Source organism: Talpa europaea (genome assembly GCF_964194135.1).
Source record: "Talpa europaea genome assembly, chromosome: 8".
In the NCBI taxonomy this organism is placed as follows: Eukaryota; Metazoa; Chordata; class Mammalia; order Eulipotyphla; family Talpidae; genus Talpa; species Talpa europaea.
In genome coordinates this window covers 99093716-99355348 of record NC_140075.1, presented here as the reverse complement: position 1 = coordinate 99355348, position 261633 = coordinate 99093716, and the positions used below count along the sequence as shown (strand labels likewise).

The 261633-nt window shown below is 41.7% G+C and overlaps 3 protein-coding genes across 7 annotated transcripts; 1 reads left to right on the top strand and 2 right to left on the bottom strand.

The window, feature by feature from the left end:
• Nucleotides 1-116084: 116084 nt before the first annotated feature.
• Nucleotides 116085-164325, top strand: NUMB (NUMB endocytic adaptor protein; the record flags this gene model as incomplete). 4 transcript variants are annotated; one of them, XM_084240426.1, is made up of 10 exons in its annotated part: nucleotides 116085-116210; nucleotides 128866-128940; nucleotides 134646-134678; nucleotides 149437-149511; nucleotides 152014-152154; nucleotides 155319-155523; nucleotides 157279-157572; nucleotides 159139-159288; nucleotides 162564-162710; nucleotides 163610-164325. In XM_084240426.1, 10 exons carry the CDS (start codon nucleotides 116085-116087, stop codon nucleotides 164323-164325), a joined length of 1962 nt encoding a protein of 653 aa, XP_084096552.1. The 4 variants fall into 4 exon arrangements, with proteins under 4 accessions (XP_084096552.1, XP_084096553.1, XP_084096554.1 ...); XM_084240427.1 differs by lacking the exon at nucleotides 134646-134678; XM_084240428.1 differs by lacking the exon at nucleotides 162564-162710.
• Nucleotides 164326-167438: 3113 nt separating this feature from the next.
• PAPLN (papilin, proteoglycan like sulfated glycoprotein) lies at nucleotides 167439-195333 on the bottom strand (the record flags this gene model as incomplete). The annotated part of the gene is made up of 28 exons (XM_084240297.1): nucleotides 167439-167614; nucleotides 168435-168601; nucleotides 170555-170663; nucleotides 170773-170900; nucleotides 171463-171600; nucleotides 172098-172248; nucleotides 172475-172599; nucleotides 172797-172934; nucleotides 173712-174165; nucleotides 175133-175277; nucleotides 175533-175638; nucleotides 176623-176878; nucleotides 177069-177140; nucleotides 180777-180915; nucleotides 181078-181260; nucleotides 181810-182017; nucleotides 182942-183068; nucleotides 183482-183605; nucleotides 183694-183866; nucleotides 183954-184034; nucleotides 184474-184597; nucleotides 185276-185406; nucleotides 187257-187359; nucleotides 187748-187808; nucleotides 188677-188792; nucleotides 193593-193678; nucleotides 193764-193828; nucleotides 195122-195333. 28 exons carry the CDS (start codon nucleotides 195331-195333, stop codon nucleotides 167439-167441), a joined length of 4098 nt encoding a protein of 1365 aa, XP_084096423.1.
• A 15585-nt stretch (nucleotides 195334-210918) lies between these two features.
• PSEN1 (presenilin 1) lies at nucleotides 210919-261342 on the bottom strand (the record flags this gene model as incomplete). 2 transcript variants are annotated; one of them, XM_084240049.1, is made up of 10 exons in its annotated part: nucleotides 210919-211074; nucleotides 212394-212512; nucleotides 213455-213628; nucleotides 223965-224051; nucleotides 225202-225300; nucleotides 228347-228567; nucleotides 233756-233823; nucleotides 239223-239364; nucleotides 242412-242665; nucleotides 261089-261342. In XM_084240049.1, the coding sequence occupies 10 exons, from the start codon at nucleotides 261173-261175 to the stop codon at nucleotides 210919-210921; spliced, it is 1407 nt and encodes a 468-aa protein (XP_084096175.1). The 2 variants fall into 2 exon arrangements, with proteins under 2 accessions (XP_084096175.1, XP_084096176.1); XM_084240050.1 differs by having other exon boundaries at nucleotides 261101-261175.
• Between the last annotated feature and the right edge of the window lie 291 nt (nucleotides 261343-261633).

The window sequence follows — 261633 nt, the reverse complement described above, 5'->3', positions numbered from 1 at the left end:
AGTTATATAATATGTGCCAGGCTCTGAATTGAACATTTCACTCATGTTACCTTTAAATGAACCCCACATGTAGGTACTATTATTGTTATTATCCTAAGGTAGGCTGCTTCTAAAGCAGCTCCAGTGAAACCTTCCTAGTATGTATATATTTTTATAATCCCCTCTGCTTAAGAGAAGAGCTAATGGCTTGCTTATAAAAAATATAATGTGGCCAGCCTCCCTGGTGGCGCAAGGAGTTGGGACGCAACCTGTGGAACTGTCCACAGCCGCTGCAGCACGAGTTTGATCCCGGGCCAGGGAGCTACCCACATGGTGCTGTGGACCTCTCTTGACTCGCCCGCTGCCCCCCTCAGCAGTACATTTCAGTCAGTCCACCTTTTCTGTTCCCCGCTCTGTCTCTGGTTAATCCTCACAACCCCTGTACCTCTGGCCTGTACCCCAATTCTTGTATGCATAGATGAATGAATCTTTATATATATATATATATATATATATATATATATATATATGTAATGTGGCAAAAGTGATGGAATGTCACTTCTGGAATTTGATTACAAAAGACTGACTTCCGGGCCTCCCTGGTGGCACAGAGGTTAAAGTCTCAGCACTATCAAGCCATCACCAGCCACTGTAGCATGAGTTCAATTCCCCGCTAGGGAGCTAACCCACATGGCACAGCAGATCTCTCCTGTCTTGCCCACTGCTCCCCTCAGCAGTATATTTCAGTGGATCTTCCTGTTCTGCTACCCACTGTCTCTGGTGAATCCTCTCATTGCCTGCATATCTGGCCTACACTCCAGTTCTTGTATGTATACGTAAATAAAAAAAAATCTTTTGGGCCTCCCCGGTGGCGCAGTGGGTTGAGCACCACGCTGTGAAGCTGTCCACAGCCTTTGCAGCATGGGTTCGATTCCTGGCCCGCCAGGGAGAAACCCACATGGTACGGCAGACCTCTCCTGTTTCCCCTGCTGCTCCCTTCAGCAGTGTCTTTGGTCCGTCTGCCTGTTCTGCTCCCCGCTCTGTCTCTGGTGAATTCTCTCACCCTCCTGTGCCTCTGACTGTACCCCAGTTATTGTATAAATAAATAAATCTTAAAAAAAATCTTTTAAGAAAAAAAGACTGACTTCTGTCTTGGTAGCAGAAGTCTAGCTAGAGAAGAATTTCTCTTGCCCTCTCTCTTCCTCTGAGAAGATAGGCCACCATGTTTTGAACTGCCCTGTGAGAGACTTACAAGGCAAGATTCTGAGGGAGGTCTTTAGGCAATAATAGCTCAAGAGGATCTAAGGCCTTAATTTAAAGACTATGCACTACTGAATCCTGCCAACAACGACCCTGCTAGAAAGTAGATTCATCTCAACTGGTTTCTGGAAGACCTTCATTTTGAGATGACTTCAGTCTTGTGAGAGACCCAGAGAGAGATAGCCCAGCTAACTTACACCAGGATGTGACCCTCAAAAACTGAGATAGATCCTCCCTGGTGGCGCAGGCGGTTGAGCGCAGCACTGTGAAGCTGTCCACAGCCTCTGCAGCGGGGGTTCGATCCCCACCGGCCTTGGAGATACCCACATGGCACAGTACACTTCTCTTCTCTCATCTGCTGCTCCCCTCAGCAGTGTATTTCAGTCAGTCTGCCTGTTCTGTTCCCTGCTCTGTCTCTGGTGAATCCTCTCATCCTCCCGCACATCTGGCCTGTACACCGGTTCTTGTATGCATGAATAAATAAATCTTTAAAAAGAAAAGAAACTGAGATAGTCAACTGAGATTGTCTTAAACTACTGACTTTTGGGAGTAATTTATTATACAGTAATAGAAATATATAATACATATCCCACTTTGTGTGTGAAGAAACCGAAGCTCAGGGAGATGAATCAGCTTTCCCAGTGTCACCTAGCTAAGTCAATGATTAGTGAGTTCAAGTCTACTTTCTTATGAGATTCTGAGTGATTGGGGAATTGGAGTTCTAGGAGACATTCTACTCTCTGAAATCCTTGGAGTTCAGCCATGTTTCCAGGAAACTCTTTGTGTGTATATAAAACAGGGATGGACAAAAGTTAAATGGCACTAAGTGCTTTGAGTGGCCCACTCCCTGCTGCAGAAGAATGGCTGGTCCACCCTTAGATCTGGTGATAGTAACCAAGGGCTCCATTCAATAGCATAATGGCAGAGCTAAGAGCCGCAGCTCATCCATTTTACAAGCACTCAGGCCATCTACCTAGAATATACAAGATGAGTGGAAGGGTAGACACATTTTTCTTGAGGATGAAAATGCACACACTGAGTAATGAAAAGATACAGTATGCTATTCAAAAATCACACAAACCCTAGAATTGGAAGAAAACAAATGGTTCTGCCCCAAAGGACACCCTCATCCACTGACTTTTTTTTTTTTTTAAATCCCATCCATGAACAGAGCTTTGAACTTTGAAACCACACTGTTTTGTTTCAGCATTGACAGCACCTTGGCACTTCCCTGTGTTGGAAGCTCCCCAATATGGGATGGTAAAACATCTTTTCCCAGAGAGTCTCTCTTTGTTCATCCAGAGCTTCATGCCTATGGTCACCTTTATGAATCAACGAAGATATACTTGGCTGGCTGCATGGATCTGTCCTTCCTCGTCAGCTTTGCCCTGATGTCTGAATAGCAGCCTTTGAGGTCAAGGAGGATTTCCAGGTGGTAGTAGAGTAAAGGTCCCACAGGCTAAAGCTCTGTCCCTGTTTCCCTTTCAACCAGTGGCAGAGGCTGTACTTTGTTGGTGTGATTGTGCAACCTGGTTAAAGTCCACAGCCAGGGAGTGGGGGGCAGGACTCTAAGCTGGGTCAGCACTCTGATTGTGGCCTCTTGACTCTGTCTAGCTTTCCTTACCCTCCTCTGCAGCCCACATCCCACCTTGTCTGTCTGTCTGTCTGTCTGTCTGTTTCTCTCCCCCTTCCTCACTGATCCCCTTCATACCTGTCAGCATCTACCATCAGGGATCCCTAATTCAGGGAACCACTCTTTATCAAATATCTTGGCTTACCGCCAACAGCTAGCAGCAGGCAGTTCTGATGTATGGGGGTGATTTTCTTCTTTACCAGTGTTTGTGTCTCTAATTCATTTGGAATTGTGTGTAGAATTCAGGGGGAAATAAACAAACAAAAAGCCAAACAAACAAAGGAGGTTTTCCCTGGTGAGACTGCCTCCTGGGAACAAAACGGAAATGAAAGAAGACTTGGATTCTGCTCCTTTGAAAAGTGATATGATAAAAAGGGAGCGGGGGTAACAAATAAAAGAGCAAAATGTTTCATCAGTATACACTGAAGCCCAAGGCAAACCATACTACTCCTTAGATGTTGGGACAGCATTCTGCATCCTTCATTTCCATTTAATCAGGATTTAGAAAGGCTATTTTTGCCTTCAATATACCTGCTATCCTGGTCTTGCTCAAGTGACTGTAACAGATAGCATCTACACCACCTCCACAGTCAGCCACACAACACAAAACTGCAGACTCACAGACTCCAGTGTTCTTGCTTTCTAAGAGGGGACTGTGAGAGTGGTGGAGAAGCATATAACTCAGAAAGAAAAGAGAAGCTGGATGGAGAAATTATGTTATAAGATTACTTGTGCATACAAAATCAAAACATCAAGTATAAGCAATAACCTTTCCAGCACTGTTTGGGCTTCAGTAACATAACAGTCTTCTTCTGGATCAAAGAATGTTTCCTCAAGATTTTCTCTCTTCTTACTGGGTTGTTCATGTCTATTTTACATTTCTTGACTGGTTTTCACAGGGAATAGGAGTGGTAAAAGCATATATGAGCAAAACCAGTTCTGAATACTTTTATTGTTTTAGTGTATGAAATAGAATGGATAGCTGATCTTTGTAGCAATTTTTCTAGCTTTGTGATAGTAATTTTGTGCAGTTCCTTTACTTAGATGGCAAGTTCTCTTAGTGAGAGCTGGCCTAATTTTATGTTCTCTGTGGCACCTAGTCACTATGGCTGTGCAAAAGCCATTATTACCCAAAGTACCATAATAATGGCCAGGCCCTCCTATGACGTTATTATTTCCTATCTGCCAGGACATTAATTGCCTTCCTAACTTGCTCTAAAATTGGTAGGTAGGGCACACTGCCAAGACTAGAGAGGAAAAAAACTGCTGGTAATATATTAAAAGGCTCTAAAAGGACACACTGATACCTCCAGCTCACTGTGGCATCTTCACATTTGCATGTTACTTCATTTGTTATGGGATGTTTGCTCAGGCTTGCCTTTTGTCTTAGTTTCTATCTTATCATGGTCAATGTCCTAGCTTTCCTTTAACTAAATGATTCAGACATCCCTGAAGTTATTTTGGCTTTTCCACTTTCCTTTTAGAGGCTTTTTATGAGTCATTGAATTGAAGGGGAGGTTATTTCTAAATTGGAAGGTGAGGATAAGAGAAGGGGGAGGAAAGTTCCGGAAAATAACCAGGAAAAGACACCTTATTGTTATGTATAGTTACTGGAGAAATAATTTCCGCTTAGTTTGGTGATAGAGGTATGTAGTTTATTAAAATAACTAAAAATACAGGCTAGAAAATAGGTTATTTTTCTGGATAATGAATAATTTAGTCTTAGACTCCTTGGAATTTGTTTTGCAAAGAACAGAAGGGCTAATAGAAGAGATATGAAACAAAGTTAGCAGGAAGAAGAAAAGGCAAAGCATAAAACTTTCTTAGTCCAGAGTCTTGGTACCACAGGAAGTTCCCAAACATAAAGCAATGCTTGTGAGGGGAATACCTCCTTGACCTGTCCCAGTCCATTCCTGAATGTATGTTTCATGGCCCATGGGTGGAATTGTGAGGAAACTACATATAAATCTGATTTAGAAATTGGAAGAGTAATTAGGCCAGCATTTTGTTATGCAGGAGCAGGAAAAGTGGGTGGAAATGAAAAATGAAAAACAAAAAGCTAATGATGGGTATATTTCTAGGAGCACAAGAGTTTTTATAGCAACACCAGATTTTTCAAAAATGCCTACTGTGATTTGTACCCAAATGAATTTTTAAAAAATGCAATCATTTATTCTGGTGCATTGTGCCAATGTGAGAAAAGAACTGCAATTCATTCAATGGCTCTAATTTAGAGTGCTAAGAGAGGTTTAGAAAAAAGACAAGCATTTTAAGTATCTGACACACATCTAGTAGGGTTATTTAAGAACTGCTGAACATAAAAATCAAATTGGGTGGTGGGGAGAACGGAATTCTCACCACAAGGGTAAACCGTGCCCCATTTAGTCTCAACTAGCTGATGGCTGCATGGTCATTTCGCTGGAGCCAGTCGGGGGTGAACCTGGGAACTGGAGAACTCTCAACACGCCACTTCAGTTTATTAACGAGGCTTATAATTGCAACCGAAGACGAATGATTTCTACGGTTGTACTTTGCCCTTTAGCATGGAGATTTCTGGAAAGGACTTCAAGGAAACTGGGCACATTAGGTCTTCAAGAAAATAAAGGAGGAAATTTTCATTTCACATAAAAATAAGTTCCAGATCAGGGGATTTGGAAATACTTCTTAAACACAGCTCCTGATTGTTGGTGTTTTGTAACTACTACCTTATGAGTAAGCTAGCAGGGACTAGCCACTCTTTATAGGAAGCGACCTGGAAGAGGCGATGAGTTTTAAGAGTGAATTCTACAACAAAGCGCTAACCCTTCCCCAGTAACCTCGGAGTAGAGCTTCTGCCCCTTTCCAGCTCTCTACTCTGCAACCAAACTGTGCCCAGGCTTGAACCAACCGTGGCCGTCACAGCGCTTGCCAGTTTACTTAACAGACACTTTCAGCAGCCTATCAAAACTTCGAACTGACCAACCATCAACCAATTACAACTAAAGTTTTGTCAGGACGCGCCAGGTCCGGGCGGGGGCTAATACTGGGTCCAGGAAAAGGGGCGGTAGAGAAGCCATGACGGGGGGGGAAGCTGAACCAATCAGAGCAGAGAGTCGCTGCCCAGCATCCAATGGAGAGGGAGGAAGTCTGAAACAGGGCGGGCCTGTTGTCATGGGGGAGGTGGTGGTGCTCGGGGCGGCTGGCGGCCGAGGTAGAGGCAGTGGCTGTGGAGTTGGTCGTGGGCAGCGGCAGGTGAGTGCGGGCGAAGCGAGCTGAGTCCGGGGGGCCGTCGCGGGGCGGAACCTCCATCCCGGCGCTCCGGAGGCGGAGGCGGGCGGAAGGGGGCCCGGACTTCGGGCCGGGTCGGGCCGGGGCCAGGGCGGGGGCGGCGGCGAGTTCGCGCTGACTGGGCTGGTGGGAGACCGGCCCGGTGCCGGCCGCGGAGTCGCGCCGCCGAGGTGGACGGGGCTGGCCCCGGGCGGGCCCGGCTGGCGGCCCCGTGGGGCGTCTTGCTGCTCGGGCGTGGGGCGCGGAGGGCGACCTGTGTGTTCGGGGTAGCTCTCTGGGGAGACGGACGCGGCCGGGGTCCCGGAGAGGTGAAGGAATGACCCGGAGTGACCGTTGACGACCTGGTGCGAGGGCGCCCGGGGGTCCCCGGTGCAGCTTGGGTGCGAGGGAGACGGGGAACCCTGGGAGCGGCCCGAGCGGGGCGAGCTGGGGGGCCGGGGAACTGGGAGTGGCCGGGGTCGGGGCGAGAAGGGCGGCGGGAAGAGCGAGGGCGTCCCGGGTCTCCCGTGACAGGGAGCGGCCTGGGTCTGAGCGAGGGCGTCTGAGGAAGGGCCAGGAGGGCCTGGGGACCCCCCTGAGAAAGGCGGCCGACCCCGGGAGGAGGGCGCCCGCGGAGGTGAGGACCTGGGGTCTTGGGCGGGTGGGACCCGCGGAGACCAGAGTGGGGAGCAGCCGTGGCTGCTCGTCCGCCGCCGCTGGTCTGGGCTCGGAGACCCAAGACTTCACTGGGAGCTTTTGGGGGGTGGTGGGGGGTCTGAGACTCCCCAGGGGGCAAGAGAAAAACTCCTCCAGGAGTAGCTCAGGTTTGAGACTAGGGTAAGGGGCCAATTGGGAAGTGGAAATATCCTGGAGAGGAATCAAGCAAAATGACATCGGGTTGGGCCGGGGAGAAAGAATTTCCTTGCAGGAAGGCAGAGTGGGTAGGTGCAGTAGGGGGAGCGAGAAAGTTGCCCAGAAAGAGTAGGGTTCTTGTGGAAACTGGCCTGAATAGCAGATACGAAAAATTCAGTGGGGCCGTAATGGATTCTAAGGACTTCATAATGCCAAGATGCCATCTAGCACCAGGTGAAAGGCCCTAAAAGCGAGATGAAGTGAATTGCATTCTGGTGCTTTGGACATTTATTTTAGGAAGACTGCCTTGATGTTAGAAAATAAGGACAGCGACAGGATAGGCATTTGGAAAGGGAAAAGGGGAGGAATAGCTGAAGTAAAGGAGTAGGACCGCGGACCTGAGCAGAGTCAGGAAGAGATTACCACACCCTCGCCAAATTTATGTTTGAATTCTAGTTCCACCACTGCTGGGAGAATTTCACCTCTCTGTGCAAAAGTTTCCTCATTTGTATAGTAGGGATGTGATGGTTCTTAAGAGTTGTTTTTGACTTGAGTTAAAATTTGTGGACCTTTAGAGTAGTGACTGGCTCAGAGTAAGCACTGTGTACTGCGTGGTTAAATAGAAAGTAGGGTGACCTGGGGTTCCTCCCCCCGTTTATTGAGGTAGCATTGGTTCAGAATACTGCATATGATTTAGGGGACTAGGTTCACAGCTTCTCAGCTGTTACCATTTAAGCATCCATAGTGCTTTACTCTAGACCTTTGGACCCTCCCCCACCTTCCTCTACCAGACCTGAATTCTTTAATTAGTGGTTTGTAAGCTTTAGCTGGCATCAGAATCACCTGGAGGGCTGGTGAATGCTCATCCCACTTACAGTTTCTGATTGAGTAGGTATGGGGTGCGACTTGAGACTGCATTTCTCTCAGGTGATGCTTTTGTTAACAAACCACACTTTACAAACCACTTCCTTTAATGAAAACAGTAATAGTATAGCAACCTTAAAATACCTTTTCACATTGCTGGAGACAGGTAGGCAAATTGCCAAAAAGATCCTAATATAAGGAATATCCTGTTTTAAGCCTTTCTTTTTCAAACTGTGGCTCATGTTTGATTAATTTATAGTATCAGTTACCACCAGCATTGTGAATAAAGAGAATAGAACAGAACTGACTGGTGGTGCACTAGGTAAGGAGAAGTGTTGTTTTGGGAAAGTTTTCTCATACATGTGTGTACTTACAGTCAAAGAGTTTGAAAAACTTTTGAGCCTGTAACACAGCAAAAGCAGTCTTTTAGTAGGGAAAGCAAGGGACTGGGTTTATTTATTTATTTTTCCCCATGGTAATTCTTTCTCAGGTGGTGCTAGGTCTATTAAATTTCTTCAATTTCTGATTTGGTTTCTTTCATGTTTGCCTTATCACATATTTTGTGGTGCCTCATTTTAGATATAGCGAATCATTGGCCTGAAAAAGGGAATTCGAGGCAAAGAAATGAACTTGAGTGGTGTTTCTAATATGCTACACTTTTGTTTTACTTGTGCCTTCTTGTGTACCCTTGTATACCCCATACTGTAAAGCATTGTCTGTCAATAACCTAATTATACACAGTTTATTGGCTGTAAATAACTGACTCCGAAACAGACTGGTTTGAGAACATTTCATGTACAGAAAATAAGTAAAAACCCAATTAGACACATTTTAAAAAAAGATATTTTGTTTTTAGAAAGTAATTTTGAAGCTTTTCATGGCCTTGCACTAATATAACACATACTACAAAAGCATTTTTAAAGGAACCAGATTAAATTGTGTTTTAGATTTATAGATTTTTTTTTGAAGAGGGGAGAAATGATGATAATACTTGATGATAAAATGCACCAGGGATAGATGCATAACAACTAAGTAAACAGTTTATTAAGCCGGAGCTTTTGTTTTGGTGTTTTTCTCCCTTGAGAGTGAACTGGATGTGGTATATATTGTAAATTTAACTTGTTTGAAGGGCCTAAATGTAGTCTGTGACATTAAATTGTATTGAGAATATGTCTATTTTGTGCTGCTCTTGGTTTAATTTCTATTGAAAATTAGATGGGTTATGTTTAGAAAGAGTTGATTTATGTCTTATTTTTATGGGTATAAGAACAGAGAAAGCAGTATTGAAAGTTGAAAGATTCTTGTAGCTCTCTTTAAAATCTTTAATCCAGGAGATTTATATAACCCTTTCATTAATGTTTCATGGAACTGTGAATAAGCTATTGGTTTAGCTTTGCATCAGAATTTTTAGATAATTTTTTTCTCTCTCTGAAATCAGTTTCAGCTGTTTCAAATTTTTATATTTTGTTAGCATTTTTATTTTTGACTGGAAGATTGCAAAACATATTCATTGCATGTTTGAGTTGAAAAACATAAGCACCCTTTTCACAAAACAAATTTATTAATCTTTGGCGACAAAGGTTCTGCAGATGAAGGTTTTTGAATTTCGTGCGTTGACTTAAAGTGAATATCCTTGTCACCAAAATGGATTTTCTTTAGAATAGTGTACATTTGGTGGGCACTTTTGTATAGATATTTTAATTTTTCACCAACTGATGGAGGAATGTTGAATCTTAATACTTGAGTGTGAGAAAAATATATAAGGTCATGCTTCATAATTGTGAACATTGTCCAGTTTGATTACTTACTTGCTTTTTAATAAATGGACTTTATTCAGTTGACTTGTTATTCACCCATAATTTAATCATACTTATCTATGAATAGCTCTGATTGCTCAACTCCTTTTACTGTGAGATTTGTTAATCTGTAGTTGAATAACTGGTGGCTTTTAAATCCCAAAAGAACTGTGCATTCCTAACTGTACAGTTGAGACTCAATTTTACATAAATTTATTCAGGTAAATGATTTTAAAAATTGGAAGTTCAATTAACACTGGTTAATTAAGTTTATTTTTAAATTTCAGTAGATTTGTCTTCATTTATAAATAGCTTCTCATTTGCTTTCTTTGCTTCTTGCCCTGTAGCTGCCCATTCAGTGTATCCTAATGGAAATGTTGGTGCCTGAAAATATAGTTCTGTAAAAGTACAAAACCTCTATGTCAGGTTTTTAGTTTACTGGGAGAATTCCTTTATTAGGAAAAGTTCTTTTGGTAAACTTAATCACTGAAAAAAAGCTTTTATTTAAGAGTACTTGAAAAACTACATTTTATTTTGGACTTGCCAAAACACATCCATTTTGTTTAATATATTTTGACTTCTATGAAATGTATCTTGAGGTCTGCCAATTTCAGCATTCTAGTATATGTTTCCTTGATAGGCCTACAAAAAAAGGAAACTGCTCATTGAATAAAAAACTTTTTTAATCTTGAATTTATGTTAAATCTTTTACTTGCAAAGAAATTTTGTTTTAGTAAAATATAACATCATTTTGTTTTAGCATCATTATTAAAGGCTTGCGATTATACTATTATATAAACGAGGTTATTTGTTCAGATGTGAGACATAGACTGGGTTGTCATTAAATACTAGGTATTTGCTGTTTATTTTTGAGAATGTAAGTATGAACTTGGAAATCATGGGGCAAAAGGAGATTTGAAACTAAAGGAGAATGAGAATACTGGCATGTGTTTAAGGAGGAGTCTGGAGGATCTGCAGGAAGTATGTCTAGAGGAGTGAGCAGTTCTTGGCAGTTTTCCTAGAGTGACATATGTAAAGGAGGATGATCCTATTTGCAACATTCTCCCAGGAACATATTTTTCATTTTGTGCTGTTTCCACCGCTTGCTATTTTCTTCCAGTCAGGAAAGCATGTCAGACTGAAAAGTGCCATTTCTAGAGAATAGGAGCCTAAGCGGGACCATGTGGACCTAGAAAAAGGCTGGGACTTGTCTCTGCTTCTGTAGCTTTTGGGAGTAGCAAAAGCAATCATAACTAAGCCAGGCCTTCCTATTTGTCCTTTCCAGTGGAATCTGGATTAAACAGCAGGGGAGAGTCCCAGTTATCTTAAATGCATTAACCAAGGAGCTGCTATATTTGTAATTAAGGTTGAGTGACTTTCCCTTTTCGTCACTAAAACTGTTTCACCCACTTGCTTACTGATATCTGTATTTATTTATTTATTTATTTATTTATTTATTTATGCATACATGCACTGGGTACAGTCAGAAGCGCGGGAAGGTGACAGAATTCACCAGAGCCAGAGCAGGGAGCAGAGCAGGCAGAAGGACCGAAGTACACTGCTCAGGGGAGCAGCGGGCGGCAGGAGAGGTCTGTGCGCCATGTGGGACCCTCCTCTGGTGGCCGGGGAGCAGCTGGGGATCGAACCGGCGCTGCAGAGGCTGCAGGCAGCTTCACAACCCAGCGCTCAACCGCTGCGCCACTGGGGAGGCCCTGATATCTGTATTCTAATCACAATGAACGTCTTGAATTCTCTGATTAGACAGCAAAATCTTAATTGTGGTAACTTGTACATATAGTTAACTGGGAAAATGAGTATTGTCAGATTTTTTTCCCGTTTGGTTAGGGTAGAAGGTAAGCGATCAATTTCAGATTACTAAGGGAAGTGGAACTGAAAACTGTAGAACACTGCTTGACTCCTGAATAAAGGCAAAGTCAGGGAAGCCAGAACACAGAAAAAAGCAAAACTCCTAGATTTATTTAAGATTCAACTTGGGGGCCTCCCCGGTGGCGCAGCGGTTGAGCACTGGGTTGCGAAGCTGCCCACAGCCTCTGCAGCACCGGTTCGATCCCTGGCTGCTCCCCGGCCACCGGAGGAGGGTCCCACATGGTGCGCAGACCTCTCCTGCGGCCCGCTGCTCCCCTCAGCTGTGTACTTCGGTCTTTCTGCCTGCTCTGCTCCCCGCTCTGGCTCTGGTGAATTCTCTCACCCTCCCGCGCTTCTGACTGTACCCAGTGCATGTATAAACAAACAAATAAATAAATAAAACATGCCTTTAAAAAAAAAAAAAGATTCAACTTGGTTAACCTTTAATCTTAGGTTTATTGGACATTTGTGTATCTTCTCGGGGGAAATGTCTATTCATATCCCTTGCCAACTTGAAAAATTTGGTTGCCTTTTATTATTGAGATATGAGTTACAAAAAATCTGTGTGTTCTGGATACAAGTCCCTTATCAAATACATGATTTACAAATATGTTCTTCCAATATGTGGGTTGTGTTTTCACTCTCTTGATGGTGTTCTTTGAAGCACAAAAGTGTTTTCATTTTGATGAAATCCAACTTTTATTTTGCTTGTGTGTTTGATAAAATATTTAAGAAAGCATTTCCTAATCCAAGGCCATAAATATGTATGTCTATGTTTTCTTCCAAGAATTATAGTTTTAGCTTTTACATTTAGATCTGTGATCCATTTTGAGTTAATTTTTGCGTACAGTGTGTAGAAGGGGCCCACATTAATTCTTTTGCATATGGAATCCAGTTGTCCCAGCAACCTTTGTTGAGACTCTAACGTTTGTATATTTTTATAAAAAGTTTAATAAAATTTTATGCTTTCTTACTATTTCTTCCAAATAGTAAGTAGTAATTTGTTGGCCTTTGGTCTAACGTGACAATTGGGGTCACAGTGCTGAGGGAAGCAATTTAGAGTTGCAAGAAGGGGCTGTAAATGACCCACTGATTTAAATATATAATTGCATAATTTCATCCTGACATTACTTTATGTTTGAATATTAAATGAAGTGCAGCTGCCATTTTTCTGTCGCTGGGCAGTCCTATATCCCTTGTTCCATGGAAGTTTCAGTATTGGAACGTTTAATGAAAAGCAGGGTCAAATGTTTAAGCATGTGACTTGACAGAAGAAACAAATTCTATTATACCCCTTCTTTTCTCCCTGTCTCTTCTCACTTTTTCCTCTTTAACTCACCTGTTTCCTTTTAAGAAGAGCCTTCCTTTCGATTTTTACACATACCCTTTTTATGGAGGAAGATCAAATACTAAGGCTTGCTTTTTTAATTTTTTTAAAGATGTATTGATTGATTGATTGATTGATACATACATACAAGCACTGGGTACAATCAGAAGCGCAGGAGGGCGAGAGAATTCACCAGAGCCAGAGCGGGGAGCACAGCAGGCAGAAGGACCAAAGTACACTGCTGAGGGGAGCAGTGGGCAGCAGGAGAGGTCTGCGCGCCATGTGGGATCCTCCTCAGATGGCCAGGGAGCAGCCAAGGATCGAACCAGCGCTGCAGAGGCTGCGGGCAGCCTCACAATCCAGCGCTCAACCACCGCGCCGCAGGGGAGGCCCCCCTTTTTTTTTAAAGATTTATTTATGCATACAAGCACTCGGATACAGGGCCAGAGGTGTGGGGGGAGGGTGAAAGGATTCACCAGAGACAGAGTGGGGAACAAAACAGGCAGACTGACTGAAATATACTGCTGAGGGGAGCAGCAGGAGAGTCAGGAGAGGTCTGCTGCACCATGTGGGTGTCTCCCTGGCTGGGGATTGAACTCATGCTGCAGTGGCTGCAGATAGCTTTATAGGTTGCGTCTTTAACCCCTTGCCACCAGGGAGGCCCTAAGGCTTGCTTTTTTAAGTTGAAGTTTCAAGTAATTGTTCTGTAGTGATGTTTAAAAACATTATAGAGAAAAATTTTAAGGATATTTATTAACCTTATAAATTTAAGATCCAGAATTAACATTATTAATATCAAACTTTTCTTTTCCATGTAATCCCAATTGAAGGTTAGAAATAACATGGTATTTTCCTCTTTGTTTAAAAAAAAAAAATAGCAAGAATGTACTTACTGGGCCTCCCCGGTGGTGTAGCAGTTGAGTGCTGGGCTGCGAAGCTGCCTGCAGCCTCTACAGATCCGGTTTGATCCCCGGCCACCTGGTGAGGGTCCCACATAGCGTGCACACCTCTCCTGCCGCCCGCTGCTCCCCTGAGCAATGTATTTCATTTGTCTGTCTGTTCTGCTCCCTGCTCTGGCTCTCATGAATTCTCTCACCCTCCCTCGCTTCTGACTGTACCCAGTGCCTGTATAAATAAATAAATAAATAAATCCTTTTTTTAAAAAAAAAGAATATAGTTACTTTACAACTTGTAGGGTTTACTTAGCATTTTGAAACAAATTTATTCTTTGTTTATAGAACATTTGACTCTAAATTGGTCTTTTAATTTTTTCCCCCCTATGTTTCTAATAGATGTTAATTCTTTCTTGAAACTCTTAGGAGCTAAAGGAAACATATACATCTTTTACAAAGTATTTGAATTTTTTGTGTCTTCTCAATTTGTAGAGATCTGCTTCTCTTTAGGATATGAGGCCAGACTTTGCCAAGTAAGAACTAATTTTCTGGGAAATCAGGTTGCTGGCTTGACTTCTTGCTGTGCCTTTCCCTTCTTTTGTTGCTTTGTAAAAGAGCTGAGCTCAGTCCTGTGGAAAATCACCAGATCATCTAATTATTTTCTCTAGCTCAAATTAAACATGATTGGTATATATTAGCACAGTACTCAATTCTGTAACTTTGTCTAGCATATCCTGAAGGACTTTGACTTCATTTGATAAAGTTGGCTCTTCATATCTGAAATAATATGAATGGTGTGTTCCTTAATGAATGCTCTTATTCCTTTGGTCTTTTTTTCTCCTTCAGTAGACCTAGTTAGTGAGGGGTATCACTTGTGTTCTTCCAACAAATCCCAAACACTTGTGAGATATGATAGGTTTTATGTTGGCCCCTAGTTCTTTATTTTTTTTTAATCCTCATGAATATTTTTACTATATAAATTAATTCAGAACTTGTTTTTTCACATGCATTTTGCTGTCATAGTTAATTGAAAACAAAATTTAGCTGGGTACATGAATATATGGATAAATGGATATATCATTTATATGACCATTTTCCATAATGTTTATATTTAGATTGTTTAAATTTCCAATTACTAAATACTGAGAGACATAAATATTTTTATACATTTTCTTGTTCTTAAGGTAGATTCCTGTAAGTGGAATTATCAAGTCAAGGTATACATTTTTTTAGGACTCTCAAGAGAGCAAAACATACCACATAGAAAAATTGTACTAATTTGCATTCTATTACCAATGTGTGAAATTGAGAGACATGTATCTTTGCCTGTAGTGATATCATTTTAAAAAATTTGCTAATTTGATAAGGAATAAATAGTAACTGGCTTCTGAAATTTTTATTGTATGATCACCTGTGACATTTTGAATGATTATTAACCTTTAAGTTTTCCTTAAGTGATGTTCCTTTGTCCATTTTTCTCTTGAGTGGTCCCTCATTTTTAAGTGGGATTAAGGAATGGATATAGGGCCTCCCCGGTGGCACAGCGGTTGAGTGCTGGGTTGGGAAGCTGCCCGAGGCCTCTGCGGCGCTGGTTCGATCCCCGGCTGCTCCCCGGCCACCGGAGGAGGGTCCCACATGGCGCGCAGACCTCTCCTGCCGCTCGCTGCTCCCCTCAGCAGTGTACTTTGGTCCTTCTGCCTGCTCTGCTCCCCGCTCTGGCTCTGGTGAATTCTCTCACCCTCCCGGGCTTCTCACTGTACCCAGCGCATGTATAAACAAACAAACAAATAAAATAAATAAATAAATAGAACATGCCTCTATAAAAAAAAAAAAAGGAATGGATATATTCATAGCTGTGACTTAATTTACGTAAATGACCAGCAAAAAGTTGTTTTTCGTTCCCTTCAATTTAGTTTTGCCTTCCCTCGCCACAGTTACTTTCTGATTTTGCCTGTTCTTGGATTTTATATAAATGAAATAATTCTTTAGGTACTCTTTTTATCTGACATTTTAATTCCTGTTTTTAAGATTCATTTGTTTGTGTACATTTAGGTTTTTTTTTTTTAATTAAGGAAACAAACCATAATCAGAAAATTGCAGTAATAGTATGCCCTTATAAATATGATCCTGATAAGGCAATCGCTAAACCACACTTAAGTATTCAATTTGCCGTAAGTACACTTGGAGCTCCCGAAGACCTCATTTCCATCACAGTAGCCATTTTAAACTAGTTTCATTTCTGTACATGGGTACTTTCTGGAGAGAAAACTTAGGATGAACATGCAATGAGAATGCATAAGAAAAGACTATATTCAGGGCCTCCCTGGTGGCGCAAGGGGTTAAGTCTCAGCACTATGAAGCTATCAGCAGCCACTGCAACATGAGTTCCAGCTCTGGCAGACCAGGTTGCTGACCCACATGGCACAACAGACCTCTCCTGTCTTGCATGCTGTAACAGACCTCTCCTGTCTTTTACGCTGCTCCCTTCAGCAGTGTCTTTAAGTATATCTGCCTATTCTGCTCCCCACTCTGTCTTTGGTGAATCCTCTCACCGCCCCCACACTTCTGGCCCCCACACCCCAGCTCTTGTATGCAAATCTTTTAAAAAAATTTATTTATTTTTTTTAATAGAGGCATGTTTTATTTATTTATTTGTTTGTTTGTTTTGTTTATACATGCACTGGGTACAGTCAGAAGCGCAGGAGGTGAGAGAATTCACGAGAGCCAGAGCAGGATGCAGAGCAGGCAGAAGGACCGAAGTACACTGCTGAGGGGAGCAGCGGGCGGCAGGAGAGGTCTGCGCACCATGTGGGACCCTCCTCCGGTGGCCGGGGAGCAGCCGGGGATCGAACCGGCGCCGCAGAGGCCTCGGGCAGCTTCGCAACCCAGCGCTCAACCGCTGCGCCACCGGGGAGGCCCCTTTTAAAAAAATTTTAAAAAAATTTAAAGAGGGCCTCCCCGGTGGCGCAGCGGTTGAGCGCTGGGTTGCGAGGCTGCCCGCGGCGTCTGTGGCGCCGGTTCGATCCCCGGCTGCTCCCCGGCCACCGGAGGAGGATCCCACATGGTGCGCAGACCTCTCCTGCCGCCCGCTGCTCCCCTCAGCAGTGTACTTCGGTCCTTCTGCCTGCTCTGCTCCCCGCTCTGGCTCTGGTGAAATCTCTCACCCTCCCGCACTTCTGACTGTACCCAGTGCTTGTATAAATAAATAAATAAATAAATCTTTAAAAAAAAAAAAAAACTGTGTTGTCTTTAAATAAAAAAATTTAAAGAAAAATTCAGTATATGCAAATATATTTAAGAGTTTTATAGGAAATATTAATAAAACTCGGATTTATTTGACTCTTAAAAGCACCAATTTAAAAATTCCTCAAAAGTTTATATTCTGTCAAGAAAACTCAGATGAGTTAATAAACAAGTTTATTTTCAGATAAAAATTATCTTCAACAGGGATTGTTTAAAATGTACAATTTGAAGAAAATAAAGATGAGACATGGTTATTGAATAGTAAATTCTACATCATTGTAGGTAACAGGTAATGTCCTACCTAGGGGCACAGTATTTCATCTTTTTTTTTTTTTTAAGGTTTATTTATTTATGCATACAAGAGCTGGGGCACAGGCCAGAGATGCGGGGGGTGGGATGAAAGGATCCACCAGAGATAGAGTGGGGAACACAACAGGCAGACTGACTGAAACACACTGCTGAGGAGAGCAGCAGGGCAAGACAGGAGAGGTCTGCCTTACCACGTGGGTTTCTCCCTGGCCGAGTAGGGATCGAACTTGTGCTGCAGCAGCTGCGGATTGCTCCATGGTGTGGTGCTTAACCCCTTGCGCCATCAGGGAGGCCCACCGTATTTCATCTTATGAACACTTTACGTTTTTTCATTCTCTTGTTAATAGACTTTTGTGTTTTATGAATAAGGCTGTTGTAGACATTCTTGTACAAATCCTTTCTTCTCTCCTGGTGGAATATCAAGGAGTGGAAATGTTGAGTTAAAGGGCAGATGTTTAATCTACTTTATAAGAAATTGCCAAGTAGTTCTTCTCTAGTAGTGTATGAGATCCAGTGGTTTCATATTCAGGCCACTACTTGGGTGTCTTTGATTTTAGCTATTTTAGTGGGCATGTAGTAATAATTTAGAGTGGTTTAATTTGCATTTTTGAGATGACTAAATAAGTTGAACACTTACTCTTTTTTGTTAGGATCTTTGACAAAGGCAAATTTGCAGTTGACAGTAAATGTCTTAATAAAAGATTAAGTATGCTTTATTACTATGTATGGATCTAGATTTATTTTGATTTGTGAGATTAATTTGTATTTAAAGTAAAATAAAAACATTTCAAGTATAAACTTTTCAGAAGTTCCATATTGTAGTGACAATTCATATAGAGTTTCTGGAGTTAGTTGATACTAGATATTAATATTAGTGAGAACTTAGATAACTAAATGATTCAAAAGGAATATGTTGGGGTATGTTTTGTGGAAGCACTTTTTGACTTTGGTGTATTCAGTTATTGATTCAGGAGCATTATAATTGCATAATCTGGCTAGGAATCTTCTGTATTTGAGCTGCATGTGAGAACTGATATTCTAGTAAAGGTATTATCAGGTAATAAAAATACTAGCAGCAGTTAATGCTCACTGTATGCCAGTATTGTTCTAAGAGCTTTACATACACTAATTTAATTCTCATGATAATCCCCATTTGGGTAGGTACTATTATCCTGATTTTTCAGTTGAAGTATGTGAATCACAGAGGTTAAACAATTTGCCCAAAACATTGTGTAAGTAGTGCACTGGGATTCAAACCTAGATAGTGTGACTCCAGAGCTCATACAAACCTCCAGGGATAAAGTGATTAAACACAATCAATTTTGTTTTCTTTATATGTGTGGTAGTGCTGGCCAAAGTTTAGATAGAAATTTCCAGGTTTGCAAATGGACTCTAACCAATCTGTCTGTCTTCATTGTCTGTACTCCTGTCGTGTATCCTATGGGGTAATTTTTGGAAAACTTTTATCTGAATTAGCAGATGGTGGACAACCCTAGAGATTGAGATTGAGTGCTTTCCTAGAGAAGATAAAGTATCTCTCTGTATACCTTAATTGAGTCTTGGAATTGTAGCAACTACTTCAGACAGTCTTCAGCAATGTTTGTTTAACTACTCTTTGTGAAAATCTCTAAATGTAAATGTTTAACATCCTCTGGAAACAAACTGAGATATGAGGTTGATGGAACTTGTGCCTGAAAAACACTGGGCCTAGTAATTTGTGCTTCCTAAATACTTGATATTTGTAGATACTTTTGATGTGTTGACACAAGAGTCACAGATCTTAAAATTCTTTCTGAATCCCCGCTTACTGAAACCATGGAACTCTGTCATTAGTTTGAATTTAGATAAGTTTAATCTTTGTGGGGCAGACTAGATTTTGGGACCAGTTGCCTTGAAAAGAAGGTCTGGGAATAGCAGGAAATGAAAATATGTATTGGCTATTTCTTTTACCATACCTTTTGTGGCTTCTGCCACAGTGGTATCATTGTTGATATCATGGGTGATGTAAAGAAGTTGTGGTGGATGGGAAGTGTTTTGTTTGTATTGAATGAGAGAATGAAAAATCTTGAATAAATAAATAATTTTTGAGTTTAATTCCTGTGCTGCCACACTCCGATTTCATCAAATGTTTTAACTTCTGGTTTTTGTTTCTTCTTTTATAACATGATGATATTGAACTGGATGAACTTTAAAGGTTTTTTGATGCTGAAATACTTCTAAATATATGGATAATAGAATTTTATATAGAAATAAGTAGGAACAACACTATTGAGTAGCATCCATTCCTCACTTAATCTCAGTGAGATTCTTAAATTTGATGACATGTTTCTGTATGCTTGTGAGCCTGTGTTTATGTTCTCTGTGAACTTATCCCTGAACCAGTACTACATTGTTTTTAGTCACGCTAACTTTGTTATAAATTTAAATACCTGGGGGCCTCCCCGGTGGCGCAGCCGTTGAGCACTGGGTTGCGAAGCTGTCCGCAGCCTCTGCAGCGCCGGTTCGATCCCCGGCTGCTCCCCGGCCACTGGAGGAGGGTCCCACATGGTGCGCAGACCTCACCTGCCACCCGCTGCTCCCCTCAGCAGTGTACTTCGGTCCTTCTGCCTGCTCTGCTCCCCACTCTGGCTCTGGTGAATTCTCTCACCCTCCCGCGCTTCTGACTGTACCCAGTGCTTGTATAAATAAATAAATAAATCTTAAAAAAAAAAATGCTATTTCTAAAAAAAAAAAAAATTTAAATACCTAGTATGATAAACCCCTGCCCACCTCACCTCAATTTCTTGAAAATTATCCTGATTTATCTTTTAAATCTCTTAAATTTTAATCTTTAAATTTTTGTGATTTTTTTTTTTTTTTTTTGGTATAGACTAGTACTGCTCAGATTCTCTGGCGATTTCATTGGTAATTAATTTTAATGCATTTTTTTACTGATGACTATAATGAACAATAGACAGTTATACTGTATAAAAGCTAGTGGATAACAGAGTTACAAATTAATATCAATAAAATTATAACTCGATCTTGGGGAATACTGCTGAAATATTTGACTTTTCCTTTTAGAAGTGTTTAACTTAATTACTCTGAAATTTTTGTTTGTTGTGACATTAAACATCTTGAATACTCCACCTCCTGACTCATATTGTAACTCATATTGTTACAATTCCCTACCCCCTTTGTATTAAAGTTTTGGAAAGAGGATTTAAAAAAAAATTTTGGGGGTGGATTCCTGGACCCAGTTGCAAGCAATTCCCATACATCATTAGGGTCCCTGAAAATTCATCTCAATTCAGACTCTACCCAGAGATAGCATCAAATTCCACAGGTTAAGGGGCTCAGTCTCTCAAGACCACCCGTCACTTCAAATACCAATCCTAAACCCAGGCTGTTACCTTTGCTTCTTACCCACCATCTGACTCTAAATCAGGTTCACACACCCTCCTCATCAGGTTCAATTAATTTGCTAGAGCAGGTCACAACTCAGAAAACCCATTTACTCATTAGGTCACTGACTTACTACAAAGGATATAATCAGAAACAGCCAGATAGAAGTGATGCATAGGGCAAGTTATGGTGAAAGGGCCTAGAGCTTCCATGCCCTTTGCAGGTTTACCATTCTCCCCAAATTAAATGTCCACCAACCTAGAATCTCTTCAAAGCCCAGTCCTCTTGGGTTTTTATGGAGGCTTCATATTTTAGGCATGATTAACTCATTGACCATTGGCAACTGATTGGATCTCTATCTCCTCTACCCTCCCCAGAAGTCTGGGATGGGACTGGCAGTTACAACCCTCTAATCACTTGGTTGGCTCTCCAGGTACCAGCCCTTAGCCTTAGGTGCTTCTCAAAAAGTCCCATAACAAGAGACACCTTGAATCACTCTCTACACTTAGGAAATTACAAGGTTTTTTGGGAGCTATGAGCCAGAACAGTGTGTGAAGACCAAATACATATAAGAAATATATTTTGTTCATCTGAATAATGAAATATATTTTTCTTAGAAATCACAGTATCCCAGGTTGTTTAGACAGATAGTTTAAAACCACCTGAAGTTATAATAAATTCCACACGAAATGGATGAAACATACTTTTTTTAGTAAAAGCGCTGTTTACTTTAAAACTAGTTATTGGGCCTCCCCGGTGGCACAGTGGTTGAGCGCTGGGTTGCGAAGCTGCCCGCAGCCTCTGCAGCGCCGGTTCGATCCCCGGCTGCTCCCCGGCCACCGGAGGAGGGTCCCACATGGCGCGCAGACCTCTCCTGCCGCCCGCTGCTCCCCTCAGCAGTGTACTTCGGTCCTTCTGCCTGCTCTGCTCCCCACTCTGGCTCTGGTGAATTCTCTCACCCTCCCGCGCTTCTGACTGTACCCAGTGCTTGAATAAATAAATAAATTAATTAAAAAAAATAAAACTAGTTATCAACATTAATTCCGTCATTTGGGACTTAGACCTGGAATAAACATCAGTACTTGAAAATACTTAATCTTTTCATTTTATAATGGATAAAATAGTTCTTTGTCAAAATCACTGAAAATTTTGTTTCCTGTTTCCCAAATACTGTCATCAAACATTGTAGTGGATGTCTATATAGTGTATCCATGCTCTAGCTGCATTGGGTCTTTTTATATTTAAATTTTTAATTTTTTATTGAGGTAATGTTGGTTTACAACACTATATGTTTGAGGAGGATAGCTTCATACCTCTTTAAATGTGTTACCACACCATACCACATCACATCCACCACCAGAGTACCAATAACTCTCCACTGTGGTCCATTGGACTCCCTCCACCCTTTATTCCTCCTATCCCCCTCAGCATAATCTCCTCCAGTTCCATTCATGTTGTTACAAATGACAAGATTTAATCTTTTTATTTTATTATTTTTTAAAGATTTATTTATTTATACAAGCACTGGGTACAGTCAGAAGCACAGAAGGGTGTGAGAGAATTTACCAGAGCCAGAGCAGAGTAGAACAGGCAGAGTGACGAAGTACACTGCTGAGGGGAGCAGTGGATGGCAGGAGAGGTCTGCGCGCCATGTGGGATCCTCGCCCGGTGGCTGGGGATCGAACTGGCACTGCAGAGGCTGCGGGCAGCTTTGCAACCCAGTGCTCAACCTCTGCACCACCAGGGAGGCCCAAGATTTAATCTTTTTAAATAGCTGAGTAGTATTCCATCATGTATTTGTACCACATCTTTTTCTACTCCACCTGTCAGGTGCTTATATTGTTAGCATAGCTTGGCTATTGTAAATATACAGCAATGAACAAAGGAAGACATATCTATCTTCAAATTAGTGTTTCTGCATTCTTTGAATAGATGCCTAATCATGTGATTTATTTTTAATATTTTGAGAAACCTCCATCCTATTTTCCATAGGGACTGACTAGTTTACATTCCACCAACAGGTACCAGGGTTCCTTTTCTCTACACCCTCACCAGCACTTTTTGTTAGTGGCCTTTTTTTATATAGGCCATTCCCACAGGTGTCAGAATCACAAGCTCGTTGTGGTTCTGATTTGCATTTCCCTGATAGTATATTATGAACTTTTTTTCATGTACCTGTTGGTAGTCTGAATGCCTTTAGAGAAGTGTCTATTCAGATCTGCCCTTTTTTTCATTGGGTTATTTACTTTTTGTTGTTGTTGTTTTAATTTTTTTTTAGATTTATTTATGCATACAAAAGAGCTGGGGTACAAGCCAGAGATGCCGGGGGTGATAGGATCCACCAGAGACAGAGTGGGGAACAGAACAGGCAGGCTGACTGAAATACCCTGCTGAGGGGAGCGACAGGCGAGACAGGAGAGGTCTGCTTCGCCATGTGGGTTTCTTTCTGGCCAGGGATTGAACTCGTGCTGCAGAGGCTGCGGATTGCTTCATAATGCAGTGCTTAACCCCTTTCGCCACCAGGGAGGCCCTGTTTTTATAAATATTGGACATTAATCCCTTGTCAGATATGTACAGATAATATCTTCTATTCATTAAGATGTCTTAATTTTGATGAGACTTTCTTTTGCTGTGCAGAAGGTTTTTAGTTTGCTGTGGTCTTACTTGTTTACTTTTGTCCCCAAAGACATCTCTCAGGCCAGCATTTTTTTTTTTAATATTTGAATCGTTTTAATGCTTTCAAAATATTTAGTTACTAGCAAATATTTATAATGAATACTAAAATGCTTCTAAAATATATAGCATGCATGAAGAAAATGTTTTCATAAGCTTGTTAGCTAATGCAACTAGACCATGTTTATTAAATTATATTTAGTAATTAAAACTGCTCTTTTTTAAACATTAGCATATGAAATGCGTTTTCTACAATTTCCTTCAAGTATGTGATTAAATCCACAATTTTGAAATTTATATTTCTGAATAAGATTTGAGGTGAGTGAAACACAGGACATACTAGACACCTGAGGGATAGTGATATGCTCGTGACTGCTAGATCAGAGTTGTTCATGATAGAGCATGCCTCCCTCACCATTCCTGCAACTAAAATCATACCTACCTTTCAGATATTTATCTTAATACAATCCCAGACTTAAACTCACCAGAACTAGATCAACTTTAGTATATTTCAACATTTTCTAAAGGAAAATCTGATAATACTTGAATCTACAATTGTTATGATTTTACTGAACATAAGTACAAAGGCAAAACAAACACTACCCCAAAACTTTATAGACTCAAAATAACTAGTGAGGGTCATAAAAAAAAAACTTCACCAGAAATATATTGTGAGAGCTGTTTTTAAATCACGGTGGGACAATGAAATTTCTTACTTTTCTTAAAGTTGCCATTGAAATGTCAAAATTATGTGTTTCATCCTTTTGTGGTAGTTCAGATAAAAGAAACATTATGGTCTCTTAGCAAAATAAAGAATTATGTATTTGCAGTGGAAAATGAATAGTATATATTTCTTACATAGCTTTTTAATATTTATGAACAGGTAATAGTCAATATATGACATATTTTCATATATGATCAACTCTAGTTTTTCTCTAACTTTTTAAGCTGGTGACTCAATTGAGAAAGCAGTTCAACTAATTGGAAGAAATGCTGAAATATTTCATTAGTGCTTTTCTAAGTTTTATTTTCTCAGTTTATCTTATCTATTTGTTATTTTAATTTTAATTTTTATTGAAGTATTCTAGCAAGGATGTCGATCTTTTTAAACTTTTCTCCTCAATGCCCTTTACAAGTCTCCCCTTTTATTAAGGTTTTTTGGTCTGCTTTGAATGTTTTTTCTTTGTTATCTTTCCAAACTGTGATAGAGCCATCCTCTTGTATGAGGGCTTTATTTTTTTACCTTTCTTTTTTGATAACTCTTTGTACCGATATTTTATGGCATATTATCTGCTTTGCATTACAGTTAACTACATTTTCCTCCCTAGATAGATTATGTATGTACTGGGATCAGAATTCTTGTCGCTTTGACTTATTCTTTGTTACTGCCATAGTTGCCCGTCACAGTTCCTTGCATATAGTGTGTTCTCAGTGGTGTTTGAATTTAGTAAAATCTCTGCCCTCAATAGAATGTATAATGTAATGGAAGAAGATGCACAATAAGAAGATAAACAAGTAAATACATAGGAAAATTGCCATTTGGGAATATATGATGAAAACAATGAAAAAGATGCTGTGATAAGAGAATAACAGGGAAAACAGTTATGGTGATGTTGGTGGAGACCACACTTTGGGGTGACCTTTAAATTAATTTGAAGGATTAGAAGGGGTCACCACAGAGAGTTGGAGGTAGAGTGGGAAAAGTGTCATTTGGGAAAGAACTTCAACTTTTGAGGGACTGAAGTGAGGTTAGAGCTTAGTGAGTGTGAGGGAGTAGCTTTTAAGATGAAATTAGATAGGTATAAAGAGGCAAGGTCATGCAGTGTTTTGAAGGTTACTGTAATGGTATTGGGTTTTGTTCTAAATCTAATAATATGCCATTAAAGAATTTTAAGCAGGGGATAGTACATATGGTTTACCTTTTTAAAAGACGTTGGTTACTATCTGATAATCAAATTGTACAGGCGCGAAAGGGTAAGTAGGAGCAATTAGAAAGGTGGTAGAAATAGAGGTTGAATTAAATTGAATTTAAGCTACATTTTAGTGGTAGAATTTTCAAGATTAACTGGATTAGATGTAAAGGAGAAAAAGAAATCAAGGGTTATTCCCAAGTTTCTGGCTTAGTATCCCACCCCCCACCCCCGCCGAAAGAGGAGAACTGGGAAAAGATCATTTTGTTGTTGTTAAAGATTTTATTTATTTATGCATATAAGAACTGGGGTACAGGCCAGAGGTACGGGGAGGTGAGAGGATTCACCAGAGACGGAGTGGGGAACCAGGCAGATCGACTGAAATACACTGCTGAGGGGAGCCGTGGGTGAGACAGGAGAGGTCTGCTGCACCATGTGGGTAGCTGTCTGGCCCAGGGATTGAAGTCGTGCTGCAGTGGCTGTGGATAGATTCATAGATTGCATCTTAACCCCTTGCGCCACCAGGGAGGCCCCAAAAGAACATTTTCAAAAGAGGGTGTGACTCATTTTGGATTGGTAAATTTCCAAGAGACAACTAAATGATAGTGTTGGGATATGGGATAGGGAGAGGCTCTTCTAATATCATCATTAATTACATAGATGGGATTGAGGGCCATAAGGAAAGTGTAAGCTTAGTTAGTTGTCTGATCCTGAGCTTGGAGCAACTCCAAGGATAGCTGTCTGGTGAAGGAAAAGAGATGACATTATGTAAGGGGAAATCAGATTTTTTTGTGTCATGAAAGCAAAGTGAAGACAGAAAATTAGTGCCCACTGAATTGACCAAAATGGAAAGTATTGGTGATCTTGTATTGTTATTCTCAATATATCCCTCGAGTCACATAGTCATCTTTGCCTTTTGGCTTCAGGTTGTGTTCAGCCAGTAGAGGTTACAAGTGACAGATTGAACAGCGGAAGGAAAAAAGAGATTATTTATTCCCTTTCCTCCTTTCTTACTTGGCTGCAGTTTAAGCAGAGGCTACATTCCTCTACCCGTAGCTGCTTGGTATCTTTTTCCACCAGCATAGCCTTTTCTGGGTCATATAACCTAAGGTTTGAGAGTGGTAAGAGATTGTATCCTATGTAACTTCTGTGAGTTTAGAGGAGATAATAGCTTCCTGATTGCTAATCCCCAGACACTCTGTGTGTGTGTGTGTTATTTAAATTACTATTTTTGTATATGTTGTTTGTTACCTTACCCTACCCACACCTTTATGAATTTAAGCTCTTTTAAGCACTCTTCATTTATTTCTTTAAATGTGCCATCTGCTAAATCTGTTTAAGGAGCAGTTTCAGTGAACTTGTAGAGTAAACCAGTTTGAAGCAGGTTGAATAGCGACTGGAAAGTTAGGAATTAGAGACTGAGAATTTACACTTTTAAAAATAGTGTAACTATAAAGGGGGACTGAGAAACAGAGAAGGTAGAATATAGCTGAATGTGGGGAATAATTGGGGTACTTTTAAAAAGCAAACACGAAGATACATGATGATGGGAATGATTTTGTAGATAACAATTGGTGATAGAGGAGAAACAGAATTATGATAGGAAAGAGTTTTTAAAGAATGAAAAGGAGGGCCTTCCTGGTGGCGCAGGGGTTAAAGTCTCAGTGCTATCAAGCTATTGCCAACCTCTGCAGCATGTGTTCTATCCCCAGCCAGGGAGCTGACCCACATGGCACAGCAGACCTTGCCTATAGCCTGCCGTTCCCCTCAGCAGTGTATTTTAGTGGATAAACCTGTTCTGCTCCCCACTCTGTCTCTGGTGAATCCTCTCACTCCCCCCCACCTCTGGCCTACACCCCAGTTCTTGTATGCATAAATAAAATAAATTTTAAAAAAATGAAAAAGAGAATACAAATCAAATTTTGATAGTGGGGCCTTTAGTAGTGACCAGATGTACTTACTCTATTTGAAGGTAAGAGAAAAGGAAATGACTGATTTAGTTGGGGGTGGGGGATGTTAAGGAGTTGGTTATGGAAAGAGAAGGGATCTTCCATTTGATAGCTTCTGTTTTCTTAATAAAACTGTCTTAAAAGGGGTGAACGGAATGGAGAGTAAGAAGCATGAGGTATTTAAGGATTGAGGAAGAGGTTTCAAGCAGATACTACAGGAAGTTTTTTAAGTCATGTTGCTGTGTTGTTGTGTTTTTTTTTTTTTTTGTTTGGGTGTTAATTGTGCATTTATGACAAAAATCAGTGTGCTTCGTTAGGTGTGTGTGATTTTTTTCCAATATTCCACAGCCATGGAGAATGTAAACTGGAAGTTTGCTCCTATACTGTCCTTTATAGGAGAATATAAAGGAGTGAGACGTGGGAGACATTGAATTGAGTGTGAGGAATTGATTATATTGATGAAGTGTAAAATCCAAACTGGATAGAAAAAAAGTGAAACCAGGGTACACTGAGTTTAGTCTCTGGCCAGGGAGCTAACCCACATGGCACAGCAATCCTTTTTTGTCTCGCCTGCTGCTCCCCTCAGCAGTGTATTTCAGTAGATTCTCCTGTGCTGCTCCTCACTCTGTCTGGTGAATCCTCTTACCTCCTTCACCTCAGCCTGTACCCCAGTTCTTGTATGCATAAATAAATCTTAAAAAAAAAGAAAATGGGGGCCTCCCCGGTGGCGCAGTGGTTGAGCGCTGGGTTGCGAAGCTGCCCGCAGCGTCTGCGGCGCCGGTTCGATCCCCCGGCTGCTCCCCGGCCACCGGAGGAGGGTCCCACATGGCGCTCAGACCTCTCCTGCCGCCCGCTGCTCCCCTCAGCAGTGTACTTCGGTCCTTCTGCCTGCTCTGCTCCCCACTCTGGCTCTGGTGAATTCTCTCACCCTCCCGCGCTTCTGACTGTACCCAGTGCATGTATAAACAAAACAAACAAACAAACAAATAAATAAATAAAAGCATGCCTCTATTAAAAAAAAAAAAGAAAATGGGAAGTTTCATAAATATGTGGTCTCATGAAGAACTAAAAATTAATTTTGAGCACCATTTGAACCAGTGAGTTGGAAGAACCAAATCTTTTATTATGTCTTCTGCTTCCTTCTCACTTATGTCCAAAATGACCAGAATTTGTACAAATTTAGCCACTTAGAATCTCCCATTCTAGGCAGTTTAAACCCACATTGTAGCCAAATAGATTGAAACACACATAAACACACACACAGTGACCTGTTGAGCTTCTAAGACTGATTTCAAGCATGGCATTTTAAAATTTATTTAAAATCTTTGGTAAGTATGAGTATTTATCAAGTCAACTTCCATTGTTAACTTTTATGCGCTATAAATAGGACACAGGAAAGAAATTTCCTCTGATAAAATATCTGGATCTATTTAGGATCTTTCTATGAAAATTATGATGTAATACTTAGCCTTATTCTTTCCTTAAAACCACTATAAACTCTTAATTCAGTATTGGTTTATTGTTTTAGAAAATAGTTTGGCAGGTTCTCATATGTAGCAATTCCTTGAATAACATCATTTTGTTCAACATTCTTTTGTTATTATAATGATGAGATAAAAAGGAAAACACCCAATTACTGGCCAAGGGCCACTGTCTGTATGGATTTTGCATGTTCTCCCCATGTCTATATGAGTTTTCTCAGGTACTCTTGTCTTACATCCCACATATGTGTGCTTTTGGTTTATAGCTGTGTCTCAGTTGTCCCAGTCTAGGTGTGGCTCAGTTTAAGTGCACCCTGGTGATGGAATGGTGTCCTCCAGGCTTGGTTCCCACATTGCACCCAGAGCTTGCAGGGTCTTCTCCAGCTACCTGAGACCCTGAACTGAAATAAGTGTATTGGAAAATGAAGACTACAAATGTTTAATATTAGATGTGTTTTTGGTCTGCCTTTAGAAGTTTGGTATTGTTTTTGTAGGGACTTCAGTCTTGTTTATATCAATTGGCCTGTGGTAAAGTTGGTTTCATGTTATGTCGTTTTTGCTTAAAATTTCAGTTTCCTAGAGCCTATTGATGATGTTGCGTGAGAACTTACTTTCCAGTTAAGCAGAGACTTACCATAATGATCCAGTAGCTCCACTCCTAGGAATTTCTCAGTTGACAGGAAAACTTACAGTCACACAGAAATCTATGTGTTTATGTCATGCTTGCCCAAAACTGGAGACAACCCAAATGTACTCTCAACTGGTGAATTTGTAAACTTGGTGCACCCATACAGTGAATTATTACCTGTCAGTGCATGGAACAACATGCATGGATATCAGATGCATTATGTTAAGTGAAAGGAGTTTGACTCAAAAGTCCACATATTTTATGATTCCATTTTATGATATTTTGAAATAAGCAAAACTATAATGACAAAAAACTGACGAGTGGTTGCCAGGAAGTGGGAGCAGTTTGATTAAAATGGTCATGAAAGAATTTTGGGAGGTGTTTTATATTGTCTGTATTTATTCTATATCTTTATTGTATTGATAGTTATATGACTTTTTTAAAACTCTGAATGAACACTAGAAAGTGAATTTTAGTGTATATATAAATTACATGTTAATTACATCTCAAGTTCCAGCATATTATATGTTGCCATATTAAAAAATGTTTTGAGAAACTATCTCAAGAAAATGTTGTTTGTCTTTTGATTTCTGTTTTTATGACTGTTTGGGAGAGAGTGGTAGATAGGCATCATTAACATTTGTAAAGTTCTTTGATGTTCGGAAAGTGTTATGCTGAATATGTTTGCATTTAGCAAATATTCCTGTATTTTTAAAAGAACGCTGCAGTGGTAGAATTAGTAGAACCCTAGAGACTTTATAAAAAGTCCTTGTTTTACACATCAATTCCAAAGAGCACCTGCACCCCTATGTTTATAGCAGCACTATTTACAATAGCTAAGCTTTGGAAACAACCCAAATGCCCCAGAATAGATGACTGGATCAAGAAGATGTGGTACATATACACCATGGAATATTACTCAGCATTCAAAAAAGATAAACACATGCAATTTGCAGCAACATGGATGGAGCTGGAAGGGATCATGCTCAGCGAAATAAGCCAGAAAGAAAAAGAAAAGTACCGGATGGTCTCACTCATAGCAGGAATCTAGAAAACTTAAATAAGGGACCAGGAAAAAGAATAACTATAAGAAAGAAAATATCAAAATGGACAAACAACTATGAACCAGAGACACTGTATGGGGGATAAGGCGGGGCGGGGAGAGGAGGGCTTGGGGTCAAAGTAAGGGGGTTGTAATTGTATGGGGAATATAAAAAAAAAAGTCCTTGTTTTACAAATGAAGAGTCTGAAACCTAGCTTCAATTAGCTAAAGTCATATAGTTAATGACAGAGATAGGTTTATATTTTAAGTGGTAGATTACTAATTTGATGCTTATTTTACTAAAACTCACTTTTTATGCCAAGTTATTCTTTCTAGAGACTATTTATAATTCCTTTCCAGAACTTTTCAATTGTGTCATCTTAAAACTGGAAACCACTCCCTTCCTAGTGGTAGGAAAGTCCTGTGACCAGTTGATAATAGGATATCATTTGAGAGATCCTGCATCACTTAAATTTTGCTTAGACATAGTAAGTTTAGTTATAAAGAAACCTTTTTTAAGTATGGAAAATCTGAATGCTTAGTTTTGAACTTGTCAAGGTTACCAGTTAGAAATGGGTTTTTGTAACTTTATTGTATTTTAACAATATAATCTTTTCAGATTATTGTGATTATTGGTTTATTGGAAAGATAGAAAAGGTTTTTTTAAATTTAAAGATTTATTGGGCCTCCCCTGGTGGTGCAGGCGGTTGAGCGCCGTGCTGTGAAGCTGTCCGCAGTCTGTGCAGCGCCGGTTTGATCCCGGCTGGCCGGCGAGGGTCCCACATGGTGTGGCAGACCTTTCCTGTCTCGCCCGCTGTTCCCCTCAGCAGTGCATTTCTGTTCCCCGCTCTGTCTCTGGTGAATCCTCTTACCCTCTCACGCATCTGGCCTGTACCCCAGTTCTTGTATAAATGAATAAATAAAAACCTTAAAAAAATTTAAAGATTTATTTTTATTTATTCATACAAGAACTGTGGTGTAGGCCAGAGATGCAGGCGGTGAGAGGATTCACCAGAGACAGTGGGGAACAGAACAGGCAGATCTACTGAAATACACTGTTAAGGGGATCAGTGGGCGAGACAGGAGAGGTCTGCTGCGCCATGTGGGTTAGCTCCCTGACCTCAATCAGGGCTCCAACTCATATCACAGTGGCTGGCAACAGCTTGATAGTGCTGAGACTTTAACCCCTGCACCACCAGGGAAGCCCAAGATCGAAAAGGTTTAAGGGTGTTTGGTTCTTTCTGGTTACCTTAAGTAATGAAGTTTTATCTTGTAAACTGAGAGAATTGAGGAAGTAATGAAAACTTTTAATATAATAGTGATGCATTGAGGAAATGGAAAATGGAATGTCATTCAGTATGTAACAGTACCTTTAGTTGTCTTTTATTCTTAAGACTCAGCTAACTTTCACTGTCTCTTTGTATTCTTCTCCTTCCTTGTATAATTTTATATTTGCCCCTGAATCCCAGTTCTGCAGACAAACTTTAGAGTTACTGCCCCCATTGCAGATCCAGTCACAGAGGCTAGCACATAGCTTGGTTTCATTCTTGGTTTTAAAGCAATGTCTGTGTCCTGCAGCCTCCTGCAGTTATGTCCTAGCCCCAGCAGAGTTGTCAAGTTGTTTTCCTTATAAATAGGGGAGCACTACCCCAAACCTACCACTGGTGTGACTCTGCTAGGTCCTCTGTCTTTATGGAGTCCCTGTTCCCCTTGGAAAACCAAACTCTCAGCTGCTACTTCTTGTTTCTGGGCTAGGAGCTCCAGCTTCAACACCACTTAACCATTTTGCATGTATGTTCCCTATCACTACCTCAGAGATATTTATATTACTTTTTGAGCCAATTGTGCATTGTTTATATATTTGATACATTTATATATAGTTACTTGTATGAATTTGCTGTACCATCTTGACTAGAAGCTTTTTTTAATCTTTCAAAGCCATTGTTTCTCATCTTTAAAATTCAAATTAAAGCCCCTGTCTATGTAGTATTTCTTTCTGTTGATGAAGTGAGATTATTATATACACTTATATATAAATTCTTAGAACAATGCCTACCACATAGTAGGTGCTATATATATTGCAGCTAGTATATTTTCAACTGAGTCCTGTATTTCTTTGTCATTTTCTGTGTTTAGTTTTTATATATATATAAATATACATACACACGTATCCCAAAACAATTGTCAGTCAATATTTGAAATTTCTGCAGTTGTCTGGACTTTTTTTTCCTTTTCTTTTTTTTTTTCTGCCCTTTTTTTTTTTTTAAGATTTATTTATTTATACATGCACTGGGTACAATCAGAAGCACGGGAGGGTGAGAGAATTCACCAGAGCGGGGAACAGAACAGGCAGACTGACAAAATCCACTGCTGAGGGGAGCAGCGGGCACGGCAGGAGAGGTCTGCTCGCCATGTGGGACCGTCGCCGGTCAACTGGAATGGAACCGGCGCTGCAGAGGCTGCAGGCAGCTTTGCAGCCCAGCACTCAACCACTGTGCCACCAGGGGAGGCCCAGTTGTCTGGACTTTTAGCTGAGGTGTAAGCCAGAGGTGGGGAAGGGTGAGAGGATTCAATCAAGACAGAGTGAGGAGCAAAACAAGCAGATATATTGAAATACACTGCTGAGGGGAGCAGTGGGCAAGCAGTAGGCGAGAGGTCTGCTGCCCATATGGGTCACCTCCCTGGCTGACCTGGGAATCGAACTCGTGCTGCAGTGACTGGCAATAGCTTGATAGCACTGTCGCACTGTCTTTAATACCCTGTGCCACCAGGGAGGCCCTAGGTAAGACATTTAAATTTAATTTTAATCTATGGCCTACCAACCTTGAATTGGACATTTTTTAAAGGATGAATTGCATTTTTTTTTTCAATTTAATAAAGTCTTTGTGGTAGTGTTTTTGAAATTTTCAGGTGTTTAATATTCTTTTTTTTTTTTTTAAAGAGTTATTCATTCAAGCACTGGGTACAGTCAGAAGCGCGGGAGGGTGAGAGAATCCACCAGAGCCAGAGCTGGGAACAGAACAGGCAAACTGGCGAAATACACTGCTGAGGGGAGTAGTGGGCGCGACAGGAGAAGTCTGTTGCGCCCTGTGGGGCCCTTGCTGGTGGCTGGGGATCGAACTGGGCCTTGCTGCACCACCAGGGGTGGCCTGTGTTTAATATTCTTTTAAGCTCTTCCCATTAGCTACTAATCAGAAAATCAGTGCAATATGTATAACTATCATAGCAATTAATGAAGTTGTTATGGAGTAAAGTTTAAGTCAGGAAAAAGGGATATTTAACTGCAAGAGGGAAGAAAAAAGGTGGTATCTGAGATAGAGATGTTGACATTCTTATGAGTGAAATAAAGATCATCTCTGAGAGAGAGGAGCAGAAAAGGAGGGATAAAATATGACAGATTTTCAGCTCATATGTTTAAGTTATATTTAATATGCTTGTATATTATAACACTTGAAATTTTGATTGTAGTTAATTTTTTTCTTCTAAAATCAGAAATGTCCATTATTTTTCCTCTTGAATTTTAGATTTGAATTAGTGGAGGGGTGAATCTTGTAGATTATCTTTTACTATTTTTTTTTAAAGATTTATTTATTTGTTTGTTTATTTGTTTTTACATACAATCACTGGGTACAGTCAGAAGCGCAGGAGGGTGAGAGAATTCACCAGAGCCAGAGCGGGGAGCAGAGCAGGCAGAAGGACAGAAGTACACTGCTGAGGGGAGCAGCGAGCGGCAGGAGAGGTCTGCGCGCCATGTGGGACCCTCTTCTGGTGGACTGGGAACAGCTGGGGATCGAACCGGCGCCACAGAGGCTGCGGGCAGCTTCGCAACACAGCGCTCAACCGCTGCGCCACTGGGGAGGCCCTATCTTTTACTATTTTAAGCCTGATTGTACTTTCTGCTCTTTAGAGATGTGTCTCAGAAGACTGTGCTTAATGATAAATGATCCTACTTCCTTATTTCTTCAGCTGAAATAATAAGACACACTATTTCCTTTTTCCTCTTACATAAAGTCCTAAGTATGCCTTTGCCTTTATTTTTTTTTTTTCTTAAATTGTAAACTGTTGTGTGGAAATGGGTGTCTAGAACCATGAGAGCATATTAAGAAGTAAGAATCATGGCTTAACATCATTGAGAGTTTTAAAGTTAATCTACCAGTCATGAATGAAAACTGATTCAGTACACCATTTTATAATGTAGTCATTCTCATCAAGTAATCATTCTCAGATAAACTTCAGTTAAGTGCTTCTGAGAGTACTGATGTAGTGATTTCATTAGTGTCACTTTCGTTAAGGTGAGAATTTATGAAACATTTTTTAAAAGATCCTAGCTCATTGATTGTCAGTATATTTGGTGAGATTCTGGAATGTTTAAGTAAAATTTTTTTAAAATTCTCACCCAGAATCTTTCTGCCATTGAGTCATGAGACACTGTAGGTCATGGTAACTGCTAAAATTGTACTTTTTTTCTTTTTCAACATTTTTTTTTCTTTTTTAGTATAAAACAAAACATTGTTAACATTTAAAACTTTCTCATATTGAAAACTGACATATTACAAACTATCAAGTTACAATAAGTCAAGAGGTTTTATATTGATCTTTTGCCTTTACTGCTTCTGTAGTATTGACTGAGTTTCCTTCTGCCTGTATTGCCATATTGGATCTTTGTGAAGCAGTATAAGTTGGTGGAAAAAGTCATAGTTGAAATCAGGGCTTCCCCGGTGGCACAGCGGTTGAGCACTGGGTTGCAAGGTTGCCCGCAGCCTCTGCAGCGCCAGTTCGATCCCCGGCTGCTCCCCGGCCATGGGAGGATGGTCCCACATGGCGCACAGACCTCTCCTGCCACCCGCTGCTCCCCTCAGCAGTGTACTTCGGTCCTTCTGCCTGCTCTGCTCCCCGCTCTGGCTCTGGTGAATTCTCTTACCCTCCCGTGCTTCTGACTGTACCCAGTGCTTGTATAAATAAATAAATACATCTTTAAAAATAAAAAAATCCACCTCTTTAAAAAAAAAAAAAAAGTCATAGTTGAAATCAGAAAATCAGATGGCTTGAAGTCCTGTCTCTTAGTTTGCCAACTCCCTGACTTTGACTGTTTTGAGACTGTTTTCATAATATGAAAAGAATAATGAAATCTGTCTCTTAGAATTGCTGTAAAGATTAAAATTAACTTGTGAATATAACTACTTTGGTAGTTACTGTGTTTCAATTGGGACATTCTTTGTATTTTAACAAAATAACACTGTCCTCAAAGATTGTCATCATACGGGTGAAGAGACTTCCAACCTTTGGCTTGGGGTATCAGTTTCATTTGGGTAAATATTCTAGACTTTCCATCTGCCTTTGTATTTTTCTTAATAATTTCTTCCTCTTTTGCCAAAGTTAGAAATTGGTTAGACTTTATCATTGCATTTAACTTCATGAAAACAAGGGTCTATCTGGAGGCCAAGCTGGAATCCAGCTTCCGATAAAGACACTGGATCTCAATGGGGACAGTATATTCCCCCATGAGGTGTTTTTTCTTTGAGGTTGCACTTTTGGTTATGGGAAAGATTAGGATGGGGTAGATGCAGCATTAACATTTGATGAGCAGGATCCAGGAATGCCATATGTTCCATAAGATATGAGGCAATCTTGTCAGTGAAAAACCTGTTTGTTCTTATCTGATCCTACTTCTGTTTTACACTTAAACCAAAAAGGTGTTTTTGGTTCTTTTTTGCATGGTTTTAATAGACACTGAGTTTCCCCAGAGCGCAGCTTACTGGGGACAGTTGCACTTTGCTCAGAATTTTAACAGGAGTTAATTATTTTTGGAAAATCAGATTCCTAATGGCCTTGCCTTTTATGATGTCTGATTTTCCAATACAACTCATTTGTGTCAGTGGATATCAGTAGCTATCATGCTCTTGACATTTCCATCACAAGTTTCTACTTATTAGTAATATAAAGGTAAAATAGTTATTATACCCAAGAATTTATATATTAAATTATTAAAACAAAAACAAAAACCAAACCATTTGTTTTAGAGAGGTTTCAGGATGGTGCCAGATTCTGTATTGCCCCTCTAAAGAAAGATAGGAAGGAGGTCCAGGTTGACTTACATTATAGCTCCCTATTTTTTTCTCTTCTTTCTCTCCCTCTCTTACTCCTCTCTCTTCCTCTTTTCCCTCCCATTATGAAGTACAGTAAGTAATGAAGTATATAATAAAGCCACTATCTGTGAACTCACCACCAAGCTTAAGAAGTATAACATACCGGGGCCTCCCTGGTAGCGCAAGGGATTAAAATGCAGCACTATGACGCTACTGCAGCCACTGCCTGGTCGGCCAGGGAGGTGACCACATGGCACAACAGACCTGTCCTGCCTCACCCACTGCTCCCTTCAGCAGTGTATTTCAGTCTGCCTGTTCTGTTCCCCACTGTCTCTGGTGAATCCTCTCACCCCCCTACACCTCTGGCCTGTACCCCAGTTCTTGTATGCATAAATAAATAAATCTTTTTAAAAAAAGAAGTATACCAATATTGTTGGTTTATTTATCTTTGATTCCCATTTACCTGTATCTCCAGTGAAATAATAATATAATAATTGAAATAATATATATATACACACACATGTAGATATGGGATAACCTTATTCAGAATTTTGTTTTGGTTTTATTTTGTCACTTATCCTTCCCTTATTTTTAAGTTCACCACATTTGTATGTATTTCAAAACTATACTGTTTAATCTTATTTTTTTTAAAGATTTATTTATACAAGAACTGGGGTACAGGCCAGATCCTCTCTGGTGAGAGGATCCACCAGAGACAGAGCGGGGAACAGAACAGGCAGACTAACGAAATACACTGCTGAGGGGAGCAGCCAGGCAAGACAGGAGAGGTCTGCCGCACCATGTGGGACCCTCGCCGGCTGGCCGGGATCGAACCGGCGCTGCAGAGGCTACGGACAGCTTCACGCCACTGTGCTCAACTGCCTGCGCCACCAGGGGAGGCCCATAGTCTTGCTTATCTTTAAACTTTTTCTAATTTTTTTAGTCTTATTTTTAAATTATGAAAATGGAACCATACTATACCCACACACACGTTTGGCTAATCAGTGTTATGTTTTTTGTTTTTTTTTTTTTGTTTATATAAGCACTGGGTACAGTCAGAAGCGCGGGAGGGTGAGAGAATTCACCAGAGCCAGAGCGGGGAGCAGAGCAGGCAGAAGGACCGAAGTACACTGCTGAGGGGAGCAGCGGGTGCCAGGAGAGGTCTGCGCGCCATGTGGGACCCTCCTCTGGTGGCCGGGGAGCAGCCGGGGATCGAACCGGCACTGCAGAGGCGGCAGGCAGCTTCGCAACCCAGCGCTCAACCGCTGAGCCACCGGGGAGGCCCAATCAGTGTTATGTTTTTTAAGACTCATCCATATAGATGTATGTCACCATTTTTTCATTTTCTCAGCTAATTCTCTGACTATACCACAGTTTATCTTTTCTCCTAAAGATGGACTCCGCCCCATTTTGTTGGTATTACAAACATAGTCTTTCCATGTTTACAGGTGCACATGTGCAAGTATGTTTCCACAAACATACATGTTTCCGCCTCCCAACACACATAAGCACACAGAGTTGAAAGCAAAATGAGAATCACTCTTCGGTCTTATATATGCACTCATCGTTTCCATTCTACTTCTCTCTTAAAGTGTGGGCAGTGATCTAAATGATTTTCAGAGTTCAACATAACTGTCTTGGTGGAGAGCAGATGTGTTAACTTGCCTTCACTTTGCTTATAGAGTGTGTTAGCAGGCAACATCTCATTGAATGGAGAGTGTGTCTATTCCCATATCTGGAGACATCTGGTTCTTGCGCTTAATAAAATTTTAGCTAGAACTAAATTTGGCTTTAGCTCTCAAGTACCTATTATCCCTTGATGGAATAAATCTATAAATCCCCTAAATATTTAGTTAGGTATACCCTAACTAAATATTTTGAGTTGTGAAGGCTCAAGGGGCAGGGATGGGATTGGTTGGGATTTTCAATTTTTGATATTAAGTTTATGTCAGACTTGGCTTCCCCACTTACTTATTTTGACCATAAGCTGTATATTCTCAAAGGCTCAGATCTCAACGGTTTGTTATTCAGTTTCCTGGTGACTTCCTAATGTGTATGTATATCCATATATTTCATATGTATCCTCTTACTTGAGCTCTTCACTTTTCTATGTGTTATTGGATAGCTTGAATGTTTTGCTGAAAAGGAAAAAAGAGTTAATTTACGTGGCAATTTATATAATTCTAATCTTAAGTAACTGTAAAATTAGGCAAAGAAGGTATGTATTTTTACTCTTGATTCAGTGTCTAATTGTTAGACTATGTGTATAAACTATAACTTACAGACCTGTGCTTTGTACCTCAGAGGGACTGTACTTGCTCTTGGGGCTGTTCTTGATGACTTTTGTGTCGGGCATGCTGACTCATTGGACTAGGAACAGGAATAACCAAAGTAGTGTTTTATTTTTTTAATTTCATTTTTTATGAACATAGGACTCAAAAATAATAGATGCAAAAAGTTGTGTTATAGTTTGCATTATTTCTTATTATGGTAAAATATCCATAGCATGAAATTTACCATTTAAAAGTGTACAGTGGCATTTCTTTATCCACATTGTTGCAACTATCACCACTGTCCATCTCCAGAGCTTTCTTTCCAAAGGGAAACTGTACCCATAAAACACTCTCTCCCTATTCTCTCATCCCAATCCACGGCACCCAACATTCTATTTTCTGTCTGGATGAATTTGACTACTCTGGATAGCTCTTATACATGGAGACATAACAGTATTTATCCTTTGTGTTTGCTTTACGTCACTTAGCATAATGTTTTCAAGGTTCATCTGCGTTAGAATGTGTGTTAGAAAAAGTGTCAAAATGTTTATTTTTTTAAACTTGCCTTACTATTTCATTCTGTAGACAGACATATGTTTAAACTACCCAATGAGATAATGTTCTTTGCTATATTATTATTTCATTTTCCTGTGTACAAGTTTCAGTAAGTCTTCAATGAGATACAATCATTGGTGGCCAGAAGAACTGGCCATCAGAGAGGTCCTGTGTGTTTCTGTCTGACTAACTTTTTGGATACAATGAGACTATGGGAAGTTTCTCAGGACTTGAAATTTAAAGAACGAGACCAACTTGAAATGGGAAAGGGATACTTGAATACTTGAATACTTGTGTCTAGAAGAGAAAAAACAGTTTAATGTAGCAGGAGATGTCAGTAACATGACCTTAGATGTAGCCCCAGATCCCATGCATAGTATTGTGTGTTTAATCTTAATGACAACTAGCCCATAGTTGCCATCCTCCTGTCTCCTGTATCCTTATCCTTGTCTCTGCCCACCCTTCCCCAAATCACTCTTGGGTTTTTTTCTTCATTTCTCATCCCTGTCTTTGCCTCTTCCTAAAACTTTTAGCTCCATACTGCTAAGATGCCTTTTTGTGTGTTAACATAGCATCCCCAACTTTTTCTAGCAGCACTAACCATATTCACAACTAATACAATGACTTCATTTGTAAAAATTGGGGAACTCTTTTTCCCATACAAAAGTGGTCTCTGGCATCTGCTGTGACAACTGACAACACTGAAAACATTTCAGTAGAAAACCCTCAACCTGGACCACTTGTTTTCTATAATTTTCTATCAGGAACAGTTTTCCATTCTTTGCAACATATTTGTAAATATTTAGCAATATTTTAAAAAAATTAAAATATTTAAGAAAAATTTTTTAAATTTTTATAACAAAACATGGTCTCATTCATCTTTTCCTCCAGTTTCCCTTATTCAGCTTTCTTTTCACTATATGGCTCATAGATACAGAAGACAGTGAAGATGCTGCAGCACTGGCTGCCCATTCAACAAAACATTGTTTTTATGTTCAAATAATAATTCCATTGCATGTATATATTGCATTTTGTTTATCTGTGAATCTTTCAGTAGGTACTTGGGTTCTTTCCATCTTTTGGCTTTTGTGAATAATGCTGCTAGTATACAAATAACCTTGAGTCCCTGCTTTCAATTCTTTGGGGAAATGGAATTGATGGATCGTATGGTGATTCTGTGTTTAGTTCTCTGAGAAAATGCCATATGTTTTTACTGGTTTTTATTTTTTTACATTGATAATTTATTTTAAATATTTTTTAATTGTGGATGCACATTGTCATTTAAAATAGCTGAATAGGACTTCAATATGTGGATGGTTTGTCTATAGACATTTCTGTTAACACATTTTGCTATCATAAAAATACTGAGATTCAGTTATTCATCAAATATATATTGAACACCCACTATGTGCTAGGCATCTATAATGGATCATCTGTACATAATGTTTTCATCTATCCATTTAGGATAAATTTCTTAGAAGTGGAACTTTTGGGTCAAAAATGGGCATATTTTAAGAGGTGATTATTTTACTGAAAGTTTTATATTGATAAACTGTAATTAGATACAGTCCCAGTCATAGTAAGAGTATCATATTCCCCATATGCTATAAAAAGCTGGATATTGTGATCTTTTAAGTATTTGCCAATCTGAAATGATACTAATTTGCATTTCTTTGGCTACTACCTGTGAAGAATATCTTGTGCTTATCATGACTTTAGTTTGTCTTCTATCAGGTGTATAATAGTATGCTTCTGCCTGTATCTTTTCCTGTTAATTGTAAGAGCTCCTTATATACCAAGGATATTAAATCTTTGCTTTGTATTGCAAATATTTTCAAAATTTTTCATTTGTCTCATACCTTTTCTTCATAATGTCTTTTTCAATGTAGATATTTGACTTCATGTGATAATGAAATAATGATATGAGAAAAATGTTGAGCTTTTTGTGAACTTAATTGTGAACCTGCCTTGTTACCTTGATCAAGCCATTTATATAAATTTAGATGAGGGCCTTTCTGGTGGCACAGCAGGTTGAGCGCAGCACTGTGAAGTTGTCTGCAGCTTCTGCAGCATGGGTTCGATTCCCGGCGGGCCAGGGAGATTCCCACATGGTAAGGCAAACCTCTCCTGCCACCCGCTGCTCCCCTCAGCAGTGTACTTCGGTCCTTCTGCCTGTTCTGCTCCCTGCTCTGTCTGGTGAATTCTCTCATCCTCCCACGCCTGTACTCCAGTGCTTGTATAAATAAATAACTCTTAATAAATAAATAAATAATAAATAAATTTAGGTGATTTCATATTATTATCCCTCTCCTTAGGTAGAATACTTATATACAATGAAGTCTCTGACTTTGTGGAGTTTACAATCTTTTATGAAATAAAGGTTGTAAAGAAACTAATTTTATTTAAAAACTTCTCACTTCATTTTGGTGGGTCTTAATATACTTTAAAAAAGAAAGAAAAGAAAGGATCATTTTCTAGTAATGCTAAGAAGGAAATGAGGAGGTATAAAGCAGAAGGAAGTGACCCTGAATGAGTGAACTAGAACACTGCCTCAAAAATTTCTATGAGTATGAATTACCTGAAAGTCTTAATTAAAATATAGGTACTAATTCAGTAGATGTAGGTTAGGGCCTGAGATTCTGCATTTCTAACAAGCTTTTAGGTGATGCCTATGCTACAGGTTTGTGAGCCATAATTTGAGTAGCAAGACATTAATATATAATTAAGGGGGGGGGAGGGCAGAAACATAGCTTGCTACCATTTTAAGAAGAATAGTTTGGAGCCATGCAGCACAGGTTTGGAGTTGTGTGCGCCTCATCTCTCTTGACTTTGGTGAAGTAAATTTATGTGAGTGGCTAACATTCACATAGTAAGAGGAAATATTACGGAGGTAATGAACGGCTGTTTTTTTGAATGACATCCATAACTGAGATTAGATAGTGCATGGGTCTAAATCCTTTGAAAAGATCTAGAAGGTGACAAAGATTTTCAGGTATGATGAGAACGTCATTTGTATTGAGAAGATTTCTCTTCTCTATACTTATTCTAAGTGTCATAGTGATTCTGAAAGGAAAAAAAAGGTAAAAAAAAATGCTGTTTTTTTAAAAATAGATAATACATTTTTTTCCCAGTAGGCTTGTGCTATGTGGAAAATATGCCAAATTTCTTTGTTTTCCAGGTCTGAATAAAGTTTAAATATTGTGCATAAGTTGTCCTTATGTAGTGGCAGCTGTCTAGAGCGTAAATAACCCGGGTGTTCATTTATCTTCATAAAATTAGCAGGACTCTTACTTAATCTCATAGGTGATGTGAAATGTCCAGTGGGCAATGAATGTTTATCCATAGGGAATTTTTTTTGACATGTCACATCTTTGAGTAAGCAGCCTTTTATTTAGCTCTGTAAATTCACAATGCTAATGTTTCCAGTTGTGCTTTTGGAAATCTAGATTTTTTTCTTGTACTATCTTAAAAATCTGTTTAATATAGCACTTAATCTGCTACTGTCTGAAAATATTGAGATACTACTACTAACACCCATACTTTATTATGGCTCCCTGTTTAGTGTCATTGGAGTATTAGTTTTCTTGAAAATAATTTCAAGAGAATAAGGAGACTTTTAGTTTATCGACCTATTACAGATGCAGAAAGATGTGAAATGTAATCTTTGAACGAAATTTAAATGTTGCTTTATTGGTTGCTTCACTGTTCATTTTGATCAAATAAGTTTCAAGTGTTTTACTGTTAACATCTAGTGGTATTTCTGGCATTTGAAAAAGCATTTGCTACATTTATTGTTATTTCTGTGGGGGTTTTAGTTTTTGGGTTTTTTTTGATATTTCTCTTTTTTAATACAGTTGTTAAAACTGAAAGCATCAAAAGCATTTCTGTCTGTTCTAGAATCAGGCCAATAAAGAAGTGAAATGAAACACTGTTGGCTAAAAATATATTTGCAAATTGCATCTGAAATTGTTTTGTTAGCGCATCTATTGGAAATGAAATTCAGCTGTTCTTACTGTTGTGTATGTGTGTTCTTTTTTAAAATGTATTATCTGAAACTAAATGTCCATACAAAAATAATTTCTAATGTCTTCCAGCTGTTAACTCATTTTTCCTTTTGGTCCATATAAGCCTTCTCTATATGTCCTGAAAATTCAAGGTAGTAATACCTGGAATTAAGGAGTAAATAAAAAGGAAATTACAAATAAACCTAACATTGACAGTTAAATTTAAAACAGTAAAATCCAGGTGTGATTTATTAATATTATACCACCACGTGGTGAGTGGGGCCTTTGAGGACAAGGACTATATAATGTAATTACATATTTCTGTTTTGCTTAAATATTGAAGGACTCTGTCCTATTTTAAAAAAATGGAATCATTAGGAGCAAATGTTCTTGTTTTGGTAAAATCTTTTTGTTTTTCTTTGTAAGATATTTAGTTAAATAAAAATAAAAAAGAGAACTCTAGAGTTAAACAACCTGATTTTTTTATAAGCTCAACCCCACTGCTTATTTTGTGATATATTTTGTGATGTTGGAAGTAACTGGATTTCTTTGTACCTCAGTTTTCCTACTTACAAAATGATATTAATAGTCCACTTCATAAGGGCTATTGTCAGGATTAAGTGAGATAATCTGTGCATAGTTCTTAGAATCTGAGTTTTTAGCAAATTGGAGTCTGTTAGCTGCTACTAAACTTCTTACATAGAAACACCACTTTTGCATTGGCTATGGTAGATTCATTTTGCTTTTTAAAATAAGCCTGTGCATCTAGTTTCCACTATGACAGATTTGGGCACTTAAAATATACACTTAAAATTAAATTTGAATAAGAATCTTAAGAATTTCTACTTTCAGCAGCTACAATTTTAATTCCTCTTAAAATAGAGAAGCCATTCATTCATTCATTCAATCAATATTTTCTAATAAACTGTTGCTATCTGATACTTTCATTAAAGAGATCAGATGCGGGCCTCCCCAGTGGCACAGTGGTTGAGTGCTGGGTTGCGAAGCTGCCCGCAGTCTTTGCAGCACCAGTTCCATCCGCAGCCCCCGGCGAGGGTCCCACTTGGCGTGGAGACCTCTCCTGCCGCCTGCTGCTCCCCTCAGCAGTGTATTTCGTCAGTCTGCATGCTCTGTTCCCCACGCTGGCTCTGGTGAGTTCTCTCACCCTCCCACACTTCTGACTGTACCCAATGCTTGTATAAATAAATAAATAAATCTTTGAAAAAAAAAAAAGATATCAGATGCAACAAACTTGCTTGTGCCTTCAGTTGCTTAACAGGCACCACTGAGTATAAATCAGTGTGGTACATAACTTCTTTTGTGCCAGATTATGAATGTATGATAAATTTTTTATTTGCTTTCTGGAAGGTGTAAAAGCCAGACTTCTTGTTGGATTGGTTCTTTATTTTTCACATCTTACCTGTTTACCACAACTCTGTGATCTCTATAATTATTCCTGTTTTGCATTTAAGGAAATAAAGGCTCAGATTAAGTTACTTCTGATACAACTGTAAAATTCACCCCAAAATCTACTAATTTTATTTTATTTATTTTTTTTTAAAGTTGTTTTTTTTTTTAATAGAGGCATGTTTTATTTATTTTATTTGTTTGTTTGTTTTGTTTATACATGCTTCGCCACCCAGCGCTCAACCGCTGCGCCACTGGGGAGGCCCCTAATTTTATTTTTTTAAAGATTTATTTATTTATGCATACAAGACCTGTGGTGTAAGCTAGAGGTGTGGGTGGTAAGGATATTCACCAGAGAGAGTGGGGAGGAGAACAGGCAGATCTACTGAAATACACTGCTGAGGGGAGCAGCTGTCGAGAGAGGAGAGGTCTGCTGCACCATGTGGGTTGCTCTCTGGCCAGCTGGGGATTATACTTGTGCTATAGTGGCTGGCAGTAGTTTGATAGCGCTGTCTTTAACCCCTGCACCCACCAGGGAGGCCTATCTACTAATTTTAAAACTCATTCTACTATCCTAACTGTCATAGAGTGCAAAAACCTCTATTAGAAACCCTAGCCCATTAGATTGTATTTGAGTTTTATGTTTTTTTTTTTTCTTCCTTATTTGATTGGGAGCTCTTTTAGAGTAGGGCCTAATCTCACTTATTTTGGGCACTTCTAGAAACCAGTAGAGTACCCATCACATATTAGGTACATACTCAGTAAATACTAACTGAGTAGTGAATGAATACATAGAATGTTAAGATAGAAGGAATTTTAGAGCTCATGTAAATAATACAGTGGAATTTCCAAAAAGAATTTTAGAAATTTACAGTTACAGCTTTTTACTTTGACTCCTTAGGTTATTTAAAAAAACTCAGCAACTGTTTTATGTCACTTCATAACAGAAGCCAGTTTAACTCCAAAAAAGTAAGAATGTGGGGTGCTATGGTAGTGGGATAATTACAGGGGCTACACTGGAGGGGAAAAATAAAAAACTATCAAAAAATTAACAAAGATGTAAGAAAACATTAAAAAAAGAAGTAATGAAGAATGATAGTCTTATAGTAAGCACAACTGGTAATTTTACACCCATTTTTTGGTCATAGCTTAGCACCTGTTCAGGGATTAGATTTCAGGAACCATTATCTAATGTAATCCTCACCATTTAGAGATGTGTCTGAGTCCAGAGAAGTATCAAAGTTCTTATAACAATACAGAATACTGAGTTTAGAACCTATATCTGACTCTAAAGCCAAAATTTTGATGCTGACCCATTAATTTCATCACGTGATCAGAAAGAGTCGGGGCTTGAATTCACATTACCCAACTCCATTTTCAGTGAAACCTGTACATTTACTTCCATAAAATTTTAACACACTCTGTCAGCTTCCACTCAATTATAGAGATGGAATTATAAGTAATTGAAAGGCTGTCTATATTTAGCATTTTCTTTCCTTGAAAATTCCAGATTTGAGGCTTCAACAACTTCTAGGGAAGAAGACCAGTGCAACTGATACTGCAAACCAAGATCTTGGTTCACATCCATAAATTGAAATTTTGGTGGACCAGCCATCCTCAGACACCTCACTTAAAGACAGGTAAGTAAAAAAGAGTAAGGATAAGAAAAGTAGAAGGAATGTTAATGTCTTTTTTTTTTTTTTTTTTATAGAGGCATGCTTTATTTGTTTGCTGGTTTGTTTGTTTGTTTTGTTTATACATGCACTGGGTACAGTCAGAAGCGTGGGAGGGTGAGAGAATTCACCAGAGCCAGAGCGGGGAGCAGAGCAGACAGAAGGACCGAAGTACACTGCTGAGGGGAGCAGCGGGCGGCAGGAGAGGTCTGCGCGCCATGTGGGACCCTCCTCCAGTGGCCTGGGAGCAGCCGGGGATCGAACCGGCGCCGCAGAGGCCGCGGGCAGCTTCGCAACCCAGCGCTCAACCGCTGCGCCACCGGGGAGGCCCTGTTAATGTCTTTTTTCCTAGTTCTTCTTTTTTTTTTTTTTTTTTTTTTTTTTTTTTTTTAATTAAGGGTGCGTTGTTTATTTTCTATTAAAAAATGAAGTTCTGTATCTTACTGATTTTTTAATGAAAATAACCAGCCTTATATTTGTTGCGACATGGCTGTCCCGCGGGGGCTTCTGTCCCCACTTCTTCACTAGAACAACTCTTTTTTTTTTTTTTTTATAAATTTTATTGTTATATTCCCCATACAATTGCAGCCCCCCATTCTGACCCCAATCCCTCCCCTCCCGCCCCCGCCCCCCTAAAAGTGTCTCTGGTTCATAGTTTTTTGTTGATTTTGATTTTCACTTTCTTATAGTTATTCATTTTCCTGGTCCCTTATTTAAGTTTTCTAGATTCCTGCTATGAGTGAGACCATCCGGTATTTTTCTTTTTCTTTTTGGCTTATTTCGCTGAGCATGATCCCTTCCAGCGCCATCCATGTTGCAGCAAATTGCATGTGTTTATCTTTTTTGAATGCTGAGTAATATTCCATGGTATATATGTACCACATCTTCTTGATCCAGTCATCTATTTTTGGGCATTTGGGTTGTTTCCAAAGCTTAGCTATTGTAAACAGTGCTGCTATAAACATAGGGGTGCAGGTGTTCTTTGGAATTGATGTTTCTGTGTCCTTTGGGTAAATACCTAGGAGTGGAATTGCTGGGTCATATGGAAGCTCTATGTTTAGTAGGTCCAGAAATCTCCACACAGCTTTCCACAGTGGTTGGACCAGTTTGCACTCCCACCAACAGTGCAGAAGAGTTCCTTTTTCTCCACACCCTCGCCAACATTTGTTGTTGCTAGTTTTTTTAATATGTGCCATTCTCACTGGTGTAAGATGGTATCTCATGGTAGTTTTGATTTGCATTTCCCTGATGACAAGTGATGTTGAACATTTTTTCATATGCCTGTTGGCCATTTGCATTTCCTCTTCAGAGAAGTTTCTTTTAAGCTCTTCTGCCCATTTTTTGACTGGATTATTTTCTTTGTTGTTGTTGAGTCTCATCAGCTCTTTGCAGATTTTTGTGATCAGTCCTTTATCATTAGTGTTGGGTGCAAAAATGTTCTCCCAGTTGGTGGGGTTTCTCTTTGTTTTTGTTATTGTCTCTTTTGCTGTGCAAAAGCTCTTTAATTTGATATAGTCCCAGCTGTTTATCTTTGCCTTCACTATCACTGCTTTGGGTGATGTGTCTGTAAAGATGTCTTTGATGTGCAAATCACATAGTGTTTCGCCTATATTTCCTTCTATATATTTTATGGTTTCAGGTCTTATGTCTAGTTCTTTAATCCATTTTGAGTTGATTTTTGTGTATGGTGTGAGGTGGTGGTCAAGCTTCATTCTTTTGCATGTAGCGACCCAGTTTTCCCAGCACCATTTATTGAACAAACTTTCTTTGCTCCAATGCATAGTCTTTGCTCCTTTGTCAAAGATTAGTTGACCATAAATCTGTGGGTTTATTTCTGGATTTTCTATTCGATTCCATTGGTCTGTATGTCTGTTCTTGTTCCAATACCATGCAGTTTTGATGATTATGGCTTTGTAGTATAGTTTGAAGTCTGGGAGTGTGATGCCTCCATTCCCTTCTTTTTTTTTCAGGAGAGCTTTGGCTATTCGGGGTTTTTTGTGATTCCATATGAATTTCATCAATAATTGTTCTATTTCTTTGAAGAATGACATTGAAATTTTGATTGGAATAGCATTGAATCTGTATATTGCTTTTGGAAGGATGGCCATTTTAATAATGTTTATTCTTCCAATCCATGAGCAGGGGATGTCTCTCCATTTCTATTTCTTTTAACAGTGTTTTATAGTTTTCTTTGTATAGGTCCTTTACCTCTTTTGTTAGATTTATTCCCAAATATTTGATTTTTTTTGTTTCAATAACAAAAGGGATGGTCTTTTTGATTTCTTCTTCTTCAGATTTATTGTTTGTGTATAGGAAGGCTACTGACTTTTGCTTGTTGATTTTGTATCCTGCCACTTTACTGAACTGATTGATGAGTTGAATTAGCTTTTCTGTGGAGTTTTTGGGGTTCTCTATGTATAATATCATATCGTCTGCAAATAGTGATAGTTTGACTTCTTCTTTTCCTATTTGGATTCCTTGGATGTCTTTCTCTTGTCTTATTGCCCTGGCTAGGACTTCCAGTATTATATTGAAAAGCAATGGTGAGAGTGGACATCCTTGTCTTGTTCCAGATCTTAATGGAATTGCTTTCAGCTTTTCACCATTGAGAATGATACTGGCTGTTGGCTTGTCATAGATGGCCTTTATGATGTTGAGGTATGTTCCTTGTATCCCAAGAATTTCAAGGGCTTTTATCATGAATGGGTGTTGCACTTTGTCGAAAGCTTTCTCAGCATCTATTGATATTATCATATGGTTTTTATATTTCTTTTTGTTGATGTGTTGGATAACGTTGATTGATTTTCGGATGTTAAACCATCCTTGTGCCCCTGGAATGAATCCAACTTGGTCGTGGTGAATTATCTTATGGATACATTGTTGGATTCTGATAGCTAAAATTTTATTGAGGATTTTTGCATCAGTGTTCATTAGGGAGATTGGCCTGTAGTTTTCCTTTTTTGTGTTGTCCTTGTTCGGTTTTGGTATTAGTGTAATGTTGGCTTCATAGAACGTGTTTGGTATTGTCCCTTCCTTCTCAATTTTTTGGAAGAGTTTGTGAAGGATAGGCACTAATTCGTCTCTGAATGTTTGGTAGAATTCATTTGTAAATCCATCAGGTCCTGGGCTTTTGTTTTTGGGGAGGTTTTTGATTACCATTTCAATTTCGCTAATTGTAATTGGTCTGTTTAGGTGTTCTATTTCTTCTTTATCTAGCTTTGGGTGATTGTAGAGTTGTAGGAATTTGTCCATCTCCTCTAGATTGTTAAACTTGTTTCCATATAACTGTTCATAGTAGTTACTGATTATTCTTTTGATTTCTGCTGTGTCCGTTGTGATTTCTCCTCTTTCATTGATGATCCTGTTTATTTGTGCTTTCTCCCTTTTTTCCTTTGTGAGCCTGGCTAGGGGTTTGTCTATTTTATTGATTTTTTTCAAAGAACCAGCTCTTGGTTTCATTGATCTTTTGGATTGTTTTTTTAGTTTCAATTTCATTTATTTCTGCTTTGGTTTTTATTATTTCTTTTCTTCTACTGGTTTTGGGGTTTTTTTGTTGTTCTTTTTCTAGATCTTTGAGCTTCGAGATTAGGTTGTTTCTTTGCGTTCTTTCTTGTTTCTTGATGTGAGCTTCTATTGCTATATATTTTCCTCTTATTACTGCTTTTGCTGCATCCCATACATTTAGGATATTGGTGTCCTCCTTGTCGTTCAATTCAAAAAATTTTTTAATTTCTTCTTTGATCTCCTCATTAGTCCAATGGTCTTCCAGTAGTGTGGTTTTTAATCTCCATGAGGTAGGAAAGTTCCTTGCCTTCTTTTTATGGTTTATTTCTAGTTTGATGCCTTCATGGTCAGAAAAGATGGTTGATATGATTTCAATCTTGGTGTATCTGTTGATGTTTGTCTTGTGCCCCAGTATGTGATCGATCCTGGAGAATGATCTGTGTGCGCTTGAGAAAAATGTGTACTCCGTTTTTTTGGGGTTTAGTGTTCTATAGATGTCTGTTAAGCCCAATTGCTCTAGGTCTTTATTTAGAGCTTTGGTTTCTTTACTTATTTTTTGTCTTGTTGATCTATCCATTGTTGATAGTGGTGTGTTGAAGTCTCCCACTACGTATGTGTTTTGTCTGATTTCTGTTTTCAGAGAGGACAACAGTTGTCTGATATATTTTGGTGCTCCTTCGTTTGGTGAGTATATGTTAATGAGTGTTATTTCTTCTTGAAGTATTGTCCCCTTGATCATAATGTAGTGACCATTGGGGTCTCTTTTTATCTTTTTGAGTTTGAAATCTGTTTTATCTGATATAAGTATAGCTGTTCCTGCTTTCTTTTTTGGTCCATTTGCTTGTAGGATTGTTTTCCATCCTTTAACTTTGAGCCTATTTTTATCTTTTGTAGCTAAATGTGTTTCCTGGAGACAGCAAAAGGTTGGATTTTGTTTCTTAATCCAGGCTGCAACTCTGTGTCTTTTTATTGAAGTTTTTAGTCCATTTACATTTAGAGTTAATATTGATATGTTAACATCTGTATTTGCCATTGTGTTTGTCTTTCCTTTGATTTTATTTATTTATTCTTTTAATAACTTTTTTTTTTTTTTTTGGCCTTCTTTCATTGTTATTCGTCGCTCTGAGGTTCTGGCTTTAGGACTCCTTGTAGTATTTTTTGGAGTGGGGGTTTAGTTGCAATGAAATTCCGGAGTTTCTGTTTGTCTGGGAAGGTCCATATTCTTTCTTCAAAGAGGAAGGAGAGCTTTGCGGGATAGAGTATTCTTGGTTGGCATCTGTTTTCTTGGAGTCTGTTGACTATGTCCCTCCACTCTCTCCTTGCCCGTAGTGTTTCTTCGGAGAAGTCTGATGTCAGCCTGATTGGTTTTCCTTTGAATGTTATCTGTTTCTTCCCTCTTGCCAGCTTCATTATTTTTTCCTTGTCCTGGATTCTTGGGAGCTTTACTATTATGTGTCTTGCTGTATTTTTCCTTTCATCGTGGAAGTTTGGTGTTCTTCTTGCTTCTTGTATATCAATTTTCAGCTCCTTCTTCACATTTGGGAAGTTCTCTTCAATTATCTCTTTGAATATTTTCTCTGTTCCTACATCTCTCTCCTCTCCTTCTGGTATTCCTATAACTCTTATATTTCCTTTCCTCATGGAGTCAGATAGTTCCCGAAGTCTTTCTTCGTTCTTTTTCCTTCGTACTTCTCTTTCCTTTTCTGTTTTGGTTCTTTTTATTTCTGTGTCTTCAAGATTACTTATTCGTTCTTCCATTTCATCTATTCTGCTTTCATTGCTTTTCCCAGAATTCTTTAGTTCTTCCATTAATTCTTTGATCTCCTGCATTTCTTTTACTTCCCTCTTTACGGACTCAATTTCTTTCTTCTGACCATTGTTTTCCCTCTCTAGGGACTCAATTGCATTCTTCTGATCGTTGATTATTTTTCCCTTATCATTGTTTTCCTTTATGACTTCTGTCAGTTTTTTAATCACGGCAATTTTAAATTCTCTTTCTGGAAGGCTCAGAAATTCTTCCAAGTTATTGTCGTTGCAATCTGGGGGCTGGCTTTCTTTTTGTGGTGTGCTTTTTCTCTGGAGAGTTGCTAGGTTGCGTGTGGTTCTTCTCCTCCCTACTGTCTGTTTTCTAATTTGCCGTATGCGTTGGGACACTGTGTTGTTGGGACTTGCCGGCATCTTGGGTGGGCTTCTCTGTTCCCCTCTGGTTCTTCCAGGAGTCATCTGTCAGTTTCAAGCAGCCTTTACTGGAGAAAGGTCCCTGTTCTAAAATGCCGATGTGGGGACACACTCCCCTGTGCGCCTGGTCTGCCCCGGCGGTGGGTTCCTGCTCCCCTCTGGGCTTGGACTGCATGCCAGAGGGGGTCTGGCGTGGGCGAACTTCCCCCGCTCACCTCTGGCTCCTGAGGAAGCCTTCTGCAGGTAGTCTTTACTGAAGAAATGTCCCTGTTTTAAAATGGTGATGTGGGACACACTCCCTGCGCTTCTGGTCTCAGGCACACTCTTCTGCGCGCCTGGTCTGCCCCGGCTGTGGGTGCTCGCTCTCCTTGTGGGCTCAGACTACTTGTTCAGAAGGGGCCCGGTGTGGGCTAACTCCCCAGCTGGCCACTAGCTCCTTCAGTAGCCTGTGCTGGGGTCAAGTCGCTAGGTGGCACCATAGATCTCTCCTAGAGCCCTTGGGGAGCTGATTTTCCACCCCGTGGGACAGGGAGCAGAGCGGGGATGGTAGGGTACACCTCAACGGCTTTGGGGTGCTGTGTCTGCCTTGTGCCCCACCGTCGTGGGGAACCCACGCCCCTAATTTCGTGCCCCGGGTCTCAGTTCCAAAGCCCTCAGTTCCAGGATGCGGGCTGTAGCCCAGATCAGTGGTGCGGGAATGGCGCCTTTTGAATCCCGCTCCCCTGCCTGGGCGCCTTGTTCCTGCTCACTCAGGGAGGGCCTCCGCCCGGGTCTCAGTTCCAAAGCCCTCAGTTCCAGGACGCGGGCTGTAGCCCAGATCAGTGGCGCAGGAATGGCGCCTTTTGAATCCCGGTCCCCTGCCTGGGCACCTTGTTCCTGTTCACTCAGGGAGGGCCTCCGCCGTCTCCCCGCAAGCCTAGGTCGCAGGCGCAGGGGCCTGGGCAGCTGCAATCCGAGCGCAAGCTTACCGGGCGGCCGGGGCTGTGTGCTGGTGCTGGTCTCCTCCTGGTGGGCGGGGCTCTCTTTAATGGCGCCTGGAGCTCACCTCCGCGGTGGATCCTGCAGGGTTCGCCTCAGCTCCCGTTCACGGGGTGTGGTGGCTGAAATAGTTCCTTTCCACTCACAGTCCCGCTTGCTGCGTCCGTTTTTCTTGTTGGGCGTTTTGGTTTGTTGTTTCCCTCGTCTCTGCCGGTCGGAGAGTGCCGCCTCTGTGGGCGGGGGAGGGGAGCAGGGTTCTGCGCTTCCCTCCCTTCTCGTCCTCTTTTATGGCAACTTTCTTCTTCGAGCAGTTTGCTGGAGTCGTCCGTTTATCTTCCGTGTCCCAGTTCTCACTGGGACCTGCCGCTTTTCCTCCCTATTAACTTTTTTTAATGGGAGATCTTACTCGCAGCGTCTCCTCGCCGCCATGTTGCTCCGCCCCTTTCCCTAGTTCTTCTTATATGCAAACAGTGGACTGCCTTTAAATATCTAACCCTTCATCCTGGTAAAAACAAAGCATTTGGAATCTTAGGTGGGTAGGGCAAAACAATTTATTTTTTATTGTAAAATATGTGTCAAAATGTTAACAGTGGTGAAACTTAGGGTAACCAAAAATTTTTCTTCTCTTTTGTGCATTTTCCAAATTGTGCTTCTTAGTGGATTAAAATATGCCAATCATTCATTTTGCACATGTATCTGACCTTTATGCAAGGTTTGCTTGGTGGGGACAGCTAGTCTCTGTTAACTTGTGGTATGAGATGGGGTGGCTAGGAGCTGGAATCAGTGAAGTCTTGATCACTCTCTGTCTGGTGGTTAATGCTGGCTATTGGCGGGAACCGCAGCCTGGGCTGTCTGCCAGAACACCAACACATGACCTCTCCTTATGACTGTCTGCTTCCTTATAGCACGGTGGCTATGTGCCAAGAGAAAGCATCTCAAGAGAGCAAGGTAAAGGTGCATAGCATATTTAACTTAGTTTTTTAAGTCAGTAGTGTTACTCTGCTCTCCTCTATTTGGTTGAGGTAATAATTAAGATTTAGATGAGGGAGTGACCATAGACTTCAGCATTTGAAGGGAGGAGTATGAATTTCACCTTACATGAACACCTTATAGGATGGAATCTACTGTTGTAATCATCTTTGGAAAATATAATCTGCCAGTTTACATTACATTTGACTCTTGAACAGCAGTGGTTTGGAATGTGCTAAGTCTACTTGTACTTCGATTTTCTTTTTTCAATAAATAGAGTTAACCCTTGCATGTCTGAGGGTTTGTATTCACAAATTCAAGCAACAGTGGGTGTTGGTTTGTTGAATCTGCAGATGAGTTACCTGAGACTACTGATGGCAACTATTAAGGGATGTGAATATCTGTGGATTTGGTTGTCCATGGGAGTCCTGAAACTAGTCCCCATAAATATCAAGTGACAACTGTAATTAATTTTAGGGGGAGTTAAAAGTCGTATGCAGATTTTTTATTTCAAGAGGTTGTGTATTCTCATATCCAAGTTGTTCAAGGGTCTGCTGTACTTTCAAGATAAAGAATATAAATAATGTGTGCAATGTACGAAAGAGAAATATTTGCAGGAAATTATGATGTATGCATACAATAAGAATTTTCTGTGCTCTTTTTATATAGAATACAACACTGAAAATAAGATGCCTGAGCTGGTAGAAATTAAGTAGATTTTGAATTTTCTTTTATAACAAAGCAGTAGGCTAATACAAATAAAACTTGAGACAAAAAGTTATAAACAAGATAAAGATTTTCCTTTTTTTTTTTTTGAGAAAAAGATAGTTATATTAGTTCAGGATTAAATTCTTTTTTGTTTGTTTTAATTGCCATTTATTGGAAACTGGTTTCCAATAAAATAGATTTGAAAATTTAATGCTAGTATCCTCATGTGCATCAGGCTTGTTTGGTCTAATAAGGAACACTGCATAGTCTTTCTCAGGATTGTACAGTTTAACTTGCTAAATTTCTGATAAATATTTCCATTTTTTTCAGCGGTACAAGAAAACTTGTTAATTTGTAGACTATTTGGTTGTCTTATTGCTTATACTCACCAATTATGTAAATTACCTGTGACAGGTTTGAATACTCAACTTCTGGATGTAATGGGATAATATTTTTAGATAATTCTTGAAGCACAGGGCTATTAATTCATTTGCTGTGACTAGGAAATAGGCTCTAGAGAACTGCTTTCTCATTCTTTAGTAATATAATGAGCCTAACTTGACTTAGATGGTTCAGTACAGCTCTTCCTAGATTTACAAGTTATGATGGGGTTATGTCCTGATAAATCCTTGTTAAGTCAAAAATGCATTTAAAACACTTAACCTGCAATATATAGAGCATAGCCTATAGCCTACTTTAAACATGCTCAGAACACTTTGATTAGCCTATATGTGGGCAAAGTCATCCAAACCAAAGCCTACTTAAAGTATTGAATATTTTAGGTAATTTATTGAATACTGTATTAAAAGTAAATAACAGTCTGTAGTGTATAGGTTGATTACCCTTGCTGTCTTACAGCTGACAGAGCTGTAGCTCACTGCCTAAGTATCACAAGAATCCATCACACAGCATGTAGCTAACTTGTGAGAAGATCAAAATTCAAAGTACAGTTTCTACTGAACATGTATTGTTTTGACACCATTGTAAAGTAAAAAAAATAATAAGTTGAACCATCATAACTCAGGGGTGGACCATCTGTACAGTTTCCCCAGTAGTCACAAGTAGATATTCTACAATGGGAAATGATTGAGTCACTTATTTTAATAATGGAGGCAATCTCAGAAGTTTGCTCTCAATTTTGAGTAATAAGAATGAGTTTGTGCACATACGTAGTGGGAGACTTCAACACACCACTAACAGCAATGGATAGATCAACGAGACAAAAAATAATTAAAGACACTAAAGCTCTAAATAAGGACCTAGAGCGCTTGGGCTTAACAGACATCTATAGAACACTAAACCCAAAAAAAACGGAGTACACATTTTTCTCAAGCGCACACAGATCATTCTCCAGGATCGATCACATACTGGGACCCAAAACAAACATCAACAGATACACCAAGATTGAAATCATACCAACCATCTTTTCTGACCATGAAGGCATCAAACTAGAAATAAACCATAAAAAGAAGGTAAGGAACTCTCCTACCTCATGGAGATTGAAAACCACACTACTAGAAGACCACTGGACTAATGAGGAGATCAAAGAAGAAATTAAAAAATTCTTTCAATTGAATGACAAGGAGGACACCAATTTCCTAAATGTATGGGATGCAGCAAAAGCAGTAATAAGAGGAAAATACATAGCAATAGAGGCTCACATCAAGAAACAAGAAAGAACTCAAAGAAACAACCTAATCTCGAAGCTCCAAGATCTAGAAAAAGAACAACAAAAAACCCCCAAAACCAGTAGAAGAAAGGAAATAATAAAAACCAAAGCAGAAATAAATGAAATTGAAACTAAAAAAACAATCCAAAAGATCAATGAAACCAAGAGCTGGTTCTTTGAAAAAATAAATAAAATAGACAAACCCCTAGCCAGGCTCACAAAGGAAAAAAGGGAGAAAGCACAAATAAACAGGATCATCAGTGAAGGAGGAGAAATCACAACGGACACAGCAGAAATCAAAAGAATAATCAGTAACTACTATGAAGTTTTATGGAAACAAGTTCAACAATCTAGAGGAGATGGACGAATTCCTACAACTCTACAATCACCCAAAGCTAGATAAAGAAGAAATAGAACACCTGAACAGACCAATTACAATTAGCGAAATTGAAATGGTAATCAAAAACCTCCCCAAAAACAAAAACTCAGGACCTGATGGATTTACAAATGAATTCTACCAAACATTCAGAGACGAATTAGTGCCTATCCTTCACAAACTCTTCCAAAAAATTGAGAAGGAAGGGACAATACCAAACACGTTCTATGAAGCCAACATTACACTAATACCAAAACTGAACAAGGACAGCACAAAAAAGGAAAACTACAGGCCAATCTCCCTAATGAACACTGATGCAAAAATCCTCAACAAAATTTTAGCTATCAGAATCCAACAATGTATCCATAAGATAATTCACCACGACCAAGTAGGATTCATTCCAGGGGCACAAGGATGGTTTAACATCCGAAAATCAATCAACATTATCCAACACATCAACAAAAAGAAATATAAAAACTATATTATCATATCAATAGATGCTGAGAAAGCTTTTGACAAAGTGCAACACCCATTCATGATAAAAGCCCTTGAAATTCTTGGGATACAAGGAACATACCTCAACATCATAAAGGCCATCTATGACAAGCCAACAGCCAGTATCATTCTCAATGGTGAAAAGTTGAAAGCATTTCCATTAAGATCTGGAACAAGACAAGGATGTCCAACTCTCACCACTGCTTTTCAATATAATACTAAAGTCCTAGCCAGAGCAATAAGACAAGAGAAAGACATACAAGGAATCCAAATAGGAAAAGAAGAAGTCAAACTATCACTATTTGCAGATGATATGATAATATACATAGAGAACCCCAAAAATGCCACAGAAAAACTAATTCAACTCATCAATCAGTTCAGTAAAGTGACAGGATACAAAATCAACACGCAAGTCAGTAGCCTTCCTATACACAAACAATAAATCTGAAGAAGAAGAAATTTAAAAAACCATCCCTTTTATTATTGAAACAAAAAAAATCAAATACTTGGGAATAAATCTAACAAAAGAGGTAAAGGACCCATACAAAGAAAACTATAAACCACTGTTAAAAGAAATAGAAGAAGACACAAAGAAATGGAAAGACATCCCCTGCTCATGGATTGGAAGAATAAACATTATTAAAATGGCCATCCTACCAAAAGCAATCTACAGATTCAATGCTATTCTAATCAAAATTTCAATGTCATTCTTCAAAGAAATAGAACAATTATTGATGAAATTCATATGGAATCACCAAGAACCCCAAATAGCCAAAGCTCTCCTGAAAAAAAAAGAAGGGAATGGAGGCATCACACTCCCAGACTTCAAACTATACTACAAAGCCATAATCATCAAAACTGCATGGTATTGGAACAAGAACAGACACACAGACCAATGGAATCAAATACAAAATCCAGAAATAAACCCACAGATTTATGGTCAACTAATCTTTGACAAAGGAGCAAAGACTATGCATTGGAGCAAAGAAAGTTTGTTCAATAAATGGTGCTGGGAAAACTGGGTCGCTACATGCAAAAGAATGAAGCTTGACCACTACCTCACACCATACACAAAAATCACCTCAAAATGGATTAAAGAACTAGACATAAGACCTGAAACCATAAAATACATAGAAGGAAATATAGGCAAAACACTACGTGATATGCACATCAAAGACATCTTTACAGACACATCACCCAAAGCAGTGATAGTGAAGGCAAAGATAAACAGCTGGGACTACATCAAATTAAAGAGCTTCTGCACAATCACAGCTTTTGCACAGCAAAAGAGACAATAACAAAAACAAAGAGAAACCCCACCGACTGGGAGAACATTTTTGCACACAACACTAATGATAAAGGACTGATCACAAAAATCTGCAAAGAGCTGATGAGACTCAACACAAAGAAAGAAAATAATCCAGTCAAAAAATGGGCAGAAGAGCTAAAAAGAAACTTCTCTGAAAAGGAAATGCAAATGGCCAACAGGCATATGAAAAAATGTTCACCATCACTTGTAATCAGGGAAATGCAAATCAAAACTACCATGAGATACCATCTTACACCAGTGAGAATGGCACATATTAAAAAAACTAGCAACAACAAATGTTGGCGAGGATGTGGAGAAAAAGGAACTTTCCTGCACTGTTGGTGGGAGTGCAAACTGGTCCAACCACTATGGAGAGCTGTGTGGAGATTTCTGGACCTACTAAACATAGAGCTTCCATATGATCCAGCAATTCCACTCCTAGGTATTTACCCAGAGGACACAGAAACATCAATTCCAAAGAGCACCTGCATCCCTATGTTTATAGCAGCACTATTTACAATAGCTAAGCTTTGGAAACAACTCAAATGCCCAAAAATAGATGACTGGATCAAGAAGATGTGGTACATATACACCATGAAATATTACTCAGCATTCAAAAAAGATAAACACATGCAATTTGCAGCAACATGGATGGTGCTGGAAGGGATCATGCTCAGCGAAATAAGCCTGAAAGAAAAAGAAAAATACCGGATGGTCTCACTCATAGCAGGAGCCTAGAAAACTTAAATAAGGGACCAGGAAAATGAATAACTATAAGAAAGTGAAAATCAAAATCAACAAACAACTGTGAACCAGAGACACTCTATGGGTGGTGGGGTGCGGGGAGGGGAGGGCTTGGGGTCAAAATAAGGGGATTGCAATTGTATGGGGAATATAAAAATAAAATTTATTTATAAAAAAAATAATTCATTTTATTTTGTTTTTCCAGCCTGCATTATTTCTGAATATATAAGAACTCAATACACATTCTAGTTGTAATCTCATATTTTGTCACAGTTATATACAAATTCTATTCCTTTCCACTCTAGTAAGATCAATTAACTGTAAAACAGTGCTTAGAATGAACTTTGTTATATTATCTTCATCAAATGTAAAGACTTATTTTAAATAAATTTAGAAACTTCAAGACATTCATGGTTAGCTCTCTAAAAAAAAAAAAGAATGAGTTTGTGAAATAATACATCTAGTTCAAAATATATAATATTTGGGAAAGCTGTTTTTTTAAAAAATTATTTTTATTTACTTATGCATACAAGAACTGGGGATGTAGGCCAAAGTCTGGGGTGGTGGTGAGAGGATTCACCATAGTGGGGAGCAGAACAGGCAAATCTACTGAAATACACTGTTAAGAGGAGCAGTGGGGGAGACAGGAGAGGTCTGCTGTGCCATGTGTGTCACCTTCCTGGGCTGCGATCGGGATTGAATTTATGCTGCAGTGGCTGGCAATAGCTTGACAGCACTAGACTTTAACCCCTGTACCACCAGTGAGGCGCAGGGTTTTTTTAGGGGGCATTTTTTTGTGTCAAAAACAAAATAATATGTTTTCTATTAGATATAGATTAAAGATAATGATTGTAGGTAGTATAAAATATATCTTAATAATAAGAAAATATATGCGTAGATATATGTAAACATAAATAAAACCTTTAAGCAATTAACTTGCTTTTTTTGTTGTAAGCACTTTTCAGCATGCTTATATTTATTTTTTTCTTTGGTGTCCCTGTTTGGCCTGAAATGCCCACTTCCTGATAACATTTTTTCAGATCTATTGAATGCCTTATCTTGTGACCTACAGGGTTGTGCCTAAGGGATAAAAATTCCGTAGGTGAATGATATATATACTGCTTTCTGCTGAAGCTCAAACAACAAAAACTCCTAAAATACTCAGTAGAAATTGCAAATATGATGGTAGTTTATGGTACTTTATTCAGTCCATGGGAGGAGGTAAGTGATGGTTCTCTTGTCCAGATGATTGACTATGAAAATACTATTTTAATGCAAAAAGAATTTTGAACTCTCATATTCATTGCAGTGTTATTTACGGTAGCAAAGCTGTGAAACTACCTAAGCAACCATCCATGGATAAATGAATAAAGAAATTATAATAGATACACAGAGAAATGTTACTGAACTGTAAAAATGAATGAAACCTTCCCATTTGTGACAACTTTGATAGATTTTAAATACATTATGCTAAATGAAGTAAGTCAGAGAAAGACATATACCAAATGATCTCTCTAATATTTGGAATCTTAAAAAAAAAGGAATGGTAGGTGCCTCCTTCTAGTAGGATGATCGGTTTCTGAATTCTTTTCATTTCTTATGAGACTAGACATAATCCAAATAGTTAAAAAAAAAAAAAAACATTAAAATGGGAGAGAGGAAAAAAAAGTGTTGTAATTTGAAGGGCATTGAAATTTTTTCCATGTCTTTTATTTTCATATTTTTCAGTTTTAAATTTCTGTTTGGGTCTCCTTTGTGTGTGTGTCGTGTGTGTTTAAAATGATTTCTATTTTAATATTTATTTCAGATCAGTTGATATTTATTTGAGCATTTCTACAATAGCTGCTTTAAAATCCTTGTCAGATAAATCCAATAGCTAACTAAGTTCATTTCTTCATTGATGTTGTTTTTTTTCCACAAGTTAATATTTTTTGTGGTCCTTATACTGACTAACTTTGGTTTGCATCCTGGTCATTTTGAGTATTATGTAGTGAGATTCTGGGTTTTCTTTGCGTTCTATAGCGTTGTAGTTCTAGTGTCAGTTTAGTGTTCAGAGCTTAGTGTATTCAGATCTGCCCCACATATATTCCATCCAGATATCATCTGGGATCTGGGTGGTGGGCTACACGTTTTTCTCAGTTTTTGTTATGTGAACTATCAGTTCCAACCCTACTAAGGGTGAGCTCAGGAGTTGATAAACAATTTTTTTTTTTTTTTTGCCATTCTGCTGAGGACAAAGAAAGATGGAAAAAAAAACAAGTGGCTTGACCATTTGGAATCAGGGCGGAATTGAATGGAAAGGCAAGGCCTCATCCCTCAGAATTTTCTTTCCTGGAGGCTAATTCCCAGTCACTCTTAGTGCTGCCACTGCTCCCACCATGGAAAACCTGGGACTGGCACATGAGCATATGGAAGGAAGGAGAGTCAACAGCCAAGGCATTTCCCCCAGTTTTTCTGAGATTTCTGAGTTCCCTTTCTAGCCATCAACCGGTTAAAGGGTATCTCTCCCTGTACCATAGTGCTTACTTCTATCTTTTTAGATTGTTTTGAATTTAGGCTGAGGGATGCTAGGGAGAAAACCAGCTCACACCTGGTTCAGTAGATCTTTGAACTCTGATGGTTCTCTTGATTCTGCCTATACTATTTACTTCTCAGAGTCTTCAAATAGTTGTTCATGCATTCTGTCCAGATTTTATAGTTAGTTCAGTTGAAGATAAGGGAAAGTGTGTGTTTACTTCATCACCAAGATCGAAGGCTTCCAAACATTTTTATCTTAACATTTTATTTATTTATTTATTTATTTTTTTTTAATAGAGGCATGTTTTCTTTCTTTCTTTCTTTATTTGTTTGTTTTTTTTGTTTATACATGCACTGGGTACAGTCAGAAGCGAGAGAGAATTCACCAGAGCGGAGAGCAGAGCAGGCAGAAGGACCGAAGTACACTGCTGAGGGGAGCAGCGGGCTGCAGGAGAGGTCTGCGCGCCATGCGGGACCCTCCTCCAGTGGCCGGGGAGCAGCTGGGGATCGAACCGGCGCCGCAGAGGCCGCGGACAGCTTCGCAACCCAGCGCTCAACCGCTGCGCCACCAGGGAGGCCCTTAACATTTTATTTTGATGTAAATAAAATATATCTTATATAGTATAGCACAATACCCAAGCCAGGAAATTAACATTGATGCCAATTTTTCATTTTGAAACATTTCAGATGTCCAAGAATCTTGAAAGAATAGTGCATTGGGCCTTCCTGGTGGTGCAGGGGTTAAAGTCAGCGCTGTCTGGCTGTTGGTAGCCACTGCAGCAAGGATTCTATCCCTGACCAGGGAGCTAAACCACATGGTGCAGCAGACCACTCCTGTCTCACCCATTGTTCCCCATAGTGTATTTCGGTGGATCTGCCTGTTCTGCTCCTGACTCTGTCTCGGTGCATCCTCTCACCTCCCTGCACCTCTGGCCTACACCCTAGTTCTTGTATGCATAAATAAATAAAAATCGTAAAAAAAAAAAAAAAGAGTGCATTGAACATTTGTTTACCTCTCAGTGATAATTCAGTGATTTAAAATAGTGTGTCGGGCCTCCCCGGTGGCGCAGCAGTTGAGCGCTGGGTTTCGAAGCTGCCCGCAGCCTTTGCAGTGCCGGTTCGATCCCCGGCTGTTCCCCGGCCACCGGAGGAGGGTCCCACATGGTGCGCAGACCTCTCCTGCCGCCCGCTGCTCCCCTCAGCAGTGTATTTCCTCAGTCTGCCTGTTCTGTTCCCTCCTCTGGCTCTGGTGAATTCTCTCACCCTCCCGCGCTTCTGACTGTACCCAGTGCTTGTAAAAACCAACCAACCAAACAAACAAATAAATAAATAAATAAAAACATGCCTCTATAAAAAAAAAAAAGAAAAATGTTTAAAAAAAATTAAAAAAAATAAAATAGTTTGTCATATTTGTTTTACATATATTCTGACATGCAGGTATTCTCTTTTTTCCTTAACCACTTGAAAGAAAGTTGGAAGAAGTTGAAACGTCCTTTCACATCAAAATACTTAAACATGCATCTTCTAAGAAAAAGAATAGTATGCTTTAGTACACAATTTAATAGAAGCAGTTTTTTTCTACATAACCCTGATGCCATTATCATTCCTAAGAATATTAGCAGAGTGAACATTTTTGGACAGTAATCTTAATGTTCCGGGGCTTTTGTTTTGAAGCAATGTTATCAACTCTTGAAGGCTTAAGTTATTGTTCAAGTAGGTGGGCCTCCAGATGATATACTCTTGGTGATTACTTTGACAGTCTGGGCTCTCCATGTGTGCAATTCAGAGCCCAGGGAGATCCCTTATTTACAGAATAACTGTATTTTTATTCTCTCTCCTTGTTGCCTCAGCACAGTCTTCTAACATCTGTTTGAGCAGATGCTCTTTAGAATAGCCCTTGTCAGGAGATTATAACTTATCAGACTAGCATGTATCTTTGTTTTTAATTATTAGGAAGTTACAAAGGAACAGACAAAACCAAACCAAAATAAGCCCAAGAAATATCATGTAGAATTGAGTGTATCAAATGGGGAGGGAAAGTATGGAGAATAAATTGTGGAGGTGGTCCTATGGACTGTTGTGGAGGATTATGTGTTCCTTTTTTTTTTTTTTAAGATTTATTTATTTATGCATACAAGAACTGGAGTACAGGCCAGAGGTGTGGGGGGGTGAGAGGATTCACCAGAAACAGAGCGGAGAACAGAACAGGCAGATTGACTGAAGTACACTGCTGAGGGGAGCAGCAGGTGAGTCAGGAGAGGTCTGCTGTGCCATGTGGGTTGCTTCCTGGCCAGCAGGGGATCGGACTCGTGCTGCAAAGGCTGCAGATTGCTTCATAGTGCATTGCTTAACCCCTTGGACCACCAGGGAGGCCTGGATTGTGGGTTCCTTGATGGTAGGTGTGGTATCCTAACATACATCTGAAGAGATTTGACCTTATACCTCTGAATCACGTGTGGTGTTGTATACTTTTATTTTAATTAATAATTAATATTTTAAAGATTTATTTATTTATACAAGCACTGGGTACAGTCAGAAGCGCGGGAGGGTGAGAGAATTCACCAGAGCCAGAGCAGTGACCAGAACAGGCAGACTGACGAAATACACTGCTGAGGAGAGCAGTGGACGGGGCAGGAGAGGTTTGCATGTCATGTGGGACCCTCGCCAGCATCCAGGGATCGAACTGGCGCTGCAGAGGCTGCGGGCAGCTTCGCAGCCCAGCACTCAACTGCTGCACCACCAGGGGAGGCCCTGTTAAAGTATTTTAAAAACTAAAATATAAAAAGAAAATTAGGAAATTCTTTACAGTTAAAGTTATGGAAGAGTGTCTGATAAGGTGATGTATAAGGACTGTATCCAGGATTGAAAACCTCACTACAATGCTTAAAGTTTGTTTTCCTTTACAGCAGTCTGGAAGTAGGCAGTTGCTGATGTTACTTCAGTGACTCAACAGTGTTGGGGTCCATATCTTTGTGATTGTCTTGGTCTTCCGTATCTTAAGATAGCTGCAGCTCCAACCCCTGCCCGCATTCAAGGAGGAAGGCAAAAAGTCCAAGCCAAGCAAATATTTTCCTATCTGTGCTTCTAGCAGGTCACTTCTCAAAATATATGGTCACTTCTAATTGATGTATGTAGCCTTTGGCCTTTACAGTGAGAGGCAGGGAGGGAGGAAGAATTTGGGAATGACTTTTTGGACAGTTTATTAACTGACTGTCATAATTATATGATTGCATATATTTTACCTCAAATTGTACTTTACTTCAGTATAATGTTTAATACCTAGGTACTTGATAATTACATAGTAGCATCTTACTGGAGGATACTATGGGAAACGAAGGAATTTTAAATTTAGTTGTGAAGGTAAGCTTTTAGGTTATGTAAGGTGAAACTTGGATTGAAGTTTTAAGTGTTTTCTCAGCCTCTGAAATGAGGTTAATAATACCTAACTTTAAGGGTAATTGTAAAGGAGATAATTTATTTAAAGTACCTAATGTGGTGCCTGCTACATTGGAGGTGCTCAGTAGGAGATACTGTACTGCAGGTCCTCAATGCATACAAGCAGTCCTCTAACTTGTTTAACGTTGTTTTATTATAACTTGCATGAGTTAAAAACAAATCTTGGCTAAAACAGCTAACTGATAGTAATTCTATGAACTTAAATGACTTTTGCTGGGTTTCTCTGTAGTACTATGGGAAGGAATTGCTGGCTTATGGTCTATACATAATTTCACTAAATATTGCCAGGTTGTTTCCCAGATTGCTTCTCCAGTTTATGCTCTCATTAGTGGTGCATTGGGGTTCCCATTTTCTTAAATCCTCACCAGCATTTGGTCTTACTCGTCTGTTTGGTCTCATCAATCTGATGGGTATAAAAGAACCTTTTTTTTAATTTACATTTCTGTGATTTCGAGTGGAGTTAAACATCTCTTATTTACTTGATACCATTTGTGTTTCCCCTGTATGCTGAAATAATAAATGATACAAATAGTATATATTGTTGTAAATATTTTTGAAAATAGAAATAGGAAATATAGAAAGATTACCTGTAATAAGCCAACCAGAGATAATTAGTATTAACATTGGTTGCATCTTCCTTGTCTTTAAATATCCATGCATACATAAATTCATATACATATAAGCAGATACATGTTTGTTTTTTGTGGGATTGTATGCAGTTTCGTAATCTACATTTTGTATTCCCCAATAATTTATGACCATTTCCCCATATTGTGGAAAATTTTTCTATATCACCATGTAATAGGTGCATATCATTCCACTTTATGTCTTTTATTTAATTTTCTACTATGGGACATTTATGCAATTTTTGGTTTTTCTTTCATTACCAATACTTCGGTGAACTGCTAATGTAGTCCACATTTTGATGAAGTAAGGCTTGAGTAATTATGTTCTTGCTTGCTTTGTGAAACTGGATTTATAGTAAGTTGTAGACAGTTTCTGTTTTTTTGCTTGGGTTCTAGAGCAGCGATTGCCATTTGATTTTATAAAGATGAGATCCAGCTCTTAATGTTCCAGGACTTGTGTTCAAAGCTTTCCCAGTTGGACCCTTATATTCTTTTTCTTTTTTCTTTTTTTTTGTTTTGACAAGGCCAGATTAGCATAGGAGCATAATGCAAAAGTGAACTTATCTGCCCTTAAATATCATTGCCTCTCTGATAGAGGGACTGCTAAATTTCAGCTATAGAGAACTCTTAGGTTGGTAACATCATTATACTTTTCAAACAGTAGGAATAAGTAAGAATTTTCATTATAAAATAATTTAGAAGATAAAATCATGAAGAATACAATTTACTATTTTCCTTTTACTCAAAGATAACTATTACCATTTCATCTTATATCCTTTTAGATGTTTTTTCTAGGTGGTGTGCTTGAGCCAACTAGCTCTGACTTATTAGAGCCAATAATTAAAGACGTATGTGAACCCAAATTGTTGATAGCTTGATATTAGCTATGGTAGTAGTAGTTACACCAGGGAAATTAGTAAATGTTATAAATCAGGGTTTCCCCTTCCCTGCTCAATTCCTACCAGAGCTAATTTATCAGCACACCACTGTTTGTATACATTATATCAGTAAATATAGATCTTCATTTTTAATGGCTTCATAGAAGTTCATTATACATATATATAAATGGTTCTCAGTGTTAGCCTTGGACCAGCAATATCAGTGTTACCCTGGAATTTGTTAGAAATGCAAATTCTTAGCCTCCACCCAGACCTACAGAATCAGACTTTTTTTTTTTTTTAAGATTTATTTATGCATACAAGGGCTGGGGAACAGGCCAGAGGTGCAGGGGGTGAGAGGATTCACCAGAGACAGAGTGGGGAACAGAACAGGCAGATTGACTGAAATATACGGCTGAGGGGAGCAGCAGGCGAGATAGGAGAAGTCTGCTGCGCCATTTGGGTTGCTCCCTGGCCGGCTGGGGATTGAACTTGTATTGCAGAGGCTGTGGATTTCTTCATAGTGCGGTGCTTAACCCCTTACACCACCAGGGAGGCCCAGAATCAGACATTTTTTTATTGGGGACTAGCAATCTATGATATTATAGGCTCTATAGGTGATTCCGATGCTTGCTAAAGGTTGAGAACTACTATATAGATAGATGTAGCTAAATTATCCGGTTGATCTGATTTCTCTATGATAAATTCCTAGATAATGTGTTCATTTAAAAGTCTTCAGGGCCTCCCCAGTGGTGCAGCAGTTGAGCACTGGGTTGTGAAGCTGCCTGCAGTTTCTGCAGCGCTAGTTCGATCCCTGGCTGTTCCCCAGCCACTGGAGGAGGGTCCCACATGGCGCGCAGACCTCTCCTGCCACCCATTGCTCCCCTCAGCAGTGCACTTCGTCATTCTGCCTGTTCTGTTCTCCGCTCTGGCTCTGGTGAATTCTCTCACCCTCCGGCACTTCTGACTGTACCCAGTGCTTGTATAAATAAATAAATAAATCTTTAAAAAAGATAATAAAATAAGTCTTTAAATGCACATTTCCAAATTGTGTTCTATATAAAAAAAAAAAACTATACTAGTTTCAGTTTCTACCTTAAGTCTGCATCAACTTCATTGTAGGTTCTTTTTCCACATAGAGAAAATAAGCTATGCTAAAGATCTTATCTTTTAACTATGTCTGCATCCATTTATCCACCCTAGAACTCAGTTCACCTGCATTTTCTTCAGTAGCAAAGTGTTTTAATGTTATTTACACTTTAAAAAAGAGAACAGTTAACACAAAGAAAAAACTATGCCTTGCCTGCAGAACGTCATGTGTGGCTATAGTTGTGCGAATCTACTTTTATTCTCTGTGAATGATTATTCATCCTTTTTTCCCTGTCTCTGGCACATCACATCATTCTGAAACACAATTTTAAAATATATTAAGACATTTAAATATATTTAAAATGTATTAAAAGATAAATGCACTCCTGTGTTCCTTGCATCATTCTTTATAATAGCCAAGATAGGGAAACAGCTAAGTATCTGTTGATAGATAGATACATTGTGTCCTTAGAAATAAATAAAAATAAATAAATAAAAACTGTCCTTAGAAATGTGGCCATAGGTGATTTCGTCCTTGTGGAGTATAATCACACAAACCTACATGGTATAATCTGCACACCTAAGCCGTATGGTACAACCTATGGGCCCACCATCATGTATGTGATCTGTTGTTGTCTGAAAAGTCATTAAACAACATATCACTGTATACACACATATATAAGAATACTATTCACCCATAAAAAAGAATAACATCTTGCCATTTGAGACAGTGTAGATGGACTTTAAAGGCTTTATACTAGGTGAAATTAATCAGACAGAGATAGACAAATACCATGATATCTCATGTGCAATATTAAAAAAAAAATTCAGTCAAGCCCATAGATATGGAGAACAGAGTGGTGGTTGCCAGAAATCAGGATTGTGGCTGAAAGGGATAAGAGGAATGGGTGAAAGGGGTTAAAAGAAAAAAAAAAAACCCACTATGATCTGAAAGTAACATACCTTTTTATAGACAACCTCTTGCTTTCTATCAGATGAGAGTACAAGGCTCAAGATTCTTGTGTGATTTGATTATTTTCTTTACCTTAAAGCAATATAAAAACACTATTTTTTAAAGATTGTGTTATTTCTCTTCTCTTTTCCACCCCCACCCCTACTTCGTCCTTTACCCTTCATTACCAACAAGGTGGTATCAGGATTAACTGACAACATAGCCCCTCTTCCTATGTAAATTGGGGAGAAATTTGGAGGTCAGAGAACAAATATTTGGGATGATAGCATCCATCACATAGACCTAGAAGCCTTCTTGGTAATGTAGAGACCATTTGAAATGGCAGTAAGTCTAAGAAAGGCAATGTTTAGCAAAATGTAGACGGGGTTTATAATTTTACAAAGAGAAAAACCATTTCTATAGAAGCAGTGTACACATGTCAAATGAGATTAGACTGTATGCCTTTAGAAGAAAAAAAAAAAAGACCTGTTTATTATGAAAGTTGCTAGTAAGCATGCCAAACTATTAAAAGGAGGAAAAGAGCTCACCAACTTTTGACTCTTCTTGGCTCACATGGGCAATAAGTCTGGAAACACTTTTTCCAGACTTTTTACTTTTTATACTTTTTACTTTAAAAACTTTAATTAGATTGGGAGCCAGAATTTATGTGTTGATGAAAAAAAGGATAGTATGAACAGGTTTGCCATATTTATTGGCCCTGATGATCAGAACTCATTTTTTTTTTTCATTTTGAATTTTTGTTAAAGAGTAATTGTGAATACTAAAAAGATCCTTATCCCAACCTTCATTTTCAGTGGACTTTATTCCCTAGAAAAATTGCTTTGCACTCAAACTGTTAATTTTATGATGGCATTAATAGACTGTGAATTTATGATGGCACTAATGCCAAATTGCTTAGCTTCCAGATTTATATAGCCTCAGAAATAATTTGATGATTTAAGAATTTAATGCCTATTAAAGCATTCACGAATCTTCTTATTGATATTTCATTTTTATGTTTCTGACCTGTATAATTAATTCTCAGAGATTCTGCTCTGAAAGACATGAAAATAATGGCCCCTTATTTGATGTTTCACCTTACCTTCCACAGCATTGTGGTAGCTTGCATAGCTACGTAGTCATAGTCAAATTACCTCATTTCTCTGTGCTTCAGTTTTCTTATCTGCAAAATTGAGCCGTTGATACCCATCTTACAATATTATTGTCAGGATTAAATGCAATATGATATATGTAATGTGGATAGCACAGTTCACATGGACACTTAATAATTGATAGATTACTTTCAATTTCTCATAATATCAATGTTCTGCATTGATCTCTCTTTTGAAATTTCCTCTTTATAATTTGTCCTTAACCTTTTTTGGATTTTGTCTCCCTTTTAGAATCTGACATAAGCAGTAACATCTCTTTCCGGAAAAATACACGTCTAGTAAACTTTGATTGCATTGGGGGACTTCATTGCCCTTCCCTCTCCGAGCTCCTCTGTCGACCATGTTAAGGATCTTTGCACAACATCTTGGGGGACTCAGTTTCCTGCCTTCAATTGTTATCTCAGTGCAGCTGGCTCCTCAGTCTGATTCTGCCTGCTGAACATATTTATCATGATACCTTTATGCTATGGAAACTTAGTGAGGAAGGAGTAAATCACAAATTTTATTTATTTATTTTTTTTTTATAAATTTTATTGTTATATTCCCCATACAATTGCAGCCCCCCATTCTGACCCCAATCCCTCCCCTCCCGCCCCCGCCCCCCTAAAAGTGTCTCTGGTTCATAGTTTTTTGTTGATTTTGATTTTCACTTTCTTATAGTTATTCATTTTCCTGGTCCCTTATTTAAGTTTTCTAGATTCCTGCTATGAGTGAGACCATCCGGTATTTTTCTTTTTCTTTTTGGCTTATTTCGCTGAGCATGATCCCTTCCAGCGCCATCCATGTTGCAGCAAATTGCATGTGTTTATCTTTTTTGAATGCTGAGTAATATTCCATGGTATATATGTACCACATCTTCTTGATCCAGTCATCTATTTTTGGGCATTTGGGTTGTTTCCAAAGCTTAGCTATTGTAAACAGTGCTGCTATAAACATAGGGGTGCAGGTGTTCTTTGGAATTGATGTTTCTGTGTCCTTTGGGTAAATACCTAGGAGTGGAATTGCTGGGTCATATGGTAGCTCTATGTTTAGTAGGTCCAGAAATCTCCACACAGCTTTCCACAGTGGTTGGACCAGTTTGCACTCCCACCAACAGTGCAGAAGAGTTCCTTTTTCTCCACACCCTCGCCAACATTTGTTGTTGCTAGTTTTTTTAATATGTGCCATTCTCACTGGTGTAAGATGGTATCTCATGGTAGTTTTGATTTGCATTTCCCTGATGACAAGTGATGTTGAACATTTTTTCATATGCCTGTTGGCCATTTGCATTTCCTCTTCAGAGAAGTTTCTTTTAAGCTCTTCTGCCCATTTTTTGACTGGATTATTTTCTTTGTTGTTGTTGAGTCTCATCAGCTCTTTGCAGACTTTTGTGATCAGTCCTTTATCATTAGTGTTGGGTGCAAAAATGTTCTCCCAGTTGGTGGGGTTTCTCTTTGTTTTTGTTATTGTCTCTTTTGCTGTAAATCACAAATTTTTTTTTTTTTTAAAGATTTATTTATTTATTGTTTGTTTGTTTGTTTATACATACAAGCACTGGGTACAGTCAGAAGCGCGGGAGGGTGAGAGAATTCACCAGAGCCAGAGCGGGGAGCAGAGCAGGCAGAAGGACAGAAGTACACTGCTGAGGGGAGCAGCGGGCGGCAGGGGAGGTCTGCGCGCCATGTGGGACCCTCCTCCAGTGGCCGGGGAGGTGCCGGGGATCGATCTGGCGCTGCAGAGGCTGCGGGCAGCTTCGAAACCCAGCGCTCAACCACTGTACCACCGGGGAGGCCCAAATCACAAATTTTAATTGATGTTTTCAGCCAGATAAATTTTTGGACACTGTGTAGCTAGTCTTAGAGATCTGTACTCACTATAAACTGTAGCTGATAAAGTTGTCATTAGATAGTTATTAACACACAATATCTAGTTTCCTGAGGTATCAGAATCAAAACTAATTTCGTAGAAATGTAGGGGCTCTAACTTTTTTTTTTTTTTTTTTTTTAATTGAGTTAATTCTAGCACTCTTACTTTTTTTTTTTTAAACTTTTTTTTAATGTTTTTTTTTAATAGAGGCATGCTTTTTTTATTTTATTTTATTTGTTTGTTTGTTTTGTTTATACATGCACTGGGTACAGTCAGAAGCACATGGGAGGGTGAGAGAATTCACCAGAGCCAGAGCGGGGAGCAGAGCAGGCAGAAGGACCGAAGTACACTGCTGAGGGGAGCAGCGGGCGGCAGGAGAGGTTTGCGCGCCATGTGGGACCCTCCTCCAGTGGCAGGGGAGCAGCTGGGGATTGAACCGGCACTGCAGAGGCTGCGGGGAGCTTCGCAATCCAGCGCTCAACCGCTGCGCCACCGGGGAGGCCCTAGCACTCTTACTTTTATTTCTTATTTCTCCACTCTGTTTTACTTTGCCTTTTGCCTTCTAGGATTGGTAGCTTTTGTCATGTGGTCAGGGAAGGTGGCTGCAAACTGCTTCAGTTTATACTGGTTTTATAATTGCAGTCCCAGAAAAAGAGTGGTCGTCTTCCTCATAGCATCAGAAAAAATATTCCTGGGGAGGACTTTGGACTTGATTGCTGAATCACCTGTATAGTCATTCTCAAAGTGTGGGCCCTAGATCAGTTATCAACAACAATATCTGGCAATTTTATTTTTTTGGCAATGTAAATTCTGTGCTCTCTCCCAGACCTATTGTATCAAACCTTGAGATGGGGCCCAGCAATCTATGCTTTAACAAGTCTTCCAGGTGATTGCTAATGCTAATGCTTGAGAACCACTGGTCCCGATCATTGCGTTATGCAAGATTATTGTCTGTACATTTTATATCAAGCATTCTAGTTCTTTTTGAGGAGAAAGTCTCTAATATTTTAAATAATGCATTGTCATAAAAAAAGAGGGAAAAAGGAAAGCTAAATAGCATTTTTAAAAAGCCATCTATATAATATAACATTCAGGACATATGTTTATTACATATAGTGCTTTAAGTCCCTCACATCATGAATGCTATAAAATAAGTCAACTTAATGTGTTCTCATTGTTACTGGAAAGAAAACAGAAAGAGAGGTTTAAAAAATTGCTAAAGTTAGTGTCTCTAATAGTTTTTAATCCGATAGTATCAGGTTGTATATTGGAGGGGAAAGAACGTCAGTGAAAATCATATTGTGAAATATGTTAAATTATATAAATATTATGACCCTATCTTAAATGATGACTATTTAATCATACAATTTTAGAGTCAATTTTGTCATATATGTGTTTCCTTTTCCATGACATGAGAATAGTATTAAGTTTTTACCCAATTTATTTTTTATTTAAAGATTTATTTATACATACAAGAACTAGGGTACAGGCCAGAGGTGTGGGGGGGTTGAGAGGATTCACCAGAGACAGAGTGGGGAACAGAACAGGCAGATTGATTGAAATACACTGCTGAGGAAAGCATTGGGTGAGTCAGGAGAGGTCGGCTGTGCCATGTAGGTATCTCCCTGGCCGGGGATCGAACTCTTGCTGCAGTGGCTGTGGATTGCTTCATAGGTTGCGTCTTAACCCCCCCTGTGCCACCAGGGAGGCCCATTTACCCACTTTATAAAATGAAAGAGAAGATATGTATAAAATGGAGGCTAGGGAAGTGACATTTAAAATCACATGGTTTGAAAGTGGTGGTCAGGTTTTTGGTACAAGTCTTCAGACTTCTAGCCCGATCTATCTATTATATTACAGCCCTACTGGAAATATGTTATAGAGCAAAAAAAAACTTTAGAACAAAAAGTATTTATGAAACCATTTGTTAGTTTTGCTGTAATACTATAGTCTCTTCAAATATGATGTCTTTGATTTCTTCCCAAATTTAATGGAGGAAAATGGAAGAAGAATGGATCCTGAGATGGATGGGACAATACTGATAATAAAACAGAAAATGGGGCCTCCCCTGGTGGCGCAGGCAGTGAGCACTGCTGTGAAGCTGTCTGCAGCCTCTTCAGCGCCGGTTCGATCCCAGCCAGCCAGCAAGGGTCCCACATGGTACCCAGACCTCTCCTGTCACGCCCACTGTTCCCCTCAGCAAAGTATTTCATCAGTCTGCCTGTTCTGTTCCCCGCTGTGTCTCTGGTGAATTCTCTCACCCTCCTGCGCATCTGGCCTGTACCCCAGTTCTTGTATAAATAAATAAATCTTTTTTAAAAAATCATAAAATGGGGCCTCCCCTGGTGGCGCAGCGGTTGAGCACTGGGCTGCAAAGCTGCCTGCAGCCTCTGCAGCGCCAGTTCGATCCCCGGCTGCCGGCGAGGGTCCCACATGGCGCGCAGACCTCTCCTGCCATGCCCGCTGCTCCCCTCAGCAGTGTATTTCATCACTCTGCCTGTTCTGCTCCCCACTCTGGCTCTGGTGAATTCTCTCACCCTCTCGTGCTTCCGACTGTACCCCAGTGCTTGTATAAATAAATAAACAAATAAATAAATAAATAATAAATCTTTAAAAAAAAATCATAAAATGATAGAAATAATAATACAGAGCTAGAAGAACATGATACTGGGATATAGGGAGAAACAAGCAGAAATGGAAATGTTAGAGACTGGAAATAATTTTAGTTCAGTGGCTATTTTGTCGTTAAGCAAGCTTTTTTTCATCCTTGAAAACCAGTTTTCTTAAAGTGATATTGCTCTCAGGATGGAGTTGATTTTAGACGCTTGCCCCCACTTCCTAAAAATTTGAGTCTTATTAATGGACTGTTACTAACTTACTAGCTCCAGAATGATTCCGGAAGTCACAAAAGATAGCCTAGTCATTGTGGGGACTTTTAGAGTAAAACTATAATTCTGGGAACTGAGTTATATTGAACTGTGCATAGAATTTAGGTGAGCACATGGAACGTTCTTAAAGATACATCATGCTGGGTCACAAAACAAGTGTCAATCAGTTCATGAAAATTGAAATCATTATCAAGCATCTTCTTTGATCACAGTGTTATTAAACTAGGAATAAACCACAAAAAGAAAACAAGGAGGGCCTCCCTGGTGGTGCAGGGGGTTAAGCACCACACTCTGAAGCAATCCACAGCCTCTGCAGCACGAGTTCTATCTCCAGCCGGGCAGGGAGAAACCCACATGGCGAGGCAGACCTCTCCTGTCTCACCCACTGCTCCCCTCAGCAGTGTTTCGGTCATCTGCCTGTTCTGTTTCCTGCTCTGTCTCTGGTGAATTCTCTCACCCTCCCACGCCACTGACCTGTACCCCAGTTCTTGTATAAATAAATAAAATCTTTTTAACAAAATTAAAAATAAAAAAGTAAAAAATAAACAAGATAGACAAACTTCCAGTGAGGCTCACAAAGAAAAAAGGAAGAAACTTCTAATAAATAGAAATAGAAATGAAAGAGAAGTTATAACTGACATCTTAGAAATACAGGGAATTGTAAGAGATTCCTTTGAACATCTGTATGTTAATAAGTAGAATAATGTTGAAGAAATGGACACATTCTTAGGAATATACAACCTATGAGAGTGAGTCAAGGAAAAACGAGAAATCTGAACAGACCAATTATAAGCAAGGAAATTGAAACAGTAATCAAGTCTCTCCTAAAAGAAAGCACAGGGCTAGGAGGTTTCACTAGTGAGTTTTCCTAAACCTTCAAAAGAAACTAGTATCTGTCCTCAAACTCTTCAAAAAAAATTGAGAAAGCGGAAATGTATCTAGACACATTTTTGAGACCAATATTAATCTGATACCAAAAGCAAACAAAGACTTAACAAAATAAAGACTACAGAGCAGTATCCCTGATTGACATAGATGTAAAAATCCTCAACAAAATCTTAGCAAACTGGATTCAGTAATGCATTAAATAAATCATACATCATAACCAAGTGGGATTTATTCCAGGGAAACAAGGATGGTTCAGCATTTGAAAATTGATCAGTATGTTTCACCACATCAACAAAAAGAAAGATAAAAATCATATTAAAAGAAAACACTAATTTAAAGGGATATAAGCACCCCTGTGTTTATTGCAATCCTATTTCCAAGTTATGCATCAGCCTAAGTGGCCAATGGTAGAGGATTAGATCAGAAAAATGTGTGTGTGCATGCATATACACAAAATGGAATACTGCTCGGCTATTAAAAAAGTGAACTCTTGCCATTTGTAACAACATGGAACTAGAGAGGATAATACTAGAAATAAGTCAGAAGGAGAAAGATAAATATTGGATGGTTTTACTTACATGTGAAATATAGAGAAACAACAAAGGGCCAGATAAAACCAAACTAATAAAAAAAACCCCAAAAACTGTAGAATTTAGGCTACCAGAGTGGGAGAAGGAGCATATAGAGCAAGGTTTGGAGGAAGCCCAATGCACTATGGTGGAGGACTATAGGTACCTGGGTAGTGAATGTATTGTGGTAATGTTTATCTGTAGAGGTGTGATCCTGTACTTCTGGATCAGATAAAATGTTGTTAGCCAGTGTTATCACAATTTTTTAAAAAGTCTTATTCAGTGAAATATGAGAATGCATAAATATAACTGTATAGCAATGTGGAAGAGACTCATAATTATATTGTTGAACAAAAGAAACCAAAATAGTGCCTACTGCTTGATTCCAATAAGATATTATTCCAGGCCAGCCAAAACTAATCTAGGATGTTAGAAGTCAGGATATAAATTGCAATTGGGAAGAGGCAAGTGCCTGGAAGGATGAACATGGGGACCTCTGGGGATCAGGATGCATTCAGGTTTTGATTTGGGTTATGGTGATAAGTTTATGAAAATTCATCACGCTGTTGCCTTTGCTCTATACATTTTTCTCTGTATTTAGTGCAATTTAAAAGAAAATGTATATTGATTAAAAACTTGCAGTGGTTATACAAGTTCACTCTGTTTGCTAAGATTTTAAAAGACTAATGCAAATTGTAGCACCTGTTTATAAAAACAGGAAGATTCTTGCACTGTTGAAACATGCACACATTATTACATCCGGTTTAGAAAGAATGTTGGTAATAGGGTGTGTATGAAAATGTACAAGATCCAAAACTGTATGCACAGGAAACATTTCAGGATTGTTTACTGAAGCATTTTTTAATATAAAATATTTAGAAAAAGGAAACAACTATTCATCCATAAATAAAAGAATGACTTTAAAATATTAGATGGACTGGGCCTTTCCGGTGGCGCAGCGGGTTGGGCGCTGTGCTGTGAAGCTGTCCGCAGCCTTTACAGCACGGATTCGATTCCCGGCCGGCCAGGGAGAAACCCACATGGCATGGCAGACCTCTCCTGCCTCACCCGCTGTTCCCCTCAGCAATGTCTTTGGTCTGTCTGCCTGTTCTGCTCCTTACTCTGTCTCTGGTGAATTCTCTCACCCTCCCACGCCTCTGACTGTACCCCAGTTCTTGTATAAATAAATAAATCTTAAGAAAAAATATTAGATGGGCTATGTAATAAATCACCTTGTTATCTTCAACCAATTTATGTATAAATGAAGAAAAAAAAGATATGTCATATCTCTTGGTAGTTTTTTGTTTAAAAATGATCTCCTACTTCACTACCTTACTATATTCAGCTAATGACATTTTTGTCAAGCTGAAAACTTGTTAATTATTTGTGGTGATAGGAGGGGTTTTAAATAGATAGATAGATAGATAGATAGATAGATAGATAGATAGATAGATAGATATGGCTGTTGTGTATTATGATCATTACATGTAAAACTTTTCACTCGTTTAATTTTTATTTACTGTTAATACTTGACAGTAGAGAAGAGAGTAACTTCTCAGCTCAGACAAACTCATTTTTTAAAAGAAAAAAAGTCTGATAGCATATTTTACTTCTTAAGTAAAGATGAACATGAGTAAATTTCTGATTTCTTTTTGGAGTTTATATTATATCTGGAAATTTTTATATTTCTAAAAATTTTACTTGAGCAGTGACTGCAATATGATAAAGTGAATGCCAGTGTCTTTTATAACATAATTTTTCATGTGATTTATTAAGCTTAAGTGTATTCTGTAGACACATCAATAGTGATTTTTTTTTAAAACATATTTTCTTCTAGGACTTATTAAAATTCTTGTAATTTTCTGGAAAACAAATTCAGTAAATGTAGTTGTTTCAACCTTTGATCATTTGAACTACTGTTCTGAATAGGGGTGTTAATCTTGCCCCAGGGGAAACTTTTGCTATGATGTGAAATAAATTAATTGGTTTAAGGTATATCTGTCAAGTTTCTTCTTTAATATTTGATTTATAAATTATTAAAATTATATTTATAAATTATTAAAAAAAACTGAATTCTGAGATCCATAATAAAGAATACTGGTTTTTAAAAATCAATAATTTAATATCATTTATTCTAATAAATTTATACCAAATACACTTTCTGCTATAATAAATCTTTGAAGGTTTTCCATTATTTCTAACTTTTGAAATAAAATATTTCATCACAAGGAAGTTATCTTACAACAGAGAGTGTACACTTAGGCAGCACATATACTTAGAAAGGTTTTCTAGAATTTTAGTTTTAGTGATAATGTTTCACTATTAGAATTCTTAACAAAACATCTTAGTGTTTAGTGTCCTTCATTACCTTTCCTATGAGCACAAAATCAGTCTCAGCAGAATCTTTGTGGGTTGCTAATTACTGAGAGTCTTTAAAATCTTTAGACTTTGCTATATAGAACAAATTTTGAATTAGCTTTATTTTTGTTCTCTCAGAATTTCCTGGTAACATTCAGTTAAGACTCAGATTTTCTTCTTAGCGATCGGGTAGCCTACCGGAAAGTTATTCAGTCTTTTTTTCCTTTGTGTTATGTGCTTACCAGGGAGAGTAGCCACTGTATTCTAGTAAGAGACGTATTGCCAAAACACCCACTAGAGCAGAAAACTGACCTACTTAATACTGACAAATAAAAAACAAAATCTGTGGAATTGTACCCGCATTGTATCAACTTCTTCCTTCACTTGTGATGGTAGGTTAGAGGTAGAGAAGGGGATAGGAAAGGATGGTGAGCGCTGCAGGGGAATAAGTAATACTGTGAATGAATATTTAATTACCTGAAGTGATTTGATTAAAAGCTATTCACTTGGTACAATTTGAAGGCCTCAAAATGCAGTTCTTCCGAAATCACTTTAAACTCAAAAAAAGCATGGGAAATTCCTAGTTTCTATGCTAATAACCTAGAAAAGCCCTTTAAGATTGTCAGCCTGTATTTCACAAACAGTTGTTTTTTTGCGGAATAGGTAAATTTATTGTAATTTTTTTTAGTTTATTGTTTTATCAGTCTACATTTCTGAATATATATTGAAAGAAAAGAATGTTTGGGGCCTCCCCGGTGGCGCAGCGGTTGAGCACTGGGTTGCAAAGCTGCCCACAGCCTCTGCAGCGCCGGTTGGATCCCCGGCTGCTGAACAAGGGTCCCACATAGCACACAGACCTCTCCTGCCGTCCGCTGCTCCCCTCAGCAGTGTACTTCGTCCGTCTGCCTCTTCTGCTCCCTGCTCTGGCTCTGGTGAATTCTCTCACCCTCCTGCTCTTCTGACTGTGCCCAATGCTTGTATAAATAAATGAATGAATGAATGAATCTTAAAAAAAAAAGAATGTTTGGAATATTTGTTGTGAGAGAATATGCTCCTTAACTTTATCCAACTTGTTTCCATTGTTATCCAATCTAAATTTTAGTATCAATATCACTAACCTCTAAATTTTAAAAGTGTGCTTTCCAGTGTAGAAGTCACTAGCGATGTGTGGATATTTGAATCTAAACTAATTAAAACTGAATAAAATAGAAGTTTTGGTCTGGAGTGAGGGTGGAGTTCATAAAACCTGTGTTTGTGGAGTTCGTTCAGGGCATCCTTTCTCCCCAACAAAAACATTTTTCTCTGTTGTCTTCATTTTTCAAAAATATTTTCATTGGGCATAGATTCCAGGTTGGCAGTTATTTTCTTTCAGCATTTTATCAATAATATATATCTTTACATTGTCTTCTGACTCCATTTTTGTTGGTGGTGTTAAAGAAGCAAAGTACTTGATTTTCAGCAGTCTTCAACAATGTATCTATGTGGTTTTCTTTGTATTTAGGGTTCTTGAGTTCTGTAGACCTACTTGAATCTATAGCTTGATGTCTTTAATGAGGTTTGAAATGTTTTTTACGCTACTTCTGCCCACTCATTCACTCCCTTCTGGGATTCTAGATTTCTGTATGTTAGTTCTTTCTCTGCATACCATATATGTCTCATGCTCTTTTCTGTATTTTCTGTCTTTTTATGCTCTTTCCATCTGGGTATTATTTATTAACCTATTTTCTGGTTCATTTAGTTTCCAATCTGCTGTTAAAAGTATTTGTTTTGCTATTAATTTTTATAATAGGTTTTTAAAATTATTTCAATTTAATTATTTGTTTGTTTTCATAGATTCCACTTCTCTGGTGCATTCTCAACTTACCATCTTTTTCCCTGAGCATATTAATCACAGTTATTTTAGAATGTGTCTGGTAATTATGGTATCTGGATCCCCTTTGATCAGTTATCTACGTTTTCTCTACTCTTTTCAGTCATTTGGTCCTGCTTCCTAATGTTAGAGGGCAGGGAGGGGGGCATCCCAGAACCCCCAAACCTGCCTGCTCTAAATAGGTTCCCATCCACCGTATCAAGATAAAACATATGAGACCTTTAATGGAAAGGAACTTTAATATAATTAGTGTGCAATACAGACAAGATGAAGAATATAGTTTCCAAATCTAGCACCCAAAGTTACCCATCCCCTCATGGGTAAAAGTCCAGCCAAACAGAATTGGCCCAGAGCAAGACCCGAAAGCCTGCCCCAAGTCTAAAGCACCTTCTGGCAGGGACCCATAGAACAGGGTCAGAAACAGTCAGACAAGTCTGCGAGGAAAAGAGCAAAATCAAAGTCAAGATAAAAGCTGCCATTGTTAACCTCCCCATGGGTCTCTCATCTACATCTGTTTCACCTAGTTCAGGACCAAGAAGCAAGCACGTGTCTCTGCTCCACATGCCTCCTCCACGTCTCCTCCTTGCTCTCCATCCTGCTTCCTTCCTTCCTCAAGTCTCCTCTCCAGCTTCTCCTCCCTGATCAGCTCCACCCTCCCTTGGATGGGGTAGGGAATCTGGAACCTTCCCTTTTCCTGGGGACTACCCTGTTACAATAGCACTCTGATAATTTTCAAAATGAATGTTACATGTTGTATGTAAGAAATTAAATAAGTTCTTAATGGCATTCTGTAGAGAAGATTTCATTTTCCTCAGGTGGTAGATAAATGTAGGAGCAGATGACCTTGGTCTAGTATAGGCTGGAGATGACTTGAAGCTTTGTTTAGGCGTCTTAAAGATTGGTTTAAATCCATTTTCTCCTTATTCCAAGAGTGTTGTGCTTCAGTGGTATCAAATGGAGCCCTAGGGTGTTTGCCAGGGCCTATCCATGGCAGGGCCTGAGTAATTTTTCTTTTCCTAGACCGCTGTAAGACTACCAAAAGCTCTGCTTACCTTTTCTTTTTCTTTTTTGCAATAAAATTGGCACTTTGCTTGTTTTTTGGCCACTTGCCCTGACACAGGTTAGTATTCAGCATATACCCTGAGGGCAAAAACAGTGCAGACTCCCTTTTATGTGACTGCCTTTTCTCTGGAATCTTATCCCCTCAAAATCCCACCTGTCTTGATAAGCACTGAACTCTAATTTCTGTCTCTATGGCTCTGTGAGACTGCCAGAAGCCCTAGTCTGCAACTAGCTGCCTCAGGAGGAAAAAGGCATATAAGGAAAAAGGCATATAAGGTTTAACTCTACATTTCCTTTTTCTCTGGTATTTTGGCTTCTATCCTGGCTGCCTCCTTTTTTTTTAATTTTTAAATTCAGTATTTATAGGTTTTGTTGCCAAAATTTTGAATTAGTCTCATACAATGTACCCTAACAATTTGTAATGGATTATTATAGCATCTTTATTATTAAATCATTAATTAAACAGCATTATTAATAATAAAGCAATATTATAAATAATCTTAAGCATATATTAATTATTGCAGTGAATTTGAAATAAAAGAATACTGCTCTTATGCAAATTATATTCTTGTTGGGAAGAGATGTATTATATAAAATTTATTTTGTGATAAACAGTAAAAATGTATAGGTGTTATGATCTTACAGAGATTTAATTAAGGTGTAGGGAGATGGTCAAGGAACGATACTTTTCAGGGTGGGATAATTGAACAAAAGCTCTGAAGGATGAATAGAATTAACTTAGGAAAAATTCAGAGATTGTTAGAATTTTGGATTAGAGACCATGAGGTGAAAGGAGGTCTGGCAGATTTAAGGCATCAAAGAAGGCCAGTTTGGTTGGTTTTGTAGGCAATGATTATAAGCGTTATTTAGGATTTTCTTATTGTTTTTTCCTGAATTTCCTTCCCATTCTGATCTGATTATCTGTCTGATTGTAATTCACCTTCTGTCCCAAGACAGAGTTATTTATTCACTACAAATATATTAGATGCCTTCTGCAGACAAGGTTATAAATTAGATATGGAGGTTGATTAAAGACAACATGAAACACTGACTTTAGATTCAAACAAACCCCTAGGTTAAATGTAAATGTAGGCCTGTTTATTAGCTCTGTAATTCTGTATCAATTATGTAATATCTCTGTACCTGAAATTCCTCCTGTTAAATACTAATAATAGAAGGATTAAATGAACTAATTGATAAATGTGCTCAATAAACAGTGGCCCTTTTTACAATCATACAACTATAAACCATAGTTGCCTAAGTTCTATAGGAACATGACATATACCAGTAGTTACTATCCATAAAAGGTAATAGATACTGTAAGAAGTGGGAAAAGTGATAATTCAGAGGGAGGAGATATTACATGCAGACTTGCGATCAGGAGTGTTTAATGAGAAATGTAATATGGATGTTAGAGTTGAAACCAGCTATTTTAAGAAAATTAGTTTGGTATATGACTTTCTCATTCACAAACTTTTACATTTTATTGGGCTTCATATCCAAACTCCTGATTTGTCCCTTCACCTACTCCACCGTCTGTCTTCTGCACCTCAGTAAATGACAACTTAAAGGTCTTATCTTTTATTCTTCACTTTTACTCTTTTTTTTTTTAAGATTTATTATGCATACAAGAACTGGGGTACAGGCCAGAGGTGTGGGGGGTGAGAGGACTCACCAGAGACAGAGTGGGGAACAGAACAGGCAGATCCACTGAAATACACTGCTGAGGGGTGCAGCGGGCGAGCCAGGAGAGGTCTGCTGCACCCTGTGGGTAGCTTCCTGGCCAGGGATCGAACTTATGCTGCAGAGGCTGTGGATATCTTCATAGGTTGCATCTTAACCCCTTGTGCCACCAGGGAGGCCCCACTTTTACCCTTAAATCCAATTTATCAACAAAATTCTGCCAGCTCTGTTCTTTAGATTCAGAATCATACCTCTTTGCAGAAGAGGAAAATGAGTATGGACTGTTATAAATTTATTAATTTGGTGATTTCTATTGTAATCACTATTCAGAGATGGTCTCTACAAAATGGGGCACAAATAGAAAATGGACTATCTCTCTAACCTCTCTTCATTGTTGTCACTCTGGTCCAACTATCACCTCTCACCTGGATTTATTTTAATAGCCTCTTACCTGATTCCAGCCTTATGAATTATTTACCATCCAGTACCCAAAGTGATCCTTTTAAAATATAAATCTTACTATTCCTCTGCTCAGTATTCTCCAGTGACTTTCATCTTAGTGGGAATAGAGACCCAGGGACTTACAATCGCTTATGAAACACTTGGCTTTTCTGACCTAATTTCCTACCCTCCCTTCACTTAGTAAACTATAACCACATTCATCTCCTTGCTGTTCCTCTAATATATTGAAGTTTTACCTCAGGACACTTACTGTTCTGTTGACCTGGAATGCTCTCTACCACCTATCTTCAGCTTGCCTCTCCCTTCTCAATGCTTTCAGGTCTGCTCAGATAGAACCTAATAAGGAAAGCCTTCCCTTGTCATTGTATTTAAAAAAACTTCCTCCTTCCCACACACCCTCAACCACAACACTTTCTCTTACATTGTGTGATTTTTCCTCATACATATTACACCTTTGTTTATTATTTTTCCTCATACATATTACGCCTTTGTTTATTATTTTTACGGTCTCCCCAAATGGAATACATCATCAGAAAGGTAGGGACTGGTTTATTCTCTGCTTTATCTCCATAATCTAGAAAAGTACCTGTGTTTTGATTGATTCTCAATGCATAGTTTGTTGAGTGAATGAACATATTTTCTGTTTCAAATCACAGTGTGTTTTACAAACTACATTTTAAAAAATCATTCTGGAACTAAAGAAGCAGCCAGTCTATGTTGTTGTTTCATCTAGGAAGAGGAAATAGTAGTCTTTTCAGACATATTTTTGAATAAGATTTTTTTAAATTTATTTAAATATTATTTTTATATTCCCCATACAATTACAACCCCCTTATTTTGACCCCATTCTCTCCTTTCCCCACCTCCCACCCCCCATAGAGTGTCAGAATAAGATTTATAAATGTGGGTTGTTTACAATTCAGGTGGGTGAGTTAATAACTGGGTAAAATGTTAAATGCAAAGGGAAAACATCACCCATTTGATCCTGGAGAGGAATTTGTGACCTGTTAAAAATACTCTTTTTTTGGTCTGGCCAAAATAATTTTTATGAGTGTATTTCTTTTTTATTATACTACATTTTATTTTATGTAATCTCGTTTAACAAAAAATACATTAGTCCACCTACCCACAGAAACACTGTACTTTGTATTTTTAAGGACATTTTTAGTTTCATATTAAAATTGAGCAGAAAGTACAGAAAGTTCACACATTCCCTCTGCTGTCACATGTACAACCTTCCCCGCCTATTAATATTTGGCAATAGAGGGGTACATTTGTTATAATCAGTGACCCTCCTTTCACATATCATTGTCACCCAAAGTCTGCATTAGGGTTTACTCTTGGGGTATATTCTATGGATTTTGACAAATACATGACATGTATTTAACATTAAGTATACACCAAGTTTCATTGTCCTAAAATCCTTTGTGTTCTGCCTGTTTAACCTGGAAACAAAATCTTACAATACCCGGGCAATCAGTGGCATTCTTTTTACTATTTTCATAGTTTTGTCTTTTCCAGAATGTCATAGAGTTGAAATCATATAGTATGTAGCCTTTTCAGATTGATTTTTTTCACTTAGTAATATGCATTTAAAGTTTCCTTAGTAATATGCATTTGATAGCTCATTTCCTTCTAGAGCTGAATATTAATTCCATTTTCTGGATATATTATAGTAAGGGACATCTTGGTTGCTTCCAAGTTTTAGCAAATATGAATTAAGCTGTTATAAAAACTGAGTGAAGGATTAAACTGTTATAAACAACTGAGTGAAGGCTATAAGATTTCAATTCCTTTGGATAAATTTCAAGGATGGGGATTGCTCGATTGTATGTTAAGAATATGTTTAGTTTTGTAAGAAACTGCTGAAATATCTTCCAGAGTCACTGTACCATTGACAGGAAGAACTGGATTAGGAAAAGTAAAAGATGAACCTAAAACATTATTGTTTTGGAAAGTAAGAATGTAGTTGAAGAATGGTGGGGACAATGTCAAAAGAAGAACCACTTTGGAGAAGCTTTCACTAGCCAAATAAATAATAATAAGAGTTATAGATTATAACCCATTGGAAAAATAAGAACCAATGGTAAAATGGTAATGAATAACTAAGTGGGGGAGAAGGGCAAGTTCTTTAAAATGGCAGATATATAGAGAACAATTATAATAACACTTTCACACCAGAATTATCTGCAGGAATCAAAACTACCGGGTTGAAAGTTTGATGAGGAATATGACATTTACATAGCTTCAAGATAATTCTTTATAAAATATTTACTCATTACAGAGAAAAGAAGTAAACTTATAATGGAGATATCTGGTGGTAGATACCCTTTAACCAATTGGTCAAAGTTAGATTGATACTGGAACCTACTGGCATTTTGCAGCTTGTGCTATGATGCATTGAGAATACAGCATTACTTTGTGACATTCCTACTAAAAATGTACAGCCTGCATTGAAACATGAGACCCATCAGTAAACCTCAATTGAAGAATATTCTATGAAATAACTGGTTTGTATTCTTTAAAAATAATACCCCTAAGAAACATAGGCCAAGGAACTGTTCTATATGATAGGATTCTGAAGAGGCATTATGACTAAATATAGTCAATACATAATCCTAAAGTAGATTCTGGACTAGGAAAATAAGTAACTTTAAAGGACATTTTAAAGGCAATTGATGGCATTTGAATATAGACCATAAGTACATAATAGCAATTTTAACATTGAACAATACTGATTTGATTAATTTAACTTTACTGTGATTATATAAGCAAATATCCATGTTTTTAGGAAAATACATGGAAATATTGAGAGCTAAAATGGCACAGTGTCTGCAACGTACTTCCACGTGATTAGGAAAAAAAATGTGAGAGAAAGGGAATGACAAAGCAAAGTGGTAATTGTAAATTTTTAATTGGTGGTATACATAATTGGTATTTATAAATTTTTAAAAGTTATTAGAAGATAGCTACATGCAAAAGAATGAAGCTTGACTACTACCTCACACCACACACAAAAACCAACTCAAAATGGATTAAAGAACTAGACATAAGACCTGAAAACTTAAAATACATACAAGGAAATATAGGCGAAACACTATGTGGTATGCACATCAACAACATCTTTGCAGACACATCACCCAAAGCAGTGATAGTGAAAGCAAAGATCAACAGCTGAGACTACATCAAATTAAAGAGCTTCTGCACAGCAAAAGAGACAATAACAAAAACAAAGAGAAACCCCACCAACTGAGAGAACATTTTTGCACACAACACTAATGATAAAGGACTGATTGCAAAAATCTGCAAAGAGCTGATAAGACTCAACAACAACAAAGAAAATAATCCAGTCAAAAAATGGGCAGAAGGGCCTCCCCGGTGGCGCAGCGGTTGAGCGCTGGATTGCGAAGCTGCCCCGCGGCCTCTGCGTCACCGGTTCATTCCCCGGCTGCTCCCCGGCCACCGGAGGAGGGTCCCACATGGTGCTCAGACCTCTCCTGCCGCCCGCTGCTCCCCTCAGCAGTGTACCTCGGTCCTTCTGCCTATTCTGCTCCCCGCTCTGGCTCTGGTGAGTTCTCTCGCCCTCCCACGCTTCTGACTGTACCCAGTGCATGTATAAACAAATAAATAAGTAAATAAATAAAACATGCCTCTATTAAAAAAAAAATGGGCAGAAGAGCTAAAAAGAAACTTCTCTGAAGAGGAAATGCAAATGGCCAACAGGCATATGAAAAAATGTTCACCATCACTTGTAATCAGGGAAATGCAAATCAAAACTACCATGAGATACCATCTCACACCAGTGAGAATGGCACATATTAAAAAAACTAGCAACAACAAATGTTGGTGAGGTTGTGGAGAAAAAGGCACTCTCCTGCACTGTTGGTGAGAGTGCAAACTGGCCCAACCACTATGGAAAGCTGTGTGGAGATTTCTTGACCTACTAAACATAGAGCTTCCATATGATCCAGCAATTCCACTCCTAGGTATTTACCCAAAGGACACAGAAACATCAATTCCAAAGAGCACCTGCACCCCTATGTTTATAGCAGCACTATTTACAATAGCTAAGCTTTGGAAACAACCCAAATGCCCAAAAATAAATGACTGGATCAAGAAGATGTGGTACATATACACCATGGAATATTACTCAGCATTCAAAAAAGATAAACACATGCAATTTGCAGCAACATGGATGGTGCTGGAAGGGATCATGCTCAGCAAAATAAGCCTGAAAGAAAAAGAAAAATACCAGATGGTCTCACTCATAGCAGGAATCTAGAAAACTTAAATAAGGAACCAGGAAAATGAATAACTATAAGAAAGTGAAAATCAAAATCAACAAACAACTATGAACCAGAGACACTCTATGAGGGGTGGGGGGTGGGGAGAGGAGGGATTGGGGTCAAAATAAGGGGGTTACAATTGTATGGGGAATATAAAAATAAAATTTATAAAAAAGTTATTTAAAGATAAAATATTGCCTAAAAATTCCTAAGTTCTTTTTTTATGAGTTGTGGCTAAACCAACCTGATGTTGTTATTTACTATAGAATTCATGAAAAGGACAAAAAGTTATTTAGAGAAAGTAAAGGAGTGAAGGAAATGGTGATGATCAAGTAGATAAATTAAAAATTGTTAAAATAGTGAGTAGAAGGACCTGATTTACTTTTATTTTTATTTTTTTTTTTTTGGTTTGGGGTTCTGTCATGTCCTAGTAACCTTAAGCACCTCATGTTTTCATTTCCCTAGAACATTTCCTGCATAACTTATATAAATTTTAAAAGGGTGCTTTGTAAATTTAGATGATCTTTGTTCTAGATAAATACTTGTACAAATTTATTAAGAAAATTTGAAGACCATTTATGTAACTACTTGTTAATAAGGGACATTTTGTGGGTGTAGAGGTTCTTTATTCAATCTTTAAATCACTAAGTATAGTCATTTAAATAATTTGACTAACAAAATCTGTAAAAACTCACCTTGAGTATAGTATTGATGAGCTTTTATTACTCCTATCTTTTCTTTTTAACAGAACCTTATCATCTAACTTTACCACAAATATATTGGTAAATACAGGTATTGATAGAAATATAGCAACAGTGATAGTTTAGCTTGTTTGACTAAAAAAATGCCAAGTATGGATGACATAATCACTCTTTGGTGGTAATGATAGTTCTAGAGTTATGCTAGTAGGCTACAATACTTGAGTATGTATCTGTATAAACTCAGTGCTTTGTGTAATAAGAGGAATGAAGGCCAATCAGATACATTCTCTTTCCTCAAGAGAACATGCATTTGAATACAAAATACAAGATAGAATGTATTAAGTGACATGGGTGAAAATAACAAAGGAGACAGAAGAGGTGGCACTTGAGCATTAATTCTGAAGAAGAGGTAGGATTTGAGAGTGGGAGAGATTGGCAAAGGAAAATATTCTGTACTATTCAATTAGAAACAAAGATGAATTCTTGCCATTTGTCACAACATGGATAAAACTGGAGAGGATAGGGGCCTCCCTGGTAGCACAAAGGATTAAGTCACAGCACTAGGAAGCTGTCTGCAGGCAGCCACTGCAGTACAAATTCGATCCCTGGCCAGGGAGCTACCACTTGGCGCAGCAGACCTCTCCTGACTCACCCGCTGCTCCCCTTAGCAGTGTATTTCAGTCAGTCTGCCTGTTCCATTCCCCACTCTGTCTCTGGTGAATCCTCTCACCCTCCACACCTCTGGCCTGTTCCCCAGTTCTTGTATGAATAAATAAATCTTTAAAAAAAAAAACTGGAGAGGATAATGCTAAGTGAAATAAGTCTGAAGGAAATAGAAAACTAGTGGATGCTCTCACTTACATATGGAATACAGAGGAACAAAACACAGGGTCAGATGAAACCGCACCAATAACAAACCCTTGAATTCTGACTGCAAAACTGAGCAACCCCAAGGAGAGGATGTAGAGTGGATGAAGGGAAGAGAGAGGGACTAGTAGAACATGGTGGAAATTGTTGGAACTTTGGTGTTTGGCATGGGGTGAAAAGTTGTAGACAAAGAGAGTGATGTAAACCAGCTTTACCTTAATAAGTATAATTAGAGAAAACAACTAAAAGAAAAACATTCTATGAAGGGGGAACTGTGTGGTTTGTGAAGGGAAAGCAGAATATATAGGGCTAGTGGTAGGATTACTTCACCTTGATAAAGAAGAAGGAAAAGAAGAGAACTAATGTTCTGGAATGCCATTTTTCCTGTGCCAATTACTGTATATTTACTTTCTTATTTAAACCTCACAACTTTATAAACTCAGTTTTGCTTTTCCTTTTTAATAATGAACACGATCCAAGAAAATGAATGATTTATATCTATGATCAACAGTAATGATGAATCTCATAATGTTTAGTGAAAGAAATCACTAAATGTAAAATAGAACATATTGTAGGATTTTTTTTTTATGGAGTTTAAAAACAGACAAAACACATTGTGATGTTAGAAGTTAAGATAGTGTTATGTTTGTTGTGGGCAGGGGGTATTGATTGGAAGAGAGGGCTTCTAGGATGGGGATAATGTTTTCTTCTTTCTCTGGGGGCTAGTTACATGGGTGTTTCTTTGTGAAAATTAGTTGAGCTGTACACTTATAATCTGTGCATTATCTTCTACATTTATACTACTTTAAAAAATTTTTTTTAGATTTATTTTTATAAAAGAATTGGGGTATAGGCCAGAGGTGCGGGAGGGTAAGAGGATTCACCAGAGACAGAGTGGGGAGCAGAACAGGCAGATGAACTGAAAACATTGCATGGAGAGATCTGCCATGCCATTTGGGTATCTCCCTAGCCGGCCTGGAATCAAACCTGTGCTGCAGAGGCTGCAAACAGCTTCACAGCGCTGCGCTCAACCCACTGCGCCACTGGGGAGACCCTACATTTATACTACTTTAATAAAATCTACCAAAAATATTTTCTAATCTTGTAAATCTGTTATGAAAGACACATTTTAGAGTCTTTTTCATGAAGATTCATATGTTAAATTCTTTTATTTATTTTTGTAAAAGATATATCTATACAAGAACTGGGGTACAGGCCAGATGTGCAGGAGGGTGAGAGGATTCGCCAGAGACAGAGTGAGGAACAGAACAGGCAGACTGACCGAAACACACTGCTGAGGGGAGCAGCAGGCGAGACAGGAGAGGTCTGCCTCGCCATGTGGGCATCTCCACTGCTGGCAGGGATTGAACCGTCACTACAGAGGCTGCGAAGATCTTCACAGCACGGTGCTCAACTGCCTGCGCCACCAGGGAGGCCCTGTTAAAATTTTTTTTTTTAAGATTTATTTATTTATTTATACAAGCACTGGGTATAGTCAGAAGCACGGAAGGGTGAGAGAATTTACCAGAGCCAGAGCGGGGAACAGAACAGGCAGACTGACGAAATACACTGCTGACGGGAGCAGCGGATGCGGCAGGAGAGGTCTGTCGCGCCATGTGGGACCCTCGCTAGCGGCCGGGGATCAAACCAGCACTGCAGAGGCTGTGGGCAGCTTCGCAGCCCAGCGCTCAACCACTGCACCACCAGGGGAGGCCCCTGTTAAATTCTTTTAGAGGTAGAAACAGATATGAAAAACTAGGCTTCCTCTTATTAACTGATTCTGTGTAACTCATTTCATATTCTTTTGTGTCTTGCTGTCTTTATTCTTAGAGCTAAATTTTGTGCCCATTTGTACTTTTTAGTTTTTTTTTTTTTAATAGAGGCATTTTTTTTTAATTTATTTGTTTGTTTGTTTATACATGCACTGGGTACAGTCAGAAGCGCGGGAGGGTGAGAGAATTCACCAGAGCGGGGAGCAGAGCAGGCAGAAGGACCAAAGTACACTGCTGAGGGGAGCAGCGGGCGGCAGGGGCAGGAGAGGTCTGCGCGCCATGTGGGACCCTCCTCCAGTGGCCGGGGAGCCGCCGGGGATCGAACCGGCGCTGCAGAGGCTGCAGGCAGCTTCACAACCCAGCGCTCAACCGCTGTGCCACCGGGGAGTCCCTGTACTTTTTAGTTCTTTTTTTTAAGGAGTTGGGTAAGTGAATGAATGGTAAATGAGTGAATAAACAGCTAAGTTATTTCAAATTTTTTCTCCTAATTTTACTACATAAGTGAAAATTTCTTATAAAATCCTAAGCTAATTCGTGAAGGTAAATGGCAATTAAAGATACAGCTATTGGGACCACCCTGGTGGTGCAGGGGTTAAAGACAGCACTCTAAAACTATCACCAGCTACTGCAGCACAAGCTCCATCCTAGGCCAGACAGGGAGCAACCCACATGACACAGCAGACCTCTCCTGACTTGCCTGCTGCTCTCCTCAGCAGTGTCTTTCAGTACATCTCCCTGTTTTGCTCCCCACTCTCTCTGGTGAATTCGCTCATCCCCCGCAACTCTGGCCTACACCCCAGCTCTTGTATGCATAAATAAATAAATCTTTAAAAAAAATAAAGATATAGCTATTATTATGGATTTCCTGTTGGAAATGTTTTCTTAGATTTATTTAGTACATTTTATATTCTGTCTTCCATCTTGATAGTAACTAAGAGGCAATAATTCTATAATAACAAAAGGAAAGCACTTTAGTTTACATTGCTTTTGTATTCATGTTAGGGTTCTTTAGAATCCTGCTTTTCAAGTGCTATACCTTCAATGAAGTAATTCCACTCTAACTCATTAAACGTATTCCCTTTTAAAGCCCACAGCATTTTGTGCCTCATTTAAAACATTTGCAGTGTTCTTTTATAAATTATTTTTATAGTCCCTCCCTTAATTATGAAACCTAATGGATAGAGATTGTAACTCCTCTAGTACTGAGTATTGTGATTGCATTGCACACAGTAGATGCTCTGTTAAATATTCTATCTGAATTGCCTTATTTAAGGACTCTCCAAGTTACTTGTTTCTAACCTTGTAAACCATTTGATAACTTAATTTTTCCTTGTGTTATTTTCTATAATATTTACCCTTTTACCAACTGTATATTTTCTTTGGGGACAGAGAGAAATATGCAAAACAAAAAAACAAATCACAAGCCAAACAGATTTTTAACATTTTGCAGAACAACTGTTGACTACAAGGAAATGAGCAGAATTTTCAATTTTAGTTCATATGAGAAGGGTTAGCAACATGGAACACATGTATAAACATGGAGATGATATAGGTGGTTTTAAATAAATTGCTTTTGTATTCTGGTGACCTCTGGGTCCATCTTCTACACTACTTCTGTTTTTCCATTATGAAAATTCCCTATCAATGTCAGGAATTGATTTTTCTGGATAGCTCTTCCTGTTGAATACTTCTAGTCTTAGGAATTATGTGTGGGGGACCTCCCTGGTGGCACAGGCGGTTGAGCACCGCACTGTGAAGCTGTTCGCAGCCTCTGCAGCGTGGGTTCGATCCAGACCAGCCGGTGAGAATCCCACATGGCTCAGCAGACCTCTCCTGTTTTGCCTGCTGCTCTCCTCAGCAATGTATTTCGTCAGTCTGCCTGTTCTGTTCCCTGCTCTGCCTCTGGTGAATCCTCTCACCCTTCAACACATCTGGCCTGTACCCCAGTTCTTGTATAAATAAATAAATTTAAAAAAAAAGAAAAAAAATGTGTGGAATGGGATTTGTGAGCACTGTTCTCAATGAACAACAATGTCTTACCTGTCAATTTTATATATATATATATATATATATATATATAGAGAGAGAGAGAGAGAGAGAGAGAGAGAGAGTATTTCAAATATCCAGTAATTTATCTGTAAGTATTTGACTTTTATCAGGTGTGGGAGGGGTTATTTTTTATAAATCAGAGGAGACTGTGGTTCTGCATTAGTATGTGGATCTTATAGTTACTAACATAGTTATCTTATAAGTTACATCTTTTAGTGGATCTTGTATTTACTTATAGCCTTGGAGTTGGCATTTTTCTGATAGCATTATAATAAAGTCTTTCATTCTGGAGGATATTGAGAACCTCTTCTTTTTTTGTGTACCTGTGCTTTGTTTGAAGTTACCCGATCAGTGTAACATAGCAATAATGTTACAATTTTGTGAGATGTTTATTATTCTCATTTTACAGATGAGGAAACTGAGGCTTGGTGAAGTTACGAAACTTGTCCAAAGTCACACAGCTTGTAAAGGGCACAGCCAAGATTCAAAGCCAGGTCTGTCCAACTTCAAAACTCTTAATCATGGCCATGAAACTTTGAGATAGCTGTGAAGTATCAACCTATGATAAGTGGTATTGGTATTTATATTACTTAACTGTTATATAATTCCTGTTGATAAAATTTTTGATGGTGATTTTTTTTGTCCATAATAATTTTATGTATCTTCAAATATTGTGAAAAGAAATATAACAGAGTAATTGAGAGTCTGGACTCTGGAGACAGACTACCTGAGTATAATTCCCTAATTTTGTTCACTTGTGTGACATTGGGAAAGTTACTTAACTTTCTGTACCTCAGTTTCCCTATGTGTAAAAAGTAGATGTTAATATTATCCACCCAATAGGGTTGTTGTGAGGGTTAAGTGATTTAATATGTACAAAGCACTTAAAATAGTATTTGGCACACAGTAAGCATTCAATAAATGTTATGTTAACAATTAGTGTTATCGCCTAGCAACTAGTAAAACAAACGATCATTGTGTCTAATTCACTTCTCAGAAATTTGGATAAAGCAAACTTTAAGCAGCAGTATAAAATATCATAGAACTTACATAAGCAAAAATTAAATATGAGTAAGTTAGACCTAAAGACCTGTTCATAGTTTTGAAAAAGTTCAGATCTGTTGTAAAGCAGCATGGGCAACTGCTTATAGGTCTCACGTGCACAAGGGGATTAGACGTGTAAGGCCCACACATGGCTCTATAGAATAAATGTCTACATTTTTTTTTAAGTTTTTTTTTTTTAAGATTTATTTATGTATTTATACAAGCACTAGGTATAGTCAGAAGTGCGGGAGGGTGAGAAAATTCACCAGAGCCAAAGCAGAGAGCAGAACAGGCAGAAGGACCAAAGTACACTGCTGAGGGGAGCAGTGGGTGGGCGGCAGGAGAGGTCTGCACGCCATGTGGGACCCTCACCCAGTGGCCCGGGATTGAGCCGGTGCTGCAGAGGCTGCGGGCAGCTTCGCAACCCAGTGCTCAACCGCTGCACCACTGGGGAGGCCCTAAATGTCTACATTTTTAAGTGGCTTTTAAGGACAGGTGTTTTGGCAAGTTCACAGTTATTATCAAGAACCAAAACTTTATATGTTGTATAAAATGTAGGCAGCATTTTATCACTTGCAAGAGTGGTTATCAGAACTTGCATTGTGATGAATGACCTTTGAACCAAGGGATCATAGCATATGCACCTCAGACTCAGCCATATGTTTCTTTTTTTTTTTTAATCCTGTTTCTTACTTAAACTTCTTCATTGAAGCTGTCAGAACTCTGAAGTTCAACTGTTATTACAATTTAATTAAAGTAATTAAAGTAAATTACCTATGATTAGTACTGATAAACTTATACCAATTGAAAAAGTATCCATAAATGGGAGTCATTTGAGTCAAGTTATAAAAATGCACTTAATCTACACAATGGGTTTAATTTATTCTCTTTATTTTATATTGCACCATCCTTCCTTGAATATGAATATCTTTGTCGTTTTTTAGATATTTAAAGATATTTTCCAGTAAGGTTTTTCTCTTTTTCTCTATAAACATCTCTTAAGTCTTCTCTTAGATTTAATTATTAGATATCTTCTTGTTACTATTGTACATAGTATATTTCCCTTTCCGTTTTCTATTTGCTGATACAAAGTTTTTTTAAATTATGGTCAGCTACCTTACTAAATTATTTTGAACTATTTTAAATACAAATTGTTTCGTCTTTTTCAATGCTTAGATTTTTTTCTTTTTCTTGCCTTGCCATGCTATTTAGGATTTTTAGTATTGTATTTGATGTAAGTGTTAACAGTGGGCATCCTGTTTTGCACCTAATTTTTAAAAGGAAGTGCTCCTTATGTTCACCATTAAGAATAGTATTTGCTGGGCCTCCCTGGGGTGGGGGGGGGGACAGGGATTAAAGACAGAGCTATCAAGCTGTTGCCAGCAACTGCAGCATGAGTTGGATCCCCAGCCTGCCAGGGAGATACCCACATGGCACAACAGACCTCTCCTGTCTCAGCCTGCTGTTCCCCTCAGCAGTGTGTTTCAGTCAGTTTGCCTGTTCTGCTCCCCACGCTGTCTCTGGTGAATCCTCTCACCCCCTGCACCTCTGGCTTACACCCCAGTTCTTGTATGCAAAAATAAATAAAAATCTTTTTTTTTAAAAAAAAAGAACGTTTGCTATGGAATTTTGATAGGTTCTCTGTAGGATAAAGACCTCTATGGTTAGTTGGCTGATTTGTGTTTGTGTGTGTGTATATAATGAATTTTGTCAGATGCTTTTTCTGCATTTGCGAGATGATGATTTTGTCCTCCTTTATTCTGTTAATGTGGTGACCATTTATAGATTTTCTAATGTTGAAGTACCCTTGCATTGCTAGAATGAACCCAGCTTCAACATGGTAATTTTTTCTTTTTTTTTTTTAAAGAGGCATGTATTATTTATTTGTTTGTTTGTTTATTTGTTTACACATGCACTGGGTACAGTCAGAAGTGCAGGAGGGTGAGAGAATTCACCAGAGCCAGAGTGGGGAACAGAGCAGGCAGAAGGACCAAAGCACACTGCTGAGGGAAGCATCGGGCGGCAGGAGAGGTCTGCGCGCCATGTGGGACCCTCCTCCGGTGGCCGGGGAGCAGCCAGGGATCGAACCGGCGCTGCAGAGGCCGCGGGCAGCTTCGCAACCCAGCGCTCAACTGCTGCGCCACCGGGGAGACCCGATAATTTTTTATTTATACACCTGAATTTAGTTTATTAGCATTTCATTTAGGATTTTTGCATCTGTGTCCACAGGTGACATTGGCTCAAGGTTTTTATTATATGGTCCTTATTTGATTTTAGTAATAGATTATGCCAAACTCAAAGAATGAGTTAGGAACTAATTGTTTCCCCCTCTGAAAGGATTTATGTAAGACTGGAGTGATCTATTTCTTAGAAGTTTGGTTGAAAGTCTGTTCCGTTATCTGGGTTTAATATTCGTTGGGAAGGGTGTGGACTTAGTATTTTGCAGGGGAGAGGGATATGCATTTCTAAGTAGGCTTATTTAGGATTTGTTTCTAATTAGGTCAGTTTTTAGAAAGTTATTTTGCTTTTAGGAATCCATCCATTTTGTAATTTTGAATTTTTTAAGTATTTGGCATGAAGTTGTTCAAAACATTCTTTTGTTATATTTTAACTTCTGCTGTCTATATATTTCTCTTTTTTATCCTTAATGTTCGTTGTGTCTTTAACTTTTTTCCTTAATCTCTCTTGATAGAGGTTTTATGTATATGTGTGTTTGTGTGTGTATATATATATATACACACATATATATAATTAGCTTTATCAAAAAATCAGTGCTTGACTTTGATTTTTTTATATTGTATATTTTCTATTTCTTTTTTTTTCTTTTCTTTTTTTTTTTTTTTGTGGGACCCTCGCTGGTGGCCGGGGAATGAACCGGCACTGCAGAGGCTGTGGGCAGCCTTGCAGCCCAGCGCTCAACTGCTGCGCCACCAGGGGAGGCCCACTATTTCATTAATTTCTGACCTTTCTCCTTTCTATAATTTTTAAGTGAAAGCATAATTTGATAATAAAGATAGTGGTATCAAGTTGAAGATTTCATCTAGTCTTAGGAATAACTGGATTAGTGACTTAGAATGCTGCTAGGACCTTACTCCTTTTTCTATTGTGGGTCCATTTCTGCCTCTTGCTGTTAACTTATTTCCTACTCTTCTCTCTTCAGTCTTTGTGGCAGAAAATAGTGACAGTGAACTATGAATTTGATGTTAATTCCAACTTTGTGATTCCTCTAGGGTTTTCAGATTTTTCCTTCTGGATCACACACTTTTTTTTTTCTCAAAGATTTATTTATTTATGCATACAAGAACTGGGGTACAGGCCAGAGGTGTGGGGGTGAGGGGATTCACCAGAGACAGAGCGGGGAACAGAACAGGCAGATTTACTGAAATACACTGCTGAGAGGAGCAGTGGGCGAGACAGGAAAGGTCTGCTGCGCCATGTGGGTAATTCCCTGGCTGGGGATCAAACTTGTGCTGCAGTGGCTGCACATAGCTTCATAGGTTGGGTTTTAACCCCTTGCACCACCAGGGAGGCCCTCCATCTGGATCACATTCTTTCTGAATATTTTTTCATCCGGATTTTCTTTAAGGAAGTTTTTGACAGTAAACTCTGCTTTTTGTCTGAAAGTGTCTTTATCATCCTCATTCTTGATAGATAGTTCATTAGGTATAAAATTATGGTTTGACAGTTTTTTCCAAACCATTGGAAGAAATAAATCTACTCTGTTCTGGTTTCCATTGTTGCTGTTGTTAAATCAACTGCCCCATTGTTCATTTGAATGACTCTGTCTTTCTTGCTTCTGGCTACTTTTGACCTCTTTGGGTTGGTTTTTTTTTTTAATTTTTTGACATTTTGTAGACCATACCTAGGTGTAGATTTCTTTTTATTTATCCTGTGTGATATTTTGACCATGAGAATGCTTACAGAAAAAATATTTGTGAGTTAATTTTTGTGGCCCAAGAAGGAAATGCATTGCTTTAAGAACATTAACCTTTTTTCAAAGATGCCTCAAAATTCTATAGTTTGGTGAGTAAATTCGTCCCTTGAGGTTTTAAACTGCCCAAATAGGATAAATTTGGGTTGCAAATATGTGTGGGAGCCAACTTAACTTTATAACCTATTAGGATCCTTGTTTTCTTCTGCAACAGAAAGAAAAACTTGTTCTCTTGGAGGATAAGATGGAATGGGTAGACTGGATTTATTTCTGGTTCACTATTTATCTGGAAAAAAAAAGTTCACTCTTTTTCTGAAACTAGGGATCCCAGGCTTATGGAGAATGGGTCACTGTTGGTGTTGTTGGTGTTGAGTGGGTTTTAACCTCTGACTTGTATTATCTCTCAAGAGATCATCAAAATTCAAGTTCAACTTTGAGTTAGGCAGATGTCAATAGGGCAAAACCAGTTTGATTGTTCCCTTTATCGCTCTGAGTTTCTGTTTTCTCAATCATGTTATTCTGGTTATTTCTGTACAATTTGTCAACTCTTCAATGTTAATTTTTTTAAGTAAAATTGTATCCATCACTTTTAGTTGTTTTCAGTGAATTAGATAATCTAGCCTACTGTGTTAATTGAAGTAGGATTTTTTTTCTGATTCCTTCAGATAGATGTTTAACTCACTATTATTAGTGTTATTTTCTAACACAAACATTTAAAGCTACATGTTTGTAAGTCATGAGTTTTCATATGGAGTGTTTTCATTATACTTACATGTTTAAGTTTTTTTAATTTGCTATCATGGTTTTCAGTTATGCTTGCTTCTTTGAGACATGGCCTGTGATCCACAAGTCAATTAGGATTTTTGAAGTTTTTTTTTCTTATATTTAACGCACCTTTAAAAAAAAAAAGATTTTCAATTTGGATCACAAATTGAAAAAAAAAAAAAAGTGAAACCAAACTATGTGCTATGTACAAACTATGTGCTGAATACAAAGTAATTCAAAAAAGCTAAAAATAAAGTGATATGTATACATACACAAGGCAAATGAAAAGACTAAGAAAGCAAGTTTTACTTGAGAACAGTCTTTTTAGTGACTTTCTCTTTCTTCCTGATAAAAAACTTTAATGAATAATCATTGCAACTTAGTGAGGTTCCTGGGAAATTGATTTTGTGTTATTAAAATGATGATTTTTCTCTCCCTGCCCCTCCACCTCCTGATTCTTTTCTGTCTCTCCTCCTCTTCCTCTTCACTTCATCCTTTAACATCTCTGAAACTGGGGAGCATTTCTTGTATTGGGATGCATCTTATTATTGATGACATCACAATTAATGAGCAATTGTTAATTAGCAGTTAATTTTGCAGCACTTTTTCTAAGTTGAACATAAAATAATGGTGCTTACAATTGAGAATATTTTGCAATTGATAGTATCTTACAGTTGAGAATATCTTAGCTTTGATAAAATATATATTTTTTTCATATATACTATGACTATCCCACCCCAGCCCCTTATTGAAATACTCCCTTTTTGTTTTTTAAAGATTTATTTATTTAGGGGCCTCCCCGGTGGCGCAGCGGTTGAGCACTGGGTTGCGAAGCTGCCCGTGGCTTCTGCGGCGCCGGTTTGATCCCCGGCTGCTCCCAGGCCACCAGAGGAGGGTCCCACATGGTGCGCAGACCTCTCCTGCCGCCCGCTGCTCCCCTCAGCAGTGTACTTCGGTCCTTCTGCCTGCTCTGCTCCCCGCTTTGGCTCTGGTGAATTCTCTCACCCTCCCGCACTTCTGACTGTACCCAGTACATGTATAAACTAAACAAACAAACAAATAAATAAATAAAAACATGCCTCTATTTAAAAAAAAAAAAAAAGATTTATTTATTTATACAAGAACCAGGGTACAGGCCAGAGGTGTGGGAGGGTGAGAGGATTCACCAGAGACAGAACAGGCAGACTGACTGAAATACACTGCTAAGGGGAGCAGTGGTCTGTGGTGCCATGCCGGTTGCTCCGCCACCGCCGGCGGGGATCGAACCAGAGACTGCGGACAGCTTCACAGAGCTGCGCTCAACTGCCTGTGCCACCAGAGAGGCCCCTGGAATACTCCCTTTTTGTCTCTCCCCCTATGTTTATATCATTTAAGTCCTTAGGAGAGGAAATAATCTTTATTTTCTCCCTGTCTCCTTTTCCTCTAGCACCTAATATGATACTTTGTTGGATACAAGTTTTATTTAATTAACAATTAAGGGAAGAGTGTAGGTATAATGAATCATCTAATGGCCTGTGACATATTTATGATATTGACAAACTTGTTAGCTTCTTGGTGAGAGGAGATCAGTACTTACATTAGTTAAGGTTATTTTGGAAATGAAGAACAGAATCCAATGTTTCCTACATTAAGAAAGTTAGAAAATTTATTGGATGTATGCTTAGTCATCATCCAATGATATTTAAGAAAGTTTAGCCAATGAAGCAAAAAGTGATTACAGAATATAAAGCACAATGAAGAAAATAACTGATGACAAAGATAACAAATGAAAAAAGCAGCACGATAAAGAGTTATAGATAATTTAGAAAGAAGGCCTCATCAATGAGATGATATTTAGGCTGATTCTGGCAGTATAAGTGGGAGACTGAAAGACTAAAATACTTGAAGGTCTGAGAGAAAAGCATTTCAGGCAGGAGGAAGCAGCAGGCTCAAAGTGGGAAAGATGGTGTAGTTACTGAAAGATTCATAGTTCGCTCTCCAGGTAAAGAGTGTAATCTCACAGTAAAGAAAAATGGCAGAGGCTCTACCATCATTTGCTAATATTTCTAAACATTTGTGATATGCGATCACTGTTCAAGCACCACTACTTGGGCAATATGAATTATTATGCAATATAGACTCCCAGAATACTAAGATGGGATTTAATTTCAAGATACAGTGGAAAGTCATGGAGTTATTGAGCAGTGCCATGATCCTCCTAATGTTTTTAAAGATTCCACTGACTACTTTGTTCTTAGTTGATCATATGGAAACAATAGAGGAAACTGAAATAAATATTAGTTGATGTCTTATACCCATTTAAGCAGACGACAAAGTTGTCTTAGACCACAGGTCTTCTGATGGTAGAAATGAAGAGCAGTGGAAAGATTTAAGGTATATTTACAAGTTTTTGTTTATAGCTTGAATAAGGAAAGAGCGTTTTGAGGGAAAGAAAGGAGTCAGATCAGAGAGGGTTATAAAATAGACAAAGTTGTCAGTAAAGGGAGCAAAGCTGTTTTTAACCTTATTTGTATAACTTTTCCAGTGGCATTTCTGTCTCTTTTAAATTCTTGGAACCAAATATATTTTTATTCTAGTCTGCCTCTCCAGATTCCAGCACCTTTTCCTCATCCCACACTTGACAGATGCTTGAGGAAGAAAATCAGTGTAAAAAGTAGGCTAGCATTCTCAGCAATTCTGCCCTTTTTCATCAAGATGTTCCTTACTAAATCTGTCCTTACTAAATCAGAGCAAAATCACTTTGGTCTATAAGTAAAGGTTTAATTCTTGAAGGAACTATCCTGATGAAGTCAGTCTGTCTATATGGGTTTAGGAGTGGTCATGTATATGTATTTTTATCTAAGTTTAACATGCTTTAAAAGGTAAGAATAGTTAAATTAAAATTGAGTTTGCCCATTATTTTCTCAATTGAAAGGCAAGTGATTAACTAAAACATAAAATTGGTTCTATAAATGAAAGAAAAAAGCTCTCAATAGAGGGCTTTTTTTTAAAAAAAAAATCTCTTGAATACAGATTCAGCTTTTGAAACCACCTTTGAGTGTTTGAGTAGACAAGGTCTTATTTTATGAAGTTCTAATCTTCCATTATTATATTTAAGGCATGAATAAAGAACACATGCATCAAAACAAAAGAAAGAATTTTTTGGATGAGTGGAAAGGTGAAAATTAGTAAAACATATCTATAAAATCACATAATAGATAAGGATCGTAGAACATTGTTTAAAATCAGTGGTTCCTGAATTTTTGGTAGTTAGATAATCCTTTGAGATTCTGATGAAAGTTGAAGAAAGTGCACATACACATTCAGATTTCTGCTTTATCTTAGGCCATTGCTGAATCTGAAGAGATTGATTATGAGGTACTAGTTCCTGGTGAAGACCACGTTGTCTCAGTGGTAATGGGGCTGAGGAGTGTAGAGAGCTTCCACACTCAAACTGTGATGGTGATAACCAGGACTTAATTTGTTGTTTTTAAATCTCTTATCTGACAGCTGAAAAGTTTTAGTTATTAAAAAATTAGAATAATCTGTTCTTAAATTTTTTTCTTCAAAAATTCTATAAATGGCAGTTTTCTGAAATAAGAAAATAGACTATTCAGGATATCCTAACGTGTAGCCTATTAATAAAAAAAATTGAACTGAAATATAACAAATTTCAAATTTATTGACACCTAGGTTTATATAGGAGCTGGATGAATGTTTCTTTTGAGAAATAGGTTTTAAAAAAAATCAATCCTTTGTTCTCTCTATCCTTCCACGAATCTGTTTATAAATTAGTTTTTATCACAAAACTATGAACTTTTAAAATGACAATGTAAGTTAAGCATTGGACATTTTTATTTCACCGTCTGTCAAAAAACCGTACTCCATTGCTGTATTGTTTTTTGTTTTGTTTTGCCCAGTTCTTAGGTGGAACACTGAACCAGTGATACAACCTAATAAATTACAAATTGTTTCCTGTTAGGCAAATTATGCCAGTTAGACCAGTATTTAATGTAATCCAGAATTCTTAGGATTCATTAATAGAGTAGGGGTTTGATTGGATGACCTACTTCTAAATCCTTTGGCCTACTGAGAGTTTAGGATTCCTTATTTTTTTTTCACTTGATCAAATAAAAGGTTATTTCCCTTCACTCTAAATCTTGAAAGCAAATTCCACATCATAAGAAACAGTAGTAATTTAAAAAATCAAAAGAGAAATATTTTATGCTTGTGGTACCATACTCCAATGATTTAATATGGCATTTGTAGCATAAATTTTAATGAATGAACAGTTTTCTTGGGGGAGGGGGTAATAGGCAATCTGTACATTTTTTTTTTTTCTTATAACTTTCCCAGTAGAATTCTGGAATATAAGTGTGATGAAGAGTATCGTGGAATTTTATATATTCACATTCAGCCATGTTTGTTCAGAGAACAGTAAAAGTGAGAGTTTAAAACAATTACAATTAAATTTAGATTCTCTCTGCTGTTCTACTGAATTTCCACTGTACAATATTTTTGTGGTTCCCATAATTTGAGCATGTCATGTGGTTCTTCTGCCAGATAGATACTTTTCTCACAATGTAGCCCTGAACATAAGCCAGCTACTTCAACTGTGTTCGGCTGAAAACAGCAAACTGTCCCATACTAGAAAAGGAAATCTGGCTCTGTTGGATTTATTGCAGTAGTGAAGTTCTGTACTTTATGGATGATTTAAGATATCCCCAATGTAATGGTGAATTTATGTGATTTTTACTTTTTGTGCTATGTTTGGTACTTAACCCTGTGATATTAGATTCTCTTGGAAAAAAAAAAGCTTAGCTAAACTAAGCAAATTTATGGGTTTGCTGTTTTCCCCCAGATATTGAAATTGGCACCCATCATTTCATATTTTAGTTCATCTCTTACACTTGGAACCAAATAATACTGTTGTGAAAATTGAAGTAATTTTACCGATGTGGCTAACTTTTTTTCTTATAAGGAAGCACTTTTTTTCTTCTAAGGGAAAAATTCCTCAGTGTCAGTATCCAGTTTCATGAGTGTGTCTTGTATATATCTCCTATGTATCAAGTTTGTGCTGTAGTTTTGTTTTATCTCATAGTGAATTTTCTGAAGCTTACTCCTGTTTGTCCAGTCTTCCTTATAATTTAACAAGAGAGGGGCCTACGGTTGTAGTTGTGATAACAGGACAAAGAAAATCAAACAAGCATAATTAAAGGGGGAAAGAATTCTAGAAAGAAAAGTCTCCATTTCCCTAGAAGGTATAACTCTCAAATGACCCTTCAGAAATCCCTCATTCATTCCAGATTTGACTAGACAGAATTTTGATAACTTTATTCATATAAGTAAAAAGGAGATTTAAATTTTATAACTAAATATGATGTATTTTCCTTACCCTTTGTTAGATGTCTCATAGTTATGGATCGGGATGTGTTTTTATTTCTACACTCCCTATCTCTTAATCCTCAGTTCCAGAGGGATTTTAGGTGAGTTAACTTTGTACCTAATTAAGTTATAAAATAATTGATACTTACAAAAGAATATATGTAACATGTAGGTTATAAAGCATAATGAAATGAAAACTTAAGTTTCTACTACTAAGCTTAATAATTAAAACAGTACTAAAACTTTTGAAGTCTCCATATGAACCTTTCCCAATTATGTCCCCCTTTTCTCTCAGAAATAAGCCTGCCCTTAAATTATACTGATCATTCTCTTGAGTTTTTAATAATATTTTTGCTAATTATATGCATTTTCCTAAATGTTATCTTCTTTGGTTTTGCATATTTTTGAGAGGCAGTGTAATGTTAGGGGACAGGTGCTGGTGCTAAGTGGTTTTGATTTTTGGGCAGATTACTTCTCTCTCTGCCTGTCTCCTCATCTATGAAATAGATATTAAAAATAGTATCTATCTGGTAGAGCAGATGTTATTAAATGAGTCAATGATTAAATGAGTACACAGTGCCTGTGCACACGTAGAATTCTCCAAGTGTTAACTGTTAGTATTTTTATAAAGGAATCATAATATATTGTATTCTTCTGCAATTTGTATTCCTCCTCTAGCATTATGATTATGAGATTTCATTCATGTTGATAGTTATATAGCTTGCTGTAGACCATTTTTTCTTCTGCATGTTATTCTAAAGTGTGAATATTCTATTTCCTTTGTTGATGCCTAATTAGAATCTACTGTTTATTGTTATTTTATTACTACAAACAACAAAGCCACAGACTTTATCTTGCACATCTTGTGCACTTATCTAAGAGTTTATCTATCATCTATAGTTAGAAATGGAATTGCTGAGTTGTGAGGATGAATGTCTTAAGCTTTCTTAGATTATGCCAAATTCTTTTCAAAATGGTTGCACCGGTTTATGCTCCTTTAAGCGTATGTTGCTCCATATATTGTAGTTTGATTTTCCAATATTTGGTAAACTGATAAATGTAAAATGGTATATAGTGTTTGGATTTGCTTTTTCCTGATTACTGAAGTTGAACATTTTCTTTAATGTGTTCATTAGCCATTTCTGTCACTTTGTAAAATCTGTGTTGTATATTTTGTTCATTTTTCTATTGATAATCCACTTTAAGCCAATATTTGATTTGCATATTTATTTTTAGAAATTCTTTTAATATTAGAATACTAATATTTTGTTTACATATGTGGCATCTACACTTCCAGTTTGTGATTTGTCTTTTCATTTGTAACTGATTTTTCACAAATTCACATCTCCTTACAGATTAGGGGAAATTCTTTTGTTAGATTGGTGTCTTTTTGGGGGGGTGTTAAATACAGTTCCCCATATCCTTAAGCCATACTTTTAAAATATAATACTTACATTCCACTTGAGTAATCCCTTCTAATGTAAATAACTACTGTAGAAAAATAGGTTCGTATCATATAGAGTTACTGGCCAATTACTCTTATTAAAGTTGTTTTATATTAAAGTTTTTTATATTAAAATAACACAACTTAAGAACCATAAAGCTGACTACCTAGCACATTGATATCCTGCCATTATCCAGTGCTGCACATTTTTCCCAATAATTCTTGGTCTTTTAGTTATATTTTTCACTAGCTAAGACCATTTCCGATTTGAAATACAATTATTGCTACTTATTCTCTGTCAGAGAATATTTCGTGGTTTAAAGGCATGGTAATAGTACACTTTAAATGACTGAACTGTTTATAAAAGAAGATTCTTTTAGCAATTTTAACTTCCTTAGTTGGTGAATATAACAAATGAAATTATGTGTACCAGTTAATTTTTGTTTTAACAGAGTTCATTTGGAGAGCTTTGCTTTATTTGGAGTTTTATTTTGCCAGTCTTTGTATATGTTATTTTGTGGGGTGCATTTAGAAACTGATAATGCAGTTAATTTACCTCTTCCCTTTAAAGTGGGTTTCCTACAACCCAAATGCCCAAAAATAGATGACTATATCAAGAGATGTGGTATAGGGCCTCCCCTGGTGGTGCAGGCGGTTGAGCACAGTGCTGTGAAGCTGTCCGCAGCCTCTGCAGCACCGGTTAGATCCCGGACAGCTGGCGAGTGTCCAACATGGCATGGCAGACCTCTCCTGTCGCGCCCGCTGCTCCCCTCAGCAGTGTATTTCAGTAGACCTACCTGTTCTGTTCCCCGCTCTGTCTCTGGTGAATCCTCTCACCCTCCCACGAATCTGGCTTGTACCCCCGTTCTTGTATAAATAAATAAATAAATCTTAAAAAAAAAAAGATGTGGTACATATACACAATGGAATGTTACTCAGCAATCAAAAAAGATAAACTCATGCAATTTGCAGCAACATGGATGGAGCTGGAAGGGGTCATGCTCAGCAAAATAAGCCAGAAAGAAAAAGAAAAATACTGAATGGTCTCACTCATAGCAGGAATTTAGAAAACCTAAATAAGGGACCAGGAGAAGGACTAATTATAATAAAGTAAAAATCAAAATCAACAAGCACCTATAAACCAGAGACATACTACAGGAGCGGCAGGGGAGAATAGAGTCAAAATAAGGGGGGTGGGAATTGTATGGGGGGGGTATAACCAAGATGAAAATGCATATATTGTGCAAAAATGAAAAATGATGTAAAAATATATAAAATAAAATTTTAAAAAAGAGAAAAAAAGTGAGTTTCCTGTGGTTAGGGACAGGAATCTGTAACTTGCATGCAAAACTCCTACTATAATGCCATTCACACAGTGAATGCCTAATGTTTGTTGTTACTTCCTTTTCTTCTTTTGGTCTTGCTTGCATAGGACAAATTACAGTGTGTATGCAGTCTTCCATATACTCACATACTTAGGCAGTGTTCAAGAAACTATCTTATCAAGCATAAGGTTAATTACCATGAAAAATCAAATTCAGCTGATCTTTTGATTTATGTTGTAGATACTTAGTATTTTAAACAGTTGGGCTATGACTTTGTTAAAGAAAACTGTCTTTAATTCCAGCAGTAAGTGAATCTAATATACATTTCTCCCATTTATATAGTCTGAATATAATTTCAGCAGATATTATGTCAGTAATTAGTGCATTTTCTTGAGCTGGTATGGAAACAAGATTCAGGAACACTTCTACCTTTAACCATTTGGATCCAGTTTGCCATCACCTGCTGGATTATTATGGTACCTCCTAATTCTCTCCCTCCTTTCTCTCTCATCATCCCCTTTAATTCATTCCTTTTTTTTAGATTGATTGATTGATTGATTGATTGATTTATATAAGCACTGGGTACAGTCAGATGCGCAGGAGGGTGAGAGAATTCACCAGAGCCAGAGCGGGAAACAGTACAGGCAGACCGATGATACACTGCTGAGGGGAGCAGCGGGTGGCAGGAGAGGTCTGCCTGCCATGTGGGACCCTCGCCAGCGGCCAGGGATCTAACTGGTGCTGCAGAGGCTGCGGGCAGCTTCGCAACCCAGCGCTCAACCACTGCGCCACCGGGAAGGCCCTCCCTTTAGTTCATTATTTTTTTTTTTTTAATTTAAAGCATATTGCCAGTTTTATTATTTTTTAATTTAAATTTTATTTTTATATTCCCCATACAATTACAACCCCCTTATTTTGACCCCAAGCCCTCCTTTCCCCGCCCCCCACCCCCCATAGAGTGTCTCTGGTTCATAGTTATTTGTTGATTTTGATATTTTCTTTCTTATAGTTATTCTTTTTCCTGGTCCCTTATTTAAGTTTTCTAGATTCCTGCTATGAGTGAGACCATCCGGTATTTTTCTTTTTCTTTCTGGCTTATTTCACTGAGCATGATCCCTTTCAGCGCCATCCATGTTGCTGCAAGTTGCATGTGTTTTATCTTTTTTGAATGCTGAGTAATATTCCATGGTGTATACGGAACTCTCCTGCCCTGTTGGTGGGAGTGCAAACTGGTCCAACCACTATGGAGAGCTGTGTGGAGATTTCTGGACCTACTAAACATAGAGCTTCCATATGATCCAGCAATTCTACTCCTAGGTATTTACCCAAAGGACACAGAAACATCAATTCCAAAGAGCACCTGCACGCCTATGTTTATAGCAGCACTATTTACAGTAGCTAAGATTTGGAAACAACCCAAATGCCCAAAAACAGATGACTGGATCAAGAAGATGTGGTACATATACACCTTTAATTCATTCTTAACCCAAGCAGCCAAAGGGGAAAAAAAGTTCTAGTTAGAACCTTTCAGTGGCTCCCTGTGTTTAGCCTACACCCCCTCTATGACCTTGCCCTGTATAACCTATCTGGTCTCATCTCTCCTACTCTCTTATCTTCATTTTGCATGGACACACTGACCTCCTTTCTGTCAGACACTCTTAGCAAGCTACCCCTCAGGAGCTTTGTATTGACTATTTTCTTTTCCTTGAATTCTTATCCTACTTGGTTCACTTTTTTATCTCCCTCAATTCTTTGCTCAAATATTACTCTCTTAATTTAAATTTTATCCCTGCCTCTAGCACTTTTCATCCCTCTCTTAATTCTGTTCCTCTCTTTCTGCCTAGCATTTACCACCTTCTAACGTACCATATTGTCACTAAATGTTGTTCAGTATAAATGATGGGTGGTATTTTTGTTTTTGTTAATAAGCAAGATGAAAGTGAAACAACTAAGATGAGTGTCAGAATTTTACTTGTCAATGATGTGAAGGACGTTGCTGAATTGAATAATTGTTTTCATGGAAGAACATACCAATTTTTGTGCTATTGATAATATAATGATTATGGACACCACATACTTGTTAGTTAAATCTGTATTGTTACATTTTCCTCATCAATATCTTAGACCTAGACAATTACAAAGCAACAAATTAAACTATGATTGGTAGTTTTTGCCAAATTCCTTAATGTAAATACTTTCACCATAGCTGATTTCAGACTGCCAAAGTGAAGTCATTTAACATGACATTAGGAAGAGGTTGTGCATCTCTAGATGCCCAATAACCTGACATCATATATAGTATTTCCACTATACTGATAACAATAATCCTAAGTAACTCTAATAGCATAGAAAACGCAATTTTTTTTTTCAATAAAAGCTGTGTTTAACACCCTGTTTACAAATTTGGTGAAAATTTGATAGATCTTGTTGTCACTGCACACCAGTGTAAATAATTTGCTTGTCTATTTTCTACCTCTTTTGTGGAGGCAGGATTTGGAACCTATGTTATTTACTGTTGCATAGCATGTTAGTCAAAAAATACTAGTTGAGGGCCTCCCCGGTGGCACAGTGGTTGAGCGCTGGGTTGCGAAGCTGCCCACAGCCTCTACAGCACAGGTTCGATCCCCGGCTGCTCCCCGGCCACCAGAGGAGGGTCCCACATGGCGCGCAGACCTCTCCTGCCGCCCGCTGCTCCCCTCAGCAGTGAACTTCGGTCCTTCTGCCTGCTCTGCTTCCCGCTCTGGCTCTGGTGAATTCTCTCACCCTCCCACACTTCTGACTGTACCCAGTGCATGTATAAACAAACAAACAAACAAATGAATAAATAAAACATGCCTCTATAAAAAAAAAAGAAGTTTTAAAAAAAAATACTAGTTGAGTAAATTTTAATTGAAATATTTGTTTATATGTAACTTAAAATTGAGGTAAACAAATATCTACACTGGGTGCTGAATGAAACATAAATCTCATCTTCAAAGAAATGTAAACCTACATAAGATTCTGTAGTGAAGTATTGTTGGCAGGTGAGATTGAAAAAAGATTGAATTCAAGTTGTAGAGGCTCCTGAATGCCAGACACAGAAATTAAACTTTAGAATCTTCAATAATTTTGACCACAATCAAGTATGAATTTAGAAATATAAATTTAGCTTAATTGTATAGGAAGATTAGAGGAAAGAGGGGCTCGGAGTCATGGGAGTTATTGCAGGGGTTCCTAAATGAGGTGATTTTTCTACCAGGGCAGTTAGGAATACAGAGGAATGGCTAGAAACCAGAGATTGTTGCTACCATCCAGTAGCATGAATTGATTGAGTTTGGAAGAATTAAGGAAAAGTGGCAGAGATAAACGTTAGGGTCTATTGTTGTCATTTAAAGCTTTGATGGATGTAGGTTTGTAGAAATGCTGAAAGTGATCAGATATAGGCCCAAATTGTACTTCCAGCCTGTTGGTCAGCAGAAGGTTCTAGAATAAATAGCTGGCCAAAGAGAGAATAAACTTGTACTAGAGTAATTTAGGTAGAAGTTGAACGTCTTCCTTTAAGGGAAGATGACAGAGTGGTTCCTTGGTCAATGCAAAGTAAGCCTGTCAACATCTGCAGTCTCTTACAGCACCTGTGAAGACTATATTGTACCTAGTAAATATCATCTGCTATGATGAGAATCTATTTTATCTTCTATTTCTACATATTTAGAATATGCCATATATGTAACAGGCACTGTATTAGGATGCAGGGATACTATTTAAACAAGTAAGATACTTCTGCTATTAAGGGAATAGAAAATTCCTATAAGATTTGATGAGTACATTAATAGATAATCACAGGGTGCTGATGGGAATTGTAAGAAAAAATGCCAGCTTCCCTGAAAAGGCTAACTCCTGAGCCAGCAGACTTTAACCAGAGGCTAATAAAGAAAGATCTTTGTAGGCAGAGGGTAGAACATATTTCATGATGACTTTGAAAGAGGCCAAGCCTTGTTTGGAGAACTGTAAGTAATTTATTATGGCTGGAGCTTAGCATGTGAATGGGCACTGGTTAGTGAATGCGGATGAAAAAGAACTGTGTTTTGCCACGGTTAGGAATTTGGATGTTATCTTGAAAGAAATGTGAAGCAATTGAAGGATTTTAAGCAGAGTAATTGAATGGTCAGATCTGTGTTTTAGAAATCACTCTGGAAGTAGCCAGGAGAACACATTGGAATCAACCTCTTTTGGAAACAAAGAAACGATTAATAGATTTTTTCCAGTAGTTTAAGCAAAAATATCTTAGGATGAATCAGCATATAGTAAGGAGATAAAATCAGTAAATTGGTCAGAGAGAGCGGGTGAATGCAGGGGTGATTTTTAGGTGTTGGTCTCTGCTAACTGGATAGGTAGGCAGTCTTTGGCTAAGAGAAAAAAATAAGGAAAAGACATCAGTCTTTTTGACTCAGGATTCTTAGAGTGTCAACTTAAAAAAGGATATGAGCACTTGTTATTTTATTTGTGGATATTTTCTTGATCTGAAGTTTTGATCTCATCTGTACCAAAAAGAGTAGCTAGAGAATAAAGGATGAGGAGAGAAGGGGGGGAGAAAGAAAAAGGAGGGGAACTTTAATTTACCAAGTTTCTAACTTTGGACTAATTACTTTCACATATAGTAACCCATTCAATTTTCATAACAAATTTTCTTAGAAAGTATTATCTGTACTAGTTATATGAAGAAATATTGAGTTTAATTTGGGCAAATGGCCAGGCATGTTTTGAAATGGGCTTCTCACCCAAATCTTTCTGACCTCAAAGTCCATTTCTTTCTACTATATCACCTTGTCACTTTAGATTTTATTGTGCTGCTCATTATGTGTAGTATTTACTCATAATTCTGTGTTTAGACTACACAACTGCACATATGAGGTAAGTAAAAGTTACCCACGTGCCCTGCCATCTTCCTGAGGAAATAATGTCTAAATTATGAGTTTAAATTGCCTTTACTTCAAATTTACAAATAAATGATTTAATGCTGAAAACAAAAATTTTTGAAGAGAAAACTAAACCACAAAGCAATTGTGTTTTGTGGGTTTTTTGGTAGATGCAGAAAATTAAGTTATTCCTGGAACATTGCCATTGTCTGTTCAGCCACAACCTCTCTCATGCTTAACTTTATTTTATTCTTTTACCATTTACCTTACATTCTTTTTTTTTTTTAATTTTTTTTTTTAAGATTTATTTATTTATTATTGATTTATACAAGCACTGGGTACAGTCAGAAGCGCGGGAGGGTGAGGGAATTCACCAGAGCCAGAGCGGGGAGCAGAGCAGGCAGAAGGACCGAAGTACACTGCTGAGGGGAGCAGCGGGCGGCAGGAGAGGTCTGCGTGCCATGCGGGACCCTCCTCTGGTGGCTGGGGAGCAGCCGGGGATCGAACCGGCGCTGCAGAGGCTGCGGGCAGCCTCGCAACCCAGCGCCCAACCACTGCGCCACTGGGGAGGCCCTTACCTTACATTCTTGCATCCCACTCATTTGCACTCCTCTTTTAGGCACATTTACACACAGATGGGGCAGCTGTTCATGAATATATAGGAATGTATTTCATCACTTTTATTTTAGGCTGCTGACTTTTAGTAGTAACTGGAAATTTAGGTTATAAGAATTAGTCTTCCTCCTGCATGTACAAAATGATTTCTAATTTTTTACTTCTTCTGTGGGTATTATAACAACCTATTAAACTCCTCAACTTTAGACTCATTTGCAATTTTAGTCTTCTTTTGAATAAGATTGTTTCATTTCTTGGGTAGTGATAGTCTCCTATTCAAAATTTAACATCCTGCTGTTTTTTTCACTTATTAAAAATACTAGATGTTACTGCATCTAAAAAATTAATAGAATGTGATATATCATGAAAAAGTGTAACAGGTTATATTATGAAGGGAGGTTATGGAATTCTTTCTGTTAGTATTATTTTAAGCTAGACGCTCATTTTTAAGGTGGGTTAGAAATGAGAGCTTCCATATGATCCAGCAATTCCACTCCTAGGTATTTACCCAAAGGACACAGAAACATCAATTCCAAAGAGCACCTGCACCCCTATGTTTATAGCAGCACTATTTACAATAGCTATGCTTTGGAAACAACCCAAATGCCCAAAAATAGATGACTGGATTAAGAAGATGTGGTACATATACACCATGGAATATTACTCAGCATTCAAAAAAGATAAAACACATGCCATTTACAGCAACATGAATGGAGCTGGAAGGGATCATGCTCAGCGAAATAAGCCAGAAAGAAAAAGAAAAAAAAAAAAAAAAAAGACCGGATTGTCTCTCTCATAGCAGGAATCTAGAAAACTTAAGGGACCAGGAAAAAGAATATAAGAAAGAAAATACCAAAATCAACAAACAACTATGAACCAGAGACACTCTGTGGGGGGAGGGGGGGGAAAGGAGGGCTTGGGGTCAAAATAAGGGGGTTGTAATTGTATGGGGAATATAAAAATAAAATTTAAATTAAAAAAAAAGAAATGAGTGATCTTCTGCTTAAAGCAGAAGAATGGGCTATCTTTTGTCCAGATCTTTTGTTTAATGTCTACTTTACACTCTATAAATCAATTTTGAATTGAGAAATAATAAATTCATTTTTAGAAATTCCAGGAATTTTATATTTGCCTTTCATCTGTCAGAATTTTTACCCCTTAAGATGTGTGTTACTTGCAAGTGAAATAGAGATACCAAACAAAGGGTCAGATAAAACCAACTAACAAGAGCCCTAGAAAGCTGACTGTAGAACTGAGGCTGTGGGGGAGGGAGTTCAACTCCAATGTGTTCTCCTGACTACTTCCAGTGTGTTTTCTAAAACACAGATCTGACCATGCAGTTACTCTGCTTAAAATCCTTCATTTGCTTCACATTTCTTTTAAGGTAACATCCAAATTCCTAGCCGTGGCAAAACACTGTAGGTACTTTGGTGGTAGGTCCCTATGCCTCTTAAACCAAAATAGCAATGTAAGCCAATATTACCTCAATTAAAAACATTTCCTCCCCACCCCAAAAAAAAAATGTAAGATTGACTTGTGTGTCTAAATTAGCTAATTTAGTAGTAGTTCTGCCATGGCATTATGCTTTTTTTTTTTTTAAGATTTATTTATTTTTAATTTAAATATTTTATTTTATATAATTCTTACATCTTTTTTCATCTTTGCACAATGTATGCATTTTCATTTTGGTTATATTCCCCATACAATTGCACACCTCCCCCCCTTATTTTGACACTAGTCCTTCCTTTATTTATTTATTTGTTTGGTTATTTATTTATTTATTAAAGATCTATCTATCTATTTATTTATTTATTTATTTATTTATGCAAGCACTGGGTACAGTAGAAGTGCGGGAGGGTGAGAGAATTCACCAGAGCTAGAGCCCGGAGCAGAGCAGGCAGAAGAACCGAAGTACACTGTTGAGGGGAGCAGCGGGTGGCAGGAGAGGTCTTCGCACCATGTGGGACCCTCCTCCGGTGGCCGGGGAGCAGCCGGGGATCGAACCGGCGCTGCAGAGGCTGCGGGCAGCTTCGCAACCCAGCGCTCTACCGCTGCGCCACTGGGGAGGTCCCCTTTTATTTATTTTTATACAAAAGCTGAGGTACAGGCCAGAGGTGCGGGAGAGTGAGAGGATTCACCAGAGACAGAGCGGGGAGCAGAACAGGTAGACTGACGAAATACACTGCTGAGGGGAGCAGCGGGCACAACAGGAGAGGTCTGCTGCGCCATGGGATTCTCCTTGGCCAGCCGGGATCAAACCCACACTGTAGAGGCTGCAGACAGCTTCCAGGTGCTGCGCTCAACCCACTGGGCCACTGGGCAGGACCACATTATGCATTTTAAAATACGAAATGATTTTCCTCTGAATTCAAACTTTGATTTTCAAGTCTTTCATTGGTGTTATATGGAAGTTAATGTTCAATCCAGTGCTATTTAACACCCCTGAAAGAGAAGATGTTTTCTTTATATAGCTTTGTCACATCATTTTCTCAAGTTAAGATTTCTTTTAGACTGGTTGAGAGGCTTAAATCCTTCAGGGAGAGAATGAGTAATGCCTCTTAACAGAAAACTGGCGTTTATTGGTTTCATTTTGAGATTTTTCTCTCTTAAAGGACTCTTACTCATTATGTTTATTTATTGAATGTGCTATTCTTTTAAGTTAGATCTTCCTTCCCTGTAGTTCTGTGGTTTCTACAACACCTCTGAAAGCATTACAGAAGTGCCACTTAACTGTAACACTTTTTAATTTACATTAAATGATGAGACTCAGACCTTTGTTATTGAAGAATGTTAGATTGCTTTCACATCTGTAATGATTATAGATATGAAAATCATTCAGATGTCATGCTGCTTGCGAAAAAGTTCTTTTTCAGAATAATCCTCATATAACTTTTTCTTAAGTATACTTAAAGGAAACTTTGTTTTAGTTCTTTTTGTAAAGCATCTTTTATGAAAGGATGATTATTCCTTGTTTTGCTTAGTGTCTTCTAGTATTGTAAACCATAAAGGTCCCCAAATTTCAGTATTTCTGAATAATTTTTCATTAATAAGTATGAAAGTTTTCAGAAATGGTTAGCAGTCTGTATTTGGCACAAATTTACAAATTTCTGTTTTTAGATGTTAGAATGGATTTGAGAGATGAGTAGGGATATTCATTGGACTATTACAATTAAAGTGTCTGAAAATTCCTAGAATAACTTTTCTTCGAGTCCTACTAGAAATTATTGTTTTACAGAAGCTGTTATTCTAATTGTCTTTTCAAAAGGTGAAGTGATGTTTGTTTGAGTTTAGTGTTGCTCTGAAAAGAATTGTATATTATAATTGCTTATTTTCCCTTAAGCCAAAATCTTTAATTTGGGACATTTGATAATCCAAAGTTTAAAATATATGAGAAGGTAATAACTTCTCTTTCATATTTCTTTTACTCTGTAGACTCTAAGAATTAATAATGAACAAACTACGGCAAAGTTTTAGAAGAAAGAAAGACGTTTATGTTCCAGAGGCCAGTCGTCCACATCAGTGGCAGACAGATGAAGAAGGGGTTCGTACTGGAAAATGTAGCTTTCCAGTTAAGGTAAGAGCTCATGTTTCTATAAATCTATATGTGGAAAAGAAGGAATGATCTATTGTATGAGAGACCCTGTTAATTGGGACAATTAAGAGAGGACCCCCCAAAAACTAATCCTTTCATAGTCTGCTTCAGTAGTAGAATTAACAAAATAGATTAGTTTTTTTTTTCCTTTATATTGAAAGAGATTGTTTCTTTCGTATAGGCTTGCCACATTATTTTCTCTAGTTAAGATTACTTTTAGGCTGGCAGAAATGCTTGAATCCTTCAGGGAAAGAAGGAGCAATGCTCTTTACATAGAATACTCAAGATATTAGTTTCAGATTTCAGATTTACTCTGTAAAAGGACACTTATTCATTACATTTTTTCATTGACTCCCTAAACCAAAATCCTTAATTTGGGACTTGTTTTTTATTATTATAGTAATGCAAAGTTTAAATATGAGAGAAGTTATATCATCTGGAATCATTACAAATATGCTCACTTCTGAGAAAAGTAGACCCAAAATATCTAAAAACATCAAATTATCAAGAATCCAATGGTTTTCAGTGGGATATGCTTACTCAGTGGTAAGGCAGAAGGTGTGGGAGGCTGCTTTCTTAAAGACAAGCATATTCTAGAAAATCTTAAATGAGTTAAATAAAAAGGGATTTCTCTTTAATCTTGTAACTTCATTCCCTTGCTCCAATAGTTGGCTCATTTTGTTTATACAAGTCAAGTATTACATGTATGGAAATGAGTAACTTCACACCACTGGTTGCTCCTCTTAGAAGGATAATTTGGAAATACTAGATAAAATTTTAAAAATGATTTTAATATGACCAGCAATCTTACATTTAAAAATTGTACTTAGGGCCTCCCCTGTGGCGCAGTGGTTGAGCGCTGGGTTGCGAAGCTGCCCGGCCTCTGCAGCGCCAGTTCGATCCCCGGCTGCTCCCCGGCCACCGGAGGAGGGTCCCACATGGTGCGCAGACCTCTCCTGCCGCCCGCTGCTCCCCTCAGCAGTGTACTTCGTTCCTTCTGCCTGCTCTGCTCCCCGCTCTGGTGAATTCTCTCACCCTCCCGCGCTTCTGACTGTACCCAGTGCATGTATAAACAAAACAAACAAACAAACAAATAAATAAATAAATAACATGCCTCTATAAAAAAAAAATTAAAAAAAATAAATAAAAATAAAAATTGTACTTAAGTACATTTATAGCTGTACTGACATAAGTGGTCATCCTAGCATTATTTATAGCTGCAAAAATCTGAAAAGAAATGTCCATCATTTTAGGATAAGTTATGATATCCATTAAGTGGATTTCTTTGCTGCTATTTAAAAAGAATAAGGTGGGAAAAAGGTTAAATTTTTTTTAAAAAAATAAGGTAGTTCTATATTCATCTATTGAGTGAAAAATTTTCGAACACTTACTATGTGCAAACAAGTCATAGTTCTTGCTCTTGCCAGGTTTATACTCTCCTTGTGAGGAAGACAGGTTAATCAATGCTTTAATGTATGAGTGCAAACTGATCACTTTTTTAAAAGGGGAACTCTGGTTCTATAAGGGCATGTAACAACAACAACAAAAATCTTGACCTATACTAAAGGTTTAGGGAAGCCTTCCCTGAGGAAATTTGACCTGATTTCTAAAGGTTGAATAAGAATGAATTAAGTGAAAAGTATAGACATTTCAAAATTGTGCAATATATATATACACAATCCCTGGTGATGGGAGGAAAGAGCAATATTGTGGTGCTAAAGGAGGGCTGTAGTGGAGTATGAGACAAACCTGAAAAGTAGTGGGGCAGGGCTTTTTAAATCACGTTAAGAATTATGAACTTAGGGCCTCCCCGGTGGCGCAGAGGTTGAGCGCTGGATTGCGAAGCTGCCCACAGCCTCTGCAGCGCCGGTTCGATCACTGGCTGCTCCCCGGCCACCTGAGGAGGGTCCCACATGGCGCGCAGACCTCTCTTGCCGCCCGCTGCTCCCCTCAGCAGTATACTTCGGTCCTTCTGCCTGCTCTGCTCTCCGCTCTGGCTCTGGTGAATTCTCTCACCCTCCCGCGCTTCTGACTGTACCCAGTGCTTGTATAAATAAATAAATAAATTTAAAAAAAAAAGAATTATGAACTTAAAGAGAAATAGGAAGCCTTTGAATGGTACGGTTGTTTTGTTTTGTTTTTTCATTTTTAAATTTTATTGTAATAAAATATATATAACACAAAATTTGCCATCTTAATTATTTCTAAGTGTACAGCAACATCAAGAATAGTCACATAGTTGCACTATCACCACTACCATTCATCTCAAACTGAGACTCTGGTTGCAGTGTGGTTTGCACACCAGTGTGGATACAGAGAGTCTGGTAAAAGATTATTACAGTAATCCAGAGAGGAAGACAATCAAATGCTGGACTAGGGTGCTGGCTATGAAGATGGAAAGAAATTAAGTAAACTGAGAGATAATTAAGAGAGAAAAGCAATTGACATTGGAGATAGGTTGAATCTAGGGTTGAAAAAGGGCAGTATTAAGGATGACACCTAGTTTCTTGTCCCAGACACACAGAGGCGATACTGATGAATATAGCAAACACAGAAAGAGTATTTTTTGGGTGTGCTCCTACAGAAAGGTGACTTTAATGTAATGTATTTATTACTAAGTGATAAAGGCAAGGTACAAAGTAGTGTAAATAGTATGTAGTATGATTCTGTTTATAGTAAAAAGAAAAAAAACATGTTTCTATAGATATGTTACATATTATATAGATGTCAGAAATACCTGTGAGAAGAAATAAGTAACAAGTACAGAATGGGAATGAAGGATTGGGGATCTTTTACTCTTCAATGTATGTAGCCTTTGGAACTAGTGGCATATCTTATGAACATGCATCATTTATATTAAACATTTTTTTTAAAGATTTATTTATTTATACAAGCACTGGGTACAGTCAGAAGCGCGGGAGGGTGAGAGAATTCACCAGAGCCAGAGCGGGGAGCAGAGCAGGCAGAAGGACCGAAGTACAATGCTGAGGGGAGCAGCGGGCGGCAAGAGAGGTCTGCGCGCCATGCGGGACCCTCCTCCAGTGACGGGGGAGCAGCCGGGGATCGAACCCGTGCTTCAGAGGCTGCGGGGCAGCTTCGCAACCCAGGGCTCAACCGCTGCGCCACCGGGGAGGCCCTATATTAAACATTTTTTGGCACTTCATTACAAATTCTGGACAGCTGGTATACATTGATGAAACATTTGAAGTACTTCTAATTAGCTATGAAATATATAACTTTAGGTATTTTGTGTAAGATAAATAAGGATCGATATCTTTCCGTATAATTCTCATTTGTTAAGAAACAGCTGGGTGGGATGTGGTTTAGATATGAACACACAAAATATAAAACATGTCTTATACAGGTCGGGCAGCTTATTTGGGGTTTTATTTTGTTTGTTGTATGGTCTTTTCCAAAGGGCCTTTTGAAGTCCTTTTTACAAGACATTCGTTCTCTGCTATGGGGTGCCTACCTTACCTGCCTGCCTTCTCCACCCTAACCCCATCCCATCCCACACATTTAAGTCCAAGTCACCAAAGGTGGGCTAGAAGAATCAATATCTGAAATTATTTTTCATAGTCTAGAATAGATGCATTTCTTTGGTCAGTTATAACTGGGCAAATAGAGACTTATCTGGCCTTGCCTTTGAGACCACTGAATTCTAACCTAGTGATGAACTGGTATAGAAAGTTTTTCCTGTAGGCAACTAGAAAGACAGTGGGCATGCTCACTGAGAAATATGTTTGGGGGTAGAGAAGATGAGTTCCTTTTGAGAGGTCTGTGGGCCATGCACATCCTCACTGTCCACAAAAGCACCATGGGTTTTGAATTGACTGACTATATGTAAATTATCATTGATGTCAGGAGTGAGATGAGAAGAGGGCCAAGGACAAAACTAGAAGGGACAAGCAGTGAAATAGCAATCTTCGAAGGAGAATAAGAATGAGTAGCCAGAGTGATAGAAGGGAAACCTGGGGAGTACGGTCTCAGAAGCCAAGGTTCAAGGAAAATGTAGATTAAAAGCTTGACAGTTTTGTATAAAACACTGTGAAAAGAAATAGAAGAAGACACAAAGAAATGGAAAGACATCCCCTGCTCATGGATTGGAAGAATAAACATTATTAAAATGGCCATCCTACCAAAAGCAATCTACAGATTCAATGCTATTCCAATCAAAATTTCAATGTCATTCTTCAAAGAAATAGAACAATTACTGATGAAATTCATATGGAATCACCAAGACCCCAAATAGCCAAAGCTCTCCTGAAAAAAAAAGAAGGGAATGGAGGCATCACACTCCCAGACTTCAAACTATACTACAAAGCCATAATCATCAAAACGGCATGGTATTGGAACAAGAACAGACACACAGACCAATGGAATCAAATACAAAATCCAGAAATAAACCCACAGATTTATGGTCAACTAATCTTTGACAAAGGAGCAAAGACTATGCATTGGAGCAAAGAAAGTTTGTTCAATAAATGGTGCTGGGAAAACTGGGTCGCTACATGCAAAAGAATGAAGCTTGACCACTACCTCACACCATACACAAAAATCAACTCAAAATGGATTAAAGAACTAGACATAAGACCTGAAACCATAAAATACATAGAAGGAAATATAGGCAAAACACTACGTGATATGCACATCAAAGACATCTTTACAGACACATCACCAAAAGCAGTGACAGTGAAGGCAAAGATAAACAGCTGGGACTACATCAAATTAAAGAGCTTCTGCACAGCAAAAGAGACAATAACAAAAACAAAGAGAAACCCCACCGACAGGGAGAACATTTTTGCATACAACACTAATGATAAAGGACTGATCACAAAAATCTGCAGAGCTGATGAGACTCAACACAAAGAAAGAAAATAATCCAGTCAAAAAATGGGCAGAAGAGCTAAAAAGAAACTTCTCTGAAGAGGAAATGCAAATGGCCAACAGGCATATGAAAAAATGTTCAACATCACTTGTAATCAGGGAAATGCAAATCAAAACTACCATGAGATACCATCTTACACCAGTGAGAATGGCACATATTTTTTTTTTTAATTTTTTTTTTTTATAGAGGCATGTTTTATTTATTTATTTATTTGTTTGTTTGCTTGTTTATACATGCACTGGGTACAGTCAGAAGCGCGGGAGGGTGAGAGAATTCACCAGAGCCAGAGCGAGGAGCAGAGCAGGCAGAAGCGAAGTACACTGCTGAGGGGAGCAGCGGGCGGCAGGAGAGGTCTGCGCGCCATGTGGGACCCTCCTCCGGTGGCCGGGGAGCAGCCGGGGATCGAACCGGCGCCGCAGAGGCCGCGGGCAGCTTCGCAACCCAGCGCTCAACCGCTGCGCCACCGGGGAGGCCCGAGAATGGCACATATTAAAAAAACTAGCAACAACAAATGTTGGCGAGGGTGTGGAGAAAAAGGAACTCTTCTGCACTGTTGGTGGGAGTGCAAACTGGTCCAACCACTATGGAGAGCTGTGTGGAGATTTCTGGACCTACTAAACATAGAGCTTCCATATGATCCAGCAATTCCACTCCTAGCTATTTACCCAAAGGACACAGAAACATCAATTCCAAAGAGCACCTGCACCCCTGTGTTTATAGCAGCTCTATTTACAATAGCTAAGCTTTGGAAACAGCCCAAATGCCCAAAAATAGATGACTGGATCAAGAAGATGTGGTACATATACACCATGGAATATTACTCAGCATTCAAAAAAGATAAACACATGCAATTTGCAGCAACATGGATGGTGCTGGAAGGGATCATGCTCAGGGAAATAAGCCAGAAAGAAAAAGAAAAATACCGGATGGTCTCACTCTTAGCAGGAATCTAGAAAACTTAAATAAGGGACCAGGAAAATGAATAACTATAAGAAAGTGAAAATCAAAATCAACAAAAAACTATGAACCAGAGACACTTTTGTGGGGGTGGGAGGAGGGAGGGGAGGGATTGGGGTCAGAATGGGGGGGTTGCAATTGTATGGGGAATATAAAAATAAAATTTATTATTTAAAAAAAAAAGCTTGACAGTTTTGGTGAATTTGACGATAGCACTTAGTGCAGTTTGTGAGGATGGAATCTAGATTGAGGAGTAAATGGGTATAAAATAAAGGAGACAATAGATCTAGAGATTACTGATTCAAGAAGCTTTTTTGACAAGGTTGTGTGAAAATGAAGAGGAGTGGAAAGTATATTTGTGTATACCTGAAAAACCACCACCATTATCAATATAATAAAAATACCATGGAAGTAGGCTCTTCTAGCAAGGAAGCCAGTTGCAAGAATGTCTGTCACATAGGCAACTGACAGTATTAAGCACAGTCACTATATCCTATTCTGTAGAATAAGAGCCAGGAGGTTTTGGTAGATGTTTGGTGTCTGAGAACTTAACGTTTTGGTCACATCTGTCTCTCCTAGCTTTAAAAATTCTACTTATTCCAAGAAATGGGATGTTTTCTACTGCATATAATTTTATTGACTGAATGTGACAATCTTCTGTATCCATAATAATTCATTTCAAAACTGCCTCACACTGACTTTTTGCAAGATACACTTTTTAAAAAAAAAATATTTATTTATTTATACAACCGGGGTACAGGCCAGATTCACGGGAGGGTGAGAGGATTCACCACAGACAGAGCGGGGAGCAGAACAGGCAGACCAATGAAATACATTGCTAAGGGGAGCAGCGGGCACGACAGGAGAGGTCTGCAGCGCCATGTGGGACCCTCGCTGGCTGGCCAGGATCGAACCTGCACTACAGAGGCTGCGGACAGCTTCACAGCGCTGTGCTCAACCACCTGTGCCACTAGGGGAGGCCCTTTTTTTTTTTTAAGATTTATTTATTTTGATGAGAACTGGGGTACAGGCTGGAGGCACAGGAGGATGAGAGAATTCACCAGAGACAGAGTGGGGAGCAAAACATGCAGACTGACTGAAAGCACTGCTGAGGGGAGCAGTGGGTGTGACAGGAGAGGTCTGCCATGCCATGTGGGTCTCTCCCTGGCTGGCCAGGAATCGAACCCGCACTGCAGCAGCTGCAGACAGCTTCACAGCACTGCGCTCAACCCACTGCACCACTGGGGAGGCCCTGCAAGATATGCTTTATATAACAAGTAGTTATCCATATTTAAGTTAATGTTTAACCAGGTATTCTATCAAAGACGTAAATCAAATGAAGTAGCATTTGGTTGAACAGTTATGTTGTATTCACAGCTAAGTTTGCTAGCATGTTGTCAATGACTACTACATCATAATGTTCTGTCTGAAACATTAAAAATTTAGAAAAACATGTTTTTAGATCAAAGCAGTAAGATATTTGATAGTTTTTAACATAAATTGTAACGTGTTAATGGGTTATTCATCCCAAGCATTTCAGTTGCTGTATTTTTTGCAAAAAGTTTCAACTCTATTCAATAGCTCTTAAAAATTCATTTTCTTTCTCACATAATATGTGGTAATATTTCTGTTATATGATATAGTTAGGGAATTGTTGGTATCTGATTACTTGAATTCAGTATTTGAACTTCAGGTGTCTAAATTTAAAAGAGTGGTAGTGTTCTTAAGCCCTATTTTTTTTAAAGATTTATTTATTTATGCATACAAGAACTGGGGTATGGGCCAGAGGTGCGGGGGGTGAGAGGAATCACCAGAGACAGAGTGGGGAACCGAACAGGCAGATTGAGCAAAGTACACTGCTGAGCGGAGCAGCGGGCGAGTCAGGAGAGATCTGCTGTGCCATGTGGGTTGCTCCCTGGCTGGGGATCGAACTCATGCTGCAGTGGCTGCAGATAGCTTCATATGTTACATCTTAACCCCTTATGCCACCAGGGAGGCTCAAGCCCTATATTTTTTAACTTATGTGAATTAAAAATTAGTTCATTAAAACAGTATTGAATATGCTTTAAACTTTTAAAAGTTTTCATCAAAGTATTGGATGCTTATGGTTAAAAAAACAATGCCTTCCTTACCCCTAATGTCACTCCCCAGTATTTCTTTTAACTTTTTATTTCTACTTCTACCACTGGTAATAAATGTTTTGACTTTTTTTTTTAAGATTTATTTATTTATTCATACAAGCATTGGGTACAGTCAGAAGCGCGGGAGGGTGAGAGAATTCACCAGAGCAGGGAGCAGAACAGGCAGAATGGCTGAAGTACACTGCTGAGGGGAGCAGCGGGCGGCAGAAGAGGTCTGCGCGCCATGTGGGACCCTCGCTGGCATGCGGGGATCGAACCCGTGCTGCAGAGGCTGCGGGCAGCTTCGCAGCTCAGCGCTCAACCACTGCGCCACCTGGGAGGCCCTGTTTTGACTTCTTTAGATAATGTGACTTTACTCTCTGTTCTTAATTTACCTGTTTTTATTACGGATTCCCCACTACAAAAAAGGGATGACTTAAGCCACATTTCCTGCCCTTCCATCTTCTCATTCTCCCCGCTACACCCAGACTTTTTGTGAATTATTTTAAATTTTTCTTACAATTTTTTGTTCCATTAATTTTAGATAGTATATCTTGATTCCTCACCATGTAAGCTAACAAGCCCCTTACTCACTTAACTTCAAACTTTTATTTACTGTTCTTTTCTTTTTAACATTATGTAGATCAGTAACATTTGCATTCATCCTACAGTTGTATGTTATCCTCTTTTCTTGTCCTGAGTTTATTATAAAAGTTTTCATTATTATGGCACTTAATATTGTTTACGGTAGAGCTATGCTAAGTAATGTACTACATTTTCTTTTCTCTGTGTATAGTAGTTCATATATTCAAAAGAATCTCAGTGAGTGCCTGCCAAGTGCTGGGCAATGTTCTAAGCAGTAAGTTTACTGCATACAAAACAGAATCTAGTGGGTATTAATACACACACAACCCTGTGTGTGTGTGTGTGTGCGTGTGCATGCATGAAGTTCCTGGTAAGTCAAAAGGGAACTAGGTGTGAAGCTTGGGGGTGGAGGAGGGGTGTGAAATTTAAAACAGGATGGTCAGGGAAACCCTTACTGAAAAAGTAATTTTTAGCAAAGACCCAAAGAAAGTAAGAAAGCAGTCATTCAGGTGTCCGAGGAAGCAGACTGTATGCAGTACAAGTTCAAAGGCTCTGGGGAAGAACACCTGGTATGTTGGAGACACAGCTAGGAAACCAGTGTGTTTGGAGCAGATGGTACAAGTAGAGATGAGATCAGGTTAAGTATCAGGCATCAGATCAAGTAGCTTAGTCCTAATACCATCAAACCTACCACCTGCATTTTACTATAAATGTTATATAATGTTTTTATATGATCCTAAATTTAAAAAGTATAAATTTTTAAGTAATGAAATATATAAGGAGAACCAAGCTAATTTTTTAATACAATTATACTAATGTGTATGTGCTTGGACATAACTACACTCGTAGTACACCTTTGCATAGAATCACTTTGCAAATATAGACTGATAATACTATTAGATTGTAAATGGTAAACAACTCTTGGTAAAATTCTTATCATAGTATAACTTTTCCTTGAATCACAGAGCAATTGGATGTATGCCAAAAAACAGTCTGTGTATATATATATAAAAAATGGATTTAAGACTAATCTAAAATGATTCTAAGTAACTTTTAAAAAATTGAGATATATTAAAAAAATTGAGATACATATTTTGACATATAACATTGTGCACATTTAAGGTGTACAACAAATTGATTAGATACATTTATATTGCATTATAATTATCATTGTAGTGCTAGCCAACACCTCTATTATATCACATAATTATCATTTCTTCTAGTGCTAGAAACAGTTACAAGACCTTGTCTAAGTCACTTAACTTTTTGACACCCAGGCTCACATCTGAAAGGTTAAAGCTTTGGATCTCTTTATTTTCAGCTTATGTGATTAGATTTAATATATATGTTTTAGTCATAAAATTTGTTCAAATGTAGTTGTGTACTCCAAATTTGTGGTTCATTTATCTACTCCTCTTTGGGAAAAGACCCCAAAAATATTTTGATATCATGTTCTGCACATCTGTATCCTGTATTTGCAATATATGTAGGCTATGTCTCTCTAACAATATGCCTTACAACTTCTTATAAATTAATGGTTATTATGTCACTTTGTGTTAATGCTGGGAACTGCTGACTCCACAGCCTCTCACATCAAAGCTCTGCATTTCTTCTCATGGGTAATATTACCAAAGGGGGGTGAGGAGATCTACTTTTTAAATAATTTTTTCAAGAAAAGGAAAAATGACTTAATTCATCCAAAAATGAAATTCCACACACTAGTTTTTCTAAATTACATTTTTGTGAATAAAAGTCCCTTACTCAGAGGGAGTTTGGAAAAGGCAAGCAGACAAAAGAAGTCGCAGAGTCAAATATTTTAGCCATTAAAGCATAAATCTGCTGCAATCCTTCAGTGAGATAGTGTCTCAGAGAAGAAAAGAGACCTCATTAATAATGTTTATTTCAATGGGCATGTTCTTCTGATAGTCTAATAAGACACAGGCTGATTTCTATCTCCACATTTCTAAAATAGATTATGCAACTAAGAGTCAATCCATAAATGAGATATTTTTGTTTTCCTCTTTCCATTAATCCTCTCCCCACCCCCTTTTATTTTTTGCTTGCATAAATACCCATATGTAACCTGTCACATTGATCAAGTTTATAAAAGTCCCTTGGAAACACTTTGAAACCTGTATTCACTTCTCAGCACCTAAAGGTAACTAACTCAGAGAACATTAAAGCCCTACTTTCTTACTTTATTATTACTATAAAATGGAACAAAGAGATTTAGTGACTTGGGGGTAGTACTAGAAATGAGCCTTAACAACAAAAAAGAAAGATAACAAAGATATATAATACTAGAGATAACAAAGTGAGGAAATCAGTCACTGACTCATGACTTATGCAAACATCCACAAGTTTAGATTAACTAAGACTGTTTAGGAAAATATGCATTACTAAAATTAAAGTAGTAAAATAAGTTGAATAGGCTATGAAAAGAACTATGAAAGGTATAAAGTTATTAAAGGGGCACAAGGGGCTGCTCCCCTCAGCAGTGTGTTTCAGTCAGTCTGCCTGTTCGGTTCCCCACTCTGTCTCTGGTGAATCCTCTCACCCCCTGCATCTTTGGTCTGTACCGCAGCTCTTGTATGCATAAATAAATAAATCTTTAAAAAAAATAAAAATTAAGTTATTAAAAACCCAAAACAAAAAGCTATCAAGACTGAGTATAGAAAAATAAATAAAAGGCAGGGATGCTTCTGTGCTCTCTGACCGTTGGGAGCCCTTTCCTGCTTCTGGAGCCAGAGCTAGGGACTTCCCCAGGGCTTGCTGCAGAATTTGCTTTTGGATATCTGTCTGGGCTAAGGTCACGATGGAGTGCCAGAGAGGAGAGGAAGAGGGGAGTTCTGCCACTTTAGAAATGCTGTGAATTCTGATATTCTTCTCTAATTCATCTTGTAATATTTACTTTTCAGTGATCTTAAATAGTTCCTCCATGTATTCTGCCCAGGTTTTATGGTTTCGTTTAGTGGGAGGCACAGGGTAGAATGTGTCTACTCCATTTAAACCAGGATCAAACCCTGAATTTCCTTTTAAAAGAAAATTTTGTAATATTGCCACCATTCCTTTTGCTTTTCTCACCCAAGACTATGCCCATACTAAGGTACAATTTGGATCATGTTACTTTATTGCAAAAAAATCTTTATTAGCTGTTTTGTCCAGAACTAATTACAAACTCATTTCCACACTCACATTCCCCAGCAGCATATACCTCATATTTGAGCCAAACAGGAATACTTGTTGATAGTTATCCCATTCCACACCTAAACTTTTGTTAAACTCTCTCTGCCTAAAATAGTTTTTCAACTTTTAAATTTCTGCCTTTCATTTTTTTTAAAGATTTATTTATTTATGCATGTAAGAGCTGGGGTACAGGCCAGAGATTCGGGGGGGTGAGAGGATTCACCAGAGACAGAGTGGGGAACCGAACTGGCAGACTGACTGAAACACACTGCTGAGGGGAGCAGCCCCTTGCACCACCAGAGATGCAGGGGGTAAGAGGATTCACCAGAGAGAGTGGGGAACAGAACAGGCAGACTGACTGAAACACACACTGCTGAGGGGAGCAGCGAGTGAGACAGGAGAGGTCTGCTTCTCCATGTGGGTTTCTCTCTGGCCGGCCTGGGATCCAACTTGTGCTACAGAGGCTGCGTATTGCTTCATAGTGCGGTACTTAACCCCTTGTGCCACCAGGAAGGCCATGCCTTTCATTTTTTACCTCTTCACATTATATGGTTTTTAAAACTCAGTTGCAGTGCTTTCTTAAAATTTATTTTAGTTCTTGCCCCTCTCTCATGTTTACTGTAAGAGGAGTATGATCTCTTTAGTCTTTGAATAACTGTTATTTTTATTTGTGTTTTTATAATATACATTTACATACATATACATATATATGTACATATAGATACATATTTTGGTTTTGGATTATTTCTATATTTAGAGTAACTATGTCTACCATAGGCTGTTATGCTTCAAATTCAGTAGATTTGGTGACATTTAGTGCCTATCATCTACCTCCTGCTATCTACCATCTAGAAGCTAGCCAGTAAGCAACAATAGCCCTAACTTTTTCTTCTTTCTACAGTACCTTGGCCATGTAGAAGTTGATGAATCAAGAGGAATGCATATCTGTGAAGATGCTGTGAAAAGACTGAAAGCTGTATGTATTTGGTGGTCGTCAGTGTTGATCTATAGGCTGTAAATACTTTCTTTGGAAAGATTGTCTGCTCAGCAAGTTTTAGCAATCCACTATCCTGTAAGAGTAGTATCTATCTTAAGGCAAAAGTTATGGCTTATTAGTAAAGAACATTTTATGTTATTCATCCAAAGATACAAATTATAAAGACTACTTCTTTGATATAACCCAGATATTATCTAAAAGATATATCATTCAGAACCAATATAAAACAAATAATAGGAAATCTTATAGAGAGATGAGGAATATTCTGAAAACACTATAATAAAACCATTAATGTTAGTGCCTTAACCTGTAATGACTGGGTTATAAAGTACTGATTTTAAATACACTGTATGAAAACAGCTTTATAGGAAAAAAAGAAGTAGAAATATATGTGTTGATGGCTGGTGATGTTTACATTTTGGGGGGACTTCTCATTATTTTCTTGATTCTTTGTCCCCAATTTCCTTCTGTATACCCCACCCCTCTAACATCAGCAGAGGGGTATTTCCCTTGCCTTTTGCACAAACTTCAGCATACTTGAAATGGAGAGCTCTTTTTCAAGACAGATAATATTTACTTTGCCTCTTGTGCCATAGAACACATTCCAGGCACATGCCTGTATATTTAATAAAAGGAGAAAATGGGTTTAGAGTTCATAAAGGTTGATATTAAGGTGTTAATATCATATATTGGGTTGGTTTGAAAAATGTTTCATAAACTCTGACAGCCCTCTTCACAATCTTCCTTCTCTCCAGTTTGTGTCCTCCCCACCCCTTGCTGTGAAACTTTAAGCATTATTGCATGCCCTTGCCTCAACAACATTAAATATTTGTTGCTTTGGGTTTGCTGATATGGCAGGCTGCCACAATTTTGGCTAACTAATGAGTGCTTCCCCCCTGCCCTCAATTTGCTTAATTAAAAATTTTCTGCTTCTTGGTACATTCTGTATGACCTTACCTATAATTATTCCTCAATATAAAAGATATAAAATTGAAGAAGCAACCAACTCAGAGAGGTAGATTTTATTTTGGAAAAATTGGCCTGAATCTCTTATAGAAAGGAAAGGAGGAAAAAAAATTAACTGAGTCTAGCGTGCAAAAAACTGGGGGAAAAAACAGCAATGTATAGAGACACACACACACATACACATACCTCAGATTTTGGTCATTTAAATTCTTTTCATTATGTTTTAAATTCTTAGATTAACTGAATCCCTTCCTAGTCCTAGTCCATCTGTGCTGTCCCAATTAATCATCATTAATGTAAAGGGTATGTATGTGCATGTATTATGGTACATGAACTATAATTTATTGATTTGCCATAACCAATTGAATATATTCTCCAATAAAATACAAACCTCAGATAACGTAATTTTCCAAGAAATATAAATTCAATCTCTTCTTTAACAAAATAATTCTAAGTTTATCAGGAAGAGTAAGTTTAAGAATGTCTTAAAAAGTAATGCAATGATTTGCCCTGCCAGTTGTTAAAGAATTTTTTTGGAGGTGACTTTGGTTTCCAACACTGTCTAGGATTTAGAGATATACTCGTCACATGTTTGTTACCACAGCACACCCACTAACCACCAAGGGACACATAGTCCTCCACCACAGTCCATTATGCTCCCTCCTTCTCTTTGCTCTCCCCCCTTCCTTTTTCCTACCTCTCTGGTAGCCTCAGTTCATTAAGGAATATTTTGTGACATTAAAATACTACTCATGACAAAAACAATGATGAATACAATGGACAAATCAGTGAACAGACTAGGTAGATCTCAAACAAGATATAAGCAGTTGTTAAGACTTATAATTTATGAAATTTACTCTTAGAAGGTTACTGTAGAACCAGTCTTTAGGAAGTCTTTTAATTCAGAGTATGGCTTCCTTTTCACTCTCTTAATAAGGAAAACGGGATGGTTAAGGTTACCCAGAAGATACTGAAAAATGGTTTTTCATTGTTTAGTGAAGTTAATCCTTAACTTTCTAGGGTTTTTTTAATCTACTTTTTTTCAGAAACTTCTTTTTATTATGTGGGTAATATATATTTCATTGTATGAAGTACAATTGAACAAAACAGTATATAAATAAAGCAGAATCTCTTGTAATCCCAGAGAAAGCCACTATTAGCCTTGGAGCATTAAAATTAACTTCTTAGTTGAGTGAATTATTTTACCTTTCAGCTTTTTTTACCAAAAATGTTATGACCATAAGCATGATTGTTTGAGGTACATAACTTTTTAGATAATAAAATGAATTTTTATTTTTACCTGAAATAGGAACCAAATTCTCATTTAAAAAATTATTCTTATGCTTCAACAGTGTCTGGTAGCCTCAACGTGGTAGCCATTTAGAAAATATTCTGAAATGAAAGCAATTCAGTCCTTAACGTGTGGTCAAAAATGCATCTTACAATAATCATCATAGAACCTTATATTTAATATTTTAAGGTTTATGGAAACCTTTTTGCATATTTCTAATAGATCATTTTTTGCCTATCTTTTATAACTAAAATGAAATTTTATGTATGTTGATTACCTTTATAGACAAACTTTTGAACTTTGAAAGAAAATTGACCACTTCTGAATTATTCATTCAAGAAGTTCTTCAATATCTCTCAAACAAATCCTATCTGGAAGAGTTGTAACAAATACGTAATTTCGCATAGGCAAACATGTATTTCTAAAAATAAGATTGAATGTTTGAGTAACTGGGCTGAATTTCTTGTTTAATATACTCAGTGATGCCCTTTTTAATGCTATGATGAGAAACCTGCAGAAAGCTGGAAGTCGTCAGGATGTTATTCTTCTCAGATTATAGTAGTCCACAAAAATTCATGATTTTTATCTTCATGTTTTCACTGTACAGAAATTTCTGGATGCTTTCCCACTCCCTACTCCCCACAACCTCCCCTCCCCTTACAAACATTCACCTTGCAAACTCCTATAATTTGTTGTGCCAGATGCTTATGCTGTGCCAAAACCTGGAATTTTTTTGTTTCTTTTTATAGATTACAAAACTTCTTAGATTTTCAAATAAATGGAAATAATTGTAAAAGTATACAAGTATACAGAAGACTCAAAAAGAAATAGTTTATCTGTGGAACTAATTTTAATGCCAGTTTTAAACTTTAATTCTATAGCTCAGATTTACCAATTAGTAGCAAAACAAACATCTTAAACTTAACTATCACTTGAATGATCTTTGACCCAAAATTTCTATTGCTTTTTATATTTGAGAAAGCAGGATAATGTGTAAGTTTAGTTATTCTCCCCATCCCAGAAGTAGTCCTTTATAATTTAGAATTACTTTAACTTCACTTAGATGTGATCTACATACTTAATAACCTCAAATGAAAATATATTATCATTAAACAAGAGGCTTTAAACATAAATATAAATTATGTTTAAATAGTTTTTTACCTTTAGCATAAAGTTACAACTATTTTCAACCCATTTACTCTGTGTCTTCATTTGACAAGTTAACCACTTTGGTACTGAGATTGTATAGAGTAAAGAACTATTGCCTATTTTCAGTGCCTTTATGGCATAGTGCGTTGCAGGGTGAGGAGGAATGTTATTTATCTTTACATTTTGTAAAAAGTTTATCAGGCCTTTGATTATCTTGCTTAACACTGGTTCAGGATGTCCTTCCTTTTTAAAGGTCTTTTCTTCCTGTTCTCTCTGTAAATGTCTCCCTCTCTGTCTTGGTTTTAGACTAGTCACATTACACTAGCAATATCTAATATTGGTTTTTTTATTCATATTTGATATATTTGTTTTAATATCTGTTCTTGTTTTAGCAGGTAAAAGAATCATAACTTAATTGTTTTTATGAAAAACATTAATATCCTCTAATCTAATTATCTTTTTATGCATTTTGCTTATGAACTCTTTTCATTAACACCTGAGGTTTTTGTTTTGTTTTGTTTTGTTTTGTTTTTCCAATAAGAGAAGGCAAACTTTTTTAACTTGAGCTTTTCTGGGAGCTAAATCAATATTAACAGATCTCCTTCCCTCACCTCCACATCCCTACAGAGTTGTGGACCTTTTGACTTTGGCTGCATCCTTGAAAGCTGATGGTACTCACAGTCTAACAAAAAGGATCACCAAACTTGGCAGCAGAAATAAACTTATTCTTATTGCAGTAACTACCCCAAATTATTAATTTTTCAGCTAAAACTCAAATTATTTGCTCCAGTTGTGATTTTCAAAATTCAGAGAGAAAACAAACTATTCAGCGTTTGAGAATATTGGATGAGTTTATAAGTGGAGAAGGTTAAATTTCAGTACAGTTGTCTTTTTTCGACATTTGTCCGACATTAAAAACTGATTATAGAAAGTAAAGGCTTAAAATACAGTCCTATCAAGTCTAGGAAGTGTAAAGGTAAGCTAGCTTAGGTGAGTTAGCAGCTATCTACTTTATGTGACTTCTTCAGATTGTAGATGGTAACCAATTTTCAAGGTTTATATATTCTTAAAAATTGGTACTGGGACCAGAGATATCTATATTTCTCCTATCTACATGTTTTGGAATTGTTTACTTAAGCAAATGCCAGGGCAAGTTTCTTTATTCTAAAACAATTGCATTTTTTTTAAAAAGATTTATTTATACAAGAACTGGGGTACAGGCCAGATGTGCAGGAGGGTGAGAGGATTTACCGGAGACAGAGATGGGAACAGAACAGGCAGAACAACTGAAATACACTGTTGAGGGGAGAAGAGGGGCGAGACAGGAGAGGTCTGCTGTGCCATATAGGTTGCTCCACGGCCAGCTGGGATCGAACTGGCACTGCAGAGGCTGCAGACAGTTTCACAGGGCTGTGCTCAACCACCTTCACCATCAGGGAGGCCCTAAAACAATAGCATTTAAAAAGAAAAAAAAAAAACAAAAACCATCCTATTTCTTAAATTTCAGTGGTGGTCCACAGATGTGGTTTGGTTCTTCAATGTATTTGATTTTTTCAACTTCAGTGAAAGATTAGCCTCTGTTCTTTATGGATGATTTATTCTGTCTTTGGAATAGCATATATCTGTACTGTCTCTTGATCATTATGGAATTGGTTAATGCACACATACATACATAGAAATCAATCCTAATGCATAAGCAAGGATTCTCTCATTGACATCTTGAACTCAATAAGAAAAAGTTTGACAAGGACCCTTGTTGCATATTCATAATTTAATTTTTTGTGTTGCCTTTTTTGTGTAACTAGTCATTTGAATGTCGACTGGTTTTTAATTGATGATTCCCACATAGTTGACTACTAATTTTAAACTGAAAATTGATATGAAGCCAGTCTTCATTTACTACTTGCTATTATAAATGTAAAATAAAGTCAAGACAGTGTGCCCTAAAAGTTTTCTCTGCTGCCAAATTTGGATAATCTCTGTTTTAAAAGTAAATAAAGAATACTAAACTAATTAGTTGCTCTGCATGGATACAGGTTCTGATTTCTTCTCACTCTTCCTATGGATTCTTAGGCCATACAGTGTGTTTCCCTGCATTTTCATGCACCCTTCCTTTTTCCTTGTCACTCCTGGTATGGATAACTCTTTAAAACTCTCACTCCTTCCCCTTGTCTCACTTTGTCCCTTACCCAACTTATGTTTGTGCTTATTGGTGTGAAACCTTGGGACATTTAGCCCATACAATAATAGCGCTCGACTTGTCCCCCTGTTCCTCCAGGAAAGGAAGTTCTTCAAAGGCTTCTTTGGAAAAGTAAGTTTGATGCCACATTCGTGCTTTCTTTATAAGGAGTTACACCCCTAGTATAGCACTGACATATTTAACAAAAGAAGTACAGCTTTGGTTTCTTTATATTACAGGAATTAATTTGACTTTATATGGAAATTAATGAATTGGAAAGTTGCTATCCATGCTGTTACCTATGTCTCTTAATACTGAATCTGATGATTCCTAGTAAAGTCCAATAAAGGAAGTAGGCTTAAAAAGGAGTATCTCTCAAGACTAGGTATTAAAATAAATTGAATTTTATCTTGCAAAACTGTTCATATCAGCTGAATTTTTAACTAGTGGACTTTCCTTAGTACCCAATATTGACAGAGTAATGGGAAGAAATAGTAAATTTAAGTGAAAGTTCAATGTGCTAAAAATATTACATTCAATGCTATTACTTTTTTTCAGCCTAAGTTAAATTTTAGATGGAGTGATAGTACATAAATTTGTCTTTGGGAATTCTGCTGTGATTTTTTTTTTTTTTTTTTTTTTTAAAGGCATGTTTTATTTATTTATTTGTTTATACATGCACTGGGTACAGTCAGAAGCGCGGGAGGGTGAGAGAATTCACCAGAGCCAGAGCGGGGAGCAGAGCAGGCAGAAGGACCAAAGTACACTGCTGAGGGGAGCAGCGGGCCGCAGGAGAGGTCTGCGCACCATGTGGGACCCTCCTCCGGTGGCCGGGTAGCAGCCAGGGATCGAACCGGCGCCGCAGAGGCTGTGGGCAGCTTCGCAACCCAGTGCTCAACCGCTGCGCCACCGGGGAGGCCCTCTGCTGTGATTTTTAACCTGGTCTGCTAATCTAAGAAATACTGTCTTACCAGTCTGCCTATGGAATGTTCTTTATGTAGGTGCTTTTCAAGTAATTAAGTAATGTTTAGAATTCTATACAATTAAGAATATATAGGATGACCATACACAAATAGGTAAATACATTTCTAATATTTTTGTGTCCAACTTTATTATTGTTTAGTTTTGAGAAAGTGGTCCAAAACAATTCAGACCGAGACAGTATAAGAAAAAACTACTGTCCTTGGAAAGCTGAGTATAAATTACTTAAAGTTTATGTGAATATAAAAATCCTGTCACATTTGTTTTTCTAGGTGGTTTTGTTACCTTGGAAATATGTATTAAAGAACAAATAGCATCCATTTCCTTCTCAACTAAATTTTTTTTTTTAAGATTTATTTATTTATACAAGCACTGGGTACAGTCAGAAGCGAGGGAGGGTGAGAGAATTCACCAGAGTCAGAGTGGGGAGCAGAGCAGGCAGAAGGACCGAAGTACACTGCTGAGGGGAGCAGCGGGTGGCAGGAGAGGTCTGCGCCCCATGCAGGACCCTCCTCCAGTGGCTGGGGAGCAGCCGGGGATCGATCTGGCGCTGCAGAGCCCGCGGGCAGCTTCACAACCCAGCGCTCAACCGTTGCGCCACCGGGGAGGCCCTTTCTCAACTAAATTTTAGTTATAACCTTTATTTTACATGTTCTTGTTTAGGACACTTTTATACTAATGTGAACAAATTTGAAGGATTTTAGATTGAATGGTTTCCTTCAGTTATTGTTCTCAATCTGAAATGAAAAATCAGATAATTTACCCTTATATGTCACAATAACATTTTTTAGTAGACAGTCTGGTTCGGAGTCAAATTAATAGGTTTGTAGAATGCAGCATTCATATCTACAAAGAATTAATCCTAAAGGTATTTGAATCATTATAAACAGGCACTGTAATTGTTAAGGAAATTTTTATATGGAATATATATTCACAAATAGAATTTCTTAAAGCAGTTCCACATCACCACAATTGCCACATAATCGTAATTATCTTCTAAGTGATCAATTTTTTGTATATCTACTTTAGTTAAAACAACTTTGTGAAATAGTGTTTTATTTTTAAAACATGTTAAAAACATGTTAAACATGCTTAAACATGTTAAAAACATGTTAAATATATCTTTTAAAGATTATTTCATGGTATAGGAAACAAAAATAACCCTTGCTTTAAAATCAATCTCAAGTGGCAATATTCATTGCTCTATATAATGGTGTCATGATGCCTTCTTTCCAGCTGAACTAGGTAATTCTGTGCTACTTAGCTGTTATCATTGCATTTTGCTACATGATGAATTTATATGGCATAGAAAGAAAATTATGAATTATTTCACTTAATCCCTACAATAACTCTGAAATTATTATTCTCCCTTTTATACAATGAGGGAACAGAAGTTCGTAGAGGTTGACTGACCTGCCTGAATTCACAGCTAATAAGTGAGAGAAACTAGAATTCAAGCCCAGATTATCTGTCTTCAGCACCCACAATCACTACTGTAACTATCACTGTGTCTTCATGTTATTTCCAAGCAAAATTTCCAAATGATTTGACTGTTAAAGATACTGATAAATAAGGAAATTCTTGGAAATTTCACTTTTACTTTCTTCCTTAACAGTTATTTAACCTTGTATTTTATCTCTAGTCTATTTACTTTTTTGTTAAAGTTTCAAAGAATCTTTTTCAGTAATTTTTTTGGGGAGATATTTAAATGATACTAGTGATTTTGATTTCTACAAGATTTTCTTAAAAGGTGTTAAGAGATCCCATAATGGCATCTATGAACAAAATGACTATCAGAACTCTTCTCTTACGTTATTGGGAGGAGAACTGATTTTATGGCATTATATAAAATATATAATAATATATTTTATAAGTTACATCATTCAGGGTTTGGAAAACCCAGGGAAGTAGGAGGGAAATATTACCTAAAACCTTATCAGAAATGTGCTTTTAAATTAAAAACTTTAATTTGAAACCTTTTAAATTTTTCAAGTTCTCAATATTTAGCTCACTTCCATAGTAATCTAGAAGGAATAGATTGTTGAGTTGCTTGATCAGTTATGGTTTGATGAAAGCCAAAAATGAAGAATCTCTTAGAATAACAGCTAGGGAATTTTTATCCAGTATAGTTCTGCATATGTGTTGGTGCTTTCTTAGACTTCACATCATGCATGGTTTAATGGTCCAGGATAAAGAGAGCAAAAGCTATCAAGAAGTAATAACTTCTTTTGCATAAATTCTGAATTTACAAATCACAACCAGTAGGACTGCTTTCTCTTTCCTAAGTTGACTTCTGGATCTGGCTACTAGTCACTTCTTTATTCTGCATAACCAGCTGACTCCACCTGAAACTTTAGCAGTGGGAAACAGATAAGGGTCTGTTAAAAACTGTGTCATAAAGCCATTGTGAACTTAAACATATCTTAAAAGTGTAGGAAAAATAAATGAGAAACTGAAGTAACCTTTTTCCAAACTAGCTACATTAAAAATTGCTCATTATCTTAAGAAAGCTAAGAATGTACTTGACATTTTAGCAGTTACTATATACAATTCATTTTTGTATTTGACCACACTAGTGAATTCTTTAAGTTGTTACATGGTACTTGACTTTTGAAAACAATTTTATAATTTTAATAGTTTCAGTGAACTCTAAGAGCTAAGTAATCTATATTCCCATTTCATGAGCACCTTACTAAACACAGATATGTAAAATGTTCTTAGACCACCGTATTAGGCCTCTTTTTAAAGCCATTTAATTATATAGAGCTTTATGGTTTATGATGTGCCTTTTACGTGCTTTCTAATTCACTACTCAACAGCTCGGAAAATTAGAATTGTTCATAAAAGTATATTTTACAAATGAATTAACAAACTCAATGATACCATCTAGCCAGTAATGCCTACCCAGATACCAAGGTTTTCTGAAACTAAGTACAAAGTTCTTTTTCCTATCCCATATTGATGTTCTCAGTGCTCCTCAAGAAGAGGAGCATTGACCTCTCCTTCCTTCTAGTGTTCCTTAGTTATAAAGAATGGAAAAGTGTCTGATGCAGAGGACACGAGACAGCTCAGTGCTTCCTTCCCACAAAGGTGTTGCATGGTTGCACTGTTTATAAATTGGAATCAGTTGCCAGTATTTCAAACACTGAAAACTTTAACATAAAAACTAGAATATCTCTTAAGAAGTAGAAGATCTGGCAAAAATGACATGCTTTGCATGTGAGAACAGAGATTGGAGCTGTACCCTTTGGTAGAGACTGTACTCTTTGGTAGGGACTGTACCCTTTGGTTGCACATTCACCACAAACCCTGCAACTCGCTATGGCCTTCACACTCAACCTGTTTCACTTATTTTGTTAACTGGTTTTAATCTTTTAGGCATTTGAGTTTGTGAACTCCCATGCCCTATGCTGTTAGATCACTTTTGATTCTTTTTTCTTTGTGGTAACAACATCTGACTGTATAAAAATCACCAAACATTACGACATCTGTTCTAGCAGATCATGTTGATGTACTATCAAATGTATTTTTTCAAGTTTAATGCTTTTATAATTGTAAATGACACCATCAGAAATGGTTACATTTTAGAGAATGCATGGTTAAAAAGTAATGTGTTATATTATTTTCACCTAATTCTCGAGAATAAAACACTTAATGGTGTTTATGACTTAATGGTATATATGACTATATTATTAAATCCATGTACTTGCAGCTACATTCTTTTGTAGATTTTCGAAATTTTCTCCTTTATGACATTGTACTTAGTGCTTATGTTTTCATTCTGGATCCTATAAAAAGAGAGTATCTACTGCCTCTTCCCTTTTCTTCCTTCTCTTTTTTAAGTTCTTTTGCCCTTTCCTTGTAAATTTTCCTTCTCTTTTATCTTATTAGATGCATCTTAAAAGATGCGTTTGGTTAATTTTTCCTTTTGAAATGCATTAGTTTTTTTGGGGGGTGGGTAGGGAAAACAATTTCAAGAATAGTAAGAATATTTCCATTCTTCCTTGGTTTCATTATTTCCTGGAGTTTATTTGTATTCATGAATACTCGAAAGAGTCTCAAACTTGAAGTCAGTGTGTCTAAAACATGCTAAATACTATGCTAGGCTACCCAGACACAGATTATCTCCATTTGTATAAGCTAGTTTATTCTTTTCTTTTTAGTTGATTCTTACATCTATTTAGATTACATCTAGATGACTTCAGATGATTATTACTCTCATTTTAGATGACTATTTGACACATCTTTCTTTTCCATCTTCCTTTTACTCTTTTCTCTTTTCAGCTGATGACCTTGCTTCCTACTCTACTAAAAAAAACAAACAAAAAAAAAACTTAGATTAAAAAAAAAATAGAATCAATTAGAAGAAAACGCACATGTGTCAATCACTACATCCATTTGCATCCGGGCCCATACCTGTTTTCACAAACCGTCTGTGCGCCTGAGGCCACTTCTTCCACTAGATTCCTTCTATTCCAGCTCTTATTTATTCCAGCAGTCTACCCCCTCTCTCCTCCATAGTCACTTTTTCTTTCACTTGTGGATCTCCATTAGCATAAAAACAAATCATCCTTTTTTTTTTTAAAAAAAAAGATTTGTTTGTTTGTTTATTTATTTATTTATACAAGCACTGGGTACAGTCAGAAGCGCAGGAGGGTGAGAGAATTCACCAGAGCCAGAGCGGGGAGCAGAGCAGGCAGAAGGACCGAAGTACACTGCTGAGGGGAGCAGTGGGCGGCAGGAGAGGTCTGCGCGCCATGCGGGACCCTCCTCCAGTGGCCGGGGAGCAGCCGGGGATCGAACTGGCGCTGCAGAGGCTGTGGGCAGCTTCGCAACCCAGTGCTCAACCGCTGCGCCACCGGGGAGGCCCCAAATCATCCTTTTTTAAGAAAATGTTTTCTTCTTAACACCTCCAGTTTTAAATCTTCCTTCCTCTTTTGAATTCATTTAATTCATTTAGGGCTTTTACCCTTACCCCATTCCACAGCTGTTCTTGTCAGGTCTTCTATATTATTACTATTCCAGTGTTCCTGTCACTGTATGACCTTCAGTATTCAACATAGCCCATCCCTCCCCAACTGAAACACTACCTGTTGGTTTGTAGTTCAAGGATCACATTCTCTTGAGTTTCCTTTATATTAGTGTCCACTTCTCAGTCTGTAGACTCTTCTCTGCCTATAACTCTTCCTTGATTATTTCATCCAGTGTCAATGCTGTCTCTTTGCTGATGATTTTGAAGTTTGTATCTCCAGACATTTCCCCTAAACTCCATCGTGGTTTTCTCTCTTAGAAGCAGTATAGCACAGGGACACAGACTCAGGGGAGCTTTTGCACTTCATTCTGGTTCAGCCACTAACCAGCTTTGAGACCTTGGGAAAGGTTCTTTACCATTTTGTGCTGCCATTTCTTCACCTATAAAAAAGGATAATACTAGTACCAACCTCATGTGACTGTGATGAAGATTAAATGAGTAAACATATGCAAAGTGTACAAAACAGTGTTAGGAATCACTATTAAGCATTTCTATTTTAATGTCTAGTAGGCATCTTGCACTAATATGTCACAAACCAAATTTCTAATCTTTCCCTCCCCAACTACTCTCCCCTAGTTTTCCCCATCTCATTGTACAGCAATTCTATCCCTGTGTTCTGGCCAAAAATTCTAGAGAGACCTCAATTCCTGTCTTTCTCTTATACCCCATATCCAGTTCCTGTGTCACTACATCTACTACTACTACTAGTGCCCTAATCTAAGCCAGCATCTCCTCACTCTTGAATATTGCAATAGCATCCTTACCCTGGTTTCATTTTTGTCTTCCTACCATCTCTTCTCAAGATAACAGCCTAAATGATCTTTTTAAGTCTGATGGTGTTGCTCTACTGCCCCAGATCCTCCAGTAGCTTCCTGACCTCCTCAGAGTAAAAGTCAGTCTTTTGGGCATGGTAGACCATTGTACATGAATTCCCTCTCTCCCTTTTCCTCTCTTCTCCTACCCCTCTTGTTCCCTCTCTTTGGCCACACTAACCTCCTTGCTATTGCTTGAACATATCAGGTATGTTTTTGCCTGAGAACCTTTGCACTTACTGTAACCTCTATTCTGGAATCATACAGAGCAGATATATGCAAGACTTGTTCATCTCCTTCAGTTCTTTAATCATTAGTCCCAGTCTCAATGAGGCATTCACTGAGAACCCTATTTAAAAATGCAGATATCACCCTCCTTCATATACACATACCATTGCCCTATTTTTCTCTGATGGGGCTTACCACCATTTGTCATACCACACATTTTGTTTGTTAATAACTTCTTCACTAAAGCTTAAGCTCTCTGAGGACAGAAATCTTTATTTTGTTCACTGCTGAATTTTCAGTGCCCAGCACAGTATGTGGTCCATAGTAGTGCCTCCATAATATTTGATGTGAATGAATAAATGAAAGAATGGCAGATGCAATGCTTTCAGGTCCATCCTATAGTGGAAGAAATCAGACAGGTAAAAAATAGTTACCAGATTTAAAAAAAAAAAAAAAACAGTTACCAGACTGTGTAATAATAAGCTCTAGTAGAGCAAAGAGGAAGAATGAATGTGAGGTTGTGTGGAGGTTTCTAGGAGGAGATGACACCTAAGACTGAGACTTAATGCTATAAATTCCAGTCAAGCTAAGTTAGGAGAAAGGAATTTCAGACAGAAGGAATGGCACTGTGCAGTAACAGGTACGCTGGGATGAGGGAGAACATGATCCACACTTGATTCCTCTTCAACATAGGGACATACAAAAGGAAACAAAATAAGACCCAAGTTTGGGGCATGGAAGACCAAGGGGATAGGGTATCATTCATTGTGAGAAGGAATGATGAATTTAAGGTGCCTGTGGAATTTTCATTTCCACTCTTACTCTATAATAGTAGAATATATTTGAACTTCCTCCAATTAAAAGTAGTTTGGAAACTAGAAGAATTAAATTGCCTCCAAAATCTCTCCATCGGTGTTTGGTTCATGACATTCTACTGTCCTTATTTTTTCCTAAAAGTCTTCCAAGACTCCTCTCACTTGAGAAAGTGCAAGAATTGTTTATCTTACTGCCTAGGATTAGCAGTTATTGTTCTTTTAATAAAGCAGCCATCAGAAGTAGTGCCATTCTCAAATCCTGTAGAAAGTTGTGTTTCTTTCCCTATACTCTCTTTTCTTGCAGGGACTATTCACTGGATCTTGGAATTATAAGATGAAATTTGTTCATTACACAATTCTGTTCAGAAATTCAAATATTGTCAAGTCAGATTAAGAAAAAAAAAATCAGGTTTTCTGTGGCAGAGGTGTGTTGTTTATTTGTTGGCAGCACACTGTGTCATGGTTGCCTGTTAATGTGTCATTATTCCTCTGCAATGACTGGGTTATCTCTGTGTGTAGGTGTGACAGAAAGAATGACCTGCGATTCTTTACACAGTGGGTACCCTTGACGACCTCTTTGGTTTGTAGCAGAAAAAACTTTGCACAGTAGAATGGCACATCACTGTTGTTCAAAAGGAGTGATTTGCTCTGCCACTTCTGCCCATATTTGTCTGTTGCTGCTGTTGCTTCATAACACTTCATTGCTTCCACATGTCTTTAGAGCATTTTTTTTGCTTTGGCTTACATTGGAACATTGGCTTAACCTTGTTGCTCTTATCCATCATATGCCCAGCAGAGTTGTCTCCAAATATCACTTCTGTTTATGTTAATTAATTGCATGCTCTGATGTGATTGGTGACCTTGAGAATCAGAATTTTAGAGTTGGTCAGCACCTGAGATCTGAGTTGCAGTTTAAAACAATAGATAAGATATAAGCACATTTGTTTAAAAAGGAAGGAAGAAAAAGGAAACCAAAAGAATTCAGGGACATAATTCCAAGTTGGTCTAATATTTTAGTAAAAGGAACTGCCTTTCTAAAAAGATTTAATTAGTGATCAGTTTATAGGGATTATTAGGATTTATATCAGAGGTCAGGCAACTATGACCCACTATTTTTATAAAATTTTATTGGACCAAAGCAATGCCCATTTGTTTACATATTTTCTGTGGCTGCTTTTGTACTACAGTGGCAGAACTGAAAAACTGCAATAGAGACCTCATGGCCCGAAAAGCCTTAAATATTGATACCCGATCCCACACAGAAAAGGTTTACAAATTTGAACAGTTTAGAAACATCTCTCAAACTAGAAATCTGGCATACTTCCTCAGATAGCACCAGTGTGTAACGTGAAAGAGCAAAACTGTAAGAATCTGTAAGCCTGCTCAGAGTATTACCAACTGTGCTCTCCCTCATTTGTCAAAAAAGTGGTTTCTACTAAGAACTACTTGGAGATAGAGAGGTATGTATATGGGTGGCAGTTCTTTATTGTAGTTAGTTATTTCAATTGTCTTTTACTGTGAGGAACTTTTATATTTAAGGAAATGATCTTACCGTATACTGAGCCTGTGTCCGTTACTATTTGTATCATTTTTGCAACCATTTTGTATTTCTACACTATTTTAAAGATTTATTTATGCATATAAGATTTATTTATACATATAAGAACTGGGGTATAGGCCAGAGGTGTGAGGGGTGAGAGGATTCACCAGAGACAGAGTGGGGAACACAACAGGCGGATTGACTGAAATACACTGCTGAGGGGAGCAGCGGGCAAGACAGGAGAGGTGCTGAGCCATGTGGGTAGCTCCCTGGCTGGGAATCGAACTCGTGCTGCAGTGGCTGCAGATAGCTTCATGGTGCTAATGCTTAACCCCTTGCCCCACCAGGGAGGCCTTACACTATTTTTTATGTTAAGAATCCTGTGTATTTTTCTTACTTGTAACATAAATTTGCTGATTTAGTAATTTGTAGTAGATCCATTACCTGATATCTTTTTCTCCAGTGTCAGAACCTGCTTAATTTCTGTGTTGGTTTATATATACCCATAACAAAAGGTATTTAAGGCAAATGTTAAATTAAAATTCTAAGCTAGATATTTAGAGAGTAGAGGGTTATGTGAAAGTTACATGTACTTTTGACATCTCTTACTCCTAGGTTAGCTTGATCCTTCTACTCAAATTTCATCTGTTTAAATTCTAGGTTACTGAAGTTCTGTCCATGTTAGACCCATTTTCTGTCCTTGAAGAATAAACAGTTTTCTCTTTGTTATAAAACTGAGTTTTTCATATATCAGCACTAGTCATTGTGAATTTTACTTACAACCTTGAAATTATTAATAAAATAACAAATGCTGGAAAGATGGTGATTAAAATAATTCTTAATTTCACATCTACCATTTTTTATTGGTTTTTGCATCAGTATGTAGGTCTTCTAAAGAGTGTTTGTGTCACTTAGTTGCACATAAACTCCATGTTTTATACTTACTCTGGTTGGCTGGTTGGTTGGTTTTCACTCCTCTACTTATCTGACTTTGGACTTATCTCGTAGGACGTTGACTTACATAGACAGTTTTAAAGCAAACAAAAGCAAAAATTTTCATCTTCTGTGACTTTTATTATGTTCTGAAAAGCACTTAGGAGTCTTAGTTTTTATTACTGGCATGAAAGACTCTGAAGTTGACAAATTGTACAGAGCCTTGCTATTATAGAATTTGTGAGAGAAAGCATGGAATTTCCGCTATTAGCAATGTGACTGTTAATATCTTAGGATCTGATTGGGGTAACTGTAATGTGAGAAACTATAGCGACATCTGAAAACTGGCACTCAAATGTATAAACAAATATAAAAAGAATTCATATTACCTATTTCTTTCTCTCCTTAGGTCAGTGGCCACAAAATATGACTAATGCATTGCCTCATTGATACATTAGTACAGTCATAAGGAGTATTATAAAGACATACCTCAAAAAGCAGACATGTTTTCAAAACATTATAATTGGGTCAAGAAAATGTTATATTTCCCTGTATTTGGCAAGGAGACTGGATAGGGAATAGTCTTATTCTAAAATGACCTTTCATTTTTCACATCTCTAGTCTCCCAACCTTGAAGTGGTCCTTACCTGTTTTCTCAGGTGCTGATGACACAATGAGCAGATTGATTAAACTGCAAATTTAAATTTCTTCCACAGGAATTTCAGGACCATTTGGCCATCTTCTGTGTCATTAATCAGCTGCCTGCTGTTCCCTACAGCAGATATTTAGCAAATTTAGTCCTTCATCAAATATTTCTTAAACCCCAGCTCTGGGCCAAGTATTAATTCTAAGATCTGGGGATATAGCAGTGAATAATGCAGATGGGAAAAACCCTGTCCTCAAGGAGCTTATCTTCCAGCAAAATACAAAGTGCTACTTCAATGTTGGTTAAATATAGGTAATCCTGTTCTTGGTGGAGTGACTATTGTCCCAGTTTGCTGGAAATGGCCCATTTCTACATTTTGATGGTGCTCTATCCCTTTTACTTTTAATAGGGTCCCAATTTGAACGGTAAATTATATGACCACCGTGGGTCTAAACCTTTTACATATTATTAATTCATTTAATTCATTTAAATTAATTCATTTATTATTCATAATAATCCCATAGGGATTAACATCCTTACACATGTATGAAAACTGAAGCATAAAGAAGTTAAGTAATTTGCTTTTGGTCATACTAGTAAGTGACAACCAGAATTTAAACCCAGACAACAGCCTGGTTCCAAAATTTGTGGTCTGTGACACTATTCTGGCCCTGTCCTGTTATTCTAAATATTCACTGTCTTACTTTGACTGTCTACCATCCTCTCCAAGCAAGTCAAAGCAGGTAATCTCAGCTCCTTTTACCTAGAGTGAACTTATCTTTTATCTGGAGTGAGCGTCTTCAACTTGCCGCTCCCTCCTTTCCAAATTTGTCTTCATTTCTATTCCACCTCACTCCATCTCTCCATTTTTAGAAGGAATGTCCCTCTTTCTATCGAGAACTTGCATTTTAACCCCATCCCTTCCCACCTCATGGTGGACTCTGCTGTCTGAGTTACTCTTCTCTTTTTCTGGGCCTTCAGTCTCCATCTCTACACTGGCTTTCCCCATTCAGCATATAAGCATATCAATGCTGAAAGTATGTTATCACTCTTTAGAGAAGTTTTATAGTTGGGAGAAGTTTATTTTGTTTAAAATTTATTAAGTAATAATACAGTAATGATAATTGGCTACCAGTTACTTATTACTCTCCTTAACTTCCAGGTACTGTAAAAATCTCTGATCCTTTTAAAGATGAAGAAATGGAAGCTTGGAGAGCTATGTAACTTGCTTAGTTTATGTATAGTGCCACTAAATTCAATCCTCTACCAGTCCCTACTGCACAGAAGAGAGTATTTAATACTAATATACAGTCTTCTTGCTTTTCATTTACTTTTCAACTCATCCTAGTCTGACTAGTGTAGGTTCAGGGTCCTCCAGGGAAACAGACTATCATCTAGTTCTCTCTGTATATATTTAAATATCTTTATCTGTGGGGGAAGAATGATTCATTTTAAGAATTGGATTATGTGATTGTAGGGACTGCCAAGTCTAAAACCTGTAGGGCATGCCAGCAGGCTGGAAATTCAGGCAGAATTTCTTTTCTGTGGGAAAACTCCAGTGAAAACTTCAGTTTTGTTTCCATCAACTGGATGTGGCCCACCCAGATTTCCAGTACCAAAAGTCAATTGATTATGATGTTAATCTCATCTACAAAGTATCTTTACAGCAACATCTAAATTAGTATTTGAATAAGCATCTGGGAAACCATTTTCACATCTTTCCTTTATCACTTTACAACATTTGACATTTTGGGCTACACATTATTACCCTTCTCCCTTAATTTCAGTGATCCTAATGTCCCCATTCTCTCTGTTCCTTTTCTGATATTTCAAGGACTTCATCTCCCAGTTCTTTAATTAATGACATTCTCTCCTGTCATTGACCCTCTTATTAATGCCATGATTGATATTTCCAAATCTGAAATTCCATTATAGAATTCTTAGTGTCAGAACTAAATCCAATTGCCCTATTATACATCTCCCCCTAGATGTTGCAAACATCTCAAACTTTGTTTAAAATTAAAATCTTCTTCCTCCCCTCTCAAACTGGTTTTTGCATCTCTTCTGTTCCCTTAGTTTGCGGTACCCTCCTTCTATGTATCCAGTTCCCAAGCCAGGAATAAGAGAGGAATCCACAACTTGTCCTTTACATTTACCATTTGAGACTTTCTCATCTCCATCCCTGTTTCAACCAAGAGTGCTCAACCTTCACTTTCCCTCACATGGAATCTTGTGGTCTTCTGCCTCCTATCAGTCTCTTTCTACTCACTCTTCACTCCTGAACACTAATGCCAAAGTGATATTTTTAAAATGCAAATCTGTTCAATATGTTTGAATTACTCCTGTAGCTCCTGATTGCTCATAGAATTAAGATAGGATTTCTTAGCAGTCATACAAGTGCTTCCATGACTTTTTTCCTCCCACTCACCTGTCTTTCTGTCAAGCCTTGTTGAAATTTTTATAGAGCCAGACTTGCCATGTCCTGTGCTGCTGTTTATTCTGCATGCCAGGTCCCCTTCCTCTGTCACTCCCCTGCCTCCCTACGCACCCACTGGGGGAGAGGGAAGGATCTAGAAAAGTTACTACAGTAACAGTTCTATCTTCTCCTTTAAATAATAATCTCCTACTCCAACAAATCAATTTGGCCATGCCTCCTTTATGGCATTAATATATACATTGTTTTCTTCTCTACTACAGCACTCCTTACTGTATTATTAATATTATTTTTAAATGTCTGAGTGTCACCTTTCAATGGACTAGAAGCTCTTTGAGTATTCCCACTGCCTAGCATATAATAGGTTCTGATCAGATGTGTGGTGGTGGTGGTGATGAAAAGCCCAGAGTGGATCTCACAGTTCACTTAAATAAGGCTATGTCTGATACAGAGGCATCATTGGCATGGACACATGCAGAGAGAGGAATGTCTTCCTTGTTTGTCTCTTCCTAGAGGCTACTACTCCAACTTTTCAGACCTGATACCTTTTTATGTATATTTTTTTATCATGTTCTGATACCTGTTCTTAGCCTTCACTTTGTTTTTGTTTTATTTTGCTTGTATCCTTGGAGCAGTTAAAGAAAAAAAAAAAAAAAGAAGCTGTTAAATTACTACTGCAAACTCCCACTGTCACATTTTCATCTTATCACAGGAGAAATCATACATCAACTTACTCTTGTGATGCTTGTGTTCCAAAAGAAGTCTTTTCTTGATCAGTTAAAAAAATTCTCATAATAAAAATATCTTTTTCAATAGTTTTAAAATCCTTCTACATCCCCAAAATGTCTCTATACATTTAATGTTGAAAGTTAACCCAGTTCTGTGTTAATCTTGAGAGAAATGTTTTTTTTTTTAATTGTTACTAGGATAATGAATATTTTATGGGTCTTTAACATGAAAATTTCAGGTGACTGAGGGTCCTGCTACCCACATTGGGGTCAAAGGATAGCAGAGTGGCCAGCATCTCTACTAGACCTTTATGTTTTGTTCTACTCTAAATACACATGTAGAAGCTACTTGTGGTGTAACTCCTTATGTACTTAATATTTACCTGACGTAGTTTTCTTGATTGATTTTTTAAAATGGGTGAAGAATCTAGTTATGAATTCTTTGCCCTTTATGGAATGTGATATCTTGGTTTTGATTCCATCTGTCCCTCCCCTTAATTTCATCTTATTGTTTTGCATTGTGTTTCTGAATTAATGGCTTTGGCTTGTTTTTTCCTGAATGTTTCTGCAGTTTGGTTTGAGTTATCTGGCTTTGGGTACCCCTCCTGAACTTGGACTCCATCTGTACTTGTGACTCTTGGAAGGCAGAAGTCAGTGTTTTCTATGGAAGATGACCTTTTAAAAAATATTATTTATGTGTGTGTCTTTCCCCTCCCTTCCTTTTTTGGTTTCTCCTAAAAGACCGGGAAGAAAGCAGTGAAGGCCGTCCTGTGGGTTTCAGCAGATGGACTCAGAGTTGTGGATGAAAAAACTAAGGTAAAATTTTTATAAACGTAAAGGTTCTGCTCATATTTTTTTATCCCTGATGATCAAATGTAATGCCACTAAGCTGTGTGATATAGTCACGCTATATCCCATCACTGTGTCTGTACACAGTCTTCTGGGAGACTAGTTAATGTAGAGGAAGCCAGTTCAGTTAGTTTTACCTTATGAAAAATAGTTGTCTCAGCATTTCGCTGTACATGACATGGCATGTTTAGCATACTAAGTATTTGCATTTAATGTTAAGGTCTGAATTCAATTTTTGTTCTTCTACACACAAAAGTTTATCCCTACAAATTTCATGTAAAAGATGGACCGTTTAGTGCAGTTGAAAAAAAAATTGAGAGGATAACAGATCACATCTGAAATGTCTTCTTGTTCTGTAGTTAAAAATTATGTTTTTAACCTGCTATTTAACTAAAATCCCAATTTAAGTGAAATTTTAAGAAATAGTAATGGCTGTTTCTATTTGGCTATTTTTAAATGGCTAGAAAATTTTAAGAAATAGTAAATTGGTTAACTTGGAATCCGCACAATATCTAAAATCATAGGTAGCATTTTGCATTGGAGAGAAAGTGATCCGAAATACCTAAATAAGACTAGATACATAGACTCTGCCCTTAGAGAATATGAGGTATTATATAAGTACATTTATTTAACCATTCATTAATATTTCCTAAGAGACCTAAAGTCGAGAAATTTTAATAAGAAAGCAGTTTTAAAAAAAATTCAAATATTAGAGGAAGGGAAAGAAAGTCTGGCAAGTAGTGAAGAGCAGTTTGGGTGGATAACTTATCTGATAGATTTTAAGTGATTGAATAAGATTCTAAGTGATTGAATACTGCTTCATTTTGGTTCTTTTGATTTTCCATGTAAAGCCTTTTAAAGTTCAAGAGCTGCAGCAGTCTAAGTGTAGATTACTTATTGTTGCTAACAAAAGCCATTTTAATTGACTTATTTTTAAGGGCTTTTTTGGCTTTCATTAATGTTTGGATGAAATTTGTATGTGGGGGCTATATTTTTGTTTTATGCCATGGTTAGAATGTGTTGTAGCCCTCTGGTGGCTACTTAGGCTACTGACATTAAAATTAATTTACTTTTCTGCATTAAGTGATAATACTAATTGGTGGCTTATCTCCCTTGGATCTATCATGAATGGAGAAGAAATTTTGCATTGTGTGTATTCTACAAAGGGTTAATGTTCATAATCTATAAAGAACTCCTATGCATCAATAAAAATTACAAGTAATCCTAAAGACTTGCAGAGCCACTTTATTAGAGGCAATTTATAGTATCAAGGTCATGCAAAATAAAATAACAATGAACCACCAGAATTGCATAATTTAAAAAATAACTGGCAGGCTTATAGAGCAAAAGGAATTTTTTTAATATTTATTTATTTATACAAGAACCGGGGCATAGGCCAGATGCTCAGGAGGGTGAAAGGATTCACCGGAGACAGAGTGGGGAACAGAACAGGCAGACTGAAGAAACACACTGCTGAGGGGAGCAGCAGGCGAGACAGGAGAAGTCTGCTTTGCCATGTGGGATTCTCGCCGGCTGGTTGGAATCGAACCCACGCCACAAAGGCTGTGGACAGCCTCACAGTGCAGTGCTGAACCACCTACGCCACCAGAGAGGCCTCAAAAGGAATTCTTATAATGATGCTTTATAAAACCTATTTTGTTTGATTGTGTGTTTTAGCAATTACAGCCCCAGCTCAGCATCTAGGGATTGTAGGCCATTGGAATAGCACGTAGAAGAGCCTCGGCCTCTCAAGATTTTTAAAAACAGGGCCTCCCCGGTGGCACAGCGGGTTGAGCACAGCACTGTGAAGCAGTCCACGGCTTCTGCAGTGCGGGTTCGATTCCCAGCCAGCCAGGGAGATTCCCACATGGCACGGCAGACCTCTCCTGTTGCGCCAACTGCTCCCCTCAGCAGTGAATTTCGGTCACCTGCCTGTTCTGCTCCTCGCTCTGTCTCTGGTGAATCCTCTCACCCTCCCACACGTCTGGCCTGTACCCCAGATCTTGTATAAAAATAAATAAATCTTTTTAAAAAAAAAAAAGATTTTTAAAAACATCTTGAGTAACCTTGCCACTCAGCAAGTATAGAAACAAAGTCAAACTCAAAATTAAATGGCCTATAAGTTAACAAATATATAGAACTATCCTGGGAATTAAATATATGGAAATTGGATTGAATATATTGATTACAAGTATTGTCAAATTGAACATGGACTGTGCCAAGATAAAACGGGCATTAACAAGCATATGTTTTAAAACATGAAGTTGAGATGAGGGAGGCTCTGGGCAAAAGTGCACCTTGGGCATGTCCTGTTATATTTTCAGTATTCAAAATGCTGGCCTCAGCGCTAGCTTTTCCATAGCCTCATGGCAGTAGATGGAAGAACTCTCTTATGAAATAAACAGCCTATGTTTCTTCTGAGAAACTTGAATAACATCTCATAAGTCCTTTGTGCTTCCCTTTTTCCAGGACCTCATAGTTGACCAGACAATAGAAAAAGTTTCTTTCTGTGCCCCAGATAGGAACTTTGATAGAGCCTTCTCTTACATATGTCGTGATGGCACCACTCGGCGCTGGATCTGTCACTGCTTCATGGCTGTTAAGGACACGGTGAGTCCAAAGTATGGATTGCATCATGTGAGCCTCCTTCCTGGTTGACTCAGCCAAGCACTTTCCACTGCATTTTTAACAACTGTAAGCTGTTATAGCACTTGGAAGTACCTAAACCAGCCTGCTTTTACTCCTTTAATTCAAGTAGTTTGCACTCTTGGTATGAAGGTACAAGATGATTGTCTGAGAGCCAAGGTCACTAGAGGAAAGTAAAAGTGCTCTGGTGATGGTAACTGCTAACCTTTATTTGAAACTTCATTATTAGGACTGTTTTCAGGATTCTTTATCTGTTTGCTGATATGTCTGAGTAGAAGATCTGTCATGGTTGGAAGGTACTTATACATTTATTTGTAAAGGAGACTACTACAATGAAAGAACTGAGTTAGAGTATATTTTCAATTAAAAAATAAAAATGTTAGGGTCTCTCCAGTAGCGCAGCAGGTTGAGCGCCGCCCTGTGAAGCTGTCTGCAGCCTCTGCAGCGCGGGTTTGATTCCTGGCCTGGCCAGGGAGAAACCCACATGGCGTGGCAGACCTCTCCTGCCTCTCCTGCTGCTCCCCTCAGCAATGTCTCTGGTCCATCAGCCTGTTCTGCTCCCTACTCTGTCTCTGGTGAATTCTCTCACCCTCCCGCGCCTCTGACCTGTACCCCGGGTTCTTGTATAAGTAAATAAATCTTTTTAAAAAATTTTAAAAACAAAAAAAAATAAAATGTTAAATTATGGCCTCCCTGGTGGTGCAAGGGGTTGGGACACAACCTATGAAGCTATCCGCAGCCACTGCAGCATGAGTTAAATCCCCTGCCAGGGATTTACCCACATGGCGCAGCAGACCTCTCCTGACTCGCCCGCTGCTCCCCTCGGCAGTGTATTTCAGTCAGTTTGTCTGTTCTCTTCCCCTCTCTGTCTCTGGTGAATCCTCTCACTGCTCCTCCTGACCTGTACCCCAGTTCTTATGCGCATAAGTAAATAAATCTTTTTTAGAAATGTTAAATTATGGCACAAAGAGCTATGTTAGAAATTAGTGGAAATGTTTTTGTTTAAAAATAGAAAATAATTTGTCATCCTTCATGTAAATGACCCAAAATGGACATGAAAAATAAGTCTCTTAGATGATGATAATCTAAACTTTAGCATAGCATTGAGTGTATACAATCTCTTAGTTTTTAAAAATCCAGACAGAATAAGATAGTATAGCCAGTCATGAAGACTGCAACTCAATAAATTCTTGCAAAATTTAACCTGAAAGGGAAATGGTGGCTGTGCTCTAAAACTAACTGAAAGTTTTTTGGTTTTTTTTTTTTTTTAAAGTTTTTTGAGACAGTGGTATAGATATTAAGAGCTTAGGCTCTGTGTCACATCTGGGTTCCAGTCATGGTTTTGGTTATTTGGGGCAGGGTGCAAGTTATTTAACATTCTCAAAGTATTAATATCTACTTTTATAAGATGGAGTTAACAGCTGGGAAGACTGAATTAGATAATCAATATATGCACTCAGTGCATAGACTCTGGCCCATGTTAACTGCCCCCAGAATGATTGCTAATATTTTTCAAGCTGTGCCTTCTTGGTGTGGTATTGGTGCTTTAAGAATGAGCTGTAGTAACTATACTTTCTTCCTCAGACTCTCAGATCTTAGTAAGCTGCATAGTGGTATATTTTTCTATTACTGTACTCATAAAATACAGAGTTAAGAGTGCCCCTATATTAATTTAAAAATCATTTTATTTTCAAATTACAGCCTTTAGGCTATTTTGATCTCCTAGACCCAGTGGTTTGCCTATACCTGAATCACCAGGAGGACTTGTTAAAACATTGTTGGACTCCACCCCCAGAGACTTTCATTCAGTGGGTCTGGGGTAGACTTGAGGAGGCTTTCTCCAAGAACTTCTGCTCTAGACCTAAGAAAAATAAGTTTTCTTGACTTGCAGTTCTGTTCTTACAATAGAGCTGTATTCACATGCAAACAATTTCTAAGATTATTTTGTACACCTTTCTCCAATTTCATACTTCAGTGCCTAACCTCATTGTATCCACTAAGTAGGTAGTGGAGACTCATGTGGATTCATAAAAAATATTTCTCAGACTTTAAAATAAGCAATCATGGGAAATCTTAGCGACAAAAAGCATTTTAAACATTACCTCTCCTTATGATATCTGATACTAGCCAATAAAGTCTAGTAAAACTGTTCAGAGCCATATGTAGGAGCAGCTGCCTACCTGATGTGATTTTGTAAAAGCCTCAGAGGACTCCTAGTTCTCAAATGTCTCACTATAAAGGATGCCAACTATTACTTTATCATCTCTTTTTCACAACTAGGAATATGGTTTCAAATGCAGATAAATCTAGTTTAAAAAAAAGTAATCCATGACTTTATTAAGTTAACTCTAGGTGATCCTGTGTATGTTTAAAACAATATTTAGTCTATGTAAATCCTCCTCTCCCCACTCCCAAACAAATATACTTTTTTTCTGTTTAAATCCTTTATAAACAGAGCATGTGGATGAACACATCCTTTAACTTTTGCCTGTACATGGTTAGGAGGTTGAGGTGGGGGTTAGAGAGAGCTGGAAGAAGGGAAGATATGGGAAAAATCAAAGAGCATTGAGGGCCTGGAACAGGGCAAGTTGCTTGGGGTTAGAACATTCAGCATTGAAGTTGTATTTATTTACCTGAAGTTGTACATTTGCTCTTTTTGTTCCTAGACATGTTGACAGCATATTTCAGCTACTGAAATGTGCCCTCCCTTTCCAGTGGTTTCTTAGAAGTTCTTGGTAAATATTTCCACTATTCCCCTAAACAGCACGTAGAGGTTTTGTGTCAAAGTTTAGGGCTTAGAATCTTGAGTAGCGTCTCCTACTCTGGAGGTCAGAGCTAATGTGACCGGGGAGCCTGACGGATCTGGAGGTCTCAGTAGCTGCTGTAAAGCACAGGTTGCTGATGGTTACTTTCCCCAATTCTACTACAGTAAAAGAGCATAAGCATTACCTAAGGTAATTTATTTATTTAAATTTATTTAGTGCGTTAATATATTAAAATATAATTTTAAGCTGAAATTCCCAACATTTTGCTTTGTGTGAAAGCAGGCTTACTTGTATGTCAAGCTAATTTGTAATTGTTGGTGATGGTAGCCCTAAAAAAGTGTCTCAAACCTCTGTTATATACAGGGAGAAAGACTGAGCCATGCAGTCGGCTGTGCTTTTGCAGCCTGTTTAGAGCGTAAACAGAAGCGGGAGAAGGAATGTGGAGTGACTGCTACTTTTGATGCTAGTCGGACCACTTTTACAAGAGAAGGATCATTTCGTGTCACAACAGCCACCGAGCAAGCAGAAAGAGAGGAGATTATGAAACAAATCCAAGATGCCAAGAAAGGTACAATCCTGTTTTACCACAATGTGTGTTTATTTAACATGTTTTTCCACAACAGGCTAATAGCTTGAAGCTATTAGTGCAGTCTTTCTCACAAAGAGAACCTTTAGCAGTATATGCAGACCTTAAGAGCAAAGCTGGAAGTCTAAACAAAATCCCTTCCTATAGAGTAGCCAGTTTGGTGGCTTCAAGCATGTTTACATTTTCCAATACATTAAGCCATCTGGGAAGTAAAGACTGAAGTTGAAAAAACTGCAAAGACATTCACACCCCTACTACTCCCCTCCCCCACAGACACACACAAACCATTGTGTTTAAAAACAAAATGGGGAAGGCCTATCTCCTAGAACAGATTTTCAATTTTGAGGCATCTGATTTTTGTGTGAAGCAAAATGCCATCAAGGACCTACATCTTAACGGAAGAAGTAAAGTCCCAGGTGTAGGCTCAAAAGATCTACCCATTTTGATGTTGGTTGCAAATATACACAGTGGTTTCACAGTTATACTCCTCTTACTAGATTATTGCTGTTTCCAGAGCTTTAGTGAAAAAATTCCATAGATTTTGAAAAGCTAGCCTTTAACTCTTTTTCCTATAGCCCTGTTAATTTTGCAGAATGTGAGTTTTTTCAAGTGTATGCAGCACCGCATAGCAGAAATGCCTGTACAAGCATTAAAGTTGCTCAGGAGCCTGTTGACTAAGCTTGGGTGAGGGTTATTTTAGAACTGATAGGACTTGGGGAAAATGCTTTGCATTCTTGCATATCCTAAGGTTGAAACCAACAAAAAATATTGGAATAAAGCTGTTCAATTTAAATGTACATTAATATAACATTGCTAATTTTTTACTGTATCCTTTTAGTTGTAAGACAGCCACCTTAGATAACATCATTAATGTGGATTTAAATAGCCCCAATTTTTAAGTCAAAAAAATACATGTTTTATTTGAAATTCAATTATTGGTGGTAATTTTTCATCTTACAAACATTTATGTTAAGATGCCAAAGAATAGAAAAATGTTCTCTTTAATAGAAAATTTAATATGTATAGCTATTTAATGTGTTTCAGTGATTTTTAGACTAGAAGCATATTCTTCAATATCACAGCATAATATGCATTGCTATAAACAGCAACTAGAAGAGAGGTTAAATCCTAGCATCTGCAAAGGATTGTGAGGGGAGGGATGTAGAGATTTACTTCAGTCAGAATGGGACTCAACTGGTGCTCACATGTATTTGTATTTAAGTTTAATTTACATTAAGAATTCATAGGTACTGTTTTTTAAAAAATTGTTTCAGAGTCCTCAATTATGAATCACTGCATGATAATCAGAAATCTGTTATGTCTTAGTAGATGTCCCATGTGACATGTCAGAGATAATAAAACCCTTTATTTATCTGAAAAATAGGAGATCTGAGATTTGCTTCTAACTTGTCTTTTGAAAGACATTGGGAAAGAAATGGGTAAAAAGACTTAGGATTATTATTATTAGTATTATCATCACTTGATAAAGTATTATCATCACTTCCACTAGCTGCCACTCTCTCTGAGGCTGGTTGATGCTAGTATCTTATATCTTTTCCCACGGAGAGAAAACTAAGTTCCCTAGAAGGGGAACATGAATCTTTAATTTCTTTTCAACAAATAGGTAACAGAACCATGATGGGAATTGCTAGGAGGAGGGTATTTGAGTTCCTAGGCTTGGTAAACTCAAATTATTTGAAAACATTACTAAGTTCCTCTTTCTCTTACTTTCTTGAGCTGAAACAGATAAGACAGTTGTTGGTTCATCAGTGACCCCTGGCAACACTGTCCCATCCCCGTCCTCTCCCACTTCTCCCACTTCGGATGCCACTCTATCTCTGGAGATGAACAACCCTCATGCCATCCCACGCCGGCATGCTCCGATTGAACAGCTTGCTCGCCAGGGCTCTTTCCGAGGATTTCCTGCTCTTAGCCAGAAGATGTCACCCTTTAAACGCCAGCTCTCCCTGCGCATCAATGAGTTGCCTTCTACTATGCAGAGGAAGACTGATTTCCCCATAAAAAATGCAGGTAATGCTTGTACGCCTGACTCGCTGTATGTGCCAGCACTGAAGTATTATCATCACTTCCAGTAGAAACATTCATCCCATCAAACTAGCTGCCACTCTCAGGCTGGTTGATGCTAGTATCTTATATCTTTTCCCACTGAGAGAAAACTAAGTTCCCTAGAAGGGGAACATGAATCCTTAATTTCTTTTCAACAAATAGGTAACAGAACCATGATGGGAATTCCTGGCCTGAGCTAGAAGATGTATGGTTTGTTCTGGTGGAAGTGTACTTCCTCCTAACTAACCTGCTTCCAAACATCAAGGGTCTCAAGTTGCCATTCTTATTCTGCCATTTGGGACCCAACAGGGAATTAATTAAAAAGGCTTTGGAAACGCATCCAGTTAAATAGCATTACTGTCAGATGTACCAGAAGAAATAGGTAAGTGCTCATTGTCCTGTGAATGGCTGACTCCACAGGGAGGAAACTCTAAACGGGTCTCCTTATAAATCTAAGATCTGTTGTACATTAAAGACAGTGGGTTTCCTCACACATATTCATTACCTTTCAGAACTGCCACACAGGCCTTTGTGTGGCCTCTCTACAACTGAGCCAGTCCTGGTAGCTCTAGCCTCATCATAAGATCCGGAGCTAAAGTGTCAGATGTGGTCATTGCTTTTATTGGGCCCTGTTTTAGTTCATTCTGAGACATGCCAGTGCTGTCAAGCTGGTACTATAACAAAATATGAGGAATAGGGCACTCCTGCTGATGGTGGTGGAAAAGTACAGTGTTTAGTCTGTTGCTTGATGAAACTAGGACTAAAGAACAGCTGGACTAGATGATTACTGAGGGTCTTTCCAGCTCTCAACGCCTATAAAAACCTAAAATCTTGATGCTTCAAGTATCTTGTTTTTAATCTCCTTCTGGGGCAGATGAGGAAACAACTTGACAGTTGTGCAAAGTTTCAGCAGAAATAACAGGCTTCTTCAGTGACACCGAAGTATTGCAGAGTTGGTATAAAGCACAAAGGCTCAAGGGTCCTGGATCTCAGTTTACATTTAACTTATCACAACTCGTATACTTGTATATTGGAGAAAAATAAGAGTGATGACATTGGCATAGCTTATTACTGAGAAAAAAAAAAACTAGGTATCCACTGGTTGACTCATTTTCTGAGAGAGTTACTTTATGGTACAGAACTTAATCAGACCACAGCCTTGGAAACTGGTTGGAAGACAGACATGTTGCAGATGTCTTCCAGAAAGATCTGATTAGCCAAACAGCTTGGCACAGAAAGAGAACACCAAGTTTTCAAGAGTGTCATAGGGGAGGATATAAAGAAGTTTGGAGATTTGCAAGAAAGGCATGTAGACCCTAGTACATGAATTGCTGACATTTTATACCTTCCCATCTGAAAAGTCAATGGAATAATAGACTAAATTTTTTGAAGCTGCCTTTTAGCTCCATCTGATAATTGAGCTGTTTCCTCCCACAAATAAAAGATGCAGTATAAAATGTCACTTTATGACATACTGTTATATTTCAGGATTATTCTGTTTGTCTGGAGCAATTTTCTGTTGTCTTACAGTACCAGAGGTAGAAGGGGAAGCGGAGAGTATCAGCTCCCTTTGCTCACAGATCACCAATGCCTTCAGCACACCCTCCGAGGATCCCTTCTCATCAGCCCCAATGACCAAACCAGTGACAGCAGTGGCACCACAGTCTCCTGCCTTTCAAGGTTGGTGCCCTCTCAGCCTGTTCACTGTTCTCTTTGAAACTGGTGCTTTTATGATGCTGGCATCCTGCGCTTCCTAAGAGCAGGTCAGACCCATAAACTTCTCTGTTGATAATGTCTTAGATTTAATTTCCTCTTGGACAGTGTCTGTGTTTTGCTCTGCCTCCTGTTTGCTGAGAGTTTACATTTGTCATTTTGCATGTACTTACCCACCTTCCATCCCATTCTATTAGGAGTTTGTATAGTCCCAACTCATTGCATTATAAACCACTCATCTGTTAACAGTCAGTATCCAGCCAGCTCTCAAAAACAGTCATCAGAGTTGGTTCTAGCATTATGCTTGCCTTGCTTAGGGTTCTCAACCCAGGGTGATTTTGCCCCCTCAGGGGAAAAAATGGACATCCATTGTCTGGAGAAATTTCTGGGTTTTATAATTTGGGGTGTGGATGGGGTTTGCTACTGTTATCTGGGTAGTGACCAGGAATGCTACAAAATGCTTCTATGCACAGGACAGCTGCCCTCACAACAAAGAATTATGCAGCCCACCATATCAGTAGTGCCAAGGTTGGGAAGACCCTTCATGAGAGGCTCATAATGAAAAGGGCACTCCTCTTGGCTTTTCAGTTCATCTTTTATAATGAGTATCTGAAAATTTGCCTTTGTGATACCAAAGAGTTACTAAAAGTTGTATTCAGAGATACTGAGCTAACAGTTGATATTGACTCAGAGGTCAGCAAATAGTTTATATAACTTGACTTATAGGCTTTTTTAGAATTTGAGCTCCTATAGTTGGTGTTTCTTCATTTATTTTGAGAGAGAGTTCAGGAAAGATTGTTTTAGAGACAGTTCCCTTCTTTTATTGGAGGAAACTACTACATGCTTTCCCTCTAGAAAGTTTCTTTTTTAAAAAATAATAAACCTTTATGGTCATGTGTACCAAATGACTAAATCCCATATAACAAATATTTGTAATACTAAAAGGTACAATTTATCAAGTACTTAGCAGAGTGCCTGCTACATCATGGCAAGGATTCCCATCTCCAGAAAAACCCTTTGAGACAGACATTACAAATAAGGAAAGATGAGGCCCAGAGAGGTTAAGTAAATGGCCTAAATTGCACAGCCAGGAATTTTTTTTTTTAAAGATTTATTTTATACAAGAATTGGGGTACAGGGGCCTCCCCGGTGGCGCAGCGGTTGAGCGCTGGGTTGCGAAGCTGCCCGCGGCCTCTGCGGCGCCGGTTCGATCCCCGGCTGCTCCCCGGCCACTGGAGGAGGGTCCCACATGGCGTGCAGACCTCTCCTGCCGCCCGCTGCTCCCCTCAGCAGTGTACTGTGGTCCTTCTACCTGCTCTGCTCCCCGCTCTGGCTCTGGTGAATTCTCTCACCCTCCTGTGCTTCTGACTGTACCCAGTGCATGTATAAACAAAACAAACAAACAAACAAATAAATAAATAAAACATGCCTGTATTAAAAAAATAATAATAATTTAAAAAAAAAAAAAAAAAAAAGAATTGGGGTACAGGCTAGATGCGTGGGAAGATGAGAGGACCCACCAGAGACAGAGCGGGGAACAGAACAGGCAGGCTAACGAAATACACTGCTGAGGGGAGCAGCGGGCTGGGATCGGACCAGCGCTGCAGAGGCTGCGGACAGCTTCGCAGCGCGGCGCTCAACTGCCTGTGCCACCAGGGGAGGCCCAAATTTTTTTTTTAAGATTGTTTATGCATACAAGAGCTGGGGTGTAGGCCAGAGGTGTGGGGCAGGGGGTGTGGGGGGGACGGGAGTGCTAGTGAGAGGATTCACCAGTGACAGAGTGGGGAGCAAAACAGGTGGATCAACTGAAATACACTGCTGAGGAGAGCAGCAGGCAAGACAGGAAAGATTTGCTGTACCATGTGGGTCACCTCCCTGGTGAGGGATCAAACTCATGCTGCAGTGGCTGCAGATTGCTTCATAGTGCTAAGACTTAATCTCTTGCACCACTAGAGAGGCCCCTGCACAGCCAGGATTTAAATCCAGATATTTGTGAATATAGTATCTGTTTATTACATTCTCTTGACCTCGTGACTGTATACTACAAGGCAATGGTATACAAAACTGAATAGTACAGGGGCCTCCCTGGTGGCACAAGGCATTAAGTCTCAGCACAATGAAGCTATGCACAGCAGACCGCTCCTGTCTCGCCCACTGCTCCCCTCAGCGGTGTATTTTAGTCAATCTGCCTGTTCTGCTCCCCACTCTCTCTGGTGAATCCTCTCACCTCCTCCCCCACACCTCTAGCCTATATATACCCCAGTTCTTGGATGCATAAATAAATTAAATCTTTAGAAATAAAAAGTCTTTAAAAAATAACTGAATAGTAGTACAAAGTCCTTTCTGTGCCTTTTAAGGAGCTCCAAGTCTGTGGGTGAGCTAAATTTTAGACAAGACCTGGGTAAATAGTACCAACACCGTAAGCGCAGTTGCCCAGTCCCAAGAGGGAATGACTTTAGTCAAAGGCAGGGGACAGTGCCTGCTTGATTGCTCTACTAAATACAGTACTCGATACAATAGAGGTGGGCTCAAAAGATACACTCAGCTCATGGATGGAGATGGAAGGGATAATGCTATGTGAAATAAGTTAAACAGAGAAAGATAAATATAGGATGGTGTCACTAATATGTAGAATATAAAGTAACTATAAACTAAGAGTCAGATAAAGACAAGCTTAAAAATGAACGCTGGTAGCTGACCAAGGTGGGGAGTAGTGGAGGAGTGTTAAGAACAAGGCTATACCAGCCTTTTGGAGGGCATGAAAGAATTAAATGAGATGAACCACACTAACGTACTGTCAACATAGTGCCTAACACATAATAAAGGAATCATTATATTATTGTTGGCATAAAATGATCTGGAAAAATGGTAGAAGAGCAAAAAGCTTTACCTGTCAATACATCATTATGCCAAAGGCTAAACCTATATCTGCTTGTAAGACAGAGCAGCTCTGTTCAACTTAATTTGAAATTATTTTCCAGGCTTTATTTCCTCTCTCCCAGTGTGCGTATTTTCCTAGTGTAGTCATTTGACCTTATCAGTACAGCCATTTTAATTACTACTTCTAATTCCCTCTGGCAAAAGGTTTGCGTATCTATGGCAAGATGGCATGCTAATCCCAACACAACTTTCTGTCTTATCTGTTCCACTGGTATTGCACATTGGCCTGACTACCCAGCTCCAGCATTCAGCTGTACTCCCCGATGAATTAACTCCATTGATGTTGTCTGCTCCCATTGTAGCTAATGGCACTGACTCAGCCTTCCATGTGCTTGCTGCTAAGCCAGCCCATACTGCTCTAGCACCCGTAGCAATGCCTGTGCGTGAAACCAACCCTTGGGCCCATGCCCCTGATGCTGCTAACAAGGAAATTGCAGCCACACATACGGGTAAGGTGGCCACAGATGGTGGTGAGGATTCTGGGATCAGATAAGTGACCCTGGTTCAAAAATCAGCCATTTACCAGAGTGGGAATCAGGGAGGAATCCTATTGGGAAAAGTATGTTCCCTCCTGGAAATAAATCTCATCTACCAAATGTTAAGAACACATGGTGAAGAAGAGAAACTAAATAGAGGTTAGACTGCTAGGTCTTAGGTCACAGAGCAGAACTACCCAGGAGCTTTAATAAAACACAGACTTCTGAGCCTCACCTGGAGAGTCTTACCATTGGATTTGGAAATGGGCATGCCCATCGGAAGAGGGGACCCTGCCCCCTGCAATGAATGGCAGGCCTATAAAAAAAAGTAGTTTGTGTTTCTGTACATTCTTGTTTTCTATAAGGAACACCAGTTAGCTATAAAAACAAAAAATTTTTAAATAGTAATCAAGGCAAGTCATACCAGAAAGACAAAAGGTATGTGGCAGCCAGGCGCGGGCCACAGGGACTGCACCAAGTTGCTCATTGTTTTTTTTTTTTCCTGTGCTGTTAGGTGAATGACGCTGGGCCCTTTAGATCGTGGGCAGACTGGTTTCTGGTCTGTGGATGAGCCACAGCAACAGAGAGGGGCTCTGATGCCAGCCACTGCCTTGGTCCATGCAGTTGAGCCACTAGACCTGGGCTCTGGGATGGCTGAGACAGCAGCATGGTCTGACAGGTTCTTTTTTATCCTACCACGAAACTTCCTCAGCTGGTAATAAGAGACTTTCCTGGTAATAAGAGACCCATCAAAAGCATAGAATGTGCCCTAGGGGGACTTGTTCCACACGTTAGGATCATTCAAATAACTAAGGTCACCAGGAGAATGAAACCTCTAATGACTCTGTCTCTCTTCATCTTGTTGATTCCAGGGACCGAATGGGGTCAATCTTCTGGTGCTGCTTCTCCAGGTCTCTTCCAGGCGGGCCACAGACGCACTCCATCTGAGGCTGACCGCTGGTTAGAAGAGGTGTCCAAGAGCGTGCGGGCTCAGCAGCCCCCGGCCGCGGCTGCCCCTCTGCAGCCAGTGCTCCAACCTCCTCCACCCACTGCCATCGCCCAGCCAGCTCCGCCTTTCCAGGGGAATGCATTCCTCACCGCTCAGCCCGTGCCAGTGGGTGTGGTCCCGCCCCTGCAGCCAGCCTTTATCCCTGCCCAGCCCTATCCTGTGGCAAACGGGATGCCCTATCCAGCCCCTAACGTGCCTGTGGTGGGCATCACTCCCTCCCAGATGGTAGCCAATGTGTTTGGCACTGCAGGCCACCCTCAGGCTGCCCACCCCCATCAGTCTCCCAGCTTGGTCAAGCAGCAGACATTCCCTCAGTATGAGACGAGCAGTGCTACTGCCAGTCCATTCTTTAAGCCTCCTGCTCAGCACCTCAATGGTTCTGCAGCTTTCAATGGTGTAGAAGAGAGCAGGCTGGCCTCGGGAGACAAGCACACAGAGGTTCCTGCAGGTACCTGCCCCGTGGATCCTTTCGAAGCCCAGTGGGCTGCATTAGAAAGTAAGTCCAAGCAGCGTACTAACCCCTCCCCCACCAACCCTTTCTCCAGTGACTTACAGAAGACATTTGAAATTGAACTTTAAGTGGTTCCTATGGCTTATGTATTTTGACCATACTTAGGCAAGGATGGGGGTGGAGGTCCAAGGAGCAAAGGGGATGTGTTCCTTATCAGTATGCTTTTTACTAATCCCAAAGGGCATATCCAGGCACAAAGTACAATGAGGGGAGATTTGGAAAATCAATCAGAGAAAACCATTCCTAGAGAAGAGTTATCTTACAGTTAGGCTAAAGAAATCAAGGTATTGTTGCCCTCTGTCCCCTCCTCCTTCCTCAGCCCCTTACAAATCTCTGGCAACAGAGAGGCAGATGTATCTCAACAGGAACCTGTATTCAAAGCACATTTACTGGAACATAAAACAACGGGAAGCAAAATGATCTCCCTTGTCTTTCAGGCCAGTCACCTGCCTCCTCTTGGTACTGGCCTGTCATAGAGATCAAGGACAGGGGAGGCCTGTGCTTAGGCAGGAAGAGAGGCAGGCTTTGCTACCAGAATTCCCAGGAGGGCACAGCAGCAGCCGCCCAGCAGAGCTATATTTTAGGGGTAAATTTGAGCTTCCATTTTGAATAACAGAATAAATATTATAAATATATATAAAAAAGCCAAAATCTTTATTTTTATGCATTTAGAATATTTTAAATAGTTCTCAATATTAAAAAGTTGTATGAGGTGTAAGTAATCTTGCCAAAGGTAAAAGGGTTAGGTGTAAGAAATTGTACATAAGATTGATTTATCATTGATGCCTATTGCGGTAAAAAGGGCAGGCTAGACGTTGCAGACAGGATCCCTAGCTTATTTGGTGTCGTCCATTGTAAGTAGCGCATTGCAACACAATCATGCTTATGACCAGTACAGTCACTAGGGTGTAGTTTAAATAAAGAAAATGAAAGAGCAGTATTGTCCTGGTTTTAAACCAGTGAAATTCTAATATTTTAATGGAATCAAGCTAAATATGCTCTATAGAAAATATGTATTTTCTTTTATGTATTGCTACATTTTCCTTACGTTAATCCTTTAACACTAAGGTGACAATGACATAATCATAGACGGGAATGCAGGTTACTGTGTTGGTTTGTCATGTGGGTCTTGGTGAGTTTTGTTTTGTTCTTTGTTCCCACGCATTTAGTGGGAATGAAAATCCGGGTTTTACTAGCTGTGTGTGTCCCTGTCTGCCCTTCCTGTGTGCAGAGTGCCCCATTGCCAGTTGCTGCCACTTGACCTCTGGTAACGACATGAGATCCCATCTCATTTTTACTTTTGAACGTTGGCCTTACAATCAAATGTAAGTTATATATATTTGTACTGATGAGAATTTATAATCTGCTTTAACAAAAATAAATGTTCATGGTAGAAGCCTTTGCCCATGAAGGGCTGCTCTGTTCCCCTTTTCTTTATTAGCAAGTGAATACTTTTAGTTCTTGTTGGTTTTGGTGTCCATTTTGCTGCTACTGATCTCAGATAGTTCAGAGGCTAGAATATCTTTTATCGGGACTAGTGTATTCTAAAATTAATATTTTATTTATACTTTTAGGCTTCGGTTGATCCTGAGTACACCTCTAACATCAGACTCTTGCTACTTAAAGTGTGGTCTGGAACAGCAGCCTGGACTTGACTGACCAGGAGCTGATTAGAGATGCCAAATCTTGCCAAATCTGAGCCCCACCCCAGACCTAGTCAGAGCCTGCATTTGAACAAGATGCTTATGCTGAGAAGCCTGGACTGGAGCACTGATTAGATCCATATTAGAATTACCTGAGGAGCTTTTAAAATCATCATGCCTAGCCCACGCTTGAGCGCAAGTAAATCAAAATCTCTGGGGAGATTTCTCAGCTTTTAAAAAGTTCCCAGCATGGAAGAGGATTGAGAACCACTATTCTAGAGTGAATCCCACCTCTAACCTTCTTAGCTCACTCTTTTGTGACTAGTTCTAAGAAGAGTTCGCTAACCTCAACCTTACTTTCTGAGGTGGGTTGCCAACTGGCCAAATACTGAATTAATTTAAAATGTGGGGAGTCTTACTTTCTAATTTCTATAGCAAAACTCGCCATACTAAATGAAAGGGGATGTTCGTTGTTTTTTTTTTTAATGAAAGAAAAAAACTCATTGGTGAGAAGCCGACCAAGCACTATCACTCACCCATGATGCAGTCGCTCTCTTTTCCAGCCAGTGTGTTGGTATTAAGTCACCTTTCAGAGCTTTAGCCCCTATAATGCCTGTCTTTCCTGTGTCCAAGAATAACCTTTGTTGCTAGGCCCTGTCAGTCCTCTGGAGGCTGCGTAAAGGTTGAAATGGAAAGGTACTCAGAAGCTTGTGAAATCGCTATTACATTGCCCTCCTCCCCACTGGCACCCCAGTCCTACTGATGCTGTATTTAGTAAGTCTGGTTTTTATCTGGCAACAAACATTTTGCTTCACAGATTCCTACTTGAGGAGGAGAGGCTCCTCCATAGCCGCTGTACAGAGCAGACCCATCAGCTCGATCCAGGGGTGATGACCCTGCGGCCAGGCTGCGTGTATCAGCCTCAGGAGAAGGGCTTCCTGGTGAGAGTAAGGAGCTTTTCCGGTTCTTTTGTGCTCAGATAATAATGCAACTGCTGCTCTTTTATCCCCAACCCCTATACTGAGCCTTATCTTCCACTTTGCTGCATGCTTTCACAAACATGCTGTTATTAACCGTGAGCACAGGTGGGCAATGTTGCTGAACTGCCTACAAGGGTGAGAGACACCATGGCAATGGGCCCTGGTTTGATCCCAGATGACAAGATCTAGTTCTAGCAAGGATTGTTTCCCTGGCACAGCAGAAATGCCTGTTCCCTGGATGAGATAGATATTAACTTTGAACCCACTGCCTCCCCACCCTTACAGCTTGCTTTCAAACAGTGAACTGGTCCTATGTAACAAAATCTATAGAGGGAATTGTAAAGGTTGTCCTTACTCTTGACAACTCAACAGTCCCCTGTGGCACCAACTCCTAGATACAGAGGAGCTGCTACTGGTTCTGCTGAGGTCAAACCCTTGGGAATGGGGAGAGCTGAAAGGGCCAGGGCCTCCAGAAGATGACTGCCTTCATCAGCCAGAGAAGAGAGGGCGAGAGTCCTCCGCCCCAGCCCTGAGCTGTTTGGGGGCTGAGGCCTGCTTTCATCCCTGCTGCCAGATGGGCTGAGCAGGAGGCTGGACGCGCGAACAGCTGGCGCAGCAGAAGCTGGAGTAATACTCATTGCCACAGAGCTGGGCCTGCAGGATCAAATCACAGTTGGCCAGCTCAGGCTGGTCAGTGCATTCCCTGCGGGGGTCCCTGGGCTGAGTGGCCAGTGCTGCAGAACAACAGGAGAGAGAAAGTGGTCAGGAAGCTGTGTGCATGCTGAGAAGCCTCACCTGCCATTTCTTCTCCTTAAAAGGAAAGCCATTCTGTAACCTTGTAACACCTGTGTGTGCTGCTTCACAGGCTGAGGTGACACTTTCTATTCTTTCATTGGCCTCCCTTCAGCACACAGTGGGCCTTCCGTTGTTCCTGGGTGCAGATTCCCAAATACAGGAAGTTAAATACCGCCCTTGCTATTGACCTGAAAGGCTGAGTGATAGGTGCCCGGTCCCTGGCTTGAAAAGAGGAGGGTCAGCCCTAAGGACAGCTTTGAGTTGGTAAGAGCGCCTGGCTCTTGCACTGCTGGTTTCCGCCAACTCCAAAGTGTTGTGCCTTTAACAGCCTTAGCTTAGCTTAATCACTCAGTTCCCTACCTTTTCACTCCCCCCGCCCCACCCCGGGAAGCAAGTTATATGCAACAAGGTGAGAGTAAAAAGTCTAGAGAACTGAGACTCCAGCACTGCACTGAGCACAGCCCATTGCCTCCACCTCTGACTTCACCAGGAGCTTCTGCAGCTTACAGCTCACTCTGAGGGTGTCCCCTACTGCTTCATGCCAGGCCTGACGTCGTCTTAGCTCAGTAACTTTTCTTTCTGGAAGGGATTCTGACAACTCAGCTTGGACTAGGCATTATTTCCTTCATCCTGGAGCAGCCCACTGTACAGATGAGGGAGGTGAGACTCAGGAAGTGCCCCACGTCACACTTCAGTAACTGGCAGAGCAAGTCAGGGTGACAGGCCTGCGCTTGCCCACACGGAGCCAGCCCTTCTTACCCGGCCGGATCATCTTCACCTCCGTGCTGCGGCTGATGGCCTGGCTCCCTCGGTAGGCGCTACATGTGTAGGAGCCCTCGTCCCTGGCCCGCAGGTTGTGGATCAGCAGCGTGCCATCCGGGGACTGGTGAACACGGTGGCCATCGGCCTGGACTGGCAGCCCATTCCTGGAGGGGAAGAGATGCAGCCACTGCCGACCCAAGACCAGAGACAGGGAGGAGGTAACAGACCACTCCAGGGCCAACTACTTCCTCTCTCTGGGCAAACAGGTGACCCTCACTCGTCTCAAGGAAGACACGGACAGGGTAACAAAAAGAACATAACGCACCTCCAATGAGGTGAACTCATACTGATCTGAGTTACTTCAAACGTACCTCTCACCCCCAAAGGGCCGGCCGCGCTCTTTCTTTTCAGTAACAAAGATCTTTTAAGCAACTAGGAGGTGCCAGTCCTTTTCCTGGGTGCAGGACATAAGCATTCCCTGCCTTCAGGGTACTGGGGTGCAAGTGTTCAGGGGAGTTACTCCTAAGGAGGAGGCGGCAGCAGGAGTTGGAAGGAAGGCCATGGCCTAAGCAAGGCACTGGGGTGGGGAGCTGAGGGCCCTTTATGGCCCTGGTCTGGAGTTTGAACTGGATCCTGAGGGTGATGGGGGGCATCAAGTGAGACTAACACTTAAGATAGCTGCCCAGGGTGCTGGGGGAGAATCCTGAAGGCAGAGACCAGGTAAGTGGCAGCTGCACATAGGTAGCTGACACAGGCAGTAAAGAAAGGGACTTGGGGCGGTGCAGTAGTTCAGGATGATGGAGCTTCTGGCTTGGGTTAGCGAGTAATGGGGGTGCCCCTCCCACATGGGCAGAGCCAGGCCAAGGATGAGGGGTGTGTGAGGTTCTTTCCCACCACCTTGCACTTCTGGCGCCTGAGAGACACCAACAAGTATCAGATGTAGGCCTGCCCAGGTGAACTTAGGGAGACAAAGCAAGGACAGACCTTAAGCAAGAGCAGCATCTCAGGGGTAGATGAGAAGATGACGAGCCAGCCGGGAGGACAGAAGTAGCAGCTGCAGAAGCAGGAAGACCACCACAACAGTCGTTTTGGGAGGAGAGCGTGGTCAGCAGAAGAATGCTGCAGGTAGTGTGGGCATGGAAATGTGTCCAGAGGATTTAGGAACAGGGAGGTAAATAGTTGGTGGCCTTGGAAGGGAGGGGATGTGAGGCCCTACAGGGGCTGAGCCAGCAGCGGGAGCCACCCAGTATAGACTGTGCAGTTAGAGGGAGACTGGCATGGGCCTGCAGGGGAGCACAGGGCCAGAAGAAGGTATGTTTTAACGAGGGAAGCCCTGAGCATATTTGCTGCTGGGACGATCCAGACGCAAAGTAGAAGACCGCCTGGTAGAATATCAGGGCTGACAGCCTGTTGAAAAGCCTCAGAGGCTCCCTGCAGCCTTCCCCTGGCACCAGAGCTGCACAGGCAGCAAGCTCTACTACCCTATCTTCCATCCCATCCTGGCGGCATCTCACAAATACACACCTTGGGGCTTGACCAAGGACATCCTTCCAGGCCCAGCCAAAGTCACCTCCTTGACCACCCTTTTCCTTGAGTCTCCCAGATGAGAGGCAGCCCCACTCCACTGTGAGGACAACACTTTGGGCAAACTGTGGCTGGCACTCATGGGACACTACATCATCTCTTGCCTGGGAGTATCTCATGGGGTCAGATTACCCGAGGGTCCTCAGAGCCTAGTCCTGATACATGGCAAGAAGGAAGGGGGTAAAGAAATGGTTGCTGAAGGAACAAGTAAAAGACCACTCAACCTCTGGGGAGATTTTGCCACCCACGGGACAACTGGCAATGCTGAGAGTGGTAGTGGCATCAAATGAGCAAGTGTTGCTGAATATTCTATAGTACATAGGAGAGCCATCAAGAACTGAAGATTACTGGGTTCAAAATGTCAATAATGCTGACGTAAATCCCTGGTGTAGCCCAGCCAACAGAACAGAGCAGGCCTTGAAAGGGGTGTGGCAGTAGTGACAGAAGCATCCCCAGAAAAGTGGACCATCTCTGGGCTGCACAACCTCCATGGGAGGGTCTATAGGCCAGGGCCTCCAGGAATAGAGCCTTACCTGGACCATCTGACGTTCACACTTTGTCCTGCCACCGTACACAGCAGCCTGGCCGTGTCACCCTCTGGCACCGTCATGGTAGAGGGCAGCCCTGTGATGGTCAGCTCCCCTGGGGCCCAAGGAGGAGGCACTGTCAGCTATGGTGCCATTCCCACCCTACCTGTGCCATCCGACCGCAAAGGCCCCGCTCACCCTTCCATTCCAGACTGCCATCTTACCCAGAACTCTGAGCTGGACCCATCGCTGGTCTCGGTCCTGCCCATTGAAAGCAACACAGGCATAGAAGCCACCATCTTCAGCAGCCACGTGGCTGATGACCAGAGAGCCATCAGGCTGCAGCTGGTGTCTGGGGACCAAGCAAAGTCTGTTGTCTCCATCCCAAGGCGGGCCACAGACGGTGAGGGGAGGAGCTGCTGAGAGGCTGTGCGCTGGGGTCTGCCTAAGGGCCACTCACCCAGGTCCCCAGCGGCTAGCATGTGCAGCTACTTGAAAGGCCTGGCTTTTAAGCCTGGCAATAAACACAAACCATTTCAAGTTTTCTGATGCAAAATTCTGGTTTGGGTTTCCAGTTTCATCTAGTGGGTTTGAATCCCGGCTCTGCCACGTAGGAGCTGAGCGGTGTGGAGCTGGTGTGTAAAATGGGGATAAACAGCCACTACCTCAGCATGGTGGGTCTGCAGACTGTGATGGAGAACACCCCCACCCCGCCCCGCCCCGACTCATGACTGTTTCTTCCCTCAGCCATCAACTCTGCTAGCTGGCCTAGTCTGTCCAGAGACCCAAGATGCCCTGCACCCAGCAGCTCCATCTCTCCAGAGCCCCTACTGTCCTGCTCAGGACAGACTGGAGTGCCGCCCTCTCCCTACAGCCGGCCCAGGATGGGGCAGGCGGGAGGAAGCAGAACTAACCTGGGAGAAGAGAGCAGCTGCCCATCTCTCTGCCACTCGATGGTCGGGGGCGGGAAGCCCTCAGCGCGGCAGGTCAGCCAGACCCGCTGTCCTGGGTGGGCATCCACCACGCCGGGCTGGTTCCGGTCCAGATGCAGCCTGAGAACCACAATTATGAGGGGATCCTTGCCACGGCCTTCCCACTCCCACCTGCTGGGGGACCAGGCCTCTGCACAAGCCTCATGGCCCCTCTCTCTTCCAGACAGATTTAGCTTCCTAAAATCACCTTGTTAGGACACCAATAGCTGCCTGGGGCAAAGTCAAAGCCAGCCCTGACCTCAGCTCCCTCCACCAAAATCTCCAACTGTCTCCTTCCTGTCCGGCCAGTAGGCCCGAGCCCTCTGCATGCTGGTCCTCTAGCCCCAGTGTGCTTCCCTTCACTCAGTTCCAATCCTGAGCCCATGCACCACTGCCTGCTCGGAGGTTCCTCAAAAGGTTGAGCCCAGAAAACCATGTTTTGCTAGTCCTCACTGCAGAACCCTAGCAAGGGTGAGCAAGCCTAGCCACAGCACACTGGCCAGGGAACCACCCACGGAGACCATCCTCCTTGGTCCTCAAGGGGGGCACTGAGGGCAGGATGGCACTGCCCCACTTACCTGGTCGTGGTCCTTAGGTGTGAGGCGACGGCCCCCAGGCCCTGAGCATCCCCTGCTAGGCCAGAGTCCCGAGGACTGTGGCCCTGGGCTGGGTCCCTAGTCTGAGGGAAGTGCCTAGGCTCAGCCGCAGACAGTATGGCCACATCACTCCCTGTCATGAGGCCAGAAGAAGCAAAGGATAAGCTGTGGGAAAGGGTGGGCCTGAGGCCAATGGGGGACAAGACATGCTCCCCACCCCAACTGGAACCCATGATCCCTGATAGCAGGATGCCTTGGCCCAAGGAAGCACCCCAACCTTCCAAGGTGCGGGTGCCTAACCCAGGCCCTCCCAATCAACCCTTCCCATCCTAGGGCTCCCAGCGGCTGGGAACCAAGACCTGTGACATGAAGCTGGATCTTCCGAGAGTCATGGCCTGGTCTGGTGCTGCCACAGCTATAGATGCCTGCGTCCTCTGCCCACAGGGGGCTGATGACCAGGGAGCCATCAAGCTGCTGCCTGTGTCTGAAAGGCAGAGGGGGTGGAGTGAGGTAGTACAGAGGGATTGGGTTCTGGGCTCCTGAGAACAGCAGTGAGACCAGCCGCGCCTCCCCCCCACACCCGCCCCGCCACAGGGCAGACCCCAAAGGGACTGCAGCTGCACAGAGGCTCCTACACACCCGCCCTCCATCCAGAAGCGCAGTGCAGCCACACCAACACACCTGTGAGATGAGATGTGCTGCCCATCTTTGAGCCACGTAGCACGAGAATCCAGGGTGGTGTCATCCGGGCAATAGAGCTGCACCTCCTGCCCCAGGGCCGCCTGCACCAGGGAGGGCCCTGAGCCTGCCAAGCTAATCCTGGAAGGAGGAGGTGAGGATCTGCCCTTCTGGCATAACCCTAGGCCCAGGGACCACCCTTCGCCAGCACGTCCCACCAGGTAGCTGGGTTCCCGTGCTGCTGCTGCCAGGTATGAGGCCAGAGGGTGCAAGAAGCAGCCAAGCTCCAGAAGCCCATGGACTCTGAAATCTGCCAGCCCCACCCCACCCCACCCCACCCCTCAGCCTGTTCCTACTATAGCAGCAGGGAGGTGCAGAGCCCAGGGGATGGGGAGAGAAGCGCCCACCAGGCTCATGGGGGGAACTTTAAAGTCCTCTTTGGAATTTAACGTCAAGAAACTGGGCCTTGAATGGACTGGTGGAGGGCTGTGGGCATTTGGTAAAGGGCATGGTGTGGTAATATCTGAAGAGGTGTGGCCCTGTACCCCTAGAACATACAGTGCTGTCAACGGACACTGCCTCAAAAAAAAGGAGAAGAAAATAGGTTCAGAGAAGTTGGGAGACTTGCCAAAAGTCACAAAGCCAGTAAGCTTTTCCCGCTATTCAAGCCCTGGGTTATGGTGGCATCTGATCCAGAATCCAGGCACCACCCTCTACAGCCACCTGGCCTTGGGCAAGTCTCAGGGCTTAGGTCTGGGCACCCCTATCTGCAGAATGAGGCCCTGCAGGCAGAGCTGGCTGGAGGAGTCAAGCGTCAGGATTGGGAGGGAGGACTGGCTGGTATTAGGGTTTTAGTTCCACCAGGCTCAACCCCCAGCATGGGTCCCTATTCACCAACCTGGGGAAGGTGGGCCTCACCTGTAGGAGGAGCTGTGGGAAGGTGGCACAGGCTGCCCAGCATCTCCGCCCAATCTGGAGGCACCGGGCTCCCGGCTCCAGGCCCCGGTGTGGTGGGCCTCCCCTGGTCCAGGCTGTTGGTCTCGCCAGACACCCCCAGAAGACAAGGGCTTTCTCTGGGCCATGAACTCAGTCCTCAGCCTGTTGGCCTCCTCATGACCTCCAGGGCTGCTGCCACCACCATCTCCGTGGAGCCTCTGGCCAGCGGTGCCACGTGTGGGTTGGAGGGGCCTGTGTTGGGGCCCCTGGCAGCTGCTCATGCACTCCTCCTCGGAGGCAAAGTTATTGGCATTGCCATGGCAGCCGCCATACCAGAAGCGGTTACACTGACCCACGGAGGGGATGAAGTACCAGTGGGCAGCCCAGTCTGTGCAGGAGCCGTGGGCGCTGGGCAGCAGGCACCCCACAGGATATGCTGAGGGGGCAGAGAGGACACACGTCACCCAGTGGAAAAGCTGCAAGCACTGCACCCGCCATCCCCTTGGTCTCAGAATTAGGAGCGAGGCCCTTCCCAGTTGATGGAACATGTCTACCCCTGTCCTGGCCCTGGGGGCACAGGGTACTTCCACCAGAATCTGTGGCTGCAGCCACAGCAGCCTCCAGAGTTAACCTGTCCACCTCCATCCACAGAACGAGCGCCATCCAGAGGCCAGGGCCATGAGCCCCCTGGACTGGCTTCCTCTTGCTCCTCCCCATTCCTGTCCCAGCCCCTGAAGTGCACACTCAGCAACCTGAGTGTTCCATCTTGACAAGCCTGGCTCATGGGAACCCAGCCCTGAGTTCCCAGGGATGATGAAGATGCCCCCTAAGGGGCCTGCCCTTGTCCCTGGGGCCCTACACCATCTCTGAACCCACCCCCAGGCCCAGCATGCCTGCTGAAATGGCCACCCTCCCACACCACCAGCTCTCTCTCCCCTCGCTCACGTGTGACCACAGTTGGCCGGCTTCCAGCTCCTCCAGGAGCCCAGTCTCCTGCAGCCCCTCTGATCTCCACATCCCAATGGCCCTGGCCACCCACCCACGCGCCCCACACTTCCTCCCGGACACATCCCAGGCAGGGTGGGGACACACTGCCCACCCGAACTGACCCCCCACACCACCTCTGCCTCTGCAGGAGGCTGAGGCCATGGGGACAGGACAGGCCTTCTTTCTCAGGGATGCCTGCCTAAAGGCCCCCATTCCCACTTCCACGAGCCCCTGGAGGCCCCAGGCACAAACCGTTGGAAATGAGCACAGTGTCTTCTAGAAAGTGATCACTAACCATGGAAGAAAAGAATAACAGCCAATAGGAAGGTTTTTAGCCGGGGTGGGAAGGGGCAGGGAAGGGAAAATAGTGGGACCAGAGTCCAGTCAAAGGAGGACAGGCAGGGGCCTCCACTCACCGTAGCCAGGCTGGCCCGCACAGCCTTCCCCGAGAGGGCCAGCCGCAGGGGCCACGCCGTCATAGCAACAGCCGAACTGGGAGCCCCGGCACTCCCTGGACTCATTCTCCTGGGCCTGGGCCCGGGCCTGGCGGCCCTCATGGGCCTGGGGAGGAAGCCCAGGGTTAGAGGGTTGGGCAGTTGGGAACAGGTGTGGCTCTGCTAGGGGAATCGGGCTGCCCGGGGGACAATGGCAGGAAGAGGAAAGGACAGAATTCTTGGCCCCCTGCCTATTCCCAGCCCAGCCTAGCCCAGGCTTCAGAGACTGCCCTTCTCCAAGGCCAAAGCCACACAGAGTCCAGGTCACAGTGGCATTGAGCAGGCTCGGAGGCTGGACCCCTCAGGCGAACCAGACACTTACTGTGGAAGCCACGGCTCTTGACCCCAGCCTCCTCCCAGCGCTCTCACTGCAGCCGGCCTGATGGGGCCCCTCAGCGGCAGACACCCCGTCAGGGCAGCACCCATACCTAGACAGAGAGGACACGGCCTGGCCCTCATGGCCCGAACGCCATCCCCTTCCTCCTGGGGACCCCGAGTTCCCGGCAACCCAGGACCTGGCTCTCTGGCTCCCTGTGCAGAGGCCACACCATTTTGCACACCCCAGTCTCTGCCCAAGTCCTGCCCCTTAGTGGCTACAAGAGAGGGCAACAGGAATGCACTAATTGTACCCCTCATGATGGACAGACCCTCAACTCACACCCCTGTCACAAAACTGAGGAGGGGACATCATCTGAGCCTGTCCAAGTATCAGGTTTCAGGGTGTCTTTACAAAATGGCAGAGAACGGTGTGAAAGGGGCCCACCACTTACTCCACCCCCAAACAGGAGCTGGGAGGGTGAAAGCAGACGGTGTCAGAACACCTGTGTGCACCAGGCACCGTAGCGTGCTTCCTCCTCACAGTCCCGGCCGCCAGCCAGCGGCTGCCGCTGCTCCCGATGCTCAGTGACTTGCCGCAGGCACCCAACGCGCAGCTGGGAATGGCTGGGCTCAGCCCCAGGTGGCTCCCCCCAGGCCTGGGGCCCTTAGCACTCTAGCTCCTGCGGGAACAGGCACCTGCCAGGACGAGCAGGGCCGGCCAGGGAGGACCTGGGGGAGCCCCTCTCCCCAAGGCTGGAGCAGGTGACTGTTAAGAACCGGACAGTTGGGAAGTCTTTGTCCGGCCTTTCCCCGGGGCTCCCCACCTCGCTGAGAGCTGCAGGATGGAACCACATCCCGGTGCCTTCCCGGAGCCTCAGGCTGCACCTTACAGGCCGGCTTGTGAAGAGAAAGGGGGGATTTTTATCCCCACTCAGCACTTCAGAAGTCCAGAGAGGGGGAGGTGGGTCCGAAGACTGCACAGCCAGGCAGCTGGGGCGCACCCCCTGGGGGCCCTTCCCGAGCTCTGCCAGCTCACCGGCCCATGACCGCCACCAGCACCTCGTGCTCGGCCCAGAAGCAGCTTGGGCACCTACCTGCTCTGATGACACCGCGCCCCGGGGCAGCCCTGCCACTGCGGCCCGAGAGCGGCAGTGCGGCCATCAGGACAGCACCCGTGGGGGCTGTGTCTGCAGTCGCGGGCCCCCAAGCCAGACCACAGGGGCTGCTGGCGCAGGGACTGTTGCAGTGAGGGGCCTGGGACACGGGCTTGCAAGTGGGGCCCCTGCTCTTCTCTGCGGTTACCCAAGGCTGAGGGTTGCTCTTGGGGTGCTCCCTGCTGGTCTCCAGAATCTAGAAAGAGAAAGCAAAAGACTCATGGATGTGTCCACCTGCTTCTCCAGCCTCCATCTGTGTCAGCATCACACCCGCCTCTCTCCATCCGCCCCCCCAGCCCCTCAACCTCAGCCTCCATCTCCACGGACCATCCCCTTGGACACGGATGAAAGGGCTCTGGGCTGGGGGCTTCAGCTGAATGTCTCACCTGAGGCCACGGCCTCCTGAGGGCCCAAAGGCATCCAGGGGTCGCTGGAGCTGGTATGCACGCTGGGGACATCTGCAGGGAGCAAGGGCGATGGAGTGGATGGAGTGGGTGCAGAGGGCAGGAGGAGAGGCGGGGAATGGGCCCAAGCAGGGGCCTGACTAGTACTTGCTCCCACCCTACTGCTCAGCAGGGCCCGGGGGGCCCAGGGCAGCAGAAATGAAATGAAGCAGACCTGTGACCTCCAAAACACCCTCGCCGTGTTTCAATGAAGGGCCTAACCGCAGAGAAAAAGCCAATGTTATCTGTTCAGCTAAAAGAAAAGCCAGATGTAAAATTAGCATCTAGTTTTGACCCCAACTTCATAAAACAAAAAATGCTATACATTTTTAAAAATTGATGGGATGCAAAGATAAACAATCCAACATAAAAATGGGCAAAGAACTTGGCTATTTCTCCAAAGACAATCAAACGGCCAACAAGCACACGAAGAGATGCCCCCCCCCCCCCCCCCCCCCCCCCCCCCCGTGGCTGCGCGCTCAGGAAGTGCAACTCTACGCGGCTGTGAAAGGCTGCCCTGCACCGACCAGGACCCTCGCCTCAGGCAAATCCCGTGAGCCGCACCGGAGAGGAGGTGGCAAAGCCGGCTTGTGCACCCTGGGTGGGGAAGTAAGATGCCGCGGCCACTGTGGAGAGCTTGTTAGTGCCTCTAAAAGTCAAACGTAGAATTACCTATGCCCGGCAACTCCACCCCTGGGTGTGTCTCCAGGAGAAATGAAAACACAGCCACAAAGGAACTCGGGCAACAGAGGAAACTGGACGTGGCTGTTGGCAGTGGCATTGCTCGTTAGAGCCAAAAGACAGGGGCCAAGGGGCCATCCACAGCTGGGTAAACAAATGTGGCCCATCCACAGAGGAACGCACCCGGAATGAAGCATGGATGCTGCAGAGAACATTCTGCAAGTGAAGGGAGCCAGGCAGCCAAGCCTCGGGCTCCTTTTATCTGGCGTGTCCAGAGCAGGCAGCTCAGACAGAAAGCAGGTCAGAGGGGTCCAGGCAGAGCAGGTAGGGCTAAGGGGGTGATGACTTAGTGCACTTTGGTGGGAGAAAACATGTTGAAACTTTCACAGAGGGAAGCTGGCGACTGCGCAATGCGTGGATACACTAAATGATACCACACGACAGCCACTGGTCAGTGGTTACGTGCGCGTGGTGTGAATTTTACCAATTGAGGGGCCTCCCTGGTGGCGCAAGGGGTTAAAAAGCAACCTAGGAAGCTGTCTGCAGCCGCTGCAGCATGAGTTCAATCCCCAGGCAGGGAGCTACCCGCATGGTGCAGCAGACCTCTCCTGACTCGCCTGTTTCTCCCCCCAGCAGTGTATTTCAGTGGATCTGCCTGCTCTGCTCCCCACTCTCTTTGGTGAATCCTCTTGCCCCGCTCCCCACCACACCTCCGGCCTATACCCCAGTTCTTGTATGCATAAAGCTTTTTTAAAAAAAGGCAATTGAGATATGAATGAATAGAAAGAAGATAGACAATGAAAAGACAAATATAACAAATATAACAAAGTATTAGTTGTAGAATTTAGGTGGTGGGTTACACAGTGCACAATCCACAGTTCTTCAGCTTTTCTGGGTGTTTATTTTCATTGCCTTGTCCAACTTGGTAAATTTATTAAAAACTGTACCATTAATATGGGTGATTTTAATGGTATATGATATTTAACCATCCCAATAAAATTAGTAAAAGTATTTTTCATCATAAAATGTTGGACAAAAATATAAAAGGCTAACGAGAGAAAATTAGGAAGATAGGAAAAAATTTAATGATGCAGAAAATAGATGATTTGCAGTCACATCCTAAAGTATTCATACGGAAAGTTTCCGAGTGCTTTGGGGGAAGGGAGGTTCATTCCTTTTGTGGTTTTCAGTTTCCACAATAAGCATATTACTGCTGTAAAAAATAAGTGAAAATTCCAATCCCACATGAACTATATCCTACCAGTCCCCCCGGGAATATTAAAAAATAATTCTGAGTTGGAAGACTCCAGGAGATATGTGGTAAAATCTTTCCCATTTTAATGCCTATCCCACCCAGGCCGGTTCAAATTATTCAAATTCTCTCCCCAGCTCTGCACCCCCCCAGGCTCCGGGCCCTGTGTTCACGGGCCCCAGCCGGCCTGGAGTCTCGCCTGCTGTCCCCCTGTCTCAGCCTGAAAAGCACCTTTCTGCTCCCAGCTCCTACCACTGGCTCCCCCTCCTGGGATGCGCCTCTCCCATCTTTCCAGGCGGAACCCAGAGTTCCCTCCCTGCCCACCTTGAGGGCAGTGCTGGGCCTTCGCCTGTGTCCTTATTTCATCTGCTCTGCTTAGCACGGGTCTCTGAGCCCGCTGACCGCCAGGCGCCTGCCCTCCTGTGTCTGCTTCACCTACCCTCAGGCCGGTGACTAGTTTGTCCTCCTGGTGCCTCTTTCTAGCCCCTAAACTGTCCGTGGTCCCCTGGGCCTGTTATGTAAATTGAATTGGGAATCCGACGCCTGAGGCCTCCAGCACAGCCCCGAGGTCACCACCTCCTGGACAGACCTGCACCCACATGCTGCGCTGAGGCAGGCTCGGCGCCCCCTGCTGGTCTCAGAGCGACTGAGCACTAGGAATGCAGCCAGAGTGACCGAGTAATTATAAATTTCATTGAATTAGAATTTAATTTTGAGAGGTTCAGGGAGCTGGACTCAGCAGCCAGAGGACCCTCTTGCTCATGCACCCTGAAGTCCCAAGGCCAGGCTGAGGCGCCCTAGAAGCCTCATCCAAGGACCCCCAACAACCTCACCATTACCGACCCTTTGCTTACTGAGCACTGTGCATTCAGGCACTCACAAGCCTGGAAGGTCACTCTGATCAGCACCTTGTACAGAGGAGCAAAGCAAGGATCAGAGAGAGGGGAGAGGCACTTGCCCAGGGGCCTGTGCTTGGTGAGCAGCGGAGTGGTGGTTTGAGCTGAGTCAGCTGCTGACTCCAGGTCACTGGCTCTTAGGCACCCACCATGCACTTCCCCCGGAACCCTCCCAGCCCGCATCACAGGGCCCCACTGGTGGCATGTCAGGGCCAAACACACGAGACATGTAGGAGCAGATCACAGCCCCGCTCACCCCCCAGCTCAACCCCTTCCTCAGCGTCACATCTTCACACCAAGCAAGGGGGGGCTGCCCCTCCTCCTGTGGGCCTCCGGGCCTGGGACACCTTCCCCAGTGCAGATGGGGTTGGGGGGCAGGGAGAAGACAGAGGCAGAAGCAGTGTGGGAGGAGAATCTTTCCTGGACCACCTCACTCCCCTGCACTCAGTCATTCAACAAACATTTACTGAGCGCCTGCCACCTGCTGGCTGACGCCTGCGGAGGGCTATGAGGGGAAATAAGGGAGCCAGGGACTCCGGGGGCTCATAACAAGCCATATGTAACCCGTGCAGCAACCGAGAGCAGGGGCAGTTACAGAGAGCCCTGGGGTGGGGGAAAGATGTTATTCTGCTGGGAGAAACAGGGCTGGCCCATGAGGTTGCAGAGCTGGACGTAATGGGCGGCGAGGACCTCAGCAGCCGGAGGAGCAGAAGAGCATTCCAGCCGGCTGACCAGCAGGGCAAAGGCTCAGAGGCAGGGAGCGCTGGTTGGGGTGCGGTGGGAAAGGTCAGGTCAGCCCCCCCCCCGCCCCTCCTGTCCTACCTGGGGGCAGGTGGCAGGGCTGCGTGTTACAGGGCTCCACGTCCACAGGCTTCGACAGCAGCAGGCTCCGGCAGCGGCCTGGCCCGACAGCACAGACCACCTGGCGCCGCCGCGTGCCCGAGCTGCAGCTCTTGGAGCACTGGGGCCGGAGGGAGCAGGAAAAGAGAGGCCCTGAGGCTGGGGGTGGGGTGGGGGTACCCACAAGGAAGGAGGAAGGTGCCTGGACATGCATGTTGGACCTGGGGACGCCTGTAGGAACCAGGATTGGGCAGGCGGATTGGGGCTGGGGGTTAGTACTCACTAGACCCCAGGCGCCTACGTGCCAGGCCTGGTCGCTGAGAGGGGGGCAGTCGCTACGCACACAGGACTCGGCGAGGGGGGGCTGATCCTCTGAGGCGCAGGCTGTGGCAAGGAGCAGAGACTCCCCATCACCTCGGCAAGTGACTCGCCGCCTCCGGACCCCGGTACCACAGCTGACAGAGCACTGCAAGAACCGGGGAGTCAACAGGAGCTTCCCCCCAGAGGAGCCCTGCCTGTCAGGCAGCTATAGACCCACTGGCCTGGCACGGAGAACAGACAACACCTACTCAGGCCACCCTCCCAGGCCCAGAGAGCCTGAGTCGCTCCCCTGAAGTCACACGGCCTTGGTGCCAGCTGGCCCAAGTGTCAGCGGCCTGAACCACGGCCGCTGACACCAGGCTGAGGGGTGTTTTCCTCACTCCTTTGCAACTTGAACATGTGTGGATGCTAGGACCAGTCACTAGCAGCCCCAGACAGTGCCTGTCCCTCCCTGGCCCCCAAACAACATGCCAGCTGCTTCTTCATGCCAAAGCACAAGCTTTCCTGTCCTGCCTGGGAGTGCAGGAATCCACACACCTGCTCCTCAGCCCAGCCTTGGCCACGGCTTCCAAGATGACCTGGCTGATCACTGTGTCTCCCAGGACAAGCCTCCCAGCCCTGCCCTGCGGCTGCCCCAGGCCCAGCTCCTGGTGTCCTACCTGCACCCACCCAGCCTGGTGCTGCAGGGTCTCACCTCTCCCCAGGGCTCTGCGCTCCAGGCCGCACAGCGCTGCAGGTTGCAAACCTGCGTGGTAGGGGGCTTCCTGGGCAGGCCCGCACACTCGGCCTCTTCAGCAGCCTCCAGGACACCAGCCCCATCAGAGGAGACGCAGTAGACAGAGCGGGACTGGGAGCCGCCGCCACAAGAGGCTGAGCAGGGCGCCCAGGGGCCTGTCTTCCAGCTGTCAGGGAGCAGGACTTCAGTTAGCCGGGCCAGGCCAGAGAGGGCACCAGCTCCCCACACAGGAGAGAACTAGACTGGGGACACCCCCACCGACCCAGCCCACCCGCTGAACATCCGGGCCTGAGCTGGTGGGAGTCAGAGAGTGATAAGCAAAGACCTGGCCCCGGGCAGGCAGGCTTGCCACGCCTCCTCTGTGCTGGCTCTGAGCTGCCTCCTGCTCAGCTTTCCCGTCCTCTGCATCTGCCCTTCTCCTTCTCAGGAGGCCCCCGTCACCCCCATTCCCTCTCGGTCTGACCTTTGACAGGAACACAGCTATAGAAGGGGTCTTGCTCCCCAACATGTGGAGTGGCCCTGCCAGGCCCCGGGGCATAAGGGCACAGAGGAAAGGGCAGCTCCATCCTGAGGGGCCAGCTGGCACCAAGGCCACATGGGAAGAAGGACTAAACCAGCCCAGCAGAGAACCTGCAGCCTGCAGATTACCTGTACGTACATATGTACACACATATGTGTACACACACACACACACACACGCACGCACAAGCGGGCCCCAGCCAGGCGCCAAGCTCCAGGCTGGCGCAGTAAGAGGTGCTTTGTGCGTGAGCAAAGGCACAGCAGAGGCCCACAGGCCCTTGGCCTAATCCCTGGCCCACTTGCGGACATCACTAAGCCCCATTGGCTCAGACAGGAGGTGTCTCCACGATCTTCCGCAACCCTCGTGCACCAGCCTGGATATTCTGGGTACTGCCTGGACACACAAGGTGAGCAGAACAGCCCTGGGGCTCAAGCACAGGCTCCTCCACCGCCTGCCCCAGAGACTGCGGCCTCCTCCCCCTTCAGGCAACAGCTGGGCCACCCAAGCTCTTTGTCCTACCCCCAAAGCAGCCTAGAGACCCCAGCACCGTGGCAGGAGGTAGGGCCTCACCGCTTGGTCTGTGGGCAAGGGTGAGGGTTGCAGGGGCGGTGGTTGGCGGGCCGAGGCTGGTGCTGGCACATGTGGTCTGGGTAGGCCTCGCTGTCCATGGTGCAGAACACATGGCGGGTCTGGTGACCTGCAGAGGCCCCGCCCCAGAGGGTAGCCCCAGTTAACTCTCAAGCCAGACACCATCTGGACAGCTCCCCAGTGTCATCAAATGACCCTCCAGGGTAGGTGCCATCAAATGCCTGATTTACAGACGAGGAAACTGCAGCTCAGAGGGTTTATCCACGAGTGAAGGAGGCCCCAACACCTGCTCATCCTCCTGGCCTCTGCTGCCAGTGGGAGCCGTGTCCTTTAAGATGCCACCACCCCTGTGGAGCCCTCTTTGGTTCTTTTAGCTTAGTGGGGGCCCTTCATGGAAGTCCCTGAAGCCTGGATTTTCCCCAAGGTGACCCCAATGGCACGTAGCTATCGTCTGGACTTGCCCACTGCCCTGAAGGGCCGGAGCCTCCTGAGGAGCGGGCTCAGCCCCCATGCAGCCCTCACCTTCACCACACTCGGTGCTGCAGTCGCTCCAGGAGCCGTGGCTCCAGTTGAAGCTGGATCGGGGGGCGCCCAGGGGCAGGTGGTACTTGTAGTGCACGCCGGGGTTGGGGTCCTGGCTGATGAGCTGCACAGGAAGGTCCTCCTTGAGGTTCCCCCAGCCCCAGCCCTCCTGCCAGCCTCAGGCCAGAGGCCCTTTGGGGACCAGGGCTCACCTCGATGACCAGGGGCTCGGAGGTGGGGCCTCGGGCATGGAGCCGCTCGGGCGCCAGGTCACCCTCAGCTCCCCGCTCGTAGTGCAGGATGGTGCTGGCCACGGGCAGGGCCTGGGCAGCCTCGATGGTCCAGTGCCCATTGAGGTAGTAGTCACCCCGGACGCTCTTCACGGCTGTGCAGGGCAGCCCCCATCAGCGGGGCCCAAACCACTCCCTTCCTCCCACCCCCAAACTTGACTGGACCCCAAGCCATCTCTCACCTAGGAAATTCCTGCTGGCAGCTGCCTCCTCGATGTGGATGCTGGTGGCTCCCACGGGAACGATGAGCATCTGGTTGTAGCCTGAGGGGCAGAAATATTCTGGGACCACCCAAGCCACAGAGTTGCCCCCAAGGCCACTAAGTGCCAGACAGCACAGATGGGCGGGAGAGGACCAGGAGGACGCAGGCCGGGCTACCTGATAGCTCCTGGAGGAGGAGAGCTTCACAAAGGCCAGAGGGGCAGCATTCTTGGGTGCCCAGAGCTGGCTGGAGGGGCCACGGGAGAGGGGTGAGGAGGGGTGCAGATAAGGCACTGAGAGATTGGACTGGGTCAGCAGGCACAGGTCCTGACCAGGTGGACACAGAGGGCTCTACCCTCGAGGGCATGACCCCCAGCCCTTAGGCCTGATCTGAGTGAGATCTGATCCTTTGGGTGCTGTGAGGGTGACCTGAGCCACAGCCAGAGTGGGAGGCGGGTGAGGAAGGGGCGGGCAACTGTCTCATCTGTCTTTGGACCCCACCTCTGTGGAGGTCATTGGCATCAAAGGTGCCCGTGATGGGGTAGCAGGCTGTGCCGTCGCCCCCACACCGCAGACACACGTCCTCCTGCACTGATGAGTCCAGGCGGTGGTCACAGCCGACCAGCTGCAGGCAGAGGTGAGGGAGAGAGCCAGGGGGTCACTCCAGGGGGCCCGCAGCGCGGGGAGGATCAGTAATTCATGCTTGGTGGGGGCAGGGTAAACTGGGGATGTCTCTGGGGGCTGATAACCACCTCCTTTGTCCTCTCAGCACCCACAGCCTCTTCTCTGGCAACCCCATCTTATCTCCTTTGGGGGTCACCTCTCCCACAGAATTTGGGAAGAGCACCCCACACAGTAGGTCTGGGGAATCAGTGGGTTGGTTATACCCACTGAAGAGTGTCTCAGGGGAGCCCCAAGCCCGGACACAACAGAGGCAAGCCCAGCTTGTTGGGGCTCCCGGGAATGGGGTGCCCTGGAGACACCTTCACAGCCAGGAAGACCCTGCCTGGGCCTAGGGCCCCCATGGGGTGAAGCCCAGGGGAGACGCTTCCAGCAGCACCAATAAGGCAACTGGCCCGGCCCACCCTCAAGGCCTTCCCTTTCCCCCTGGAGTCAGGTTGGATGGGCTTCTGTAACCCGCCACCCAGAGGGCTGTTCTTTAAAGGTAAGAGCGTCACGGGCCTCTTGCAGCAAGAAGTGTTGTCCTAGGAGCTTTAGGGGACATGGAGCTCCAGCGTCACCTGGCCCCCCAGTGCTGTGCGGAGAGCCGGGCTCAGCTGTGTGTGGGGCGGGGGACACTCACCCGGCAGTGACCGTCCACACAGACATCCCGCTTGCCAGGCTCACAGGGCGTCCCGTCGACCACGGCCTCCCTGTGCTTGTAGTAGAAGCTCTCCCCCTTGGGGATGCAGTTCAGTTCACACTTGTTCGGGGCTGGGGCAGGCAAGAGGGGAGAGGTGAGACCCCTGAGCAGGCCAAGGGCTACCCTAGCAACCACGGTGAGCAGGGCTGGAAGCACACCCCGGCCTGGGGAGAAGGCCCCGCGCTGCTCCGGTGCCCAGAGTCCCACCCCCATTCCAGGGAGGACCTTCCTCATGAAACTGCTGCATCTCTAAGGATCAGAAGAAAATTCTCAGAAGGAAAAACCTGCACGCTTGAAGAGGTCACTCTCAGCATGACTTGTAATAGCCCGTGCTAACAGTTGGCGACTCTTTAGGTAAAACACTCTGCAGTGATAGGTTGTGCATGTTGATGTGTTGTTTAAAATTATGACGATGGAGATGATCCAGAATGTGGGGAGTTTCCTAACACAGGATGCAGAGTGGTACTAGGTAGTAGTTACAGAGATGCAGCGTGTATAGAGGAAGGAAGGAAGGAATGAATGAAATGCTAGCAGTGATTTTATGAAAGAGGTAACAGTCATTTTTTCTTGTTCAGAATTTTACATTTTTGGGGCCTCCCTGGTGGCACAAGGGATTAAGATGCAACTTATGAAGCTATTCACAGCCTCTGCATCATGAGTACGATCCCCAGCCAGGGAGGTACCCACATGGCACAGTAGATCTTGCCTGACTCGCCCGCTGCACCCCTCAGCAGTGTATTTCAGTCAACCTGCCTGTTCTGCTCCCCACTCTATCTCTGGTGAATCCTCTCACCGCCCGCACCTCTGGTCTGTACCCCGGTTCTTGTATGCATAAATATTTTTTTTAAAAAGAATTTTACATTTATCCTGATATTACATATATACACCGTTTAAACAGCCCCGAGTACTAACAGGATTGCAACCATCTCTCCCATCCTTTTCAACCTTCCTCTGAATTCCAGTTTTTCCATAACAAGGACATAGTTAAATAACATGGGCTCATCAGGATGCCAGAGTAATGAATTCCAAAAGGCCCCCCGTGGAGCCAGACATCCCCCCAAGCCCATGGCAAGCCCTGAGTGGAAACATTCACAGAGTTGGAACCCACAGTGCGATGCTTTCCAGCAGCCCCTGCAACAAGCATTGAGCACTAATGCTCAGTGATCACCCGGGGGCACCTTCTCACTCACCTAAATACACGTTGTTTTCTTGAACTGTGCTGCTCTGAAGAGTAACAACCTACACCACCCTCAGAATTACCCAGAGGCCTTTCCCGCCACCCCGATGGCCGGAGTAAATTGGGTCTTGCTTCACAAGGCCCTTCTAGCCCAGTCTTGAGTTTGTCCAGACTCAGGCACCAACCCTGCCATCATGCCCGCCCCAAGAGAAGGCCCAGGGGAGCAGGCCAACCATGCAGGCCTGGGCATGGCACAGACAGTCATCCTGCAATGACTACAGTGGAAGGACCCCAGGACGACCATCACGCTTGCGTTCCATGAGCGTGTGTCCCGGCAAAGCACCCACAACACGGCAATAAGAATTGCAGGATGAAAAGTCATGTATAAAAAAGCCGTGCCCCACGCAGCGGTTGAGCGCTGGGTTGCGAAGATGCCCGCGGCCTCGGAGGCACCGGTTCGATCCCCGGCTGCTCCCCGACCACCGGAGGAGGGTCCCACATGGCGCGCAGACCTCTCCTGCCGCCCGCTGCTCCCCTCAGCAGTGTACTTTGGTCCTTCTGCCTGCTCTGTTCCCCACTCTGGCTCTGGTGAATTCTCTCACCCTCCAGCGCTTCTGACTGTACCCAGTGCATGTATAAACAAAAAAAACAAACCAATAAATAAAAAAAAAATGCCTCTATTAAAAAAAAAAAAAAAAAAAAAAAAAAAAGCCGTGCCCCAGCTCCTCACCCCCCATAGCTCACCCCCATAGTAGGGCAGCCATGTGTAGCGCCTCCCCTGGAACTCCAGGCTGTTGAACTCCGCACACTGCTCCGCCCGGAAGTCTCGGGCACGAGAGGGGCAGCTCTGTGGGGGCAAATGGGGCAAGGGCTGGGGTCATGGGTCACTGGTGGGGTCCACCTGCCCCGGACCCCTCATATCCCTTTCACTCCCTGTGGCCCAGATCTGGGAGGCAGAGTCAGCCCCTGGGGTGGGAGGGGTCTATGTGCTCCCCCGCAGGTGCCAGTGGCTTTGGACTAGGGAAAAACTGGGGGGAGGGAGTGGCAAGGTGGCTATGGGATGAGAAGGGGCTCCCCTGGGCAGCGCTGGCTGTGGACCTGCAATGGGACCCACAATCCAGGTTAACCAGGGCATGGGTGCCAGGGGCTGGAGCCGGGTGAGGGTGCCCCAGGGCTGGTATTAAATGGGTAGAGGATCCTGGCCCCTGCACCACCCCCACTGCCAGGGGCTTTACCTCCATGTGGCAAGTGCGGTGGCTTCGGGTAGGACCCAAGCAGCTGGAGCCCCCACTTCTCCTGTGGGAGGACAGCATAGGGAGACCCAAACCCACACCAGCCGACATCCCCACCACCTCCTGGGGCTCTCCTGCAGGCCCCCCAGCTTCTACGGGGATCCTCTGGGCCAGAGGGAGCAGCCAGGTTGAGAGGGGGAGAGGCGGTGCCCACACACACAGAAAACCCCTCATGGTGTGATGAGCTCGCCTTGTACTTGGGAGAAGCCAAGCTCTAAGGTCTAATTATCCACCAGTTTAACTGCTTCTAAAAGCAAATTTCCAGAGAAGACCCAAATTCGCCCTTGGAGAGACAATAAGATGTAATAAATACCCTCCTGGGACGGTTATTCTACCAGTTAGGGAGCAAATGAGCAAAGGCACTTTAGAATCTCATCTCTTCACCCAAGTTCTCAGGCTCAGGGAGCTGAACCCATGGTGGGTCAAGGTGTCACTGCCCCTTTTTCAGTGCCCGCCCCTCTAGGGCACCTCTCAGGGGATGGGGCACATAGTAGGTGCTCAATAAGTCTCTTGCAGTAGGAAACATATGTACTTGACAAGCAGGCTACTTAAGGTGGCGAGAACACACAGGTAGGAATTGTTGGTGATCATTCATTCATTCAACAAGAACACGCGGCATCTGCCTCACCGGGCGCTGTGTTCAGAGCTAGAGACTCAGGGTGGGGGAGCAGCCCAGCTCCACTCTCCTGAGACACTGCTCAGAACCGTGCAGGCAGGTGGGAAATGCCTTCCTTTCAAACACTCCCAAAGGCTGCCCCCAGGATGAGTCTACTGCCTGGTGGGTTCTGCCCAGGTGGTCTGGCGCAGGCCCCTGACACCCAGCCCAGGACTCACAGACTCCCTGGGGCTTGGCCCACCCTCACCTCCCCTACCTGTGGGAGTAGCAGGGGCGCTCCCGGAAGCTGATGCCCCCTCCGCAGGTCCGGCTGCAGGGGCTCCAGCTGCCCCAGGGCCCCCAGCTCTCACTCTGCCTCCTCACCTTCAGAGCCTGCAGGAGAAGACCGCTCAGGAGTCAGTACTTGAGCCCCCATGGGGGCACTGGGAAGCTCATCCCAGGGCTCCCCTAAGAAACACTCCCCCACCTGGTCAGGGAGCCTGTGCTTCTGGCTCCTAGAGCCAGCCTTTCAACACTGCCAGGTACCCCAAACATCTTCATCTACAGAAGTTGGCAGTTTTCACCTAAGAAGCTGAGAGCCAGGCCTGGAGGGTGGAAGGGGTAAGGCAGCTGGGAAAGTGCAGTTCCAGGGGCCACCTGGGAGGTGCCCTACAGCCAGGGGCAGTACGAGGACCCAGACATTTTTGGGTCAACACTGATGTAGAAGCCCTAAAGAAACACAGGACAGAGACTCACAGACAGCGGAGTGGGGCTCATTCACCCCACCACATCAGCTGTGGCTGCCTCCTTTGTCAGAGAAGCCACACCAGCTGCCTGGCAGGGCGGGGAAACCACAGGACTGGGGGCAAAGGATTTTTCTCCTGACGATGACATCCCCCAACACCTGCCCCGCCTGTGTGGCCTGTGTGCCGCTGCTTCTGCCCTAGGTTGTAACCTCACGTCCAGAAGTTTCTGTAGTTCTGGCCTATTACATTAGGAGCTTATTCTAATCCTCTGCATGAGCACGTATTTGGGAGGGGAGCCGACAATCTGGCAGAAGGTCTGTAGCGGAGACGCCCATGAGTCTCCCCTAGTATCCCTGCTTCCATTGTGCAAGAACCCTTGACTCTTACTTAGCTGGTTACCTGATTGCCCCTCAAATAAATTCATTTCTCAGACTTCCTACAGTTGTGACTAAGTTCTTGTCAGTGAGATATAAATAAAAGTATTGGGCAGCAGCCTCCAGTGATCTCCTGAAGAGAGAGCTTGCTTGGGCATTAGTCCTTTTTCTTCTTCCTCCTGTACTCCTCCTGCTGTCTGGAAAGCAGATGCAATGGCTGGAGTTGGAGCAGCCTCTTAGACCATGAGGTAACTTGAAGACAATATAGCTCGGACAATGTAGCAAAGACAGAAGGATCCCAGAGCCCAGAGTACTTTGTGAGATCAAACTCCCCTGCCTTCCGGCCTTTGGCAATTTATAGGGAGATGGATCAAGCCTCTTGTTGAAGGACAGTGATTTGGGACTCTAATATTAATATAATCCTAATACATACAATTTCCCCCCAGAAGATAGGATACTCCGCAGCTGGCATTAGAAGGCCACAGACTTCACATGTGTTCTCCCTCAGAACAACCTGAGAGACCCTGGTGCGTGGATAAGACAAGTTGGGGCCCAGAGAAAGGGAAGCCATGTAGAAAGGAGTGGCCTTCGACTGGGCTATTTTCCCACCTAAGACATGAGATGAGCACTGAGAGTTGGACAGATGTGAGGCTCGACATCATGGTTTTGCTGGGGGGCAGAAGACCTATGTCCTGTTTGCTGGAAGGGACTTTATTTTAGGCATCATCCTACAAGAATCTCTTTCCAGAGAAAGCAAAGGCCTAATGTGGAAAAGTAAGCTCTTCCTCCCGCCATAAACCACCACGACCGCACAGGCTCTCAGGCCAGGGTAGAGGCTCACAGGCTGCGGAAGATCACAGCCCTTACCAGCTCCTCTGGAGCAAACACAGTTATCCCTGTCTTATCACAGAGCCAGGCCCTGAATCAGAACAAATCACGCTACATTTGCTGAACCACAAACCAAACCACCAAGGAAGCGCAGCCAGGCCAAAGGTCTTAGCTTTCACTCTTCAAATCTTCTATCCTTCAGTTCTTACTCAGTAAAATCTCCAAGCTTTCAAAAACCAGTGAACCAGACTATCAAAGTCTCTCAGCACAATTTAAACTGAAATTTAGGGCCTCCCCGGTGGCGCAGCGGTTGAGTGCTGGGTTGCGAAGCCGCCCGCGGCCTCTGCGGCGCCGGTTCAATCCCTGGCTGCTCCCGGGCCACTGGAGGAGGGTCCCACATGACGCGCAGACCTCTCCTGCCGCCCGCTGCTCCCCTCAGCAGTGTACTTCGGTCCTTCTGCCTGCTCTGCTCCCCGCTCTGGCTCTGGTGAATTCTCTCACCCTCCCGCGCTTCTGACTGTACCCAGTGCATGTATTAACAAAACAAACAAATAAATAAATAAAACATGCCTCTATAAAATAAATAAATAAATAAATAAATAATAAACTGAAATTTACTAGGATCAAGTTCCTATTTTTTAAAAAGGAAGATACTGAGCGTGTGCTAGGGACAGAGTAGGTGACTTTTCAAGGATAACATACACCCTACCCCACCCCGACACCCCCCTCACATTAGGGGTTGAGGTTTTCTTTTTTTTTTTTATAGAGGCATGCTTTATTTATTTGTTTGTTTGTTTTGTTTATACATGCACTGGGTACAGTCAGAAGCACGGGAGGGTGAGAGAATTCACCAGAGCCAGAGCGGGGAGCAGAGCAGGCAGAAGGACCGAAGTACACTGCTGAGGGGAGCAGCGGGCGGCAGGAGAGGTCTGCACGCCATGTGGGACCCTCCTCTGGTGGCCGGGGAGCAGCCAGGGATCGAACCGGCGCCGCAGAGGCTGCAGGCAGCTTCGCAACCCAGCGCTCAACCGCTGTGCCACCGGGGAGGCCCTGGGGTCGAGGTTTTCTGATCCCACAATCTCGCTGTGTGGTCACTAGTTACCCTCTGACCAAGTCCTGATGGATGCCAGTCTGGCTCCTGAAGCACAGCCTCCCCACTCGACCCTCCCTTGACATGGGCAGGGCTGGGCTCACTGACGAACAAGGCACCAGGAGCCCCCACAACCTCTTTGCGACAGGCTGGGAGAGGGGTTCTGAGCACAGGGCCCTCTGAGAACCCCTTCCTTCCCTTACTAGGGATCCAGGCATCCGCTGGCCAGGGGCCATGAGCAGAGCCAGCGAAAGGGAGGGTCAGCCACATCCTAGAACCAGCCCTGTCTGCTCCCCCAGCGCCTCCCGGCCCACAGGGCAAGCTCCATCAGCCCCAGCAGCGCAGACACTTTCTGTTCTCTGTAATTACCCAAACCACAAGCCCCGAGGTGGCGAGGTGGCGTGGAGCCAGAACGCACTGGTCTGGCCCACCCCCTCCGGGGCCTGTCCTCACCTGCCTCCCCTGCTCTCAGCACCCCACCTACTCCTCCAACTCAGCGGGGCCAACACAGGAGCCCCTTTCCTGCCGTGCTCCCCAGGGTGTCAGCTGCGCATGTGGGGGCGGAGGTGGGAGAGGGCATGTGGGTGGTGGAAATGGAGGTGGCAAGGGAACCAGAAACCCAGGACCTCAGCTTCTCTCCCCCACCCGCCTGAGGCTGGGGCTGGCGACGGGGCAGGGCGCAGCGCTACACCTCTGTTTCATCCCTCCTTAATCATCCACTACCTGCGGTGTTCAAGCCAAGGCCTGTCAACACTGAGAAGGATCCAGAAGTGCTCTGGGATCCCATGGGGGATCCTGCCCCCTGCTAGAACCAGAGCGGAAGCAGTTGATCTGTGACCCTGGTTCACCCCCCTGACCTATGTGTGGGGAACACAGTGGGGGGAAGGGGAGGAAAGTTCTGCTCCCCCATCTGTGCTCACCTGCATCCTGGAGGCGGCAGATGGGAGAAGGCTACGCAGGTGTTTCTAAGGGAGAGCATCACAGGCCCCCTTCACTCACTTCAGCTGCGCACGATTACCCACAAATTAAGGGAAGCTCCAGTCTGGTGATTTGCTTAGGGTGGAGCAGCTGTTAGGGGGGCAGTTTAGGTTTCATCCTGGGGTCTAGACAGTCAGGAACCAGAAGAAGCCTGCTCCAGGGCCCTCAGGGTGCAGTCTCTTGGGGGTAAGGACCCCAGGGTGGCAGAGGTAGGAAGCAACAGGGGTGGAAGCCCTCCACCAAGGATGGCCCTGCCCACACCTGACTCTGGGTCCTGTGCTGGACGGGGGCCTGGGCTGCTCCTCTTGGTTCTTCTCACTTCCAACTCATTTCCACAGAGGGGGTCCTTCCAACCCCCTCTCTGTCCCCATGACAGCAGAGTGTGGGTCCTTGCTTCTGCCAGCCTACAGGATTAGAGGCCTGGGAGAGCTGTCTGGGTCAGCACAGGGGCTAGCTGCCTCTGTGCCCTCCATCCCCTGGGTAGGCCTGGCGGAGGAGCAGAGTCCCCACATTCTCCAGGAACCCCGTCTTTGGGCTGCTGTCAATGAAACAGCTTCTCTGACCTGAGTTGATATCCTGTGCTCACTCTCAAAGTGCCCCAGTGTGGTCGCCACTGCCACAAGTGGCTGTTTAAATCCAAAGTCGAATTTGAAAACTCGGCTCCTCAGTTGCACTAGCCACATGAACCAAGATGCTGTCTTACAGAGGCACAGAACATTTGCATCACCTCAGAAAGTTCTGTTGGGCAGTTCTGCTCTACATGCTCGCCCCAAGCGGGGGTGGCAGGGATGGCTGGCGCTCCAAACCTCTAGGCCCAAACGGTCCAGCTGAACAGCAACCAACTTTGCTGCAAGCAGGTGACAGGTGTCTGGTGGAAAGAGCCACCCAGCCCTGCCCCTTAGTACCAGCCTGTCTCCCCTCCTTGCACAGTGGGAAACCACCCTGGGAGTGTGTTCTCCAGCATCACCGTGCACCCCACACCTTCCAAAGGGGGAGGACAGTAGGAAGCAGGAGAAGTGGTCCTGGGCAGCCTCCGGCAGCTTTGCACAGCCTGAGCAGATAGCTTGGAGTTGGGGCCAAGGACACCCCAACTACTTCTTCCCTAACACTGGCCCTTTCCCGAGTCCTCACTGCCCAGCCCACTGGGGTCCTCCAAGGCCGGGAGAGCCGTACTCACCGAGGCCCCGGGCGCCGGGCCCAGCAGCAGGAGCAGGAGCAGCAGCATCTCCTCCTGCGGGAGAGGCCGGGTTGGAGAGGGCGGGGCTGGGGCAGGGCGTGCCCCCCACTCCGAGGCCCTTGCTCAGTCCCCCGCACAGCGGGTGTGGGCGTGCCCCTCCCTCCTGGTTGCCCACTGGGGACCTGGAGAGCTGCAGAGGCACTGGAGGGGCACAGGGAAGCGCGTGCCACTCACACCTGGGGGAGGAAAGGCCAGAGAGCGTCTTTCAGTTTCAGAGGGAAAAAAGGAGGGCCCTTAAAATACTTCCATGTTGAAAGGGAGTTCAGAATCAAAGCAATCAGATTCACTGTTTTGTTTTGTTTTTTAATGTCCTAATACCTAGCATCTCAACAGTTTTTTATTTTCCATGTCACCTTGTGTATGTGTTCCTCGTCATTTTTTTTTTTTAAAAGATTTATTTATTTATACAAGCACTGGGTACAGTCAGAAGCGCAGGAGGGTGAGAGAATTCACCAGAGCCAGAGCGGGGAGCAGAGCAGGCAGAAGGACCGAAGTACACTGCTGAGGGGAGCAGCGGGCGGCAGGAGAGGTCTGCGCGCCATGTGGGCCCCTCCTCCGGTGGCCGGGGAGCAGCCGGGGATCCAACCGGCGCTACAGAGGCTGCGGTCAGCTTCGCAACCCAGCGCTCAACCGCTGCGCCACCGGGGAGGCCCCAGATTCACTGTTTTAACTAGCAAGAGATTCCTTTTACAAAAGTTCCCCATTAAAGATAGATTTTTATAAAGTCTCTGATGGATTCATACTATTGTACACCTGAAATTCATGTTATAATCCAGCGTTGCATTTTTCTTTTAAAAAAGAAAAAACCAAATCATTGAAATGTTTTTTTTTTTCATTGAAATGTTAAAAAAAAAAAGTCTGAAGACACTTTAAAAACTCAAATGCTTTAAAAATGTTAATTGCATCTTCTTTAAACCTAAGACAGCATTTCTCTGCGCGGGGAAGCTCCATAAGGAGGCTCCATCAATGTGTGTGTGCAGAGCGCGAGTGTGGCGAGTGTGGCATGTGTGTGTGTGTGCATGCGTGTGTGTGTGTGCATGCGTGTGTGCGTGTGCACTGCGTACAGCGAGCGCGGTGTGTGCATGTGTGTGCGTGTCACTGTCCTGCAGAGCGGCTTAGCAAAGTGCCCCATTCCGTACCACACATTAAACAAGCACGGACTTGCATGCTTAAATCTTAAAATGTGTAATTCTACCAATGTTCTAATTTTTTAATGACTCCAGTTTGCAAGGACAAAGCAGAGACTCCACAAGCCAAATTCAGCAAACCTGAGAGACGCACGGGCTCCTTTGCCTTGGCACAGCGATTCCTGCAGTCATTATTTTCAGTCAACTCAGATTCCCGGGGCTTTGACAGCTGGGGCTCAGGGGGGTGCCGCCCCCTCCCCCCACCTCGGCCCCAGGCTCCTCCACCGCAGCGTCCGGGAGGGGTAAGCGGCGACCCCGCGGGCGCCCAGTTTCGGGGCTCACCAGAGGAGCGGCAGGTGATGCTCCTCTAAGAAGTCTTTAGGAGCGGGGCGAGCCGCCTCTGTGCCCTCCATGCCCTGGGTAGGCCCGGGTGATTTTAGCGAAGGGAGAGACCGAAGAGCTGCCCCCCCGCTGCCAGCACCAGCCGGGCCCGCGCGCTCTGCACCAAGATCCCTGACCTGCAACTCCGAAGTCCCGACGGCCAGAAAAGTCATTTCAACTCATTCGATTGCAAAACCACAAAAATAAAACCCTCTGACTCCAGGGCCAACCCCGGGTCTTGGGTCTCGGGGTCCCCAGGGTCCCACCTCCCCGCTGCCCCAGGGCCGGCCGGGTGCGCCCGGGACACGCGCGGGGGGCGTCTCTCTCCGGCCTCCCCGCGAGGGCTCACGCCCGCCTCGCGCCTGGGGACCCCCTGCGCCGTCCCATTGGACGCGAAGGACAACGAGGGGCCGCGGCCCCCACGCCGGAATCCCGCGTCCTCCCCGCCCTGGGGTGGGGCCCGCGCGCCGCGCCGGGCAGGCTCCTCGCGCCACCACCTCGCCCCGAGAGCGCGCCCCGCCCCGCCGAGGCGGACCGTGCCCCGGGCGGCCGGCCGGGCAGGTGCTGGCCGCGGCGGGCGGGGGGCCAGGCCCACAGCCCGCAGCACCTTGGGGGGCGCGCAGGAGCGGCGCCCACGCGGGAAGGTGGCGGGAAACGCGCGGCGTCGGCTCCAGCCCGCGGGCGGCCTCGGCTCCAGTGACCCGGCACTGCGCCCCCTTGGCGGAGGCGGGGGTCTCCTCCCCGGCTCCCCACTTCCACCCACCCAGCTCCTTGAGCAAACAAGGACTGGCCAATTCCTGCCGCCCCGGGGTGAACCGCCGGCGCCTTGGGGTTCGCGTCCCTCCGCCTTCCTACCTGTCTCTCCGGGCGCGCGGGCTGCTCAGTCCTCGCTGCCCCACCCCAAGCCCGGCAGCGTGGCACGTGTGCGGAGGTTGGACTTTCTCTCCCCGCCCTGCTCCCCCACCCCGCCCAGCCGACATCCAGCTCTAAACCCAGTGGGAGGCCGGCGCCCCACGGGGAGACCCTGCGGTGACCGCTGGGGCCTGCTAGTCCCTGGGCTCTGTGCTGAGGCGTGGCTTGTCCTTCGCCCTGCAGACATCTGCGCTTTCCTCCCTGAGACAGGCACCAGGGTCACCTCCCAGTTGCATTTCCTCGGTGCACAAGCCTCCCAGCTCTTTGCCGTCCCTGCCTCCCCCTGACACACAGCACACCTGCGGCCGGCTGCCTCCGCCTGGGCTCTAATTCTGTGGTTCAGCCACAGCTGAGTTTCTCCAACACGTGCTGCTGTTTCCCACAATCCAGCCAGCTTCCCCTCTGCCTAGAGCGCACTCTGGAAATAGCCTTCCTCGCAAACTCCTACTCATCCCTCAACATCCTGGTCAAATGTTACCTTTGCTGGAAGTTTTCCCTACAGCAGCCCAGACAGCTGATGAGCCCTGCTACCTCTTCCAGCTCCCTGCCTGCCGTAACTCTAAGATGCATCAGGCTTTGGAAATCTGAATGTCCTTGGCTGAGGGTAATGCATTCCCATTGCCTGTGCCCAGGAAATGAGTTGGCATCAGGTGAGGGCTCATTAAATGTAATAAATTCAATCTCCTCTCCTACTTGTGCTGCATGTTCTCAACAAAGGCACTCCTCGCCTGCCAACCCTTTTTTGGAAGTGGAAATCACCTGCCCCTGGGGAAACAGCACTGACCCTAGAGCAAGTGGGAGGTGGGGAGTTCACAGGCCTGGCTGGTCCCCTCCCCCATCCTCTTCCGCTCAGCCCCTTGCCCCCCCTGGCCTTTTTCCATTTCTCCCTGGCCTCCATTCAGGCAGAGAAAAGTCAAGGATGGGGCCCTCACCCCTCTTTAGACCCCCAACTCCTGCAGCTCATCTCCCTGGGTTGTCACTGATGCTCAGACGAAATGTTTATTTTAAAAAAGCATTTTTAAATCTGGCCCATTTCTCACCTATCAATGAAGGGAGGAGAAGCAGCAGCTGTGTAGCAGGGGCCCCCCGGGAGCTGTGAGAATTCTTAGGCAAAGATAAAGTTTGGCAGGGAAAGGGGAGTGGAATTATCCAGAGCCTCTCTAGAAAAGGAAAACAGTTTCTTCCATTCAGAACGCCCCACTCCCGGCCCCCACCAGCCTTCCTGGCTTTCTGAGCTTGGGCAAAGTTCCCCTGGAAAGAGAGAGGAAGCTGCCTCTCCCCTGGTGGGCAGGCAGCAGGCCCCTTCCTTATCTGTCCCTGTTTTTCTTCTGTGACCCCTTCTTCCCACACACCCAGCCCCCTTGCTCCCCACCCACTGCAAAGAAAACCCAGAGCTTGGGGAGGCAGAACCCGCAGCGTTGAGGGGCAGCCTTGGGCCCGCCAGCGCGGCTCAGATACTTACGACTCGGTGAAGAACTTCTCTTCAAGCCTCACCTGCACCGGTGCACGCGGAGGCACGTGGGGGGCGGTGCCCGAAACGTAATCTGTGCACACAAAGTGGTGGTGTAGAAAGAAGGTTCCGGAAAGGTGTCAGGCCTTCCCTCCGCTGAACACCCCCTCTGCCCTTGCCTTGGCCACTCACTGGCCGGGTCGGGGCAGCTCCCGGAGACAGAAGGAGCCCCTCACACCTGGGATGGGAAGCTGCTCTGCCTCTCCTTGGGGGGAACCTGGGCAAGTCACGTCACCTCCTTAAGCCTTAACTTGCTCACGCAAGCCTCACGCAGAGGGTGGTGGAGTAAGAGAGTAACTGACTTCTCCAAACCCTTACTAGGTGCTCAGTAAAAATTAGTTCCTCTGCTCCATGACCCTTCTCCTGTATCCAGATTCCCTGCGTCTTGATGATCTTTGCAGATCGCAGATCCAGGGATACAGCCGAGAAAGAAGCGGCCAGATCTGTTTGTGAGGCTGGGCGGGGGTAGATGCTGGAGCAGAGAGGGCAATACCCCGAGAGACTTTGGCGACCAGGGGCTGCACCTCCTGCAGAAGCCGACCCTCGGAGCTACCACAGAGGTACATGCACCTTTCTGCCTCTCAGCTGTGACCTCTGCAAGGGCGGAGACATGTCCTTTTCATCACGTATCAGAGGTATGTGACCACCCTGAAGGTGCCCCTCGGGACAGCAGGTGTGGGAAGCCGCCGGGGGCCACACCTCAGGGCTGCACCCCATTTTGAAGGCTCCCCCTCTGGCCTGCTCCCTCCTTCTGACTTTCACACGCATTCCCCCCTTGCATCTCTTACTCATCTAACCTGAGCTGACTCACAGGGTCTTGGGGTGCAAACCACAGGAAAGGGCTGAGTTAACTAAAATAGAGAAACTGCCTGGAGCACGGTCCTGGGAGCTCATGAACTGAACTGACTGGAAGGCTGGGGAATGAGGTGCAGAGTGAGCAGGAACCCGCAGCAAGCTCGTGACCCAGGAGCAGTTCTAGTTAGGACAGTCTTGGTGGACACTGGCCACTGCCCCCATTGCTGTAGGGCAGGAGCCACGCCACCCCCGAAAAATCTGAGAGGTCCTTGTAGACTCCAGCCCCAACATGCCTACACCGAGTGCCAGGACCCAAGAGAATTGACAGATACCCCCAAGTGGCAATTTCAGATGCCCGGGTACCCCCAGAATACAAATGCCCGCTGTCTCCCTGCTGCACCGAGCCCACAGTGTTTGTTAAACTGTTGAACAGAGCTCGGAGGTTGATGCTGCTCTTCGGTGGTTGGTGGCTCATTCGTTCATTCATCGCTTGGGCATCGGCGCCTGCTCAGTGCAGGCAGCTGGAGAGAGTCCTGTTCCGGGGTGGCGACCAGCTCTCCAGGGGAGGAAAAATGCTGCTTTGCAGCACTTCTCTCTGCCTGTGGTGTCAACACTCCATGGCTGATTTCCAGCTGCTGAGGGAGTGTCATGGCCCCCGTAGTGGGGAAGAGACTGGCACCCCGTAAGCCTGGGCCCCAACACACCAGTCCTCCCAGCCCCCGGGGCGTGCGTTCTGGCAGGGCAGTGCTTCCTCGCGTGTGCTCATTTGAAATAAAGCAAATCTCAAAATCCGGATAGTCAAATATTTCCATTTGCAAAAGCCACAGAACCTTTGCTACAACATACAAGGAATCCAAGAGGAGAAAGATTTCACATTTGAGGTTTTCTCCATTTATTTGTCTGCCTTCTCCCCTCCCTCCAGCACTACATAGTTTCCTGCCTGCTCATTCCAAGTTGGGGAAGGCGGGAAGGGGAGTCACGACACCACAAGGGTGCCAGGCAACCCTTGTGACCCCACACTGGTCTGTGCTCCCTCTCGCTGGGCCCTAAAACCCTCAGCGAGACCCTAGGTGCGAACACAGAGCCACATGACTGACAGGTCACTATCTCTTGAGCCACCTGGCCACCAGGGGACTTTTAGACTCAATGTCCGGCAGATGGGAGAGACACCCAGCCAGAAAGAACCAAAATTCCTGGGTGTCCTTCAGTGACATCAGATCTGATGTGTCACACCCCACCCCTAATTGCCCCGTCCTCAGTCCAGATCCTAGGAAAGGGCATCAGGACCTGCAAGACTCGGGGGGTACAGTCTGCCCCCTTAGAGACCCTAAGGGAACGGGTATGGTAGTGAGTTAAGTGGTTCAATCACTCTCAGGCTCAAGAGCACAAAAGAAAGGGAAAAAAACCTGAAAAGTTAGCTCCCCGCCCTTGCAAAGTTCAGTTTAGAGGGAGAAATTGAGACAAATTTATCTCTATTGTTGTTCAAAGAGAAGGCTTCCTGCCGACAGGCTAATCAATTTGCAATAAAACTTCTTTTCTCCAAGGCTGGTGTCTCGGTATTAGCCTCTGGGCACACGGAGCAGTGGGCACTGTCTATCCTCAGCCCTCTGCCTGCGTGGAAGGGGCCTGGGGGCCAGCCCCACCAAAGAGGACCAGCCTGCAGAGCAGGGCCTGGAGGGCCCCTCTGTGCTCAGGGGGTGCCCTGGCACGCTCGTCTCAGGGGTGGTGGCCTCGGTGCTTCAGGTTGAGGAGGGAGGGGCCAAGACCTCCATGTTGGATCCCACACACCTTGCGCAACTGTCCGGGTGGCTGCTACGGTGGCAGGCTGCTTGGGAGGGCTCCTTAATTGAGACCCCAGAGGTTGGCAGCCAATGCTTTTATTTTTATTTTTTTTAACTAAGTTTTTTGTTGTTTTTTTTTAATAGAGGCATGTTTTTATTTATTTATTTGTTTGTTTGTTTTGTTTATACAAGCACTGGGTACAGTCAGAAGCGCGGGAGGGGGAGAGAATTCACCAGAGCCAGAGCGGGGAGCAGAGCAGGCAGAAGGACTGAAGTACACTGCTGAGGAGAGCAGCGGGCGGCAGGAGAGGTCTGCGCGCCATGTGGGACCCTCCTCCGGTGGCCGGGGAGCAGCCGGGGATCGAACCGGCGCCGCAGAGGTCGCGGGCAGCTTCGCAACCCAGCGCTCAACCGCTGCGCCACCGGGGAGGCCCTAGCCAATGCTGTTAGATCATTTCTTCTTGGTCTCTTTTCACCTCTCCCAGGCATCTCTCGCCTCCTCTCTGTGTTTGGGTGATTCTCAGTACAGTAACTGAGGGGTGACTATGCATGGTGCCAGGGACCCAGACACATTCATTCTGCAGAGAGCAGAGCCAGCACCTCACAGCTCAGGAATGGACTTCCCAAAGCTCAGCGTAATCAAGGGGGAATCTTTACTACCTTCTCTCTTTTGGGGTGTTCCTCTAACTTCAGTAACTTTTGGACCTGTTATTCTGGACCCCTGTTTTAGAGTACAATGCCACTCAAAGACGTACAAACTTAAAACTTGGTCTAAGTTCCTTATTTTTACAGCTTTTATAGAATTATAATCCTATTACATATCTCTAGATACCAATCCCTTATCAGAAAGCCTTGCGGTTAACTGTGTTTCAGAATCGGGAATTTTTAAGTCTTCATAAATTACGAAACTATTACATATGGCCTCCAACAGGGTCTGGAAGCCCTCTTTCACTGCAGTAAACAAAAGCAGCAAGAAAACCACACACATGCAAAGCTCTGCAGCTAAACGTATAAATATTCACCTAAACAGGATACAGGGGCTCCAAGCTGTCTCGTTGCCATTCGGCCAGGTCTCACAAACTTAGGAGAAAACTTTCAGCTTTCAGAGCTTTTGAATTTCGTAATTGCAAATAAAGGATTGTAGACCTGTACAGCTCAGACACAATCTAACCATCAAATAAAGTCGAAACCTTTTTTCCTTTTACAATTCCAGACCCATTTCTGCCCGTGGTGCCACTTTGGACAGTGTGGCGAGGGTCACTGCAGCTCCTCAGTTGTGTGAGCAGCTATAGTGAGAAAATTTGAGAAAGGATGTCGTTTTCTACATCGTACAGGGAAGAAAAGAGGCCCAGAGAGGTCCACTGTCCTGGAGGTAAAAAGCAGACTCTGGGGTCAGAGCTCGCCAGGCTGCAGCAGCCTCTCCCACTTGCTCTGTGCAGCCAAGGACTGTTATTTGGCTTCTCGAAGCTTTCATTTTCTCTCCTGTAAAATGAGGATCACAGGTCCCTACTCTCAGGGTGGGGTGGGGATGACCCCAGGCCACGGGTGATTCTGACCCGCTTATTAGCACAATCTGGGGCCTAGTCACGATAAATACTCAAGGAACACTGGTGTTGGGAGGCAAATAGGTTCCTTTGGGGCTCTTCTAGAAGCTTAAACACAAGGAGTCAAAGCACAGTCTTCCATTCCTCCTCCAGTGGGCGTGGCGGCACGGACCCTCCACAAGCCCATACGTTTCTCCAAACGTCGCAGACATGCCCTGGGGAGGAATCCTGTTTGGATTCAACCCTGACCACTGTTTATAAATACTGGGTCTCTGAAGCAGTTAAGGCCAAACAACTTCTGGTCTGCACTCTTCAGCATGGCCCTGGAAGCAAGGGCAAAAGTGGTTAATATTTGCTCTTACTTAAAACATGTTTCCACACATATGTCCTGTTAATGACATCATCCTGCACGGAAATCCCCTCCTGTGGCCCTCCAGTCCACCCATCCCTGTATTTATTCAGCATTCATTGAGCAACTCCCAGGAGCCCCAGGGGAAGGGTAGTGATGCACACACCCAGCTTCCTCTCAGCACTCAGGCCAGCTGGTCCCACACCTGGGGGGCAGGACGCCCTCTGGGGGGTTTGGGTGGCTGGGCGGCAGGCCAGGAGGCAACCCCCAGGGTCTGTGTGAATGGGCCCACTTCGGCACCCTCATTCAGCTCAAAGGCATCAAGGCAAAAAAGACATTTTCCTCTGCCAGCTTCCGTGTCCAGCACGCCAGTCTGCAGACAAAGACTGGGCTTGCTCTGACATTGACAAAGGAGTGTGTCAGGGAGGGGTGGGGAGCCCCAGAAATGACAAATGGGCAACACGACCCAGAGAGAAAGGGCTTGGAGTGTGAGAAACATGCACTGGAGATGGGGCAGCATGTGTGTGTGCGTGTGTGCGTGCATGTGAGTGTGTCTGTCTGTCTGTCTTCGGGAAACAGCTGGGTTGGCCAAGTTCCTGGTGGGGAGATGGGGCCAGGCTTGTCTCCAGCCCCAGTGAAAGGGGCCTTGCCTGTCAGAAGACTGGAGCTCTGCCAGGGAGAGACAGGCAGAGACTTCCAAGCACCCAGGGCCCCAGGGAGGAAGCTCTGGTGAGTTCTCTGGGTCAGATCACCTCACAAAAATGTTTACCAGTGCATTTGACATGGAAAAAAAAATCAATGAATGCAACAATTATTAAATGCTTGGAGTGCCTGGGTGACTCATCTCTCTAATGACAGAAGTTACATAATCACTTGTACCAAGTCTATGACTCATCTCCTCACTTTATTTAGAGCACAAGAGGGAAAAGGGGAATTCTGACCCTAGTCGATTAGAAGAAACAGTCCCCCAAGGATGACCCGCCATGTATGATTGGTCAGAGAGGACCCAGGTCCCTATGTCTCTACGGAACGGGCATCCAGCCCCTGGGTCCATCTGACAAAAAGGGTGGCGGCCGGAGGGCAGCGTCCTCCATCTGGGGCAGAGCCAGCTGTCCAGTGGGCTAGGCCATTCACAGCACATTAACCACGGGGCAGGTGGGCTGCACTGCGGGGGTCCCACGGTAACAAACACCCACGAATTCACTCTGCCCACTGAAGTGGCCTGAGAGCCCCATCAGCCCTGTTAACAAACTGACGTCCCAGCTCTCCCTCTTCAAGTCCTGCCCTAGAAGGAAGGAACTGTGCCCCTTACTTGAGATAGAAAAGCCTTTCCCCTGGGCCTCCCCAGTGGCGCAGTGGTTGAGCGCTGGGTTGCGAAGCTGCCCGCGGCCTCTGTGGTGCCGGTTCGATCCCCGGCTGCTCCCCGGCCACCGGAGGAGGGTCCCACATGGCGTGCAGACCTCTCCTGCCGCCCACTGCTCCCCTCAGCAGTGTACTTCGGCCCTTCTGCCTGCTCTGCTTCTACTCTGGCTCTGGTGAATTCTCCCACCCTCCCACACTTCTGACTGTACCCAGTGCATGTATAAACAAAAAAACAAACAAACAAATAAATAAATAAAGCATGCCTCTAAAAAAAAAAAAAAAAAAAAAGAAAAGCCTTTCCCCTTCCTCTGAGATGGTACAGCCCCCAAGTCCTCAAATAAATGGACAACTTTCTGGCTCAGTTATTCCAGAGAAGACCCGAGACAGAAGGAAAGTGGTGGGTCAGGAGACTCAGGCCAAAAGATGGTACAGAAGTCATTTTCAGTGTTTCAGAAAATCTGAAATCACAAAGTCACCTCTATCTGGCTCACACACATTTAAACCCAGTCATCTCACTAAACAATTAAGTTTAATACTATCTATGGGCTATAAATATGATTAGTAAATAGAAAAAAAATTACCTGGTAAGTTATACTTCCTGGTGGACAAAACCCTTGACAATCTGGGTGCAGGATAAAGTCCCAAAAGTCCCTCTTCAGGGCCTCCCTGGTGGCGCAAGGGGTTAAGCACCGCACTCTGAAGCAATCCGCAGCCTCTGTAGCACAAGTTCAATCCCTGGCCAGCCAGGGAGCAACCTACAAGGCGTAGCAGACCTCTCCTGTCTCACCTGCTGCTCCCCTCAGCAGTGTGTTTCAGTCAGTCTGCCTGTTCTGTTCCCCGCTCTGTCTCTGGTGGATCCTCTCACCCCCGACCCCCCGCACCTCTGGCCTGTACCCCAGCTCTTGTATGCATAAATAAATCTTTTTTAAAAAAAAATCTCTCCTCAGCTTCCTCTGCAGGATAAGACCATGTGTCCATCACTGACACAGCTATGTCCAGATGGGATGCATCAGTTTCCGAAGAATTCACTTGACTTCAGGTATTCAAATATCTAGTTCCCAGCGTTCTCAAGTTTAAAGCATCCTTGTACATTTATTTTTCAATTTAGTGGTTTTTGACCAGGTCTGCTACCCAAGAGAATTTAACACAATCAGTCCACCTTGAGGCATGCTATGGTAAGGCATGCTATGGTAAGAGTAACAAAAATCCTTTTTTTTTTTGCACCAGGCATTGACCTTGGATTACCACATAATTAAAACCTAGAAAATTGGAGGTAGCAAGTGAATCCTCTCTCAAGGATTCCAACAAACCTGATTTCTGAGGCCCTTCGTTGTCTCTCCCCTTCAGAGGGCACAGCAAAACTGGCCTAGAAGTCATTGCAGGTTAAGACAACCTTTATTTTTATTTTATTTTTAAAGAGGCATGTATTATTTATTTATTTGTTTGTTTGTTTGTTTATACATGCACTGGGTACAGTCAGAAGCGCGGGAGGGGGAGAGAATTCACCAGAGCCAGAGCGGGGAGCAGAGCAGGCAGAAGGACTGAAGCACACTGCTGAGGGGAACAGCAGGCGGCAGGAGAGGTCTGCGCGCCATGTGGGACCCTCCTCTGGTGGCCGGGGAGCAGCCGGGGATCGAGCCGGTGCCGCAGAGGCTGCGGGCAGCCTCATAACCCAGCGCTCAACCGCTGCGCCACCGGGGAGGCCCTAAGTCAACCTTTATTAAGCGTAGGAGACTGATGAAAGGCCCCTGAGGTAGGTTAGCTCATAGCCCCCCGTGGTTTCTATATTTAATAGAGATATATTCTAATTAAATATGGAAGCAGATTTGATTTGCAAATTGAGTTTTTCTCTAGGTAATTCACTACCTTAATTCAAAAACTAATTATCCTTGGGTATTCCCATCTCTGTCCTTCTTGGTTTTTAATGTATCTTTTTTGCCAATTCAGAATCTTCCTTTTTTCCAAACATGACTTAAAACTTTGCGTGGGGCAAACTCAGATTTTAAACCCTGTCTTTTGTGAACCTTCCTTTATTCTGTGTTCCCATTCAAATGATGGAGCAAGTGACCGTGGTGCTTGCTTATACTCAAGTGTGCCGGCATCCCACATTTAAACAGATCCTAAGCCACTGGTGGGCAGTCTCAGCGCACATGAGTACCAGAGAGAATACTTGGGTTACAGAAAACCGTGGCAGTTACCTGCTGATACAGGAAATCATTACTCTTCTCAACTCTCCTAAAGGATCATACTCATCCTCCACAGCAGCATCATTGTCTGGGCCCTGAGCATCCTGGCTGATGCTACTGGAGCAGACTCTGGTGGCACTGTTGACACGCTTCATAAAGACAAACAATGCATCTGATCCCCACAGGAAGGCATGAACACTGTCCCTGCTTTCAGAGGCCTGGCGCAGACGTGGTCAGGCACACAGTCAGCTCTTACAGGCTCCTTCTGAACAATGGTCAACTCTGGTCTTTCTGCCAAACATGTTTCTGATCACTCAGTCCCAACCTTGTGTGTTATTCACTGTTCAGAAAGAAAAGGTTCTGCAGCTTTAGGACAGATAGAGAAAATCTATGCTCTACCAGGTTAAAGTAAAGCTGCTTTTTCGTCACATGACCTATGTAATTTTAAGTTGATCCTCTATGCAATATCCATGCTGTATTACAACTACAAAATCCTCTAAGTTGTTTTGGGTCTTTGAGTTAAATATTCTCTAGAAAGACTTTTCAGAAACTAACTATTAACAATGGTTGTTTTGAAACTTCTCATAGATGAAATATAGCACCTTTCAGGGGTGTGGCCTGCTGTAATCAGTACCACTTTATCACGCGTGAAGGAAAAAATGCTTTTGTGTTTCCAAAATTGTTCCCTGATAACTGCCAACCACAGTCACACAGTATAAGACTTCCATGTAAGAAAACTAGCCCAGCTGGATTCATGCAGTCTTTATTAATTGGACAAATACAGGAAAATCTGCAGTCATCTATCAAAATTATATCTTACCGAGAATTTGAAAGATATTTAAAAAAGATGTATTCACAGTCTGTCTGAATCATGTACAAAGATGTGTCTGCAGAAGCAAAAGCCAGACAATGGATACGTGAGAATAAATGATCCGCTGAAATCAGCCCCAGCACCTCCAATCAACAGTAAACAAGACAACTCTACACAGTCTTCGAAGCTGCCCTGTTGCAACAATTATTTTCAAAGGAAAATTGCATCCTGGGAAATCCTTCCTGGCACACACATTAGGTTAACAGCACATTCCTTACTCCAGGGTCCAGGATGGACCCAACTACCTCCTCAGGGCAATGGTGCAGCTGCCAGAGGCCCAGAAAACAGCATTAACACTTTGCAGAAAGGGGTTCATTTCAGCACCAGGCTGCTTTTAATACACAAATATTAGGTATTTTTCCTACCAGAGGAAAAGACTGTTCAGATGCTATCATCCAGGTATTTGGGAAGCGGATCTGACAGTCTTGGTTACACCTAGCTTGGCAGTTTCAGTAAGGGTTCTGAAGACTTGACACCATTGTTTTTTATCTCCTGTGTTTGGGAAATTTAGAGAGGAGATCACAAAAATCACTTCTGGGCTCACAGTCATGATATATTGTTTCATCTCAGGGCAAAACCAAATGTTCAATTTCTAAGTCACTGCCCTACCTTGGTGCTCAGGATACCCTCGGAGGTGAGGAGGACAGGTCAGACTGCTCTTTGTAGAAAATCCAAAAGCAAATGTAGAGAGAACGGAGTACTTTAATCAAAGGGTCGGTTTCTAGAGGAATCAGGTCACCTTTATAATAACAATTTTATAAGCCCTCAATAGTGGTAATCCTGAAAAGGGCGTTTGACAAGTACCCTACATATTACAGACGTCAGATGGTAGATTCCAGAAACAAGAAATTCTAGCTGCAATCTTATTCACCTTTGCAGCATTAAACTTGAGCACCATGCCAGGAACGTGGAAGACATTAAATCTCATCATAGTGGTTTCCAAGCTCACGGTCATCCAGGTTTAGATCATGAAAGGCTGAATTTGCAAAGTTGGGCACTGGGGGGCCTCCCTGGTGGCACAGAGGTTAAAGTCTCAGCACTATCAAGCTTTCACCATCCACTGCAGCATGAGTTCGACCCCCAACCAGGGAGCTAACCCATATGGGGTCGGGGAGCGGGCAGCCCTCTCCTGTCTCACCTGCTGCTCCCATCAGAGTGTATTTCAATAGATCCACCTGTTCCTCTCCCCACTCTATCTCTGGTGAATCCTCTCAACCCCTGCTCCTCTGGCCTATACTCCAGTTCTTGTTCGCATAAATACAAATAAATCTTTAATTAAAAAAAAGGTTGGGCACATGGGGAGCTGGACACTCAAGGTTTCCCTGTGACCTCTGACCCTGGAAGATAGTTCTCACTCTGTGAAATTACCATCAAGGCTACATATACAAAGTTGTTTGAAGACAAATACTAAATATATTACTTATTGGGGGGCCTCCCTGGTGGCACAAGGGGTTAGGACACAACCTATGAAGCCACTGCAGCATGAGTTTGATCCCCCGGCTGGCCAGAGAGCAACCCACATGGCACAGCAGACCTCTCCTGACTCACCCGCTGCTCCCCTCACCAGTGTATTTCAGTAAATCTGTCTGTTCTGTTCTCCACTCTGCCTCTGGTGGATCCTCTCACCCCCCACGCCTCTGGCCTGTACCCCAGCTCTTGCATGCATAAGTAAATCTTTAAAATTTATATATATAAATATAAATATATATATATATATAAAAACTTATTGGGCAGCTGTTATGTGAGGATTTTTGAAACCAGAGGGACACTTTAAAATATGAAGGCCCAGGAGTGCGAAAGTAAAAACACCATCTTTTTAGTTGTTTCTGTAGTGAAATCAATAAAATGCTTACTTACAATTGTTTTGTTCCAAGTTGCTTAGAAGGCTATCTTATCCTGATCAAGATATTTAATCATTTACAGTGGGAGCTGGGAACAAGGGCCACACATGGTCATCACCTAGTGGGAATCAGAAACAGGAAAGGCAGCCCAACTCCCTTTGCCACGTTAAACAGATTGGCTTTGGTTTGGCCAGGCTTCACAGCCCACCCCCTCGCTCCTGTGTGAGGGCAGCACACACTCTGTGGAAATGTGAACATCTTTGGTGACAAACTATTTCATGGTGGAAGACTAGCTTTTTGATATTTCAGAGACTACTGAATTGATTCTAAAAAGAATGTTTGAAGGAAAAGTTCTATGTCTGAGATCGGTGATTCAGACAGGAGATGTGTTCCCCTATGCTGAGATAGGGTTCCAACTTAGAGAAAATGACAGATCTATCACAAGCCTTCTACACAGGCCAGTCACACGCAAGATGCACTGAGACACCCTTTCACACCACGCATCCTCCTCTGAGATGAGGACGTGACAGACACTTGCACAAATGATTGGCTCTAGGTCAGGGCTCCCTCAAGACTGCTTCAAATCACAAAATGGTGTTTAGATGGCTTTGCTGTAGCTGTTGAATTGTATCTTTTTAGAAAATCCACTTCACATCTGTGAGAGGTCAAAAAAGAGAGGATCTTGGTGGGGAGGAGTAGAGGGGCTAAATAAAAAAAAGAGGGGGGATTGGAGAAGCTACAACTCTAAGACCCTCTCTTATTTGCATAGTTCTTAAGTTTTCCTGAAGGTTTCAGCTGCCAAGTACTAGTATGAACCAGTTTTTACTCATGCTCAGGTTAGTACCAGCAGACTACAGCTAAAGTTATTTCTTCTAAGAAATTCCCCAACAGAAAACAAATACTCTAAACTCCTGGGTGAACCCCAAACAAGATCACATGACAGACTGAGAGAAGCAATATGAAAGAGAGGAAAGGCTGACTTTTCTTCAGCCACAGGAAGAAACCAATTTCCATACGGGCTTAGTCTGCTCCCCGGGGCTGTCGGCGCTCTGTGGTAAGAGGGTGGCGCCTACAAGGCTTCCTTAGCGGTGCCCATGCTCACAGGCTGAAGGTGCTGCTTTTGTGCACTGCCCAAGGGAACGACACAGGGCCGAACGTCACTGCCCAGTTCACACGCAGGTGCACCGAGACAAAGGTATAGGTAAGGGCAACGCCCACTGTGAGATTCTTGAGTAGTAACCTGCATTGCATCTCCCCAACTTAATCTCTGCCATGGGACATTAGCTCATTTTGTCCCGTGGACGGGCCCTTCTTTTCCTCTCTTGGCAGCTGCTTCTCCTCCTGACTCGACTCTCCCATAGCCTACCAGGTGAAATAATGGCTTTCTCCAAACTCTTGCTATGTACTTGACAGAACATAAACTTTACAATCTACCAGCTGACGGCTACTGGCTCAAATTTTGACCCACTGTCGAGACAATGGGTTATAACAGAGTAAGAAAAACAAGGACAGAAAGTGCTTCAGCAGTCACTGTGCTCTTCTTTAATTTCTGTCTTTGGGCACATATTGTATTTGCTATTGAAGAAACTATGACAGCGAGGCTGACTGATTCATAACACATTCTTTGTACCACAAAGAGTAAAATCCTACAATAACTGAATCATCTGTTACCACAACAGAGCAGTCTTATTTGCTGTAGAAAAGAAATGAAAAACTGCTGACAGTGGGAGTGGAGTAGGAGAAAGGGAACAGAGGCGGCACCTGGGGGTCAATGAACCTGTAGCTATGTCTAAAAATTTGGTGGAAAACCAGAATTTACCTAAAGAGTGATAAGGAATCATTGAGTAACAGTGCCGTTATTTCCAGAAATTACTGATTTTGGAACCTGAGGTTAAGACTTTTAAGATAAAAAAGACTTCAGTTCAGACTGGCCTTGGGGAGAAATGGCAACTGTAGATGGTAATGCCTTTCAGTGCTTGAGAACAAAAGTTGTCAAAATCAGCCTACTCCTCTGACTTGACTCAAGGTAAAAAAAAAAAAAAAAAGTCTGCAGCAAAAAAGTCTGAAAGTGAAAATTTGAGCCCCTTTTCATCTTTCCCTTTTGCCTCCAGTGCCTGCTCTCCTCACAGTACCTCTGGAAAAGGTTCAGAATTCAATACAGATTTATTAGGTTGATTTTCAACATGTAGTTTACGGTGAAGAGTCCTGTTTGATTTAAAACACTCCATCTAACCTCTTGGTATGGCAGTCCTGAGAGTCCGCAGTTGGTAAAATCCTCCTGTGACCGAGGCTCAAACTGCCAGTGGCTGCACAGTGACTTCTTGGCCTATCGTTTGGCCTCGTCCTTGTCCCTCAAACTAGTAATTTTTGCACCAAGGGACTCAGTCCACCATTGTGACGTATATTCAAAACCGTTTTCTGTAGACACCTTCCTCCTTCCAGTGTCCAATAGTGCAGGTGGTCAGGAAGACTTGGAAGGAAGTTACAAAAAGTCCAGCCGGGAATCTTGACTTTGTTAGATGTGGACACAGGAAAACCGCCTTTGTCCTCCCCAGATTTTATTATAGTCAAAGGAGAAAAATCCATGGGATCCTAATTGCAAATACGCTAGATATAAAATTGATGGAATGCTAGTTGGTCCATAAAGGGCTGCACAAGATAATCTGTGGCAAAGTAGAAAATAAGCCCAAAGGTGATAGAGATTGGAAGAGCTGGCAATGCTTTCTTGAAAATGGCGAGGAGTAATAATGTAAGGCACAAACCCTGTGGGAAAGAGGGGAAAAGACACAAACTTATACAGAATTACAAAAATATTTCATGCAAAACAACTCAATCACAAGTCTTGGTTTTTATGTAGCTCATTGAATGCTATCCCTTTTGAAGTTAAATTTTAGATCATTTTTTTTTTTATTAAATCTGGAAGAAGAGTATTAAGCAAAGGTAGTTTCTTGATTAAAAAGCAAGCAATATTTTACTTTGTAACCCAAGAATTGATTATGCACATATTGTAGACACTTCATCTCCTAATTCTAGGTAAGGAATAGAATCTAGAAATAAGTAAAACTTCCTGAAAAAAATTAAGTAATGTCAAAATTGCTATCTAAAATATTAAGTTGGCCATTATGATCTGTTTGGTTGGCTGAAATCCCAGAAGTGAAGAACATTCTTTATGCTTTGTGGAGGCAAAGAGCAACTTAGACCATAAACCAGGAAAGGTTTATGAAGAGTACTGTTTTCTCATAAACATAAAGTAGCCAAGTAATTAGTCCTTGTCACCCCAGACACTGACTAGAAGTCTGGAGGTCGAGCATCTTTTCTGGTTTATCCTGAATAAATATTTTTCTTCTTAAAAGAAAAGAACACATCCAGAAGATTAACCTCAAAAGCTAAATAAAGACACGAGCATTCTCACTGGTTAGGGAGCATTACCACAAATGCGAACACAAAATGAATGCCTAAGTGAAAGCTCTCACTGCGTCTCTTATCTAACTTCATTCGTACTGCATAGCAAAGATATCACATCTTTACTAGAAAAAGCAGTAAGAAATCTCTTTTGAGTTACTTAAATCAATCTTTTGAATTTTCAAGGTTCATGTGGCACTCTAAGCAAGATTGAGCAGGAGCGCAGACTGTGGTGTCAACTGTTGGCCTGTGTGTGCCGAAGCAACACCATGCGTGACGTTTACAGACCTGCCACCGAACCCTCAGAGGTTAATGGGATCTCCCTACAAGACTGATCGAGCGCGGTTATTTTTCTACATATCTATGCTGCCTGGCTTGAACCTCCTAATCAGAGGTCCTTACCAGAATTTCCTGAGGAACTTAAAAGAAAGCAAAAACAAAAACAAAATGAAAACAAATTAGGTAAGAGCATCTCAGAGTAGGGACACACAGTTTTAAGCGTGTGGTCAGGTGGAGAGAAAACTATTCAGGTGAGGTCCAATTATGTGAATTTTCACAAAGCTCCCCCGGTGACTGGGACACTCGGTCCTGCTGGGGTTATAGCAGGATGATAGTAAAGGGCCGGTGGAATCAGTTTTGGGATGAGGAGTTCTGACACATTTTTATTAACATATACTTACAATTAATATGGCTACAAAACAGGCTATGGTCGTATTCCAGTCTCCGCTGGCCGTCGCAGAGGCTTTACCCACCAGAACACTGTAGAAAATGAAGTCTCCTAACCCAAGTTTTACTCCCCCTAAAAAAGAAAGATTACAAGTATAAAAACATTAGTCACTTCTGGCTATGATTTCACAAATCAAAAATGTCACTGTCTCACTTCACCTTGCACAAAATGAGAAGTCAGTAAATGATAACCTAGATTCTCTCAATATTTTAAAAATAAAAAAACATTTTTATATTTTATATTTACATTTTAAATATAAATTGTACAGGGGCCTCCCTGGTGGCGCAAGGGGTTAAGACGCAACCTATGAAGCTGTCCACAGCCTCTGCAGCATGAGTTCGATCCCCAGCCAGCCAAGGAGCAACCCATATGTGCAGCAGACCTCTCCTGACTGGCCCGCTGCTCCCCTCAGCAGTGTACTTTGGTCACTCTGCCTGTCCTGTTCCCCACTCTGTCTCTGGTGAATCTTCTCACCCCCCACATCTCTGGTCTATACCCTAGCTCTTGTATGCATAAATAAATCTTAAAAAATATAAATTATACAGCAAACAAATATACAAATGAAATTTTTGTACACAAATATATTGCAGTCATAGAATAATCATTTCAAAAATATCTTTTACTTTACAAACAAATGCCAAAGATTAAGGCTCTATATAGCAGGGCTAATTTAAAAAAAAGTGAGGGGTTCATTAGTAAATTTAACTATAAGAAAAATTTAACTATATGAAAAGCCCCATCCACTGTTTTTTTCCCATTATAAGCTGTATTTAGGATTAGACTGTAACTCCCCTGGTTCATTTTACTTTGGGAGTTTAATAAAGCAACGACTAGGGCCTCCCCTGGTGGCACAGTGGTTGAGCGCTGGGTTGCGAGGCTGCCTGCAACCTTCAGAGGCTGCCTCTGAAGCGCCGGTTCGATCCCCAGCCACCGGCGAGGGTCCCACCAAAAAAAAAAAAAAAAAGCCACGACTAAAAGAATCCATGACGCTTCAATGTAGAGAAATGCACATACTTTCCTCTGGGTCCTCACTGGCTAGGATGCTGCTGGAAAGTTCCTGTACGGCAGTCCTCGACTCAGCCGTAGAGCGATGAGGCCCAAGGCGGTTATCCCTCTGGGCTTCCCACTCTTCACTGAAGCCACCATCGTCACTCTCCATTGTAGGGTCTTGTGGTGCATTTTCTGTGCCTTCAAGAGAAAGTGGCTCTAATATTTAGAAAATTTCTTAATACCTTTAAGAAAATTACACAGAAACAGTAACAACCCAACTATCTTTGTAACTAAGTCAGCTGGCTTTTAAGCCACAAGTCTTGGGCTATAGCAAGCAGTACCTGTTTGCTGCTTACCCAACGGCCCTTTTACCCCTTTAATAGCTGAGAGCAGAGTCCTGAACTGTTTGCATTTCCACCTCTTGCGTAAATTTTGATCAACCCAAACCAAGCATGGTAACCCCACCATTCCTCTTCCCAATGAAAGTTTCAAAGCGGTGGGGCTAGAACTGGCCAAGTGTAGTGAGCATAAGAGTGATGAAAGGACTTCCCTGACTTCCCCTGGATGTTGTTTTATCTGGTTGTGATGTCTGGAGCTGTGGTTCTCATCTTGTGAAGTGAGGAGCAATGGGCTGAACACCAAGTCTGTATCTAACGCTGGCAGTGGAAGATGGGACGAACCTAAACCAAAACTAAACCAACTAACCTAAACCAAAACTAACCAACACTCCAAACGCCCAGGGCCCAGGACTTCTGGTCATCTAAGAGAACAATTTCTTCTTTGCTTAAAGCAATGGAGTTGATTTCTGATCCAACTGCTTTGTGCACAAGCAAACTTCCTTACCTGGCACCTCACTACTGCGCTAGTGTCTAAGTTATGAAGGCGGACCGTGGAGGGAGGAGTGGGAAAGGGAGAAATGACTATTTTTTTAGTGGTTAATTATCTTGTCACGACTGCCAAGCTGCCTGAAAAGTATGAGCATAACACGATAGTCCCGAGAACCTTCCATACAGCGAAAATACATTAGTAAAGTTGCTAATACACTTTTTCTCCTTTTTTTAATGGAAGTGATACATGTTCATTGCAGAGGCAGATTTACTGTAGATAAAGCTTGCACACGTTAGGCCTCTCACATGAATTTTTTCTGTGAGGGGCTCTAATAATTTTACATTTGTAACATATTCTTCTTACCACAAAATCACCACAAAACTGAATCTTCCCTGGTTTGGAATTTATAAAATCATTTAAGCAAAATTCTAAGCATGAAGATTTATAAATAAAAACAGTAGTCTCTGATCTGCCCCATCCTCTTTCACTTTCTTTCAACCATTTCTCCTATTTAGCTCCAGAGTTAACTACAAATAGCATGCAGTATCTTGACGTTTTTAGAAACTAAGTCTTTCTGCAGGGAAAATGAAGCATTAGTTCACACATATAAGTTTAACTCCCCCATGGATTCTCTATGGCACAATTTTAAGTTCAGCTTTTATATTATCACTATGCAAATAGTATTTACATCTAAACTACTTCACTACAGCAAGGATATATAGTAATTCCTTTTGCACAACTTTTTTTTTTTCTTCTAGAAAACTGCTCCCTTTCCCCCCTTTTATTAATTTTTTATATATTACCTATATCTAATTCAACTTCAAATTTTCTCACAGGGAGTTCAAACACTCAAGCAGCATCTCAGTTCTATTCTTTTTTCCCTTGTACACATATCCTTGGTGGGGGGCTAAGGCCTTTCATTCTAATCTAACTTCTAGTTCCTCTAAACAGTCTTTCAACTGAGGGTAGCATCTTTCTTCTGAGAGGTGCTTGGTAACAACTAGAATGGAGGAATTTCTGGTTATCACAAGCCCTGAAGTCACTCTGCATTTAGTGGGTGAGTGGGCCAGGAACACCAAATATCCTGTAATGTGAGGGGAAGAGCCATGTGATTAAAAAAACTGCCCCATCCAGAATACCAACAGCATTCCCAATGAGACCCTTCAAGGTCCTTGCCCATATTATTTCATCTTCTGGAAATTTCTTCCTGTCTTAAGCCATCTATCTCCTAGAATCATTTCCTCAGGAAAACATTCCTTGACTTGCCAGAATAAGTGAAATTCCTCTACTATAAACTTTCATAGCAACTTACATTTCTCCTTTGTAATGCTTCTCACGCTGTATGAATTATCTGTTGAACATCTGTCTCCCCAAATATATTAGGAACTCCATAGAGAGGGTGGAGGAGGGATCTTGTTCAGTGCTACATCCCCACTTACATGCCCAATCAGCATTTGTCAAAAGAATAAAATCTTGAGGGGGCGGGCAACATGGCGGCGAGGAGACGCTGCGAGTAAGATCTCCCATTAAAAAAAGTTAATAGGGAGGAAAAGCGGCAGGTCCCAGTGAGAAGTGGGACAGGGAACATAAACGGACGACTCCAGCAAACTACCCGAAGAAGAAAGTGGCCATAAGAGAGGACCAGAAGGGAGGGAAGCGCAGAACCCTGCTCCCCTCCCCCGCCCACAGAGTCGGCACTCTCCAACCAGCAGAGAGGAGGAAAACAACAAACTAAAACAACCAACAAGAACAAACTACGCAGCGAGTGGGACTGTGAGTGGAAAGGAACTATTGCAGCCACCACACCCCGTGAACGGGAGCTGTGGAGAACCCTGCAGGATTCGCTGCGGCGGTGAGCGAACGGCTCCGGTCCCCGCGCCTGCAACCTAGGCTTGCGGGGAGACACGCAGAGGCCCTCACTGGGGTGAAAGTCCCTCACTGAGTAAGCAGGAACCAGGTGCCCAGGCACGGTGCGGGGTGCAAAAGGTGCCATTCCCGTGCCACTGAACTGGGCTACAGCCCACGTCCTGGACCTGAGGGATTTGGAACTGAGACCTGGGGCACGAAATTCGGGGCGTGGGTTCTCCACGACGGTGGGGCACAAGGCAGACACAGCACCCCAAAGCCGTTGAGGTTTACCCTACCATTCCCGCTCTGTTCCCTGTCCCACGGTGTTGGGGGAGGCGAAAAACAGCCCCCCCAAGGACAATAGGAGAGATCTCTGGCGCCACCTAGCGACCAGGGAAAAAAAAGTCACTAACACCCCATAGAACAGGGAAATTTCTTAAGACTGCTTGAAAAGGGCAGAAGGCTCCCGGAGGAGACAGTGGCCAGCTGGGAAGTTAACCCACGCCAGGCCCCTTCCGACCAGCAGTCTGAGCCCACAGAGAGAACAGGCACCCAAGGCCGGGGCAGACTGGGCGCGCAGAAGAGTGTGCCTGAGACCGGAAGCGCAGGGACTGAGTCCCGCGTCGCCATTTTTGAACAGGGACATTTCTTCAGTAAAGATTGCCTGAAACCAGCAGAAAGCTACCTCAGAAGCCAGAGATGGCTCCTAGAGGAGCCAGAGGGGAGCGGAGAAGTTCACCCAAGATGCCGGCCACTCCGAGCAACACAGTGTCCCAATGCATACGACAAATTAGAAAACAGACAGTAGGGAGTAGAAGAACTACACGCAACCTAACAACTCCTCAGGAAAAAAGCACACCACAAAAAGAAAACCACCCTCCAGATTACAACGACAGTAACTTGGAAGAACTTCTGAGACTTCCAGAAAGAGAATTTAAAATTGCTGTGATTAAAAAACTGACGGAAGTCATAAAGGAAAACAATGATATGAGAAAAATAATCAACGATCAGAAGAATGAAATTGAGTCCGTAAAGAGGGAAGCAAAAGAAACGCAGGAGATCAAAGAATTAATGGAGGAACTAAAGAACTCTGGGAAAAGCAATGAAAGCAGAATAGATGAAATGGAAGAACGAATAAGTACTCTTGAAGACACAGAAATAAAAAGAACCAAAACAGAAAAGGAAAGAGAAGTACAAAGGAAAAAGAACGAAGAAAGACTTCGGGAACTATCTGACTCCATGAGGAAAGGAAATATAAGAGTTACAGGAATTCCAGAAGGAGAGGAGAGAGATGTAGGAACAGAGAAAATATTCCAGGAGATAATTGAACTTCCCAAATGTGAAGAAGGAGCTGAAAATTGATATACAAGAAGCAAGAAGAACACCAAACTTCCATGACGAAAAGAAAAATACAGCAAGACACATAATAGTAAAGTTCCCAAGAATCCAGGACAAGGAAAAAATAATGAAGCTGGCAAGAGGGAAGAAACAGATAACATTCAAAGGAAAACCAATCAGGCTGACATCGGACTTCTCTGAAGAAACACTACGGGCAAGGAGAGAGTGGAGGGACATAGTCAACAGACTCCAAGAAAACATATGCTAACCAAGAATACTCTATCCCGCAAAGCTCTCCTTCCTCTATGAAGAAAGAATAAGGACCTTCCCAGACAAACAGAAACTCTGGAATTTCATTACAACTAAACCCCCACTCCAAAAAATACTACAAGGAATCCTAAAGCCAGAACCTCAGAGGGACGAATAACAACGAAAGAAGGCCAAAAAAAAAAAAAAAGTTATTAAAAGAATAAATAAATAAAATCAAAGGAAAGACAAACACAATGGCAAATACAGATGCTAACATATCAATATTAACTCTAAATGTAAATGGACTAAAATCTTCAATAAAAAGACACAGAGTTGCAGCCTGGATTAAGAAACAAAACCCAACCTTTTGCTGTCTCCAGGAAACACATTTAGCTACAAAAGATAAAAATAGGCTCAAAGTTAAAGAATGGAAAACAATCCTACAAGCAAATGGACCAAAAAAGAAAGCAGGAACAGCTATACTTATATCAGATAAAACAGACTTCAAACTCAAAAAAATAAAAAGAGACCCCAATGGTCATTACATTATGATCAAGGGTACAATACTTCAAGAAGAAATAACACTCATTAACATATACTCACCAAACGAAGGAGCACCAAAATATATCAGACAACTGTTGTCCTCTCTGAAAACAGACATCAGAGAAAACACATACGTAGTGGGAGACTTCAACACACCACTATCAACAATGGATAGATCAACAAGACAAAAAATAAGTAAAGAAACTAAAGCTCTAAATAAGGACCTAGAGCATTTGGGCTTAACAGACATCTATAGAACACTAAACCCCAAAAAAACAGAGCACACATTTTTCTCAAGTGCACACGGATCATTCTCCAGGATCAATCACATACTGGGGCACAAGACAAACATCAACAGATACACAAAGATTGAAATCATACCAACCATCTTTTCTGACCATGAAGGCATCAAACTAGAAATAAACCATAAAAGGAAGGCAAGGAACTTTCCTACCTCATGGAGATTAAAAACCACACTACTGGAAGACCACTGGACTAATGAGGAGATCAAAGAAAAAATTAAAAAATTCTTTGAATTGAATGACAAGGAGGACACCAATATCCTAAAAGTATGGGATACAGCAAAAGCAGTAATAAGAGGAAAATATATAGCAATAGAAGCTCACATCAAGAAACAAGAAAGAACTCAAAGAAACAACCTAATCTCAAAGCTCAAAGATCTAGAAAAAGAACAACAAAAAAACCCCAAAACCAGTAGAAGAAAAGAAATAATAAAAACCAAAGCAGAAATAAATGAAATTGAAACTAAAAATACAATCCAAAAGATCAATGAAACCAAGAGCTGGTTCTTTGAAAAAATCAATAAAATAGACAAACCCCTAGCCAGGCTCACAAAGGAAAAAAGGGAGAAAGCACAAATAAACAGGATCACAAATGAAAGAGGGGAAATCACAACGGACACAGCAGAAATCAAAAGAATAATCAGTAACTACTATGAACAGTTATATGGAAACAAGTTCAACAATCTAGAGGAGATGGACAAATTCCTACAACTCTACAATCACCCAAAGCTAGATAAAGAAGAAATAGAACACCTAAACAGACCAATTACAAGCAGCGAAATTGAAATGGTAATCAAAAACCTCCCCCAAAACAAAAGCCCAGGACCTGATGGATTTACAAATGAATTCTACCAAACATTCAGAGACGAATTAGTGCCTATCCTTCACAAACTCTTCCAAAAAATTGAGAAGGAAGGGACAATACCAAACACGTTCTATGAAGCCAACATTACACTAATACCAAAACCGAACAAGGGCAACACAAAAAAGGAAAACTACAGGCCAATCTCCCTAATGAACACTGATGCAAAAATCCTCAATAAAATTTTAGCTATCAGAATCCAACAATGTATCCATAAGATAATTCACCACAACCAAGTAGGATTCATTCCAGGGACACAAGGATGGTTTAACATCCGAAAATCAATCAATGTTATCCAACATATCAACAAAAAGAAATATAAAAACCATATGATAATATCAACAGATGCTGAGAAACCTTTCGACAAAGTGCAACACCCATTCATGATAAAAGCCCTTGAAATTCTTGGGATACAAGGAACATACCTCAACATCATAAAGGCCATCTATGACAAGCCAACAGCCAGTATCATTCTCAATGGTGAAAAGCTGAAAGCAATTCCATTAAGATCTGGAACAAGACAAGGATGTCCACTCTCACCACTGCTTTTCAATATAATACTGGAAGTCCTAGCCAGAGCAATAAGACAAGAGAAAGACATCCAAGGAATCCAAATAGGAAAAGAAGAAGTCAAACTATCACTATTTGCAGATGATATGATAATATACGTAGAGAACCCCAAAAACTCCACAGAAAAACTAATTCAACTAATCAATCAGTTCAGTAAAGTGGCAGGATACAAAATCAACACGCAAAAGTCAGTAGCCTTCCCATAAACAAACAAAAAATCGGAAGAAGAAGAAATCAAAAAAACCATCCCTTTTATTATTGAAACAAAAAAAATCAAATATTTGGGAATAAATCTAACAAAAGAGGTAAAGGACCTATACAAAGAAAACTATAAAACACTGTTAAAAGAAATAGAAGAAGACACAAAGAAATGGAAAGACATCCCCTGCTCATGGATTGGCAGAATAAACATTATTAAAATGGCCATCCTACCAAAAGCAATCTACAGATTCAATGCTATTCCAATCAATATTTCAATGTCATTCTTCAAAGAAATAGAACAATTATTGATGAAATTCATATGGAATCACCAAGAACCCCAAATAGCCAAAGCTCTCCTGAAAAAAAAAGAAGGGAATGGAGGCATCACACTCCCAGACTTCAAACTATACTACAAAGCCATAATCATCAAAACGGCATGGTATTGGAACAAGAACAGACACACAGACCAATGGAATCAAATACAAAATCCAGAAATAAACCCACAGATTTATGGTCAACTAATCTTTGACAAAGGAGCAAAGACTATGCATTGGAGCAAAGAAAGTTTGTTCAATAAATGGTGCTGGGAAAACTGGGTCGCTACATGCAAAAGAATAAAGCTTGACCACTACCTCACACCATACACGAAAATCAACTCAAAATGGATTAAAGAACTAGACATAAGACCTGAAACCATAAAATATATAGAAGGAAATATAGGCGAAACACTACGTGATTTGCACATCAAAGACATCTTTACAGACACATCACCCAAAGCAGTGATAGTGAAGGCAAAGATAAACAGCTGGGACTACATCAAATTAAAGAGCTTCTGCACAGCAAAAGAGACAATAACAAAAACAAAGAGAAACCCCACCGACTGGGAGAAGATTTTTGCACACAACACTAATGATAAAGGACTGATCACAAAAATCTGCAAAGAGCTGATGAGACTCAACAACAACAAAGAAAATAATCCAGTCAAAAAATGGGCAGAAGAGCTAAAAAGAAACTTCTCTGAAGAGGAAATGCAAATGGCCAACAGGCATATGAAAAAATGTTCAACATCACTTGCCATCAGGGAAATGCAAATCAAAACTACCATGAGATACCATCTTACACCAGTGAGAATGGCACATATTAAAAAAACTAGCAACAACAAATGCTGGCGAGGGTGTGGAGAAAAAGGAACTCTTCTGCACTGTTGGTGGGAGTGCAAACTGGTCCAACCGAGGTGGAGAGCTGTGTGGAGATTTCTGGACCTACTAAACATAGAGCTTCCATATGATCCAGCAATTCCACTCCTAGGTATTTACCCAAAGGACACAGAAACATCAATTCCAAAGAACACCTGCACCCCTATGTTTATAGCAGCACTGTTTACAATAGCTAAGCTTTGGAAACAACCCAAATGCCCAAAAACAGATGACTGGATCAAGAAGATGTGGTACATATATACCATGGAATATTACTCAGCATTCAAAAAAGATAAACATATGCAATTTGCAGCAACATGGATGGCGCTGGAAGGGATCATGCTCAGCGAAATAAGCCAAAAAGAAAAAGAAAAATACCGGATGGTCTCACTCATAGCAGGAATCTAGAAAAAACAAAAAAAAAACTACCAGGAGATACCATCTTACACCAGTGAGAATGGCACATATTAAAAAAACTAGCAACAACAAATGTTGGCGAGGGTGTGGAGAAAAAGGAACTCTTCTGCACTGTTGGTGGGAGTGCAAACTGGTCCAACCACTATGGAGAGCTGGGTGGAGATTTCTGGACCTACTAAACATAGAGCTTCCATATGATCCAGCAATTCCACTCCTAGGTATTTACCCAAAGGACACAGAAACATCAATTCCAAAGAACACCTGCACCCCTATGTTTATAGCAGCACTGTTTACAATAGCTAAGCTTTGGAAACAACCCAAATGCCCAAAAATAGATGACTGGATCAAGAAGATGTGGTACATATACACCATGGAATATTACTCAGCATTCAAAAAAGATAAGCACATGCAATTTGCAGCAACATGGATGGTGCTGGAAGGGATCATGCTCAGCGAAATAAGCCGAAAAGAAAAAGAAAAATACCGGATGGTCTCACTCATAGCAGGAATCTAGAAAACTTAAACAAGGGACCAAGAAAATGAATAACTATAAGAAAGTGAAAATCAGAATCAACAAAAAACTATGAAACAGAGACACTTTTGGGGGGGTGGGGGGCAGGAGGGGAGAGATTGGTATCAGAAAGGGGGGGTTGCAATTGTATGGAGAATATAAAAATAAAATTTATTATTTAAAAAAAAAAGAATAAAATCTTGTACCAAATATATATCCATATTCATATACAAATATACTCAACACAACCAGTCTTTTAATTTTCTTTAGCTTAACACAAGTTAACCTGAAGACTTGATGTGGGGGCCTCCCTGTTGGCACAGGGGTTAAAGCCAAGCCAGCACTATCAAGCCAGCCATTGCAGCTTGAGTTCAATCCCTGGCCAGCCAGGCAGCTACCCACATGGCACAGCAGACTTCTCCTGTCTCGCCTGCTGCTCCCCTCGGCGTATTTCAGTAGATCTGCCTGTTCTGCTCCCCACTCTGTCTCTGGTGAATCCTCTCACCCCCCACACCTCTGGCTTATACCCCAGTTCTTGTATGCATAAATAAATAAATCTTAAAAAAAAAAAAAAAAGGGCCTCCCCGGTGGCGCAGCGGTTGAGCGCTGGCTTGAGAAGCTGCCCGCGGCCTCTGCAGCTCCGGTTTGATCCCCGGCTGCTCCCCGGCCACCGGAGGAGGGTCCCACATGGCGCGCAGACCTCTCCTGCCTCCCGCTGCTCCCCTCAGCAGTGTGCTTCGGTCCTTCTGCCTGCTCTGCTCTCCGCTGTGGCTCTGGTGAAATCGCTCACCCTCCCGCACTTCTGACTGTACCCAGTGCTTGCATAAATAAATAAATAAATAAATCTTTAAAAAAAAAAAAAAAAAACCAAGATGTGCAAGAATTGTTTCTAATACATTTTCTACTTCTCTCCTTGCTCTGTTGCTGGCCTAATGCAATCTCATTCTGCAGCCTTTGCTCACTGTGGAATAGACCTGCTATCCCTGACGCCCATCTATGAATTCTCATTTGAAAGTGTCTTCCTTATAGTACCCAACAGCTGAATTAGCAATTTTCTTGGCTCTATAAAGCCTAAACTCTCTCTTTCCTATAAAACAACAACTAATAGCTAAGGTTCTTTTTCCCTTCTTACCAATCTTTATTTTAGCTTCTTCATAAAATTAGACCTTTTTATTTTTTTTAATGCTGTTATTCCTAATAATAACCCCCTACCTAACATTCTCCTTAATATCTTTCAGAGTATACAAAATGGGCCTTTCAAGCTCCCATACTAGGTCAACATACTATCCTCTTCCAGAAAGTCATATCCTGGAATATTTTATCTTTACGTTACTCTGGCCATGTCAGACAAAAAGTTCACATCTTTACGTGCCTGAAGAACAAGTTAATTTTTTTCTTTTTAAAATCACAATCTCAACTTGAACCTTTCCATACTGATATTAATGATATTTAATGGCAGGAATTCTTAACTCAAGATCACTGACAGTATTGTTGGTTTTGCAACATCTAAACTCATTAAATGTTTGCTTTGTGCTACCACAACTTTCAGAAGATTCTCAAAAGAGTCCATAACGAAAGAAAGAGGCTAAAATTACACTTCATAACTGTTAGCCTATAAAATGACAATGACCCCGAAAAACCAAGAAATAACCAAATAAAAGTCACCTACTTTGTGCATTGTAATTGGAGGTTTTGGGTACCTTCCTTTGGGCTTCTGGGTCTCCTTCTGCCATATTCACCAACCACACCATTGTTGCTGTTGAGAGAGACAAGAGTCCAGGTAAAGCACTAGAAACAGAAGTACATGGAGAGACAGGAGGCCATTATCTCTCTATGCCAATCTTCTTGCTTGAAGAATGTGTAACAATGAAAAGTAAAAACAGGGGCCTCCCTGGTGGCGCAAGGGATTAAGTCTCAGCACTATGAAGCTATCTGCAGCCACTGCAGCATGGGTTTGATCCCGGGCCAGGCAGTTAACCCACATGGTGCAGCAGACCCCTCCTGTTTCACCCACAGCTCCCCTCAGCAGTGTATTTTAAAAGATCTGCCTGTTCTGCTCCCCACTCTGTCTCTGGTGAATCCTTTCACCCTGCTTCCCCCAGCACCTCTGTTCTACACCTCAGTTTTTGTATGCATAAATAAAAATTAAAAAAAATAAATACAAGGCATAAGAAACATAAAAAACAATAAAGACTATAGTCAGCTGGCCTTTTCTATGTGCCTTTAAAAAATACAGATATCAAAATATCTATATAGATCTCTGTATACACGTCTGTTACATTTAATTAAGAAGCAAATATGACCACTTCAAAACGGTGCTTCTCTTATACATTGCAGGTAGATTGCAAAACCTTATAGTTCCTACTGAGAGGAATATGATAACACCTAAGAAAACTACATGTGCATTAACCCTTCAACCCAGAAATAGCATTTTTGGGAAATGGTACAGGATACAATACTACAAAGATGCATATAAACATGAGCCATTCAGGTTACCAAAGGTTCACAGCAACCCAAGTCCAATCTAGTCAAAGTAAGCAATTTCAAACAAAACAGTTGGCGTCTATGTCTCCATAGCTTTTTATCACAGATTTTAAAATAATATCCATGTTCCTAATACTCTTAGTTTTCTTGAATAATTTATGAATGAAATATATAATAAAAAACTGTACAGTAGCCCCACTTACTCACCATGGCTTTGTAATTTTGAGGTTAAACAAGTTTCACTATAGACAACCCAACCAATCTAAGTCAACATAAGTCAGGCTGGTTATTTAAATCCAAAGAAGAGAAACAGAAAAGGGAACACCATGTACATGTTTATGGATCTGCGCAGTACCATAATAATGACCATTATATGTGTTTGCATTCCTAAATATTCTAACTTAATATTCAAAAATACTTACAGGAGTAAATGAGAGCTGGAAATAGAGTTTCATTTCTCTCCTGAGCTGTTTCAACCAGCATACGGAGTGGGCCTTTTGGACACAAAACAGCCACTAAATCTAGAAAGATAAAAATAGAAAAGACATCCAAAACATGTATTGGCTATACCTATAAATGGGTGTGTTAGGGAGGAATTAACCAATGGAAAGATTTAATTTTCTTTTTCCCAGAAAGGCGAGTGAATATAAAATAAGTGGGAGGAGAAATGTGGGAGCAAAACCACCTAAACAAAATCACAGAGAATATGTGTATAAGTTTCCTTTTAGCTCTACTATTTTGATTAGTTTACAGTGTATTATTACTGGATTCTTGGAATAAGTCTTCCCAGTTTAAAGAAAAGAGGCAGGGACAATGACAAGAGAGAACAATTCTAAAGCAGCTGTCAATTTCCAATAAGCAGAACCAAGACAAGTTATTTCCAAAGAAATCATATCTGAGCCATAAACAGAAGCTTTATAATGAGAGAAATTTAAGAAAATATTTGACTGAACTTTGCAAAATATGAGAAGCATATAAGAGATTCCCTCCTCTTTCCAAAAAGTGTATGTACTACTTAGAGATACTTGAAATACAAAGGCAGTAAATTGAAAACAGTACAAAATAACAAATATTTGCAAGAAAAAGTTTAGCATTTTTTAGTCCTTTGTCAAAAGCACTAATGTTCAGGTGTCAGAGCACATATGGTGCTGAAAGTGGTTTATTTAACAAAAACAGCAACTCAGAGAGGAAGCAGCATATCTTCTAAATGATTTTTAATTCTACCACCATCTCCTTCATTCAACTGCAATTTTTCTTACATTTTCTGTGTCATAAAAATTTAGACTGTGGAAATACAGAAAACAATTTTAAACATTTAAAAACAAACAGGTAGGGGCCTCCCCGGTGGCACAGGCTCAATGAGCACAGTGCTGTGAAGCTGTCCGCAGCCTTTACAGTGCGGGTTTGATTCCCGGCCAGCCAGGGAGATACCCACATGGCACAGACCTCTCCTGTCTCGCCCGCTGCTCCCCTCAGCAGTGTTTTGGGTCGCCTGCCTCCTCTGCTCCCTGCTCTGTCTGGTGAATCCTCTCACCCTCCCGTGCCTCTGGCCTGTACCCTAGTTCTTGTGTAAATAAATAAATCTTTAAAATAAAAAATAAACAGGTAAAGCTAGAATGGTAAAGGAAGACTTGATGGCTTGGGCTGACATTATCATCACTCAGCTGCCTGTAAGCGGTTATGTCTCCTCCTTCACTACTAGTGGTGCTAATGTAATAAAACACACACACACTCTCTCTCTAAGAAACCTCTACTGTCAATGCTTGCACTTCAATTTGTTTTGGATGAGGAAAGGGAAATTTGCCAAGCTTTTAAATGAGATTTTCAACCTGTTTGAAACTGCCATGTCCTGTACCTAGCTATCTTGGTTTTATAATAGCTCTTATATAATTACTGAATGATAAACTCCCTTATTTTTAGAGTAAATAAAGAGAATTAAATTTTGAGGGGAAATTTTCCTAACAATCTTCATGACAAATTAAAATATCTTGAGACTCTGTAAAACGAGTTGAGAGTCCCTATGTTAAATACGGACATAAAAGACTTACTTTAATGGAACTTAAAGATCTATGAAAATAATCATTTATATTATATATGGGGAAAAAATAAGGTTGATGGGAGGAAAAGTAATGCAGAAGAATGCTGAACTTGGGATTCAGATTCCAGATCTAACAATGTAAGCTTGGGCAAATAGTTTACCAACATAAGCTTCAGGTTTCTCAGTAGTAAAAGAGCGAGAACTGGGGCCTCCCCTGGTGGCGCAGTGGGTTGCGAGGCTGCCTGCAGCCTCTGCAGCGCCGGTTTGATCCTCGGCCTGCCGGGCAGGGTCCCACATGGTGCGCAGACCTCTCCTGCCACGCCCACTGCTCCCCTCAGCAGTGTACTTCGTCACTCTGCCTGTTCTACTCCCCGCTCTGGTGCTGGTGAATTCTCTCACCCTCCCGCACCTCTGACTGTACCCAGTGCTTGTATAAATAAATAAATCTTTAAAAAAAATAAAATTAAATTAAAAAATTAAAAAACAAATGAAAACAGCAACATTTACTGTTCTAGGTGTATTACACATGTTGTTTAATTTAATCTTTACAATAACTAAGACTTGGATGCAAGCAGTCTGTCTCTAGAACTGGTGTTCTTTCATTTTCTTTTAATGTCAAAGTAGAATCACCCTCCATTACAATTCACCCCTAATGCTTAACTGATGACAGAAATATGCCATGTTTCATTTAAATTTAACATGTGTGTGTCACAGTAGTGCTCTATGAAGCCTGTACTCTGAGTCTAATAAGGGAGGTAAAAGTTTCACTACCTTGCTTAACAGTCCAGCATTATGTATTTTATTGTATTTTTCTATATCCAAATGGGCAGATTTATTATAAAAAAAGGAAAGTAAAGGACGCTTGCATAGGTACAAGTGGGCAAAAAGAAGTACCTCTAAAAGGGACAGATTTGCTAAAAGAGATGCCTGCATAGACACAGGCAGACTTCCTGGGACGAGAACCCGGGCAGCACTGTGTATTTTCAAAATGAGGAGGTCATCTCTGACAATGTCTGGAACTTTAAAAAGCATAAAGTGAGGCTTCTATTGTGGCTTTAGTATGTAGAGACATACATAACCTTGACTTATTTTTTGACCATCTGTGAGACAAAAGATTCTCAGTTATTTTCCTCAAGAGGGAAACCTTGGATAAGAAATTGCAATTGCCATCATTGGTGGCTAGACCAAGGAAAATGAAGCTTAAAGAGCCTGAATCACTTTATGACTTAAGGTTATCAGTAGCAGGAATGGGATATGCATCTAAGTTTCTGACCAGAAGTGGGTAGGTCAGTGGATCATTCCACTAACCCATAACGAACTCAAACTAGAGGCAGTAATAAAACATTTTTAGAATACTTAACCTCAAAAACTTTGAGATCTTCACATGAAAAAGATACTACAGGTAATTATTTGCTGAAGAGCTATAAGACACAACTGTTATGTTCCTAAGTCAAGAAAATTGGAAGAGGAAGGAAAACACACCAGTGAGGTATTTCTGTGATGGACAAAATGTCAGTCTTGGGTTTTACCATAAACTGAAATCACAGCCAGGATGAGCCACGCAGTCCACTCTGGGAGGTACTTGATAAACACCAGGGCCATGAGGGCACTGATCATAATGAGATAGGCCTGCTGGAGTCGCAGGGGACCTTTCCAGTGGATAGCAATCATTCCCACCACACCGAAGTTCCAGATCAGGAATGCAACAGTAATGTAGTCCATGGCAACATTATAGGTTTTAAATACTTCCCTGAAAAAAATTAAACAGAGATCCAAACAGATTTATGAACAATCATTTTCATCAAAATATTCTGTTTCCCAACCATTAGATATTTTTTTATCTTCTATCAACTGTTCTGCTTCAGTTTTCTTTAAATTAATTCACTTTTCCCTTAAGTTGAGCTTATTTTAACAAAAAACTGTGTAATTCATATAAAAGGGAAACCAGTAAAATAGGTCATACCTGTTTAAAAAAAGGACAAGAATGAAGAAAAGTCATATGCCCCTAAAATGCCAAGTATGGTATACTACACTTTGGAAAACCCTAGTTTAAAATATTTCAAATTGGAGAAAATTAAACACACACAATAAAATTTTAGCAGGACACATGACTTAATTTTCACGAAGTAAAGTCAGTGCAGTCATTAAAAGATATACATGTATAGGGCCTCCCCGGTGGTGCAGCGGTTGAGCATTGGGTTGCGAAGCTGCCCGCAGCCTCTGCGGTGCCAGTTCGATCCCCGACTGCTCCCCGGCAACCAGAGGAGGGTCCCACATGGTGCACAGACTTCTCCTGCCGCCTGCTGCTCCCCTCAGCAGTGTACTTCAGTCCTTCTGCCTGCTCTGCTCCCCGCTCTGGCTCTGGTGAATTCTCTCGCCCTCCCGCGCTTCTGACTGTACCCAGTGCTTGTATAAATAAATAAATAAATCTTAAAAAAAAAAAAAAAAGACACATATATACTTTTTACTCACACATACAGAATATAGGCATGACATGTTGCTTGGGGAAACAAAAAGATCTCATTCATGTGTGTGAGAAGAGAGCAAGAGATTGATATATACTAATTCCTGCAAAGATGACAGAACTTAAATCTTTAGATAATGCACTTCTGGTTATTTTCACTTCTGATTATATCCACTTCTGGTTATTCTCATGCAACTTTTTAAAACTGAATTTTAACATCTTTAAACTGAGGAAAATACTATTTTTTATGGGATACAGGGGCTAGTCAGAAAGATGAGTTCCCATTTATTTTTAATTCCCTAGTTCTGGGCCTCCCTGGTGGCACAGGGGTTAAGTCTTGTGCTATCAAGCTACTGCCAGACACTGCAACATGAGTTCAACCCAGGTCAGGGAGCTAATCCACATGGTGCAGCAGACCTCTCCTGTCTCACAAGATGCTCCCCTCAGCAGTGTACTTCAGTAGATCCGCCTCTTCTGCTCCCAAACTCTGTCTTTGGTGAATCCTCTCACTCCCTGCACCTCTGGCCTATACCCTGTTCTTGTACGCAAATAAAAATAAATCTTTAAAAAAATAATAAATTCCCAGTCCTTATGGTTTCCTCTAGCTCTTTTATGCTTTTCCCTTCATATTTAAATTTTTAATCCACTTGGAATTTGTCCTGGCATAGATATAAGAAATCCAAACTTTTCCCCAGATGACTGATCAATTATCCCACACCCATTATTAAGTAATCCACCTATTGCCTACTGATCCTATATTAGCTTTATTTAAAAAAAAAAGTATTTATTTATGCATACAAGAATTATTTATTTATGCACACAAGAACTGGGGTAAAGGCCAGAGGTGTGGGAGGAGAGAGGACTCATCAGAGTGGAGAGTAGAAACTTTACTTATTTTTCCAAATAAACTTTAAAATCATCCTGCCCGGATTAAAAATAAATTGTTTATATTTTTATTGAGTTTATATTAAATTTTTATTTTTATTTTTTTTACTTTTTAAAAGATTTATTTATTTATACAAGAACCGGGGTACAGGTCAGAAGCGCAGGAGGGTGAGAAAATTCACCAGAGCCAGAGTGGGGAGCAGAGCAGGCAGACGGACAGAAAACACTGCTGAGGGGAGCAGTGGGCAAGGCAGGAGAGGTCTGCCATGCTATGTGGGGTTCTCCCTGGCTGGTGGGGAATCGAACTGGCGCTGCAGAGGCTGCAGACAGCTTCACAGAGTGGCAATCAACCACTGCGCCACCGGGGAGGCCCTATATTAAATTTTTAAATAAACTTAAAACAGTATTGATATTTTTATGATACTAAGATTTTCCATGGAAGCTGGTATAACTTTCCATGCTGGTATAATTTGTTTAAAAGTCTTCTCGTCATGCCCTTCATGGGCATTAAAATTTCTTAATAACAAATCTTACACAATTTTTGTTTGATCCAAGATATTTTATATTTCTTACTGTTATCAAATATAGGGTTTTGCCCCTTTTTTATGTTTCCTCACCACATGAAGGCTTCTGATTTGTGTGTGTTTTGTATCCAACTGCTTTGCCAAATTTACTCGTATTGTTTCTTAGCTATTTTCTGAAACCAAATATTCAATTTATGTTCAAATTGAACCTTCTTTTCCAAACTGTAGAATTCTTATTCATTTTTCTCTTTTGGGCTCACCAGTTCCTCCAGAGCAATGTTAAGACTACAGTAGTGGGGCCTCCCAGGTGGTGCAAGGGGTTAAGAAGCAAACTATGACGCTATCGGCAGCCACTGCAGCACATGTTAGATCCCTGGCCAGGGAGGTGACCCACATGGCGCAGCAGACTTCTCCTGTCTTGCCCACTGCTCCCCTCAGCAGTGTATTTCAGTCAGTCTGTCTGTTCTGTTCTCCACTCTGTCTCTGATGAATCCTCTCACCCCCACACCTTTGGCCTGCACCCCAGTTCTTGCATAAATAAATCTTAAGAAAAAAAAAAAAAGACTACAGTAGTAATAGAAGTTAATTCCTGACAGTTACAGACATGCTCCTAGAGTTTCCCTGTTAAGATGACACTGGCTGGGGGCCTCCTGGTGGCACAATGGGTTAAGACGCAACCTACGAAGCTTTCCGCAGCCTCTGCAGCATGAGTTTGATCCCCTGGCTGTTGAGGGACCTCAACAGCAGCAGACCTCTCCTGGCTCGCCTGCTGCTTGCCTCAGCAGTGTACTTTAGTCAATCTGCCTGTTCTGTTCCCCATCCTGTCTTTGGTGAATCCTCTCACCCTCCTGTACATTTGGCCTGTACCTCAGTTCTTGTATGCATAAATAAATAAACCTTTAAAAAAAAAAAAATGATAGTGGCTGGGGCCTCCCTGGTGGCTCAGGCGGTTGTGCGCAGCGCTATGAAGCTGTCCACAGCCTCTGCAGCACAGATTCGATCCTGCTGGCCAGGGAGATTCCCACATGGCGCGGCAGAACTCTCCTGTCCTGCCCGCTGCTTCCCTCAGCAGTGTGTTTCAGTGAATCTGCCTGTTCTGTTCCCTGCTCTGTCTCTGGTGAATCCTCTCATCCTCCCACACATCTGGCCTATACCCCAGTTCTTGTATACATGAATAAACAAATCTTTAAAAAAAAACAGATGATACTGGCTGTTAGAGTAAAAGTCATACATTTTTATCATGTTTGAGAAGTAACCATATCATGTTTGAGAAACAGCCATCTATTTATTTCACAATGAAATCTGATCAAATACAAGTGCTGAATTTTATGAAATTCCTCTGAGCATGTTCACAGAGATGAATTATCTCATAATGTGGTGACTTACACTGAAATTTCCTAATAATGAACAAGTTTTCCATTCTATAAACAAAACCCACTTGGTCATAATGTATTATTTCTTTAATGTGTTGCTGAATTATGTTTTTTTTTTTTGAAAGATTTATTTTATTTTATGTATACAAGAGCCAAGGCACAGGCCAGAGGTATCAGGGGTGAGAGGATTCACCAGAGACAGAGTGGGGGAAAAGAACAGGCAGACTGACCAAAGTACACTAGTGAGAGGAGCAGTGGGCAAGTCAGAAGAGGTCTGCTGTGCCATGTGGGTTGCTCCCTGGCCAGCCAGGGAATCAAACTTGTGCTGCAGAGGCTGTGGACAGCTTCATAGGTTGTGTCTTAATCCCTTGTGCCACCCGGGAGGCCCTGAATTATGTTTGTTAATACTGTTATTCTTTTGGCATCAATATATAAAATTGTGCTACAGTTGTTTCTTGATAATTTACAGAGTTTTGTTATCAGTGCTATCATGGCTTCATAAAACAAATCTGGAAGCTTTTCTTCTCTACATTAGGGCCTCCCCAGTGGCGCAGCGGTTGAGCGCTGGGTTGCAAAGCTGCCCACAGCCTCCGCGGCGCCGGTTCAATCCCCAGCTGCTCCCCGGCCACCGGGCGAGGGTCCCACATGGCGCGCAGACCTCTCCTGCCGCCCGCTGCTCCCCTCAGCAGTGTACTTCGGTCCTTCTGCCTGCTCTGCTCCCCGCTCTGGTGAATTCTCTCACCCTCCCGTGCTTCTGACTGTACCCAGTGCTTGTATAAATAAATAAATAAATAAATAAATAATTTTTTTGATAAATAAATAAATAAATAGTATTGCTAACTTGTTAAAGGTTTAACAGAAATTCCCTATGAAAACATTTGGGCCTGGCACTGCCATGGTTGGTGTTGCTATGGTTGGCATTGCTATGGTTGGCATTGCTATGGAAGGGAGATGGGAACCTCTTCAGTAACTTATTTTTTCTTTACTTACATTATCTATTGCTTTGTTGGTCAATTTTAGTATTGACTTTTTCCTAAAAAATTATCCATTTTATATAAATGCTGACATTTCTTTCTTTTATTCTGTGGTTATTCCTCAACCTTTTATCAAAGAATTAATTATTTGATTTGTTTATTGCATCTAATCCTAATTTAAGAGCAAAGGGATGGTTTACAAACTGTTATTCTACTACTAGGCCTGAGAGAAACACCAGGCTGGCAAATCTCTGAGTGTCTATTCTCTTCAACACAGAAGCTCCAACTTTTTCTGTTTTATGTGAAGTTTTCATGCAAGATTTCATTTGAAAAAAGACCCATTGATGAAATAAAGCTTGAAAATTAGTAATTCACGTATATATACATTCTTGAAATCCTTTTTTAACATTCTGATTCAGAAGTTACTAGAAGTACAGATTAATAAAATATTATTCACTAAAAGTTTAGTAAACTCTTTTCTGAAAAGCCTTAGAATTAACTATTGTAAGTTTTTTTCAGTTCTACTTACCATAAACAAGAATCAACAAAACAATATCCCTATTGATAATATTAACTTGTCTTATATATACCAAGTATGACCTATATATGGAAACAATTATAATTTGAGTAATTTATCAACAGAGTATATGGCTTTACATGACAATTACACAGCCTAGAGAGACAATTTCTGAAAAAGAAAAATTATTTTGCCACTTACCCCAAGTAAATGAATGAGAAAAAGAACAGCAACAACAGAGATGAAATAATTAGCCAGCCATGGATGACCTGAAAAACATAGGATTTCAATATAATGAGAAGATTCTACAATCCTAAAAAAATTTATGAATTTCTTCCCTCAAAATACTATTCTATGTATGTTTCTGTATATTGTTTTCAAATGGCAGAACGTAAGTGGTTTGGGGATCAATGTATACTTACATAGAACTTTTTAGTGCAGAACTACTCATAATATGAAATATAAATTTCAGAAAAACAAAGATTCTTATTCCTTTAGAAACAGAATTTTGAAAAAGAAAATACATTCTAAAATACTAAATTATCAACAGAGTTAACAGCTGACATTTAAACTTTAATAAACACCACTATCAATGGAGAAATTTTGAATAAATTAATAAACTGAGGGGTCTCCCTGGTGGCCTGGAGGTTAAATCTCAGCACCACCCCCTCAAAGGTCCACCAAGACAGCCTGAGTTCGATCTCCAGCCGGGGAGCTAACCCACATGGCACAGCAGATCTCTCCTGTCTCTCCCACTGTGCATTAGTGTATTTCAGTAGATCCGTCTCTTCTGCTCCCCACTCTGTCTCTGGTGAATCCTCTCAACACCCATACCTCTGACCTGCATCCCAGTTCTTCTATGCAAACATAAATAAATGAAATCTTAAAAAAATAAACTGAATAAAATGGTTGATAAAATTCAATAAAACTGAAAATCAGATATTCAGAGTTAAGTGACCCCTGTATACAAACATTAAGAATACAAAAAGGGGCCTCCCTGGTGGTGCAAGGGGTTAAGCACAGCACTATGAAGCAATCCGCAGCCTCTGCAGCACAAGTTCAATCTCTGGTCAGCCAGGGAGCAATCCACATAGTGCAGCAGACCTCTCCTGACTCGCCCGCTGCTCCCTCAGCAATCTATTTCAGTAAATCCGCCTGTTCTGCTCCCCACTCTGTCTCTGGTGAATATTCTCACCCTCCACTCCTCTGGCCTACACCCCAGCTCTTGTATGCATAAATAAATCTTTAAAAAAAAAAATACAAAAAGGCCCTCTAATTATGTAACCATTTCACAAAAGAATATTCAGAATCTGAGGTTGTAGTAAGTATTGCAATGCTTTTCTTCTTTTTTTACATGGCACATTAATAAGTATTAATATTACCAATTCTTTGAAACACATATATATCAGTCTACCATTATAGAGAATTCACACAGCACTATATAAATATTAGTCTCTATTACTTATTGATGTAAGAGTAGATCAGAATTTGATTCTTGTAATTTTTTAAACAATACTTTTTTTTAAAGATTTATTTATTTATACAAGAACCAGGGTACAGACCAGATGCACGGGAGGGTGAAAGGATTCATCAGAGACAGAGCGGGAACAGAACAGGCAGACTCTCGAAATACACTGCTGAGGGGAGCAGAGGGCGAGACAGGAGAGGTCTGCTCGCCATGTGGGTTGCTCTGAGGCCAGCGGGGATTGAACCAGTGCTGCAGAGGCAGCTTCACAGCACGGCGCTCAACCACCTGTGCCACCAGGGGAGGCCCCAACAAGACAATACTTTTTAATGGTAATTTTATATTAAGAGTATATTTGGGAAAATCTTACACAACCCAAGAAGAGAGTTATGTGTGTGTGTATATAAACTTCTAGTCATAAACACATGCTACATAATATATATCATGAAGAGTACAGTTAATGATACTGTACTTCATGTTTGAAATTTGCTAAGAGTAGATCTTAAAAGTTCTCATCACTATGGGCCTCCCTGGAGGCGCAGCGGTTGAGCATTGGGTTGCGAAGCTGCCCGCGGCCTCTGCAGCTCCGGTTCGATCCCCGGCTGCTCCCCGGCCACCGGAGGAGGGTCCCACATGGCGCTCAGACCTCTCCTGCCGCCCGCTGCTCCTCTCAGCAGTGTACTTCGGTCCTTCTGCCTGTTCTGTTCCCCGCTCTGGCTCTGGTGAATTCTCTCACCCTCCTGCACTTCTGACTGTACCCAGTGCATGTATAAACAAAACAAACAAATAAATAAATAAAAACATGCCTCTATAAAAAAAAAAAAAGTTCTCATCACTAGAAAAAAGAAACTATGTCTGGTGACTGTTAAACTTGACTCAAGCGATCATTTCAAAATACATACAAGTATCACATCATTATGATGTACAACTGAAGCTAATATCTCAATTATATTTCAGTAAAAATTTTAAATAAAATAAAAATACTGAAACAATTTCGAATCACAACTGAAGTTAATAACATTTTCTTTTCAGACTTGTTTTCTATCTGCATGTATAAAACTTTCAACAAAATTAGAATCAAGTATAATACAGTTGCACATTTTGCTTTTTAAAACTTAATCTTTTATTAAACATATTCTCATACCACCAAATATGACTTCCAAATGACTAAATAATAATATAGAGCTTACGCGGATGAAGTCACAATTTAACCTTTACCTTATGCTTGGAATTTGTGGTGTTCCCTGACTCTTCCATTATAATTTAAGTTAGGATGGCTATCCTAATATGCAAATATTTTTCTGCATTCCTAAATTTTTCCTTGGGATTTACCAAGTCAAAGTGTACAAACTTTTTCTAGTAATTGACTACTGATACATAATGGTTTCGTAACTTCACAAAAAAAGTCAGTCTTTACCAAATAAATAGGTGAAATAAATTATTTTAATATGCATATTTCTTTGGTTGAGGAGTATACACACTCACACACACACACACCCCTTTCTCTTTACAGGTCATCTGTAACTCCTTTATAATTTCTATTTGGGTTTTTTGATTTTCTCAGTGATTTGTAAGTGCTCTTCATATTATAAAAATATTAGCCCTCTGCCTGTAATAATGAATGCACACAGTTTTTCTATTTAGGTTAGTCCCAGATGTATGCTTTTCTGAATTATTTCCTGAATTCAAAGCCTCTTCTGATAACTTTTAGCACCTCCTTTTCTAGAACATCAGGTGGTAAAACAGGTCTTTCTCATCTTACAAAAATCCTAGTTCAGATTTCCTGTAGTCAAAGTTCTGAAAGAGTTCTGCTTCAATATGGAACAGTATCTCCTCTACTTCCAGAATTATTCAGGCCAGAAGTCACAAACATAAAAAATCTATATAGTTTCACCTATAGCAAATGATGTATACCAATGCATTGTCTTTTTTGGTTTTCACTTTTTTAAGGTTTGTCTGGTCTTTAGCTTCTTGTGCTTCTTGCAGACATTGCAAAACCACTGACAAATCCTCATTGTTTATTTCTAAACAGGTTCTGGCAAGTTTCTGAATTTGATTCAAGAGTTCCTTTTAGGGCCTCCCCGGTGGCGCAGCGGTTTTCGCGCTGGGATGCGAAGCTGCCCACAGCCTCTGCAGCGCCGGTTCGATCCCCAGCTGCTACCGGCCACCGGAGGAGGGTCCCATGTGGCATGCAGACCTCTCCTGCCGCCCGCTGCTCCCCTCAGCAGTGTACTTCGGTCCTTCTGCCTGCTCTGCTCCCTGTCTGGCTCTGGTGAATTCTCTCACCCTCCCACGCTTCTGACTGTACCCAGTGCTTGTATAAATGATAAATAAATAAATAAATAAATAAATCTTTAAAAAAAAAAAAAAAGAGTTCCTTTTAATTTATACTTGAAGTCAAAGTAAACAATTTGTTTCTATAGAATTGGCTCCACTTGCTAAGACTTGAATACTAAACAACAATACAAATTCACAGGTAAATGTGGCTATCTGGCTGAGGATAATCCTTTTAGACTACCCTAACCCAGCCCATCAAAAAGATATCAAGACAGGTAACATGAAGTAAAAGCACATTCCACCTTGTTTCTTCCACCAAATCCAACTATAAAACTTGGATAGAATATATGTAGCTGTTAGCTAAGGAAGTTGAAAAGTAAATAGAGGCGGGTGGGCTGAGGAATGACAAGTTCCAAAGAGCAGGCTTAACACTTCTGTCCCTCCAGCACTACCCTCCTCCTCTTGAACTTGACACAGCTGGAGTGGACATTAGAAGCCAAGGAGAGGGCCTCCCCGGTGGCGCAGCGGTTGAGCGCTGGGTTGCGAAGCTGCCCACAGCCTCTGCAGCGCCGGTTCGATCCCCAGCTGCTCCCCGGCCACCGGAGGAGGGTCCCACGTGGCGCGCAGACCTCTCCTGTCGCCTGCTGCTCCCCTCAGCAGAGTACTTCGGTCCTTCTGCCTGCTCTGCCCCCCACTCTGGCTCTGGTGAATTCTCTCGCCCTCCCGCGCTTCTGACTGTACCCAGTGCTTGTATAAATAAATAAAAATAAATCTTTAAAAAAAAGAAGCCAAGGAGAGCTCTAGGAACAGCTCACGGCCTGGCTAAGGAGCGGGAAAGAAGTCTCCTAACACCAAGAGAAGGGAAAATCTCAACTTTAGTTTTTTCTTCTCTCCATTCTCATGCTCAGTCGTGGTAGTAATGGAGGTGCAGGGATCTAAAATCAGATGGACACATTTATTGTACTTTAGAATAGTGAAAAGCTGGAAAATGTCAACAAAGGAGAAATTAGAAGTAAATTATATTTCACTTATTGAGTTAGATATTACATAGCCATCGACATTTTTTAAGAATTTATAATATGGAAAATGCTTACACCAAAGTGAAAGAAAGGACATACTGATTATATATTTTAACCATGTCAAAAAGTAAACAAATACCAAAAGGAAATAGACCTCAATATTTGATGAGAGCTTCAGAGCGCTGTCTTTAGCCCCTACGCCACCAGGAGGCCCCTAAACTTCAATATTTGGAAAGTTAATGTTTACTTCTTTTATTTGAGAATGTCCTTAAAGGTTCACGAATTGTATTAACTTTGTCATTTTTCTGAAAGAGGTGCCAAGGTGTCTGAAATTCAGGAATAAGCAACTTAGCTAAAGAGTAAGCTAGGGGAGCAGAGGCTAGGAGGGCTGGGCCTGTGTCTTTCCTGTACAACCTCCCATGTCCTCACTTCCCAAGAAAACAATTAGGGCTACTATAGGAGAGTAGGTAACAGAACAGATGGCTACCAATTAGAAGCAGGACCATAGCCAGTCACTGATAAGTTTAACACCAGCATCTGAAGGTGGTTTAATGGCTCTGCACTCAAATACGAAAATCTGAAACTTTAAAATCATACATTATGGAGACCACTGTATCCTACAGTGCCATTTGTGAACAAGGGATTTACATACACGGCATCTCCCTTTGGGATATTTAAGTATACTATAAATCGAAATGTTAAACCATCGAGTTTGTGGCATATGAAAACATTTGTTTTTCATTTACACCCATATTCCACAATGGGGTGGGGAGTGGGCAGTTAACTACTAATTAACTAACTAGAAAATAAGACCTTTTTCTTTACTAGACCTAGTAACGCATGGGCCAGGAAATCCCAGTCATTAGAAGAAAATGGTAGGAAGCAAAGCTCTGACCCTCATGCTCACCTTATAGCACCTGTATTTATACAGAATCACCAGGAGAATAGTCATGACAACAATGACGCTGATCATGATAGCAGCATTCAGAATTGAGTGCAAGGCTCTCTGACCTACGGTCTCCGTGTCTTCTGTGAATGGTGTATAGATTCTATAATAAAACAAAACACAAAAGCCCCAGGTTAAGTGTTAATGGATATCCCAAACCACATACCCCTCCAACACCAGAATTTTCTTTCCTTGATTCAAGTGATCTTTTATAACTATTTTACATCTCATCGACTTAATCAAGAACTTTTAATCTAAGAAAAATAGCTATACTCATTTGCTTCAAAATGAAATAAAAATTGGATGAACTTACTTATTGGCTCCATCTAGTGGATGCTTCATACTGAAATAATTACCTCACATGTTCTTTCTCCACAGTTTACCAGGAATTTCAGAACCAGAGTATGCCATATAAACTAGGCTACAAGTGGTTGTGAGAAGGTAATGTAGCTTATAACCATTTTCTTTCTTCTGAAGAATGACTGCAACTGGAGCAGTCTTGAGACAATGTCACATCCATTCTCCCCTTGTTTTTCATTCACATAAAATTTGACTGACTCCTGTGTCCTGGTGCCTATGTTCCTACCTAAAAGATTTTATTTCTGACTACTTTAAACTAAGGTGTGGCCATGGGACTAAATAATGGTCAGTGAGTTACAAGCAGATGTGTTGTGTGAGATACCTAAGGAGTTATTTCTGCTGAGAGATATATCTCATGCCTCTCCTCCACTCCTCCCTGCTGGAAGGGATTGGGCTGCAACGCCCCTACTGGGCCCTGGGATAACTAAAGGATGAAAGGACCCTGGCTTCCTGCTGAATCTGAAGCCACTATGCCAATCTGGACTGACTACCTCTGCACTACTCTGTGGAAAAGACAAAACAAGTCTATAATTTAAACCAGCTTCTTAGATTTTCCACAACAGGGTCAGCAAACTTTCTGTCAAGTACTATAGTAAATATTTTCAACTGCACAGGTCAGTCAGTCTCTGTTGCAGTCACACAACTCTGCCATTACAGTATGAAAGCTGCCAAAACCAATGTGTAAATGAACGGACACAGCTGTGTTCCAATAAAACTGCATTTACAAAAATAGCTGGCAGGGAGGTATCTGTGGGCTGTAGCTTTCAAACTCCTATTTGTCAATAGGTAGTCAAAAAATCTAACTATCAACTTATACAGATAACAATCCCCACCTTCTTTTGGCTACTGTCTTGTTACAGGGCAGCCCCCATACAAAACGGGTTGCCTGACTGTGGGTTCTCACCCGCGCGTTTAAAAGGACTTATTAATATTCTACTTAAAGGACTTAAAGGACTTACTATTACTCTACACACAAAAGGTTAATATAAGGTGTACTTAGGGCCTCCCCAGTGGCACAGCGGTTGAGCGCTGGGTTGCGAAGCTGCCCGCAGCCTCTGCAGCGCCGGTTCGATTCCCGGCTGCTCCCTGGCCTCCGCAGGAGGGTCCCACATGGTGCGCAGACCTCTCCTGCCACCCGCTGCTTCCCTCAGCAGTGTACTTCGGTCCTTCTGCCTGCTCTGCTCCCCGCTCTGACTCTGGTGAATTCTCTCATCCCCCTGCGCTTCTGACTGTACCCAGTGCTTGCATAAATAAATAAATAAATCTAAAAAAAAAATATATATATATATATATACACAAGGTGTATTTACCTCCACCCTGCCTTTCACTCACTGTTTTAGCCTTTCTCCCTAAAGTGTAAGGGTTTGGCTTTCAGAACATCATGTAGTTTTTCAGGTACTTGCCAATTTCAAATTCTAAAATTTGCTGAAAACCTTTTTGAAGTATTTTTCGTGGAAGCACCAGCAGCATCAAAGAATCAACACGACATTCCCCAGCTTCTAGAGTGCCAGCTTGCATTAATTCTTCATCCCTTCATTTAACAACTTTTCTCAGAGCTAAGCATCTATTATGTACGTTGCCCTGGAAACCAACTTTCCCTTACAGACCTTACAAGTACAGAAGTACTAAGCATTAAATAATGTAAATAAATACGTACTTTGCATACTGTGACAAGTGAAAAAGAACAGATTATTATGAGACTATCAGGAAAGATCTAATTCTGTTAAGAGAATCAAGAAAGTTATCTTTGGGCCTCCCCGGTGGCGCAGCGGTAGAGCGCTGGGTTGCGAAGCTGCCCGCGGCCTCTGCAGCGCCGGTTCAATCCCCGGCTGCTCCCCGGCCACCGGAGGAGGGTCCCACATGGCGCGCAGACCTCTCCTGCCGCCCGCTGCTCCCCTCAGCAGTGTACTTCGGCCCTTCTGCCTGCTCTGCTCCCCGCTCTGGCTCTGGTGAATTCTCTCACCCTCCCGCGCTTCTGACTGTACCCAGTGCATGTATAAACAAAACAAACAAACAAGCAAACAAATAAAGAAAAACATGCCTATAAAAAAAAAAAAAAAAAAAAAAAAAGAGGGCCTCCCCGGTGGCGCAGCGGTAGAGCGCTGGGTTGCGAAGCTGCCCGCGGCCTCTGCGGCACCGGTTCGATCCCCGGCTGCTCCCCGGCCACCAGAGGAGGGTCCCACATGGCGCGCAGACCTCTCCTGCCGCCCGCTGCTCCCCTCAGCAGTGTACTTCGGTCCTTCTGCCTGCTCTGCTCCCCGCTCTGGCTCTGGTGAATTCTCTCACCCTCCCGCGCTTCTGACTGTACCCAGTGCATGTATAAACCAAACAAACAAATAATAAATAAATAAATAAATAAGACATGCCTCTAGAAAATTAAAAAAAAAAAAAAAAAGAAAAAAGAAAGTTATCTTTGAGGACTTTATATTTAAGCCAAAATAAGCAGATAGGAATTAATCAACAAAAGTTGGACAGGAAAGAACATTCCAGGTAGAACAATGTAGCTAAGGGCCATGAGGTAGAAAAGATCACTACATAATTCTTTACCCACCCAGTTCCAAATAAAGTCAACCCTATCTAGTGACACTACAGACGAAACAGAATCTTGCAGCTTTCATTTTCTCTACTTTGAAGGCTCAAGTAATAAGTAACCCCTCACTCTGGCCATGAGAGGGTGGACTCTCTCACTTTCATGTTCTGAGGTCTTCAAGGTGATGACATCACTGTAGCTGTGAAGAAAAGCTACCATGGCTCTGAGAATTAAAAAAAAAACAAAATACTCATACGTACAGCTGCCCATCCTTCCGGGTATAAAAGCTGACAGATTTGATGGTGGCTACGACCACCACCATACAAAGAGTCACAGGCACAAAGAGCATGATCACATGTTTGGCGCCGTATTTCAATGTCAGCTCCTCATCTTCTTCTTCGTCTTGTTCGGCCACCTGCTGTACGTTACCCTGAGGTCGACCGTTAGATACTGGCTCAGGGTTGGCCCGCATCCTCCGCTCATTGCCATGCTCATGCCGTTCTCTACTGTCATTCTAAAAGCACAAGAAAAACTTGTTCAATAAATCAGACTCTCAGTAAAATCAAGGTATTCTATGTAAAAAAAAAAAAAAAAAATAGAAATCAGACCAGGGATTTACAATAGGCTCATCATTACTTCAGTTCTAAATACTCATGGTAAGGAAGACTCAATGTATAAGCCATCTAGATTGTTCACCATTGTTCACTGAAGGGACCCTTTCACCTGGGTTACCTGTTTTCCCTTCTATTTCCAACTTACAACATCCATATGCTTTGAGGTTTCACTAAAAAACTGACATCTCATGAAATGATCTTGATTTTTCAAACTGATGGAGTGCTCTCCTCATGCTTTCAGATTGGTATTAGGAACTGTCTACCCTTCATTATTAGTAAGACTTAAAATCCTTGCAGTAATGTTCAGGAATATCTGCTCTTTTTTCTCCTAAGATAGCATTACTTTTATTTTCTTTTAACCTGTGTTATTTCTTACTATTTCATACAAGTGTACAGTTATCTAAAAAAAGTAATCAATTAAAAATTTTTTACAGGGGCATCCCTGTTAGCGCAAGGGGTTAAGCAACACATTATTAAGCAATCTGCAGCCTCTGCAGCACAAGTTCAATCCCTGGCCAGCTAGGGAGCAACCCACATGGCGCAGCAGACCTCTCCTGTCTCGCCCACTGCTCCCCTCAGCAGTGTATTTCAGTCAGTCTGCCTGTTCTGTCCCCCACTCTGTCTCTGGTGAATCCTCTCACTTCCCCCCCATCTCTGGCCTGTACCCCAGCTCTTGTATTCATAAATAAATATTAAAAAAAAATTTTTTTACAGAGAGAAACTGACATCTGATACAGATGTCCCCAAGTTTTCCCAGCAGCCCTAAAAAGAATGAGGGAACAATAAACACCCGATGAATGACGAAGGACATGAGAACCTTTTTTGATCCTACTTTCCTTGGACTGGAATCCTAATCCGAACACTACTTTGTTACCTTTAAACTAATCCTGGGGTTATCTTTCCTATCCTCCAAGTTCAACTTCCTTTTTGGTATCACTGTTTATATCTGAAACTCAAGTATTGTAAAGGGTGGAATGAATCCCAAGAGCAATAACAACAACAATAATAAACATGATAACCAGAGACAACAAAAACTCCTCCTTCTCACAGATAAGGAAACAGAACAGGAGATGAAAGCAGCCTGGCAGTCACCGGTGCTGGTGAGATGGAACCAGCTTGGTCAAGAAAGCAGTCTTCTAGGAAGACCACGTGAGGGTACACAACTCTTGTACTGTATTTTGACTACAACATACAAGAGAGTATTACTATTATTCATTAAAAGCAAATTAAAGAAATACCTTAAAATTATTAAAATGTACCACAGATTGGAACTTCACGTGTAATCCTCAGAGCCACCCCATCATGACTTCACGGGTGAGGAGAGAACCATAGGTAGCGTGACAGAGGGAGTTTGAACCAGGACTGCATGACTGCAGGTAACAAGTTGTTTTGTTTTGTTTTTAAATTTTCTTCCCAAGGTCCATCTCATATATCCCTTGACTCTTTCTCCCTCTCCCACCCCGAAACCTCACTTCATTTATTAATATGCACTAGTTTTTGTAAGTATTTTACTTTGTTGAATTGCCCACTATGTAAAAGTATAATATTTGTCATTCTGAGTTGCTCTACTATACATTATTCTCTCAAATTCCTCCCATGCTGCTGTAAATGGCAGCATTTCATCTTCCCTTATGGCTGACTAGCGTACCATAGTGTGGCTACACCACATCTTGTTTTTTGGCTGGGCACAGTACACTTTGTTGATGGCACATGATGAGGCAGGGCTTCCTAAGTTCCTCTCCTTCTCCAGGGGGTCTGGGTTGGAACTGTAACAAGGTCAGGAGAATCTCAGTGTATTGGATGAGTGGGGGAAAGACTCCCCAGCAGCTGAGGGGCCCCTCAAGCTCTTATTCCTCAGCGGCCATGTGGACCATAAGGTCCACCACCCTGAGGCTGTAGTCAAATTCATTGTCATATCAGGAAGTAAGCTTGATAAAGTAGTTGTTGAGGGCAATGCCAGGCCCAGCATCAAAGGTAGAGGAGTGGATTTCACTATTAAAACAGGAGACAACATGGTCCTCAGCATAATCCAGGATGTCCTTAAGGGGCTCTGAGATGCCCGGTTCACCATCTTCTTGATGTTACTCTATTTAGCAGCTTTCTCTCAATGGCAGGTCAAATCCACAACATTGGAGTTGGGGCCAGTGAGCTCCCATTGAACTCAGGGATAACCAAGCCCACAGTCTTTGGGCTCAAGTAGAGGCAGGGATGATGTTCTGGGCATTCCCTTGGGCCTCACACCAAAGGGAATTGTCCAAAGGGGTTGTTCACAGTCTTCTGTATAGCAGCGATGGTGTGGACTTTGATCATGAGTCCCACAAAGCCAAAGTTGTCATGGATGACATTGGCCATGAGGGCCAAGCAGTTGGTGTTGAAGATGTTGTTGTCAATATTGCAGGAGTTGTCATACCTCTCATGGTTTACACCCACCACAAACATGGTGGCCATCATCAGAGGGGGCAGAGATAACGACCCTTTTGGGCCCCACCCTTCAAGTGAGTCCCAGCCATGTCCAACGTGAAGTTCACTGAACTCCACAACACTTTCAGCAATGAAAGTACTGGGGGTAATCTCCTTCCTGGTGGATGGAAATGGGCTTTCCATTGAGAATAAGCCTTCAGTTCTCAGTCTTGACTATACCATTGAAATTGCCATGGGTAGAATCATATTGGAACATATAAACATGTAGCTGAAGTCAATGAAAGGGTCATCGATTTCAATAATAGCCACTTTGCCAGAAGTAAAAGTGGGAATGGTGACCAGAAGCCAAATCTGGCCAAATTCATTGACTCCAGCCTTCACCATGGTATCTCAGTGATATGACTAGCACTGCACCAGAAGTGCAGCTGAACCCGGAGGAGCAGAGAGCCCATATCTTACTGATCCAGTTTCCTACAGGTGGACATTTATGTTGCTTCCAAGTCCTATCTACTGTAAGTAGAGCTGCAGTAAGCACTGCGGGAATATATTGTTTTTCGAGTTACTGTTTCACATTCTTTTAGACAGATGGCCAAATTGGAACTGCTGAGTCATACAGTATTTCCAGTTTTAGGTTTTTTTTTAAGATTTTATTTTTTATGCACCCAAGAACTGGGGTGTAGGCCAGAGGTGTGGGGAACGAGAGGATTCATCAGAGATAGAGTGGGGAGCAGAACAGGCGGACTGACTAAAATACACCGCTGAGGGGAGCAGGAGAGGTCTGCTGCACCATGTGGGTTAGCTCCCTGGCCAGGGATCAAACTCATGCGACAGTGGCTGGTGATAGCTGAGACTTAACTACTTGCCCCGCCAGAGAGGCCTATTCACTTTGTTTTTAAGGTAAATCTAGATAACTTTTCAAAATGGCTACATTCTCACAAACAGTATAACAGGGTTCCTTTCGGGCATCCCCAGTTGCACAGCGGTTGAGTGCTGGGTTGTGAAGCTGCCCGCAGCCTCTGCAGTGCTGGTTCGATCCCCGGCTGCTCCCCGGCCACCAGAGGAGGGTCCACATGGCGCACAGACCTCTCCTGCCGCCCGCTGCTCCCCTCAGCAGTGTACTTCGATCCTTCTGCCTGCTCTGCTCCCGGCTCTGGCTCTGGTGAATTCTCTCACCCTCCCACGCTTCTGACTGTACCCAGTGCTTGCAAAAATAAATAAATCTTTAAAAAAATAAAAAATAAATAAAAATAAAAATAAGAGGGTTCCTTTCTTGACATCCTCTCCAGTCCTTGCTGGGAAACTTTTTAATGTGTGTCATTCTCACAAGTATGAGATGGTATCTCATTTTGATTTTAACTGGCATATCTCTTACTAGAAGTAATGATGCACATTTTCCCATTTATCTACTGGTCATCTGGATATTCTTATGGGTGAACTGTTTGTACAGATCTGCTGCCCATCTATTAATTGCATTGTTTTAATGTTGAACTGTACAAGATTTTTATGTATGATGGGTATTAATCCCTTATTTGTTGTGTACTGTGTAAAGCACTTTCTTCCATTCATTAGGATCTCTTTTCAATCTACTTATACTTTTGTTTACTGTATAAAATTTGTTCCGATTTGAAGTAATCTCAATTAGGCCTCCCCGGTGGCGCAGCAGTTGAGCGCTGGGTTGCGAAGCTGCCTGCGGCCTCTGCGGCGCTGGTTCGATTACCGGCTGCTCCCCGGCCACCGGAGGAGGGTCCCACATGGCGCGCAGACCTCTCCTGCCGCCCGCTGCTCCCCTCAGCAGTGTACTTCAGTCCTTCTGCCTGCTCTGCTCCCTGCTCTGGCTCTGGTGAATTCTCTCACCCTCACGTGCTTCTGACTGTACCCAGTGCATGTATAAACAAAAAACAAACAAATAAATAAAAACATGCCTCTATAAAAAAAATAAAATAAAATAAATGAAGTAATCTCAACTGTCTATTTTTGCAAGTATTTTCCATGCCATAAAGGTTAAGAATTTATCATTGTGGTCATGGAACATATTCTACTGTTTTCTTCTATATACTTTATTTTTGCAGGTGTTATGTCCAAATCTTTAACCATTTTGGAATAACTTTTGTGCATGAGGCTACAGAATGATTCAATTTCATTCTTTTTTTTTTCAATTTCATTCTTTTAAATTTTTTAAAAAGATTTATTTATTCATGCATAGAACCAGGGTACAGGCCAGTTGCGCAGGAGAGTGACAGGATTCACCACAGACAGAGAGGGGAACAGAACAGCCAGACTGACCAAAATACACTGCTGAGGGGAGCAGCAGATAAGACAGGAGAGATCTGCTGTGCCATGTGGGTAACTCCCTGGCCTGCCAGGGATCGAACTCATACCATGCTGCAGACTTAACCCCTTGCACCACCAGGGAGGCCCCCAATTTTTTCTTTTCTATTTTGTAATTTGTATATTAAAATGCTACAATTTTTTTCAGTTTTTAACCATTAAGCATTAAATTTGTTGATTTGTAACAAATGACCTTTATTATAGCAGGTTCCTTCGTTTACTGTTTTATCATGAATGGGTGCTGAATTTTACCAAATGCTTTCTCTGCATCTATTGCTAATATACGATTTCTTGGCATTGTTTGGTTTATGTAAATTAAACGATCTTTGCATGCCTGGGATAAATCCTTCTTGGGATATACTGCTGAATTCAATTTTGTTAATATTTTGTTGAAGATTTGTGCATCAATGTTTATCAGGGATGTTGGTATATGCTTTTCTTGTGCTGTCTTCATCTGGTTTCAATATTATTATTCTATAATCAACTGGCAGCATAAAATGTATTAGGACACACAGGATTTTCTTTCTTAGGTTATCCTAGAGGGTATGCTATTTTCATTTTTACTCACTCTTTTTTCTTTATTGTTCCATTTGTGTATGCTCTAACTTTGTGCTTTCAAACTCAGTAATTCTTTCCATTGCTTACATTTGCCCTTTCCATTGCTTGTGTTTTAATTTGGATATAGCATTTTTTAGATCCATTAGTTCTAACTGTAACAGCCTCATATTTCTTGGTCTTAATTTTTTGTTCCTGTGTTATATCATTCACTGTTTTTGTTTTCTAACTCAGCTAGCATTGTGGATGGTGAGAGGATGTACCTGAGACAGAGTGGAGAGCAGAATAGGCGGATCTACTGAAATACACAACTAAGGGAAACAGTGAACGAGACAGGAGAGGCCTGCTGTGCCATATGGGTTAGCTCCTTGGCTGTGGATCGAACTCGGGCCATAGCAGGTCATAGTGCTGAGACTCAACCCCTAGGCCTCTAGGGGCGGCCCCACCATTTTTAATTTTTACAAATTATAATGGGGATAAACTTTCAGACTGCTGCCGTTGTACCTGTTCAGATGGTTGGAAAACTAGTACTGGCAATGAGTAATAAATAGAAAGAAGTTGGTTCAGTAATGCACCTAAAACGTGCATCAAGGATTTAATCTTCCTACTGTGCTGGGTACCAGCACAGTGTGGTAAAGATCTACAGTGAGCCCCACCTCTAGGTGAATTCCTCAGCCTAAGTGTTCTGTATACTCTTGTGCCAGCACAGATGCAGCACTGGGTACGGATTTGTAATTAAGTCACGACCACAACCCAGGTGTTGTTCTCTTTGCTCTTCCAGTAGAGTTTTACCCTGGGGTGATTGTTTCTGTTCAAATTCAGATATTTAAGCTCTGTTTAGAGAATTTTTTTAATTTTTTTTTTTTGGCCTCAGGTCTGGTCTCAGATTGGGGGATGGCAGGGGTTTCAAATATCACAAACCCCATGCTACAAGTAATAGTATCTTCTATAAGGAGAAACAGGTAATAAACCTGGCTCTTCCTGCTGATTTTGACTGTTTTATCTGGGAGAATCAGGCTCAAGCCATGATCATTATTCCATAGCCCTGTTTCTACAGTTCTCCAAAGTCTACTCTTTGTTCTAAACACCAACTCTGCGCTCCTTTCCCAGCACAGTGCTGGTCTCAAGTCCTGATGTGGGTATGTGTCCCAGAGTTAGTAATGATAAGCGAACACCATATGGCAGCCATTCCTCTCATGAGTTGTACTGCCCTGGTATCACTACAAACACAGTTTAATTAAATTTTTTCCTACCCCTTTCTGCCAAACCTCTGCTCCTGTTATATAATATAGTCATTCATTCACCTTTCAGTAGTTACTGACTTTGTTCTGCTGCAATTTAGTTGTGAACACAGGGAGGAGGCAAGACTGGCATCTTCACTCTGCTGCCAGCTTGCCAGACCTCCCCAGTCAGAAATTAAGTTCTTTTTTTTTTTTAGAGGCATGCTTTATTTTTATTTATTTGTTTGCTGGTTTGTTTGTTTGTTTTGTTTATACATGCACTGGGTACAGTCAGAAGCGCGGGAGGGTGAGAGAATTCACCAGAGCCAGAGCGGGGAGCAGAGCAGGCAGAAGGACCGAAGTACACTGCTGAGGGGAGCAGTGGGCGGCAGGAGAGGTCTGCACGCCATTTGGGACCCTCCTCCGGTGGCCGGGGAGCAGCCGGGGATTGAACCGGCGCCGCAGAGGCCGCGTGCAGCTTCGCAACCCAGCGCTCAACCGCTGTGCCACCGGGGAGGCCCAGAAATTAAGTTCTTAACCATTACCAATTTACCATTCACAGGACAATGCAGGAGTTTTACAGACTCATGACTGAGTTTACTTTTACCCTACTTTCAATATAATCATGCCACAAGTTATCAAATTTCTACTATATTCCAGGAACTAGTGTGGCAATACTGAAATTACTAAGATGTAGATTCTGTCCTTAAGAAGTTCATAAATTGAGGGCATTCCCAGTGGCGCAATGGGTTGAACACAGTGCTGTGAAGCTGTCCACAGCCTCTGCAGCTCGGGTTCGATTCCCGGCCAGCCAGGGAAATTCCCATATGGTGCAGCAGACCTCTCCTGTCGTGCCCACTGCTTCCCTCAGCAGTGCTTTTGGTCCGTCCGCCTGTTCTGCTCCCCACTCTGTCTCTGGTGAATTCTCTCACCCTCCTGTGCTTCTGGCCTGTACCCCAGCTATTGTATAAATAAAAAATAAATGTTGGGCCTCCCCGGTGGTGCAGCGGTTGAGCGCTGGGTTGCGAGGCTGCCCGCAGCCTCTGCAGCGCTGGTTCAATCCCCGGCTGCTCCCCGGCCACCGGAGGAGGGTCCCGCATGGCGCGCAGACCTCTCCTGCCGCCCGCTGCTCCCCTCAGCAGTGTACTTCGGTCCTTCTGCCTGCTCTGCTCCCCGCTCTGGCTCTGGTGAATTCTCTCGCCCTCCCACGCTTCTGACTGTACCCAGTGCTTGTATAAATAAATAAAAATAAATCTTAAAAAAAAATAAAAAAAAAATGTTAAAAAAAAGTTTATAAATTAGTTTTAATGTGAGATTATTATTACATTAGAGAAATAAACTGCTACCGAACTGACTGATCCTGTGTGGTTCAGAAAGGCAACATAAAAGAATTCTTGAGCATACCCTTAAGGAGTGAGTGCAAGGTGAATGGGCTCCCAGCAGAGTCAAGACAGTGGCACAGAGGTATGTACAAAAGTGAAGAGGAAGGCCTCTGTAGAAAATCAGCCAATACTTCTGCAGTGGCTGGAGAACAGAACAGATTTCCTTAGGGCTGCTGGTAATAAAAGGTTATGAACAGGTTGCAAAAAGCCTTGTTTGCCATGCCAAGAACTTTAGACTTTGTCCTGTAGGTAACAAAAGTCATAAAAGATGTTAAGGATGAGGAAGTGACACATCAGATTGTTTCTTTTTAAAGAAACTTAACTGGGTGATGATGAAAAATAGGAGACACATAAGAAAGATACTTCAGAGGCAGAAATGAAGTGCTTTGTGGCAAATTCCTTGGGAATGGTCAGGAAGGAGTCAGGGATGACTTTGGAAACTTCCAGCATAAGGGACTAGAATAGTGGTGACGACATCCATAAAGAGGAAACACAAGATGAATGGGCTGGAGAAGGGGAGAGATGTTTTAATTTGGGACATAGGTACCAGAAACCAGGCAGGATGGTCCACAGGGACAGCAATTAAGAATTTCAAGTTCATAAGAGAGTTGGGGAAAATCATTAGTTCTATAGCTGTGGTACTGGAAGAGATCTCAAGTAGAGGATAGCTGGAGTAAGTATGGACTTATTGGGCATTAATGTAATACAACAATTATGGATGGAAAAAATATGAACAAGGAGAGAAGTGTGAACAACCCCTAAACTTAAACAACAGGTGACAGGAGAAAAACCAGCAAGAGAGTAAGAATTGTTGGGAGGGAAGAAAACCAAGGAATCAAAGAATCACAGAAGGCAAAGGAGGAGCATTTTTCAAAGAGGTGTCATCTAAAGTCCCCATGACAGCTAAAATGTTACTACATTTCAGAGCAAGAAGTTCACCAACATCTTTACAAAAATAGAACAGTTTGGAAGGAAGTCAAATCATAAATCATAATGGACTGGGAAACAAATGGAAACGTGAGAAATTTAAGGCAACCATTCTTTGAAGCACAGGGAAAAAACAGTGTGGAAATGTATTCAAATTTGAAAAAGTAATTTTAGGTCTATTAGGGACTTGAACTTACTCATCAGGTCAAGGTACAGAGTTAGGATCAGAGAGGAAGGAACTGATGATACAAGAGAGGGAATAATAATAAATGAATAATAAATGAAACAGGGTGGCAGACAAATGGAGAGGAGTTGGCCTGGCAAAGGCACTCGCCCCCTCCATCTCACTTTGAAGACCAGGAAGTAGCACTTTAACCTCAGAGAGAAAATGTTTATGAACACTCAGACTGTAAAGGAAAGGAAACTAACGCAGGCACAAAAGGCAGAAATAAACACACCACTCACCAAGAAAGCAATTTTGCTGAACACAATTCACTTGAGCGGCCAAAGGGCAACAGGAAGGAAAGTTATGAGAAACGGAGTCTGGAGGACAGGACAGCCGGGTAGCAGGAGAACTGAGTTAATCCTACTTCTGTTTTCTTATAAGGAAGTGCCTAATCCTATGCTAGGAATGTTATTTTTGTGACTAATGTTAAGTGGTAACAATTATGACCAACTTGATGAATTGATGTTCAATATAAACTAAAACACAAGTAATAAAAGCTATCTTTATACAGTATTTGGTAATATAAAAAGTCCTCTCACACCATCACATTTATACTTTTCACATGTGGGCATTTTCGGTAGATGAACACTAAAGCAACTTGTCCAAAATCTGGGGTCTCCCCAGTGGCGCAGTGGTTGAGCGCTGGGCTGTGAAGCTGCCCGCAGCCTCTGCAGCACCGGTTCGATCCCCGGCTGCTCCCTGGCCACCGGAGGAGGGTCCCACATGGTGCGCAGACCTCTCCTGCCACCCGCTGCTCCCCTCAGCAGTGTACTTCGGTACTTCTGCCTGCTCTGCTCCCTGCTCTGGCTCTGGTGAATTCTCTCACCCTCCCACGCTTCTGACTGTACCCAGTGCTTGTATAAATAAATAAATAAATCTTTAAAAAAAAAAAAAAAAACTTGTTCAAAATCTCACAGCCAGAAAAACTGTCATGGCAGGAATAAAATTCAAATCTATTGCTCCAAAACTTGTATTCCTTCTCTGGCACCACAGCTATCCTATTAGGCCACTCAAACAGTAAATTGGGTAAGTCTGGCATGAAAGAGGCTATCATAACGTTTAATCACAGTATTCAACTGGATGTTCTGGTTTATAATGAACACTAGCCAACTCCACCCGGCCCCACCTCCAAAGTTGTTGATATGGCCATACTGGAGCAGTGTTCACTCACATACTCTCACACACACACACACCCTCCTACCTCTTTATTATACTCACAGTACTTTACTCTTTAGATATACTTTGACTTTAGAATCCTATAAATGTTTTACTGTTTAAAGAGATAAATTGTACTTAAAAAAAATCAAAACATACACTCAGTTTTAAAATAGTACTAATCCCACAGTTTACACTGCGGTTCACTCTTGGTATTATATTATATTTTCAAAAACGTATAACAACATGTATTTATTAGTACTACAGTACACTACAGGTTAGTCTCACTGTTCTCTATGTACCCATCCCTCCCACCATACCCTGGCAACCACTGGATCTGTTTACTGACTTCAGTTTTGCCCTTCAAAGCTATTTGTAAGGTTAACAAAAACCAGCATTATCATCATTTTAAATGATTTCATTTCGGTGGCTAAAGGAAAGATTACTCACTATATAAGTGTTGTAAGTTCTAGGAGGGTGGGGCCCTATGGCAAATGGTGAGTAGGTGGGAAGTGTCTATGAACCCAGACTCCCCAGAGCGCCCACACTACTTGGTCATTATAATTCTCTCTTCTCCTTACTTCAAACTATGATCCAAATATAGGTCCAGTTACCCAAGGCAGGTAGACCCTCAAACAGCAAAGGATTGTGGAGGTATTTTTAATATACTCTAGTGCCTCCTCGTCTTTTAAATTTTTTGTCTGCTTTTTTTTTTTTTTAAGTATTTACAACTCTAATTAAGAGATGTTATGAAGGCCTCCCTGGTGGTCAAGGGGTTAAGTCTCAGGGCTATCACCACTATGGCCTGAATTTGATCCCCAGCCAGGGAGCTACCCATATGGCACAGCAGACCTCTCCTGACTTGCTGGCTGCTCTCCTCAGCAGTGTATTTCAGTCAATCTGCCCGTTCTGTTCCCCACTCTGTCTCTGGTGACTCCTCTCAACCCCCACACCTCTGGCCTGTACCCCAGTTCTTGTATGCATAAATAAATCTTTACAAAAAATAAAAATGTACATTTTAAGATCTAATTTTCACATTATCTCCAAAGAGCATCTGCATTTGTAGATTCATCTGACAACTTGCCTCCAAATAAATTCTAACTTGACTCCCATGCATGGCATATAAAAATGCTGATTACTCCATATCTTTAGTAGAAGTGGGTATTAATCTTCATTCACTAGAAGGTGAAAATGGAAAGTGTTCAATTCTACATCTCTGATTATTAGTATGATTGATCAATTCGTCTTTTCATATACTTATCACCATTTATATTTTCTTCCTCCATAGACATTATTTCATCTCATTTGGTAATGTTATCAGTCTGTATATACACTAGGCCATATCTGTCATTGTGCATTACAAGCCTTTGCCCAATTTGTTTTCTGACTCTGTCCATGGCACTTTTGCCATACTTTATAAATTGCTGAATATGAATCCTTGTAAAATCAATTTTGTATTGCTGAATATGAACTGAAATGATTTTACAAGGAAAATAAAAACTTCTTACTATACCCTAAATTCTGATGTATTAAAACATACACACACCTGCAAACATACACACATCTGTACAAAGTTATGTTTATAAAGGTTGTATTCTATTTTTCATCTAATATGATGTCATGCATATATTCCCATGTGACAATAGTCATCATGCCTAAAGAGTTATATTTTCCAATATGGAAATTATTTACTTAAAATGAATGTTTACATGAAAAGTATCAATTCTGTAAGCCTTTATGAGTACTGTTTTGATTCCTGTAATTAGAAATGTGAGGTTAAGCCTGCACTGTTGGAAAAACTAAATGAGTAGCTTAGCTGAAGAACTGGCAAGTTATATGGAAAACTTGAAGATACTTATTAATCATAGGCAGTATGTTTCCAACAGCACACAGAATTCCATCCAACGCCTGTCTAAGCTTTGTGGTTCCCTGGAGTTACAGCTTTAAATGCTACTCTAACATCAAGGAAGGCTATTGCTTCCCTGAACAGCTGACATAACTGGTTAGAGATAATATTTAACATTTATGGGGGCTGTAAAGTGTCAACATAGAATTTTGTGTTTTTTTAAGATTATTTATTTATTTATACAAGCACTGGGTACAGTCAGAAGCGCGGGAGGGTGAGAGGATTCACTAGAGACAGAGCGGGGAGCAGAGCAAGCAGAGTGAGGAAATACACTGCTGAGGGAACAGCGGGCGTGGCAGGAGAGGTCTGCATGCCATGTGGGACCCTTGCCGGTAGCCTGGGATCGAACTGGCACTGCAGAGGCCCAGCCCAGCGTTCAACCCCTGTGCCACCAAGGGAGGCCCTCAACCTAGAGATTTTTAAAACTAGAAAGATCTATGTAAAAGAATTATGGCTTTATTCTCATTTCAAAAGCAAGCATGTTCTTCTGGAGGGCACCAACACCTTATGTTCTTTTTCTCCTTTCTTCACTCACAAGGAAAACAAGTAATTTACCACAAACAGCGTAACAAGACAGTCAAAGGCTGACTGGATATGTGGACACATGATTTAGTTTAAACTGAGGTCATTCCTTTCATTCATTTTTTTTCTCCTCAAGGTCCCAAGTACTTAAATGATTTTATTTTTTTTATAAAGATTTATTTAGCTATGTAAACAAGAACTCGGGTGCCAGCCAGCGATGTGGGGGGTGAGAGGATTCACCAGAGACAGGGTAGGGAACAGAATGGGCAGATGTACTGAAAGACACTGCTGAGGGGAGCAGCAGGTGAGTCAGGAGAGGTCTACTGCACCATGTGGGTAGCTCCCTGGCTGGGGATCTAACTCACGCTGCAGTGGCTGCGGACAGCTTCAGAGGTTGCGTCTTAACCCTATGGGCCACCAGGAGGGCCCTAAATGATTATAAGTATCTTTAAAGTTTGCTTTCTGTTTAATTTCATAGAAAATCTCACACTTAAAAAAAAAAACAACACCATCATCTGGAAAATGCAAATAATTATGTCAGTTTATGATCTCATAACAACTTAATAAATTTATGCTTAATGTTTTTTTTTAATTTTTTTTTATAGAGGCATGTTTATTTATTTATTTGTTTGTTTGTTTGTTTGTTTGTTTTGTTTATACATGCACTGGGTACAGTCAGAAGCACAGAAGGGTGAGAGAATTCACCAGAGCCAGAGCGGAGAACAGCAGGCAGAAGGACCGAAGTACACTGCTGAGGGGAGCAGCGGGTAGCAGGAGAGGTCTGCGCACCATGTGGGACCCTCCTCCGGTGGCCGGGGAGCAGCCGGGGATTGAACCGGTGCCGCTGAGGCTGCGGGCAGCTTCGCAACCCAGCGCTCAACCGCTGCGCCACCGGGGAGGCCCTATGCTTAATGTTTTTAATTCACAAAAGACGTTTGCAGGTAATCTTCATTTACAAAGGCCACACATATTTTCATGTTGTAAATCTGGCAACAAATGACAATAGATTTACAGAAATATTTTTAGTAATTGCTTTATACAAAACATCATTATTGATCTTTCAATGGATTATACTTTTAAGCTTCTTTTTCAATTAACAAATGATTTTTTTTAATCTAAGTGAAAAGAGTTATTGATAATGTATTTCCATTAAGACCAGAAAATTTGGGTGAGAATAAATGAGTATAAATAAAATACCATTATTCAACTTAGAAATATTATTTTTCTCACTTTCCCTTTTATTACTTAAATATAGTAGTTCTCAAACTATGGTCCCTAGACCAACATTCACAGGATCTGGGAATTGGTCAGAAATGCGAATTCTCTGGTCCCATCTCAGACCTATCAAGTCAGAAACTGAGTTTGAGGCCAGAGATTTTGTATAAACAATTCTTTCAGGAAACTTCAACACACACTAAGGTTTAAAAATTATTGCTCTAATATACATTATCTAAGGTGTAGTTAATGAACTAATTTTAGACTTATTGCAAAAAATTCATTTTTTTTTAATAGAGGCATGTTATTTATTTGTTTGTTTGTTTATACATGCACTGGGTACAGTCAGAAGCGTGGGAGGGTGACAGAATTCACCAGAGCCAGAGCAGGGAGCAGAGCAGGCAGAAGGACCCAAGTACACTGCTGAGGGGAGCAGTGGGCGGCAGGAGAGGTCTGTGCACTATGTGGGACCCTCCTCTGGTGGCCGGAGAGCAGCTGGGGATTGAACCTGCGCCGCAGAGGCCGTGGACAGCTTCGCAACCCAGCGCTCAACCGCTGCGCCATCGGGGAGGCCCCCCAAAAAATTCATTTTTGCATCTTAGAAAAAGTTCTCAGCCAATCTATATACATATTAATCTACTTGCACATCAACACAGATGTGAAGTCTACACCAAGTTAAATGCAAACTTTTGTTTTGTTTGGTTAAGACTTCATTTAGTGGGCCTTCCTGGTGGCACAAGAGGATAAGACACAACCTGAAGCTATCCGCAGCCACTGCAGTATGAGTTCGATCCATGGCCAGGGAGCTACCCACATGGCACAGCAGACCTCTCCTGTCTCGCCCGCTGCTCCCCTCAGCAGTGTACTTCGGTCAGTCTGGCCTGCCCCAATTCTTGTATGTATAAACAAATAAATCTTTTATAAAAAAAGATTTATTTAGTGTAGGATGAATATGCAATAAACATATATAACCTAATGAAATTACTCTTCAAAAATCACCAAGCAAACATAGCAAATAAGACAAAATATTAACGTTTAACAAAGTTGTGTAGTAGATACATGGCAGCTCATTATATTACTTGACATACTTTTTTTGTAAATGCTTAAAATATTACAATAAAAATCCAAAAGCAGACATAAAATAGCTGCTTTCAAATCATCCACAAAAAAACACTCAACTATCCAATTTGAACTTGGATGTATTCCCATGGTTTTCATAACCAGCCAGAACATATACATATACAATGGTTTCTTTATGGCCAAGAAAAAAGAACAATGAGATTCTTTTCCTCTTTGGGATTTTTAAAAGTACATCTGTGAAAAATGAATACACAGATTGTTTTTTCTCCCCCAGAATTTTTTTCATACAATATCTCCTTTTAGTATTATGTTTTTCTGGGATAAGAGACAGCCAGGAGAAAAGAAAGGATATTGGAGTAAGTATGGCATTAGAAAGCACAATTTTAAGTCCCAGGTCTCTCACTTAATTTTTTATGCAATCTTGGACAAGCATTTGTCCAAGTGGGAACAATACCCATCCTACGGTGACTGTAGGATGAGTGTCTGCAGAAGATCTTTGAGTTGTGGGAGGTATTTTTAAGAAATTAAACGAAAGAGGGGCCTCCCTGTTGGCACAAGGGGTTAAGACGCAACCTATAAAGCTATCCGCAGCCACTGCAGCACGAGTTCAATCCCTGGCCAGGGAGCAGGGATGCAGCAGACCTCTCCTGACTTGCCTGCTGCTCCCCTCAGCAGTGTGTTTCAGTCAATCTGCCTGTTCTGTTCCCCATTTCTGTCTCTGGTGAATCCCCTCACCTCCCACACCTCTGGCCTGTACCCCCATTCTTGTATGCATAAATAAATAAATCTCTGAAAAAAAAAAGAAATTAAAGGTAAGATTATTTGACATTACAATATCAATAGAAGAGCCAATATTAAACAAATCAGACCTAATTTTGTAGATAGTATCTTAACAGAACTGGAAGGTATGAGAACACTAGCACTCACACTTGCTAAATCTAAGCCACTGACACATGTAATTATCAATAAAAACCCTCTATAGCAACTGTATCTTCTCTATAGCATTCCTGAATTGATCACTCATTAGGGTGTAAAATAAGTCAGAAAAAAAGTCCATGAAAAGCCCATAAAACCTGAGAGTGATGACATAAAACTACTTTAACACTGGTTCACTCACTATATGCCAAGCACTATTGCTGGTGCTGGAGGTATAGGAGAGAACAAAGCAGGTCATGTACGTGGCCTCAAGCAATTTACACACAGTATGGAGAAGCACATGAAGGAATCAAGTCCACGGTACATGAAACACTGGTTAAGGGCTATGCTTGTGTAAAGCAGAGTAGGGGTCTGGGGAGTAGGGGGTAGCAGGGAGAGAGGAGGGCCCGGGAAGACAAGGCCCTACTGACAAGGTGAGTTATTAGGCCAGACTCAGAGGAGGTGAAGGGAGTCTTCTGAGAAGGTGAGAGAATAACCCAAGGACCAGAGGCAGAGCTGAGAAAGCAGTGAGGGAGAGGGTGAAAGAGGTAGATGGGCGAGGAGGTGAAGAACTTATAGCCCAGATTTTATTCTGAGATGATGCCACTGGAGGGTCTGGTACAGATGAATGACATAAACTGTTTTACCCCAAACTTGATGGCTGTGAAATCTTTTGCTCGATATGTAAAAGATAAAATCAGAGTTGCTCTGATTAAGAAAGGGACAGCCAATGGGGTCTCCCTGGCGGCGCAAGGGGTTAAAGCACAGCACTGTGAAGCTATCCACAGCCTCTGCAGCACAAGTTCGATCCCGGCTGGCCAGGGAGCTACCCACATGGCGCAGTAGATCTCTCCTCCCTCACCTGCTGCTCCCCTCAGCAGTGTGTTTCAGTAGATCTGCCTGTTCTGTTCCCTGCTTTGTCTCTGGTGAATCCTCTCACCTCGTGCACCTTTGGCCTGTACCCCAGTTCTTGCATGCACAAATAAATCCTAAAGAAAAGAAAAGGAAGGGGCAGCCAAGAGACTAAAGTTGGCCACTTCTACTTTCCCTCTCCCTCCTCTGAAGTAATAGTTTAAAATGAGTCATCTGTAGCATCCAAACTTTCACTTCCTGTATTCAATGAAGTTCATAATCTGCCCACCTTCTAACTTTTCAAAAAGCTATTCCTAGGGAATAGCACAAAGTAAGTCAAGATGCCTAATAGAGGATTTTGTTGCCACAAAATCCATTCTTTAATACCCAGCAAGTACCAGGGCATGAGGCGGAGCAGCACCTTTCTCCCCACCCCCACATCTTCTCACAGCTTGTGCTCCCTTTCAGGATTTCTCTCAATGTTCATTTTAACTCGATTTCACTTGATTGCAAATGTTCTCGTAATACAGTGTGATGGTCTTATAAACCTATCTCTAGATGTGGCCTATCAATTTATATTTTAAGAAAATTCTCCTTCCGTGTTATTTCTTCTATCAGTAATGACCTCCTCCTAGTTTGCTCTATTCTAATACTAACCACCCATAAAAGTCTACTGCAAAGTTTTCCCCTACCAGTATTTTGACCCTTAATTGGAGTTCTAAATATTCAGAGTGTAAAGAGAAATTCCAGACCATGTAGTGCTCTAGTCTACTGCTCATTCCACAGACTCACCCTGTGCAGATTTAGCTGGTAGTCTTCCAGTCTTCTGAGACAAGCACACACTACCCCCAGACAGTCCATGATTTTTTAGATGTACAGTTATTGTGAGAAAAAAAACATTTACTGATATAGAACTGGCTTCCTTGGACCTTCCACCACTGGTTCTGCCCTCCTGTTTTAACACAGGAAAGTCTGACTCCCTCCTCTCAAACTCCCCCCCCCCACCCCGAAAGCCTGTGTAGTTTATAGTTGGCCTTGGGTTTTCCCACCTCTGAAAATCCCACCTCTGAAAATCCTACCAATTCCCAGTCACCTCTCAGGCCATCTACAGAATCTGCGTTCATCTGTCCTGATTAGTTACAGGCTGGATATCTGTGTGTAGAGCTGGCGAGGAGTCTGTGTCCATGCAGCAGATTATTTCCCTTTCCTGATTCTCTCCTCTGACTTCTATGCCTAGTCTTTCATTCATCACTGTGCCTTCTTTCAATGGTCATTTACTAAGCACTGGCAGGAACTAGGCTATAACCTTCTACTGAAAATGTAAATAAAATCTACTCAGTCCACAGAAAGGTAAGAGCAAGACCGGTAAAACAGTAAGCAGCTAGGGAGGCTAAAGAAGCCCCCAGGAGGTATCATCTGAGCCAGGGAGGAATTGTATCAACACCTCTCTCTCACACAGCCTTGTGTTTCCAGCACCAAAAAGAACAATGTTTTTGTACTCAGTTGTATTCAGCAAACTCGTAAATTTGGTAAAGTAAAGAAAACCTCTCTTGAAGGTAAGGGGGGGATGATCACTAAATCGAGTGTAGCAAGGGCAGTTGCAAAAGCTGACACTGTACCTGGCTACGTACAGTATTGCTCAGGTGGTTGTCTTCGGACATCTGTGCATTCTGGAAGTAGGACAGGGGTGCAGGTAACTCTGTCATTGAAGCAACTGTACAGAAATACCTTTTCACAGAAAACAAAGCCTCTTGTGGTTCTGAAAAGGGAAAAAGAATACAATGCTTTGTACATTACAACAGTTTCATTTTTAAATGCTTTCATAAATTGCATTCAGCAATAACAAACCTTTCTTTCATGTGTTCTCCTCCCGGCCAAGCTTTCTAAGGACCCTGCAGGCTGCTGTCACTGGTAGGTTCCAGGATTAGGTCTGAAATAGGATTTTAGCAGGTCACCCAGAGTTGTTTAAATCCTAGTCAATCAATTCACACCAATACTTACAAGATCAATTTATAAACCAAATATTTATTAATTTGTCATGATCTATATACCTGACAAACCTTATGTCAGAGCAAGATATCTCTTTGCTAATGTGTAATTCTATTTGACAAACCAACTATTTTCAATCTCAAAGATATCTAGTGATTTCATATTTATCTTAGAG